This window comes from Triturus cristatus, chromosome 6, assembly GCF_964204655.1.
Source record: "Triturus cristatus chromosome 6, aTriCri1.1, whole genome shotgun sequence".
In the NCBI taxonomy this organism is placed as follows: Eukaryota; Metazoa; Chordata; class Amphibia; order Caudata; family Salamandridae; genus Triturus; species Triturus cristatus.
In genome coordinates this window covers 398,892,670-399,181,027 of record NC_140589.1, presented here as the reverse complement: position 1 = coordinate 399,181,027, position 288,358 = coordinate 398,892,670, and the positions used below count along the sequence as shown (strand labels likewise).

The 288,358-nt window shown below is 43.8% G+C and overlaps 1 protein-coding gene and 1 long non-coding RNA gene across 5 annotated transcripts; one reads left to right on the top strand and one right to left on the bottom strand.

Annotated features, from left to right (window-relative positions):
* Window positions 1–56,435: 56,435 nt before the first annotated feature.
* On the bottom strand, window positions 56,436–191,813 carry LOC146817222 (uncharacterized). Of its 3 annotated transcripts, XR_014962954.1 has the most exons (6): window positions 191,499–191,813; window positions 89,823–90,036; window positions 87,071–87,116; window positions 85,390–85,447; window positions 58,636–58,737; window positions 56,436–56,902 (listed from the first exon to the last, which is right to left on the bottom strand). It is a non-coding gene; the product is annotated as an uncharacterized LOC146817222 (long non-coding RNA). The 3 variants fall into 3 exon arrangements; XR_014962955.1 differs by lacking the exons at window positions 56,436–56,902; window positions 58,636–58,737 and adding an exon at window positions 189,909–190,075 and having other exon boundaries at window positions 85,249–85,447; XR_014962953.1 differs by lacking the exons at window positions 56,436–56,902; window positions 58,636–58,737 and having other exon boundaries at window positions 85,249–85,447.
* On the top strand, window positions 191,798–283,283 carry ERICH1 (glutamate rich 1). 2 transcript variants are annotated; one of them, XM_085610805.1, is made up of 6 exons: window positions 191,800–192,133; window positions 238,568–238,729; window positions 246,846–246,980; window positions 268,765–269,121; window positions 270,968–271,156; window positions 282,506–283,283. In XM_085610805.1, exons 1-6 carry the CDS (start codon window positions 192,112–192,114, stop codon window positions 282,577–282,579), a joined length of 939 nt encoding a protein of 312 aa, XP_085466931.1. In that variant the 5' UTR covers window positions 191,800–192,111; the 3' UTR covers window positions 282,580–283,283. The 2 variants fall into 2 exon arrangements, with proteins under 2 accessions (XP_085466932.1, XP_085466931.1); XM_085610806.1 differs by lacking the exon at window positions 270,968–271,156 and having other exon boundaries at window positions 191,798–192,133.
* The last annotated feature ends 5,075 nt before the right edge of the window (window positions 283,284–288,358 follow it).

The window sequence follows — 288,358 nt, the reverse complement described above, 5'->3', positions numbered from 1 at the left end:
GCGTCCTTAGACGCCACTATGGCTTTTGACACCCTTGAATGGCCTTATCTATTTGCAGTGCTAACAAAACTCGGACTTGGCCCGGCCCGGTCTTTATCAGTTGGGTGAAACTTCTCTATGCTGACCCCATGGCGCAGGTGGTCATAAATAACAAAAAATCTGCCCCGTTTGTGCTCGGTCGTGGCACCAGACAGGGCTGCCCCCTCTCTCCCCTGCTATTCGCTCTGGCCCTCGAACCCCTTGCAGCGTGGATACGCAACGACGTGGTCATTCGCTGGTTACACTGGGCACCGGGATGGGAGGACCGTATATCCCTGTACGCAGACGATGTTCTCCTCTACCTTGCCTCCCCCAAGAGATCCCTCATTGTACTGTTTGACATCCTAGACATCTTTGGAAGATACTCTGGGTTCCGGATCAATTGGCAGAAGTCTCTCATATATGTCCTCAGCGGGGACTCCCCACAATTGCCTCGAAATTGCCCGATATCAGTGGTCGCTGACGGATTCAAATACTTAGGCATATTTATCTCCCTGGATCCGGCACTCCGATATTCACGCAACTTGGCCCCACCCTTGCAACGCCTTAAAAGCGACATCATACACTGGAAATCACTCCCTATTTCCTTGTTGGGCAAAGCTGCATTATTCAAAATGATGTCCTTACCATGCTTCCTTTATGCACTTCAAAACGCTGCAGACCCGGTACCTAATTCGTATTTTGGGGAGATAGAGGGCCTACAGAGGGACCTCCTTTGGGGTGGACGGCCACGCATAGCCTTAACAAAGCTCACGCTTGGGTGGTATGATGGTGGAATTGGATTGCCGGACATTAAAAAATATTATTGGGCAGCTCATCTCATAGCCATCAATCATGACACCTATGGCCCCCTGACGCCCCGGGATTACGTATGGACTGCTGGATCCTTCCCAGCGGAGCGTACGGCCGAGCACTGTACTCCACACCTGGCAAGTTCCCGCTGACGGGGCCCACTAAGCACACAAATAAGGTATGGCACGCCGTGACACAATCACTGGGCTGGGCCAACAGACTAACACTTGCTACCCCGCTTTGGGACTCACAAAAGCTCGGATACCTGGGCGACTCAAAAGGGTTTGATAAGTGGGACCTGATGGGTATTTCCACTATCGGAGATCTATGGGCGGCGGAGGCAGTAAAGCCGTTTAGTACACTTCAGACTCAATGCTCACTTGCTGACACAGAGTTGTTCAGATACCTTCAGGTCCGACATGCACTACGGGCCGCACTACCAAGGGGCGCCTCCTTACCAGATAGCTCCCCACTGGAGGACAGACTCCTTGACGGGCATCTGCCTAAACGTGCCATAACCCTGACGTACAGAAAACTGATTAATAACATGCGTGATCCCTTGACCCTACTGCGGGAGAAATGGACGGAGGACGGTATAGAAATGGATGACGAAGGATGGCAGACAGCGATCTCGTCCTCCAAAACAGTTGCAATATCGGCGCGGCTCCGCCTGGTGCAACTGAAAGTCTTGCACAGAATATATATAACAGGGCCTCAACTGGTACACATGGGGGGACAAACGGATGGGTCTTGTAGACGGGGGTGTTCCCAGCCAGGTATTTTCATACACATCATATGGCATTGCAGGCTAATTCAGGAGTACTGGCACAAGATACACTCAATCATGAGTGAAACCCTAGAGATTGACATCTGGCCAGAAGCTCCCAGATGCCTCCTTAATATCTGGGAACCCACGGACCTCAACGCCTACGCCATACAATGGGTCACACTCGCTTGCATGATTGCCAAGAGGAATATTGCACAGCACTGGGGGGCATCACAGGCACCCACAATAACGGACTGGAAAAAGGACCTTGATTGGTGCATGCAACGGGAAAAATCTGTGTACATTGCGAGGGTTTGCCCCCGGAAATGGTCCAAGATATGGACCCCCTGGAAACTATATCGAGGTGAAATATGTACCCCCCCAGACTTCACGATGTAGATGACACTCCCCTTCCCCGTGATTCCAATTGCACCATCATTTTATGCATTGATGAATCCTTGTGCTTGCAATTACCTATGCTGTGTTACTATGAAACTATGCCTTGAAGTCGATGTTTTTCTAATAAAAAGAGGTTAAAAAAACCCAAAAAAGACAGTAGTCCAATCCCTAGTTCTCTCTAAAATCGACTACGGGAACGCCATCCTAACATGGACTCCAAAAGCTCACCTAGCCCCTCTAAAGGCAGTGTTGAACATGGCCGCTCGACTCGTATCTGGAGTAAAAAGATTTGATCACATCACTCCACCTCTCAACTCCCTCAACTTGCTTCCCATGGAAGGGAGGTGTATTTACAGACTGGCCTGCATCACACACAAAACCCTTCACTCTCCGGCCCCTAACTACCTGAACAACAAACTGGTAAGAGCAGGTCAATCCAGATCACTGAGAAGCTCCAACTCACTTCTTCTTATTCCTCCGAAACTAAAAAAGAAAACCACACAATACCGATCGTTCTCTGGCAACGCTCCCAGGATGTGGAATGCTCTCCCTAGAGTCCTCAGATGCAACCCCTCCTTCTCCTGTTTCAAAAGGGACCTGAAAATCCATCTCCTTAACAAATACTTTCCTGACCAACGTCAACTAACCTAGACTTTAATATCCGAGTTTACTCCTCTCTCTTGACATTCAAGGATAGTTGGCGACCGGACTGTGTTAACCACCTTATCTTCCATGCTGTATTTTTGTTATCCCTGGTTTTGCTTCCTTACTGCCTGCCTACTATGAATGCAATTTCTGTCTGTTTTTCTTTACAGTATGTATGTAAAGCGCTCTGATACCTATGGGTCAAGCTAGCGCTATATAAAACTTTTAAAATAAATAAATAAAAATAAAAGAACATGTTTGTACACCGGACTCTACAGGGAATACTCAGGATCTGGGCGTGGATGCCTATGGGTGGAGCTGGGGGCCTGTAAAAATTCCCAAGCGGGAGGGGGACAACATTTGTTTCAGTTAAGCTGTTAAATTCCTTGTACTCAGTATGTTCCATACACAAACAGATCTTTGAAAATCTATAACAATACAGTCCCCCATGATCTTTTTCTTTGAATGAACAAGTCAACCCACCATCCTCACCATTATGACCTCGCTGAGACCCCATTCATCGAAATGTTTATACTTGTATAACCAATGCGCAGCCTTACTCTGGAACTGATGCCATGACTCTTGCTGCCTGGACTTTAAAGGAGAGACCCTGGCAAGGATTAAAACATTTGGGCAGGCTGCAAGGGGGTGTGGCAAATTATCTTGGCAAGGGGCAACAACAGGGCTGCCAGCAACCTAAGAAGTTAATTCAATAATTGTCACAGTGTGGCGACCAATGGTAGGCTGGGCACAGGCATTAGAGTTATCTGTGTCCAGACCCCAAGTCATAATGTTTAAAGTGGGACCATGGATACCCTCGGAAGGTACAGAGGGGTTATTGGTCGTGTCCTGCTGATCTGTATTAGCGGAGTTATTCAAGAATAGTTGGTCACATGCAGGTGGGCCAGTTCATTTATTCCTTGTGTGCTCAGTGGGAGTAAGTTTAAGAGTGCTAAACAGAAGTCCCTCAGGCCAATTCAGATGATCTGTCAATGGCTTAAGTTTACCCTCTAGTATATTACCACATTTCACACATAGTGCTTCAAATGACAGGGGGTCAAGTCGTGGAGGATCACATGTCTGGCTGGCAAAAGATTGTAAGGACTTTGGGTGCCATTTGTGAATGCATCCAGGAGAGTAGCTGATTCTTATTTCTCTGGGTAGGGAGAGATGTTTCCACTATGCAACCTCATTCCTCCCCGGTTGTCTTATACACTTGATTGCTATAACAGGGTCAGACTGCAACGTAGGAAGATTGCCTAGTTCAGATGCGACCTCAGCAGTATCAACTACATCAGTACTGTTTTCGGGGCAAACAACAAATGGCGGATGACCAGTCTCAATCTCTGGTAAGACACTATTATCAGCAACGTCAGCATCAAACTGTGGGGCCGGCAGCTTCCCCTGGCCCAAAGTGAGTCTGCTCTGTGTCAGTTTGATTTTGTTCGCAACAATCCCAACTCTCCTATGCATGCTATTAATTGACACAAAGGGACATGTAGCGGCGGCACCCTTAGCAACTTTGCATTTCCCCATAATGTTAAGCATTGAGAATCTCTCCATCCCACAAATAGAACTCCATGTGCCCCACAGGTCCACTTGAGTCTGGAGGATGAAGTCCCACTCCAGACAATGGCCAGCAAACATAGTATGGGTAGGCAGGGAAACCACTTCCGGGACTCTCACTGCGGGGCTCATAGGTGCTCTAAGTAGCGTGTCACCTCCTGGCCCCACCCAGCAACAGTAAGGAGTTTGGAGGATGAAGCCCCACCCCAGACAATGGCCAGGAAATAGAGTACGGGCAGGCAAGGAAACCCCTACAGGAACACTCATATAATGAAAAAATAACAATTAAAAGGATGGAACATGCTGTATTTGTTTGTTGACATCATCTGTTGGGAATTTTAGAATCGTAATCAATTTAACAGAGGTTTGCTTATTACTGGTCTCCTTGTTCTTTTTTTTCTCCAGAAAGGACCCATTACCTTCCCGGTTCTCAGGTAAGACATTTTCTTTTTCAAATTTGGGTTTATATAGATAACATTCAATTTCCACGGTTTATTTTCTGTTTGTGAGGCTTGCTACAACAATCTTATTATTCAGGAATGGTTGCACCGCCCTGCCAAGTAGGTGTGATTGAGTGCAACATCACAATTATTAAAGGCATCGCTAAGAATTCTCTTGTTTTAATCACAATGTTGCAATACATTCTTTCTATGTTTTTTAAAGCCCAGAGTACTCATAAGCATATTTCTGGCTCAGACTGGTGTGTCCGACTCCACATTCTGGAAGACATTGCATGCCTTCAAAACGGCAGCTCCTCCAAGAATTCTGAACCGTGTGACTTAGGCCCATTTGTATGAGATATCCCATTTTGCGATTTCCAAATAACGAATCTGTAGAAATCGTTATTTGGGAATCGTGAAACAGAATGTATGTAACTTGTGCTCTATGGATTCACATTTGCTAATAGGAATTTGCAAATCGGGAAATTGCTAAATTACGATTTCCTGTTAGGAAATCTCAATTTCAGAAACAGAGCAATCATGCTTATTTACACTGTGAGGAACCTACAATTCTCTTTAGGACCAGAAAGGGCTCAAATATACTTCCACACATTCATCTGTTAGACTTCTCGCTTCCCTTTCTTTCCTCTACTGAGTCACAGACTAGGGTGATTACCACCAAACAGTTTCAGACTCTCCAGGACTGCAGTTTTTTCTGGCCCATCCTCAGTCCAGCTCTGATGAGGATGCAGTTTTTGCTACTCCAGGTCTGACCTGGGCTGCAAATCTTGGCTGTGTTTATGTGGTGCCTGCCCTCCAGTGCAAGACAGCTCATCTCATCTGTTAATCTAGCCACTCCTTTCCTAGGGACCAGGTGAGTTCTATGCTGTGTCTGTAACTGATTCTGTTGCTGGACGTGAAGATGGGGTCCAGAGTGTGTCCAGCCCTGTCTGTGGGGTCTGGGACCAGCAGTGTGAGGCCCATGCTCTCCATACGTTCCAGGAGGTCGGTGGAGTTGGTGTCTGTAGGGTCCTCAAGGTGAAAGTTGAGGTCTCCCAGGAAGATGTAGTGTTTGAATTTTATGGCAAGCGGAGAGATTAATTCAATGAGGGAATTGCTGAAACCGGGTTGTGATCTTGGAGGTCTGAATGCAATGGTGCCTCTAAAGGTGGTTTTGTTGATAGTTGTTCGATGAACAGCATGTTTTCATCTTCGGTGGTCGTGCAGATTATTGCTTTATTGTGTACCATGGTGATGCTGCCACTGTGTCTGTTAGTGCGGTCGTGGTATTTCATCTTGTAGCCGGTGGGTGTTGCAGTGGAGATGTCCAGGGCTGATGCGGGTGTGAGCCATGTCTCTGTGATGAAGGCCACCTCGTAGTGAGGGTGGAAATTGTGTCCCAGGCTTCAGTGGTGTGTTTGCACAGCAATCTGGCATTACTCTGGAGGCATCCGAGTTGTGCCAGGGGAGTCTTGGTTGGCGGGGATGGTGTAATGCGGGTTACTGCGTGGGCGGTCAGTCCTGGGGTGGAGGTGAAGCAGCAGCGGAGGCAGGTGAATGGCCCCACTGTGGAGAGGGGTGACAGTAGGCAGTGTTTGTTGGATCAGTGGTCCAGGGCACGGAAATCTGCAGGGATGTAGCCGTGGGAGTCCAGAATGCCAGGGTTCCTGGTGCTGGGCATAGACGGGCTTGCCTTTGGCCCCATGCTATGCGGCCGTGATGCGGACTCCATTACATAGGTCATAGGTCTTGGGGGGAGTGCTGGGGAGGTGGGAAGGATGGGAACGGGGAAAAAACTGCATGGGGAGAACAGAGGCAGGAAAACTGGCGACGGCGCAGGGCATGGGCCACTGGAGCCTGTGGCAAAGTCATAACAGGCAGGAAGGAAGTGCTGGCTGGTGAGGCTGTCTTCAGTGGAAAAGGAGCAGCCTGGCTGTCAGCACAGAGAAGCTATCAGCTGGGGGAACTGGATGTCCCCTAGAATCATGACAAAGCAGGGTGTGGCTGCTCCTCTGGCTGCAACATATTTTTTGAAGTTCCTGAATGAGCAACCAGCCTGGGCCTTTGGCAGAATCCCTTGCAGCAACATGATAGAGGCTGCAGTGGAGGCTGCTTTAAGGGCACCAGAAGAAAATGCACCTCAACCAGCAAAGATTCCAAGGCTAGACAACCTGGACAAAGAGGACAGAAGGGTTTGTCTTTTTGCATGGCCATGAGCTTTGTAAACGTTTTCAACATCTAAGAAATAATCTGGGATTTTCTTCCCCGCTTGGAGTGCTGAAGAGAAAGATTTCTTCACCAAAACCACAGGTGAATCTAGAATCCTCACCACTGCACAGTGCAGTGCATCGAGTACATGCTCACGAATATAAAGACTCTGATAGGGCATTCTTCTCTAAACTTCAATCTAAAAGATACCCTTTGGAGGGGTTTCAGTATAATCTCTTCCTATGGTAAAGGTGGACTACCTTATTGCTTATTTATCCTCAAAGGGTAAAGTAGTACCGGGGGATACACTCCCCTCTGATCAGACAGACAAAAAAGTGGAAGGAGCAGAGAAAACAGGCCTAGGAGTTGGCAAACGTTTCTCTGAGAGTTAATGCATATGTACCGTATACAGTCCAATCAAACTGATGCCTGAATGGGCATATAGTCTTCCTTTGTTGGCTACAATGGAACAGCAGATCTGTTTTTTTTCAGTTGTGTCATTTGACATTTATGTCCTCAGCAGTGGGTTGGGAGAAGCCATTAAAGCACTTCACAACATATAGTTATGCTTATGAAAAGTGGATGCTGCACAGAAATCGGTTCTGTTGAAGCTGCCCTTTGGAGGTTCTGAAATATTTAGCCAAAGCAAGAAGAGATGGTCAAAATGTTGGTTGGGAATGAAAAATTGATGAGCCCTGTTCGACCATTTTTCAGAGACAAACGTTTTGGATATCCTAGAGCCTTTGGCTCTGGCTCATCCAGAAGAACAGTCAGCCTTTTCGTGGCAGGTGCTGAGGCCAGGGCCCCCTGCTAACTACATGTCCTGGTTTCAGCCTCCAGCCACCAACACCCCAGCCCCTCTAAAAACATGACTATTCAAACCTTCCAGTGAGAAATTGGCTCCTCTTTTTTAGTCACAAATGGCACCTGTCGGTGACAGAAGCCTGGGCCGGAAAGGTCATTTCAGAGGGATATCATATAAAATTCCCTAGCCCTACGGATCATGTTTTCCGTCAATCCCCCTTCGAAGACATCTGGTTCGACACAAGGCTCTCTTAATGGGAATTTGACTCCTGCTGGAAATGTCTGCTATAGGTTTTGTTCCGCCAAACAAGACACATCTGGGCTCTATTCCAGCCTTGTCTTTGTGCAGAAAGTATCTGGAATCGTTCGTCTGGGCTTGGATCTCAAGGGGGTAAACCAGCATATTCCTCACAAAGCATTCAAGATGGCAACTTTACAAAGCATCCTGCATTTGATTAATCAAGGAAACTTTCTACCATATCTGGATATGTTGGATGCCTACCTCCACATTCCCATTTACTTAGCGCATCAGAAATACCTGTGTTTTGGAGTGGAAGGGGATCATTATCACTTCTGAGTGTTCCCATTCGGCCTTTCCCCAGCACCAATGGTTTTGCAAAGCTTGTGTTCCTATTAGTGGGTATTTTCCATTCCAGAGGAATTCAAGTCTGTGCCTACTCTGATGACTGTCTGTTATGAAATGAAGTTCATACTCCGTTGAGAAGAAAATTGACAAATCTCAAAATGCCTAGCCTGGCGCTCCTCAGCTCTACATCTGAACATTCTAAGGTGCGCTCCCAGTCACCTTCTAAGACTGTACCAAAAAGGACAGGGGGGAGGGGGTGAGGGGTAGGAAGGTACCAACACGGTAGGTGACCAAAGGGGTGAAGGGAGGTTATAACACACCTCCTTTCCCAAGGGAAGAAAAACAAGGGAAGGGGAAAGAGAGGGGGAAGAGAAGACAAAGGAAAGGAGAGAGATGTTGAACTCAGAAAGGTAATACATAGGCAAAGCGCCACAGAACATCACAATTCATACCGACCAAATATGGAGTAACAATGTATAAAAACAGAAACTCCCATGAAAGTTATTTCATGACATAGTCTCCATGCCATCTGGGTGGTCTCACACTCCTGTCACTGTGTTTGACTACAGGATTTCTGTCTTGTATTCTGTTCTTCACATCCGACTTGTTGCCATTACTCTGCTCTGAATATGGAACTAATCTATCCTTACTCCACATTTTCTCATCAGACATAGTAACAACATGTTTCTTGACATCCTTTATTCTAGCCGGACCATAATATCTATTGTACCTGTTGGCACCATCGGGAGGTCTTTTAACAAAAACTAATTGACCTGCTTTCCATTCACGTGACTTGGCTCCCCATCTACGATCATAAGCCTGTTTGTACTTATTCTGGTTGCACTCAATTATTTCCCTGGTTGAAATGTCATCTCTTGCAAAAGAGCTGTCTTCAAATAACCAGTTGGGTGTAAGTTTTGATCCTGGTTTGCGTTCCCTTAGAAGACAAAAAGGAGAGTAACCTGTAACACTGTTGGGAGTGATGTGGTATGACCAGAGAGTATATTTGATGGACTGAACAATGGGTTTACTTGCAACCATGGCCAATTGTATAGACTCTTTGATCATTCTGTTGCAACGTTCCACCAAACCATTGGAGTGCGGATGTGTCTTATTGGCAGACTGGTAAGAAATTGTTCCATTTCTTCAGAAACCAACTGTACCCCATTGTCCGTGATGAGGGTATGAGGAATACCTTCATTAGCAAAGACATCAGACATAAAAAGTATGATAGATTTTGTGTCTACCTTGTTGACAAATGTAAGAATGATCCATTTTGAAAAATAGTCTACTAACACTATAATGAATCTCTCCTGCAAACCTTGAATTTGAAGGGGGCCAATAATGTCCATACCTACTTTCTCCCATGCTTTTATGGGCACATGAACCGGTTGCAGGGGTGTTTTCCGTGTGCTCTTGGCTTTATCACTGAGACCACAAGCATGGCACCCTTTGACCAAATCCTCAATGCAGTTGTCCATACCAGGAAACCAATATCCTGAACGAAGTTTGCTTTTGGTAAGACTTCTACCCAGGTGGCCCTCATGAGCTATTTCACTGATACGCTCTCTGAGTTCTCCCGGGGGAATTACCTTGTCTGCTTTGAACACATTGATGCCTGTAATTGATAGTTCATCCCTTACGTTCCAGAATGGTTGTAGCGCCTTGGGAAGGTCACTACATTTCTTAGGCCAACCATTAATGATCTTTTCCTTAACCATTTTTAGGGTGACATCCTTAGACATGAGCATGTTCCAATCTTCTTCTAAAATGGCAGGAATGTTTACTTGCAGGATCTCGAAATCCCCTGTACTGTCTCCAAAATGTTTATCTAAAGGTAACAGTGAAAGACAATCAGCTACCTGATTTCTGTTGCGTGGAACATATTCAATTTTAAAATTGAAATTTTGTAAGGACACTAACCATTTGCCAATGCGAGGTGTGGTTTTTTCTATGTCTTTAGAAGAAAATATTGACACAAGAGGTTTGTGATCCGTCCTGAGCACAAACGGTATACCCCAAAGAAAGTATTTGAAGTGATTAGTGGCCCAAAAACATGATAATGCCTCTTTCTCTATTGTAGAGTAGTTAACTTCTGCATCTTTGAGCGTTCTAGTAGCAAAAGCTATTATTTTCTCCTTCCCTCCTTGCATTTGGGAAAGTGTTGCTCCAATACCTCTGTTGCTGGCATCAGTAGTGAGGAACGTATCTTTGGTACTATCAAAATTACCTATGCAAGGTGCTGTAACAATAGCTTTTTTTAGTTCCATGTATGCACTGTTGTGGATTGTCAGCCATTCAAATTTATTTTCTATTTTTAAAAGGTCTCTGATAGGTTGTACTAACTGAGAGACATTTTTAAAGAATTTGGACATGTACTCTGCCAATCCTAAAAACGATTTTATTTCTTCTTTGTTGACAGGAATGGGAGCCTCAACCACAGCTTCTATGATATTCATTTTAGGCTTCATGCCTTCATTGGACAATGTATGCCCTAAGAATTCAACTGATGCCACTCCAATCTTGCACTTGTCTTTTTTAATGGTGAAACCTGCCTCACTAAGTTTAGTGCATACTTTCCTTAGATTGTGGTTATGTTCTTCTTCATCTGCTCCATACACTAGGATGTCATCTTGGAAACAGATGGATTTCTCCAAATCCTTAAGGACATGCTAACCCAAACGGCATTCTTAAAAATGTGTAGGAGCCAAAATGTGAGGTGAATGCTGTGAGGATTTGGGATTTTGGGTGTAACGCCACTTGATGGTATGCCGATGTAAGGTCTAGTACTGATAAAAACTTGGCATTGTTTATTACGGACAACATTTCATTTATTTTGGGAAGTGGGTACCTATCTACCCAAATATTGGAATTGAGACTCCGGAGGTCCACACACATGCAAATCTCATTACTCTCCTTTTTTTGAAGTAATAACAATGGGGGCCAACCATTCTGAACTTTCTACGGCCTGAATAATGCCCAAACCCTCTAGTTTCTCCAACTCTTTTTTTAGTGGTTCCCGCATTACCAATGGAATAGACCTGGTTTTATGGGTCTGGGACAGCATCTTTTTTTAGCTTGATTTTATGCATATAGTTTTTTAACAAACCTACTCTTTCAGTAAACACTTCTGCAAATTCGTTACATACCTCCTTTCCTGTTAGCAATCTATCAACCAACATTACCTGTTCTGTATTTTTGGGGTCAAGCCTGATTCCCAACTCTTTCTGGTGTTTCCACCCCAGTAAATTACTGCCTTTTTTTTCTAATGTAAATTTTGCCACAAGTATGTCTATCTTTAAAAGTAATACGCATTCCTACTAGGGGAATAGGATCTTTGTTGTACCCTCCTGGATGTACATCAGGATCTTCTAACATATATTCACTTTCCTTAAACATACTTTGAAAAGTTTTTTCCTCTATGAGGCTGTACGGAGAACAGGAATCAGCAAAGGCCTTGACCACTTTCCCATCCAGTTGTATCTCACATATGGGATAACTAATTGTCTCATCATCACTGTGTACCTGAAATATAAACTTGTTGTCTCCAACTTCTGTGGCTTGATCGTAAACAACATGTACACTTTTTCCTACATCTTTGGAGTTACATACTTTAGAATAATGTCCCACTCTGTTCCATTTCCTGCACTGAACTCCTCTAGCAGGACACTTTGGGAAGTTGGCAAGATGATTAGTATTATCGCATCTGTAACATTTGAAATTTTCTTTCTTAAGTTTAGTTTTAGCAACATTACCTTTATACTCAACTTTTAAAATCTCATCCTCCTCTTTAACTTCATTAACCTGTTTCTCTTCTGATGCTAACTCTTTACTACTTTTCATTTCTTTGACACAATAAGCTGTGTGCTCTATACTTTTCGCTATAGCCACAGCTTCATCTAACTCTGGACTAAGGGTTAACAGCCTCTCTTGCACCTTGTGATCATTGGTGCAACGAACCAATTGATCTCTGATGAGCGAATCGGTAAGTGCACCTAATTCACAAGTGGCAGAGAGTCCCCTCAAGGTGGCTATGTATGATGTTACTTTTTAATTTTTTCCTTGTGCCCTCTGAAAAAACGTATGGCGTTCCAAAACAACATTTACCTTATCTTTGAAATGAGCATCTAATTTCCTTAGGGTGGTTGTGAAAACATCCACATCACCATCACCATCCTCATCCCAAGTATAAGCAAGGTCTTCATAAATTATTCTCCCTTGTGTGCCCAAATTATGCAGTAATATGTGTTGTTTCATGACTTGGGAAAACTTTTCACCTCCTATCGCAATTAAATAAGAATGAAGCATTTTAACCCACCTATCCCATGGGATTTCTGGCTCCCCTTCATCATTTAGAAATGGAGGCGTTTGATTCATGTTTGTAATAGACATTTGACAATATAAAAATAACTGTAGGCAATTAAGGTAAAAATACAATAGACCAAAAGGCAGTATGTGCCAGCGATTATACACCAAATTTAGGAAAAAACATGAGGCGCTATATAAACCGCGAGAATTTAGAGTACTTCAATTTCAGTGTAGTATAGACAAAATAGCAGTACAATGGCTGCACCAAGAAAAACTGAGTCTGTTAGCGTGAAGTATTGAGGAGAGACACTGCAGGCAAGCTGTGCCTATCAGCATGTGGATGCACTTACTTGTAGAAAAAAAGGTCCTTCCAATCGCTGTGCTGTATAAAAGATGAAAGAAACCCATAAGGAAGTTCCACCAGATCCAGCTGTGAAAGTGATGCACACCAGGATAACACTGTGCACTCCAAAAACGTGAGTATAAACAAATGTCAGCACTGAAACCCGGCCCTGGTAAAACCACGCTGAAAATAGAGCACTGCAAAGAAAGATGTGAAGAAGAAGAAAGGATGCTTCTTCCGATGAAACGCAGGGTCTGGCGCTACTCACACAGTTGAGGAATTTTCAGCGCGAAACCCACATGCGCTGATTCAGAACACTACCTTCTTGGAAACGTGGTGCGTGAGGAAACAACACTCACAAAAGTAGACTGGAACAAAGACTCCTCCCCACGCTCACAGAACGCTTCCTCCACTACTTCGAAGAAACACAATGAGGAGACGCTGCACAACAGAGTCCGACGCTGCTCACATGAAATGAGGATATTCACGCGATAGCCACATGCTCTGATGCGAGACACTACCTCAAGGAAGCAGGAAGACGTGAGAGGACGGCAATTCCTAAGGGAGGCAGAATGCGAGAGCTCCTCCAAACACTCACTGAGAGAAACACGGTCACCAAAAAGGACGCTGAAAAACCGGAGTACACGAAAGAAACTCCTTCGCTGAAGAGTGATGAGGAGAAGAACACTGCTGGTCAAAGATAGTACTGCCCACGGAGAAAACTCGTCCAAAAGGTAGGAGAATTCTTAAGATAGGGCGCCAAACTGAACTGGCTGGCAAAGGTAAACAGGGGTGAGATTTGTTGCTGTCCCCTGCACAGCTCCCTCCCAATCGTCGCCAAATTGTTATAAAATGAAGTTCATACTCCGTTGAGAAGAAAATTGGTTTATTGACAAATCTCAAAATGCCTAGCCTGGCACTCCTCAGCTCCACATCTGACCATTCTAAAGTGCGCTCCCAGTCACCTTCTAAGACTGTACCAAAAAGGACAGGGAGGGGGGTAGGAAGGTACCAACACGGGAGGTGACCAAAGGGGTGAAGGGAGGTTATAACACCGTCTAACTTCTTCTTCTTTACTTGAGGATAAGCCTGTTCAGGAAGTCTGCACCCTTTTTTTCCGAGTATAGGTTTCTGCTGGATTACAAAGAATCTAGTCTTCATCAATAATATGCTGTCCAATTAATCAAGGAACTATTGCAGACCGATGAGGGGAGATTTTTCTCATGAACAAACGACAGGCCAAACACATATTGCACCTCTCTTCTCTACTAGCTTCTAAATAAGATGTATAGCTGTCCTCTCAACTAATGAGACCCCTTGCTTCATCGTGACTCTGGGTAAGAAGCCAGGGTGAAATGGCTTTGACTTTGGCTATTCTTCGCTGGGGTAACCTTCATCTCTATCCCTTGGTACATCACCTTCTTCATCACTGGGACCCCATGTCACAGGAATATAGGCAGTGATTCCTGTGACTCCGGAGATTATTATTTTTTTTTAAATGTTGTTTTATTGGTTTTTCATGATAAAAAACATAAGCATGATCAAAGAAGAAAAGGAAACAATACGTACAGTCATCCTGGCATAAGCAAAGGGAAATACTTACAATAATAATAACGGTGTACAGCTGATATCGTTATAGTCACATTTGCATAATACATCACCAAGCAATATACGGAAGCCCCACTAAAAAAGAAAAAAGGGCAAATACTTGTTTAAACATCATTTGCATCCACCACAAATAATACAATGAAGCTATATTCCAATCTAACATCTGAGTTATGTTCAGGACATGTCTAGTCGACGTGACTCGCCCCGCCACCCGCCCACACCACAAGGCCCATGTAGACAATTTTTATTCTTAGTCTTCACCCGCAGCCTGTCGTGCTAATTGATATTGCATGAACAATCCCCAGAAACTTTTAGGCCTATTTCTCGGTGGCAACAATTCACTATATGCGTCTGATTGTGTATTGCAAAAAAGCATATCTTTCTCCCACTCTGCAACAGTTGGTGCAGGACTCAGCATCCAACGCATAGCTATTCTGCATTTCGCTTGTAGTAGCCCCATGGTGACAAACTTTCTAATACTTTTACTGAGCAGCCTCGTGTAGCCCAATAACGCTAGTAAGGGGTCAGGAGCCAGTGTGACACCTATTATATCGTTTAAAGTCTGAAACACGTTCCTCCAAAATGTTTCCACAGAGGGGCACGGCCTTGCCACGTGAAGAAAATCAGCACCTGGCATATTGCATCTACCACAGTGATCTGTGTCCCGCAACCCATATCTGAATAATCTTTGCGGTGTGTAATGGACCCTATTAAGAAATTTAAAATGAACCAGCCTATGGCGACCATTAAGGGAGACTTTTGAGTGACCTCGCAGCAGTAATGCCAGATCTCATCTATGATTGGGGAGCCAAGGTCTATTTGCCAAGCCAGTCTCTCCTTGGAGTATGAGGTATTAATAGATGTTTGTGTCTAGGTATATAGGCTAGAGACCAACTTCACAGGCAAGATCGGAGCAATATAGTTAGCGCAGGGATTTCCAGGGGTTCCAATAAGTCCTCGCCCAACAGAGAGCGCAATGTATGGCGCATTCTAAAAAAATAAAAATGCATCAGTGCAGTGGTGAAATCCACACCCCCAGTCTTCCCAGGATCTCGCCCTCCCATCTCTAAATAGGTCCCCCATGTTCTGGATGCGCAGGTCCGCAAGAGCACAAAGGGCGCCTCGTTCTGAACTAAGTTTGAGCCACTGGCACCACTCCAACCGCATTAGTGGCGAGTATAGGTAGGAACCAGCATGAAGTTTAAGGAGAGTATGCCAGGCATGTACTATGGAATTGACTGAATCTAAAACACTGCAGCGCCTAATTGGTGGTTGAGTCATCAAGCGAGGCAGTGGGTCATGACTCGCAGCTACCTTTTCAATCTGTAGGTGCGGCAGATCGGGCTGTCCATGGATCCAGGAGTGAGCATGTGAAGCCTGCGCTATTCTATAATACAATTCTAAATCTGGAGCTTCCAGGCCGGTGGCCGAGTAAGGCATAGTCAGTGTATTAAAAGCAACACGCAGGGTCTTTCCCACCCACGTCAGTTTACACAGCAGAGTGTGCAGCTCTCGGAACATATGTTGAGGGACTACTATGGGTATGTTAACAAAAAGGGAAAGAAAACGGGGGAGGACTATCATTTTCATAAGGGAGACTCTGACAACCAACGAGAGGGGGAGCCGAATCCATCTATCTATGTCATTGCCCAATTTGGCGATGGCTCTACCATAATTAGCTTTCATGACCTGTTCCGCCTCAGCATGTATACGAATCCTGAGGTAACGGATTGGGTCCGTTGTCCACTGCAGTGGAAAATCCAGAGGTGTCGGCTCAGTTGTTTCAGTTAGGGGGTGAATGATCAACTTGTCCCAGTTTATTTTGAGACCTGATAAACCGCCAAATCGTATAACTTCACGAATGACAGGGAAAAGAACGACATCTGGATCTCGTATGTATAATAACATGTTGTCAGCTTATGCGGAGACAATTAGATTATAATTGGGGAAACGAAGCCCCCGGTGCCCGTGGTATTCGCGTATTGCTCTCAACAGGGATTCAGCAGCAATAGCATAGAGAAGCGGGGACAGGGGGCATCCCTGCCGAGTGCCCAGAGAGACAAAAATGGGGGAGAAGCCTGTATCACCGGTCCGCACTCTGGCCAGTGGTGAGTTATAAAGAACCAATACTAATTGCAGGAAAATCTCACCCACCCCCATGCGTCTCAATACAGCAAGCATGTACTTCCATTCAATAGAATCAAAGGCTTTTTCAGCGTCCAAGAACACTGCGGCCGCCTTGACTTCAGGTCGCACATGCTGAAAGGCACCGAATACTGTTCTCAAATTAGACGATAGTGTGCGCCCCGGAATAAAACCTGATTGCTCTGGTCCAACCAGCTGAGGCAGGAGTGAAGACAGGCCTTTTGCCAATATTTTGCGAATATTTTTGTATCGACGTTAAGTAAAGAGAGGGGACGGCAAGAGGAGCATTTTTGGGGATATTTATCTGGCTTAAGCAGTGTAACAATCAGTGCCTCACGCACTGACGGTGGCATAATTCCAGCTTCACCCATCTCCTGGAATAGTGTTCTCAGGTGGGGGACCAAAAGGTCACTGAAGGCTTTATAAAATAATACCGTCAGTCCATCCTGCCCGGGGCGCTACCCTCCCTCATAGAGCCCAATGCCAGGCGCATTTCCATGAACTCAAGGGGGCGATTCAGAAATTCTCTGTGGTCGTTATTTAACCATGGTAACTGGATATATTCAAGGTACCGCACAATGTCGCTGTCTGTGGGGTTAACTTTGGTGTCGTAAAGCTCCTGCTAATATCTACGGAAGCAGCTATTAATGTCCGATAGGTCCGTTAATAAGGAGCCCTCTTCGTCAAGCAGTTTGTGTGTGACAGCAAACTCCATCCAGTGACAGGCCAATGCAGCAAGCACTGAACCCAGCCTATCGCCCTCCCCAAAAACCCTGGCCGAGGCGTACTTGCCCATGTGTTTTACTACACTGTCAGCGAGATTGTGATACTCTGCATGTGTAGTTTTCGGTTATTCCTGTATTTGGGTAATATTACTTGGGGTGGGCGGAATTTGCGAAATTCACTTTTGCAAATTATCGCGAAAATGTTAAAAATCTCTGCAAACACGCAGAAATATTGCGAAGATGCGGAAGTTTTTTTCCCCGCCCGTTCGCGGTATTTTCTGGGTGGTCGCGGCTAGCCAACTTACCCATGCGGTTGCTCGCGGGCGCGGCCATCTTGTTTTCACTTATCTCGCGGTGCATGATCGCGAGAAGAAAGACGTGATCGCGCAATGAATGACGTTACTGCGGGCGAGGGACTGTCGCGAGCCCAACAATCCAACATCTCGTGGCGAACGCGACAAGATCAGGAAAACTTGTCGGCGAACGCGGGGATTCAGGTAAGGCGATTGTGCGCACGCGAGAATGTATTATTTTACAGCGCGAGCAAGCAAAACATTTCCGGTAAAATGCGGATTGCGGAAATTTTGACATTTTCGCGCTCTCCGCGGAACGCAAAAATGTCAAATTATCGCAATTTCCGCGAGCGGAACTGAATTTTAGCCCAGGCCTAAATATTACCCATCAACAGTTCAGTCTCAAGGTTAGCTAGCTCAGTTTCTAATAGATTTTAGAACCCCAGCGTGTTTTTGGATAGCCACACCCCGGATAAAAACCTTAAACGCTTCCCAGACCGTTTCAAATTTATCAACAGACCCTACATTAATGCTAAAGTATTCATGAATGGCATCAGTGAGGTCAGATTTGAACACTGCATCCAGCAGCGAGTACGGTGGGAACCGCCACAGTAAAGGAGGGGGCGATGTGATGGCACTGCGATCTCTAGTAGAATAGGCGAGTGGTCGGAGAAAGACTGAGCTAGGATAGAGCAATTTTGTACCCGAGTAAATAGCACTGTAGAAATAAACCAATAATCGATGCGGGTATGAACATCATGAAAGGCAGTGTAATGCATGTACCCTCCCTGGTTTGGTGATCTAGTTCTCCATACGTCAACCATGTGTAGCTGCAGTATGATGTCCATAACTGCCTTAGCGGCCGCTGACAGAGGCCTCGGAACACCTTTGGAGCAGTCGAGGGCCGGATCAAGGACACATTTGAAATCCCCGCCTGTTGGACTTGGCCCTTTTTGCAGGGTCATCCCTGAACTTCTTGCCTTCCTCCTATATTTTTTCTGACCTGGTGTTGGCTGTTTTATAACTCTGGGCACTTTACTACTGCTGACCAGTGCTAATGTGCATATGCTCTCCATTGTAAATTGATGTATGGATTAGTGATTCCATGATTGGCTCGTTTGGTTTACCTGTCAGACCCTAGTACTGTGCATTAGGAGTTCCCAGGGCTGGTAATCCAAATACTACTGGTGGGCTTGCAGCACTGGTTGTGCCACCCACAGAAGCAGCCTGTAAAAGTGTGTCTAAGGCCTGCCATTGCAGAGACTGCATGCAGTCTGGTACTGTCATTCTGACTGGGCAAGTGCACCCACTTGCCAGTCCCTAAACCTTCCCTTTTCTTCATATCAGACACCCCTATGGTAGGCCCAAGGGCAGGGTGCATTGTAAGTATAATGTAGGACATGCCTTGGTGTGTGTGGCATGTTCTAATAGTGAATTACAGCCATTTTTGTTTTTCACTATTGCAAGACTACCTGTTCTCCATAGGCCAGAATGGGCAGTTTGATTATTACATTTTATAATCCTAACTGACTCACAACATGGTAGAAATTCAAATTGAGTATGTCTGAACTCAGAATGATAAAATACATCTTTTAGTGAAGTTGGTTTTAACATTCTGTGTTTGAAAATACCACTTTTAGAAAGTAGGTATTTTCTTGTCTAACCATCCAAACCTGCCCCCTGCTAGGTTGTGTATTCCTTGTCTGGAGTTTGAGTGACAGGGCTGGGGGATTCCAGGAGACAGGGTGAGTCAGCCCAGTGGTGAATAGAGAGATCTGCATCTAGATGGGAGGGAGGAGTTCCACCTGGGACCTGAATAGGGCTGTGTCTTCCCTCCACAATGCTGGCTCCACCTACTGTGGTGCGTCTGATGTCTCTACCCTGCTCTCTGAAAGGAAAGAAGGAGTCATGTAAACAAAGTGCTCCAGGACTGACCAGAACTGGTTTTGACTAGGCAAAGGCCTCTCTGCCTTCAGAGAACAAAGAGAAACTTAGTATAAAAGAGGGGTCCCAAACCCCAGAGAATTAGATCACTTTTGGACAACAAGAAGAAACCTTTGCTGAGGAGTGGAACCAGAAGAAACTGAGGAGAGACTACCCCTAATCTGAAGTGCTGCTTGAGGGACTGGCCTGCAGTGGTTGCCTGACTGGCAAAGAAAGGAGAAAGGACTTAGTGTGCATTTTCATTCAACTTGTTAAGAATCTCCAAGGGCTTGGAAAAGAGCTTGCCTCCTGCTGAAGTCTCAGGGACAACAGACTTCAACCCCCAGCTCCCCAAGAGGTCTTTGGAAGTGCCTGCAGTTGTTTGAGCCTTCTGAGGGACTGCGTGTCGCAAGGAGCTGGAAGCTTCTTGTAACGAAGAAGAAGCGTGTCACTGTCGCAGCCGCTGCCATCGCATCACGGATGTCACCGCTGTAGCTGTCGCATTGCACCGCATCACGAGAAGCGTCTCGCAACGAAGAAGCATGTCGCCGTCACTGCCGCTGCATCATGGAACAAGGGTGTCGCCACTGTAGCTGTCGCATTGCACAGCAGAAGCGCCTCGCATCCACGGAGAAGCGTGCCGCCATCGGAGCCGCTGTCATCGCATCACTGAACAAGGGTGTCGCTGCTGCAGCTGACGCAGCGAGTCGAGACTTCTCGCAACATCGGCGAAGCATCCCGCATCAAGAAGAAAACGACATCTTTATTTCTTTGCACCAAAATGTCATCGCATCACGGCGTTGCTCGCCGCATCGCCCCGGATGCGCAGCAAGGAATCAACGCATCACCATCTTTGCAACACTTTCGATGCCCTGCATGTCGCATCAAAAGGTACATTGACTCAAAGTGTTGCATTTTAAGATCTAAAAAGAACTAAGCCAATTCTACCATTTTTAGGTAACAGTATTGTGGAATTTTGTCGTTTATGGTCTTGTGATAAATCTTTATAAAGAATACTTATTTTTGATATAAAACTTGTGTGGTGTCCATCTGTAGTGTTGTCACTTGATTACTGTATGTGTTCACAAATGCTTTACACACTGCCTCTGAGATAAGCTTGCCTGCTCGTGCCAAGGTACCAAGGGGGTGAGCAGGGGTTATTTTAGTAGTGCACCCCCTTACCCTGACTAGAGGCAAGGGTCCATATTTGTCACAAGTGCCTACCTGTGCCAACTAGAGACCCCGAATCTAACACCGCCCCAAAGGATTGGCAATGATCCCAGAGTGTTAATAGTGTCATAAAGGGAAAATAAAACTGCGGGTCATCATAATTAGGGCCATATGAATTAACAACGAGGAAGTCCAACTCTTTACCATGACATCTAGATATTGTGTATCTACCAGCCTGATCTGTGATGCAGTGATCCAGCTGGAGACCTAATTTAGGGTTCGCCCATGTCAATACGCTCCTGGAGTGCGACGTAAACCTAGATGCATGAGACGGGCCGGCCAGTGTCTTAGTCATAAGTAACACACTATCGGGGGCAGGTGAGTCTCCTGCAGCAGGGCAAGATCGATACCCTTCCTTTTCAAATATGAAATGATGTTGCGCAGTTTTCTGTGGTCATTTAGACCCCTGACATTCCATGTCAGAAGTCTAAGACGCCTAGTGCGGCTCTGTCCTGTAGGTTGTGTCAACATGCAGTGAGTGAAAGCATATAATGGCGCGCAGCTATAAAAAGCGCTGTCTTTTCCCTCTGCATCCTGTGTACTGGAGTGTCCATATTCCATGCCAATGACAAAAAACATAACAAACAATTCCCCCTTTCCTCCCCCCACCCACGCCTTGCATACCCCAACTGTGAAAAGTCGAGCAACAACCCCTCCCTGTAAAAAAGAAAAAGAAGAAACATCACAATCAAAGAATCAAATACCCCACCAGAACTCCTAGTGAACATAAGAAAAGGTTGCGTATTAAGCCTTGGGGCAGATATTACCCGGCAATTCCACATTTGTCCATCACCACACCAGGCTGCCCATCCATAAATAACTATGCTCCAGTTGCATAGTATACAATAGTGATTATAGAAGTGAGCAGAGCATGGGGGCCCATATGGCTCCAACCCTCAAACATGAAGAAGTTCTGTGCTGTTTACTAGCAACCTCCAAATAGTAACCTTAAAACAGATTCGAAGGACATAACTAATAGGTATAGCAACAGCTGACTAGCGTATACAACACAAGGGACTGTATGCTATCTCCCCCTCATCAGTCATTATCGTCCAGGCCTCCGTTCTCTGCACCAGTGTGAGTGTCGTCCTCCCTAGCATGTCTAGTCGCACAAGATTTGCCCCAATCCTTTAGGGCCTTCTGGAGGAACCGCGGATCTGTGAAGATCTGTTGTTTTCCATTAAAGCGTACTGTGAGACGTGCCGGATAAAGCATTGCGTACTCGATATTCTGATCCCGCAATTTGCGTTTCATGGGTGCAAATTGCCTCCTGGCTTCTTGAACTTTGAAAGTGAAGTCAAGGTACAGTGATATTGTGGATCCTTCATAGTGCAACGTGCCAAGTTCTCTTGCCCTCCGTAGTGCAGTATCCCTGTCCCTGTAATTCAAGAATTTTGCTATTATAGGGCGTTGAGGAGCGCCAGGAGCCGGTCTAGGACCCTGCGAGCGGTGCGCCCATTCCACAACAAACATAGATGAAAAAACTTCAGCACCCAACAGTGTAGTAAGTAATTTCTCGACAAATTGCTCCATGTTTCCTGTCGCAGTGGTTTCTGGCAGGCCCGTAATGCGGAGGTTACTCCGTTGCGACCTAGCCTCCAAGTCCTCAGCTCTGTCTTGAAGGGCGACAAGGGCTTTCTCCACATGTTTTTGTGCTGCCAAGGAATCAGATTGGGCCTCCTCGGTCTCGGTGATGCGCCGTTCAACCATGTCCAGGTGTTCTGCGTGCTTGTCCACGCGCTCGGACATCCTGTCCATCCTGTAAGCCAACGTATATAGCTTTGCGTCGAGAGCGGTCAATCCCTTCTGCATTGAGGCTATGATCGATTTGATATCCCCAATAGTTTCATCAGCTGGGCGATCAGAATCCAGCATCGTGGATTCCGCTGTGTCTTCATTGCGTCTAGTCTTGCGCTGCTCAAAGTTAATCTTTGGTTGGGATTTATCTGGCTTGCCCATGGTCCTCACAGTGGCCACCCGGCCAGACCACGACCGAGCACCCAATATACTGATCACCCGGTGCAATTTTGCAGCACTCAAACCGCACAAGGGAGGCCTCAGGATCAGGTGAAAAGGACCCACGAGGCCTGCAGCGACGGGCACCCCGGAAGCACCAGATTGTGTGTGGATCTCCAAGCTAGTGTGTCTAAATGGCTCTGCGTCAAGCCGTGAGGGCTGAGAAGGGTGAGGAGCCCGGGAGGCACGACACCCAATGGCGGCTGCAGTCCAGGGCAGCGAAGACTTCACAGGCAGTGCCCAGAACCACAGGCAGTGCGCAGCTCACAGATAAGATCTTATACTGCGCAGGACCAGCATTTTGTCTAAATGTTCAATATGGCAGCCCGGCCCGACCGGGCCAGCCAAGGGGGCACTGGCTGGGGGAGTCAGGACTGGGAGAGCAGGAGGGGGCCGGGGCGGCCTGTAGAAAACAGGATAGAGAATTCTGTGCAGACGCTCAGGCAGGGGGAGCAGCTAGTAATCAGACCCGACCGAGCAGTAGCCCCCCAGCACACCTCACCGCTTCTGAATGGAGGCATTGGGCAGTGTAGGCAGTCTGAGACGGAGAGTCTCCGGCGGATGTCCAGGCCCTCACCAGCAATGCACATGGCTGCACACGTACGTGAGTCTTGGAGTGGAGGGGAGGTGCTCCACTAGGTCTTCATGCCCGGCAGCACCAACACTCTGTTTAGTTGGCTCCCCAGCCATCACGGGCTGCAGAGAAGCATCACCGGAGTCCGCGCCACATGGGCTACGTCCGCCCTGCACCCACAGGAAGGCTTACTGCATCTGGAACAGCAAATTCACGCCGGATGGTGGCGGCGGCCGGCAGAGCTCTATCACAGCGCAGCCATCTTTGCGCCAGGCAAGCTCCGCCCCATCGTGACTCCAGAGCTTTGTCTAGAGATCCAGTGGTGGCTAACACAGGAGAATCCAAGCAGAAGTCTCCATTTGGTTTCCCCTCCAGTGACAATCCTTACAACTAATGCCAGCAGCATGGTATGTGCAGCTGTATGGGAAGTTTACAAAGCCCAAAAAAGGTTTTACAACTTCAACAACTTCCAATCATCCAAATTGAGAGAACTAGTTGTGATCGATTAGCTGTAAGGCTGCTTTGGTATTACCCTTTTTCACGGAATCACTCTGTGTGTACAGATGGACAATCAGGTGGTCAGAGCCTGTATCCACTGCTGAGGGGGAGGAGGTTGGGAGGTTAGGGTGTGCAGACCGCTCTTTACCTCCTTTCCCAGAAGTTATGTCTCTGATAAGAGAGAAATCTCCCCTCTCTCTCTCCGCAGTGTGTCTTCTGGGGAAGGAAAATTGGCCTGCAGACTTTCTGAGTAAGAGATTCTCCTGCTCTGTGACACTCTGCCTCTCTCCCCTTCAGCAGATTGTCCGCAAATTTAGTTACTGTGGATGGATCTTTTTGTCACATACGAGAATGCCTTACTCCTGCAGTTTTGCAGTCTTGTTCAATCCAAGAAAGCTTAAGCGATAGATGCTTTAGCCACTCCTCAACCATGGGGTCTTCTCTATCCATTCCTGCCTTTCCCCATGATTCACGGGTTCTAAAAAGAGATCTACGAGAATATGGCAGAGATCCTCCTCATATTACCAGAGTGGTCCAGGATGCCTGTAGTTCCCCCTGCTATTGGAAATGGAACAATGTCCTCAAAGGCAGTTTCCCATTCATCCATCTTATCTGAACGTACCTTTTTGGAAGCAAGACTCTCAGTCTGTGTGTATGGCTCTTTAGAGTTTAACTCTCTGGTCCAGGCATGCTCTACTGAGGTAGCTGAGAGTATCCAACTTTCCAGGAAACCATCCATCAGCAAGGCTTACATTTTTCAGTGGTGAAACTTTGAGTTCTGGTACAAATAAAGGGCTTTTTCTGGGTTCCTCTGCTCCCTTCAAAACCTTAGATTTCTTAAAGGACTGGTTCATGATGGTATTAGTGGTTTCCACTATCAGAGCCCAGTGGGCATTGATTCAAGCTTTTATGAGTGCTGATGTGGCCCAACTTTTGGCCTCCTGGCTTCCAATCAGTTTTTGTCTGTGAGGGTCTTTTACTTATTGTCCTATCCCTTCCTCGGTCCTTCCCCTGGAGAAGCTCCATATATTGGACATCCTTAGGGCTATCTCTATTTATCTAGACAGGGCGAGCTCTTTCTCTAAGGGTAATTCCTTGCTTATCACCTACGGTCTTTCGGTAGGGATCTTCATCCCTTAGCATCCACACTTTCTAGGAGTTCAGTTTAACAATTATTAAGTCATACAAGACATCTAAGGTTGACTTGCCTCCGGTTGTTCAAGGTAAATCAATGAGTAGTGTAACTTCCTCATGGGAAATGATTAGAGGAGCCTCCTTAAAAGACATGAGTAACACCACCACAAGGGCTTCACCGCATACCTTTGCATCACTCTACCAACTTCAATTGGGTGGGAGAGCATCAACAAATTTTGCTGCTCTTTTTTTTTGTCTTTTGTTCATCACCTATGATTCATGTGAACTTTGATTAAATTCACGGGTGAAGCATTAGAATATGTGGTGCCATCTTCATTTTTGGTTATGAGAGATTATAGGAGCCAATCATCTTTGGCTTTGGAATTGGCTGTCTATGTAAGAACAGGGACAGGAAGACAGGCGAGGAAGCAATGACCAGTTACTTACTGTCTCTCTTCTCCCTACCCATTTTTAAGGGTGATTGGTTCTTTTATTACTATATTTTGATTTCTTTAAGCTTAATACACCAGGAAGTGGTGCAAGTTCCTCCTTTTCAGCATTATGGGATATGGCTGCTATCTTGGGGGAACATTCTTAATTGACTAGATAATGTGTTTCTGTGGAGCAGAGTAATTACACACTACATACAGACTGTGACAGGAAGACCTGAACTCGGTAATGAAGATTACTGGTAAATAACTGGGTCATTACAGTTTATGAAAAATTATGTAAATGTTGCACCTTACAGTTTGTGTTTAGGTAAATCACTCTTTATTCTAGACCATTTGTGCTTAGGTCTCTTGAAAACAATATAACTAGTCAAATACACAATGTGACAAGTAATTAAATGACAAATTATGCATTCATTTCATAAAGATGCCGCCATGTGCCTGATCACTTCTGTGAAGACCATCAAGCTAAAGATGTTTTAAAGAGTAAACTATGTTCAATAGAAAACTAGTTTTTGAACAGGCATTTCGGTAGAGCTACAATTACTGTTCCTACGATCTAGAGCATGTGCATTGATATATAGAGTGAAAATGTTTAATGCAAACTATGCAATTCATAATTTGCACTTGCTTTTTAGGTCTCGCCTAGCGTTGCAGCGCATGTGCTCCTCGCTTTGCGAGGCATGAAGTATACACTATAGCATGGAAGCTTCGTGGAAGCTCCGCCCACTCCCCGCCCATCTTTTTGATTGGCTTAGATTTTAAATGCTGCTTTCTGATTGGTTTTAGGCTTGTTAGTACCTCCCAATGACGGCCATGTCAGTCATTTGTATACTTCCATGGCTACTGGCCCCATTACTTTAAACACTATTTTGTTCCCGTGGCTCTCCCCCTCCCGCAGTCCGTGACTTCTCAGCCCACCATTACCCCCCCACGCACTGCCATTTGTGCCTTTTTGCCCGCCCGCACTCCCGTTTGAAATGCAATAAGACTCGCGTAAATTGTGAGTTCTATTGCATTGCAAATGCTTGTTTTTAAAGTAGTGCGCAGTTATTTACAGTTATATGCGCGCAATGCTTTACATCGTACGCATGCGTGCCAATAGTTTGGCATGAGGAAAAACAGAAAGTGATGTGGATAGTTATTCTACCCTTCCTGCTCTCCATTTGAGGACTCGCAGCTGCTGGCAGACCCGCTCCCTCATATCCAGCCCATCTTGTCCTTGGTTTATCGAATGCTGTTGTGCTTCAAAGCGGAACTGCTCTGTAGGGCCCTGGAGAACACCAGGCTTTGTGTTCGTCAGAAAACCTCCTCATTGTAAGTGGCACACGTCAGGCTGGGGCCCTGATGCCCCGGCAGGTAAACAAAACGGCCCCCCTTCTCTGAGTGGAAAGCTGGAATAATGTAGTAATGATCACATCCGTCTGTCTATTGAAGCTTGGACAGACAGATGTGATCATTAATACATTATTTTTTGGGTGTTTAGGTTTGGAAAGAAAAGCGCCTTCCCCGTGTGCGCTTCACAAACAGTTTCACACCCAATCACTTGCATCTGTCGCTCTGGGCAGATAATCGCACACTGTGGCTGTCAGAACCTGCGAGTGTCACATGAGCAGATGGACAGCGACAAAGCCCCTGTATTCCGAATTAAATGGGGGACATTCGAGAGAAGCTGAGGGGTGCTGCTCTAAACATAGGGGTGCTGCGGTGGTCTGCGATGCACCGGGCTGCGTTAACTAAGTTACAGAAGTCTGGAGGAGTAGTGACATTTATACAAATTAAAAAAGTGTAGGAGCTGCTTCTTGGCGTCTACTTGTGGTTTCAAAGTTCAAGTAGTTTTCTTTTTTAACTTCGATGTGACGTTTGAAGCGCCACAGTGCTCCATGCTGTAGCATGATCTTTAAACAACACGTTGTGCTGCCGGCTCTCTGAAGCAGAACGTGCAGTCTTGAAGTACCTCAATGTTGTTTACAGCACACTGTGGGACACTGAGGCGTTCATGAAGGACGTGCATTTAAAATCGCGACTCTGCTTCTGGACTCTGTGTTGCTGGTTCTGGGGGGGGGGGGGGGCACTTTGACATATAGATATGGCATTTAAATTACAGGCAGTGATGCGGTAAGCATAGCTGCTGTCAGAAGTTGTCAGAACACATGTGAGAAGGTATCATTCGTGCTTGCTGTAGCCTATATTTGAACAATTTCATGAACAGTAAAAACTGGGAAGCCACACTATAAACAGGCTCATTAACAGCCAAAAGACGGCTCACACACTGACCTTTCAAACGAAAGTTTCTGACACTACAGCACTGCCTGGGACAAGAGCCGCTAGACTTAGGGGATTAGTGGCTGTGACTTTCTACATAATAATGGACGTCCCGCATTTACAATACAATACAACATCTGCTGAATGATCTGCAAATTAAAAACAATTTTAGCTCAAACAGAAACAGATTGTAGTGCTGACAAAAAAGTCACCTTTCTACACAGGTGTTTACTACTAACCGTGGTTGGACATACATGACCTGTCCTGCCCACCTGATGATTTATGAAATAACTCTGGAGTAACATAAGTGCCTACTGCCTCTACTGGGGCATGTCTTCCCCATACGCTTTTAAACAGTTTGAGTTCAGCTAGCAAAGAAGGCACCACAGAGAGGCATACACATTTTAAATGCGGACCGCTCTACATCATAACTTGAAAACAAGTATTTTTTTAATCTCTTCGTAAAATATATGCACTCTTTAAATTAGTAAAAATATAAATTGCCAAAGCAAACGGACATGTTGTCCAATGGGTACGAAAAATGCATTGTTTTTCAGTAATAATATTGAGTGCGCCATAAACAAACACAACGCACTTTAACCTCACCTTGTACTGTAATTCAGTCAGTGACCCTGTGAGCCGTAAATTACTTTTGCGCCGACCCAAGGAGCCACTAGGAGCCGCTGATGCCACGCCCACTTCACAACAGAGCCAACAAGGTAATAGGTGCTTTCTTGAATAGAAGAGCTCTGCTTGGTTTGAAGGGGTCCCTGATTGTCTGCATATGCGTAGCCACAGTGGGGGAGGAGGTTGTCCCAGCAGCAGGTATGCAGGAGAAGTCATGCATGCCCAACCACGGTTAGTAGTGAACACCTGTGTGCAATAATGCGCTGCATCGCTAAATACATATAAGGTCCCAAAGGCGAGACCGATTGCATTGCAAATGCTTAGTTATAACAGCAGTTGCACTGTGTGGATGTCGTGATGGCATAACATCATCCAAAACTTTAACGAATCCCCACCTTCCAATCAGATCCATATTTCAAACCTTCTTACTGCCTTGTTGTGAGAATTGGTGTACATAGAATCCTACCAACAACACAGATTTCAGTTAAAGGGAAATATGGTGCACGCAATGCCAAATTCATCAAGGATCATGCGCATGCTCAGCTGCACAAATATATCTGACTATTTGATGTAACAGGTAACGAAAACAATGATTTAGATCTGCATGGTATACTGAAGTAACTGAATTAAATTTTGCTAAGATGTAATTCAAAACCCTTAACAAAGCTGCTTTCAGAACCCATGTTGTAGATAGTATAAGGGTGCTAATGGGTACAACCATGGAGTGACTAATAAATGAGTCTAGATCCTTGAATTGTAGTCTTCATAGACTGGATAGCACTGCAGTGCCTTTAGTCTGGAATAATTGAAACATGGAGTCCCTTCACAAATATACGCCAACTGCTATATTCTGGGTTATTAGTAACTTTCATTGTTCTTTTTTTGGAAGACCTGTGTTGAAGTTACTGCAAATGTCCGATCTGTAAGGGTCAACTGATACAGCAAAGGTAATATGTTGACAAAGATAAGACAAGAGAAAGACCCTGTGCTTACGGCAAATATGGTGTGACATACTCTTGGTTAATGTGTTAACCTGAGGTGGAGAGGTGCTGTCAAATTTGAAACCAGAGTAATATGCTTTCCATACTGGTATGAGCTGATCATTATTAAGGTTTGTTAAATGAAAGACAGTGTTTACTTCTAATGATAAATGCAAAAAGAACAAATGATGGATGGAATGCTGAGCAATATCAAACACTCAATCCCACTACAGAGATCTGAGCCTAAATCCAAAGTTTGCTTTGCTCGGCACAGCATACCAGTTTGGACCCACCCTTATGCAAATATGTCTAGACCCTGCGCCCCATGGAAACAGTCCAGCCCGAACTGCCAGGCCTGGTCCTCCTTGGACCAGAATCAAGCATTATAGAGCTAGTTTTGGGGTACCACCCCTCATCAGCCAGGATAGCTTGACTCCGGTGGCATGGTCAACACGGGACCCACATCTAGGCATACCCATCCCACTTAGGACGACAAATGCAAAAAGAAGAAATGATGGACCGAATGCTGAAAAATGCCAAACACTCACCCTCAGTACAGAGATCTGAGCCTAAATCCTTTGTTTTTTGTGCTGCAATTTATTTCTAACATTAATAACCAAAGAGTATCTCTTTTGGAGTTAAAGCACCTTCACAAGGATAAAGGGGGGGGGGGGTAATGTGTTACGTGCCACACTTATGCAACACTCCAACTGAAGTAGGGAAGGGAACGCCCCTTTTTTAGGTCGATCCTAGACAGCGCTTGTGCTGTCTGGAAGACCTGTTGTATGTACTTTGTGGGATCTGGAGATCAGCCCTAGGACTTGTCTGCTTCCGCCTTTGCTTAGGGAGTTTTTTTCTGTTCAACTTCCTCTATTTAACTGTCTTGATAGAAAACGACCAGTAGAGGTCAGTAAAATACCAGAATTGCTTTCTACTTAGTGACTTACTTTTTTATTTTTCTGGCAACGGCCTCTATTAAACTTTCTTGATAGAAAACGACTAGCAGAGGTCAGCAAAATACCAGAATCACTTTAGCATTCCCTACATTCCAAGCCATAGAAACTTGTATTCAACAATGAACCCATAGACAATAATATTTTTTTTTAAACTTGCATTTTCAGTAATATGACCACGGAAGGGGCTGATTTTATATTACAAACAGAGTGTTAGACAATACAATTTCCCGCTGATAGGCAATATTTCTCTCCAAGTGTTCCCCTACCTGGTATGATCCACAGTTTGGTGCTTACTTTCCCTCCATGTTAAAGAACAGTAGATGTTTCAGCACCCAAGCTAATGTGCTGCATGGCTAAATGCATATATGGTCCCAAAAGCGAGACGGATTGCATTGCAAATGCTTGTTTATATTACCCTCACCCACTCTAATAGTGGCATGCTTCATCATCAGGTTCACCCTGATTCCTAAAGGTCAGGGTGGGCTCAACCATATTTCAGGGAGCTCTTATAAAGATAGTCAGATAGGGGGCGTAACTTTAAATATAAAAATTCCTCATCCACTCTCAAGGTATCCCTTTAATTAGTGGGGTGGATGGGAAAGGATAAAAACAAAAACTATGTAGGGGTATTAGAATGCAATGGTCCTATGACCTTAAATTGCCAAAATGTTTCAGCCCTAAACTTGCGGCCTAAAAAGCTCTTGGGCTTTCAGAGAATCCACCAGACAGAATCTTACTGAAAATAACTAACCTGTTCCGCCGATGGATACCTCTAATGCAGATTCCTTACTGTAGCAAATATTAAGGCTGGGCGGTAAACTCCACTCCGCTCGGGGAGTTTGCGGAATTTTGTCAACTCCACGTTCCGTGTAGAACGCGGAGTTACCGAAACTCCGCGCTCCACGGTTTATTTTGTGTTCGCAATCTCAAAATGCATTTTCGCATGCACGGGAATGACTTATCGGGATGCCTGCAATCGCCGACAAGATTTCCCATCTGATTATGAGCGCCACAATTGGTAGCCGGCTGCACATTCCCGCAACAGTGAGCGATCGCGAACACGTCATTCGGGCGTGTCAGCGGACTTCCGGGATAAGTTTTGCGATGAACGTGATCCAGAACACACAAAATTGGCAATCTGGAGAAAAATCTCTCTCTAGCAGCAACAAAACCTTCTCAAAATGGTGATTCTGATTAAAAAAACTCCTCAGATTGACATTTGGCTGTACTTTTTTGTACAAGGAATACTTTTTCTTTTTTTACTTTTTTTTTTTTTAAGAGGAAGGAAGTGCCCCAGAGTCTCCAACTTCCTGTTCCTGTCCAGCTGGCTCCTCCCAGTGCTTTGTCCATCTCCTGATCACTTTTCATTTGGATTTGGAGCTGGAAGGATTACTCTTTGTGGCTGCTGCATCATATATCATTGGATTTGCAGACTTTTGAATCTTAGAATTCACAAGTAAATTAGAAAATTAGTGTTGTTTATTTGATTGGGGCATTGCACCTACATTTTCTTGGTACTTTTAGTCGCTTTTTAAAATTTATTGTGGTGGGTGGCCTGTAGTTCAGAAGGAGCCAAGTTGTTTCTTTGTAAGTAATTGTTCATCTTTTATAAAGGAAACATGTTGCACAGTTCACTGCATTCCTCCAAATTTTGAAATTAATTAATTTGCAATATTTATTTAATTCACTAGCCCAGTAGTCTGCCAATACCATAGGCCTTTCAGCTAGTAGGTCCAGAGCTACTCATGGGTGCAAACAACAACGGTTTATGTGGTGTCTGTTGAATTTAGTGGTCGAGAAGGTTCGTGGGGATGTCTGAGATGTAGGCCAGATACTCCTGGGTGGTGTTCCAAGTGCCCTCACACACCCTTGCGGGTGCAAAGCATCATCATCGGGCGTTGCTCCTCGTGGGGGTGGCGCTGCAGTCCCTCACGGGCCCTTCAAGAGGGCTCTTTGTCGGAGATCTTTTTGTTGGAGTAGCCGTAGTTGTGCGTGCGGGTGTGTGGGGATAGTGGGTGATGTGGTGAGACTAAAAAGACCCGCAGGTACCTCAAACGGTTTATTAGTGAGTCCGTTGGGTCCAGTTAAAATCTAACGGGGAGTAGTGCCTGAATAGCACTCTAAAAAGTAGGGGAAAGGTAGATTGTTCTGCTACTCTCAACCCGTGTGTGACAAAATTAGAGTGAGAGTGAGAACGTGAGGTGGGTGGTCAACATGTTTCGCGCTGCCCGCGGTCCCTAACGGATCCGTAGCGCTTCGTCAGGACCAAAAGTGAAAAACAATTTAACAAAAACTGAGATATAGGAGCAAGTGTATCCTATATTCCCATCTTAGAGGGAACACGTATTGTTCGTGTCCCAAAGAGCGAACCTAAAGGGAGAGGGGGAAAAAAAAGAAACAGGGAGACAAAAAGAGGCAAAATAAGGTGGTCAAGCAACGTATCCAGAGTGCGTAATACAAGTCCCCGGTGTACAGGCGAACCGGTGATGCGATCTACTCGGATAATGGTTGTGCCACATGCCAGAGGAATTGGGCAGGTGCAAGAGAGACTCGTGGCTCTAACAACTCTGTGGATATCTTGATCATGCACGTCTGTTAAGTGGAGAACAAGTGCATGATGGACAACTCAGGGCTTCACAGTGCTAAGGACATGCAAGGTTTACAAGAGAAAATTGAACATAGCTGTTAAACTGGTGTCTAAAAACCTACTAATGTCGAGTTAAACTGGGTGATATCGACATGCCGGAAGTTCGACCGTAGAAAGTGGCGAAGATGGACGAGTGAGCCAACAAAATTGTTTAACAGTATTCCGTGACCATGTGTAGACTACATTCTAGTGCTAAAGATGTTTGAAGCTTGTGGGAAACCGGTAAACCTACCCAATATTAAGTGGGTCCAAGCTGTACCGGATAGAGATCAACTGGGGCGGGGGCGCCAGCTAAAAAGAGACAGCCAGCGTTTGTGAAAAGCTCATACTACGAGAGGAGGGAAAAGACACAACAGTAGAACTTCCGGTAGCAGAGTAAAAGTAATAGTTAATTTACAAAGAAGTAAGTAAGAAGATAGTGACATGTACTTACTTAAGCCCCGGGTAATCTATTCCGAAAACCTACGTGCCTCCAGGATCGCCGGTAGTTGAATCAGTGTGGAGGTTCAATATATACCAGGAGTTGATTGGATGTTCGTCCTGGATGTGGGTCAGCTGTGTGAGCGGTGGAGACTAAGGAGGGACTGACTTTCCATGGTACTGCGGATGGCGGCCATGTTGGAATGGTCCGTAACACACTAAGAGATGTCATAGTGTGGACGTCTCTGTGTCACGGGGTTGGGGAGACTCATGGAGGGGCGTAGTAGGGGTGGTACGTGTAGTAAAGACCTATGTAACGGTCTCTTGGAGTCGGACGGGAAAGTGATGTCCTGATACCCCCACTGGCCTCTATGGTATAAGCGTCGGCCATGATGGAACGGGTCCGTGGCTATATTTACGTGTGTGTCGACAGGTTAACTGCTCGTGTTTGGTCAGACACAGGGGCTGGATTTGGATCTCGTAATGTCAGCGTGGTATGGTGGTATCATAGTGTGATCAGAGAAAGTGGTCATTGGTGTGCTGGAACTCATAACTATAGGTGTATGTACACATATTGTGAGAGTCTGTTTACTGTAAGTGTCTGTCCATAGACTATAATGGGTCCACACAATTTCTACTTCAATTGTCTTTACACAGACTGTGAGGGACCCGCAGTGTTGGTCCTGAGGCTGGAAACAAGGGTGACACTCTGGTCATAGCAGAGGATGGTGTCAAGTATGCAGTGGAGAGCATGATGGGGATATGCTGCCCGAAGTTATGGATTAAGGGAACTCCATGGGATGTCGTCGTTAAGACCGGTGACATCAGAACGGAGTCTGAAGACCCAACGTTGTTCAGTTTTGAACAGATTGGTTGGTGTCCATGACGGATTGTGATCAATCACAGTCCAATTAAGACTGTCAGGAGAATGGTTGTGTTCCAGAAAATGGTTCTGCAGTCTGGTCTGTGTTTTCTTGCACCGTATTGTACTTTTATGTTCCCCAATGCGGGTTTTGACAGGTCTAGTAGTCATGCCTATGTATCGGAGTCCGCAAGGGCAGGTGATTAGGTAAATGCAGTTTTTAGTATTGCAGTTAGTGTGGCGTCTCAATTGCCATGGTCTCGGTAGTCCTAGATCCACCTCTTTCATAGGTTTGGTTTGGGGACAGGCGGTGCAGGAGCCACATGGGAAATGGCCTACAACTGGGGGTAGAGCCCAAAGGGTTTCACGTGGTTTCATATTCTTTCTAGGGCGGTTATGCACTAGAATGTCTCTTAGGTTCTGAGTGCGTTTGAACGCAAACAGGGGGCAAGGACCAGGGTCAAAAGACCCAGTTTTCAGGATTTTCCAGTGTCGTCTCACTATCCTCTGAATGTTGTTAGAGAGAGGGGTGAAAGACGTCACGCAAGTTAGTGCCGTGTTCTCTGATTTGGTCTTGACTTCCAGCAGCGCATCACGATGGTTGTTCCTAGCCCTTTTATGTGCTGTTTTAATGATGTTGGTAGGGTATTTCCTGGTAATAAGGTTCTTTTTGAGGATGGCCGATTGAGCTTCGAACTCAGTGAGGGTATTGCAATTCCTTCTCAGTCTTAGGAACTGTCCCACAGGGAGATTGTCCCTCAATGCTTTCGGATGGTGGCTCTGATATAGTAGGAGACTATTCCTATCAGTTGGTTTTCTATAGTTCGTTGTTAGTAAACAGCCATCTTTCAGGGATATAGAGAGGTCCAGGAAGGGAATCGACTTGTGAGAGTGGGTACCTGTGAATTTGAGGAAAGGGTTAATCGTGTTCATCCAGGCAAAGAACGCAGCACAATCATCTGTACTAACCCTCCAGAAAACAAGAATGTCGTCGATGTATCGACGCCACAAAAGGATGTTTTCTTGGAAGGGGTTAGATGGACTTTGGATTTTGTCTTCCTCCAGTTTGGCCATATAGAGACATGCCAGGCTTGGCGCAAATGTGCTCCCCATGCACGTGCCCTGTGTTTGATGGTAAAGTTTGTTGTTGAACTCCAAAAAAAATTCTTTGAGTGCGAGTTGGGCACATTCGCAGATGAAAGGTATGGGAGTGACAAATGGCCATGGATCAAGAGTGTGTAGAGCATCTTCCAGGACCATCAAAGTGTCGTCCTGGGGTATATTAGTATATAATGCTACTACATCTAGGGTAACTAGAAGATCAATCGTGTCGGGGGAGTTAAACTGTTGTATCAGATTAAGAACTTCCATGGTGTCTCTCAAGTAGGTAGGGGTTTTTTCTACGAGTGGTCGTAAGAAGAAATCACAGAATTTGCTTAGTGGTTCTAATACAGAATTGATCCCTGACACAATAGGGCGGACCGGGGGGGCGTTGATACCCTTATGGATTTTGGGGAGGCAGTAGAAGAATGGTGTCCGTGGATTGGTTTGGTTAAGAAATACTGCTTCATCATGTGAAATCCAATCTTCAGCTTCGGCTTCGGTGGTCATGTTCTGTATTTTGGTCACCAGGCGTTTCGTGGGGTCCACGTTGATAGGTTGGTAGTATTGCACGTCCGAGAGTTGGCGTTCGCATTCCGCTTCATAGATTCCCCTATCCAAGATGACGATGGCCCCACCCTTGTCAGCAGGTTTGAGAATGATGGACTGGTCATCTGTGAATTTGGTAAGGATAAGTCGTTCTTCTTTGGAGAGGTTGTCAAAATGGTGGTTGGGGGTCGTATCAGCGACATCTTTCAGGACCGCTTGTTCAAAGGTGAGAACTTCGTTTGGTGTCATGGCCGAGGTCGGGGTGAACTTGGATTTGTTCTTGAGTCCAGTCCCTACCTTGGGTGTTTCCGGTTTCCCTTCGAAGAATGCTTTCAGGTGGATTTTCCTGAAGAATTGATGTAGTTCCTGGTGAAGTCTGAAGTCATCTTCTCTGGGGGTGGGAACGAAACCAAGGCCTTTATCCAAGAGTCTCTGTTCGTCCATTGTCAGAATTTTGGAGGACAGGTTGACTACGAGGGTTTGGATGTTTTGCTCCTCAGGATCATTTGTTCTTGGTCTTTCCAATGCACGTTCCTTGATCCTGTTCTTCTTCTGCCTCTTCCTCTGCCCCTCCCTCTGTTTAGAAAAGGTGGGTTCTCAAATTGGTGGTACTGAGGCAACGGTGGGTTAGGACCTAGGTGGGGGTTCCACACTGGTTGTGGGCCCATCCAGGGTCCCTGATATAAGGGTGGTTGGTATGGGAGACCCGGGAAGCCTTGGAATAGCGGGCGAGGTTGAGATGTATGTCTGTAACCTCCACGGTACCTTGGTTTCCAGTTCTCGTAGCTCGAGTTGCTATTGGAGGAATTGGATCCTGATGAATGATTACTACTGGCATTGTCCGATGTTTCCGTAGTTTGAAAGACATAGTCTTCCTTAGTATAGGGGTAAACCATCTCCTTGTCAAATCGTTTTACATCCTTTTGAAGTTGGTTAATTTTCTGTTTGGTAAGATATTCCTTATGTTCGTTCATCTCTTGGTTGATCTCGGACAAGCGAGATTTAAATGTCGTGATGGAAATGCCTGTCTTTAATCTATTCTCGGAGAGAGTGATCTGAATCAGAAGTTCATCTGACAGGCGTTTGGTTGTGTTGATGATTAGCACCAACCAGTCTCTGGTGCACTTCCAGGAGATGCGAGACCATTCTCGCCTAAAGGTGAGATCTTCCAAAAATATTCTAGGTGCCAGAGTAACAAGGAGACCATTGGGGGCGATGTTGGCTCTAAGGTATTCAGTCATGATTATACCGTGCAGAGCGGTCTTAATCTGTAATTTTCTCAAGGCTTGGAGAGATTTCCAATCATCATCTCTGCTCCCTGATGGGAGATTACCATCCTCTGATAGTAAAGAGGGTGCCCTCAGAATTTCTGCTACTGTTTCGTCGTCGAAACAGAGACCTGGATCTTCCATGATAGAGGTCAGTAGCTTGAGTCAATCTTGTGAGGGAAGGGGGGGGGGGGTTGAAGGGCAAAGAGAGAGCGTAGTGGAGAGGATGTCCCACGGCAAGCTGCTGTTCTAAATAGTAAACACACTAGAGGGGGACCAGGAGCAAGGGTTAAAGAATAGGTCCTGTACCAACGCTCCTAAGTAAGCTAATCAAACAACAAGGTAACAGTTCCTATAGCGGGCAGTCCCAGTAAGGTATACTGCCTGAAGGGTGGCAAAAAAGTGGTCAAGAAGGTTTGTGGGGATGTCTGAGATGTAGGCCAGATACTCCTGGGTGGTGTTCCAAGTGCCCTCACACACCCTTGCGGGTGCAAAGCATCATCATCGGGCGTTGCTTCTCGTGGGGGTGGCGCTGCAGTCCCTCACGGGCCCTTCAAGGGGGCTCTTTGTCGGAGATCTTTTTGTTGGAGTAGCCGTAGTTGTGCGTGCGGGTGTGTGGGGATAGTGGGTGATGTGGTGAGACTAAAAAGACCCGCAGGTACCTCAAACGGTTTATTAGTGAGTCCGTTGGGTCTAGTTAAAATCTAACGGGGAGTAGTGCCTGAATAGCACTCTAAAAAGTAGGGGAAAGGTAGATTGTTCTGCTACTCTCAACCCGTGTGTGACAAAATTAGAGTGAGAGTGAGAACGTGAGGTGGGTGGTCAACATGTTTGGACACTTGGAACACCACCCAGGAGTATCTCGCCTACATCTCAGACATCCCCACGAACCTTCTCGACCACTTTTTTGCCACCCTTCAGGCAGTATACCTTACTGGGACTGCCCGCTATAGGAACTGTTACCTTGTTGTTTGATTAGCTTACTTAGGAGAGTTGGTACAGGACCTATTCTTTAACCCTTGCTCCTGGTCCCCCTCTAGTGTGTTTACTATTTAGTACGGCAGCTTGCCGTGGGACATCCTCTCCACTACGCTCTCTCTTTGCCCTTCAACCCCCCCCACCCCCTTCCCTCACAAGATTGACTCAAGCTACTGACCTCTATCATGGAAGATCCAGGTCTCTGTTTCGACGACGAAACAGTAGCAGAAATTCTGAGGGCACCCTCTTTACTATCAGAGGATGGTAATCTCCCATCAGGGAGCAGAGATGACGATTGGAAATCTCTCCAAGCCTTGAGAAAATTACAGATTAAGACCGCTCTGCACGGTATAATCATGACTGAATACCTTAGAGCCAACATCGCCCCCAATGGTCTCCTTGTTACTCTGGCACCTAGAATATTTTTGGAAGATCTCACCATTAGGCGAGAATGGTCTCGCATCTCCTGGAAGTGCACCAGAGACTGGTTGGTGCTAATCATCAACACAGCCAAACGCCTGTCAGATGAACTTCTGATTCAGATCACTCTCTCCGAGAATCGATTAAAGACAGGCATTTCCATCACGACATTTAAATCTCGCTTGTCCGAGATCAACCAAGAGATGAACGAACATAAGGAATATCTTACCAAACAGAAAATTAACCAACTTCAAAAGGATGTAAAACGATTTGACAAGGAGAAGGTTTACCCCTATACTAAGGAAGACTATGTCTTTCAAACTACGGAAACATCGGACAATGCCAGTAGTAATCATTCATCAGGATTCAATTCCTCCAATAGCAACTCGAGCTACGAGAACTGGAAACCAAGGTACCGTGGAGGTTACAGACATACATCTCAACCTCCCCTGCTATTCCAAGGCTTCCCGGGTCTCCCATACCAACCACCCTTATATCAGGGACCCTGGATGGGCCCACAACCAGTGTGGAACCCCCACCTAGGTCCTAACCCACCGTTGCCTCAGTACCACCAATTTGAGAACCCACCTTTTCTAAACAGAGGGAGGGGCAGAGGAAGAGGCAGAAGAAGAACAGGATCAAGGAACGTGCATTGGAAAGACCAAGAACAAATGATCCTGAGGAGCAAAACATCCAAACCCTCGTAGTCAACCTGTCCTCCAAAATTCTGACAATGGACGAACAGAGACTCTTGGATAAAGGCCTTGGTTTCGTTCCCACCCCCAGAGAAGATGACTTCAGACTTCACCAGGAACTACATCAATTCTTCAGGAAAATCCGCCTGAAAGCATTCTTCGAAGGGAAACCGGAAACACCCAAGGTAGGGACTGGACTCAAGAACAAATTCAAGTTCACCCCGACCTCGGCCATGACACCAAACGAAGTTCTCACCTTTGAACAAGCGGTCCTGAAAGATGTCGCTGATACGACCCCCAACCACCATTTTGACAACCTCTCCAAAGAAGAACGACTTATCCTTACCAAATTCACAGATGACCAGTCCATCATTCTCAAACCTGCTGACAAGGGTGGGGCCATCGTCATCTTGGATAGGGGAATCTATGAAGCGGAATGCGAACGCCAACTCTCGGACGTGCAATACTACCAACCTATCAACGTGGACCCCACGAAACGCCTGGTGACCAAAATACAGAACATGACCACCGAAGCCGAAGCTGAAGATTGGATTTCACATGATGAAGCAGTATTTCTTAACCAAACCAATCCACGGACACCATTCTTCTACTGCCTCCCCAAAATCCATAAGGGTATCAACGCCCCCCCGGTCCGCCCTATTGTGTCAGGGATCAATTCTGTATTAGAACCACTAAGCAAATTCTGTGATTTCTTCTTACGACCACTCGTAGAAAAAACCCCTACCTACTTGAGAGACACCATGGAAGTTCTTAATCTGATACAACAGTTTAACTCCCCCGACACGATTGATCTTCTAGTTACCCTAGATGTAGTAGCATTATATACTAATATACCCCAGGACGACACTTTGATGGTCCTGGAAGATGCTCTACACACTCTTGATCCATGGCCATTTGTCACTCCCATACCTTTCATCTGCGAATGTGCCCAACTCGCACTCAAAGAATTTTTTTTTGAGTTCAACAACAAACTTTACCATCAAACACAGGGCACGTGCATCGGGAGCACATTTGCGCCAAGCCTGGCATGTCTCTATATGGCCAAACTGGAGGAAGACAAAATCCAAAGTCCATCTAACCCCTTCCAAGAAAACATCCTTTTGTGGCGTCGATACATCGACGACATTCTTGTTTTCTGGAGGGGTAGTACAGATGATTGTGCTGCGTTCTTTGCCTGGATGAACACGATTAACCCTTTCCTCAAATTCACAGGTACCCACTCTCACGAGTCGATTCCCTTCCTGGACCTCTCTATATCCCTGAAAGATGGCTGTTTACTAACAACGAACTATAGAAAACCAACTGATAGGAATAGTCTCCTACTATATCAGAGCCACCATCCGAAAGCATTGAGGGACAATCTCCCTGTGGGACAGTTCCTAAGACTGAGAAGGAATTGCAATACCCTCACTGAGTTCGAAGCTCAATCGGCCATCCTCAAAAAGAACCTTATTACCAGGAAATACCCTACCAACATCATTAAAACAGCACATAAAAGGGCTAGGAACAACCATCGTGATGCGCTGCTGGAAGTCAAGACCAAATCAGAGAACACGGCACTAACTTGCGTGACGTCTTTCACCCCTCTCTCTAACAACATTCAGAGGATAGTGAGACGACACTGGAAAATCCTGAAAACTGGGTCTTTTGACCCTGGTCCTTGCCCCCTGTTTGCGTTCAAACGCACTCAGAACCTAAGAGACATTCTAGTGCATACCCGCCCTAGAAAGAATATGAAACCACGTGAAACCCTTTGGGCTCTACCCCCAGTTGTAGGCCATTTCCCATGTGGCTCCTGCACCGCCTGTCCCCAAACCAAACCTATGAAAGAGGTGGATCTAGGACTACCGAGACCATGGCAATTGAGACGCCACACTAACTGCAATACTAAAAACTGCATTTACCTAATCACCTGCCCTTGCGGACTCCGATACATAGGCATGACTACTAGACCTGTCAAAACCCGCATTGGGGAACATAAAAGTACAATACGGTGCAAGAAAACACAGACCAGACTGCAGAACCATTTTCTGGAACACAACCATTCTCCTGACAGTCTTAATTGGACTGTGATTGATCACAATCCGTCATGGACACCAACCAATCTGTTCAAAACTGAACAACGTTGGGTCTTCAGACTCCGTTCTGATGTCACCGGTCTTAACGACGACATCCCATGGAGTTCCCTTAATCCATAACTTCGGGCAGCATATCCCCATCATGCTCTCCACTGCATACTTGACACCATCCTCTGCTATGACCAGAGTGTCACCCTTGTTTCCAGCCTCAGGACCAACACTGCGGGTCCCTCACAGTCTGTGTAAAGACAATTGAAGTAGAAATTGTGTGGACCCATTATAGTCTATGGACAGACACTTACAGTAAACAGACTCTCACAATATGTGTACATACACCTATAGTTATGAGTTCCAGCACACCAATGACCACTTTCTCTGATCACACTATGATACCACCATACCACGCTGACATTACGAGATCCAAATCCAGCCCCTGTGTCTGACCAAACACGAGCAGTTAACCTGTCGACACACACGTAAATATAGCCACGGACCCGTTCCATCATGGCCGACGCTTATACCATAGAGGCCAGTGGGGGTATCAGGACATCACTTTCCCGTCCGACTCCAAGAGACCGTTACATAGGTCTTTACTACACGTACCACCCCTACTACGCCCCTCCATGAGTCTCCCCAACCCCGTGACACAGAGACGTCCACACTATGACATCTCTTAGTGTGTTACGGACCATTCCAACATGGCCGCCATCTGCAGTACCATGGAAAGTCAGTCCCTCCTTAGTCTCCACCGCTCACACAGCTGACCCACATCCGGGACGAACATCCAATCAACTCCTGGTATATATTGAACCTCCACACTGATTCAACTACCGGCGATCCTGGAGGCACGTAGGTTTTCGGAATAGATTACCCGGGGCTTAAGTAAGTACATGTCACTATCTTCTTACTTACTTCTTTGTAAATTAACTATTACTTTTACTCTGCTACAGGAAATTCTACTGTTGTGTCTTTTCCCTCCTCTCGTAGTATGAGCTTTTCACAAACGCTGGCTGTCTCTTTTTAGCTGGCGCCCCCGCCCCAGTTGATCTCTGTCCGGTACAGCTTGGACCCACTTAATATTGGGTAGGTTTACCGGTTTCCCACAAGCTTCAAATATCTTTAGCACTAGAATGTAGTCTACACATGGTCACGGAATACTGTTAAACAATTTTGTTGGCTCACTCGTCTATCTTCGCCACTTTCTACGGTCCTACTTCCGGCATGTCGATATCACCCAGTTTAACTCGACATTAGTAGGTTTTTAGACACCAGTTTAACAGCTATGTTCAATATTCCCTTGTAAACCTTGCATGTCCTTAGCACTGTGAAGCCCTGAGTTGTCCATCATGCACTTGTTCTCCACTTAACAGACGTGCATGATCAAGATATCCACAGAGTTGTTAGAGCCACGAGTCTCTCTTGCACCTGCCCAATTCCTCTGGCATGTGGCACAACCATTATCCGAGTAGATCGCCGCACCGGTTCGCCTGTACACCGGGGACTTGTATTACGCACTCTGGATACGTTGCTTGACCACCTTATTTTGCCTCTTTTTGTCTCCCTGTTTCTTTTTTTCCCCCTCTCCCTTTAGGTTCGCTCTTTGGGACACAAACAATACGTGTTCCCTCTAAGATGGGAATATAGGATACACTTGCTCCTATATCTCAGTTTTTGTTAAATTGTTTTTCACTTTTGGTCCTGACGAAGCGCTACGGATCCGTTAGGGACCGCGGGCAGCGCGAAACATGTTGACCACCCACCTCACGTTCTCACTCTCACTCTAATTTTGTCACACACGGGTTGAGAGTAGCAGAACAATCTACCTTTCCCCTACTTTTTAGAGTGCTATTCAGGCACTACTCCCCGTTAGATTTTAACTAGACCCAACGGACTCACTAATAAACCGTTTGAGGTACCTGCGGCTCTTTTTAGTCTCACCACATCACCCACTATCCCCACACACCCGCACGCACAACTACGGCTACTCCAACAAAAAGATCTCCGACAAAGAGCCCTCTTGAAGGGCCCGTGAGGGACTGCAGCGCCACCCCCACGAGGAGCAACGCCCGATGATGATGCTTTGCACCCGCAAGGGTGTGTGAGGGCACTTGGAACACCACCCAGGAGTATCTGGCCTACATCTCAGACATCCCCACGAACCTTCTCGACCACTTTTTTGCCACCCTTGAGGCAGTATACCTTACTGGGACTGCCCGCTATAGGAACTGTTACCTTGTTGTTTGATTAGCTTACTTAGGAGCGTTGGTACAGGACCTATTCTTTAACCCTTGCTCCTGGTCCCCCTCTAGTGTGTTTACAGTCTGTTGAATTTAAACATAATTTAGGGCCTGGATGGCATTGGCTTGAATAGCAAAATGTGTTTTTTTAGGGTATTTCACTTTTTTCGTGTGTGTTCAATAAATGCCTTTGTTGGATGTGTGTAGTTGTTGTTTAACTTGCAAACCTCTTTAAGCCCTGTGTTTTTTCGTTTTTGAATTGTTGCATTAAAGCTGTGTTGTTTAGCATGCCTCCTTGGTCTGGCCATATGGGGCCTGCTTGAGTTCATTGTTTTCCAGGCCTCCTGCTTGTTGAGAATGACCATGTGGCTGGCGGTCATTTTGTGGTGGTACGTAGTGTGCTGCTTTTGCCATAGGCCTGCATGTCTTTCCTTTGTTCCTCTTGGCTTACTTCTTGTTGTTGTGGCCTGGCCATGTGGCTGGCAGCCATTTTGTTCAGGCAGTCAGTGTGCTTTTCCCATAGGCCTGCATTGTCTGTCTTCCCTTTCTTGTTGTTGTGGACTGGCCATGTGGCTGGCGGCCATTTTGTGAAGGCAATCAGTGTGCTTTTGACAAAGGCCTGCATTGTCTGTCTTTCCTTTCTTGTTGTTGTGGCCTGGCCAAGTGACTGGCGGCCATTTTGTAAAGGCAGTCAGTATGATTTTGCCATAGGCCTGCATTGTCGGTCTCCCCTTTTTAGGTCTCGCCTACGCAGCGCGCATGCGCTGCTTAGGAAAAAGACCAGTAGTCATCGGCACAGTTTTGCGGGCAAAAACGTGCACGCGTTGCATTGCTTCCAATGGCAACGCATGCACGTCTGGCGATTCCCTTGGGGGAGCGAGCGGAGCCATATGGTAGCAATTATTGCGATCGCTCCCGCAAGGGAAACGCTGCCTGCTCTCGGCCGCACTCCCCCCCACCCCCTATTTGCACGAGGCGCGCGCGCTTGTTTAAATTTAGTTTTTGGCGTATCGTCAAATTGCCTCTTTTAAGGTTTTATGATCACTAGTATGACAGAAACTGGGACTGCTTTCAAGTCATTGTAAGGAGTGCAGTTGGGGATTGGAGACTACATACAGTATTTGGTGATGGCAGTGCCAGACTGTAAGGGATTATTCTATGCAGCTTATGTTTGCGCACATATAAATATACGTTTAAGGATAGATTGTGACCGAGGGCCATGCTGCTTTTAACAAGCCTGATGATTAAACACTAAAACCAGAGCTGAGAACATGATCTAGTACATTACCTGCTTTAGGTACATTTTTATAAGAAGGCACAATTTAAATCTCAGTATTTCACATATAAAGGAATGTATTTGTACGTCAAACTCTTCCCCACACTCCCCGGGTCCTTTTATTTTTTCACTCGGACTCATCCACTGTGTTTATTCACGCAGGGAACCTAAGAACACACCCCTATCCACGATAGTCCGATCCTCTGGACGTAACATACGTGACATTACATTCCTCCCAAATATCAAAAGATTACTGAAACAAACAAAACTCCCTAACACGCAGGGAAACCTCAGTCTGCAAGACAACCCTCACACTAAAAAAACACAATAAGGAGTAGAAGGCACAGGATGTCCTCTCAATTGTAGAAGAGGAGGCATCCAAAACGCTATGCCCACCGGGCTCTGGCCCATCCACTGCCACATGGGTAGAAATGAATATATTGCCCACTCCAGTGGCTGGTGATTGACATGCACGACCTGAGTCACCGTGTTCATTGTTTACATGTATTCACTTGCCAGATTGCTTTTCTTCCACCCGCTTCCTCCATGTTACCCCTCCCATCCACCTGCACCCCCTATGTTGCTTCTGTCCCCCGTGCTGCTTTCCTCACCCACTTTAATAAAAAAAAAGAATAAAAAGCATTGGTGCCATTATTATGTAGGTATGTGCATGTGTGGTGCACACGCCTACACAATGGCGCCACTGGCTGTATCAATATCTTTAAAAAAATTCTTTAGCCATGTGGCACTGCATCAGGGATGCTGTGCAACTTGGTTAAAAACCATTGGCAAAGTCAAGAGGTCCCAAAGTCTAGACCTAGTGGCCTCGCCAATACTGGTACAGGTACTGTGGCTAATGATACAGATTGTCAATGATGCCCTGATAATATTTAAACACAAGTATGATGGAGATGTAATTTTTGATTAAAAAAAGTGTGATGATATAAGCGTAAAAATCATTTATATATTAATAGTAGAGGTTTAATCAAATCCAACAAAACACCAAAATGAAATGAAAAACGCATTTTTTTGGTCTTTGTTTTTTGATAGCTAGACCCATGCCAGTTACCTGAAAAACATCCCTGAAAATCAGACTATGCACCTTACACTCTATTGTCTTTCCCTTGTCAAGCTTGTAGTTGAATAAAGTGCTGCACTCTGAAAAGGAAGGTACAAGCACAATAAACTAGTATGTCAGGATGCTGCCGCTTACAGACATTGTTTTGTTCATCTACTGTGCTCCCATGTTGCCAGTCAAAAACTCATTTTCTGGTTAACCAAGTGAACATCACAAAAAATAGCCCCACAGAGGTGATCTTCTTGAGTATGCTCAGCTGTGATGCCTTTGAAGCCACAGAACTGTACAGTTTAGTGTTCAGATGCTGAATTCCACTCCAGACTTTTATGATGGGGACTTTAAAACTACTTCTACCCTCTATGTAACTCGAGATGATAGCACTAAACACTCAGTGAAGCCATCTTTTAGACGTACAAGGGCATTGAGAGCTAGGCTGTTCCTAAATGCAGGAGCCCCTTTTTAGGTCTCTCCTGGTATTGCAGCGCGCATGCGTCACTCGCTCTGCTACAGCTTCTTGAAATCAATCCAGTTTGAGAAGTTCGCTTTCGGCTCCACTCGTAATTACCATTGGTGTGGGTCATTTGGTGTCGCCAATTATGCTAAACGGTGGGTGTAATGATTGTCCAGGAGGCTTTTTAGTCCCTCCTGGTTACCACCCTGTCCAATTTTGGCCCCGCCCACGTGGACTGGATCTTTTACTGGTGGTGTGACACGGTGGGTTTCATAATGACGGTCTACACTTTTTTATTATCATTCTTTCCGAGTGGGCATTTCTGAGCTGGCGTTTGTTCCTTATTTAGGACAGAGACTTAGTAATTTATAAGGCGATGTTTACGTGTTAAGAAGTGTTATGATAAGCTGTTTCGGATTCCAGGGATAAGCGCCTCTGAACACGGAGTGGGAGGCCAGACACAGATCTGACGGTCTGCGCTATGCAGCTTTCTCAGTCTTGTTTCACGGCATACTGTAAATCTCGCCACCATTGTGGCCAACTTCACTCTCGGGGGCTCCTCCATTTTGATAGTGTGAAGCGAACAAAAAGGTCAAGACCTTCTATCGACCCGCCAGAGAAAACGGGGTCCTAAAAGTATGATCCATTCTGACTAGGACATTCAGCAACATTCAGTATGCAAATGTGCTTTTTCTGCGTCTTTTATTCCGGGCATCGGCAGCCTTCGTAGGCTAAAGGTTGACAATGGCCCAACCACTCAGTGGCTATAGGAGGGAAGTTACAGAGTCCACAATGGCCTTAGGGCTCCATATGTGATCTTGGGTGAGTCACCCTGTTACAGCGCTATGCGCTCTAAATTGTGTGCTGATCATGGCGTCCGCTTTAGGGACACTGCGCTCAGCTTAATACAATACAGTGACGGGAGGATCAGGGTGTGAAGGTCAAGAAGGGTGGTATGGACAATGCTAGGTACTTATACCAATCAGCACAGTTAGTGAATGGACGGCATTGTTAAAGCAGGTCAGGGGGTACTGACAGTGTTGTTTTCTTAAACCACTCTATACAGACAGGTAAGGATTTACATCACTCCGCACAGTAAGAGAAGGGTCACCGGTGTGAAGCGTCACAATGAGAGCGCTGTTTGCTTGAACCACTTTGCACAAAAAACAAAATGTTGGCAGTGTGAAAGGAACTGGATGTCAGTGACAGGGCTGTTTGCTAATACCGCTCTATGCAGAAAGAGACGTTTCAGCGGGGTGACGGAAGTGAAGGGTGATACTGATGGACCTGTCGGCTTAGACCGCTCTTTACAGCTAGAGAGTAGTCGGCTGCTTTAAGAGGTGAATCGGCATACTGACAGCAGTCCTCTCTGCGTGAGTGGAGTCCCAGCGGTGTAAGGCACTAAAGGGTATTTTGACACTGATAATATTTGGTTGTACCGCTCTATACAGTAAGAGAAGGTGAGAGGTATGATACTAACAGCAATACTCTTTGCCGTGAGTGGAGTCCCGGGAGTGTAAGGCACTGGAGGGTTATATTGACAGTGCTGTGTGTTAATATTTGAGTATACCGCTCTATACAGTACAAGAAGGGTGGGGGTGTGATATTGACAGCAATCCTCTGCCATGATTGGAGTCCCGGCGGTTTAAGGCACTGAAGGGTTATACGGACACTGCTGTTTGTTAACACCGCTTTGTAGGTGGGTGGGAGGGGGTCGGCGGTGTGGTAGCAGTGACTGATATTTGGTTATACCGCTCTATACAGGGCGAGAGGTGTGGTATTGGCAGGGCTCTGGGTGCACGCCTCGCTGTGAATGGGGCTGAGGCACTGTGGTGTTAACTTCGTGACAGGCGACATGATGGATGATTTCCTACCCCTGTAGCACTCTGCAGGGGGTGGGGCCAGGAAGAAACTCCGGGTTGTGGGGGTGAGAGGGTACGAAGAGTAGAATTTAAATGCCTCAAAAATTTATATAAGCACGAACAAGGCCCCAGTGGGCATCAGAGCACCTTATGTATACAGTTTAAAATATAGTATATGCAAAAGATCCAGATGAAAGACTTAATTTCCTGTTTTACTTTGCTCTTGCCCCCCTTCCCGCCGTGTTCACTATTCTCCCGACCCCTGCCCGCCGTGTTCACCATGCTCCCGTCACACTCCCGTTGTCTGCATTTCCTTTGCTCTATCAGCCGTCCCACACCGTGACTCTGATCGCTTTTGCGGCAGAGCACACAGGATAATGTGCCGCATGACTAACCACTAAGAAGGTCCCAAAGGCGAGACCTATTGGCTATGCCAATGCTTGTTTGTTGTTGTGGTGGCCGGGCCATGTGGCTGGCAGCCGTTTTGTGAAGGCAGCCATTGGACTTCTACATTAGGCCTGCAAGCCTTCTTTGTGGTGCCCATGTCTTGTTGTTGATTTGCATGCAATGTTTTCTTCTTTTACCCACCAAAAATGCATCACAGTTCACTACATTTTCTAGTACATTTGCAATATTATTGATTTGAATTGATTCACTATGTGGCCTAGTCTGCCAATGGGTTTTCCAACCTATAGGTCCAGAGCTACTCATGGGTGCATGAAGCAAATGTCTCTGTCGTGTCTGTTGAATTTAAACATCATTTAGGGCATGGATAGCATTGTATTGAATTGCAAAATGTGTTTTGGGTGCATTTCACTTTTTTTGTATGTGTTAATTAAATGCCTTTGCTGGATATGTGTGGTGTGATTGTTGTGTAACTTGCAAACCTTCTTTAGCCCTGTTGTTTTTCATTTTTGCATTGTTGCATTAAAGCTGTGTTGTTTAGCATGCCCCCTTTGGCTGGCCATATGGGACCTGCTTGAGTTCATTGTTTTACAGGCCTCCTGCTTGTTGGGACCGTGAGTGACCATGTGGCTGGTGGCCATTTTGTGGTGATGGTGGTACTAGTTAGTGTGCTGCTTTTGCCATAGGCCTGCATATCTTTCCTTTGTTCCTCTTGGCTTACTGCTTCCATCCCCATTGCCAGCTGCAGCTCCATGAATGCTGCATCCCACGTGAGGCACTATGCCAAACAGGTTCCATTACATTTGTATTGTTTTTTGTTCTTCTTCTTTCCTTTCCTTCCAGACTGTACGCAGTACACCATGAAAAAGCCTTTGTTGTTACAGTACACCATGAAAAAGCCCTTGTTGTCAAAGTCTCACAAATGGCTACACTGTTGGTATGTTTTTTAATAACTAAACTGAGTTAATAAAATGTAATATTATTAATAACACTAACAAGTGTGACCACACACTAGTTAAATATTATTATATTTGTTTGTTTGTACTAGTAGGAATTGAACCACAACAACAAATGCCACGTTTTACTGATATTCTTCTGGCTTCTTTGCTTTTAGGTGCACAAAAGACTGAGTAGGAGGGGTCCTCATCACCCGTTGTACTGCTGGACAAAAGTCCTGCTGCACACGACGTCACGTGACGTGTGACCACAGACCAACATCTCTTCAACTTGTGCCACTGCATGCTGCTGACATCTAAAGAATTTGGCCCCAAAGAGGTACCAGGTCCTCCAGTACCAAGAAAGTTGCCAGTGAGAAGAAGGAACTGCCACTTACCAAGACTGGTGTGTCTCCCAAGATGTGTTTTGGGAAGCAAAAAACTGCGCCTGCAGCAGCGGTGTACGGGGAGCAAGCTGGGAGCAGCATCCCCACATCAGTGGACCCATCCCTTAAACCAAGGCCCAAGCCCATGTCTATCGCAGAGGCAGCCAGTCTAATCACGACAACGCCGACGAGCAGTGATGTTGAAATTGACTGATCGTTATCGCAAAATTGTACCCAATCAACGCAGGAAACTCAGATAAGTGGACAACAACAGCCGCGACCACCGCCCACAATAGCAGTTGTTCCTCCTGAAGTAGGGGCAGTTCAGGAGATAGAGCTTCCTGCAGAGGAAGAAGAGCAAGCCACTATTTCAGAACATCAATTGTCTCCCAGATCCCCTGCAAAGAAAATGAGGGTTAGTCCATCGAGTTCTTCTGCAAGCCCCCCTTCTGATGATCTAGATGCCAATTGGATGTTACCACCTCAGTCTGAGAGTGAGACACGCCACAAGAGAAGGCATGGGAAAAGGAAAGTGCCAGAAAGCCTTAGAATTATGGAGGTAGATGTAGAAAAGTAGGATGATGACGAGCCAGTCATCATGGACATTAGTCCTGCCCCATTGGAGACAGACATTTTTACCCCATTCAAAAATGCTGTGAGGGATGTGGCACGGATACCACCAACACAAATAACACTTACATCACCTGCAGCCTCCATATTTGCATTTGCAAAGGCCTGGAAGTGACCTACATCCAGTACAACCACCTCAGTAGAAGTAGGTCCTGCGTCTGCAGAGAGTCAAACTCCACCACGCCCACCTTCCAATTCATCCGGCATTGCAAGTGGAACCTCCAGCAGCACCAGAAAGTTCACCTCCCCAGTTTGGGACTTCCTTTCGGTTAGCAGTAAGGAGGAGGACGTTGCTATATGCTCCATTTGTGGACAAGGTGTTAGTCAGGGTTTGCTTGGTAAAAGCTATGGTACCGGAGGCCAAACAACCCATCTGAAAAAACACCACTTGATCCAGTGGGAGGCACACTTTAAAGCCAAGAAACTGCACCCATTGCTGTTGGTGGTGATGAAGAAGTAGAAGAAGATACGATCGCCGCGGAAGGTGAACAAGAGGGAGACATTTTCTCTGGAACACAAAGTAGCCCTGTCCCCAGCAGTGCAGTGGTACCACCCACATCCTCATCAGGCTCAGCAACATCTCAGTGGCACAAGAGTAAGTGTCAGGCTGAGAAACTAAGGCTAGAGAGTACCGCAATGAAAAGACGTGCAGCGTTGAGCCTAACAACATCTGGCGCCAAGTAGTCACCTGCATCAGAAAAGAAAAAAATCCAGCCTACCGTTCTCAGCTTGTTTAGGTCGGAGGGGCAGTATGAACGCAACCACCCAACGGCACGTTTGTACAATGTGAAGTTGGCTAAAATGTTAGCGTTGGACCTCCTCCCTTTTTCTTTTGTGGAAGGGGTGGGTTTTCTTGAATGTGTGACAGCCATCTGCCCAAAATGGAAGGGTCCTATTTTGCCAGAGTTGCTGTTCCAGCACTACATCACGACGTGCTAGAATTGCTTGGACAAGCTTTGCAGCAGAGTGCTGTTCACATAATCCACCTGACAACAGACATGTGGACCAGTTACCAAGCCACTGATTACATGTGCATCACTGCACACTGGATCTCTTTTGTGGGGGTTAGAGAAAAGATATCTGCAGGTATTGCGACTGCAGAGATTTTTAATGTCACTCGGAAACATGCAACTATAGCCATGTTTGCCATGGAGAACTCTCATACTGCTGCAAACATTTTGGAAGAGTTTAACGGCAAGGTCTTTAAATGGCTGCACCCAAGAGGGCTTAAAATTGGTTTTGTTGCCATGGACAATGGCAGTAATATAGTTAGGGACATGTCCAATGGTGGCTATTTCAGGGTCCTGTGTTTGGCGAACTGCATTAACATTATTGTTCAAGACTTTCTGAAAAAAGAAAACCAAATCAGCAACTTACTGACCACCTGCAGAAGCAGTTGAGGATCATTTGACGTGAGCATAGAGTGCCAGTTAAAGCACTCATCCAGGAGGTGCCAACACGTTGGAACTCAACTTATTACATGCTTGGACATCTGTTTGAGCAGTACAGACCAATCCATGAATATGTCATGCAAAGAGGGGATGCTACTGTGAAAGGCATGACCGTTGAGATGGACCAATGGGGCCTAGTTAAATGCTTGACAGAAATGCTACTTCCTTTCGATCTATTCACACGTGAAGTCAGCAAGGAGGACTGTACTATGAGCCAAGCTATCGCATTGTTGCACATGCTACAGGAACAGCTGAAGGAGGTGTCTGCAATGTACACGTGTGAAGGGGAAAAAAAGAAGCATACGAGTTGGTGGAGAGCTTAACCCTTCGCTTATCTGAAAATACAAGGGTGCAAAGAGAACTTGTGTCATCCAACCCTTACATTTCTGCCACAATTCTGGATCCACGGTACAAAGCAGTACTGAACACTATCACATTGTTTCCTTTTTCAGAAGTGGATGTTGCCAAGTACAAAACTTGGATAGCTGTGGAAGCCAGTCAATTAGAAAAAGAACAGCCTGCAATTAGAGGCCCGCTATTCCAGGCCACAACTAGAACTGCAGGGCAGCTGGCGTCAAGTTCAACTTCAGAGCCTGAGGGCAGTGCGGTTGGCTCACAGCAGCCAAAACCACCAACACCACCAAGAACAACAACAACAACAGAAGCATCAGCATCACCAACATTGGCACAGGAATGTTTTCTAAAGCAAGGCCTTGTTAGGTCCAGTGCTGAAGCTAAGGCAAAAGAGGCCGAGCAAAGCAGAGCACCGCTGAGCATTGAGCGTACGGTCCAGGCCTATCTGGATGACCCAACAGAGGTCTATAGTGATCAACACTCATTGCTGTATAGGTATGGGAAAAGGTGCTACTGGCCAGTGCTCAGCATGCTGGCGATAAACTATCTAGCTTGCCCTGTCGTGTCTCTTCTGAGCATGTTTTCAGTGCTGCTGGTGCCGTTGTAATAGTGAAAAGGACCAGTATCTCGCCCCAAAATATGGGGAGGTTAACCATGATCAAAATGAATCAGCACTTTATACCACCGGATTACACCATACCTGAAGTAGAAAAGAAGGAACATCATGATGATGGCGGCTTAGGTCATGGAAGTAGTGTGTTAAATGACCTACTTCTGGGTAAACCACCAGAGTTTGAGGACAAGCTCTACTTCCCTGACAACTAGGCTTTCAACTGGTTACTTTATTCCTTATTTACTATTATTTGTGTGTGTCTCCGTCTTTCTGGTTTGAATTACAACAAATCCATCACCACCGTCTTACTCTTTTTATTGCTGTATTGGAGTTGCAACTGTGTGCATTTATTAAAGAAGTAAGTCCACTCCTCCGAGTCCTGCTCCATCCTGACTTACCCTAAATCTATTTTCCTCAAGCCAGACATTGGATGGAGAATAGTACAAGAAATGTGTGCTGGCCTCGTCGAGTCCCTCCAAAGAACATGACTATAGCTATCCTCCTTTCCGAGCCCAGAGGGACTGCCCCTTAGGAACAACAGGTAATGATGGATGGCACGCATTGGACGCTGATTGGTGTTTGTGTTGTTGTTGTGCATAAAGTGTACTAGTACTATTTAATCTACACACAAAAAGGGGACTCAAGTCAATGTTTCACTTCTTGTTGTTTAATAACAAAATTGTACTTCTACTGCAGGCCAATCCATTGCATTATTGAATATGGAATCTATTCTGGACACACTCGGTACACTACAGAGTTGAACACCATGATAATGATGACCATACTATACTCATCGCAGCCAGTCAGTAGGATCAGAGATGATTGATGAAATAACTCGGGGCATTTCATGAAGTGGGCTAAAAGGTAAACAGGTCAACAACAACCACAGCAGACCTACATGTCTGTGTAGTGCTGGGCGAGTGTAGTTGTATGACTGACAGTGATGCATTGATGTAGTTACTTAGGGCCCCATTAGGATTCCGCCCGCCACCCTAGCGGTGCCGGGACCAACCGCCAGTGGTGCGGCGGTCCCGCACCGTCAATTAGGATGCCACCGTGGCGGTGGCATCCCGCATTCACAGCATTGTGGCAGGACGTGCTCACAGCACCGCCCGCCACAATGTTGTGAAGGGATGTGGTGCATTGGCATGCACAACGTGACAGGCACCGCGTGGTGCCTGTCACCTTGTCCATGCCAATGCTGGGGGGGTACCAAGTGCAACCCCCCACCCCTCCACCCCCCTGGGGGCCCGCAATGGGTCCCCGTAGCATTTACAGCATGCCTTTCCATGGCAGAGTCTCCACCATGGAAAGGCATGAGAAATGCCCCATAATAATATGGATGGCGGTGTCTTGCAGACACCACCACCATATTGAGTCCCTTTTCTACCCGGTCGATATTTCGACTGGCGGAAAAGCGGCAGATCGTCTTCCCGCCCACCGCGGTGCCCCCCGCCATACTAATATGGCGGGGGTGAACCAGGGACATATGGCGGGTGGCGGTGGAGATCCGCCCACCATCCTAATAGACCCCTTAATTTGGAAAATGCTCTGTTGCTGTATATGTGTGCTCTGTCTGGCTCAAAATTTAAGCTAAGTAAAGGTTGGGTGGACGCCGTGGGCCTGCTCTGTCCTGTTGTTGTCGGTTAATGTTGGAAACATTGTAGTAGACATGATTCAGCCATGCCGCCGCTGAAAGTGTTCTTGTTGCACCACTCTGTAATTTATGCCTTTTTTTCTCCTTGATTTTTCAATATCCCTTTTGTTTTTCCATCCACACTTACAGGCCAGCCTTTACCCTGTGGTATACTGGGAAAAACAACTCACACTTACCTTACCAATCTGAATTCACCAAGCAGGCAGTGGCATCCAAGATTGACAGATGGAGCATCCATGGAAGGGAGGACCAAGAGGAATGCCGAGATGCAATTCCCGAATTTGACCAGGATAACATACAGTAACTTACTATCATTCATCATCTTTTAATTAATTTGATTAATATATTCTCTTCAATTTTTAAGACTATGTGTTGTTGTTTATTATGTTTGCTCTTTGCTTATAATTGATCCCTACAGCTATTTTCTACTTTTCTTTGCTAGCTAGAAAAGGAAGCCCGGTATAACAGAACATAAAATGTATGTAATTTAGGTCTCTTAGTCTCTCGGAGGGCAGACAGGCAAGGCAATTGCATGATAATATTAATTAATTTTATACTGCTGCCATGTACTGTCTAGTAGTCTAATTAGTACTACTTATCATTAACCATCAAGTCATCATCATGCATGCATTTCCTTTTTCTCCCTTAATGGATTTATGAATATGATGGTTGTCTGCCAAGATTGTGTGTTGTCCATGTGTAGTGTTTGTCTCTGTCAAACCGTTCCCTCCAAGGCCCCTTCCGAACCATTCATCAAACCCTAACCCTCTTCCCCCGGTCTGTGTGATTTATATTGAGGTGTGACTAGATTAATTTACACCAATAATTAATCACACACTTGCTGGGGCGGATGTGGTGAAAGCAACACTAACTTAAGGCAGGGCGAGGATCTTCTTCTGCTTGCCCACCCATGCTCAGGACTTGCAAGTCAATTTTCTTAACATAATCCATCATAATTAATTGCCGACATCAATTCATCATCCTTACAGCACTAAAGGTTACACTTGTCCACTTCATATGTCGAGTCAACTACAGTTTGTAACTTGTACTAGGCTATCCCTACCACCATTATTTTACTTTAGCATTGCTAATCATTATTATGGTTTCTTGTTTGGCAGTCTTCTTGTGTACGATCCTGTACTCCGTTCTACTACTACTTCCAGAGTCTCCCTCAGGCGACTGACTGTCTCATTTTCTTTTTTTGCAAGCGCTACTGCCAGTGTCTACTACTACTACCACCACCACCACCACGGCATCTTGGGAAACCAAACCATCATCACCATGCAGCCATCGCTTTGCCTACGTTTAAATAAACATCAATCACAGGTAAGAGAAATGTTTGGGGTAGGCATAATTAATAATGGAAATTAATTCATTAATTCACACACCCACACCCTTCCGAGTCCAGTTGCAGACTGCATAGACTAGGAGGAGAGACTGACAGTACTAGTAGGACAAGTCACTCACAAGTGAGGGTACAGCATCTATCTGTTCGTGTGCTACACTATCGGCAGATTATTTAAATCAAAAACTTACAGCAGCCCTGCAGCAGCAAAGGAAACCGTGTCAAGTAAAAGAGTAACCCCCCACAAAACATTTGCATCATATGTAAAGTTTAAGTATAAATATAATTTAATCCCCTAACAAAATAAACTAATGTAAAAATCCCACAACACCTGACCCACACCTTCCCTAACCCCAACCCCAACCAAGGTCCAAAAAGATAAAGAAAGAGTCCAACCAATGTCCAGGGAATTCAACTGTCCATAATAAATAACAAATATAAACCCCAACTTTTCCCAAATGCCAACGCCCAATTCCCACCCACCAAAAAAAAGATTAAAAAGGGGGCAATCCGACGGAATCTCTATCGGCGTGCTTGCTTGTTACCCTCCAGGATCTTTATCCGCTCCTCTAGGTGCCCAATCCATAAGGGCATGCGGTGCTTAAAAGCTTTGAAATTGCTTCCGGGGAGGGGCAGCAGTGTTGAAGGATGAAGCGTGGTGGGTGGCTGCCAGACAATGGTGCAGTACCACTGGAGGGGCCTGGCTGGGGCCCGGGGCATTGGAGGAGGCTGCAGCTGCTGCCGCCTCCTCCTCCTCCACCAGAAGCAGATATTCTTTGCAGATGGCCTCCATCTTCCAGCACCGGGCCAAGGCTGCCAACTCCTTCCTGTCCGGTTTTGATTTTATTGGTTGGGAAGGAGTAGCTATATCAAGAAAGAAAAAAGACTACTGTAACCAATAGTCTTAGCAAAACAGTAACACAAAATTAATTCTACACATAGTGGCACAGTAGCACTAGCAAGCACTGTACATAACATTTGTGGTATCCTCCCACTTCCTCGGCCTCTTACATTTGTGGGAGTTTTTGGCATTACTACTACTAGGCACTATGGAGTAGACCAGTCTTCTTCTTCTCTCACATTATTTGTATTTGCTACTATCTGCAGGTGGCAAAGCTGACTACACAATCATCTTATTTTTCTTATATGGGTGGCCATACTCTGTTACATGAGGGCAACTGCTCAATTTCACTTTCACCCTGACTACTACAACAAGGCAGATGATATCTGATCCAAGTGATCATTGATCATATATGGGACAACATGAGGTTCTTTTGATTGATTGTGTAACCATGAAGCCGATAGGCCACCCATGGCAGGCTGGCTGACACAGTCAAAAATAAATGACATAGGTAGGGAGTGGGCCTCGGATTCGGAGGGAAGCGCTTGATAACATATATACACAATATATATGCTGTGCTTGCAAACTACTGAGAGTCAAGGGAGTATTCTGAAAATACAACCTTGAATCAAAAACCTTGCATAAAAACAGTCCTGTTGTTACTCTTCCCAGCGATTTTCCCATTTATCAATCATTGCATTGCTCTTCTAGCCTCATATTTTTTCAATTCTAATCTTCTATTCTCCTTGGCTCCTTCACCCAGGCAGGCATTTTTTTATTTCACCTTCCACCCATCCTTCAACCACCCATGCATCTGATTCCTATCAGCCACCTATGCATCACACGCATCCTTCTCTGTCAGTCATATATTACATCTCACCCTTCCTTCCTCGTCGTCTGACTCTTAGTCTTCTCCATAAAACTTTCCCAGCAGAGTTGAAGTCAGATAGAAGAGGCCACTAGTTACTCAACTCCCGCCGCTAATGCTATTGCTCTAATGCTAAGTAAAGGGTGTCTTCTTCAACCATTGTTCACAATTTAGTCTCTCTCAACATACAGTGTACAACCTTGCAGCGAGTGTGTAACTATTGTCAATAAGTAAGGAATATAAGTATATCTGACCACCCCCGCCACTGCTGCTGGCTCACCCACCCCTGTGGCAGCTGCCGCATTCACTACTCCCTCCTGGCTGGTGCCGCCTGCCCCGCCGCTGGTGGTCGGTATGCCTAGAAAACCGTTACACATTTTTTAGATGCCATCAAAACCTCCCCCTATTTATTCATTTTCACTAGCAATATTGAATAAATTGTTAAAATACATACATACACCACATACAAATCGGGTACTAGAATAGAGTAGACAGTAGTAGTATGTCCTATCCTATAAAAAAATAGTAAAATATCTGGTTGGGCATTTTGTTGGTGGCAATTGTCGAAAAGCCTCTTAAGAAGACTAGAAGAGGACAACCCAAAGGACTGGACTCAGTGGCTAGAGCTATTGGTGAATCTGAGTTTTAAAACTTTTTAAAAATAAAGAGTGGCAAACTGGGTAAGCTGAGCTACAGACAGACCAATCGTAGTAGTACACAGAGTCAGCGCAGAGGCAGGTAGAGGCAGGGATAACAAGAATTCAGAAACAGATAGATCGAAGAAGATTTGGTAAAAAATAGAATTAGAAAACGGAAATAATAGTTCCGAAAAAAAGGTGCCATAAAAATTAGGTTTATAGAATTTTTAATATTAACAGGAGGACTAACTGGGGCCAGCAGCAGAGCCCTCAGTAGAGGAGCGGTCCTGGTCCTGGGAGGCATCTTCTCCAGCTCCCACCGACTCCGACCCTGTCTTCTTGCCTCTGGGTGCTGATCATGTAAGATATAATAAAGAAAGAGAAAAACAATGATGATAGGTTTGAAACAAATAAAATGTTTTTTAAAACGCTCCAAAAAATATTTTTGGAAACAACAATTACAATAAAATTGACCTATCTAATTTGGTCGACTAATAGTATCGCGGGATTCGCAGACCGTCTAGTTATTTTTTATGAACTAATCCAGGGTTCCATTCTGATTCCAGAATCCTAAAGCTATGTACCACCTGACCTAGCCTACCTATTCCAGATGGGCCAATTGTTCACTAAGTCTACATTTTTAATTTGTTTTAGTCCTCAAAAATGCATAGATGGAGGACGCATACATAAATTTGTATACACAAAATTGTTGGTTGGTTGCTGCTGATGTTCTGCTGATGATGACTTAGTTGCTATATTAGTCACTCACTAACAAACTACAAAAGGTTCTACTAAGGACTGGAGTCAGCACTCAGCAGCACGTGAACTGACGGAGGATGCATCACGCAGACCACTAAAAAATTACCAACTAATACTAAATAACTAAACTACCTGTCAATCCACCAATATCTTAGCGACAGGAGGACAAAGGAAAGGACTAGAGTCTCTCTAGCAATATCTAACTTAAGTTCTCTAAACTCTCTTACATAATCAGCCAAGCAAGCGCAAAGTTGCAAACAAGAAAGATTAGTAGCGCCGAGCACCTGTCTAGTGTCTAGAAGAATAACAATCACAGAAGATTTTTTAAACGTAACTTACCTGCAATGTAAGCAGCAGCATTCTTGCTATTTGGGAAAAAAGTAATATTCGCAATACCAGTAACAAAGAACAGAACACATAATGCTACAATAATTGGCTACTTACCATGCCCCATGCCCCACAACCTCAACACCTAGCAGGTCGTAGCGGGTCCTGCTCCCGGTCCAAGATGTCTGACCACCAGTGGGTCAGCTGGTTATGGATGCGCCGGACCCCAGAAAAGCGCAACACTGCCCACCGGCGATGACGCTCCTGGGTAGCATAACCATAGGCCTGCCGCCTGCTGCCAAGGTCAAGGGGAGGTGGCGCTAAACAAAAAAAACAAGGGTGGCCACCCCCACCTTGGTAAAAAGGACCCTGGGCTGCACCCCTTCCGGTGCCGTCTGCCGCAATGAAGGTGGCACTTCTTTGCGGCAGGCGCCTTCCCCTTGCTAGTGGAGAAGGTAGTGGTACCCTTAGCCATGGTTCTGGTTGGGGGGCAGAAAAGAAAATGTAGGAGTAAAAAATAAAGTCAGGAGAAGAAGTAGGAGAGTAAAAAAGCAAGTAATATAAAACAGTAGAAAAAAAGTAAGAAAAACGCAGTAAAAGTAGAAATAAAACCCAAAATATACACTTAGGGAGAGAGAGGGATAGATTCCAGATGACTGGAAGTGGGCGGAGGTTAAACCCCTCCTCAAGAAGCCAACAGCCGATCCAACAGACCTGAAAAACTACCGGCCCATCTCTCTCCTCCCCTTCGCGGCCAAAGTCACAGAGAGACTCGTAAACGCCCAGCTGACCGCCTTCATCGAAGAGGACACCATCTTCAACGCCTCACAATCAGGATTTGGCAACAACCACAGCACCGAGATCGCCCACCTCGCCGCCATGGACGACAGCCGCATACTACTCAACCAGGGACACACCGTGGCCCTCATCCTTCTAGACCTCTCCGCAGCCTTTGACACCATCTCTCATCGCATGCTCGCAGCCAGACTTCACGACGCGAGGATACAAGGAACCGCCCTCAACTGGGTCCAATCCTTCCTTTTCAGCAGAACCCAGAGGATCAGACTCCCTGCCTTCCTCTCCGGACCCACTGACATCAACTGCGGAGTACCCTGAGGATCGTTGCTCAGCCCGACGCTCTTTAACATATACATGGCCCCCTCGCCACTATCGTCCGACAGCTTGGGCTCAGCATAGTATCCTACGCGGACGACACCCAGCTCATCCTCTCACTCACGAAAAACCCCAAAGACAGCAGACTCTGCTTCCATGAAGGAATGAAGGACGTCACAGCTTGGATGAAAGACAGTTGCTTGAAGCCCAACTCATAGAAAACCGAGGTCCTCATCCTCGGCACTGCACAGCCACATGGGACAACACCTGGTGGCCCTCCGCCATTGGGAAGCCACCCACCCCTACAGACCACGCATGAAACCTGGGCATCATCCTCGACTCCTCCCTCTCCATGAACCGCCAGATCAACGCCATCACTTCCACCAGTTTCAACTGCCTGCGCATCCTCCGCAAGACCTTCAAATGGATCCCCCCCAATTGCAGAAGGACCGTCACCCACACTCTCATCACCAGCAGACTGGACTACTGCAACGCCCTTATGCTGGAATCAACAGAACTCTTCAACACAAACTCCAAACCATTCAGAACGCCACAGCCAGACTCGTCCTCAGAACTCCATGCCACGAGCACATGACCCAACACCTACGAGACCTCCATTGGCTCCCCGTCGAGAAGAGGGTCACTTTCAAGCTCCTCATCCACACCTACAAATCCCTCAACAACATCGGACCCAAATACCTCAACTAGAGAGTCTCCTTCCACGTACCCAAGAGGAACCTCTGCTCCGCAGACCTCACCCTGGCAGAGGTCCCTTGCATCCGCTGAGCAGGTGGGAGAGCTTTCTCCTACATCGCAGCCAAGACCTGGAACGAGCTTCCTGTGAACATCTGATGCTCCTCGACCCTGCACACTTTCAGGAAGGACCTCAAGACCTGGCTCTTCCACAGATCCGGAGCTGCCCCCCCCCCCCCCCCCCAGCGCCCTGAGACCCACACGGGTGAGTAGCGAGCTTTATAAGCCCCCTGATTGATTGATTCATAATAAATAAAAAAAGATCGGAATAACAGTGTAAAAAACAAAGGATTGAAAAGATTAGAGCAGGATGAGAAACAGGCCCCAGAACCATGCAAAGAGTAGGAAAACAAGATGGCCACGCCTATTGGCTGTCACATGAAGTTTGTGCGATATTTCCCCCTGAACACGCAATCCACATTGCCGAATGTTAAAAACTTCTTGCGAGCATATGCCTGTATGTGGAACAAGCAACTCAGCATGCTCGCGTAACTCCGCGTAGCGTTGCAGAGGTTTTTTTGCCGCTTCGCGTAGCCTCGCATAGCACGTCTACATGAACTCCGCCCGGGGTTATATACCAAAGCAGTACCTCTGCAAGGTGGTGGGTCTCACTAGTGGGCTCAGACCAACAAGTCTTGCAGAATGGAGCGGGCAAAGTGTCCTTCCCATTGGACCAGGTAATAGTGCTCTGTGAACGTATGCAACAATGCCCACATAGCAGCCTGGAAGATATCAAGGACAGATATCCTTTGTTCCAATGCAGTGATAGAGCCCTGCATAGCATATCTTAATGCAGAAGACTAGCTACCTCAACAAGGTCTTCTTCGCATAAGCCTTCTTCTTCTTTGCTCATGAAAACCCTAAAAAGAACGGATAATCCACTTGATGGTCCTTGGTACAATCAATGTAAATACTTAGAGCATTTTTAAGGTCTAACCAGTGGAGACTCTCCTCCTTTTTTGAGGGACACAGAGGAGCAAAGAATGCTGTTATAGTGATTGATGGCCCAACGTGGAAAGGAGTCATAACTTTCAGAAAAAAGACTGTCTGAACCCTCAGCACTAATTTGTCTGGATAGAAGATGGTATAGGACAGTTTAATTTAAAGTACCTGCAGTTCAATCATGTGATGAGCTGATGTAATCGCAATGATGAAAACTGTGTTCGGTAGAGGTAGCAAGCAGCTATGTACATTATTGTTTCCCAAACTGTGGGCCACGTCCCACAGGTGGGTTGCAAGCAAGATTTACGGTGGGTTGTGAAAGTCCAAGCAATAAATAAAGATGCCTCTAGGTTCGGTGTTTATCTTTTCACATTTGCTCAAAGACAGAGATCAAAAGTCAGTTTAGGTCGTCTGACAAATTACTACTTATTTGTTTTTTTAACATGGTGAATGGTAACTAAAATGTTTGCACTCGCTGGGCAAACCAGACACTCAGTACAAGTCTGGAAGGCAGTGAACAAAAGTCTGGGGTAGGACCGGAAGCTCACATGGACCACTCCTTTGTGGGACACTGAGCAGTTGGGAATTCTGTGGGCATTGAAAGGGTTTGACAAATGGGATCTGATCGGGATCTCAAAGATCGGAGATCTGTGGCAGATGGTGTCATTTGCCGCCCTGAAAAAAGAATATGAATTAGCTGATACAGAATATTTCCGGTATTTACAGGTGCGACATGCACTAATATCGAATTTGCCAAACGGGGAATCTCCCCCTGAGTCCTCGCTGCTGGAAGACAGGTTGCTGGATGGCTACATGCCCACAAAATCGATCTCCCTCACATACAAGAAACGAATAAACAACACTTCCGATCCTCTCGTTTTGACCAGGGGGCAGTGGGAGAGAGATGGATTGGACGAGGAGTGGCAGGAGGCAGTAGCATCCCCGAGAGAAGTCGTGATTTCCTCCAGACTCCACCTGGTACAGTTGAAGATTTTACATAGGGTCTATGTGTCAGAGTCCAGGCTCGTTTGCATTGGGAGAGTGTCTGACGGGTAGTGCAGGAGGCAATGTGGGCATAATATGGGACTTTGCAGCTATTCAGACGTATTGGAAGGGGATACATGAGTGTATAAATGAAGTGCTCGAAGTAAGACTCAGACCTGAAGCCAAGCGATGTCTGTTGAATGTCTGGGAACCTACCGATTTAAATAGCAAAGGGAAAAGTTGGGTCACATTGGGCCTGATGGTGGCTAAGAGAAACATCGCCCGGCTGTGGGGCTCTGGAGTGTTGCCTACATTGACTACCTGGAAGGCAGACATGGATTGGTGCATGCTTAGGGAAAAGACAGTGTATGTTGCACGGGGGTGTCCCAAAAAGTGGTCGGCAATTTAGGACAAATGGAATGTATACAGAGGGAACATTTGTATCCCACCTACTGTCCATACCCCCGAAAAACCTCTAACGCCTTGAGTCCCCACCTTCCCTGTCATACCGCTGTGGTTCATTGACAGAATGAGGTCTATTTAAAATTACTATACTGTTCCTCCTTTCGTATTCAGAAATTTCATTTTTCTCTGTTTAATAAAAAGCTTTATTTTAAAAAAACATGGTGAATGGTATTTACAAACCTCTTTCACTTTGCAGTCTAAGAAAGAAATGTAAAGTAAATTATGTGACTGTCTTGCTGGGGTACAGGGGGTGTAAACAGAAAGGCTGTAGAATGCCATTTTTTGTAACACACAGAAAATGTAAATACCCGTAAATGAAATGTACATATGTAGCAATAAGGAAAGCAAAATTATGTTCTTTTTTTGTAATTCTAAAGTGTGATGGAAACAAAGATTTTAATAGCCTCAAAAAAATTAGGACACTTTGGGCCAGATGTAGGTAGTGAATTAGTGGTAGCAAACGCCGAAATTCACAGAATTTGAAATTTGCTTTTGCTAAAACCCCATGTGAAATGTAGAAGCAAAAGCTCTGAATCAAATAAATAAAGAATCGCTAAAACTAATAGGGAAAAACTTAGCGATTCCTTATTTAGCGAATATGCCACACAGACTCACTATTTAGCTCATCGCTAAATAAGGAATCGCTAAATAAAGTCGCAGAACAATGTACATAAAATCGCTAATGCCGATTCCAAGAAAAATCGCTAAATAAGAGTCGCAAATTACCACTAACTCAAAGCAGGTGGTAACCAGGTGCACAGCATATAAACAGCCCCAGAATACATCTGCGTGAACACAATGGCGGCCCTCTCTGTCATTGCAAGGTGGATATGGATACAAGCTGCAGCTCAAAGGATCTGGAGACGACAGGAACGCGTATACAGACTGCGCATCTCACTATTCCAACTCACAGAGGCAGAAATCCATGAGAGGTACAGGCTTCACCCAACCACCATCCTGGACCGGATACGTGACCTGCACCCACTCCTGGAGCACCAGACACCAAGGGCGCATGCAATACCTCCACATGTACAGGTCCTCTGTTGCCTGCACCTATTAGCATCCGGCAGTTACCAAGGGGTAATAACTGTGGCTGGTGGTGTCTCACAGAGTTGTCTGTTGCGCTTTTTCAACAAATTCCTGGATGCCATGATGCAAAGGATGCACCACTATATCCGGTTCCCCAGCACACAGGTGGAACTGCATAAGACAAAGATGGACTTTTATCAGAAGGCTCAGTTCCCACATGTAATAGGGTGCATTGACGGGACACATATACCAATCTGACCCCCTTCTGCTACTGAGTACATCTACTGTAACTGCAAATCAACACATTCAATCAATGTACAGGTCATATGTGATGCGTCTCACATCATTACCGACATCGTTGCGAAATTTCCAGACAGCACGCATGATTCCTACATCTTCAGTAACAGTGGGATCTATACCGTCTTGCTGGGGGTGAATTTAGAAAAGGATACCTGCTAGGTAAATCCATGTGACACACCCTGATGTATACCTTTGATGTATCTATTGCTGACTGTGAATAATCTTTCTTCCTTTAACACCTAGGTGATAGCGCATATGCGGTGCGAGCATTTATCCTGACTCCATACCTCAACCCATCTACCCCAAGTGAAAGGAGATTTAATGTTGCACATAAATCTTCGCGGAATGTGGTGGAGCATACATTCAGACTACTGAAAAGCAGGTTCCACTGCCTCCACAAAAGTGGAGGTGCACGGCAGTACCGGCCTCTGACCTGCTGCAAAATAATAGCAACATGTGCCATGCTGCAAAACCTGGCTACAAAGAAAGGAACACCCGTGGAACTCACTGAATCAGAGGATGAGGGAGAGGATTGTCCACAGCTACAGCACAGCGCTGCAGGTGTCGCAGCAGCACCAGATGGGAGACACAGATGGGCTGAGATCACACACAACTATTTCAGAGTAAGTAATGAGACAAAGCGAGTAACTGTAATAGATTAACAGTGTTTTATTGACCTTAAGTCAGGCAATAGGACAGCACACCGCCACACCATGATGGCCTCACAGTGCCTCAACAACCCCAGCATGGCATAGATACTCCCTATGCAATATTCCATCAGTATGTCAAATGGGTTACTTCACCCATCTCCCAATGTCAGGGGATGCCTGGTTTTATTTTCTGTGCCCACGTGCAGCACCGCTGCGTTCACTAGGCACACTGTCCTCCCTAGAGGTCTGTCTTGCGACTGGTCCGTGCCTTCCACTGCGCCTCCTGGACTCCTGTAATGGGGGAGTGATACTGCTGCGGCTTGTTGCCTCCTCACTTTCACCCCCATCCTCCGATCCTGTGGCAGCAATTTGCGTGGTCTGCAGCACCTCCAAGGCACTTGTGACTGTGACCAATCCCCTTGTGACGTCACGGCTGCACTTGGCCATCTCTAACTGCATGGCCGCCGAGCGCCTGCTAAGGACATGGGTGGCATTGCATAGCTGGTTCACTGCCTTTGTGTACCCATCCATTCTCCGTCTGTCCCTGCGCCTTGCCCCACTTTCGTTTTCCATCTTGCTGCATAACAGGCAAACAGCCTCTGACATGTCCGGCATGCCCTCAACCACGGTGTTGTTGAGGCAGTACATGGCCTCCTTTATGTCGCACATGTTTTTGTCGTTGGCCACCATCTGGCGTTGCATTGCCCTCATTGTTTTGCCTTGCAGACGCTGCACCTTCAGCATCTTCCCCCCCAGACCTGAAAAGACACTGGACTCCTCTACCTGTGCATCAGGACTGCTGGGCTTGGCCGGCGTCTTCGGGCACCTGTGTTGCCAAGCTCCATGGGGGACTGTGTTCCTGCTGTGAGTCCATCCTCTTCCTCCAGCGTCTGTTGGGCTCCCATGCTCTCCTCCTCTGAGCCCTCCATCTCCTGGAGGCTACCCCCTGTATACCTCCTGGCTCATGGTGGTGGTGGTGGTGATGGTAGTCTGACCTCAGCAGGTGACAGGGCATCCAGTCTGTTGGGCTCCCTGGGTGCCTCTTCTGTCTCCCCTTCTGCAGCCTGGCACGATGACTCGCCTGTGGATACAAAATGTCCATTTACTCACTTGTCTAGCAGCATTTGCCTTACAATAAATGTAATGACTTCCAATCTAACTGTCTGTCCACCGCGTGCTTATTTACTGATGTGTGTGACATGCATTTGGGTTCAGTGGACTGACTGCTATGCTATTAGTTGATTGGGACTACATCTCACATGATGCATAGCTGGTTATTGGCAAAGCATGGACTGGAGTGTGATTCTTGCGGGGTAATTGGGGATTGGGGTTAGGGAGGGGGGCACAGCATGCTGTGCATGCATCTTACCTTGTCTGTTGGCTCCTGTGGCTGGGCTGTCCACGTCTCCAATGCCACTCACGCTCTCCGGCTGGAGGGTGGACTCCACCATTTGTTACAAGGGAGTCGGTGCAGGCGCAGTTGATGTCCCCCCACCTGTCTTTCTGGCTTGTTTGAGCCTGTCAGCCACCCTCTCCTTGGCACATTTGCGAAGGGTCGTACCAGCGCTTCTTAAGTTCCTCTATCGAGCGCTGGGTGACGCCGATGGAATTTATTTTCTGCTGGATCACAAGCCATATTTTTCTTTTTTGCGATTCGGGAACGTGCAGTGATTTTTTTCTAAACAGCTGGTCGTGATCCTTCACCACCACCTCCTCAATTAGTACCTCCAACTCCCTCTCACTGAACTTGTGTTTTCTCTTCCTCTCTCCAGCATTCTTTCCCTTCTCCTGTGTGTCCATGGTATTTTTGGTGTGTCTGCAAGGTGGTTGCTGTGCAGCTCCTGGGGTTTTGCTTCTGCTCCCTGCCTCTCCCACAGCTTCAGGATTAGTGTAACTGCAAGGGTGTGGCCACTTCCTGGTTGTGAGGTAATCAGGAAGCACAGGATTGGCTGATTCACAGATTTGCGATATTTCGAAATACCGGATTCGCTAAATACCGATTCGGTAATGTGTATTCACTAATGCCAATTCGGTAATAAGGATTCGGTATTTATTTTAGCGGATATTACCGAATTGCTATCTTTTAGCGATTTTTTTGCTACATCGGGAATTGCGAGTTCTTAATAGCGATGAACTCGCAATTTGGGTTTTACCTACATATGACCCTTTACTAGGTGATGCACTTATGAAAAACATTCACTGAAAATACATTTCCACACAGTATCATTTATGTGCAACATAGCTTTATCAGCAAACCTGTATGTATGTGAAAGTTTAGTGGCTATTTCAATGGAAAATGTGCTGTCTGTAAGTGACAGTATGCCACCACACAATGCTTTAATTACATTAAAAATAAATTGTTCGCCTCATGTTCATTAAAGTTAGGTGGGTCACAAAATTTTGTTGTTCTAAAAATTAGGCTGTGGTTCTAAAAGGTATGGGAAGGACTGATGTATAGGATTAAATCAAGATAACATCCACCTAGGGCATCACAAACAGTTTGGGAGGAAACGCATTTCAAACTGTTAATAAATCTTATCACGACTGGTTTCTTTAAACAATGAAAAAAGCTCTGGCAAATGTAGCAAGGTCGAAAGGGAAGACAAATAACCTTTTACAGACCCACTGCCTGGTATTGCGTGGGTAAAGGCAACAAACAAATTAACATCAGACTGCTTCATCTGTATGGGGTCAGTGTCTCAGGAATGACTCCAGGTTACCAACATGTCCCAGTGTCCAGTGTAAGTGAATTTTATGGACGGTCAGCAGCCATGAGGTTGATATCCACTACTTCAGGTGCCAAATAGAATGCAGTCAGTTGCCACTGCTAATACTTCATGGAGGTGTAAGCTGCAAAGACTTGGCTGGAGTACCTTGCCCTGCTGCTGAGATAGCAGGACTACTTAGGCCCAGTTATTCTTGATCTTCTTCAGAACTTGGGGTAAGAGGGTTTGTGATGGGGGCAGGCACAAGGGAGTCCCTTCTTTCATTCCAGCTGGAATGTATTTCCTAGAAAGTGCCCTTACAGAAACTTTAATGTGAATGTTTTTCTGACTATGCACATTCTCGACAACGGCAAAGAGAACTAGGTAGAGCTCACACCAGTGGTGGAAGAATCCCTACACCACCTTGGGATGTAGAAGCCACTTGTGGTTTGCAAGAACACATCTGCTAAGTTAGTCTGCTCTGGCATTCAGGAACCATTCCAGATGATTGGTGATCAGGGAGATTTTCTGGTGCACCAGCCATCTCTAGTGATGCAAAGCCTCCTGGGACAGGACCCAGCTTCACCTTGCACATGGAGGTGGTGTTGTCCATGATAACGTACACCAGTCTTTCTTTGATGGATTGCAGGAAAACCTTTAGGAGCAGACGACTGGCCAGAGCTCCAGGAGGTTGATGTGGTGCTGGCCCTCTGCTAGACAGCAGAGACCAGTGAGCTCCACCTCCCCAGGGTGGTCCCACTCAAACCTAGCAGTAATACATCCATCACCACTGTCAGCTCTGAGTGGGGGAGGGAGAGTGGCCTACAGCAAGACAGATTGTGATCAGTCAGACACCATGGCAAATCTTGAGCCATCTACTCCGAGACCTGGTAGTGTTGGAAAGGTGTCCATGATGCTGAGCTCACTGGGCCTATAAGTTCAAATTCAGGGCTTGTATATGCTACCTTTCATAGTTTAACAAGGAGGATACATGAGGCTAAAATGTCAAGGAGCCTCTGAGCCCCCTCAGAAGGATCCTTGATCGAGGCTGAAATATTAGGATAATTGCCCAAATGTTCCAGGCTTGCTGCAGCAGAGGAAAGACCTTGAACTGCATATCTAGGGCTGCTCTAGTGATGGCAAGCCTCTGAGATGGAATCAGGTGGGACTTTGGTTCCCTTATAAAAAAAATGAAACAATGATGTTAGTAGTAACACCATTATCTGGGAGGTGGTCAATGAATGACTGCGGCAAGTCCGCCCTCAGCAGGGAGTCATCGACGTGCAGGAATACCGGAACTCCCAAGCTCCATATTTGAACAGCGACCACCTCCATCACTTTCGTGTACTCCTGATGGGTGCTGGTGAGGACTAAGAGGAGCACAGCAAACTGAAAATGCTTACACTCCCACCATGAAAAGCAGGTAGCACTAGTGGGACTGCAGAATATAGGAGACCATCCAGCCCCCAGGTCCAGGGCAGAAAAGAGCTGAGCCACTGTAAGCATTTTGATATTGCCCCCTTGCAGGCAGGCATTCAAGGGTCAGAGGTTAAAAAAACCAAGATAAGCCTGAAGCCCCTGTCCATTTTTGGGATGAGGGGATAATGGGAATAACCACCTCAGAATATCTATGAAACCAATATCTGCTCTGTGACACTCTTAGAGAGCAAAAGGTATACACCCTGCAGCAAGACAGACAGACCGATGCCTCTCCAAATTCTTTCTGATGGACGTGATGGATTACCATTGTGGGAAGAAGTGTTGAATCTTGCCCTACACCAGCTCAGCATGAGTCACTGAGTACAAACTAAAGCAGATTGTTGGCTGTTGTATCATGGGGAAGAGGAATAGAAGGACTTCTGCACCTGCATTCTGTGCCTGGTCTACAGATTCAATGGATCCAAAGGACGGGGCTGTCTGTTGCATCACAGGCTAGGAAGGCTACCACTGCCTATACGCCAGTCCCATGGAATAGACTCTACATTTTCAAAACTGGTAGGAAAATGGCTTTACAGGGGTCTACAGCCTGAAGCAATACACTGTAGCACTTACGTCTTTAAAGCATTGTAGAGTAGAGATCACTTTCTCTCCCATGAGGTGGGACCCATCAAAGGGTATATCCATTAACGATGTCTGTATAGCAATAGAAAATCTGTTTGATCGCACCCAGACACATCTGCAAAGCACTACACTGGCACAGACTGTCCTGCCACTGCAATCCATGGTATCCAAGCCTACACAAATGATGCGCTTGGACATGTCCTGCCCGCCATGGATCCTCTGAACCAAAGAAGCTCTCAGGTCCCTTGGGGCGCTGGAAAGATCTCGCTGGCCATTTTCCAAAGGACATGTGTATATCAGCCCAGCAGACAGATTGTATTCTTATAGCTCAGTGTCACGCAGGCCCTATAAAACAAACGCTTGTCAAAGGTATCGATCCTTTCGGTTGCTCTATCTGAGGATTAGTCGGAAATAAATTTGGATGCAACTTATTGGTCAAAACCTGTACAATAAGACTCTTCCGTGTAGGGTGCATTAGGGGAAAATCTGGGTGACCAGGCACCGGCCAATGTCGCATGGCCATCGCCAGGGGGCATTAACATGGTTTCAAACAAGGAGCCTTCATAGTATCTCTGAGGGTGTCATTAAATGGTAGCAACAGCTTTGAACTTGCTGGTCCAGGCTGTAACATTTTTGACCAATTTCGTTTTAGTCTCAAAGGAGGGCAGCTGTAATTTTAGTACTTCAGCTGCCCTCTGATCCACCACTGCAAAGAAGGCATTTTCTTCCATTGGAGTCCCATGTAGTCAATAAATCTGTCTCAGTAGTGGAATCACGCCCACTGGTGTTTTGTAAAGTAAGGTATAAGGCGTCATCAGTATAATGAAGGAGGAGCAAGCCACTCCTCTCACACTTCCATCAGTATCCTGAGAATCACCCTGCTCTGGCTTATGATAAGTAGCATACCCAAAGAGAAATGAAGCTTCTGTTGATAGTTGTGATGCGGTAGAGGCACTGGGTTAGACTATGGATGCATGAGAACCAGTTGCACTTTTCCAATTTTGTATAGCAGCAATGGTTGAGTTTGGCCCGAAAATGGTTTGGGGTCCAACACGGGAGTTGGCAACAGATCATCAGCTAGTGCCAGCATAGTCTGCATCTATATTCGGGCATCTGGGACTGGCATGGATCTTTGGACCAGGTTGGATGTCTATATCAGAGTTGGTATGGGCCCAAAAAGAAGTCAGCTTAGGACAGGTGGCACTGGGGAAGGGCCCACAAACAATAACCCAACTGGATGTCCCTGCGAATCCATGGGGCTTGAAGGCACTCCAGAGAAATCGCAATAAATATTTGCAGCATGGTCTCAATCTGCTGCGAGGTAACCGATGGCCCGGCGTACTCTGAGCGCATCAAGACCAACTGAGTCATCAGTTCTGTGGCTAGTGACTCCAACGCAGAGCTATTTAAATCTTGGTACCCTCATGCCTTCGCTTTGGAATTAGAGTGACAGATGGGGTTGACCTACTCATGTGCGTATGCTTGAACTTCAAGTTACCTGAAGATTTTCAGCAGGAACTAGGTCAGTCAGTTAAACGTCCCCATGACCAGCGGATTCCCAACTGTGCAAAAGGGGATGTGGAAACGAGGGATCCTTCTTTCACATCATTTGGGAATGTTGAATGATTCAGTCCTACTGGACACAAGTTACAACAGTGACAAACCTGGTAGTCCTAGTGGAACCCAAGTGGCTACTCTTGGGTATAAAGGGGATCACAACTGGCCGAGGTACAAAGAAATTTGGTTGGGTCAGGCTGCAGGAGTGGCCAAAAGAAATATGGTGAGAGCCCGGGGGGGCATCAACTGTCCCTAAGACCAATGACTGGGGAAGAGACCTAGATTGGTGCCAGAGATCAGAACAAGTAGTCTACGCAGCCAGGAGTAGCACTGGTAAATGGGAAAAAGTGTGGGGTTATGGAAAGCCTACAAGGGCTGGACTGCCCGGACTAGTGCTGCAGTGCCAGCAAGGTTAGCAGGGAAAGAGCAAACTCTGAACCAAAGATAGAATTGGATAGGCTGTTTGAGAATCAGGCCTGGGACCATACCTCCTCTGCTGGGGAGGTGTAGAAGAAGGTGACTACAACGATGTTTCTGTGTAATAACTTCATTGTGTGATATCAGTATGCTTTGTGAAGCCATCTGTTGTTTATTGTTAATAAAAAAGAATCATTCAAAAACAACGTCCCCATGACCAGGACCAGGAATGGTCGCATGATTTAAACCGGAACCTGCGTGAAGAAGGTGAATTTTTCTTGTGTTTGGTGATATACAGATTAGCTTCTGGAACTCAAATCGCCTTTGACTGCATTAGGGTGCATTTATTCCACGACTTTGAGTCATATCACGATCTCAAGCACCAAAAGCATATCTCATGAGGGTCTATGATCAATAACCTGCTTCCTGCAGCTGCGACACGTCTTGAATCCCATTGCTTTTGGTGTGGACAGTGTTCCCTAGCAAACTGTTGAAGAGTTAGATTTGGGAGTCCTCAGAAGACTAGAAAGGTGGGAGCGGAGGTCCGATTCATATCTCAAGGTGCGGAAAAATAGAAACTGATGTCTGCCTATATGCTGCACCACTATGAAGCGTTGCCACAAAGTTCTCCGTGTGCAGTCTGGTGCCTTGGGGATATCTTAAGAGGCGGAAACTGCAGTTAGACATATCCAGCAGAAGATGTAAAACATGGCTGTCTGTGATCCCATCTACATTCCCGGAATCTACATTCAACATCAAGGTACACAAACCGCATAATAAAAAGTCAGCCTAGTCCCTGTGTGCAGCATTTAACAGGAAACAAAATTATTGTGAGCCAACTGCTTGATGCTGTTCTAGCAGTTGTTGTCAAATAAACAGAAAAATTAACTCTTTGGCCTCAGATGGCAAGAATGTATATTTCCAACAAAGCATCAACCCCAAGAATCTCTCCTCACTGTAATATTCCATATCATTACAGTACTTATTTCATTCAGCTCCAAAAGATTAATTTTAGAAATTGAGTTGTTGGTTGATGTGGGTGTGAGCAACAGCCACAATACCCGTCAGGGTGAACCACATAACGTTGCTAAATTAGCCTGTGCTTAATCTTCTAGTAGCTTGCCACAAAAGCAGTCAGGTTTAATTTGGAGGTAAAATATTTATGCAGAACTTAGACATTAGTAAAGTGAAACCACAACACGTGAAAAGTCCCACACCAACTTAGATAAATAAAGTAAAAAAAAAAAACAATTTACACCAAAAGGACAAAAATTCAATCAGTAGCAGAGATATGTAATTTCAAAGATTTCAGCTATGTATACCGCCTAAAAGCACAAAGCGCCACTCACGGTTATCTGGCGGTGCGAGACTGGGTGAAAGTCACAAGTTCAGGCTGACTGCAATGGAGTGCAGGCCACATACAGGAACCAGTGGGAAGGAACCATCTTGTGGTGGATGAGACCGCGAGGGACAGGGAGAGCGGTGCAAATGGCCATAGCTTTAACCTGAAGAGCAGGCCGGGCATTGCGGACTGTCGTCGCTGTAGTATGAAGATCCTGTTGGGCATCACAGATGTTGTTGCTGGTGCTTCCTGTTGGCGTTCATCCTGGGCTGTCGGTACTGTAGCGTGAAGAACATATCTCGCTTTGCCGGTTACCGTTTGGGGTCGCTGTAGCTTGAACAGTCGGGGAGGACAGAAAGATCTTGGGGTAAACGGGCCAGTTCACAGTTGAGACAAGGCCAAAATGTAGGGTTTTTTCCTTTTCTTCCAGAGAAGCTCAACAGATGCCTCACCAAGAGTCCAAGGCCTGGATGGCATCTCTAGGGGATAAGGAACTCACTCCATCAGAGGCTAGCAGGGCTCAGGCAGTTCCAGTGCTGCACGACAGCTAGGCAGTTGTAGAAGGATGTCTGGAGCTCATAATTTAACATATTTTTCTGAGCCAGCCTTAAAGAAATGTGTGCTTTGAGCTGCATTTTTGGGAGAGTTAATTGCTCTACTGCCTCATCTGGGGGAACAAAGACCTCTGAACACAATAGGCCCATCCAAGGTTGATTACGCTTCTCCTATAAGAAGAATGGGGAATAGGAGTCTTTATAACTGTTAATACTACCTCCATGTAAACTAGCTTGATGGATGTTCACACATGGGCCAAAGTGAAGACAGGCAGAACTCCACTAACAAAAGGTTTCTCTGGAGTCTTGGATGAAAAAAATTAGGTCATGGTGACAAGTGTTTGACTCAGAGAGCGTGACATACCAGGTTTGGGGGGTCCCCAAACTCCCTTTTTAAGGGCCCAAACTGTGTCAGGAAGCTAAGACGGAAAAGAGGGGGAAGGACCAGCTTGGGTCTGATGTAGGCCTGCCAGGAGACCTCCATCTAGTCCTTCTAATATTCAAGGATTCTCACGAGGGCAGCTTGTACCAGCTCCATGGCTCCCTATTCAGCTAAGTAGAGGGCAGACTAGCTGGGAGCCCAGAAGGAAGTAATCCCTGGACTTCAATGACTGATCATACTGTAGTGCCTTGAGGAGGGAACAATGTGTACACTGGTTGTGCCATACAGTCACCATGCAAGAAATTAAGGAGACCTGGCAAGATGGCAAATGCCAGCAGAGAAGTGAGGTTGCCCATGGAGAATGTGTGGGGGCTGATGAGCAGCTGAAGAATCTTCAAGTTAGGACATTCCTTGAGCTAAGCACAAACGTAATTCCAGAACCCAACAGCCAAGCTGCTGTTAAGTAGACAAAACAGTATTGAAGAAAGGTGTGGTGTGAAAGAGAGTGAGGAGTCCTCAAGCATAATATTGGGGGGCATGAACCCTCATTAATTTATCCGCTGGTGGCTGCAGCTTGCAACCAGGACCTCAAAGCAGAAAACACCATCAAAATCAGGTCAAATTGGTTCCAGATGTCTTAAAAAGAGTTCGCTTCTCAATAACTGAAGCTTCCATCATGCTTGGGAGTCGGGGTTATCCTTGGCCGCAAACAACACCAGAGCCATTATAATTTGTTGCACCCAAGGACCTCTGGGGAACCATGGAGCACTATTTAGAAACATTCTGCTGTAGAAGTATGCAACAATCGTGACCAACGGTTGGGGTGTTTTGACTCCTTATGCTGTACTGTTGAGATGTACTCCAAGCACAGTGAGGGTAGAATAGCCAGTTCTAATACCCAGCGACAAGTGCAGTATGCTGCGGAATGTGAGAAAGCTCACAAGACAGCTTGGCCCAAACTACTCACTGTGTCATCTACCCAATGTGTATGTGGTGGCCCCACAACAGAGCAAGGGCGCCCACACTGGAGAAAGGAAAAGGGTGGCTACATCAAAAATCAAAAATATACAATAAAAAATGTTCTTCTGCTGTAACCGCTACAAAAGAAACAACCTCTGGGAAAGGATCACCCTAGAAGTATAAGCATTTGCTAGAAACGTTAATATTCTTTTATCAGTGTTTTCTGAAGGACAAAAACATTGGTATGGCAGCTGCCTTTAGCAAGCCAGCGCAAACACTGACTGTACAGTGAGTCATTCTTGTACCACATCTCCATAAAGGGAGAAAAGAGGGGACCAGGAGAAGCTAGGATCATTTCAAATTCAATCCTTGAGATGGGTTTTTGTTAATGCCTTGAGAGTCACGAACCCAGTCTGTTGAGGGGTCAGAGTATTTGCAAGGCAATGAGGTATGAAAAAAAGATAGTCATTTTCTGATTGGTCATAAATAAAAATCGTTAGAGAAAAAGAAAGGGACCCCTTAAAACTTTCAAGGGAAATGAGGTACTTATAACCGAAATAAAAGAAATTCCCTTGACCCAACAGTTCCAATGTCCATATGCAATAGCTAACAATACAATAAAATATTGAATACTATATCCAATGCTTATATTACAAAAACATTTTATTGAAAGAAATATGTCCGTGTTATTCCAAAAAGGTTAAAACCGCATATAATATCACAATAATCCACAATAAAAAGGTATTTTAAAAAAAAATATTTAAAAAGACATACAGTACATGTCAATCAGAAGGGAATTGATTAACAATAATTCACAATTATGACCAGCATTATAGAGACAAACACATATGTAAGACACAGCTTTTGTTCTTTACAGATGCACATCACATTGGACTCAAAAACACAGCTCGTAATACATTGATTCAACAATATTTGATCCGTCTATGTTTGTTCTTAGAATTTGCCTTTAACAGCGTCAACGCGTTTCGACGGCTTCAAATTAATCGTACCATCTTTGTCAAGACACAGTGATTCTGTCTCTCTCTTATGTCAATCCTATTTCCTCTCTCCTCATTTTATGATGAATTCAATACGTGCTCGTGGCTCTAATCTTCTACTTTAAAGCGGGATCTCTCTAACAGTTTGTGGGTTCGATGTCCTTTTTATTTTTTATATAAGGTACTCCGACCCTCATGAATCTTGTTTCCGTTTTTGATGGTACTTCCCGTATTTAATTTCTGGATGTTGTTTTATAAATATCGCAGCACCGCAAGGCTTATATTCCTCTTCTTTAGCGTGCATCTATAGTACAACGGTGTTTCCTCGAAAATACGAGTGTCGGGTTCAATGAACACCAGAGCCATTATAATTTGTTATTTGTCCTTTTTAAAAAAAAATTATATAAGGTACTCTGCCCCTCATGAATCTTGTTTCCGTTTTTGATGGTACTTCCTGTATTTAATTTCTGGAAGTTGTTTTATAAATATCGCAGCATGGTGTTCCTCGAAACACTTTGCTTTTTTGCACATCAGTCCTAATGACTGTCAGTTTTTATCTATTAGGCCACTAGTAGTTAACTGATACCTTTGTAACTCACCCGAAGCCGTCCCAGTCCCGAACAGGCGTTTCTTCCTGTTCAACGGGCTCCTCTGGGTCGCGGCGGCCATTTTGGTGGGAAGTCGGGTGGGCGGTCTAGTTGTGCTAGAAGCCTATTTCAGTGGCACTGGCGCGGTCGCGCAGCGTCCACTCGCTCTTGAGGCTTGAGCCGAGAGTAGGATAGCGCTTTACTTCTGTGAATAGTATCGCCTGTTACGAGGTGACTGTACTCATTACCTGTGTTTTTTGAACTTTTTTAATTATAAAATCGCACACTTTGCTTTTTTGCACATCAGTCCTAATGAGTGTCAGTTTTTATCTATTAGGCCACTAGTAGTTAACTGATACCTTTGTAACTCACCCGAAGCCGTCCCAGTCCCGAACAGGCGTTTCTTCCTGTGGAACGGGCTCCTCTGGGTCGCTGGGGCCATTTTGGTGGGAAGTCGGGTGGGCGGTCTAGTTGTGCTAGAAGCCTATTTCAGTGGCACTGGCGCGGTCGTGCCTTAGGCGCGCCGAAGGCGCGCCTAAGGCAAGCCCGTCGGCGCCCGTCCGCGCTCGGACCGTGCTCAGTGCCAGTCACGCTTCCCGACCCCCCGCCCCCAACTGATCAGGACCTGGACTAGAGACCAATTGCTTGCCTTTTCACAGCCACCCTGTGTCGCACCTATGTGTTTTGCTCCGGACACTATACCGTTTATAGGCGGAGGACATACCGGGTTTCACTGTGGGTCCTGCAATTTTGAGTTATATAGATGCGTCAGGAAGGAGGCTATGACTCATGAAAGGGATGCGGAATGGCCTCGTGAGGGTCCTCCACACAACCAGAGTCACGGTCAGCAGTTTAGGGCCGGTCTGATTAACTGCAGATCCCTCCCTAAACACACTGCAGACATCTGGCTACTATTGGAGACTCATGATTGGGACTTACTGTTCTTGACAGAAACGTGGCTGAGAGAATGCTCTAACCCTGATATTTGCTTAGCGGTCCCTATGGGCTATAGGTTGATCAATGTAAACAGGGCGGACAATAGGTTAGGAGGAGGGCTTGCAATAATTCTAAGGGAAGACTGGGATATGACTCATATGAAAATTGAAGGCCTGGGACCTATTGAAGCGATGGCCTTTCATATCAAATTTCCCAACAGATCCTCGATGGCGGGACTACTGGTTTACAGACCCCCTAATACATCGGCCACTTATTGGCCAGCGCTATTCGACTGCATTGCTAACCTGTCCATTCGCTATTCTAACGTCACCGTTCTTGGTGATTTCAATGTCCATATGGACAATGCAAGCTGCCCTCTAGCTAACCAATTAGAAGACTCCCTAAACAGTTTGAATTTAGCGCAAAAAATATTTTCCCCCACCCACGCAGCTGGCCATACCTTAGACCTTCTCTTCACCAATGATCCCCTTCTTAAGGTGGAAGAGTTGTTACCCGTTATATGGTCTAACCATATGATGATCTTTAATCTCTATATCTTCCCTCTTATCTTCGCGCTTCAGCAGCTGGAGGTCACCGTGTACAACTACGCGGATGATCTCCAGCTCATCTTTGATCTGTCCTCCTCTCCCCTTTCTGTCTCTAATTTCCAGTCTACCATGACATTTATCAGGGACTGGATGAACCACAACCACCTTAAGTTGAACCCGGATAAAACCGAGTTGGTTCTCACTGGTGGTTCATCCAGCCCCTGGAACTCTCTCTTTTGGCCCCCCTCTCTTGGGCCCGCACCTTCCCCCTCAACCACGGGTAAAACACTGGGTGTTAAAATAAATAATCACCTCACCCTTCACCCACAGATCAGCTCCGTGGTCTCCTCTTGTTTCCTCACTCTCCGCACCATCCGCTCCGTTTCCCGCTTCTTTTCCCCTCAGGCACTCAAGATCATTATGGCCGCCGTGGTGATATCAAAACTGGATTATGCCAATGCCCTCTATCATGGCATTCCAGCTTACAGCCTGCGAAGACTTCAGTTGATCCAGAACCAGGCGGCCCGGCTGGTTTACGGCCTCCCACGCTACCACCATTCCACCCCCCTTCTCAGGGAGCTTCACTGGCTTCCCGTAAAAGAACGCTCCCTTTTTAAGACGGGCTGCATGGTCTTCCAGGCCCGCCAAGGCACTGCCCCCGCCTTTATCTCTTCTTTAATCAAATCCTATGTTCCCACAAGACACCTCCGGTCTTCCTCTAAGTCCCTTCTTCAGATTCCCCGCTTCACACGTAAAAAGTGGGGTGGGGCCAACTTTTCCACCTTGGCTCCAACCTTCTGGAACTCCCTTCCTGACCATCTCCGTTCTGCTACCCAGTACCTCTCTTTTCGTAAAGATCTAAAAACCTTCCTCTTCAAACAGGCTTTCCCCGCTTAGCTCCCCATTCTTATCACTCTTGTCTCTCCCCTCAGTTGCCGATCCTGCCCACTAGCGCCAAGAAACCGCATGGTGTACGCTGCGCTTTAGAAATGTTTTAAATTAGAAATTAGAAATTAGAATTAGAAATTAGAAATTAGAAATTAGAGAGGAAATAGGATTGACATAAGAGAGAGACAGAATCACTGTGTCTTGACAAAGATGGTATGATTAATTTGAAGCCATCGAAACGCGTCGACGCTGTTGAAGGCACAATCTAAGGACTAACATAGACGGGTCAAATACTGATTGAATCAATGTATTACGAGCTGTGTTTTTCAGTCCAATGTGATGTGCATCTGTAAAGAACAAAAGCTGTGTCTTACATATGTGTTTGTCTCTATTATGCTGGTCATAATTGTGAATTATTGTTAATCAATCTGATTGACATGTACTGGATGTCTTTTTAAAAATACATTTTTATTGTGGATTATTGTGATATTATATGTGCTTTTAACCTTTTTGGAATAATACGGACATATTTCTTTCAATAAAATGTTTTTGTAATATAAGCATTGGCTATAGTATTCAGTATTTTATTGTATTGTTAGCTATTGCACATAAATAAAAATATACATCAAAACTGGGGGGTTTTAATTAGTTATAAAAAAATGTAAATGTTTGAACTGCAGAGCTACAGCAACAAGGATCTTGGTATTGACTGTCTTGAATCTTTGGACGAAATGTTAGGTTAGACAACCACTCTGCTCTGATGAAATACCAAAAACAGGCCTCAACTGGGCTCAGTTGAGGGGATTACTGCAGAATAAAACACCAGCATATAATAGAACCATAAGCATCTCATCAAATGGCTAGAAAGGATCTTTTTTCACGGGCTGTAGAACCAAAATCAGATTCTATATATGGATCTTGGAACAGGCCATGGAGTCTTCGCGATTGAAACATTCCAGGATAAGGGTTGCAGAGTGAGTGCCTCAGGTCTCATTGTAGTCAACGGCATGACAACTGTTACTCACAAAACAAACCCTCACTAAGGAATCTAGTATGTGAAAAGAATCACAGTCTCTCAGATGGAAGCCCAAAAGATTGCACAATTTTAGAAGAACATATTGAGCTAAAGAGGTGGGGCACATTCCAGTATGAAAACAAGAAAACTATGGTCCTCATCCCCATTACGTTGCTACCGGGATCAAAAGTGACTTGATCTTCTGATCAACTGAGAGAACCATGGCTAATAATGGAATGGGATATGCATATACGAGTGGATACCTAAATAACAGTGCTGTAATCTGCCTGCAGGCAATGTTTCTTCATAGAAAAAAGGCACAATGAGATGAATACGCACAAGGTATGAAATACCTTGTTAAAAAAAAACAGTTCAAAGTCCTGTGGGTGTACACAAAATATGACAGAGGAGGAAAGAATTGGGCTGGCGTCAATTATTCCTTTCTGGAAGATATTGTGCTACTAATTGCATTTCTTGGTCTGACCTAATACTTCTGGCAATGTCCACTTTGGACAAATGCAGGAAGACATGAATGACAGCCACTCATTCTCTCAGAGCCTCCACATGGGGCCTCGTGATCTTTGCTCCTTGTTCCATTAAAGTCACCTTATTCCAGATACCTAAAACCTAGCTTCAAAGATTAATACAATACGATGTGGAAAATCCAGAGTTAAATAGATTGTGGTATATCTGCCTCAAATGTTGACGACCAATAAGTAAGTACATGCAGAAACAGGTTTAAACTGAATGATGCCATTGCAATTGTCATAAATCCTTGAAAATGCCACCAATCTGAGGTCAACAATCATTAGTGGTGGTGTACTCTCTATGCTAAGATTCTCTAGCTTTGTGGAAGAGACAAAGGTGTTGATCACATCTAGTGAGAAGGTTATAAGTTACCTCGGAGCCAACCCTGTATTCTTTGATGCAGATGGCCAACCAGGCAGTTGCCCCATTAGTGTAAAGTTCAGAGTGCCTGTGCTGATTCCGGACCTTGATTACAAAATGGCAATATTTGAAATGCTACATAATGATCCAATCCCCGACAACACACCCACAGCCAAACTACACCCTGCCGCTTGCCCAGCCAAACACAAGCCCACTCACTGCATTCTTTCTGTAGTTCAATTCTTGGAACATTTTTGGGGAATCCCATTTTCAACATGTATGCATGTACTTGTCTCCTTCTCTTAAAACTTAGCTGCCCACGTTCATTATATTTTCAATTGGTGGTTACAGGGCCTGAGAGGATGGCAGTGTCCATAATTTGCACTTTGCAGGAACAAAGATTGGCTAAATCATGATCCAAAGCTCCAAATTTGCTGCATTGATTTGATTGTTCAGCAGGAACAAGATGTCAACATTCTCATTTGTGTTTACAAGGACAATGCTAGTAAAATACAATTATTTCTTTGAAATCATGCTCTTTCAAGTGATCCACTCAAAAAGAACTCTTATTGTATTTTCTCCATCACATTGGCTATAATCAGCAATTTCCTGGTGTCAGCATTTTGAGTACAGTGGTTGCAATGAGGTCCTTGAGTCTAAAGCAAATTCTCTGAGGCAAACAAATGTGGGTAAGTACTGTATTGTGTAACGCAAACTAGCTACAACTTTCACAAAAACACGATTTTTAATTTCCAACAAGCATGCATTGTATTTTCACAGTGAGCAGTCTCATTAAGTAATATATTTGTTTTATATATATAGTTTTGCAAAACGTGAACGTAGCCAAACGATATCCGAGAGCTTTTCACAGCGGGAGTAAAAATATGAGTCTTGAATAAAATGTGTATAGAAGAAAATAACAATCAGGTAGTAATTAATATATAAGAAAAGAAATAGAAATATGGATTAATAGGGAAGTAAACAAAAAATGGTTATATACAAAGACTGATTTAATTAAATCCTGATTTAGGGATATAACATAGACTAGCAACAATAAGCCAGACAAGCCCATAAAAGAGGAAGTACATAAGCAACAAACAAAGCTTCAGTTTTTACATTATAGGTAAAAAGGTTAGACAAATAGGGGGAAGTTCAAGTTTTAGCATTCCCTTATTATTCTGATTATTCTGGTGTGATGTCATCAGATAATTCTCCAGAGGAAGAAAATTCTAGATTTTGGGTGAATCGAGTCTTAATTATTATGCACTAAACAATGGTTGGAGCTGGCCAGGTAACGCAATTTTTAATAGGAATCTAGGAGAGTCAAAGTAATGTATTTTCTGTAAAAGGAAAGTCGTTCTAAAGATGAATCTGTTGACGATGAGCAATCAGTGTAGGGAGTGATGGAGCAGGGTTTTCGCGGAATAAAACCTGGTTGGATTGAACTGCTCATTTTGTGAATTATTAACAAAATGGTGTGAAAATTAACAGTGTAAAACTAAAAGGGGTAAAACTGAAACTGCGCAAGGGCATGCTGGCAGAGTTAATGTAGGCCGCAAATGCACATAATTAATGTAGAAAAATAACAACCAAAAGTCGCGAGTTTCTATTCACTGTTTTAAAATAAGTGTGCAGAGAAAATGTAAGCAAAAAGCATTCTTAAAGCAATTAATAGTGGAGTTTTATCAAAATAACTGTGATACTCATACTTGTATTTATTTTTCCTAGAGCGCATTTTACTGCTCTGCATTGAAGGCCTCATATTTCTATTTAGGTTTAGTTGTTTATTAGAATGTAGACAAAGAAAATGTAATTTATCCTTTGTGAGCTCTTGAGAGTGGCCAAGGTTGCATAGAGGAAACAATGAACATTTTGAATAGAACTTCCTTGCCGAGTGGAGTTTGTGGACACTTGTACTGCAGGGTTGATACAATTTTGAGATGGAGAAATGAACAAGCCGCGGAAGAGACGATAACTGTACTTTGCTGAATGACAGATGACGTGAGCTGCCAAATACAAAGGAACTGTGAAAAAATTAGGCACATCGAGAGTGGAGTGCCTAGACACCCCTGTTTTGAACCAATGAAAGATGAGGTTCCTTTCTGTGATGATACATGATGGGTTGGATCTTTAGTGAATATAGTGTATAACTATTAGTAGAAAGAGAGTGGGGGTTAGAACACGTTTTTCTTACTTTGCAAGAGGAGAGAGCTGTGTTACTGTTTCCTGAATTCATTGGCTGGCTGTTCTGCTGATCCTGACTCTTTGATATTTACACCTCAATTCGTGTTGGGGTGCCCAACTTACTCTCATGGCCAGAGGGTAGCTTTTCTGATTTCTAGAACTTGCGTGATCGGTTAGTATGATATTCTGAACTTGCATTTATCTTATTTGAAAATGTCTTTATCCTTTTGTCTCTTCGGCTATTCACTTACTCATTGCGCTGACATTTGAGATGTCTAATCGAGTTTTGTTATCATTGCTGTTTTTTGTGTGATAATCTATGTGTCGAGCTGTATTGTACTTGATGAGCAATATCACATATACAGATAAAGCATTTTTACTTTTAAACAGAGTGTCATAATTAGTATTAATTAGTTATTTTAAATGATTATTTCTCTATGATGATACTTCCTTAGAATTCTGAATATTATTTTCCAATCCCTGACCACTATGTAAGATTTGAGACAGAAGAGGATAAATAAGTGATGAGCTAATTGGTAAGATTTGTTTAAACTCACCCAGCGTGAAAGGGACTGTTAGGTATTAAATTGGGTCCAGATGTTAGAAATGTGTTTGCTCCTAAACGCTGGATCAGGAGATAAGGACCAGTGCAGTGTGTTTGAAACATTGGTGCCCAAGATTAAGTGGACTGCATCACAAAAGGCAGCTTTGAGTGGGGAAAGGCATATCTTGCTTTTTTAGAATGGGTGTAACCTCACCAATCTATTACGGACCTGAGACTCTAATGAGCAAGGGAGAGCGAGGCTTTTTAATATCTGCCCAGCAAAAGACAATGAGGTAAAGGATCGATTTAACAAGGGTGGTTGAAATTTTGTACAGTTAGAGGTGTTCAGTTCCTAAATAATAACAATAATAATAATGCATTTTATATAGATTTCATACTGTAGTTTATGCAATGTCAAAGTGCCACAAGTAACTGGTGGCACTATTAATTTGCCGGTAGAGATTTGACTATCACAACCTGCTGGTCACACCGGACATTAGCAGTGAGTCCACTCACAGGCGTGGATGGGTAGTTCAAAGAATGTTGGTTAATGGGCAATACACAGAAACTCTAAGGTTTGAATACTGAATGACTCAGAAGCTGTGCAAAAAGAAACATAAATGTAAGTGAAATCAAATGTAATTGCGATAATGGATGACAAATCTACTATAAATTGTATAGGTCTTGCTACCTAATAAGACCATTAGACCTGAACTAAACAGAGACAATGGGAGAAAATGAGTGTTGATAAATATAGCAGCAACAAGCGAAGTGATGGCATACATATGTAATCCAAGGCCATCTTTAAGCAAAGAGATAAGCATAAAACGTATTTTAACATTTAGATACTTCTGACTATGCCAGTGAAATACTTATATATAAAAAATCAACTTATACTAATAATTCAAAAATGCAGTTGTAGTAAATTTAAATATATGTGATACATTTAATAAAGTAAATAAAGACTTGGTTGCATTTTCTGAAAACTTCACCAAGTAAGAGATGAATCAAAGTTTTGAGATCAAGTGAGAAAAATAAATAACCACCACATAATTCTTCCACACTCCAACCAGACCACTGACAAAATAGGTTTTCATTATGTATTTATTTATGTACCCAATGTTTCGCTTTTCATTCCTTCTTTCTTCTCCCCTCTTTTAATGTTATTCCTGTTCTAAAACAAATGAACGGAGATGCAATTTATTAGTAGCTTTCCTCAGTTATTATACAAAGAACTTTGTGAACATACTACATGACTAAAGAAGCAATAAAGCAGTCCAGACAATTGTGTAGATTAGAATAAAACGTGCACACACCGTGGCTGAACACATTAGATTTTATCACCAATAGTGAAGTACGACCATGAGCACTGAAAGATCATTTATTTGAGCAATCAGCAACAACTAAAAAAAATCGAATTTTGTACACTATTCAGTGCATCAAATTAAATCTTTTCTAGTGCAGTGTTTTAATGCAAATAATTGCAGAACCAAGCGTTTAATCTATCCACACCTTTAGGTAAAGCATCCAGTGATTACCTACTTTCTAGATCGCGGATTCCATCCCACCAAAGAACATAAAATACAAATGAGCTAAAGGATTCAGCCATTTACTGCTTCTTCCAGCAGTACATACATATGTTTGACTTTATGCAGAACAATAAAAGAATCAATGAATATGCTTTACAGATCTGCAGAACCTCTACTGAATAACCTGAAAGGTAACAACAAACTCTGCTGTATGTGTCTCCTTATCTCAATAACTGTCATGTGTGTACACAACCAATTCTGATCTCCAACTGTGACAATGTTCCATTGCTAAGTTTCTAAAGAGCTGAAAGGGGTTTTACCATCCTACTGGTTAATAAAAGTAGGTGCTACCAATAGGTCTATTTCCGCAAGTGTGTTCTTAATATTTTTGGTGTACAGCTAACACTTACTTCTGTTCATTATCAAAAACATTTGTAGTGAACAGGACAAAGTTGATGGACTCCATTTATCTATCTGCAAAAAGACATTGGGGCTGATTATGATGGCGGGCAGACCGCCACCGACAGGCCGTCTGTGGCGGTCCACCCACCAATAGCCCCTCGGTCCGACCGCCGAATTACAATACCAGCAGTCCGCCCCACAGTAGTTGAGGGGAAGATCGCCACCTCAACCAGGATCAGTGATTACGATGGGGTGGTGGTCAGATTCGTAGTCCTGAATGGCGGCAGTGCCGAGGCAGACACAGCCATCGGGATTACAATATCCCTTTCCAATAGCCTTTTCATGGCGGGAAGATTACCATAAAAAGGCTGTCGGAAACATGATTTGGGGGCCACAAAAAGAGCCCCTGTCCATCATGAGCCACTGTAAAGTGGCCCTGGGTATATATGCAGTGCCCACACACATCTCCATGTACCATGGGTGCTCCTTTTCATGGCAGCCTGTGCTGCGGCCCTCATCTTGGGCCGCAGAACAAGCCATTGTGAAAAAGAGCAGTTTGCGGCCAGCAGCCTGAGGGTCGCATCAAAATGCAGCGGTCGGACCGCCGCCTACTTGTTGGGAGGTCTCCTGACCACCGTGATAGCAGCCCGGGGTCCGACAGCCCGCTATCATAATCAGGCCCATTGTGCAATAATAATTCATTATTATTAACACTTACAACTAAAAAACAGAGTATAAAAAAGCATCACCTACATAATCCTTGCTCCCCTTCCAGCCCTGGCTGATCACTGTATATTACCCTCCTCACTTACAGTGTTCAGATTGAATTTAAAATATTAGCCAATGACAGATAAAACGACACTCACCAAAATAGGATTAGGAAACTGTGCAACAAACAGCGCAACTGTGTGTCTGAAACAAATTAAATAAAGAAAATGTTTACAAATATTGATTTTTACAAATGGCATATTAGTTATGGAAACAACATTGTATAATGTTCCTGTACAGAGATACTGAACCATAAAGTATACTAAATCACTCAGAAAGAAAGCGGGGAAGTGTGTGTATGTATTTACAAGTGAATTTATTTGTTGGTGATATGGATAACACTTGTGGTGGAAGATGGCTATTACATAGCATGACAAACAGGGAGAATGTCACAAGCCCAGGACATGAGTCAGGATCACATAATATAACAATATTAGGTCTAGTCTGATTGAAATACCGTTGGCAAGTTAAAAGGTAAGGTTCTTCAGAACCTTACAACCTTAAAGGTTTTATAATTGTGCACTAAATAAGTAGCTTCTGTACATACATCCTTAAACTTTCAAAGTACACACCAAATAATTTGGTATGCCAGAAAGCTTGAGGCAACTGATCTCAGCTTAATCTACAGGATGTAATAAATGATAACACTCTTGAGATATGCAGGACCCTACTTCTAATTTGTTGCAGGGTTCAGTTGAGCTGGCTTTATTTACGCTCAGGGGCTTAAGATTTCTTCTAAGTAATCTATACATTTTCCAACAATGATGGGTATGGGCATGTTTATCACACATTACTGAATCTAATCTGGAAAAGGCATCTCAAAGTAAGTAGGTGTTCTGGCTAGAACCATATATTAGCAATGTTTCTATAAATACTGAGATATTAAGTGTGCAAGTGAAGTCTGATAGAAACTTTAATTTTGTGTGGGCAATGGCCAGATGGGCAAGATAGAGGATCAATCAAATTTCAGAAGCAAATGTGTGCCTTCAGCATAAAAGAAAGCATTAAAATCAAAGCTTCAAAGCTGCAGATAAACTCATCCAATGGCAGTACACCGTTACAGATAGACAGATGGACTGAGGGAAACTGCCAATGCTTGTAGCCCCCTTGTGCTAATTGAGATGTCTTCAAAGTGAAACAGGGCAGCAACATTTCCTGGGTTTATCCACTTAGAAAGGACACAAACCACTCTATTGCTAAGCTACCAAACCCAATCCCTCTCAGAAGGCCAATTAAGATGGAGAAACTTACAGAACAAAGGCACCCAACAGGTCCAACAATATCAGGCATGTCGGCATGGCCGAATCCAGAGCTGAGAGCAGCTTGTCCAGAGTAGCTACCAGAACAGTCTTGGTACGGTGTCCTGGCCAATAATAGAGTTTCCGATGTTTTTCGTGAGTGGTTCTGTGTAAATGTGATACAGGACAGGGCAGACAGTTTAACTCAGCAATAAATTCCGTTCTTCTCTAATCAAGAGGAACCATTTATTTTCTGCTGAAAGCCAACTGTCAGTAAGAACCCTGACCTCCTCTGAACCTTGCCATGCAAACGAATACAGTTTTTCACACAATAATGCAGCACATCATGATCAATGGTTTTGAAAGGCACAAAATGGACAGTCATGCCATATGGTGATGAAGGACACTAAGAGCCTGATTCACAAAGGTAACAAACGTTTGAGTAAGATACACTTTTGATTAAGTTTATTACTGATCAGGATTCACAAACTCAGATTGTAGGTTGAAACTAAAACAAACAAAAAACTGTAGTAAGTCCAGCACTACACGTGGCCAACCACTTGTACTGCAACACCCTCTCATAGAAAATAGTGGAGGTGGGGACTAAAAATAAACCCCATAATAAATAACGTTCATTTAGATTAAACACATATTTTAAATAGTTAAAAATGTAAAAAAATATAAATTAATGTTAACGAATGTTCTAAAAATAGGATATATTTTTTAAATTACAATATATTTGAATAACATTTTGATTTTAAAAATAATGTAACAATACATTTTAATAAGAAAATTACATTAATGTTATACATCACTTTTAATAACTATTTAGGCACATTAAACACTTATATTTTGTCTGGGGATCATTTTTTTAACTTATTTAATAGTGATGCACCATTTTCCAATACTGTTGTAAACTGAAAATAAGGTTTAGGTCCCAACTTCAATTTTTTTCTATGGGCGGATATTGCAGTTCTAATGGTTGGCCAACTGCAGTGCTGGACTTTGTGCTGTTTTTTGTTTTTTTAGTAGTAACTTATACCTAAAGTTTGTGAATATCAAAAAGTAGTAAACTTACTTAAACGTGTAAACGTACTCAAAAGTGTAAGTTACCCTTGTAAATCAGGCCCTACACATCAAGTCATCCCAGACTTGCTATCATTCAAATAATCTAATATTTACTCCCTGACATAAGAAAGGGATGAAATGTTGGATCTGAAGCATTTGATGTTGATTGAATATGTGCCTCGCTGTGAAAAAAGCTTTCTAGGCCATTAACATATACCCTACACTAATTAAACAGGTACCTCTTTTGTCAGCTTGTATCAGAAAGAGGTACAATAAGTTTTAATCATGTAATTGCTTTTTTGAGCTCAGACTGCTAGAATTTCAAAAGAGAGGAGCAAGAGTATAACTAAGAAATTTACAATGGAGACTCTACATACAGGTCTTATGTGGAGGGAAATTGTTAACCATAAGCAGTGCAATATAAAAAGTCACAGAAAGGTAATGCATGAAGAATAAGTTATGTAAAACGTATTGTAGATAAAGAATCTCAATACACTTCACATGGAAGGAGAGAAATAAGTAACTAACAAAACATAGTGCTTACCTACTCCCACCTCCAGCTTGTAATTTAATTTCTTTGCTTCATTTTTGCATGAGTCGGAGTAGGGCTGAGAGAGTGCTGTAGTGGTTCCAGGTGCTCAGAGAGAGGAGCAGGAGTGATGTGTTAGCTCGAAAGCCTGAGCACTCAGTGAGCCGAAGAAATGTGTACTACACCGAGTTAACAGTGCTAGAGTCCATATCATTGAAACAGAGAAGGGCTGATGATAAATAATAAAATAACATGATTAATGGATTTATGGAATGAAGTCATACACATTTTTAAAACAAGTCCAAATAACGTTCGGAATATGCAACCCCCATACCAACTGCATGATAGTGGGAAAATCAAATAATGAAACTCATGGGTTTATGGACATGGGTATAAGGTAAACAAAGCAGGCATTTTTGTAAAATCCAAATTTGGAGAAACTACAATTTGTTGCATACAACTATTTCATGGTATAAGTTCCAATATCAATATACTTCTTAGCTATATAGTAAGCATACTAACATACAATAACGATGGCACAAGAGAGCACTGCTTTGAAAAAAATGGTTTAACAAATGATTTTGTTTCTAGTGGAATGTGAGCCAGACGGCATAATAGCATTTTCCATGAGGCTCTGAAAATCCTTACACTGTATATTATTGATTTCAAATAGATATTGTGGGTTATAGTTAGGTAATTAAGCAATAGGGAGAGTGTGTGAACTGGCTGCAGAGTAGTTAAATAAAGATGAGATGGCTGTAGAAAAGATGTGCGAGTTAGACGTACATGCAAAAAACTGGCAGAAATCTTTAAATAAAAATGCATAATGCTGATCTATTTTGATATTTTGATATTCTTGCACTATTCCAAATACTTTAACCACTCCAGTCGTTCAAAGTATTAAAAAAAAGGTGGATTCCCATTCAGTAGTGCAATTTTCTCCTATTTAAATGTCCTTATAGTATTCACAATGAAACATAAGAATTTAAAATAGTGGACCCATTTCACAAACGAACATACAGCTAAAATACTGCATTTATGTCTATGAAAAATTCATTAAAGTATTCCTCACAGGAGTAAATGTATTTACTACCGCAGATTTCTTCATTAGAAATCCACTGTAGAAAAATCCTACGCAATGGCTGGGAAGTGGGCTTAGTGGTTTGCTTGTTGAGTTTGAGAACATCTACAGTGTCCTTTCGTGGGCATTTACATTCTCTGATGAGACTTCTTCTCCCCTGAAAAGGGCTGGAAAGTTACTAAAGCCAAGGACTAGAGTAATTCCCCTTCCAGGATGGCAAGGGGAGCAGAAGACCCTCAATTTGATGGAGGAGTAGGGTAAGGGATTTCTCCAAAGAATTTTTTCTTCCGGTGAATAAAAAAAACATGCATTTGCACAGTGGACTTCCATACTCCAGTGATTTATTCACAGGAGGAATAGGAGAGCGACTGAGATCTCACCCTTACATTCGCACTATTACACCTGGAAACCTGAGCCTGGTTTCTGGTGTATATCTGGAAATGATAAACTGAAAAAAAAAAACTCCATAAAAGTGCATTAAGGCCGAGAAGTAAATACCCGCCTGTGCTTTTATATTTTTTTCTGTCGTGAATCACACCATACAAGAGGACTTTGTTCAATTATATTTTAGGGGGCATTGCAATTTGTACAAAGGGTATCAGAATACACCCTCTTCGCCGGAGAGAACTCATAGAAGGACATCATTTCTGCAGCTATATTCAAAATCAGTATCTCTACCATCACAATCGGAAAGGTAACACTCACATTTATTACTCAAACGTCTAAATGCTTATGTTACAGTTGTAGGCAGATACTTAACAGTTTGTAACCAGACCCTCGATTAGTTACTTTTTAACAAATAAACTGAGATACAATTCTGATGATTATGACTGATCACTTTCAGCACAACGTTCAGCCAAGTGTGCAAAAAAAAACTTCTTGTTGAAATAGGGATGATCAGTCGACCAGACAAAGCGAAAACTACCACAACAGGGTCTGATTTCAGAATTAAGTCCGGAAAGAGAGCACATAAGAATGACACAATCAGGCACAACTACATTACACACCACTATAACTAAAGATGCTCACTTAACTAATTTAATTATGAAAAAATGGATGAAATGCAGATAACATGCCAATAAGACATAAGCATACCTGTAGCAAATATAATGGGTTCAGGGGGACTTTGTTATATAAATAATTGACAACAGCTGAGGAAAAGTGAATCATTTCTAATGTTTCTTACGCGCTATTTTAATGTAACTGGAAATTGACATTCATTGTGCTCCTTAAAAATAACCATAATGCAAACAAGAGAAACCTGAAAACCAAGTTGAGACCTGGTTGAGATATAGTATCATACAACAATGTCCTACAGGGTAACAATAAAACAATTAGTTCATTGTGGATAACTAAGTTATAATGAAAAAGTAACATAACGCACCAGAAATTGCTTATATGAATATATTTTTCAAAAATATTTGAAAAAAGCTTGAAAGCAGCATCAAAACTTAATTAAATACTGTGTATTGTGTGCATAACTGAACACATTGGAGCTCATTACGATGTCGGGCAGACTTGCGTCTGCCCGACACCGTCTCGTAAACGGGACCGATCAACCTACGGTCGGCAGTCCTGAACCCCATGATTAGGATGCAGCTGAACACTGTTCAGTCGCATTCTGACATTTCCCTATGGGAGCATGTTTTACGGCTGTAAACCGGCCGTAGTGTATGCTCCCATAGGGAAATGGGCGGTGGTGTTAATTCCTGCACCCATTGGCAGGCACCAACCAGAGGCCGCACACACAAGCCAGCCCTGCTAAGGGCCCCAAACACGCTTTCCAACAGGGTTTCCATGTCGGAAAGGCTGGGTTGGAAACCTTGCCAGAAACAATGCATTGTAATCCCAAAGGTGCAAAGGCCACGCCTTGGGATTAAGGGTCAGCCTCCGACTGACCGACAGACTCCTTGAGCCCATCAGAAGCGAGCCGGAATGACTGGCCGGTTTTAATTCCAACCGGCTGATTCATAATCAGCCGGTCGGAATTTAAACTAAAGATGGCGGTCGAAAAGCCTCTGAACAAAGGTCGGAGGCTTTCCAACTGCCATCGTAATAAACCCCATAGTGATCATGAAGGGATAGTGAATGGCGCAGGTGAAACAAGGACATAAATGAAAAAGCAGCGAACGGAAATTAGTTACTTGATATTATGCATGAATATCAATTGATCCAATGTTAAATTTACAAAGTCATGTCATGAACCAAAATCTGATGACGTGTGTCATCATCAGGACAATATGTACACATGAAAAACTGATTGCTGCCTAAAGAATCAGGAGAGACAGATTTAAAAGAAAGGCCAGAATGAAACTGGACCAACGATTGTAAAAAATGAAGGCTATGTCTGTGGTACCCGAAGGATCTCCAAGAAACCTGCAGGATAAGTAGAGAAGACAAGGCTACAATTAGCCAGGGAATGTGCCAAGAAAGAAGCAAAGCGCCCTTCATTACTTCATGAATGGGTAAAGAATACACTCATGGTCAATGTAGATCAGATAAGAGTGCCAGGGAGAGGGGCGATATATGAATTAGTTGGCATACGGGATGGAAAAGTTAATCTCCATGGAGGGGAAGGGGGAGCCAGGTTGGGCACTGCCCCTTCCCAAGGTTCCCAATTGCAAACGATCTGCCGATTCCTCCAACTTAAGATGTTATACTAACCATTGGTGAGTGCTCACCCCATTGGTGTCAACTGTAGGAGGTTGGGTGCTTTATTTTAGAGCAGCCATTGTTGTTTTTCACCTTTTAGAATAATTTTGGCAATCCGCAGTGTGACCGTCTGGCACACTCAGCACATTGGAATCTTGTTTGTAAGCAGTTCCGCTTACGCTACAATTTTGACTCGCCCTTACCCTCCATGGAGACTGACTTTTCCATCCTGTATGCTGGCTAATCTATAATTGGCCCTTCCCCCTGATACGCTTATCTGTTCCATATTGACCATGAGTGTATTATTTACTCCTTCATAGAGTATTCAAAGGCCCTTTGTTTGTTGCTTGGCACATTCTCAGCTAATTGTAACCTTATTTTCTCTACTTATCCAGCAGGTATCCTGAAGATCCTACGGGTACCACCAGCATGGCCCGCATGTTTTACACTTGTTGGTCCAGTTTTATTCTGGCCTTTCTTTTAAATCTCCGTCTTTCTATATTCTTTAGGCAGCAATCAATTTTTCATGTACACATATTGTCCCGATTATAACCTCAAATTAATGAACGTCGAAATGCCGTCAACAAATATCAGCAGAGTTATGGATTTTGATTCATGACATGATTTTGTAAATATACATTGGCTCAATTGATATGCATGCATAATATCTAGTGACTAATTTCCATTCCCTGCTTTTCCATTTAGATCCACGTTTCAACTGCGCCGTTCACTGTCCCTTCACAAGCACTGTGTGTTCATTATTCACGCAATAAACAGTCTGCAATCAAGTTTTCATGCTGCTCTCAAACTCGTCAAATATTTTTGAAAATATATTCATGTGATCAATTTCTGGTGTCATATGGTCCTTTTTCATTATAATTAAGTTATCCATAACGAATTGTTTTAATGTTACCCTGTGAAAAATTGTTGTATGACACCTTAAAAATAACAAGGCTTCAATACACCACTGTTTTCCTCTACAACTAAATAAATGAGGCTAGTTCATCATTAGTTTAGATGACAGTTAATTATGTGGCATGTAGATAATAAAAACATTTTTATGATTTCTCAAGGCCCGAGTAGTACCAAAACTGTCACAAAAAAGAGTAAATTTCCAATTTTCATTTTAAAAGGGTATGGAATAAAAATACGGTAATACCAGTATCCTACTTAGTTACCTAAATACATCAATCCTTATGTAAACTCCCCAGAAACATATATAATTGCAGGAATAAACACCTTGCTGCAGCTATTGGGATGGTACCTTCATGAACTTCTCAAGCAGATAACTATTAATTTCAGAACATATTTGGCAGACAACTAAGCAGAATTGCAATTTAACCAATAAGTACAATTCTATTCACATTAAATGTAACCAGTTAATACATGTATTCCCCTGAAGGTGCCTTTAGTTTCTGATAAAGCTGGGGGTGGCTCCATGGCTATTTCCAATACCATCCCAAGGAACTTAATAAACACAGCAGCTCCTGCTGCTGTCAAGCTAAAAGATCTCTATTTGTGTAAGAGCCAGAGTCACCAGGCATGGTGGCTCTGACCTTTAATAGAAGGTGTGGTGTGATCCACAAAAACAAATACATGTGCAAATACTTTCATTCATAGCAGCAAACTGAAGTTTGTGGTAAGGCTCATTTGCATCTCTAAATAAATATTTTCATACATAAAATTTAAGTTGAGTAAATCTACTCACAAAGAGTGTTTAGGATGTTTCATGGCGGGAACATGCAAAGAAATTCATATCTTCTAACACTGGGTAGAGAGATGGATTATCCACAAAATTAGCAAGGGTATATGGGAACAAGTTTCTTCATGGGGAGAAATGTTTTCTCCATTTAAAAACAAACAATATAAGTTAAGCATTGCAAATGTGCTTAAGTATCGCATTTCTACAGTCGCAAGAACACCGGTTGTACTTTCCTAAAGGGTTGTAATTTTTTTGTTTGTTTGAGAACTGTATTTTGATCTGGCTTTAGAGGTCAAATTTCAGCTCCTGTCTTACAAGTTGCAGTCAGAGAAAGAAAATTAAACACAACCACCAAGATAAAATAAGCAGCAAAGAGCATGAAATGAAGGGCCATAGGATTTAAGATTTCTTTTCTAACAAAACAGCACTTAAATAGTTTGTAAATGAACTGTTCAAACATTTGAAAAGGTATTTTAATAGTTAAGAAAGCACTTATTTTTGTAATTCTGTGTGATAAAAAAGGTTTTAACTAGTATGAAAACAAATAAGAACTCTTTACTTGGTAATGTGTACATGATAAATCTTTTTGAGGAAACCCAATTTCCACAGACTATTGTTTATACCATTTATAGTTTTATCAGTAAAACTGCATATTAGTGGGAAAGGTTGTTGCCATTTCAATGGAAAATGTGCTGTTTGTAAATGACAGTGCACTGCCAAATCATGTTTTTGTATTATATTTATTAAAAGTAATACATAAACTGAGAAACATTCCTATGTATCAAGTACATCAAAGTTAGGTCGAGTAAATTATTCAAGTCACTAGACATGCAGGTCTAGTAACATTTTTATGATTTTTCGAGGCCTGAGTAGAAACTAAAATAGTCACACAAAAAAAGAGTAAATTTCCAATTTTCATTTTAAAAAGAGCACTTAGAATGGAATGAAAATACGGTAATACCAGTATCAGTATCCTACTTAGTTACCTAAATACATAAATCCTTATGAAAACTCCCCAGAAACATATAATTGCAGGAATAAACACCTTGCTGCAACTATTGGGATAGTACCTTTAAGAACTTCTCTAGCAGATAACTATTAATTTCAGAACATATTTGGCAGACACAAGTGACTTTGAGACAACTAAGCAGAATTACAATTTAAACAAAAAGTACAATTCTATTCACATTTATAAATGTAACCAGGTAACACTTTGATTCCCCTAAAGGGGGTCACTGAGACTGTAGAATGGATTCCTTTACAACATCTGAAAGCAAAGTATTTTACTGAAACTAAATCTTGTATCACACAGCAACTACTTTTGAGCCAGGATAGCTTGATTCCAGTGGCATGGAGAGCACAGGCCTCATGTCTGAGCATACACGTCCCACTCGGGGTGACAAATGCAAAAACAACAGTTGATGGACAGAATGCAGAACAATGTCATACATTCACCCCAGTACAGAGATCTGGGCCTAAATCCATTGTTTTTTTGCTCACCAAGCCATTCCAGTTTGAACCCAGCCATATGCAAATCACTCTTGATCCTGTGCCTCATGGAAACAGTCCAGCCCGAACTGTTGTTTTTGCATTTGTCACCCCGAGTGGGAAGGGTATGCCCAGACGTGGGTCTTATTTGCATATGGCTAGGTTCAAACTGGAACGGCATGGTGAGCAAAAACACGAAGGAATTAGGCCCAGATCTCTGTACTCGGGTGAATGTATGGCATTGTTCTGCATTCTGTCCATCAACTTTTGTTTTTGCATTTGTCACCCCGAGTGGGAAGGGTATGCCCAGATATGGGTCCCGTGCTCTCCATGCACTGGAATCAAGCTATCCTGGCTGAAGAGGGGTGAAACCCCGAAACTGGTCCTAGGATGCTTGTTTCCAGTCCAGGGAGGACCTGGCTTGGCAGTTTGGGCTGGACTGTACCCATAAGGCACAGGGTCAAGACTGATTTGCATTTGGCTAGGTTCAAACTGGAACAGCATGGTGAGCAAAAAAACGTTGGGTTTAGGCCCAGATCTCTGTACTGGGGTGAATGTATGACATTGTTCTGCATTCTGTCCATCAACTGTTGTTTTTGTATTATCAAATGCAGCAGTATTAGCATATCATAACAAAGGAAATGATAATTGAAGAGGATCATTTGAGGATAATGAACCAATTCAGAAGAGAATACTGGAGATATGTTCTGCAAAATAAAAGGTTTCACAGAATCCAAAATAAAAAGAACCAGATAAAAACGGGATTACATACATTAATAAATACTCTAAAGTATCTGAGAAGATCAAGAAACTACCACAAAAAATAGGTAATTAAAACAACGTAACTCACTACTGAAACAACTGTTTTCGGAAGAACGATTGTTTGTACATATGTGATATATTATATGGGATAAACTGTAAGCAAGACCAAAATGAGACACACAAACATAAGTTTAACACTGAAACTCACAACCTAGGGGGTCATTAGTATGTCGGGCGGATCGCCCCAGCCGGGCCGGCGGAGACGATTCGCCCGCTAAATGTCCCTGGTTCACCCCCGCCATATTAGTATGGCAGGGGGCACCGCGGTGGAGGGAAATACCATCTGCCACTTTTCCGCCGGTCAGATTCACGGGCGGGCTGAAAAGGGACACAATATGGTGGCGGTGCCTTGCAGGCATCGCCATCCATATTACTATGGCTGCGGTTGGATGCCTTTCCATGGCGGAGACTTTGCCATGGAAAGGCATGCGGGAATTTACTGTTGGGGCCCATTACGGGCCCCCTGGGGGGGGGTGCGGGCCTGCAATTGGGGGGGGGGTACCTTAGGTACCCCCCTCATTGGCATGCAGAAGGTGGCAGGCACCTCGCGGTGGCTGTCACGTTGTGAGAAAGTCCGCCCGCCATCGTAATGAACCCCCTAGTGTCACGAGTTGCATGACGTTTTAACTAATACAGTCTTTTAAAAGAGCTGACGCATTTTCAAATCATTAACAAGTACCTGAATTAATGAGACTGCAATTAAAAGGAATTCTTAAGTCAATAAGAGACTTTTATGATAAGTTGATTAGAGACAATTGTCCCCTAAAGGCTTCAAAGACATTGAAAATGTAACGTGCTATTTAAGAATAATTGTGATCAAAAGATATTATATGCAGAGACATTGATTAATTAACAAACATATAACTACACACATGGACATATGAATATATGAGAATGACTAAAGTACATTGAAGAGAAACAGAAAAAGGTAAACAAAATGGAAATATTACATTAACAGGATGAGTAAACTGACTGATATGTCAGTTAGTCAGTCAGAAAAACTTTATTTCGGCTACAAGCCATAAAAGTCATAAAATAGCATAGTATAATATTAACAAGAATGATAAAAACAAATTTAAAACGTGATTCTTAGTGCAAATACAATTCAGCAATTCACGAATTAAAACAGATTAATAACAATAAATGGTGCCAATATAGTTGACTTAGTGAGGTAGTAGTTGTCTTCTGGTTATCCACATAGAAAAGAGGAATTTGGCTATCACAGTAACGTATAGGGGGGAAGGATCATATTTCAGCAACCTGAAGAGATCTCTGTGGTTCGTAACCCCTATATTCTTAGCAAGTTGAATTATCCATTTTCTACGGGAGGTTTTATATGCTGGACAGAAGATTATAACATGGACCTCAGTTTCATCAGTGGCAACACACCCAGGACAAAATTGTCTGGGTGAGCCAGCCCATTTATTTGTTCTCGAAAAAAGGGGGAGAGACCCATGCCTAAATTGTAGGTATAATTTTTTGGCCATTACCGGGTGAATCAAATCTATTGCAGACTCAAAACTGTAGCTAATTTTGACCTCGAGAAAAGCCGAGGTCAAATTTGGAGTATTAGCTGATCGAATGATCTGAGTCAACTTATGTTCCTGCAGAGTTTTTGCCAATGATCTTTTTGGCAAAGAGGGACAAGTATCCTCAGGTGAGAGCCAAAGGTCTTCTCTCCCTATATCTCTGAGTGATTTTCTAACGTGGGCTAACCAAGGGATAGCGCCTGCCTTTGGTAGCAATAAAATGGACTTCAATTCCTCCTGAAAGATGGCGAGTTCAGGAGTGCTCCATAGTCGTCGCCAATACATTACTGGTCTGGAGGCGACCATGTCCGCAATTGGTTGGATACCCAGGTCCATCCTGAGCGGCTGTATAGGGGTACTCATCGGGAGTGCAAATAGCTGTCTAAAAAATTTGTTTTCTGACTGATATGAGCTGCATCCACATAAGGATACTTTAAGTGAAAAGAAACAAAGGGTATAAATTCAGAAAAAGGGACACCAGTCACACATACAGTTAAGAAACTGAGATGGCTGATGATTATACTGCAGATATCAACTAACTATGGTAGGTGAGAGACATATCAACTATGCACTAGTTTACATAAATGGCGTTGGAAGCATAATAAATTCGAATTTTGTAATGTATCATCTGATCACGGAATGTATTGAGGAAAAGTAGACAAGTAGTCAAACCAGTATGAAAAATGTTCTAATTGCATTATGCTGCAACACAATACACTGATTGGTTCCTTTTTACTATATGATAAATTGGTATAATGGACGATTACCTGATGAAGGAGATTTCACTCTCTGAAATGCACTGAAACAATATATGCCCATTAGACCACAAATCAAAGAAAATTGTTTGCTCACTGAAAGCAACTGGGTTATTAGTTGTAAAGGATGTTAGTCCTTCACAAGTAATACGTCCACTTCCTTCTCTTTACTGAGCACAAGTACTCCACTGTAGAATTTGACTCTCTCAGGTAAGCAAAGCAGAGCAGTCCAAGGCATTCTCAGCAGAGGTGTTGTGGGCATGTACCCTCAGTTCGCTGGTCCATGACAAAGCACTAAATAAATCATTGCCCTGTCAGTGCTTTTTCTTACAAAATGAAACTCACTACACACACACACACACACACACACACTACTAAATACTAAAAATATATATGAATAGGCAGATGGACATACCTCTGTTGACACCCTCAGAACAATTTGCAACCTCAACAAGCCATGAACCCTATAATTACAATGCCCCTACCCGTATTAGACACAACATAAGGGGTTGTCAGAACCAAAAGGCAGGCCTACTGGCTTTACCAGAGTATCACCATATTGATAACAGCAAAATATGTTATAACCAAACGGCGTAGCACCACTGAAATAAATAGAATTGTTACCAGTATTCATGAAGACATGTTATTCCATTGTCAATAAATTTACTGTCAATAAAGTATTATACATTTAATAAAATGTGTGCACAAATCTTTCTTTTACTATCCTGCCATTACAGCTTTAGGCCCAACCAACACAGGTTCTTGCAATTCAAAGTGTTTGATGAACAGCTTGAAATTCAAGTGTGTTTTATCAATACCAAACTTCTCCCAGAAGCATCAATTTGGGAGAATCAGGTCAACCTTTTGGTTAAAAGTAGAGGGGCGGGGGGGGGGGATACCATGGAGGCTTTTGTGCTCCCAGCTGTACAAATATATTTTTGCTCTTTGGTGATGCCCCTGCCCTTCTTGGAGCACCACCAGCAACAATGTGCACATTTTGGAGCCCATCCGAGGTCTTTATGGGGTGATGTCTTGCAGCTGATCGAGGCATAGGAGTTTACGGGTCAATGCCCTGCCCTACGGCATGTATAGGTAATGGGTGGCTTTGTGCCTTTTATTACTGGGTGCGCATGCCAGCTTGGACACCCATGTGCACAAATAGTGTGAGTCATGGGCAGAGCCCCAAGGCCTCCGCAGCCCCAGCAGCTCGCCGGATGGGATCCTGCTCCATCGTCTGTGCACCTGCCCATAGGTGTCAACGTAGGTGGGAGCAGGAACCAGTGTGCTTCTTACCCATGCTGTTCCCATTGCTATACACTTGGTGTGGGGTGCGGCCGCCTCCAAAGATGTAGGGACTAAGGGCAGGTGGAGCACCACTCATATTTCAGGCCCCTCTTCTGTCCTGGGTAGATGAGTCCCCAGGGACATTGTAGCACAGGCACATGGGGCATTCCCCCAGGGCCAAGGAGGTTTCCTGGGATAGGTCTCCACACACTCCCTCCCCATTAAAAATATTACTGAAGGATGCACCAACCCTTGGGGGCTTGGCACTCATTAGGGAAATTTGAACAATTTGTAGTGGAGCGCTGCTAGCTCCACTTTCATGCCTGGTCCCAGCAGAAACCAAATGTCTCAGGCTACTGCATCCTGCCCTGTTGAGCCAATTTCAATATTTTAGTTGATTTTGCTCATGGTGGTCAGAAGTCTAATCTTCAGGCCACCCTGCTTTTAAGTGTTACTTTCTTATTGGAGCCTATATTTCAGTCTGCTATTGATGAACCGGTCCTTCGTTTAGGATCCTGGTAGCTGCCTTTGCCTGCAAGCTTCTTCATATATCCCTCTGCAGCCCACCAGCAGAGTACCATGGCTCCTGCCTCCTTGCAGGGCACCTGTGTGCAAGTTGCGGGGTCAGTGGGCCCCTCATCCTGATTGGGGGGAGGGTCACCCAGCTACAGGACCAGTCCACAAAAGATCAAGGGGAACTCTTCAAAGTCTCCCCATGCATATCCATCCCTATACTGCTCCTCAGAGAGCATGAGGAGGTCCTTGTCACTGACCCTGGAGAAGCACTCACAGTGCCCGAGTGCCAGTTGGAGTCAACGTCCTGAAGTCCTTTTCTTGCAGTGGATTTGGGTGGCTTCTCCTTTCAGTTGGGAATTCCTCCGGCAGCGTCACTCCCAGGTTCTCAACTGTCTTGCCCTTGTGAAGAAGTTTTTAAATGGGGGTGGTAAGTCCTGGAAGGTAGGCACCTCTGCCCAATCCTAGGGAGAGACATCATTACTTCACCTTTGTTCCAAACCTCCTGCACAACATTCTGGGACATTGCAACTTGGCGGCTTGAAATGGTGTATGGAAATACCTTTCCTGGGATTCCCAGCCCTGAGCTCAACTGACAAAGCTGGCTGATCCCTTTCCACCAAGTGTGAGCAACTAAAAGGGAAGGGTTGGTGGTGTTCCAAATTTGAAATTACTTCAAAATATACATTCAGAACTTGAAACCTGTTGTAAAGTTACTTCTATTATAGGCAGATGTAACTATGATTTTATGAGGCCCCAAAGGTAGGAGGAAGTGGGTTGCATGCCTTCAATTACCAGTGGTTAGTATTTGTTTAGCTAACCCTACTTTGCCCTTCCTCTCTCCAAAGATATTAGAGTCAATTATTCCAATGAACTTTCAAGATTTGACCAAACTTTGATCTCATTCAACCATGAACATGGATGTCCCTGTGGACACAAACCAGTTTTTTTGGGGGTTCCATGTCTAGTATGCAAAACAAGCTATCCCAAAAGGGTTCATGAGGGCTAAGAATAGTTGAATCCCAGAAAGCTTGTTTACAAAAGGAGTTAAATGTCTTTCTTTTTCTCTTCACTACAAGAGTAGTCAATTGCATATTGTGTTTTCTTGATTGCTGCAGATAATATGAAAACATAACACCTTGACCGGAGTACAACATACTAGCCATACTAGTTTCCTTTCATCCAAGGTGAAGGCGGCAGGCCTTTGGCCTGCAGCTCCCTTTCTGACTACCTGTCACTGAGCTCCAACTGGCAGAGGAACAGTTCAGATGGGTTGGCAGAGCCTTCTTCACCTTCAGCCCTGGATGGAGCACCAATGAACAGACAGGTTATCCCATTCTCCTTTATTCTCTGGACTTGCCTTTTCCTCAAAGGGGATCTGTACTACCTCCCAGCTTTTAAGGTTAGGTAGGAGGAGTACACTGACCCTTATCTAAGGGCAACAATACATTAAAGACACAACTTAGAAGTCAGGATTTACTCCAAATGAAGCCACCAGCAGGGTTCAGGGCAGGTTCAGTTGAATTGGTCGGACAGGCTCTTAGGAACATGGGCTTCTTGCAGCTTTTGTGTCTCTGTAGCTTAACAGGAGGTCTGCCAAATGACCCTTAGAGTCTGTGAGACCGGCCTTGTGGCGTGGACCCTCCCGACCAGTAAGCATCCCTGCAACCACACCTGATCCCCGGTATCACAGACTTCCGGCCACCATGGCCCAATAAACCCGATGGCCGGCCGGGGCCCCAGCAAAACCCAAGACACTACCATAAATGCCCGGCCGAGGGAGAGAGAAACCCCCCAAGAAAGACCGGGAGACGCCGTCTCTGTCACACCTCTGATCTCCTCCCCAAGGAGGGTTTCGATCGGCCACCAGGCCCCCAGTGAGCGGGCGCCTCGCATGCTGTGCGTCTGGAGTCCCTCCCAGACCAACCTGAACAGATAAAAGGGCCGAGCGGCGGGAAATCCCAACACACCGCCCCCAGGCACCAAGACCCCTCTCTGCGAGGACTCCGGACTTCAAAGAGGAGGGGGAGTATAACAAGGGGTGCTGAAGGGACAGGCGGCAGAGAAGACCTGGACCTACGAGAGCCCTGCTGACCTGGTCGCGGCTCGACCGACCTCTGAACCCAAGGACGCTACCTGACCCACGGAACCCTCTGAGCCCTGCTGACGTTGTCGTGGCACCCCGAACTCTGAACCATCTGAGCCCTGCTGACGCTGTCGCGGCTCCCCGAACTCTGAACCATCTGAGCCCTGCTGACGCTGTCGCGGCTCCCCGAACTCTGAACCATCTGAGCCCTGCTGATGCTGTCGCGGCTCCCCGAACTCTGAACCATCTGCGCCCTGCTGACGTCGTCTCGGCTCCCGAGAATCTGAATCCACCTGTGCCTGCTGAGTGACTCGCGGCGCTCCTATCCAGAAGGACCGGCGGAGATTACCGAGTGAACCCAAATCCCCCAGCTCGAGGATTGGGAGCTGTACGAAGGATACTCTGCAGAAACACTGAACTAAAGACTGTCCCGCTACCCCACTACCCCCATCACAAAACCGCCGCCGCTGGTGGCATGATCCAACGGCTGTATCACGGATCATAAAGATCCCCAGAAGCTATTGATAAAGTATACTGTCTTACTAAGAACTACTGTGTGGTGTCCCTCTGTCCAATAGTGTAAGCTCAGCGTGTACGATCCTAGGAACGTGACCCTTCCAGGAAGGGCCTCCCCGCCATTGCTCGGCCTAACTCTGGGAGAGGTGTGTCAAAGGGTGGTCAGGGACGTATTCTGAAGCCCCCCGGAGAACGCCCTTCTAACAGAGTCCACTTCTCAACCCTGGATACACGTGGGAGAAAGTCCAGCCTTTTTGGGTTCTCCTCAAAAGTCACAACAGAAGATGCAGTCCTCCTTCTGTGTTCTACAGGTCCATGGATGTTCTGATGAGGGTATTGGAGGTGCCACATTTAGGCCCAGTGCCAGCTTGTGCGTGGAGGAACATCCTGGCCACTTCCTAACGAATGGGGTAAAAGTACCTACTTTTGCAACAGTTCCTCTGTGTTTTATTGTAAACTATTCTACAGTGTCCAAACATCAGTAGAAAATGGCAAAACCTTTACTCCCCTGTGCAGAGCTCCCTTTGCCCACCGAGAGGTGTAGCTAGGATAATGGGCAAACCCTCCCTTGTGGTCACTCCAGACCAGTTGTGGGGCAGCTCTCCTTCCCACCAAGTTTGGAGGCATGTTGGCTATGAAGACCAATGGGAGGGAAGGCCCAGGTGTGAGCTACAACTGCTAGTGACAGGGTAGGCATCCGTTGGCACTCAGGAAAGAACTGGGCACAGCTCCCTTCATACCATCCCGTTCAGGGTGAAAACACCTCCCCGCACCCAAGCCCTCTGTTCGCTGTCTGGGAGCAAGTCATTAACAGTCAGGTAACACTGAACATGGGCAGAAAGCACATTCCACTCAGGTAGGAAAATGAAAACTTTCTAAAAGTGTAATTCTCAAAATTTTGACATAAAATACGATTTGACTATTAAGTTGGATTTTAAATTAATATTAAAATGAGTCCTTGAAATGTTTTTCTAGCTATTCCCAAAATGAAGTTAAGCATTATAAGGTGTTATAATGTAACCCCATGCTTTCCTACGGGAGAGCCAGACTTGCAACAGTGGAAAACAACTTAGGACTTTTTACACTGTCAGGCCATACAAAACAGAATTACACATGCCCAGCTTTTTAAATACCATGCAGCCTGCCCTATGGGACTGTAGGGCCTACATTAAGGGTGACATGTAAGTGTTAAGAAAGGAAGGCTTAGGCCTGGCAAAAGGTTTTGCCAGTCATATATTGGCAGGTTACAAATTGTACACCTAGGGTGCAAGGACAGGCCTAGAGACATTCTTTGCATTGTCACAAAGCCCCAGCCAGGCTGCTATTGTTTATTCTATTGTTGTAGCTCTGTCGTTGAGCGGCTACAACAAATAACATCTTGTGCGATAAACTTTTACAGAATGTTCAAGGGGTTTTGACAGAGTGCCTAAGAAGTGGCAGCATAAGCAAAACTGAGTTCAAATCATTTTATCCTGTATGCACATACAAATGAATGTGTGCCAAATGCCATTGTGTTTAAGGAGAAAAGGCAACTTAAGAAAGTAAGCAGGTAAATGGCATTTCTTAACCGGGCCTAATGTAACCAAGTGACAGCAGAACACAGATTTAGTTCACCCTCAAAGTTCCTTCCATGTTCAATGAACTTCTCCTATAGACTAAAAGTGAATCTACAAAACTAGAGAATGAAGTAGAAGAGACGGGACTGCAGTGATACACATAGCTGATATTTTGGGAGAAATCACCAAAGACACATCCTACTGCTCTTATGAACAACTTAAAGTGTGTATGTCGAAACCCAAATTGATCCTGGTTTTTTATAGTGTACCACAAAGCAGTAAACAATGCAGCCTTCCTGGTTGATGTCTCATTTCGGACCTTACAAAGTCCCCATTTCAGAAAATGTATACTGGTGGGTGATTTTAACTTATGGGTAGACAAAGTTCATAAGTATGAGAAAGTGCCTCTTTTTGTGTGGTCATATCTATTTTTTGCTGACTGCTATTGCAGTTTTTTGAACTCTGCACACTGGGCACTGCTGTCCAGACCCCAGTGTGTGTGAGTTCTAAACCGAAAACATGGTAAAATTGCCTAACTCCTAATAGGCATGCTTAACTTCTCAGCAAGGCCATAGAATATGGTTAACAAAATAAACCAACACCATAAAAAAGCAAACAGTTGCCTATGAACTGCTGCCCATGTTATGCCACCCACTAGGCTGACAAGCAAGCATGGCTTAACCCTACCTCTGTACTCCTGTAGCTTTTAAGACTGTAGTCAAACCTGTCTAAATAATACTTTTTGTAAGGAAAGTAATTCTGTCTCTGATTTGGGACAAGCAACTTGAATAATTCCACTATTTTTAATATTTATAAAAACACAATTAATTGGTGTGCTGATATTTAGACCAATATTAAAGTGTCTTGTAAAAGGTTGCACTTTACCTGCCTGAAATAGCATCTAGTGGGCTAGTTAGTATTAAACTGGAAGGAGTTGGCCCTGCCGATGATTACTCCTAATCAGGTGTGAAAACTAATCCTTGAACAAGAAAAAATGCCTACGCCCTTTCACAGGAATATCTGTGTGTGAGACATGTGACAGCTATCAAGAATGTCATTAACTTGCAAAGGCCCAGGGTAATGTCAGGTCATTCACAAATAAGTAGAAAGAGTCCCAAAGTAGAGAAGCCTTTTGTTCCGTCAGCCCCCTTTAGCCAGTTTGGCAATAGCCCAATAGGAGGGGAAGCTGGTTCCAGAACCAGTTTGATGTAGCGGAAGAGGTTGGGCGCTGTTCATATCCGTAAACAGAAGCTTACTTCTGTGGCAGAAAGATTCTCCCATGTTGAATTAACTTCAGAATAGTTGTTTCAGATTAGTGCACTGTGTTCTAGTTTGCAGTAAGGAAAACAGAATGTGTTGCAAAATTGTAAAGGGATTCCCCACAAAGATTTTTTGTCATTGGTTGGAGTGTCTAGTAGTCATTCCCACCTACTGACTAGTGATACCTATAACGCTGAGACCTCACTCACAGCTCATGAGAAATCTCTCTGGACCTGCAGAAGAACAGAAGACTAGGCCTGCTATTTAAAATCTGTGAGAAGACCTGAAGGACAGAACCTGCTCCAACTTGCACCCAGGACTAAGAAGTGGAGTTCAAGAGTCAGTTGGCTGACTTACTGCGCAGCTACAGAGACACAACAAGCTGTAAGAAATGTACTTAAAGTGCTATGGTAGCCAGGAGCAATTGGTTTTGCTGGAGTGAGTTCTAGCCCCTAAGTACTGTACATGGGGTTCTGGGAGCCTTAGAAGTGACCAGGAGAAACTGCTCTAAAAACTCTGAAAAGTTGAAACTTAGAAAATCATTGAACTTACAAGACCTCTGGAGTTTCATCAGGACCTCAGTACAACAGTGGCTGATTTTGAGAGGGCTTTCTTGGATACAGGTCATAAAAAAAGACTAAGTCCAAGGGTAGAAATCTTGACAGGACAAAGGCGCAAACAGTATTGACTGACAAGAGGACTTTGGCAGCAGAAATTTTTGAATTTCTCCAGCAGAGAGCTTTTTCCACCAAACCCAATGGCATCGACAGGACCTTCTCCAGCAGCATCAGGCTTTGGGAGTACTTCTGCAGATACAGTCTGCAACCTTGCCTCGCTGGAAGATTTCGACTTCGATTTCAGGGACTAAGAAAGTAGAATCTGACTGGGAAGAACCCGTTTGCTGTATCTAGCACGTGCCCAATCGCTGTGTGCCTGAAATCTCACCTAGCTCCCAGTCAACCTTGAATAGGGACTACTGATCGGTGTTTTACTTTTTATTGATGCTGTTACCTTAAATCGATCGTTTTTATGTCAGTTTACTATTTTTATTTTGTTTATTTCTCCAAGTTAGTTGTTGGATTTTTATTGTTTCGACTTGTTACTCTGTTTTGTCTGCCAATTAGCTTACAAATGTTCCCAAGTTGAGTGTGTCTACTCTCTGCCATAGCTACCAGGGGGTTGAGTTGAGGTTTAAATTATGAAATCTGTGATTTACTCTGACATGTTTGTGGTTTTATTCCTTGTAGGGAATCACGTCCTTTCCAAATACTAACCCACTTTCTTGCAATGACAAACACATTTTAGATGTAACCATTCTCCCTTGCACAAAGATAGCCACACTGAAGATTTAGTATTCATAAGTTAAATGTACATCTCAGAAATGTTAGTTTAAATACAAATCAACGTTAGGCCGCTCTAATCACACTCTTTACAATTTGCTCAACCATTCCTCAAGCAACTAAACTTTCAAATCAGATGTGTAAGAGCGTGACTCAGTTCATAAAATCTTTACTGTTGTTTTAGAGAAGAAGAAAACAATGCATCATATAACTTTTCATCACAATCATAAGTTTAATTTTAGTCAATAAAGAGAATTGCTATATGCTAAAAGGGTTTTATTAATTAAATCTTATAGTAGATAAAATATTTTTTTTAAAAATGCAAATCACAAGTTAAATTCAAATTAATTTCAATAACCAATATGTGACAGAAATCTAAAAATCAATATTGGTTAATGAAGTCATGTAATAAATGCATTAAAGCGTGTTCCATAAAGGAAAGAATCCACATTCTAAGAATCAGGTTAAACAATAAAGTTAGTCTGAACCCATAAAGAGTTCTAGTCTGAGAGAGTGAGAGGAAAGCATGAAGCTTCAACATTCAAATCAGCTCAAAAGGGTCAAAAAGATCAAAGCAGAACTTACCGTAAAGGGAGCTTCGAGGAACTCAGAGTCTTAAAGCAAATGGCATAAGGTGTGAATTTAGGTAAATGTCTGGATCAAAAGTATCTGAGAAAAAAGTTCTGAGCCTACTCTAGAAACACACACTATATAGACATAACATGTGTTGAAAGGTTTTTGATGGCAGGCAGTTGCATAGATGATAGGCCTTCAATTTCCTTTCAACTCTCTCGATGTGATTTGGAAACCAGACTCGGTCTCGGAGAGCTTGTTTGATGGTAATAATTATTTATTGTTGCAGATTCTGATGCATGACAATTCTTGAACCTTTTAGAATAATACTTTCCTGAGATCTTTAAACTTTTGGTATTCACGATCACTGGTTAGAGATCGAAGGTCCTGGTAAAAAGACTGATGTGTAATAATGTCTTTCAGTTTTAGCATCTCGCTATCTTGACTTGTGGCGATGACAATTTATTTGAATGAAATTGCAGCTGGGGTGCTTGATTTCACTATGAAATTTATGGAGGCTTCAACCAGTTTAGAATCGGTGCCAAGGCACTGTAGAGGCACTCATGACAAGTAGTCAGCAGTGTTCTGATCTTTCCCTGGACAATGCACAATGCTGTAGTTGTATTCTTGCAGTCGCAGACCCCAACATTCAATGCAAGAAGGCATTTTTTGCCTTTGGATTGCCAAAGATAGTCAACAGTGCTTGATGATCTGTCACCACTGTGAAGGGCTTCCCATATAGGAATACGTGGGAATGTTCACAAGCCCACACCACTGCTAAACTTTCTTTTTTCAGGTTGTGAATGAGCACGTTCAGTTTGGGACAAACTTCGACTTGCATATTCCACAATATGTCTTCAAGCATTTGGGTGTTCGCTGTGCTGTGCAAGGATGGTACCTAACCAGACAGGGCTTGCGTCAACAACAACGTCAGTATGAAGCTTGGGATCAAATTATGCCATTTCGGTAGTGTTTTGAATGGCTGGTTTTATTCTCTGGAAGCTTTTCTCGCATTCACATGACCAAAGAAAAAAAACATTCTTTTTTGTCAAGTCTCTTACTGATGCACTGACATTGGCAAAGTCTCATATGTATCTAGAGTTGGCCATGCCACGGAATGATCGTAACATGGAAACATCTTGTGGGGAGCAGGCAGTTGACAGCACTTGCACTTTAGCTGGATCAGGTGTCAAGTCCTCATCAGAAAAGATATGACCAAACTTTTTTAATTTTGTGTTATGAACTCACATTTTTTAGCATTCAAAGTTAAACCGGCATCAGCAAGCCAATGACAGTATTAAGTGAGAGCTTGGTTGCGCTAATTTCTGGGTAGCTCTAAAAACTGTGGATGTTTTACTTTTTCCTAATGCTTTTGCCTTAAATCTTTATCGTTTTTATGTCGTTTTACTCATTTTATTTTGTCTATTTCTCCAAGTTTGTTATTGGATTTTTATTGTTTTGAATTGTCACTCTGTTTTGTCTGCCAAATAGCTTACAAAAATTCCTACGTTGAGCAGGTTTAATCTCTGCCATTGCTACCAGGGGGTTGAGTTGAGGTTTAAATTATGAAAACTGCGTTTCACCCTGACAAGTTTGAGGTTTTATTCCTTGGGGTGGAGTCACGTCCACTCCAAATATTTACCCACGTTCTTGCAATGAAAATCATGTTTTAAATCCAACCATGCTCCCTTGCACAAAGCTAGCCACACTGCAGATTAAGTGTTCATCAATAAAATGGTCATCTCAGAAATGTTAGTTCAAATACAAATCAAAGTCAGGCACTCCAATCACATTCTTCACAATTTGCTCAACCATTCTTCAAGCAACTAAACTTTCAAGTCAGATGTGCTGGAGCGTGAATAAGTTCACAAAATCTTTACTGTTGTTTTGAAGAAGAAAATAACACATAATATAAATTTTCATCACAAACATTAGTTTGATTTTAGTCAATAAAGGGAGTTGCTATATGTTTAAAGAGTTTTATTAATCAAATCGTTTAGTAGATAATTTATTTTAAAAATCATAAGTTAAATTCAAATTGATATCAATAGTCAATATGTGACAAAAATATCAAATCAATATTGGTTAAAGAAGTCATGTAATAAATGCATTAAAGTGCGTTTCATAAAGGAAAGAATCCGTTATCTAAGAATCGGGTGAAAAATGGAGTTAGTCTGAACCCAAAAAGATTTCTAGTCTGAGAGAGTGAGAGAAAAGCAGGAAGCTTCAACATTCAAATCAGCTCAAAATTATTAAAGCAGAACTTCCCATGAAGGGAGCTTCGAGGAACTCAGTAGAGTCTTGAAGCAAATGGCATAAGGTGTTGATTTGGGTAAATGTCTGGATCAAAAGGATCTGAGAAAAAGGTTCTGAGCCTACTCTTGGAACACGCACTATTATAGACATCACATTTTGTGAAGCTTTGCAACATGTTCTTTTTCTCCTCTCCAGTTAGTCAGTGTCCGATGTTGTCCTGGGAACAGGATCACTCATCTTCTCACACGAATAAACATAAACAAGCAACGTTACATTTGCAACTAAATCATAACACTTATATATATATTCATGTGGAGTTTGCTTTATTCAAGCGTATTTTCTCCATGTATAAATTACTTCTTTAACCTACTAATATCAAGTTTTCTAAACAATAGTATATGTAGAAATCGTAACATCTGTATTAATGAAAAAGAAAACATTCTGCGAGAATCACCAATGATGGGGAAAACAAGTATGGTAGAAAGGCACGTTCACATTTTAAGCTCTCTATTTCAATGTATGAACTCTTTACTATCCCATCAAATTACAAAAATTCCTAATGTGTTAACAGTGGTCTTTCTGTACATAGAAACATTCTGCGGAAATAATTGAAACTATATCAGCAACTTATTCATTATTTTTAAAAAATATGTTCAGGGGAAGGTCAGGAATCAAACTTGTATGCGTATTAAGCATTTTCAAGCAGTGTTGATTTCGCCATTTGAGGCCTAGTACAAGTAAATAATATTATCTTACAGTTTTATGCATTCTAAACACATTATATTAATCAAAGCATGTTATTTCTGCATTTTTTTTTTATTATCACCAGATTTATTTTCTTTGTTAATTTAAAATGTCTTCCTCAGATGTTACTTATCCTCGATTCCTAAATAATGTCAACCAGAACTTTCTCACCACTTGTTGGGTCCCTCCATCTCTTGACTTTGGCCCGATGGATATAAAAACACAATGGATAACAATATGACTTGCACCTTGGATGCGCTTGGTTCAGGCATCTATAGAAGCTCAAGCCCACTGTTAAAGAAAACGACTTGGCTAAAATTAAAAGGATGGGCCCTAAACATGAACACTATTGGAAACAGCCCCTCGTATTTTACCTGTCCATGTTGCTCCAGGATGTTAGAAAATATTGACAATTTCTACCAGACACAGCTTATTAGGGCTGGGTGAGTGTCCTAAAAAAGATATTGAAGCCGAGATAGAGACAGGACCTGTTAATCAGAGTTTGGCATGATTCTGGCATGCAACTGAGTCTGCTCTGGACTCAAAGGACATTCCAAAGGCATGGGTCAATGCAGGGTTGGAATTGCACAGAAAATAGGGTTGAGCACCAAAATAAATGTGGCCCCCATTAGCGATTCAGAAACCTAAAAAAGGGTTCCGCATTTAGAAATAAGTCAGTTTTGACATGTCGCATAGGTGTATTACAAGGCGTGGGAGACTATATCAGTTTGTGCTTGCTGCAGACAATATTTTCGGTACTATCAGAGAAATAAACATTAAAAACCGGCCCACAAACCTTCAAGAAACCTTCCCACACACTGACCTCTCAGACCTGCCCTTTGGGCACTACTATATGACAGTCCAATCATGGGCCAATTAAGGAACCCATAGGCCAGTCTGCCTCTTCTCCCACCTTTGAGGCTTTCCACCTCCTTCTCTTCTATGAACCGACCTCTCTCCCTCCTTTATCATCTGACCTCCTCTCAAGATACAGAGGAACCCCAGTGTAAGAAAAACAGACCGTTTAGGAGATATGCATCGATCTAAGTAATAATGTTCCCTTGAATAATGAATATTCGACTGATGCATAAAGCAGAACGTATGAAGGGCAAGCCTGCTGTGTTTGCTCAAATACGACTACAAAGTAAAAGTAACTTTAACCCAAAGGACATTTGTTTTAACAAGAGCTTGTATTCAGTGATGTTAATATCACTAGTAAAAATGACGTGTATCTGGAAGGCGTCTCTGCTTTTCTATGATTTCACAAACAAAAAAGTGCAATGTTTAGCTTTGGGCAGCCAAACTGTTTTCAGTGTAACTGCTTGAGGCTCGAAAGAGGTGCTTTAAACAGTTTGTTCTATTCCCTCTGTTCTTTCCGGGGGATGCAGTCCGATGGAATGCCTTCGACGTTTCTAGGGAGACAGCTTTGAATGTTCAGCTTCTGCCGAGATTGACCCGACTTCAAATTAATGATCAGATGAGCAGCAGGCACCGTCTGCCTTGAAGAATGTCAGCGGCTTAGTATCTGCCAGGGCATCGCCGGATTTTTTTTGTCAAAGGATCAGAACAAAGTCAAGCTGTGTGTTACGTTACCTTGCTTGACGCTGTCCTTGGCTCACACAGCGCTTTATGAAACGGTGCACGCACCTCCAGTCAGTTTCTTCAGTGGGAAGAAATCGGGTGGTTACAGTATCATAGCAACACGACTAAAATGCTCCCTTGTGCGGTGCGTTAACACCAAACCTTCGGTAATGATGCTAAAGGCTGACCTGGATGGACAGCGGCTGCGTCGGCATTGGGCCCGTATCTATCGTTTCGCTTACAAATTCAAATATACTGTTAACTATGATATCTGAATTCTGTGTTCGTATAAAATATATGTATTTTGCTTCTGCTTATCGCAGAGATTATTTTACAAAGTTGCAAACAACTGGTCAATGATTTAAAAATCGTTTTTGGGTTTTAGCTAATAAATACTTTTGTTTTTTCATGAACATGCTTTTACAGTTGCATTTGGGTATGTTGTTTCGCCCTCTAAAATTCTGGAGGCAGAGGAACGTTTCAGCTGGAGAATTTCTTTTTAATATCTACATAAGGTTTGTGAAGTTGGACACAGTGAGGGAGAGAAACGAAAGTGGGTGCTATTGAACAAAGCAAGGGCCATGGTAACAGCGGACTACACAATTTAAATTGGAATTAAGGTTGGGAAAAAAAAATCAGCAGACTAGTATTACTGGGAGTTGCATTTCAGAATGTGGACAGCAAAAATATCGCCTGACACAAAAACATCGGTAAATAGAGTTAATAAAAATATCGTGCCACAGGGTGTAGTTTTCACAGGGTTTAGATTTGTATTAGTAACTCCACTTGGGAGATATTTTTGTAAACAATATTTTGGACACAAATAGCCCCATCCACAGTGGGAAAAGTATGGTAGAGAAAAGTATCTCACACTGAGACTGTAAATTTGACTCCTTTCTGGAGTTCACAAACGTTTCCTGGAGTGTGCCTGGAGAGCTGCATCGGGTGCAGTTTTCCAGGTACACGTCTGGGAAGATCACGGGACATTCCTAATGGGATTCTAGTCCAACTGACAGACGTCCACATACCATTTAACTCCGCATAGGGAAATAAGATCCCCGGTGCAAACACGTTTTTTTTCCACAGGGAAAACATTTTTCGCCTGGGATGGAACGCCTTCGCCTTACCACCTTTGAAAGGTTTTTACATCAGCCCTTGCCTGAAGCAAAATTCCAACTAATCCCAGGATAAAGAGAGGAATGACAGGAGTTTGTAAATACCCACAAACGTTTGTGGGCGTTGGCAAACTTCCAAGGCATGCTTTATAAAGCCCATGTTCTGACACCTTTAGTGGGAAATACAGGTGCAGAACTATGCTCTAATGGTGAGCATCTCCACACATATAAATGGGCTTAGGCCTCCCAGGAATCTACTGTTAAATCCTAGTGAGCAAGTGTATAAAAGGAATATTTGATCATAAACTTACTTTCATATTTCACTATACTAATTCAACACTAATCCTTTAATGGATTCCGGAGTAGCGTGCTACTTGCCAAAAAGCACTTCAACACCCCAACAGGGGTAACAAGCGCTATATAAATGCAATCCTTTTTCCATCCTCTATCCCTCCGCTATCCTTCTCAATCCAAATAACTGACTAATATCCACCACTCAAATTGCTTTCATATTTCACTATACTAATTCACCACTAATCCTTTAAGGGTTCCGGAGTAGCGTACTACTCGTCAAAAAAAAAAAAGCACTTCAAGACCACATCAGGGGTAACGAGCGTTATATAAATGCAAACCTTTTTCCCTCGTCTATCCCTCCGCTATCCTTCTGAATCCAAATAACTGACTAACCTAGCCAGCACACAAATTACTTTCATATTTCACTATACTAATTCAACACTAATCCTTCTTGGGTTCAGGAGTAGCGTGCTACTTGCCAATAAAGGGCTTTGACGCCTCGTCAGGGGTAGTAGGCGCTATATAAATGCAATTACAATACAATACAAAAAACATACACTCATGATTTAATTTACGTTTGTGAATTGGGCGATATTTAGATCATGATATTGTGGTACCAAAGTTTCCCGATTAAGATCGCATCCTATAAACGTGCGCATAGGAGGCACTTACATTGTAATCCCCAATCATATTTAAAGACCAAAGTAGGCCATTAGCTCCATATGTGTATTTTTTTTTTTGTTTTTTTTTTTTGTTTTTTTTTTTTGTTTTTTGTCCTCATACATACGCCAGATAGTAAATGCTCTAGATGGGAACTATCCAGGCCCTCCACACTGACCATTTCGATTCCGATTCCTACCCTTAGGGCTACTGGATTCCCCCAGAGAAGGGCTGTCTCCTTATCCATTTCCATCAACCACTGGGCATCCCGTTGGTGCCAAGAAAGGATGGACCACAAACCCCTGGCTTAATCATTGGACTCATCGGTCTTTTTTAACCAGGCCAGAAGAGGAGACCAAAGCGTCTCCGAACTTCTTTGATCACACGCAATATCTGACTGACTAATCCACATGATATTTCTCATACAATCAACAAATTTAGGAGGAATCTCAGACTTCCATAGTCTACAGATTTCTCTCCTGGCTATAACAATCACATAAAACACGAGTTGTGCAACAATATTTGAACAGAGTCCTGGTAGAGTACCAAAAAAGATCAATCGGGGACAACTTATAATTGGTATACCTAAAAGCTCTTCTAGAAAACGGCAGACAGACCCCCAGTAACCGGAAATCTTAGGACAATTCAAAAACATATGAGTGTCATCTGCTAACGGAAGCTTACATCTTGGACAAAAGTGATTAGCAGAAGAAACCCGGGACAGTTTAGCCGGGGTCCAATAGACCCTATAAGCTGTAAACAAATGGTTTCTCTTCAGATTAGCGGGTTTAATGATTCTCTGAGACATGTGAAACGATTCTTTCCAAATTTCTTGTGTCTCCTCCGTATTCCCTATTAAACCATTGCCCCAAAGTTTCTCTACCTCTAATATTAAACTATCCCCAAAGCCAACCAGTGTTTGATACCAAAACGAGACTTCCCGTTTCCAGCCTCCCACCTTACGTATAGCATCAAAGATTGGGAAATCAACTGTCGGTCCCCAAGATTGTCTGGCCCACCACCCAGACAGTTGGTAAAACTTAAACCTAGTCAGGGATCTATTCGTTAGATTTGCTAGAGACTCCCAATCCATAAGCTTAAACTCACAACACAGGTCACCCCATACTTTGACCCCAGCTAATTTAAGAGGCTGAGATAGTTGATCCAGGAGGCATTCAGGAGTGCCTGGGGAGTCCCAGATTGGAGCATATAGATTGAAATAAGGGATCCCAAAAGTTTTCTGAATAAATCCCCAATTTTTAAGTGCTGTTAATAAAATCTTGAGGCGGACCTTTTTGAAAAATTTTTGGTCTCCAAATTTAAGAAGAAAACATTCGAAACCATGCGGTTGATCATATAATAGAGCCTGAAAGAGGCGCCCTTGTGAAGAAGAGTCCAATTTATTGGCTAAGATTCTAAAGTTCTTAAAGTGGAAGGCGTGGCAGTAAATTAACAAGTCAGGTAGAGCCAATCCCCCTACTTTCAGACCCCTCCTCAACTTCTTCCACGCTATCCTGGGCGATTTAGTGGCCCATATAAATGAACTTATCTTTCCTTGAAGAGAGGCAATATCTTTATGGTTAAATACCAAAGGGATAGCATTAAAAAGAAACGTTATTTTAGGGAGGATAATCATTTTTATAAGATTTACTCTCCCGTAGATGTTAAGCGGGATATTTCCCCATCTCAACAATAATTTACAGACTTCCTTTACAACTTGCACCCAACTAGTTTTAGAAATATCCGCCAATTTCTGAGTTAAAAAAATTCCTAACTATCTGATTTTTTGTTTAGCCCCTTTTATCGGGATTAAGTTATTCCATCCCATTATATCCGTTTTTTCCTTGTTAACTTTATACCCCGAGACTCTTCCAAACTCTTCCGCTAGTTCAAAAAGCCGTGGAATTGCCTCGACATGGTTAGAAGTATACAATAAAAGATCATCTGCATACAATGCGGTTTTCAACTCTAATTCACCGATTTTAAAAGGAGTGATTGTATTATCTCTTCTAAGTGTACAAACAAAAGGTTCTATATATACATCGAACAATAATGGGGACAGGGGGCAACCCTGCCTTGTACCCCTAGTTATATTAAACGTGCGCATAGGAGGCACTTACATTGTAATCCCCAATCATATTTAAAGACCAAAGTAGGCCATTAGCTCCATATGTGTATGACACGCTCACTCTAGTACTCCACTGTTGGAACCAAGCAAATGATAACTGCACCCACTTACACAAATATCTCATACATAAACAGACATTAATTGCAAGCAGAGTGAACTATAAATCATACCAACAGCATTTTCATCATGCTAACTAACGAGTGACAGACATTCTGCTAATGATTATTAATCAATGAAAAAAGAAAAGAGTCAAAACTCCCCCATCAGTAGAAGGAAACCATTTAAAACATTGCAATCACACTGTCATGAGCAATAATATAGTGTGCTCTTTCACATCCTTTCTAATAAAAACAAATTGTTGAAAATGAAGCCTGCAGCACATCAATATACACGATGACTGCATGTATGTGGTTGTAGGAAAGTGAATTATTAGTAGGGGCAAATGCATATCTGCCACTGGCAAAAAGGCCACTAACACAGTATAGTGCTCAGGATAGGTCTTAGAAAATTATTCCCATGCTCAATCCATGGTAGCTTGGCTGTGAGGAGGCAGGCTTAACTTCAAAGACAGGTATGTAAAGCATTTAAATACACCAATTCAGTAAATAATTGATACAATGCAAAATGAAAATCCAACACCAATTTATACAAATAGGAAATATTTGTATCCTTAAAATGACACCAGAATGACAAAAATCCAATGTAGGGAACTGGAGATATGAATTTTTAAAGATTTAGCATTATCTAGCACGTAGAAACTTATAGTGCCTAATCTGGACATCTGGTCGCGATAGACCGGGTCAAAGTCAATCTTTCAGGCCGACTGCAATGGAGCCCTCGGCGGCTACCCCTCACGGTAGGTCATGGTCAAAGTTTTTACCTTCTGACTTAGAAACTTTTCTGGAGCTTTTGTTCCCGGGTTCTATCGAAGCACTTAGCCAGTCCAGATTCAGTGAGGGTTCTCCGGATTGCCTTGCAACAAGCTCCATGTCAAACCTATGGAAGTCGGACCTCCAGAACGTTCCAGCAGGACGAACCAAGGATCCAGGCCAACACGCGGTTGAAGGCAGGCGGCTTGGCTTTCGCTGTTTCTCCCTGTCACCTTTTTTTCGTTCGGACTTAGAAACTTTTACAGAGCTTTTTCTCACTGGGAACCTCGATGATCTTCACCAGGCCGTATTCGGTGAGGGTTCACCGGCCTCGGATTTCGACTACTCCCGGTCAAACTCAGGAAGTAGGACCTACGGAGCTTTTCAGTGGGACAAACCTGGATGGCAGGCAGACTCGCGGTTGAAGGCAGGCGGCTTGGCTGGCCAGGTTGAGTCGGGCCCCTCATGGAGCTTTTTTCCAAAGTTGCTCAAAAGTTCTCCAGAATTCTTCCTTAAGTTCCCCAAAGGGTCCCAAACTCACTCCAAGGGGCTGGAAGTTCCAAGATGGACCTTGAAAGTTGAGGACTTCAGTTCCACAATCCACTTGGACAAAACCTTTACAAATCCACTGGTAGTTCTCCAGGTTGTTTATTCTTGGTGGTGATGTTCCAGGTGAGCTCTGTTAACCTGTAGCTTACAGATAGTCCACTCTGTAGTGCATTTACAGAAAGGTAGTCCACAGAGCTGTAGTTCTTCTGGTGCAGGAGTTGCAAAATCCGAGTGCAGGCCTTACTAAATGCACATCAAACTTCTCAGCATGGCCCGTCTTGCTTTCTTAAGTTTCAAGCAGCTGATCCGAGAGGCTCTTCCCCTCTCAGATACTTGTTCCAAGTTCTCTGGGTCAATCAGGAGGTCACTCCTGTCTAATGGGGTGAAGGGTACCACCCCAAGGTATGACCACTTCCTGCAGAGAGTGGCACTATTTTGTCACAGAGTACACCAATTCTTCCATATTCATAATGGCTGATTTCCCAGCAGGGTAAGAAGAACTGGCTAAACACACCCCTAGGATGGCTAATCTCCATAGTTTCTCCCACTTGCATCTGTTCATTCCTTCCCTAAGCCTAGCATCTGGCTTGGTTCAAAAGAGTAGAGTTGTAAATGACATTGGTATCTTCCTTTTCCCTTGAAGTCCATTGTTTACGACTCCTCCCCCTGCTCTGGCATTCATGTGTAACAGAACACTGCCCTACACGTAGAGCTGGTTAGCCCCAGGGGCTCCTTATCACCTCTTCAAAGGAGCCTGGCTAATCCACTTAACTCTGACCAATCAGGACAGACCACTGGAAGGCTGAATCTGGGTTTACAAACAAGAAAGTCTTATAACTTTCTATCTGTACATTGTAGGAGAAATTCAACAATATCATATGTATTAATTAATACCATTCTGGGAAGTCTTTGAATGGTATTGTTAGCCTTCTCCTGTCAAGAGTTAGTAGTTAATAACTTATTGCCATGTTAACCTATGTGGCATGAGATTTGCAATGGGAAAAATGACTTGGGCCATTTTTCCTGCACTAGGGCTTATAAAAACATATTTTATAGGTACTCTGCCTATATCTACAGGACCCCCACCCCTGGAACACCTAGGGGAGACTTTAGGGGTTCTGAATTTGTAAAAATATTACAGATCCTCCCTCCACAGTGCTCCTAGCACCAAAGTTGATTTTGGGCAGCACTTTATCACAATGTGGTGTCAGGAATCAGCAAGCTGCCATCACTGCAGGATTGATTAATTGTGTCATTTGTGCAATTTGTGCTTCTGCACAATTTAAAACCATTAATCATGTTTGTCTCCCTCAAAAAGCCAGCACAAAAGGTTAAAGCTATGTTTGTTTATTTAATATTTTGCTTATTTCTGTAATTATGCACGTGCTGGGCAAGAAACGTGCAACAGAGATGCTTGGTGGTTACTAGGTAACCAGCCGAGAGAACGTGTCATGAAGGCTGTTTAGACACGTGCTCGGCAACGCCCTTTCACGGATATAAATAACCACGAGTCATGCATTTCTTGCTTGACTTCGAAAACTGTACCTGAGGAGCGCATCCTGTGACCTTCTGAAAACGAGCACAGAAGTATTCCCGAGGATCAAAGAGCCGGCTCCAACTCTCTATCGAAGACATCAAGAAGTTAAGTCCCCTGAATGCTTTAGTGTTCAGGGGTTTTATTGACTTTGAAAAGAACTCTCGTGTTTTTGACATTGAACATTTGACATTGAACAGAGCTCCTGTTTTATTGGCATCCTTTGTGTGAACACTGCGCTCGCATTTCATGAAGGCCAAGCTTAAGTTATTTAAAGCTCTCATTCTTCAAGGTTGTGTTCTAGGGGCAATAATTCTATTTAGCAGTCGCAGTGGAAATCTTTGCAGTGGCAAAGGAAGAACATGTAATTCTTTTGGGCAATGGTTTATTCAGGATAACTTTTTGTTTATTCAGGATGCCTTTTGATTTGTACTAACTTGTAAAAAGAACCTTACCTTTTTGTGCAAATAAGAAAGTACAAAATGTTAATTGAGAAACAACACAGAACATAAATACTAAGTTTAAGTCTGTCCAAGGGTGCTGATTATGTATATTTAACTTATAACAAGACTTTCAAGAACAATCCACCACTACACTCTTGAACTTGGTGCTTCGTATAAAAAGACAGATGTAGGCGACTTAACATGTAAGAACCCGGCTGGTCCAGAAGTGAAGTTGCTGTGTTTTATCTTCTTTCTGTGTTTGTTCGTCGTCCCAAAACCCCTTCCCTTTCAGAGTATTTGCCAGAATCATTGTTTATAATCAGTGAGGCTGGGACATAGTCTGGACGGGCTGGGGCATAGTCATCTTCATCGCCCCTGCCAGCTACCTGGATTTCAGGTGAGTGGTTCGACCACCATAACATGTGGGGAGTGAAATGTGCAATTTTACTTAACCCAGAGCATTTAAACCTCATTTTTTAAGGGTAAGAAAAGAACAAACGGCAGACCAGGGTCCAGCACATCAAGTCCTTGTGTGCATTTAGTAAGTGGTGCAAACACTTCCTGCACTTGCCGTCTGGAGGTGCCAATACGAGCCAAATGTTCAGAGAAAGAAGTGGAAGGTGCACTCGTTGCAAAGTCAATCACTCAATCAGGCCAAATTTGTTCCGTGCCGGTCATCATGCCGTTATACGTGACTCTCTGCTACGTGACAGGTCTTATATAAGGACTTTGAGCCAAATCAGTACCTTGAAGGATTTGTGATGATTTGGACTTCGTTTTGATCTGTTTAATTCATTTTGGGATTTCTTTAATGTGAGACTATTATACATTGATGTTACCTTTGTGGCTGACTGTGCCTACAGATTTCTACACTTACTCTATGTTGTAAATCATATTTACTGACCTACTGGATACTTAAGAGCCCTGACGAAGTTCCCACTGACTAATTTGGAACGAAACGCGTTGGCTGTGTGCCAGTTTTAAAGAATACAGTAACAAATTAAGTACTTTGGAACAAATTTGGCCTGATTGACTGACTTTACAACGAGTGCACCTTCCACTTCTTTCTCTGCTCATTTTTTAAGGGTCCTCCTTATAAATACCAGCTCCCCACCCCTGGGACAACCAGGGGAGACCCTGGGGGTACCCAATATGCCCAAACATTGTACGTTATCCATTTTTAAGTGCCACAAACACCAAAGTCGAAAGTGGGCACCATTTACTTTTTAAAAGCAGTCCTGCAACACAGGGCTACTTTTAAACTGACCTCAGGCTCAGCAGTGCACACGGGCAAGGTATAAAAGGCTGCTGGCCTCTAAACTGCTGTGCTCTATTATATACTAGGGACTGAGAGGTAGTTTCAATCTCCCTGCCCTATTATGTTCTAGGGCCTGATAGCATGTACCCTAGTGTATGTAGGTGTTTTCACTGTATTCTAAGTGTGTCTCTTTCAGCATGGCACTGGCCAGGCAGAGCCCAGGGTCAGTCAATCAGTTACCACCAGAACCAGTCAGAATAAAGTTGGGGGAGGGGGGGTTCCCAGGGCACAGGATGATTTCCAACAGTGGTATATAATTGCAACTAGTCATACAGATTTCCTGTGAGCAGGATCAGATTTATGCAACACGTCCTATGCACACTCAAGAGAGTAAAAAAACAGTACAACACAGTTTCAGATTTAGACAGAAAATTGGAGCACGCATCACAATAAAGTGGCCCAGACTCGGCGCTTGTTGATTTTGTAAAACACTGCCTGATTAGTCTCACAGGCTAATTTTAGGAGAGATTAGGGGTAAATTAAATGTTTAAAAGACTGGTGGGAGATTAACATTGGTCATGATTGGAAAAACTATTATTCAAATGCAGCTCTGAAAACCCTAAGCAACAAAACAGCATAGGCATCGGTGTGGATTGAACAGCCACAATCTGTCAGGAGCTTCACTCTTCAGAGTGTTGCAGGTAAATAATGACAGGTCCAGTAGAATTAAGCAAGTGGGGCACACATTGCGTAGAAGTGACAAAAGTATTAGCAGAGAGGAGCAAGACTGTTGGCTGGAAGACTGCAGTGACACCAGGACTGAGACACACAGTCGTTTACCATGCTGCACACACAGTGGGCTAGTTCATGCATGAACCATTCCGGCCCAATGAGAGTTACTATGTGTTCCTGGTCTTAAAGCCGGTACCCAGGCTATGCTAGTATTCTCTTCCATAAGGCCATCAAACACCACTAACAACCATTTGGCCCACTAGCACAAGTCTGTCTTGATGACAAACACTGGATGAAAAGCCAATCTAAGCTTACACCCCATTAGTCCATGCCTCTCCCTTTTCCCTGGCACTCTGCGACAGCCTGAGTCCACCACCACTGACTCTCCTCCTGAGCCCATGCCGCCTCTTCTTCCTTCTTGAATCATCTTCTCCTTACTCAGTCTATTTTCCTTTACCTTTAGTCTCAGCACCAAGTCCTTACTATCATCCCCTTTCACCTTAGCTAGCGACTTGTTGCCCAAGTACACAGCCTCTCCGCATTCCATACCTTTCATCCTAGTCCAGCTCTCCAACTACCCTAACTCGACAGTTAATAAACAGTCACTGGTTGCATTTCTATACTCCAAACTCTTTTGTTAACTCCAGACTATCCTGATTTCCTTGACACTCCACAAGTCTCACTCGTCTCTTTCCCCCAGCTTACACGTGTATTCACACTCTGAATTCCCATCCCTCCCTCTCTGTCTAGATGTCTATCTTTTCCATTTTTTCTGTACCCCTCTTTCTTTGAACTTTTCTGCCTTTCTGTATCCTACTCTTAAAAGTGTCTCTGTAAAAATGCTTAGTTTATTTTAATATTGTCCTAGCAAGAAAATGTACAAAACATAAACATTTAAAATACAGAAATTAAAACATCGAACCACAACACACAATAACGGTTCTTAAAATAAGTTACAACAAAGCCAAGAATAATTTAAAATATTAAAAAACACAATAACAATCAGTTGTTGAAGAGAGTAATAATAGAAAATTCACTGTTTATTCAGTACCATGTTCTACGTTTCAAATAAACATACTTCTCCATCTTTGATGAACGTGATACAGGTTAGGACAGACTGACTAAGTGACGTCTCTTTGATGTAGTTCCATAAGTGTCCATCTCTCACTTCCAAGCCCTAAAGAAGGGTCAAGAAACAATTATCTTCCTCTCAGTGTTTCAATCTTACCCCAATCCTGGTCTTGTTAATCTGTGTTCATCTATTCACATTATCTCCTTGCCCAATGCAGTTTTCTCCCATTTCTTTGTGTACATCTCACTCCATTCTTCATTTCCCACTGCGTAAAACTCTCCAGATTGTGTTACTTTTCTGCTCTTATCTCACCTTTCTGTCTCTCACATTTCCTGTTCAATCTGTTGAATACTTTTTTCCATTTTCTGTCTTCCTATGTTTCTATGAATGTGAATTCTTTCTCTGCCCCATCTGTCTGCAACTGTAAATTATCTGTGCACCACTCTGTTTATGCCACTCTACTTTCATTCTTCCCCTTCTTCAGATTCTTTGTGCCCTTTTTTTCCCAGTGTCTGTCACACCATAAGTGCCCATCTTGTTTCCGATCCCTCTTTGTCTACTTTGTAATATTCTATGTTCCTGCATATTCATGATTGGCCCCATTTCTGAACTTCGTTCTTTCACCTTTGCTATTTACATCACCCAATTACTAGGTCCATCCAATTTCTTTCTCTATCACCATTCATCTATTGACAGCGCACTGGTACTTACATCTCAATCTCTTAGTAAAGTCATCATAGATTTTTCCCCATTGGTCGTATGGACCTTTGTTGGTTGAAGGGAAGCACTCTAAAGGAGAAGACGTCAAAAATACATTTCTAGCGCGTGAAGCCAATGTGACTCTACAATGAAGACTAAGAATCGTCAAATAGGATTAAAAGCTTTTATTTTGGATTATCATTCAATCTAGTATATTAGTAAACCAAAAATCAGTTTAAGTGATACAGAAAATCAGCAGATACACTGAAATATCTCAGTAGGCTACATCACAATAAAATGAGATACATAACTGTGATGGCCACAACAAAAAAGAAACAAATTAAATCAAATAGGTGTTCCATAAAGAAACTTCCCTTCTCTCTTCTAAACATGAATTAGGTACTGGGATATGTATCTAGTGTTTCTATTTAGGGAGCATAGAAGGTGTCAGCATGATCAGACTTCAGTGGAAGTCTTAAGAAAAAGGAAATACATGTTTAGCATGAAGCTTCATACTTGCAAGAATAAGGCAATCAGAAAGGTTTGTACCTCTCAAAGTCTAAAGGGAATCTCCGACTTCCAAGTGTAAGAACATCAATTATAAAGTAACAGGAAATCTAGAAACATCCTTATCCCCTTCACGCCATCAGGAACAAACCAAATATTTACTCCAGAGAGTATCTGCTACATCCCTTCAGTTTTTCATCTCCGTACTGGTATATGATGAACAGATGGTCTCTTTCGACCATTATTCCTTCACGTTCACTGCCAAGTTCTTCCCTCCAGGCCTTTTTATCAGCAGCCTAATACAAACAATAAGCCTTTCTCTAACTAACAAGAATCATGGTAATTCACCTGAAAAAAAGAAAGAATATGCTGGCAAAACAAAATGCATTTCAATCGAGGCCTGCAGTGAAGCAAAATTAGCTGAGCAATTAATATGAACTTGAATGCATTAATGTACATGCACAAGTGTAACTTGAAGAATAAGTGTAAAACGTGAATAAAAGAGTACATGATTACATATTTCAACTGAGCATCAGTGTATAAATCTCTAATCCCTATCATGGTTTCATTCCATTAATACATTTTAATTTTTCACACAATTAATATAAAGTTCAGGCACACAGTAAATAAAATGGCAGTTGTGAACATACAGTTGCGTAATCATAACGTATAAGAGTAGAATCTAAATTGTGCTGGTCCACCCCCCCCTCTTCCCCCCTCTGATGGTGATGTCAACAAATTAATCTTATCAGATGTGTCAGCTCAAAACCTTGATGTTATCAATAGTTTTCCTCTGGAATTTTCCAAGTGTTTACTTTAATCATAAAATCTACTTTGACTCTACACCAGTTCCACATTTTTTCTCAACCTCTTATTCCCCCTCCTTTCCTGCTCTTTCCTTTTCACATTCATACACTTGTACCCCTTAAAGATTACAAACAGACTGTACAAAGGGCAATTATTACAAGAGGTCTCAAGATGGAACCCAATATACCACTTCCTAAGTTTCCAAACCACTTGTCTACTGCAGAGAATACATTTCCAATTGCTTCCTATGCACCTGTAGCTTCCAACTCCTTTAAGTCTTTAATATTCTTAATATATCACTTTACCTCCTCACTCTCATCAGTAATATAGGTGTAGCAATGCAAGAAGGAGGACGTCTAACACAAGGCGATACAGCATTTTCATAGATCTTATTGCTATCATTTCAGTGTCCATGGCCAGCAATTAATTTGCAGTACTAGTAAACAACTTATTAACTATAGTAGACAACATTTTGATTTTGAGATCATAACTCTTACAGAAGGACACAATGCACCAAATATATCTCCAACTATTTCAGAACCAATGCTGGTTCATTTGGTTCCAACATGTGATCTCCAGATTATCCTTATGTTCTGTATGATATATCTTTGGGAAGACTATTGCCAAATAAGTGCTCAACCACCCTTGGGGCAATGTAAAATACCTGTGTTCCCCACAAACATAATAAACTCCAGAAATAACAGGATCCTGGCTTCCCAATAATAATGGCAAATGTTCCCTATATTCAAAAATGTGATCACAATCACTCTTTCCCATAAATTTAGTGTGTACTACAGATTTACCTCTAAGCACACATCATTTTTCATTGTGTTTCCGATCTAACGTTAGTGTAGCTATAGCTCCTGACTCTAGATGTTCTAATTCCTCTTTAGCCCACTTATTTCTATAGTTTTTGTCCTTCCCTGTTCCCCTTCTAGCATCCATTACCCTTCTACAGTCTTCTACAGAATCTAGACATTTCTTTTCAACATCAGTGAAGGAACAAGTCAAAAGACTCATTAAAAGGCTATCTGCAATAACATAAGTAAGAGTAATATGATGATAGGTAATCCCTTCTGCAGCTGAAGCAGGTAACTGCATACATATGTAGCAGTCCTTAGCATTGTGTCAATATATTCATAAAGCAACTTAAAAAAGCGTTTGAGGCTAAATCTCCTCTTGACGAATCTACATGTAATGGCTTAAAATTAAATGTATGCGAATTACTGACCGAAGGAATCGGGGTTCTAGGGGTAATCTTACATCGGTGTTCAACTAAATTAAGAATATAGGTTATTATAATCCGAGGAGCAAAGTAATGAATCCTACAACAGTAGCTATTAATATACTAGCTAGCAGAAGCCTACGTCTATTATGATTATTAGTTTCCATGACTTCACTAGAACCAGACCATGGAGTATAAAATAGCAGCAAATGGATTTCGTCAGTATGTTTTAACTTAGTCAAATGGCTAAACAAGGTTAATGAATCATATGATGAAATTATTTACAAAGTCTTTGTAAGTCTTCCCTAACGTTACTCTGTCTTCTTCTAAATGACACACTTACGCTCCTTCTGCAGCCTCAAATCTACAGAATATTCTTAATTTTTAAGACAAAGTCGTATAATTGTCTCCAATGAAAATAAAGATCAAAGTTCAATCCAAAAATCATGTCAGTGACACTCAGTTAAGTCCATTCAATGGCAACGCAAACTCAACGCACAATTTAGCAGCAAACTCAAATTCACAGAGGTTCAGTTGGAATCTCAATGTTATCCCCCAAATCAAGAGATCCCCTCCCACTGTCATTTGCCATAAAGTAAATCCATTCAGGGATGATTACTTTCAACAGGGTACTCCAGCTCTTTTTGATCTCCTGAGGGCAGCTCCTCTTGTTCTCCACGGTCACTCAGACCTGAATCCTAAGTATTCACTGGGATAGTATGTGGTACACGGTCTGTAGGTAGATTCAGTCTATCCACCTCTTGCTTTCTCTGCCAGCCGTCTCCAGCTTCTACTTGGCTTGGCACAGCACTAGGCCCTTTGTTAGGGTCTGAATCTGGTTAGTGAGCATCACAGACCAAGACTCTCCTGTCTCAACCCCAGATATCGACTCATCAAGATATCCTCAGGCCAAGGGTGTGCCAATGCAGGTTCTTATTGATTTTCTATCGCTCGTTCAACCTCTTCCCGCTGCCTCTGAGTTGCGATCTGCACTTCTATGAGAGGGCCTGTTCTATCATAAGGGGTCACTCTACTCTGCGAATACGGGCTGCGGGGATCCACTTGGGGAGTTCCTCACACTTAACAGAAGCATTTGTCACAAGGATAACCTGGAAAGGGCCCTTCCATCGAGGTTCTGTCGAAAAGCTTGCATCTCTCCAGTAAAACTGTGCATTTGGTAGACAACATTAACATCAGGATTGTGGCAGACTGATTCCGTGCACACCCTCACGATATGTTGGCCTATAGTCCTGCTAGCTCAGAGTACACAATCTACACCCCTAACCTTACAGGGTAACACATGAGTGTGCAACCTCAGTACATGACAACTCTGATCCCCATGGAAATCATTGTAAAAGTTCTAGAACCCTTTTATTTGGACTCTCATGCATACCCAAAGAAGTACACTAGAAATACTTAGCAAGGTGTTTCTATATTTAGTGAAGGATTGTGATACTTGTAAAAAATACATGCTCTGCGATAATCAGCAGAATGAACTTGAGTAGCATAATTAGCATTATGGAAATAGTGAAAAAGATTAACAATTCCACCATTGTGCTGAAACAGTGAATATATGCTGGCATATGCATGTTTTGTATAGTGTATTCCTACCTAGCGCTTCCTAATTTAGTCTTGCCTATAGTGGGTGGTCTGCCAAACCCCTGCCGGGTGGTCTGATTCTCTACATTAAACAAGGAAGTGGTTTTGTATATATATTAAACAGCACCCATGTGGCCATATCAAAACCCCAGTCAGGCCACTATTGTTTATTCTAGATTGATAGCTTTGTTGCCTACGGGAAAATAACATTTATGCAGTGAACTTTATCCTTTGTCCTGAATGTTCAAAGTTTTGTGATAGTTTGCCATTCAAAGTGAAAATGTAAGCAATGCCAATTCGGAGAATGTTATCCTGCATTGTCACACTCGCAACTGTATGTCAAAAGTCATTATGTGTAAATGAGAAGGCAGCTTAATAAACATAAGCCTGAAAAGGTTGTGTTCCTTACCAGGCCTATTCTGACCATATGACAGTTTCAAACACGTCTTCCAAAAGTGTTTCTTCACCAAGACCCAGTCACCAGGACTAAAGTCATGGCATTGCTCCTGATGGGGTTGAGCAGTAGCAGCTCCAAACTGGTGAGACACAGAATGCACCACATCAGCTAGTCCCTTTCAATAATCAAGAATCAAATCATCTGAAATGTTCACAAGTGCATTTGTAGGTACGGCTGGCAATCTCATTGCTCGACCCATGATGATTTGTCATGTGGGGACAGTCCTGTCTTCTGATCATGAATGCTGCAAAAACTAATTAACACAAGGGGCAAAGCATCAGGCCACTTCAGAGACGTTGATGCACACACTTTGGCCAACCTGGTTTTTAAAGCCCTGTTCGCGTGTTCCACAATGCCCGAGCCCTCAGGCTGATAGCTGCAATGTAGTCTTTGCTCCACTAGTAATGCTACACACAACATTTTCAGGACCTCATTATTGAAATTAGTTCCTCGTTCTGACTCTAGCAAAGTTGGGAAATTAAACCTAAGGCTGACCTCCCTCAGCAACAGCTTAGCTACTGTGAGCCTATCACTTCTCCTGGTAGGGTATACTTCAACCCAACGCGAGAAGATACACACAATCACCAAGACATATCTCGGCCCATTTTACACAGGCATCTCAATGCAGTCCAGCTGCAGCCTGTTGAATGGCCCTCTTGATCATCCTATAAGTCACTGTAGTTCTTTTCTCTTCATTCATCTAATGGCACACACCACATCTGTGACACAATCCTTCACCCATCATTCTGAATCTGGGATCAAACCAATTCTGTCAAAACTATCTGACCATGGCATACCTCCCAACATGTGCGGGACCATAAAAATGTCTAGCCATTGGGCATAGAAAGCTATCTGGCCATATAGGTCTTCCATCTGCTGAAACCCAAATGTCTTCCTCTCCTAACACAACCTGCTCTGGTCCAACTCTGCTGTTCTGCCTCTGGTGCTTCCTCCTGCATTCGTTTCACTTTCTACCAGGTGTTAGTTGTTGTTAACAAAAGGTTGTAGTTGGTCTTATCTTCAGATTTATTTACATATTCCCCATTGAATGTTCGAGATCCATGAACACAATATTGTGCAAACCTCATCAGCATATAGGTTGCCAACTGTTACATAGTCATTTCGGCTCCTGTGGGCTGAAAACTTTCCAACAACAATTTTGGCCAGCAATTGCAATGCCTCCATCAATCTAATTTTTTTAGATCTTTATTGCGTTTTTCAAACTTTTTCCAGTGTCATCGTGAACTACATACATATATATGTTAGGGGACATTTCAATGCACATTACATATTAAGGATTTACAATTTTACTGCATATACACATCATATTTAATCGGATGTTGGATCAAAATATCAGGAGAAACAGCTATATAAAATGTCCACCATACTCTATGTCGCGTATTGATGTCGGAATGATTGCATCTCTGTGTCTTTCAGCTGATCATGGTGCGTATTTCGCCAGCTGTAGTATTTGTCCTTTATCCTTGTGCTCTGTGAGGGGGACTCGTGAATGTCTACATCTGAACATGCCATAGAGGCCAAAGGAGAATGCAAAATAAGATATCATTTCTTAAACACTCAAACTAACTAAAAGCGCCATCAACAGCTCACCACGGCTGGGTTAATGTATGTATAGCATATGTGTTTCATTCCCAACGCCTCCCTGGTAGGTTTACCATCTCGTTCGTGCCACAAGAGACTCATCTTGACAGATAGTTTGGCGTCTACCTTGGCGTCCCTCTCATTCCGTAGGTGTGCACTGTGTTCAAGTGTAAACTTAGATCATATCCCAAATTCAGAGTATTATGTACCTGTATATTTGTGTCTTCACCTCCCATATAATTTTTCTGTGAAGGAGTGTTATTGTCTTCCCTGGCACAAATGTGTGAATTCTATGAGTATGGTGTCCCAGTATTGTGCTATTGGGTATTTGCGTAGCCCAGCTATTTCCTCTCTATGTAGTGATGTGCTTTCTGCCTGTGCCGACACGGAAAGTGACTTTTTCCAACTGACAGCAACAGGGAGGGGTCAGTATGTTTCCATTGCTTGGTTATTAGCCGCTTTGCTACGATTAATCCTAAATCAATAAATCTAGAGGTGACCTTATTTTTCTTAGATCTGGGATAAAGGCCCAATATGCATACTTTCCATGTATATATTAACGACTCGTCAGTACATGTTGCAAGTATTGTGGTGACTGCTTGTCAATAAGAGTCAAGGGAGGCGCAAGACCACAGCATATGCAAGATGTCTGCATCTACCTGTAGGCAACGTGCTTGTCAGGTGAAATGTATGCCCTCCGCGTTATATGCGTTTGTATAAGTTTGAACTTCGAGCTTCTCTGTATATATGTGGAGCTAGCTAGTATTGCGTAACATTCTTTATCCATCCATAGCTGTCCGCCATCTGCTTCCCACCGTATTCAGGAGGGCCATCATGGGTTTCATTGTGTGAATAAGTAATGCCTCAACTAACCAATGTACAATGTGTGACCCTTTACTCATAACATGTAGGTATTGCAACAAAAGATGTTGCTCTGGTTCGGTGGTGCTGTCTCCCCATGCCGCTGACAGGGATCTCATGATCGAATTGTATAAAAGGAATTGTCCTGCAGGTAGGTCATATTCTGTTGCCAATGTCTCGAAAGGTATCAAGGCATCGTCTGCATAAAGATCACCCAATGTATCTAATTCTGCTTCATGCCAGCGTGTGAGTGCCCCATCAGGGGTGCCTGTCCTGCCTCTAGGTGTCCCCACAAGTGGCAGTGATGGGGCATAAAAAATTGTGTTTCTGGTAAGGTACAGACTCCTCTTATAGCACCAATTTGCAAGAGCCAGATACATCTGTGATGGATGCAGCAGTCGAGCAATAGGATGGAATAAGTGATATATCGAAGATTGGGACCATAGCGGCTGCATAGTGGCTGTATCTTCCAGTCCCACGTCTACTAGCCATCTCGCCACCCACTGCAACTGCGCCACCAAATAGTACAACTCCATATAAGGGACCATTAATCCTTCTTTAATGGTAGGTGCTTATAGTTTCCATAATACGAAACGGGGTCTGCCTTTGTTCCAAATTAAGTAAAGCTACAATGGGTCTGTCGGGGAGACAGCAATTACATTATCAACAAAACCGAATCCTGTTACGAAAATTTCATATATGACTAGTATATATGACTCACAGCTTAACAAATATGCTGGAAAGTAAAATGTGGGATAAATCGCAGCACGCAATCGGACTCTGTGGCTCATCTTCTATATCTGGTCTCGGCTTGGTGACATCGAGATAGTCATGCTCTACTGCCCCATTATCACTTTCATTTACAAGCAAAGGTAACAATGTAGCAGGATTCAAAGAAGCACACCGCTTTAGATTGATGTTATCTGCAGCGAGTGTAATCTGCTTATATTTAGTCAATAGACTGTTGGTCCAATGTTGAGTATGTGCACGCATCAACAAGATTTCTACGAATCCGGCGTCTCATGACAATACTTTCACATCTATCAATGCTTGCTGACACCTACTGCTTATTCAGCTTTAATGCATCTGGGCAGTTCTACGGCATACAGAATCAAGAATAGCAGAACAATAAGATACAGGTCTCCTTGCATCCCATACATTTTTGTGTAAGCACTAAGAGAGCAAAGCTCTCTCTCTCACTGCCGAAACACATAAATGCTATATTGTAATCAGGCATTCCCAAGGCCAGGGCTGATTGGAGTTTTCTGGTCGACTGGTAGAGAGTCAGGTGGTGTTTGATGTAGGAGGATCTGGCATTGTGGAGGGCCTTGTAGGCCCAGCAGCTTGTACTGACATCTCTTCTGGACCAGGAGCCAGTAAAGGTTTCTGAGGTTGGGGGGTGATACAGGTCCATTAGGGAGGTCGAGGATTAGTCTGGCTGAGGTGTTATGCATAGTCTGTACTCATTTGAGGAGATGGGAGGTTGTTCCGGTGTAGAGAGCAGTCCCATAGTCTGGTCAGCTGGTGATGAGTGCTTGAGTCACTGTTTCTTGGTGTTGACAGGGATCTATCTAAAAATCTTCCAAAGCGCTCGGAGGGTGTGGAAGCTGGAGGAGGTTACTGCGTTAACCTGGCACTTCATGAATAGATCGCTGTCCAGGATGATGACGAGGTTGCAGGTGTGGCATGTAGGGAGAGGTGAAGGTCAGACTGCAGTGGACCACCATGTGTTGTGCCATGGGGAGGTGTTCTTCCCAAGATGAGCCCTTCCGTCCTGTCTGTGTTCAGCTTCAGGCAGTCAGATCTTATCTAGTCAGCAACGTTGATCATGGCGTTCTGGAAGTTGACTCTGGTAGTGGCGGTGTCTTCCATGAGGGAGAGGATTAGTTGGATGTCATCAATGTATGAGATGATTTTAAGTCCGTGGGTGTGGGCTATGTCGGCGAGTGGAGTCATGTAGGAATTAAAAAGGGTAAGGCTGAGGGATGCTCTGGGTCGGGAGCCAAAAGGCTGTAGGCAAATGTTCTGTGTGCATCCTGTGAGGAAGGAGGTGATTCACTTGAGGGTGTTTCCTCTGATGCTGATGTGGTGGAGTCTGGTGATGAGTGAGTGGTGGGATACTCTGTTTCACCTCCGCATGTTTCCAGGCATCAGGGAAGGTTGTTGTGGTGATGGATGAAGTGGAGTATGTCGGCGAGGGTGCTGCTGAATTCCTTCTGTCCCGAGTTGAAGGTGTGGTGGTGGCAGGGGTCTGTCAGTGCTCCGGAGTGGATGGAGGCCATGATCGCTGTGGTGATTGGGGTGATGAGCGGCGTCTATTCGGTGAGGTGGCTGTAGGAGTTGCCGGTGTGAGTGAGGAGGTTGGTAAGGTCGGTTGGCTGCGAGTTGAAGTTGCTGTAGATGTAGATGTCTGCTATCTTATCATGGAAGTAGTCCGCCAGGGAGTCACAGAGGACTTGGGAAGGGCGGATTGTGGTCTAGGTGGCCGATGGGTAGGAGAATTCTCTGATGATGCTGAAGAGTTCTTTTGTGTGATTGGAACTGGGTTCAATGTGGGTGGTTAGGGCTTCCTTAGGCGGTGGTGGTATTTGCTGGAAGATTTGATGGTGGTGACATTTGAGGGGTTCCTGCTGGAGTGCTACCATCTCTCCAGTCGCTTACACTCCCATTTGGAGGTGTGGAGTTCGGGGGTGAATCAACTGGCATGCTTAGAAGGTTTCTTGTTGCTGGTTGTTTTAATGGATGCGATAGTGTCGGTGCAGCTGGAGATCCAGTTGGAGACATTTTGAACAGCTAGCTCCAGGTTGCTGGCAGTGAGGGATCTGGTGGTGTTGAGGGTGGTAGTCCATTTGGTCTCGGTTATTTTGCTCCATTTGAGTGGGTGTGTGTGGGATGTTACATTTTGTTGATAATGATTTTGCGTTGCCCCGCGATCACCCTGATTGTGACTGTCTTTCTAAGGTTCGGCCTGTCCTTGATCACTTAGTTGATCGATTTTCAGAGATCTATGTGCCCAGGAAAGAAATAGCTGTGGATGAGTCTTTGGTCCTGTTCAAGGGTCGATTGGTTTTTAGGCAGTACATTCCTAGAAAGAGGGCGCACGCTATGGAATTAAGATGTATATGCTGTCTGAGAGTAGTACTGGATATGTCTATAATTTCAGGGTCTACACTGGTAGGGATTCCAGTATTGACCCCCCTGGTTGTCCGTTCACTTTTTGAGTTGCAGAGAAAACTGTGTGGGAACTGAGCAGAGGACTTTTTAACAAAGCTCACCATTTATATGTAGATAATTTTTACACTACTGTGCCATTGTTCAAGGAATTGTTCAAAGTGGACACTGTTGCTTGTGGCACAATCTGCTCTAACCGTAAAGGTTACCCAAAAGAGCTGGTTTGTACAAAACTTGTGAAGGGACGGTGCAGTGCCTTGTGTAGTGATGAGCCTCTAGCTCTGACATTTTCTGACAGGAAAGATGTCTATATGCTGACTACCATCCATGATGAAAGTACTTCACCTATGACTGTTTGGGGTCAGGTTGCTGAAGTGCGCAAACCTGTGTGCATTTTAGACTACAATAAGCACATGGGTGGTGTAGATCGAGTAGATCAGAGGTTGGAACCTTACACTGCTGTTCGTAAGGCGTACTTTTGGTATAAGAAGTTGGCTATCCATATATTCCATTTAGCAAGCTACAATGCCTTTGTTGTATTTAAGGATTGCTCTCCAGAGTCAAAGATGACATTTGCTCAGTTTCAGCAGTCTTTGATAGGCAGCCTTGTTTTAGTAGAACAGGCAGGAGTTCCTAGAGAAGCAGTGGTGGAGGATGTGGCTAGATTGAAAGATCACCACTTTCCTGATCACCTTCCTCCCACGGCTAAAAAAGACTTCCCCACTAAAAAATGTAGAGTGTGTGCACGTAGAGGTGTACGGAAGGAGAGTCGTATGTACTGCCCCTATTGCCTTTCTAATCCTGGGCTGTGTGTGCCCACATGTTTTAAATTGTACCACACACAACAGAGTTTTTGGTTACAACGGTGAGCATAAAAGTAAAGTGACAGGTCTGTATTGTTTTATATTTTTGTTCAGATTTCATGGTTGGCAAAAGTGTGATGTATTCAGTTACAGCTGGTGTGCTTGTAGTTAAAGGTTTGTATCTATTGCCAATTGGTTTTTGGTTTTTTTGTTGCATAAAATATGTGATGGTGTGTGTGGACTGGTGCTTGGCTGGCGGTGTGCGTGGACTGGCGCTTGGCTGGCGGTGCGCGTGGACTGGCGCTTGGCTGGTAGTGTGCGTGGAATGGCGCTGGGCTGGTCGTATGCGTGGACTGGTGCTTGGCTGGCGGTGTGCAAGTAGTGACTTGCTGCTGGTCACTACACACACTGCTAGCCAAACGTCACTCCACGCAATCCATCAGCTGGTGTGGTTGCTGTCTCAGGAATGTGGGCATGTGAAAGTGATGGGCCCTTGAATGGCGCCGTCTGCTGATGTGAGTGTTGTAATGTGATGGGCCCACGGCTGGCGGTATGAATGGTTTTGTATGCAGCACACATATGAAAGGTGTATGAATGGCCTGTAAAGAGGTTTGTGCCTGGTCGTGGCTTTACAGCTCACGAGCTGTGAGTCAATGGTTCAGCTTCTCGTTCTTTCAATTATTAACAGTGCATTTCATTTTTGTGAAATCTCTGGTTAATACAACTGTATATACTAAACCATCACTCACCCTCATGCCAAATCCAACCAGTATGTCTGTGTGCTTGAGGAATAGGTGGTTGTGCATAAATATCTGTCTTTTCTGTCATTCTGCAGCATGGTGTACCTTGTCCTTTTTTGTGAATGTTGTAAGGTGTTGGTTTCGTGCCTGGTGGTGTGAATGGTCTTGTGTGTATCACGTATGAAAAGTGTGTGAATGGCCTGTAAAGCGGTTGGGGCCTGGACATGGCTTTACAGCCAACGAGCTGCTGGTCACTGGTTCAGTTTTATGTCCTTTCAATTATTGACAGTGCACTTCATTTTTGTAAAATCTCTTGTTTATATACTGAACCATCACTCGCCCTCGTGCCAAATCCAACCAGTATGTGTGTGTGCTTGAGGAATAGATGGCTGTGCAGTAATCTTTGTCTTTTTTGTCTCTCTGTCAAGGTGTACATTCCATCTAAGAAGAACCTACCAACTGTAGATATTGTTGTAAACTAAACACCCATGGGAGTACATGGTGATGTTTGTCTTGTGGATCCCAACAAGTTATCTCACCCACAATGTCCTGCAAACCTCAAAATGTGCATTATTGTGCCAAAATGTTAACGCTGCAGAAAGAAACAACAAATTTTCCACCACCACACCTTTCTCCAAGTATCCCAATAGAAATTATACCTCACTCAAGTGGGTGGGTCAAGGACCCGCGAGAGGCAAGCTCCCAAAACCTAGTGAGGCGACCTCAAAATTACCTATCACAAACCAACCTGGTTTTCAAGGGGGGTCCCATGATTTTTTGGCCCCACGCTCGGTGGCCTTCTAGGGAAACCTATCAAACCCACACATTTCTGAAAACTAAACACCCGGGGGAATCCAGGGAAGTATGGCTTGCGTGGATCCCCCAACATTTTCTTGCGCACAATCCCCTGAAAACCTCAAATTTAGTTGAAAAAAATCACTTTTTCCACACATTATTTTTGTGGGAAAGTTGTGGGATCACCGGGCTGACACAAATTTCCTATCACCCAGCGTTCCCTCAGGTCTCCCAAAAAAAATGGTGCCTTACTCGTGTGGGAGGCCCAAGTACCCGCGACAGGCAAGGGCCCAAATCGTATTGAGGCGACATCAAAATTGCCGATCACAAAACGACCTGGTTTTGCAAGGGGGGGGGTCACCTGGGTGTTTGGTCCCGTGCTCGTGTTTAGGTGTCTTTCATACCGATTTTTCCATGTATACATTTTCCCAAAATAATTGCGGTACATAATAAAAAACTATTGCAAGACGCTGCTCAGTTATTGGCTCTGGGTTCCTCGGGTTCTTGGTGAACCTACAAGTCCTATATATCCCCACAACCGGAAGGATCCAGCGGATGTAATGGTATATTGGTTTCAAACATCTGTCATACTAAGTAGAAGTTACAGGTAAAAACGTTGGCACAAATGGTGTTTTTTCTTTATTTTAACTCAATTTCAATTTTTTCTATTTTCAACTGTTAGTTTCTATACACAAACCTTGAAGGATCTACACAAATGACCCCTTGCTGAATTCAAAATCTTTTCAGAAATATATAGCTTTCCAGGATCCATCATTGCTTTCATACCCTGTTTTACCACTAACTGGAAGGAGGTTGAAAGCACAAAAAAGTGCAAAAATAGGCTACGTCCCAGAAAATTGCCAAAACTGTGCAAAAATCGTTGCTTTTCTGTCAAAAGTCTGCTTGTTCCTGAAAGCAGTGAAGATGGTGATTTCAGCTCCACAACCCCTTTGTTGATACCATTTTCAGGGAAAAAAACAGACGCTTTAATCTGCCGTCATTTTTTCCAATCTTTCCCAAAAATAATATATATTTAGCTGTATTTTGGCTAATTTCTGGGTCCCCTCCAGGGGAATCCATAAACCCTGGGTACCTTTAGAATCCCTGTGATGGTGGAAGAAAAGGATGCCAATTTGGCATGGATACCTTAAGTGGTCAGAAGGTTACAGGGGCCTAAGCGCAAACTACCTCAAATAGATTTTTAAAAAAGGCGTGGCACCTCGGCCTGGCAGCGAAGGGGTTAAAAGTCACTTCTCGTGTCACAGGGTTTGTCATTTGTTTATTGGCAACTTCCACAACTTGTATTTGTTTCCCCAAAAGGGGTAGGTTTGGAACTTCTGCTGTTCTAACAATAGAACGGGTAGCACTAGTGTCTATCAGAAATGGCACAGAGTGGCCATTCATCTCGTACTCCACGAATGGAACACTGGTCTACCTACCTCTAAGACTGCGCCAAGCACACAATTCACTCCTCCCCCCCCGTCCCCAACATTGCGACAGATCTGAATCACGGCCCTCAAGTGTGTCAGTCGCACCAAATTGCGGAAACTGACTTTGGTTCTGGAAGGAATTCCGATTAAAATTCAGTACGTGGTTGGAATTAAATCTGGGACCATTTACTTTGGCTGAGGAATTGGGGTTTGAGGACCTTGCTTCACTGGAACTTGTTGTACACGAGGACCTTGCATCCTTGGCCTCTGCACATTTTGTGTCTGTACGGGGTTGCTAACCTGTGTCTGCACAAACCCTGAATTTTGAACCCGATTCTCATGCATTACTTTGTTCGTATAAATACAACATTCCCGCTTCCAATGCCCTTACTTGTTACAATAATTACATGGATTAGATTTCTTCAACATTGCAACTTCAATCCAGTACTCCGGTCATTCGGGACCCCTCAACCTCTACCCTGTTGTGGATAACCATCTCCACCCTGCATCACAGGGACTGGCTGTTGTTACACAACTTGCATAGCACCAACATTCCCTACATACGGTTGATCCCGACATCGTCTCTGTGCTGCTTTCTTCTAAGCCAGCATACGTTTTTCTTTCAATTGCTTCAGTTTTTGTGGATAACCATCTCCACCCTGCATCACAGGGACTGGCTGTTACACAACTTGCATAGCACCAACATTCCCTACATACGGTTGATCCCGACATCGTCTCTGTGCTGCTTTCTTCTAAGCCAGCATACGTTTTTCTTTCAATTGCTTCAGTTTTATTTCCAACTCATCACTGCATATTTTCCATACCTCAAGGTCTCTTCAATTGACTTATTTTGCCAATGCTGTTGAATCATCATACTAACTTCAGGTCTCAATCCTGTCACAAACCAAGACACAAAACTTACCAGATCTTTGGTTTTGGGATTTTTCATCCAATTCAGCTGTCTAAACAGCTCTTGAGTCATGCTGTCAATCTCATCCCAATCAATGCCCTATCAATGGCCGTTACCGGCCTCTTACCTTTGAAAAAGAAAGTCACCTGTTGATACATTTTAATCGCCAAAGATGACGGGGGATGAGGTATCGGATTCCTCTGTAGTTCCTTCTCTGGCTACTGTACCGGCACTTCAGATTCTGTCCACAAGTCACACTACAATGATGAAACGGATATTCAAATGTATCCGCAATACCTGTGAAATCTTGACAAATCTATCAACCTGGGTGTTTCACTCCACTGGCTTCTCTCTCAATTTAGGAAAAACGTTCTCAAACAAAGCTGGATCACTTCTATTCCAAGATATATGAACATAACCTCCACCAGGCATATCGCTCAACAGGAAATTCGAAGCCCCTTTCCATCTATCAAAGATGGAGATAGCTCTCGTTTCACTTTCTTCTGATCTTTCTTCTTGGCTCATCTACCTTCCCACTTGTCCCATTCACTCCTTTTCCAGATGCTACCAATTAACTCCCTAATTTCCATTTTTATTCCGGACGTCCTCATACTGGTTATGTCATATTCACCGAAACATATAAGGTAACTTTCTGTAAGAATTCGGTCCTACTTCCTACATCCTAAACTGGAGCTAATTCAGACAGCTTATCATGAGATTGTCCTGCATGCTTAGTAACATCCATGCACATATATATGAGTTTATTTTCTTCATCGGTATCTAATCTGGAAAGATCAAGATTTCCCAATATCATCTCATCTAATTCTAATTTCAATTTGACCACATCCACTGCATTCTCTTTTCCTGGAAACTAGGGTTCCCTACTCATTCCTGAACCCTCACACTATCATGGTGGACCACTAAAAAACCTAATGATATCATCCAACTCTTGTGAGTTAAAACCATTTTGGACCTCAAAAATACTGAACATTATCCCTTCACGGACTACTGCTTCAAATACACAGAGGTGAACTCCAAATAGATAAGTGAGAAATTTGCGACCTCTGGGTGGGTTCCTCTACAGGGATAAGACCAGTTTTATAAATTGATGATGATACAGGAACGACATATGGTGAGCGACAATATTGGAGACCAAATGAGTTCTTCCAGTGCCTCCTCATCCAGGGGCAGCAGGAACAGTACTTGACACATCTACACCAATAGGAACTGTCAAGGCGTGTGTTGTGGATCAGGACAACTCCGGTTTATATAAGGGAACTGCCGGACCAATAATAACCAGAACGGTTAGTGCATCTGTGACATTTGCAACAGTCCAGTTAACAGGGGCACACATCCCTGAATTCTCTCCCATAGGGTTGTGACTTGTATTCACTGGGGTGGCAGCTCTCTCAGAGTCTCCACTGGTAACAGCACCACATATCCCTTCAGATTGGGTCACATTATAAGGCTGTGGGCGGGTTGACAATGAAACATCCAGAAGGTCATCACAAGAATCACTATCATTATCTTCGCCTAAGCCCTCTGCACACTCGGTTTCATCCTCCTCCTTTTCTTGAGGGTCCTCACTCGTCAATGCAGGGCATAACCTAGTTCCCTCAATTGTGTCAGCTCTCCATTTTTGTTGTTCTGCATTCCAGCTAGCTTCAGCACAGCTATGTACTGCCTTTTTAACTCTACCCAGATAATTTTTTCCTTTGACATGAGCTGCATGCCCTCAGGCACATTAAGTGTCTCGTACTGTGCGGGTCTAGGAGGTGGCTTCATGTCGTACAATACCCTTCTCAGGTTTTCAAAAATTCTCACATGAAATATGCCACAGCAGGGAAATATCAAAGCACCTTCTTATTTGGTGATCCTATGCCATTCACTCAGCCAAATGCACTTTGAGCCCCACATTTATGGCCACATAATAACCTACCATGCTTTTTGGAGGCGCCTCTTATCCTTCTCGAACAGGGACTTTCACATCTCCCCCAATCAAATCTCACATAGCCCTGAAACATTTAATTTTTCATCAATAAAATCAACAATCACAGATAGAATTTTTGTTTCAAATCAGGAAACAATTTCTTTAACCACAGTTCTCATTCGAGCTCAGCATGACACTGTGGCGTAACTAACCAATAACAGCGCAGCACTAATGCCAACCGTCCAATCTCAGTCCTGCACCTTTTTCTAACACTAAGCAAGCGTAAAACAAAACATTAAGAGATTTCAACAAATAACTTTTGTCTGTTCCACTAAAGAATCCAAAGTATTCAATAGCACAAGAAATGGTCCAGAGTAACACTTAATGACCTATTTCGACACTTATTTGAGTGAAACCTCGACCAGCGGGGAAATTACCCACACCAGTGCAGTTTCTCCTTTGCACAACAGGATCCACTGCACCAGTCACAATTTACTCTCACACAAAGTTATATGTCCCTATCCCAATCTCAATTGTGCGGCTCATGGTACCTCAAAACTAACACCACAAAACGTAACGCCAGGCTCTTAGGCTACATCCAACCCGATAACTTCAACTGCTCAGCATTAAGCGCATTAACATCTATACAACTAAAAGAGCAGCGCATCACACCAGACAATCTTTGCCAAATACTGCAAGCTTGACATACACAACAACGTGCGACACTATTAATACTCACTACTCTGCCGTTTCCACTCTTTTATGAACCGCTGGAACTCAGTTGATACTCCGTACCAAGACATGGATTTTTAAGAGCAAGAACTGGGTTTAGGCAAGTCTAGAATTTCTACAGGGGTATCCTAGCTCCCTTTGCTTCAGTTTCCAACCATCCAATGTGCTAATATCTGACAGTACTCTGGTACTTACACCTCAATCTCTTAGCAAAGTTGTCAAAGCATTTTCCCCATTGGTTGAATGGTCTTTTGTTGGTTGGCATGAAGCACTGTAAGGGAGAAGACATCCACAATACATTTGTAGTTTGTGAAGTCAATGTGACTCCACAAAGATGACTAAGACAGTGAGAACACCAATTTAACATCTTTATCTCTTTCACACAACTAGGAGCCAACCAAATTGTTTCTCGAGAGAGCATCTGCAACATCTTTTTAGATTCCCATCGCATCAAAACATGGACTGCAGGTCTCAACCTTGATCATCTCTCTGTCCTGGTACATGATTAAGAGATGAGCTCTTTGGACCAATAATCCTCCACTTTCACTGCCAAGTTCTTCTCTCCAGGCCTCACTATCAGCAGTCTAATATAAACCATAAGCCTTTCTTTAACTAATGAGAATCATGAGAATCCATCTGCAAAGAAAGAAAGAATATGCTGGCAAAACAAAATGCATTTAAATTGAGGCCTGTAGTCAAGCTCAATTAGCCGAGCAATTAATATGAAATTTGAATGCCTGAGTGTGCATACACATGTGGAACTTGGAAAATAGGTGTAAAAAGTAAATAAAAGAATACATGATTACATGTTTCAACTGCGCATCAGTGGATACAAGTATAAATCTCAAATACCTACAATGGTTTCAGTCCATTAATACATTTTAATGCTTCACATCTGTTAATAAAGTTAATGCATACAGATATTCATGTCAGTTAATAATATAGAATTGCATAATCGTCACGTATAAGGTTGGAGCCTAAATTATGCTCCTTCACTATCCTTATGTCTGCCATCACTTCTCTGTGTCTCCCCTCATCTGTATCAACACTTAAAATGTCACTTTGTCAAGCTGTTCTCGTTCTCCGTCCTTCTTAGTGCCCATTCATCTAGTGAAAAGCGTTATCATTCCCCAGAACCTGTATATCACAATGTGCACTGATATTTTAAAGTCAAATGATGATGATGTTTTGTTTTTGTTAATTTAAAGTGCCCTTCAATCTCAATATTATTGCTAATTTGCATACCTACTATTTAGTAGGCCTAGAAGCCATTTCATTTGAGGTAGCACATTTCCCTCTTCCAAACTTATGTAGTAAACTTTAGCCTCATTTTCGACAGTGAAAGCCAGAAGTTTGATTTTAAGAAATCAGTGAATACAGCAGTGTCTTCATGTATTTGTTTCTTAGTTTCAAAGGCAGCTCAAATGTTCTCTATGTGAAGATCCTGCCACTTGCTCACTAGGTACGTTTTGTTTAAGTATCACATTTCTGTCACATTTTTAGACTCCATTGATTTACACTGAGGGAATAGTAAATAAAAACAGCAATAAAAGAATTTATGTATGTGTTTCAAGGAACCCTCGTCCCGAGTAGCGCTCTTAGATATCCTTGATGACCTGGAACAGAACAGAGGAGACCACACATTCACGGGGTAGGTACCCTCCTTGTCAAGATATACATTGCTAAACACTGGACATAAGCAAATCCCCCAAAACTGGCTATATGGAGAGCAGCAATGGACTGATGCTCCAAATTGGAAGAAGCACTATATGCGGCAAGAGAGTGCTCGCAGGAAAAACAACGCCATTTTGGGGGAAAAGTTGGGCTTATAATGGTCTGAATGGTTTATGAAAATATCCAAAAGCAGAAACGTGAGGTATACATACTATAATATGCCAAAGCAATGTGCATACAGTTCTGTTTGTCTGTTGCTTAACAAATGATAAAACTAATAAAATCTTGATTATTAAAAAACAAATGCATGTATTTTAGCATTACATTCTCCATCTGACCTTTTTGGGTGACAGTTCTAGGTATTTGAAATTATAATTATCTTCTGATTATTCGCAGTGCTGCTTGCTATTTTTCCATTAAATGTGTGAACAATCACTTTTCCTTTGGTGACTCTCACTCAAGCATCTTCCCATTGTCCCCAACATGTCCCATTTTCCCAGGCTATTCTAGTGCCCTGGCTCTCCCAATTCTAACCAGCTTCGGCCTTCCATAATCCAATAGCCTCCACTTACAATAAAACACAAACCAGTTACCTTTTTTGTGTTCATAACCCAAATCGACATTATTCCGTCCCCTTAGCTCTGACCTTCTATAACTCAGTCTTCTCCCCACTGAAGCCTACCCCTCAGCTCCTATTTCTCTTCCAAGTTTCTTGGCTCTCCCAGTCTACAGCAGTCTTTTGTTCTACCCACCAGCTTTACACTGCCTTTCTGTGAACTCTGGAAGTTTTCCTTTTCCGGACTCCATCCCTACTACTCCACTTCTACTAATTTCCACCCTATTCCCTTGGGTCTAGCCCTAACCAAATCTTCTTGCCTTTCTTCTACCCCTCTTGTCTTCAAATACTCATCCCCCTCAATTACCACTCAGACCAAGCTTTGCTCCCCACTCTGGATTCTCTTCTTCATCCCAGCCCCCAATCCGTTTTCCCCAATGTTGCCTTCTCTCCCCCTTCAACCCTCCTGTCCCACACTCCTCAATGACTCATGTATCACTCCCATTGACACCCAATCCTCTCTAACTTTCTTGGGCTCTTGAAAATGAACATTAAACAAGCCTTCTCCTACTTACTCTGTCTCAGCCATCCAGTTCCTTTTTGGCCTAGCCTTGACTTACAACTATTAACTCCTGTATATTTTCACCAGGCACTCCCGTTCCTCTAGCTCCACTTAGCAAGCCTCACTCTTCCCCCTCCTCTGCATCCATTGCATCTCCATATTTCCCTGACTCCTCCACATGAGCGGTTTCTACTTTTCCAGATTCCCCAGCCTCTGATTACACTTTCCTCCACAATTCTTTACTTACCCTAGCCTATCTTGCTCGCCCTGAATCCTGAGCTTCCGACTGTGTCCCTGGGTCTGCAGCCAGACTACCTATCCTTGCTTTTTCCCTCTTTAATTATTCTTCTTTAGCCACTTCTCATGGTCACATCCCTTCTAACCAACTTCTCTCTTTCCAAAGTCACCATAGCCACTTCCCTTTCTAACTCACTGACTCTCACTCTAGAAGATGTTCCAGCTGTCCCCTCTTCCAGACAGCCCTGGATGCCCTCCTTTTGGCTGTCTCCCCTACCCCCAGCCTATTTCAACTTCACTGACTGCTTAACCATTTTCACTTCCCCGACTCCCCATTCTTCTACCTTACCTCCAAACTCTCCAGGCTTTCCTACCCTCTTGTCTCTCATCTCAATCAATGCCTATCCTTTTCTGTTCCCTTAATTTCCATCCATGTCTTTTTAACATTGTTTACTCGCCCTTCTATCAAGCTTTTTCCCTAACCCGACTCTGCAGTCAAAGCATGGCTTTCTCATTTTCACTACAGACTCCCGCTCTTTCCACCCCTCTCATGTCCATCCCAGTAGCATGCTATCTCCAATATCGTTCTCCCCTGCTCTCTGTCTAGCTCACTTTCACCCAATCCAGCTATGAAGTCAGCTTCCCCTGATCCATACCTTGTTCTTCTTAAATCCCTATTGAACCTAAGACAAACTTTCATTGACTTCTGGGTTTCTTCCCTTGAGAAACCAAACCTCTAGCATAACCTCCCCTCTTTTTTTTTCTCCTTCGGTCCCAAAGTATCACACCTTCCCCTATACAAATCCGTCTTCCCTTCTGCTACAGTCTCTGCCCTGTCTTCAAAACTGAAATTTGTAATTAAACTAAATTGCTATGCTTTTCTGACTAGAACAATGACGTTTTTAATGCAAAGGGTTCCACAGGCAAGCCTGACAGAAGGCCTAAGGTGCGGGAAGGGTGGTGAATTATGGTCAAAGTGTAGGATAGCCAGAGTCTAAGGTGGTCATCTCCTTTTGCATTTTTCATCTTTAAAACAGTCTGACTCTGCTGACGTAACTCTCTTAATGGCTATGTGCTCTAGGAAAGCAGCTATCTCACTAGTACTGGTATCTGGAGCATAGGTCCTTTAACCACTGAACTTTCTCACTGGGATGGTAGTTTTTGAGTGGAATGATACACACTGATCTCTGCACCAGGTATATTTCCTTACAGTGTTTTGAAATGGGATTAGAACCTGTGACATTTGTGATACAGCTAGATCTGAGCAGTGTTGACATGAAATACCCCTTATAGAAGATGACACTCTGGGTAGTGAGTCAGAGTAAGCCAATGCTTATTAGAGGTGTTGTTGTTGGCTATATATTAAGAATTGAGCAATGTTAGAAACAACACCAAATAAATGTCCAGCCCATTTTTTCTTGTAAAAACTAAAAAGGTACTTTCTTATACACAAAACTAAATACTATAAACAAAATGACAAATATGTAGTGACAGGTCTAAATTCCTGTGCGAACACCATTTAAAGAACTTCACAAACCACAGAGGGTGTATAGAAAAGGAAGGTAACCATTGTCTAAAAAAAACCTTTAACATCACTTAAATGTCCTACAATGTTACCAACTTTAATGGTTTTGATTTTCATAAGTCATTCCTGTGGACTTTAACATAATACTTGCACTAGAAAACAGTACAAAACAAAACAAAAACAGTGAGCATTTCAGTCAGGATCCTACGTTTAAGTTTAACAAAGTTTGCCAAACAACAACGAAGTACCCAGAAAAGAAGTCCATTTACTCCAGAACCTTTGAGACTAAATCCTGAACTCTGGAAGTGCTGGAAATTACTGAAAATTCACTGCTAGGATCATGCATTGTAGTATTCAGACACTGTCTGAACCTGTTCTACACCTGGATGTCCAGCACCAGCCTGAAGTTCAACCTCATCAAGACAGAATTCCTATTACCTTCCAATTAGCAAGCACATCCGCAAATTTTTTGCCTCAACCCTCCTCTTCTCTGAACCCATTTTTGTTGGCTTTTAGGGCTCTCTGTACTTTACAACTGCTAACCAGTGGTAAAGTGTGTTCGATCTCTCCTTTAAGCAAGGTAAAACTGGCTTACACCCAATTTGCACATTTGTTTACTTGTAAATCCCTAGTTAAGTGGTACAGCAAGTACCCAGGGCCTGTACATTAAATGCTACTAGTGGGCGTGCAGCCAGCACTTAATGTGCCACCCACTGAAGTAGCCTTTTTAAACATGCCCCAGGTCTGCCATTGCAGCCTTTATGCAGTTTTAAACTTCCAATTTGACTTGCCAAATAACCCTTTCTCCAGGCCTAAAACTCAATTTTTAATACAAGTAAGGCACCCCCTAGGATAGGCCCTAAACAGCCCACAGAGCAGTGTGCATTTTAATTAATAACTTGGACATGTACTTTTAAGTTTTGCGTCCTGGTAGTTAAAAAAACTCCTAAATGTTACTGCTATGATGCCTGCCTATCCTGTAGAATAACATTGTGTTACCTTATTAAGTTTGATAAGTGATAACTTTTGCTTGGGAGCAGGTAGAAATATCATGTTTGGTGTCTGAGGACCCACAATTTAAAACCCTCTTTAATGGTAATAGAGTGACAGGATGTTGGCAGGATGGGCCATTATGACTTAATGGGAGGGCGGAGTTGTCATCTATCACCAGGGAAGGCTCCTCCACTAGGGCAGAGGAGTGTCACCCCACTACTTTCTCGATGTACAAGAACCAGAAACATAAAATGGTAATAACTTCCTGTTATTACCATTTTATGTTTAGTTGCGGGTGGGCGGGGCTGCTATATGAGCAGGGGAGGAGTGGTGTGCCAACTACTGAGGGCGCAATGACTGTTTGGACGGCCCTCAGGGGCCGCCCAAACCAGTCATGCGCACTCTGCCCTTCCTCTATGGAGTCTGCAATGCAGCCTACATTGAAAAAATGACCTCCCCGTAAGCCCCTGGCTGGGCGGCGTCCCCACTTATCGCAAAGCTGCCATTGCAGCACTGTGATTGGCTTAGGGGAGGGAGGCTGCCTGATTCCTGTTCCTGCCAGAGGAAGGACAACAGGAGCAGACGCCAACAAAACGCAGGACCCGGCCGGTGGACAGGTACATTTTTTAATTTATTTTTTAATTAATCCCCCTCCCTCCCCGCACGACCCACCTACCTGCGAATAATGACGGCCGCGACTGTCTATCACACTTACACTTCAAAGACACAGCCTCAGCACATTCACAAAGAACTTCAAACTGCCTTGCTGCCAAAGAAAGGAAGACTGGGCCTGCTCCCTTCATTCCAGGCTACCTGAATGACAGTAAGGGATAGTTAGTTGCTCTCTTGTTTTGAGCTACAGAAACACAACAAGATCCAGAAGTCGCTCTGCAATTGCCCAGCTGGCCTGCTGCACTGGACCTGCTGGCGTGAGTGGTGGATCGCCTCTTCCACAGTGAGCAGCACTCTTCTCATTGGACTTTAGAAGGTAACTTTTCCAGCAGGGCTAACATAGTCTCTGTATCCGCCCTACGTGCCATCGTGGTCGGCTTCAACCTTTAACTAGTAACTTCACCCGGTCTTACATGACCCATTAACTGCGAGTGACACTTTGTGCTTTAAGGCTCTATACTTACCTTACATTTTTTTAATTGCAAATCTGCGGCTCTACCGATTGGATTTTTGTTGTCAGTTATTTATTAAATTTTGCTCTATTTTCCTAAATGGGTGTAGAATCTTTCTTGCATTGTGTTTTCACTTTATTACTGTTTGAGTGCTGCATAAATACATTACACCTTTCATCCAAGTAAAGCAATAGTTTAAAATATTTACTTCTGAGTCTGTGTTAAATTATTTTACATCTAATATTAATGTACACGAGCAAATAATCCATATGTGACTTGCCATTGATTCTCACTTCTATCTGGTACCAATGGGGAGATGACAGTAGCGCACATGCAAAACAGTATAGATTTTAGCTACTTTGTCAATGCCTATCCCCTTCAGTAAATAGAAAAATATTCATCCTATAGTTTTGATAGCAAGGAACTAATGATTTCATCTATTACCCCAAGTGTTAAAGTCTACTGTCAATCAACATATTAGGCAAGGTACCCGCTCCCATGTATTTCCTGACTGAGACTGTAGTAAGGACACGATTCCCTGGCCGCTTTGGACCAATTTCTTTTCAGCAAATATACCAAACTGGACAATAATAATTGTGACTATTTTCAAACTGGAGTACTGTAGGAAATGTTACCTTTCTGCAGGTTCACCCCGGATTGTTTACTTTTTGCTGGACCCTATATTTTTGCTGGCTGTAGACCTCTGTGCATATTACAGCTGCTAACTGGAGATGAATTGCCTGTGCTCCCCCTTTCAACACGGTGAAGTTGGCATACCTCTAATTGGCATATTCAATTTACCAATAAGTACCTATATACGGTACAATATGTACCCGGGTCAGTAAGTTAAAGGTCACTAGGAACTGCAGCACCCATTGTGCCACACACTATTGTGGCAGTTCAAACATGACTGCAGGCCTACCATTTGTAGAATGGGTGTTCAAATGTTAAACTGCATAGCCAACCTGTCAAAAAGAAAACCTTTTGACAGGTTAAAACCTTCATTTTAAATATTAATAAGTCACCCCTATGTATGCTTTACTGTCTATAAGACAGTATGCAACATATTTAAAATTAGGACATGCAAGTATTTAATGTTAAACATGCGCTTTTCAGTGAAAAAGCTCCAAAATATTTTTTGCTGTAGCAAGGCTCACTGTGCAATATGATAACACTTGGTTACAACATTATATTTAATAATCGTAATTTTGGTTAGGAAACATAATGAAACTACGATTTTAAGTGCTTATTAAAGTGCAATTCAATGGTAATTTGATTTTTGATAAATGTGAATGAAAAAATTATGATGAATGACTTGACAGCATTGATAATGTCCCAAGCAGGACTCATATGTGAGGGGCACTACATCTGCAGGCTTATGTTCACTGCATAGGAAACAAACATCTGCTTGATAAAAATTAAAATGCCAATACATATATGATGCATTAACAACAATGTTGGATTATTTTTACCCTGAAGTCAGATAACCAGTTTAAGACATGTATACATTTATGAGGAATCACTCACTTAAGAATAATTAATCACATCACACAATGTCCTATGGCCATTCCTATCAGTCCTGTGCCCTCTGCCTTGGTGGTCAAACTCCCACCGTCCCTGGATGTCTTGCTCCACATTAGGTCAAACAATAGCAATCCGGGTTATAGCAAGAAGAGATAAGATGCCAATGCATCAAAACTTTTCATGCACTCAAGGACTTTTTTATTTATGTTTTTTTAAGCGTGAACAAGACCCTAAAGGGTATCAGAGCGCTTCACATTATAGGGTAGGTAGGATACAGTTGTGAGAAAAGACATTTGTTACATATATGAGAGTAGCAAGGTAACCCTGGAGTTTATGGTTGCACATCAATGTAGTGGTCAGCTTACCATATTGAATTGTCAAGTTTCCAGACCTACTACAGGTCTACACCAGCTTCCACGTACCACTGCAACTGTACCCCTAGCGAGGAACTCCAGCCATTGAGGAATGTGAGTCATATCCTTTTTTTACCTTGATATTTCACATAGCCCTGCCTTTCCTCTCACTTGACTCTCTGCTAATATTCGTGCCTCACCTGTACTACATTGTAGGAGAGTAGGATCTGCACTTGTGTTGCCCCCACTTTTTTTCTGATGTATACACTGGTTTCTGGCTATAGTCTGGCTGGGTCCCTGCTAATCAGGGCCCCAGTCTAACTGATCTCTCTAAACAACTTGCTGTGCATATTAGATGCACTAGTGATTGGATACTGTGGTACCTTATGAGCCCCTAGTATATGGTACCTTAAGTACCTAGGGCATTGGTACTTCACAGGCCTACCAGGGGCTGCATCATGTATAATGCCACCCCTGGGAAGCATTCACAATCTGACACCACAGGCCTGCTACTGCAGCCTGTGTGAGGTAGTGTTAGCACTCCTCACTGAGGTATAGGTTCCAATATCTCACCATACACACACATATAAACCTATCAGTCACCCCTATGGTAGGCCCTATCAATCCCAAGGGCAGGGTGCTTGGTTTACTATGTGAGGGGGTGCTTCTGCCTGAGCAGGACCCCTCTGCAGCTGGCAGAGTCTATTCTATGCTGCTGTTTGTGGATGCGGTTAAACCATATACTCTTCAGTGCATTATAACCTCGCGGTAAATGCTAACTTTGGAATGACTGCATCAAAACATGTCGTGTTTGGTGTCAAACAACTTGGAATCCTACCCCCACACCAGTAACTGGTGTGGGAGTAGGATCCCACCCTTCTAGAGGGGACGACATGTACACACTGTACTACACAGTAGAAATCATCTAGAGCCCTGGCATCACAAAATGGATGCCACCAGCACAGACACCGGGCTGCCCTCCTGCTGCTGACCGAAACTCGCAGTGGAGGGAGCTCAACAAAGGGTTTCCTGTCACAGGGAGGTGTCACCACCTCCCAGACAGGATTTAGTGTATTGGAGCTGGGTGGGTGCACTCTTAGAGTGCTTTGAAGTCCTGCACTGGGGGAGCAGTAGGCTCCTCTGTGCATATGCCAGCTCAAACCGGTTCAGGGGCTACCTGCCCCTGCTCTGGCGCGAAACTGGACACAGGGAAGTGGGTGTAACCACCCACTACCCTGACCCTCCTAGAGGAGTGGTCATAGAGCTAGTCCCTCCCATCTTTTCACTATAAGATACCACACATTGCCAATGCAATTTAGATTACACCTGGACGACGCTCTACGAAGAAGAATCCTGGCCCTTCAACTTTCTACTATCTCTAGAAGACCGAAGGATCTCCCTTGGAGTCAAGGAGTGACTCCCCTGCTTGGCAGGCACCAAAAGGACTGAACAACGGTTGCAAACTTTACCGCTCCCGCCGGAGCCCGAAGTCCCTGCATCCCCTGAAGCAGATTTACTGACCCCTCGACGGCCATTTTGAGTCCCCAGCGAAGCTGTGGCATCTGGACCCCACGAGTGACGAGGAACCGCGATACCAGGGAACCGTGCACTGATTTCGAGTGCAAGCCCTAAACGACAAGCTACAAACTTGTGCTTTGGACCACGTGTTGTCCAAGTCCCAGACAGGTCTGGAACCGAAGATCAGCGGCCTACCCCGTCCCGAGTGACCGTGGGCTGTTGGTGAAGTTTCCCTGCAAAGGCGTCTTCGCGGTTGCTTGCCTGTTGGCTAGCGACTCTCCAGAAGACTTTCTTATCCACTTCAAGGGCTCGCCTGGTTGCTCTGGGCCTGCCCCCACTTACCCTTGCTGGGTAAGTCCATCAGACCTTGCTGGTCTGATCCATCGACAATCTTCCATCCACACGAGACTTGCAGTTGCCAAGGTTTGTTGGCTCCAATCCGAGTGCCGACACCGCCAACAGCTGCACACGTTGTGGGACCCTCCGAGCCCAGCTGCTGGTCTTCATTGATCTCTCCTGGACCTCGTGAGCGAAGAGACAAAACGACATCCGCGACCTGAAGAGACGCGACAGCTGTGGTCATCTATCCTGCTGGCCACCGGTCACTGGCAAGTGACTCTGAACTCTGTCCCCTCAATTTCTAGGTCACCTGCAACTCCAATCCATAGTTGGATTCCCGCGGACACTTCTCTCGACGACACAAGCAGCACGTCTTCAACGATCCCCATTGAAAACAGCATCGCGACCCGACACCAAAGGACACCTATGCACCCGGCTTCCCTGGGTGAGGTAACTCTGGCATTACGGTGCCCAAGTGTGCATTGGCTATCGAAGTACTTACCCTGTAAGTTGTTTGCTTGTTGTACACTCCGAAGTTCCCTAGAACTGTAAAATACAAATCGCGACATTTGCCATTGGAACGCATTGAAACCCGCGTGTGTGTTTAGACACTGCACGCGTCTCCTGTGGGCGGATTACTTACCTGCTAACACTGCAGAAGTGAAGCCCCAGCGATTCTCAAGGCCCCAGGCCTCTTCATATTGCAAGTCGAGTTTGTTAAACCACTATTTTAGTATATGGTCTGGTACGCCCCTAGGGCTACAGCCATATTTGTGCTTAATTTATTGAGAACTGTTGATCTTTTGAATGTTTCCCTGGCTCTAATCTCATAAAGAGATTAGTAGAGTATATTTAGAAATAAATACATATATATTTGATATATATACCTGTGTGGTGTCTTTTCATTTGGTAATTCAAGAGATTATAAGGTAAAACAAGCTGCTTTACATTCCTCAGAGACTTAGCCTGAAGGCTGCTCTCCACAGCTACCACTAGGATAGCTTTCTTTGAAAGGTTGTCTTTAAACCTATCTACCAAGAGTCGAATTGGACTGGTGCAAGGTGGCCACTATAACTAGTGACCAGCATATGCCAGGCCAACTTCTCACATTGGTGGGCAGCGTGTGGGATTCCAGCTTGCCATTGTTTTACCAGAAAATCTCTGTTTGAATTACTAACTGAAAACCACTTAAGGTACTCAAGGTACATATAAAGTCAAGCTAGTATTAATAAGTTCTACTGAACTTAGAGCTGTTTGTGAAGGGACAAGCACACCCTTGCTACAGCTCAAGCTAGGTCCAGTAGGCCTCAACTAGTGTAGGTAGTACAACACTGCACAACACTAGTATGCCTCACCAGGGTGGAGCCAGTGGGTCCACCCCATCTCAGTACAAAGATATAGCCTACACTGAACTGAAGGCTTTAAGCTTTGAAAGCAATCTGAGGGTGGGCAGGAGTCCCTCATCACAACACCTGATAGATCTGTTAGTAGCAGATGACCTGAGACAAGCTCTAGGAGCTAGTGGGTCTGCATCAGGGGGTGGGTCACACATAGTCTCTGGGTCTGATGATGACAATCAAGATGACCTGGACTCTGTGGGTGGAGGGCCAGACCCAGATGGGTCTGAAGAGAATAGAGGAAATCTCCCTAAGAGAGCTGACAGAGTGGGAGACAGGCCTAGGTCCCTCAAGGGACTCTGACAGGTCATACCACTCTGGAAGAGAATCTATTCCACAAAGGCACTCCAACTTTCCCAGGGAGACCTCCTCTGAAAGAAGGTTTAAGATGCTCCAGTATGAGGAAGCTAGCAATTGGCCTTAGATAGGGAAGCCTTCGAGCTCCAAAGAGCTTCAAAGAAGGAGGGGTTAGATGCCCCTGGAGGCAGCAACAGTGTCCCTAGAGGCAGAGATTACATGCCAGATCATAGGAACCTGTCCAAGGTTGTTCCTCCCTACCATAGTGGGGATGATATCCACAAATGGATAACTGCTATGGAGAGGGCCTGTAAAGTTCAACAGGTCCCCCAGAAACAGTGGGCAGCAATCTTGTGGCTCTCCTTTTCAGACAAAGGGAGAGACAAGCTCCTCACTGTTAGAGAAGAGGATGCTAATGATTATGAAGCCCTGAAGAGTGCTTTGATAGATGGGTTTGGCTTAACCACTGAACAGTACAGGTTGAAGTTCAGAGACACCCAGAAAGCACAGACTCAGGATTGGACTGACTTTGTTGATTGTGCAACCAAGGCTCTAGAAGGTTGGCTGGTGGGTAGTAGAGTAACTGATTTTAAGGGATTGTATAATCTTAGAATGAGAGAACAGATCCTTAATAATTGCCAGAACCAGTTGTTGCATCAGTACCTGGTGGACTCAGATCTGACCTCTCCCCAAGAATTGGGAAAGAAGGCAGACAAATGGGTCAGAACCAGGGTGAGGCAGAAAAACCAGAACCAAGGTGGTGACACTAAGAAGCAAGATCCTAAAGGCTCAGATAAGGGTGGGGATAAATCTAAAGATCAGAAGTCTTCACAAGGGCCCCCAAAATCTGCATCTGGTGGGGAGTCACAATCTGCAAAGGGAAAAGGCCAAAAGAAGCCCTGGTGCAAATTCTGTAAACAGAAAGGGCACTGGACGTCTGACTGTACAAAGTCCAAAGACCAAACCACCACCACTCCAGCCCCTAAGGCAACTGTTCCCCCTAGTACAGCAAGTGTTGGAGGTAATACTCAGAATAAGGGTGTAATAGGGTTGACCCTGGGTTCTGATGTGGACTCTGGCCTAGTCAGAGTACCAACACAGGCAATGCTAGTTTGTGAGGGAGACCTTGATATGTCCTACAAACAGCAGCCTATCATAAATGGCAAACAGGCTTTGGCATTTAGGGACACAGGTGCTAGTGTCACCATGGTGGCAGAGGATCTAGTGGACCCTACACAGATCATCCTGGGTGAAATGTACCAGGTAACCAATGCAAGCAACACCAGGACCAACCATAGTCTGGCTGTTGTGAATTTCTCCTGGGGAGGGGTAACTGGCCTCAAAAAGGTAGTAGTCAGTGCAGACCTCCCTGTTGAATGTTTGTTGGGCAATGATCTAGAGACTTCAGCTTGGTCCGAAGTAGAATTATGGACTCATGCTGAGATGTTGGGCATACCTGCAGAGGTATTTGCTGTGACCAGGTCACAAGCCAAAATGCATAAAGCTGAACCAGCTCTGGATCCTGAAACTATGGACCAGGTGCTACCCAAGAGGAAGAGCAGTAGGGTTAAGGCTAGGCCTTCCCCTCTGTCTCAGATCTCAGATTCCCCTCCTGAGGGAGGAGGAGCAGAGCCTGTAGAAGGAACTGCCCCAGAGGAACTTGAGCCTGGTCAGGTTGAGTTCTTGGGGGCAGGGGGCCCTTCCAGGGAAGATCTGAGCAAAGAGCAACAGTGCTGCTCCACTTTTGAACCCCTCAGACAGCTGGCTGCTGCTGAGGTTGCTGGGAGTGCTAGTGGGTCCCATAAGGTTTATTGGGATGAGGGGCTCCTATATTCTGAGGCTAGAGATCCTACCCCTGGAGCCACCAGGAGGCTGGTAATTCCTCAGAAGTTTAGGGGGTTCCTCTTGACCCTAGCACATGATATCCCATTGGCAGGTCACTTGGGCCAAAACAAGACCTGGGACAGGCTTGTACCACATTTTCATTGGCCACACATGTCTGAAGACACAAAGGAGTTTTGTCGCTCCTGTCACTTGTCAAGCCAGTGGCAAGACAGGTGGCACCACAAAGGCCCCCCTGATACCACTACCTGTGGTGGGGGTTCCCTTTGAAAGGGTAGGGATTGACATTGTTGGTCCCCTTGACCCACAAACAGCATCTGGGCACAGATTTATACTGGTGGTAGTGGATCATGCCACCAGGTATCCAGAAGCTATACCCCTAAGGACTACCACAGCTCCTGTGGTAGCAAGAGCCCTCATTGGAGTTTTCTCCAGGGTGGGTTTTCCAAAGGAGGTTATCTCTGACAGAGGTTCCAACTTTATGTCAGGATATCTAACTGCAATGTGTAAGGAGTGTGGTGTAAACTACAAATTAACTACTCCCTATCACCCACAATGCAATGGGTTAGTTGAGAGATTCAACAAAACCCTAAAGGGAATGATTAAAGGACTCCCAGAGAAGCTTAGGCGAAAATGGGACCTTTTACTTCCCTGCCTTCTGTTTGCATACAGGGAGGTTCCTCAGAATGGGGTTGGCTACAGCCCTTTTGAACTTCTGTTTGGGCACCCTGTTAGAGGACAATTATGTCTGGTGAAAGAGGGATGGGAGTTACCTCTCAAACCTCCCAAACAAGATGTAGTGGACTATGTACTTGGTCTCCGCTCCAGGATGGCTGAGTACATGAAGAAGGCCAGTAAAAACCTTGAGGCAAGCCAAGAACTCCAAAAAGCTTGGCATGACCAAAAGGCTATCTTGACTGTTTACCAGCCAGGCCAGAAAGTGTGGGTGTTGGAGCCTGTGGCCCCAGCAGCTCTCCAGGACAAATGGAGTGCCCCCATACAATTGTTGAAAAGAAGGGAGAGGTCACCTACTTGGTAGATCTTGGCACTCCCAGGAGCCCCCTTAGGGTGCTCCATGTCAACAGACTTAAAGCATATGTGGACAGGGCTGACATGAGCTTGCTCATGGCAACTGATGAGGACCAGGAGGAGGAGAGTGACCCTCTCCCTGATCTGCTCTCACAGAACCCTGAAGATGGGTCAGTTGATGGTGTTGCTTTGGCAAGCAGCCTCACTGAACATCAACAAACTGAATGTAGACAAGTGCTACAGCAGTTTAGACATATGTTTAGCCTGCCCCCCAGTCAGACTTCCTGGTGCACCCATGAGGTGGACACTGGAGACAGTCTGCCTGTAAAGAGTAAAATCTACAGGCAACCTGACCATGTCAGGGACTGTATCAGTACTGAAGTCCAGAAAATGTTGGAGCTAGGTGTTATTGAGCCCTCAGATAGCCCTTGGGCTAGCCCAGTAGTACTTGTCCCAAAACCTCACACCCAGGGCCGTAAGAAAGAGATGAGGTTTTGTGTTGACTACAGGGGCCTCAATGCAGTCTCCAGGACTGATGCCTACCCAATCCCAAGGGCAGATGAACTAATAGACACTTTGGCCTCAGCCAAGTATCTCAGTACATTTGACCTTACAGCAGGCTATTGGCAAATCAAGTTAGCTGATGATGCCAAGGCAAAACAGCATTTTTCGACCCCTGGTGGGCACTATCACTTTGTGGTAATGCCCTTTGGTTTGAAGAATGCACCTGCCACATTTCAGAGGTTGGTGAATAAAGTTCTGACTGGTATGGAAACCTATTGCTCAGCATATCTTGATGACATTGCTGTCTATAGTTCCACCTGGCAGGCTCACCTGGTCCACCTCAGAAATGTACTGGAGGCCCTGCAGAAAGCAGGCCTCACTATCAAGGCCACTAAGTGCCAGATAGGGCAGAGTCAGGTTGTGTACCTGGGCCACCTTGTAGGTGGAGGCCAGGTTCAACCATTACAGAGCAAGATCCAGACCATAATGGACTGGGTAGCTCCAACCACCCAGACACAGGTGAGAGCCTTCTTGGGCCTGACTGGGTATTACAGGAGGTTTGTTAAGGGATATGGATCTATAGTGACCCCCTTAAATGATCTTACCTCCAAGAAAATGCCAAAAAAGGTTCAGTGGACAGCTAGCTGTCAAAAGGCATTTGATGACCTCAAGCAGGCAATGTGCACTGCCCCCATCTTACAGAGTCCAGATTACAAAAAGAAGTTCATTGTCCAAACAGATGCTTCAGAGCTGGGTGTGGGAGCTGCACTGTCTCAACTTAATAATGAAGGTCAAGACCAGCCAGTAGCTTTTATAAGCAGAAGGCTGACCCCTAGAGAGAAACGTTGGTCAGCTATTGAGAGGGAGGCCTTTGCTGTGGTTTGGGCCCTGAAGAAGCTGAGGCCATACTTGTTTGGCACTCACTTCATAGTTCAGACTGACCATAAGCCCCTCCTATGGCTCAAACAGATGAAAGGTGAAAATCCTAAACTGCTCAGGTGGTCCATTTCCCTACAGGGGATGGACTATACAGTGGAACATAGACCTGGGACCCAACATGCCAATGCAGATGGACTCTCGAGGTATTTCCACTTAGAACATGAAGACTCAACTGGTCAAGGTTAGTTTAATGTCCCTGCATTTTGGGGGGGGGGGGGGTTGTGTAGGAGAGTAGGATCTGTACTTGTGTTGCCCCCACTTTTTTTCTGATGTATACACTGGTTTCTGGCTATAGTCTGGCTGGGTCCCTGCTAATCAGGGCCCCAGTCTAACTGATCTCTCTAAACAACTTGGTGTGCATATTAGATGCACTAGTGATTGGATACTGTGGTACCTTATGAGCCCCTAGTATATGGTTCGATAGACCAATTGGGATGTGGAATGGCGCACTCCTGCTCGATAGAAAATTCTAATTGATTTTGTTAGGTGATTGGTGCAGGGTTGGTAACCCTTCTGAACTCAAGGGAGTAAAATGATTGGCGATGCGCTATTTCCCTAAGGAGTAACGTCCCCAACCTTGCACTCACAGGAAAATTTCAATAAAGTTTTCTTCAAAGTCGTTCAATATGTTGTTAATCTTTTTTTATTTGATTGTTTTCATGATGGTATTCTCATATTCACTATTTACATTGATTTAAATTGGTTTCATACTATTCATTTCATAGTATCGAAGTATGCCCAATGCATTTCGGGCGTTGCCCTTCTTCAGGGGAATTTTATCTGAAAGTACAAGGGTAACATGAAATCTCTAAATACTTTAAATGCTTTAAGTCATTTGTGGGTATGTCAAAACATTTTCACAAGCAGAAAACAGAATAACAGAATAAACGTGAACAAGCAGACTGTTTTGAATTTCTATTGACATTATCAATGTGGCCTCTATCTGAGTGTAAGTTAATGATGGGAGTTATCACGTTGCCAGTCGTCTATGCAGCTGCTGTGCCGCAAGGGAGTGTTTGCAAAGTGCACGCTTAGTAATGCATTGGACTATGTTTGTGAACAAGCGCCATATTTACTGGTTTCAACGATGTATAAAAGGAAAACTATCATGTTCATGTTTTTTAGCTTCTATTGCGGAGCTCAGATTTGAAGAAAGCGTGGCTTTAAAGAATAATTGAAAACGTGTTACGGTCGGATTTGAGGTGATGTGATAAGTAATTATGAAAAGTGATTATGAAGTGCTCTCGTAAATAAAGAGGGGTGAAATAAAGGTACCTGGCTGATGGCCTTCCTCCTGTGAATACGGTGAAGTTCATGTTCCGCCAAATTGCTTTTCACAATCGTTTAAAAGTTTATCCTACGGACGAACCGAGGTATAAATTAGTTAACGTTATCGATAGTAATGGCTAAAGTACGTAACTCGCTACAGTGAGCTGCGAGTCTCTTACCTTGGAATTCGCTCGCGTGGGCGTGTGACGAAGGTGAAGGCGGAAGTGTAATCCCACCGATATCCCTGGGATTGTTATTGACACTGACGTTAAGGTCAGGTGTTCATAGATATAGAGGAAACACTGTGGTTTCGAGCTGATGTACTGCTGCTTACGTGTGTTCACTATGAACGCGCTAGATAAATGTGTGATAATGCGGGTGAGACTAATAACGTGTTGTTGTGTGTGTGGTGGCACCAATGAAAAACGTAATTATCAGTGATATCAAAATTTCCTATGCATAATAGTATATGACATAAAATAAAGATAACCTGTAAAGTAACAAAGTAATGTAACAATTCGATTCTAACAATGTTGGTTCAGTAATACGACGAGTTGTAATAATCCTGGTTAACAATTACATCGTTCATAACTGTGATACACATGAAATGTATTTCTTACAGTAAAATGCAACATTAATGTAAAAAGGATGTTGTGACCAGGTATATTCATAGGAGGCATCCTAATTCCAAACGTTCGTTCATTCCTTTCGGTTGTAGTGTGCATAAGTAATTTATCCAGAAAATTTCTCTGCGTAAAAGATATTGATGATTGTCTCTTCCTGGCAGTATCGGGACTTTTTCTAGGATGCAAAAACGTAAATGACTAGGATTGTGATGGAACTGATTGAAATGTGCTGCAACCGTTGATTTGATGTTATTTAATCGAATGTTGCTTTTGTGTTCGATTATTCTTGTTTTAAGTTTCCTTTGTGTTTGTCCCACATATGCGATGCCACAAGGGCATTTTAGCATGTACACAAGATTGTTACTGTCACATGTTCCTGTTACTTTAAGTTTTATGATGGTACCTTTTGTGGGATGTGATATCTCGTTGCCTTTGATTATTGCGTTGCAATTTCCACAGTTATGACATGGCAATGTTCCCCTGTTTGTTTTTCTAGATGGAGATGTGTCTTCTTTTTCTCTTAATAGTTCTTTAATGTTTTTGGTACGTTGATACGCGAATCTGGGGTTTGATGAAAAAATCCCTCTGAAATCATCCTCAGATGTTAGTAAGGACCAGTGTTTGAGTATAGACTTTTTGATTTTGTGACTCCTGCTGGAGTACTTGGACACGAAAACTGTTCTCTGTTCACCACTTGTGTGTTTAGGTGTTAGTAGTTTATTTCCTTCCAATGTTTGAACTCTTTTGGTGGCATCCATTAAAGTGGTTTCAGGATATCCTCTTGTTTTGAATTTTTGAAGGGTGAGTACTTTGTGTTGGTCATATATTTCTTCAGTGGGCGCGATTCTCTTGATCCGAAGGAGTTGTGAAAAAGGTAAGTGAGTTTTGAGGGATGGTTGGTGAAAGCTCTGAAAATGTAAAAGGTTATTCCTGTCTGTGGATGTCAATAGAAATTCAAAACAATCTGCTTGTTCACGTTTATTCTGTTATTCTGTTTTCTGCTTGTGAAAATGTTTTGACATACCCACAAATGACTTAAAGCATTTAAAGTATTTAGAGATTTCATGTTACCCTTGTACTTTCAGATAAAATTCCCCTGAAGAAGGGCAACGCCCGAAATGCATTGGGCATACTTCGATACTATGAAATGAATAGTATGAAACCAATTTAAATCAATGTAAATAGTGAATATGAGAATACCATCATGAAAACAATCAAATAAAAAAAGATTAAGAACATATTGAACGACTTTGAAGAAAACTTTATTGAAATTTTCCCGTGAGTGCAAGGTTGGGGACGTTACTCCTTAGGGAAATAGCGCATCGCCAATCCCCTAGTATATGGTACCTTAGGTACCTAGGGCATTGGTACTTCACAGGCCTACCAGGGGCTGCAGCATGTATTATGCCACCCCTGGGAAGCATTCACAATCTGGAACCACAGGCCTGCTACTGCAGCCTGTGTGAGGTAGTGTTAGCACTCCTCACTGAGGTATAGGTTCCTATATCTCACCATACACACACATATAAACCTATCAGTCACCCCTATGGTAGGCCCTATCAATCCCAAGGGCAGGGTGCTTGGTTTACTATGTGAGGGGGTGCTTCTGCCTGAGCAGGACCCCTCTGCAGCTGGCAGAGTCTATTCTCTGCTGCTGTTTGTGGATGCGGTTAAACCATATACTCTTCAGTGCATTATAACCTCGTGGTAAATGCTAACTTTGGAATGACTGCATCAAAACATGTCGTGTTTGGTGTCAAACAACTTGGAATCCTACCCCCACACCAGCATCTGGTGTGGGAGTAGGATCCCACCCTTCTAGAAGGGACGACATGTACACACTGTACTACACGGTAGAAATCATCTAGAGCCCTGGCATCACAAAATGGATGCCACCAGCACAGACACCGGGCTGCCCTCCTGCTACTGACCGAAACTCGCAGTGGAGGGAGCTCAACAAAGGGTTTCCTGTCACAGGGAGGTGTCACCACCTCCCAGACAGGATTTAGTGTATTGGAGCTGGGTGGGTGCACTCTTAGAGTGCTTTGAAGTCCTGCACTGGGGGAGCAGTAGGCTCCTCTGTGCATATGCCAGCTCAAACCGGTTCAGGGGCTACCTGCCCCTGCTCTGGCGCAAAACTGGACAAAGGGAAGTGGGTGTAACCACCCACTACCCTGACCCTCCTAGAGGAGTGGTCATAGAGATAGTCCCTCCCATCTTTTCACTATAAGATACCACACATTGCCAATGCAATTTAGATTACACCTGGACGACGCTCTACGAAGAAGAATCCTGGCCCTTCAACTTTCTACTATCTCTAGAAGACCGAAGGATCTCCCTTGGAGTCAAGGAGTGACTCCCCTGCTTGGCAGGCACCAAAAGGACTGAACAACGGTTGCAAACTTTACAGCTCCCGCCGTAGCCCAAAGTCCCTGCGTCCCCTGAAGCAGATTTCCTGACCTCTTGACGGCCATTTTGAGTCCCCAGCGAAGCTGTGGCATCTGGACCCCACGAGTGACGAGGAACCGCGATACCAGGGAACCGTGCACTGATTTTGAGTGCAAGCCCTAAACGACGAGCTACAAACTTGTGCTTTGGACCACTTGTTGTCCAAGTCCCTAGCAGGTCTGGAACCGAAGATCAGCGGCCTACCCCGTCCCGAGTGAGCGTGGGCTGTTGGTGAAGTTTCCCTGCAAAGGCGTCTTCGCGGTTGCTTGCCTGTTGGCTAGCGACTCTCCAGAAGACTTTCTTATCCACTTCAAGGGCTCGCCTGGTTGCTCTGGGCCTGCCCCCACTTACCCTTGCTGGGTAAGTCCATCAGACCTTGCTGGTCTGATCCATCGACAATCGTCCATCCACACGAGACTTGCAGTTGCCAAGGTTTGTTGGCTCCAATCCGAGTGCCGACACCGCCAACAGCTGCACACGTCGTGGGACCCTCCGAGCCCAGCTGCTGGTCTTCATTGATCTCTCCTGGACCTCGTGAGCGAAGAGACAAAACGACATCCGTGACCTGAAGAGACGCGACAGCTGTGGTCATCTATCCTGCTGGCCACCGGTCACTGGCAAGTGACTCTGAACTCTGTCCCCTCAATTTCTAGGTCACCTGCAACTCCAATCCATAGTTGGATTCCCGCGGACACTTCTCTCGACGACACAAGCAGCACGTCTTCAACGATCCCCATTGAAAACAGCATCGCGACCCGACACCAAAGGACACCTATGCACCCGGCTTCCCTGGGTGAGGTAACTCTGGCATTACGGTGCCCAAGTGTGCATTGGCTATCGAAGTACTTACCCTGTAAGTTGTTTGCTTGTTGTACACTCCGAAGTGCCCTAGAACTGTAAAATACAAACCGCGACATTTGCCATTGAAACGCATTGAAACCCGCTTGTGTGTTTAGACACTGCACGCGTCTCCTGTGGGCGGATTACTTACCTGCTAACACTGCAGAAGTGAAGCCCCAGCGATTCCCAAGGCCCCAGGCCTCTTCATATTGCAAGTCGAGTTTGTTAAACCACTATTTTAGTATATGGTCTGGTACGCCCCTAGGGCTACAGCCATATTTGTGCTTAATTTATTGAGAACTGTTGATCTTTTGAATGTTTACCTGGCTCTAATCTCATAAAGAGATTAGTAGAGTATATTTAGAAATAAATACATATATATTTGATATATATACCTGTGTGGTGTCTTTTCATTTGGTAATTCAAGAGATTATAAGGTAAAACAAGCTGCTTTACATTCCTCAGAGACTTAGCCTGAAGGCTGCTCTCCACAGCTACCACTAGGATAGCTTTCTTTAAAAGGTTGTCTTTAAACCTATCTACCAAGAGTCGAATTGGACTGGTGCAAGGTGGCCACTATAACTAGTGACCAGCATATGCCAGGCCAACTTCTCACATACATCCAATGTCTTTAGCCAGTGATACAATTCCGTCGACCAAGAAAAACATATCAGAGATGTGTATCTAAATCCACTGGTTGAATATATTAACAATGAGCATGTTATACTGTCTCTAGTTTTCTGCACTTGTTATAGCATCTAAACATCCTGGATGGTATGCAGTTTTTATGCTCCTGCCTGTTCTAAAAGGGTAATCAAGATTAAGGGCATCATTACGATGCTGGTCAGACGAGTGTCCGACCAGCATAATTTCGGAAATGGGACTAGATGGTGCCTCTGCTATTATTACACGTGACCTCCTTCACGTGTACATTTCCTATTGCGGCTTGTGCTACGGCCTGCAGCACAAGCCTCAATAGAAAACATACACTTTTAAAACATCCCTGCACTGTGTGGCAGGCTTCATGGTGCCTGCCACATGGTTCAGGGATGTTTAGGGGGGGCACCATAGTTGCCCCCCAGGTCCCATAGCGGATGGCCAGAGAGTAAGGGGGCATTGCTAGGGGCCTCCAAATTCACTTCCCATCTTTCTTTTCATGGTGGGCGAACCGCTATGAAAGGGCAGGCGGAAAGGGACATTGTAATCCCTACGGCGGTGCCTGAGCAGGTACTGCCCCATTATAGGGATCACAGTCCCTTCGACAGTTCGACGGGCTCCTTCAACCTGTAGGAAAGCTTTGGACAGTCCCTACGCCTGCTGCCTCCGACCACACGCATTGTAATGCGGCAGTCAGACCGCAGCAGTAGATGTCGGGCTGAGCGCAATCGACAAATCGTCGGCTGCAGTCTGACTGACTTCAGAATGAGGGCCTAACTAACTGAAAGACCAACGAAGAAAAGGAAGATCAAAGAAGATCACGTACAGGCAGGTCTTCTATGGCACGAAATACCCATGGCTGAAAAGGAAATTCATTCAATGAAAATTCTGGCAAATCATAGCACCTCATTGTCAAACGAGATCAAAACCCCCAGCTGTCGCCATTCTATATAAAGAATGGATGTAGTACCTGGGCCAACTATATTGGGGAAATCCAACACACTTTAGATTCTATATTGAACCATGGTCAACAGAGGAAATGTCCTTGTCACTTTCTTTTGCTCCCTCTCCACTTCAGATCGAAAAGTACATCTCTACTGCAAGTTACTCTGGAGTGGTGGGACCGGATAAAAATTCCATATCTGCAATGAAATCACATGGGAAAGACTGGAGAAACATCATAGAACACTTATTTCCTTAATGATATTACTCTGGTCATATTACTGTATCGTGGACTGGGAGTATAATCCTTCCACTATATAAAAAGGTGCCAATACCAATTCCCAAAACTAGAGACAGATCACTTTACTCAACGTCGTGGGTAAGATTATTGATAAAAGCATCCATAAACATCTCTCTGATTGGGCAGAAAAAGGAAAACATTCTGCTGTGTGAACAATCTGGCTTCAGGAAAGAAAAAGAAATCGTTTTAGACTGGACAATAAAGCCGTTTTTCAAGCAATCCTGGATAAATATGTGAAGTTTAAAAGCCAATCAATCTACGCAGCCTTTGTGTGGCTTCTCCACGGACTTCAACCGGGTTGATAGTACCGTTCTCTGGGAAAAACTAGCACAGATTGGTTTACTTGCGACTTAATACTAATACTTGCTCAACATTCATCAACATGCTGGGGGGATACTGTGGACTCTGAGCCAATTACAACTGAACATGGCCTAAAACAGATGTATTTTAGGTCATTTACACTTTCTTTGTATTTAAGTGATTTACCGAATACCTTTTGTTCCATTAACAATTTTCCTCCTAAATTCGTTAAGTTTAGTTGCCATTCACTTCTTTATGCTAATAATTAAATTTTATTAGATTTAACCCCGATTAATTTACAAAAAAATAAAATACACTCTATGAGTATGCCGAAAAACATTATTTAATAATTAACATGCACAAAAGTAATATTCTCGTGTTCTCTGAAAAAAAGAGAACATTAACGTTTTCTTGGAAATTGGGGGAAAACTGCATGATGCATAAAAAAATCTATCTTTACCTGTGCCGAATTTTCTGACAGAAGTTGGATACAAAATTACACTTTGCACATAATGGCTTGAATGCCCTTAAACAAAGTGGAGCAATCAATACATTTTATAAATCGGTTGGCAAAAGGCACTCCATACATTTGACAAAGATTTATAATTCAATAATTCTGCAAAAAAATATTATATGGAATTGACTTTAATCTCCCATAAATTCTGGCCACTAGTACAAACAAAAATAGGGAAATTATTTCGTTCATTTTTTAATGGAGCGTCTGATACACGAATTGAAGCTTTTCGGTTTTAACTTGAGATCCGAGTGCCTGTTTTGTGCTGTTGTAGTGAGGAGGGATTTAACATTTAACGATCTAGAGCATGCTCCCTAAAATGACTTTTAAAGGACGAAATAATTATGGATAAATGCTACTTAAGTGCTTTTAAAGACAACTTGACCAAGCTCAAGCTACATTGAAAACTCATTTTGATTACCTAAAGATTTGGAATTACAGCCACTTAAAGCTCACGCTAAAAAGACCAAGTCCCGCAATTAGTTTCAAATTGGACAAATTACACTGCACTCCATTGAAAAGTTGTAATGCTATCTGAACTATACCCATACTGGGAAAGATGCAACCCTACTTACTGATGGCCTCTGAACATTATATTAGAAGAACGATTTTTTACTGAGAGCTGACAGTAGGGGCTTGAACTGGGATTCCCAGTGAACAACATGTATTTTTTCTTTTTAACATTGGAATACACAATGTGAATCAGATTCTCTTTTCATGAACTTATCTTGGGCACTATCGGGTAAAATCTTTAGATCACATTTTTCCTCATTTTAATGTGCTGAACAAAGGTGTAATTCTCTCCTTATTTTTATTTCCCAGTAATAAAAATCGAAGCTACTATATTCACATTTTTCAATTTTTTACAGATATTTTACGTTATTATTCTATTACATAGTTGCACTTTATTTGTGCAATAATCTGCTTTATTGCAAGTATATTACTATGATATTCGCTTCTCTCCGGAAGGGAACTAAATCAATAAAGTTTGACTTGACTCGGATGGTTATGCCCTGCATATTGGTAAGGGGCTGGGGGATCCGGTCTCCTCGTAGTACTTGGTTGTGGGCATTTGACAGAGTTGACAACAAAACATCTCTGCAATACCGTTGAAGTTTTTGCTGCCAAGTCGTTAACTGGTGTAAACTTTTATGTGTCAACGTATCCTGTGTTACTCTGACTATAGTACTATTTCCTAGTTCAGTAAAAGACTGTCTCAAACATTATAAATTAGGGTCCAAATATGCAATGAATTGTTGTGCAGCCCTTAAAGCACCGTACTGAAAACAGCAGCAGTTTTTAAATCCTGGCCCATTTTAAGTGCACTGTCATCACTGAAATGGGTCTATATATTTTTGAAAAATGTCAATTTTTTCAAAAAGGTGTTTGCTCTTTGGGCTCTATATTCTAATACTCTGGGGGGCACTGTTGGTCAGTTCCACTTCTACAGCAAGGCTGATGCCCTGGGCACCCAACTGTGCCAGGTTACCCCTAGAAGCATGTAATTCTACCACTGCCAGGGTAGGGGCTATGAATACTTACACCTGCATAGCCTTGGCAATTTTAATAGGGTATTAAATTCTCTTCTGCATGTTGTTGCCCATGAGGGTTCAGAATTGAATGACTTTACATCTGGATTGTAAATCTAAGCAGTAAAGGTAAACATTAATGAACAGTATCTTTTCCTTATTCAGGAAAGTAACAGTGTTCTAAATAAGAGTTTATTTTATGACAAACATTTGTCTTGGTGAACGTCTCTTGCATTTCAGAAACAAATCTTGGAACCTGTTGCATTTAAAACCCCAATTTCTCTCACAAGTGACTCTCTCTACAGATTTATTTTAATTGACAGATACGTGTCACAGCATGGTGGCCATGGCGATACAATGTCTTATTTCCTAATTCATTTCTAGGAATGAGAAATTCAATTTCATTTCCACGTTACTTTAAATATACCTGGACTGAGCTAAGGAGTCTCGCCACAATGATAGAAGTTAATCATTAGATTCAGAAATCCTAAATTCATGGACATCAATTAACCGGCATGCAGGGGGTAGCGGAAATGACACTTTCAGTCACACACACATACTTACACATGCACAGAAATTCAAGCATATACTCCCTCTCACACAAACGCACTCTCACCCGCAAGCACACACACACAACATACATTTAAAAACATTTTTATTTACCTCAGCTGCCAGGAAATGGCATATTTCAGCTTATTGTATTCCATTTTTATTACACTATTAGTGAATAATATATTTTATTTGTTCACCATTATTGTAATATAAAATAAAATATAAAATTGACAGAAATGGAGAGTATGTGGCCTTATGGCTACAACGGTCGACCTCGAGTCTCAGCAAAGACACTCAACATCCTGTGATTCTTGGCAAATTACTTTATCTCCCTGTGCCTAACAAAATGAAAGCGTCCTCCCCCCCCCCCCCCCCCACAAAAAAGAGAGTGTGGCCCCAGCTGCCCCAGTGTTGCTAGCACTGAACTTGCCAACTCAGAGGCCGCAAAGGCAGTGCTAGGGATAGCAAAAGACAAGCCAGAAGTCACAACTGCGACCCCTAAGTGATGTCTATGCCTAAACGTGCATTTTATTAGGCGGAAATGCAGGATTTCAACAGCGGAAAGAACCAAAACATGTTTTCAGCATGTTTCTATACTGCATTATTATCTCCATCCGTTATCCTCTTCTTGTGGAATTAGTTTAAAACTGAAATCTGGACAGGGTCAGAGAATTGCTGTACTGTGGTAATGGGTACCAAGCACATCGGTGTCATTCCTCATTTTGAAGCATAATTAAAGTTCGGTTTTGGAGAATTTTTCAATTAAATTTATATCTGGCTGCACTCTAGTTGCAGAGACTGCTGTGGAAAACATGATTAATTCTATGCTATAGTTCAACGAGAACAGCCCAGAAAGAAGGAACGTAAATTATGTGTATAGTGAACATCATGCTGAGAAAATGATGATTTGGAGCCTACCAATATGTCCCCTGTTATGAATGCCTCCAGTTTATGGAAAGACGGTGGAGGAGGACAGTATTAACAGTCTCTGAAAGGCATGGGTATACAAAGGCCTGCAACAAGTGATAGTGGAGTCGATAATGGGGGTGCCTGACAGCGCCGGTGCCCCAACTGGTAAAGTCTTGCCCCTCTCCCCCTTTCTGTCCCACAATGGTGAAAGCCAGCCGCACTCAGAAAAACAAACACTGCCCTCTCACAATGGTAACAGCGATGTTGTTCCTGTTTTCAATTCATGTTTTACTTAGACATGCATTCCTTAAGAGTATTTGCTTTTTCCAGGAGGCTCTATTTCTGTAGTTTTCGTCATGCAACATAATACTCACATATAGTGCACATCGTTAAAATAATCGCCTCTATTGGTCTATGCGAGTTTAGGTTGTGGGTGGGTTACAACTGAGGGTTGTGGAGTTCAGGATGAATGCACAGTAAGTTTCTTACAGGGTCCGTCAGTGGGTCATAAAAAGGTTCGGTAATATATACACCTCCATTCCTTGGCCTCTTTGCACAGAGCAATGGTGAGATGGTTAAATACTATAATTCTGATCATATGCAAAAATGTGTGAAGCAGGTACACAGCTGTCAAAATATGGACAGGGGCAAAAGCTAAAGAAATACAGTGCCCACAGATTAGTGTGTTTGGGTTGGTATTTATGTGGTGTTGTGGAATTATGTGGAATGGACTGGATTAGTTGTGTAACTGTGTCGTGTAGAATTGTGTGGAGTGGATTTGTGTATTGGAATTATGTGGCATGGTGTGCTGTGGAATTATGTGTATAGTAATTATGTGGTATCGAGTGCACTAGAATTATGTGGAGTAAGATTGTGTGTTTTGGAGTGTAATTATGTGGAATGGTATTTTGTGTTGTGGAGTGGTAGGTGGTGGAGTGTAATGCCGTCCATGGCACAAAAACGCCTATAAATAATACTTTTGAAATGACATAATATATGATGTAAATGTCCAAACATTAATGAATGTACTTGGTAAAGGTATGCCCTCACCACCTGAAAGCTGCAATCGTAATATAAAAATTAGATGGACTACTTTTAAGTTAAAGGTAACAATGCACTATTATGTTTTTTACTTCCCACCTTTACACCTCGCCAGATGCAGGACTGATGAGGAGTCTTCTATCCCTTCATACCTGATAACTGTTGACTCAAGAAATTCCACCTACTGTTTCCCTCAATCTCATGACTCGCCAGATACAGGAACAGTGAGGAGGCCGCCATCCCAGCATTGAAGATCATGCTTTGTAAATTTGTAGTTTTTTATTTGTCCAACGCTTACCGCTTCAACTCATATTGAAATGTAACCACAAGCGAATCTGCAACTTCTAGATATGTAACTCTAACCACTAGTATCTGTAGTAAGTAGCTTTTTGTACTTACTACTATTTTTATGGGAGTTTAGAATTTTTCTGTTTGTATCTTTTATATAACTCGTGTACTCTGAAGTCCTTATCTAATGTAACTGGTCCTTTTCAAAAGCGTTCTGACACCTTCGGGTAAAGTTTGCGCTATATAAAATTGCATTAAATAAATAAACTGGGGAAGTAGGGAGGGGGGGGGGGCATCTCCGGTAAAAAGAAACAAACAACATTGGGATTATAGGTTACTTGAGGGACATCGGAGTCACGCAAAAAACCAAAAACATGAATGACCCAATAAAGTAAATTCGCCTCATTGCCTTTGTCATTTGGGTAACTTAGATGGGCTTCTCCGCGAGTTCTACCCCATCCATGCGTTCTGCTTTTTGTTTGGAGGTACCAGCGCCATTGTCTAGGAAAAGAGTGTAGCTGTGTTGGGAGTGGGGGACTGATTAGCTCACCGACAGACGCCCATCTGCTCTATTAGCAATGCTCACAGGGAAGAGTCACAATGCGCAGTCACGGGATCGCCAGCTGCTGACCCCGAACCCCTCTGCCCCTGTCAACCCGCCCCCTGCCCTCCCTAAAACACCTCAGGGGAAGTCTGAGCCGGACCCATGCTGCCTTGGCTCTCATTTCCACTTGCTCTTCTGTCCCTGCGTTGAATTATTGGCCAGGCCTCATTGGCATATGGGCTGTCTTTCTATTTCACACCCTTGGGAGGGTAAACTTGCAGTCAAAAGAGGGCACCAACTGCTCCTAAAAACAGCAGGTACGCTATCCTTCTAGACCATATGGCAAATGCAAGCATTTTACGCACACGCATGCCGTCGTTTCTTTCATATTAACATTTGTTGGTGTGAAAGCTTAGTCTCCCCTAACCGTTCGTGACCTGGATTGCCTGCCATTGCGTATTGTGTGTCTGCTCAACGATATAGTTTTTAGGTAGTATGCCCCACTCTTGCTTTTACCTTTCTCATTTACACCCTTTAGCCCCCGCCCCCTGCTTTTCCTTCTGTGGGCGTCTCGTTTCACCTCTGTTCTGCCGCTCTCCCAGCCCGGTAGTAGAAGTGCAGAGTGTCTTGCTTGAACCCTGGCTCTAGTGTCACTTACTGCTGCTCAGTGTTTCAATGTAGCGCTTTCAGTTTTTTTGAGCTTTCCTCCTTTGGTTGCACTTCTGCCAGACTCCGCAAGCCTCTTCTTCCCTTAACTGAAACGTGTCGCTCGACTAGTGGGGGCGGGAAAGGAGGTGTCATGTGAGTCCAGGGACACAGCAGCGTTGGAAGGCATAGAGCGATCCACTACTATGAAAGTGAAAGCGCTGTAAGTCGCAATTTAAAAGTAACAAATGAATGATTGTAAAGTAGTTTGTGGTAAGATGCGCAGAAAACAAAAGCGCAGCTGCCATTTTAAGTACCCAGCATATCCACTCCCCTCTTATGAAAGTGAAAGTGTGGTGTGTGCGCTGTTCAAAAGTAAGCAATTAATGTTTGGAAACGTCACGGCAGTAAAAGTGTGGTATGTGCGCTTTTTAAAAGTAAGAAATTAATGTTTGCGTTCCAGCAGGAATTAACCCCTGATGAAGGGCAAGGCCCGAAATGCATTGGGGCACCTGCATTATGTGATTACCCACACTATAATATGATGCATATGAGAAGAATCATATGAACCATGTACATGAAAGAAAAAGATGAAATAAATTATCAATGAAGATATCAATCTCGGAACAACATTTATTGTTTTGAATTTTTTTAGGAAATTTGCAAAGCAACACTTTGTCGCCTGGAGTGCTAATTGAGTTTGCTCTATCCTTGATGGAGGGTGCTTCTTTCCAGTAGTATCATACACCTCAAGAACCAGAAGGTGATACTCATCAGCACCCAAGAGGAGATTATAAGGATAACATCAACAACACATCACAACTACAAAAGGGAGTGCAACTGTTATCCACAATTCTTTAGCACATACAACTTAGAACATGGCGCTTTAAAAGTGCTTACCCACTAATTCGGGTGCCGCGCACCAAATGAAACTCAAAAAATAAATGGAGCGCGATGTCCACATACAACTTAGAACATCGCGCTTCGCATCCGGAATGACAAAAAGTTCTCTCCCACTAATTAAAGGAGACAGTATCACGCCGCAAGTAAAGGATCCAGTCCGGGTGGGCGGGGCCAAAAGAGGACAGGGTGTTAACCAGGCGGGACTAAAAAGCCTCAGTTACAATCATAAGACATCGTTTAGCATAAGCAATGACGCAAAATGACGCACACCAATGGAAATTACGGGCGGGGCTGAAAACTTACATTCTTAAGGTATATTGATTCCAAGAAGCCCTCGAAGAGCGAGCAACGAATGCGCGCCGCAACGCCAGGCAAGACCTAAAAAAGGGACAGCTAGCATGTTTCAACAATAAGACTTTTTCAAGGCAGTAATAGTTGATAAGAATTCAGAGTGGATGGTAATGGACGTTGGTCCTATAAATTGCTAAGTGATGGTAGTGTTTTAGAAGTAAGTCCGATATTTGTTTTGAAGCACCTTTACTTACCTGTCATGTACAAGTTACCTGTTATTGTTTGTTTTACGTTCCATGTTCCAGTTCTTCTCTCTGCGGGTTCCATCCAACGCAGCTTCAGCAAGCTGGAGTTGGAAGTCACAGGAGGAGGCCTTACTGGACGTGGGTTCCTTCATTTTGCAATAAAGTCTTTTTCATCCATTGTTGGATTGGGATAAAAGCTTGGCCCGGGGGGCGTGGTCTCGACGCGAATGGCGTGAGACGGGCCTAGGGAGAGCTCCCGCAAGCCGCCACCTTCAGCCGCCTGAAAAGCAGAGCTGGGGCATAATCGGCGCCGCAAATCGGGGTGCGGGGGCGTCGGACCAGCTGGGGCACCCCTTGGCGAGTGGACAAGGACCGGGGCTGCTGCTGCATGGAGGAGCAGCTCACCTACTTCTCCCGGCTGCACTCGGTGGCGGTGGCCGCCATCTTGAGTCCCGCGGCCGCGGCGCATCTGAGTCTCTACGCGCTGTCATCTGCCTCCCCTAGCCCTGTGGGGGTTGCCGTGGTCCAGCAGCGGACATCGGACCCTGTGTGGAGCCTCAGTGCACCTAGTTTGAGGCTGCACAGGAGATTGCAACACCATTTCTGCCCGCGACGGCCGCCATCTTGGGCCCAGCCATCGCTTGCCATTGAGGCTCCAAGCCACATGGACTTGTGGATTTGGGGGAGCCTGGCGGTGCCCCGGCGGGAACCTGGTGTCATTTAGCCCTTGAAAGGGCCGGCCACAGCCTGTGAGCGGCGACCCCCTCTGGCGGACCCCCGACTGGGCCCAAAGCTCGCCTGCTCCCTGCTTCGCCCACTCCACTTGCGCGCAGGACCTCGGTGTGGCTGTCCAGCTGAGCAGGGGAGGTGTTGGGGCGGGGGCATCCCTGCGCGCTGTGGCCCACCTGGATTGGCTTGGGGTAGTTGAACTCTGCATATCCCCCCTCGGACATTGCCCCTGCCTTCCTTCACATACTACCACCACGTGGGCGCCGCCTGAGGCCTGTTGCGGCGACGACCTGGACCCCGCAGCGGAGCGCTCTCCTTGCGCCTGAGCACTCGGCGACCCTCAGTGGCGAGGGGCCCACAGTAACTGCGCCCCCGTCTGTGGGTGGGCCCACTTCCAGTTGTAGCCTCCAGGGGCCGGACTCTCTTGGGCTGTTGCCTCACCGCTCGGCGGTCTTCGGGGTGGGAGCCTCTGGTGTCGGTGCATCCTGCGGCGGACGGGCTTTCCATCTTCTCTGGAGCCCTGGCAACAGCGAACCTTCTCCTCTGCCTCCTGAGTCTTTTGCCTTGCACGGGGGGAGCAATCTTGTGGGGGTTCTTCCCTGCCGGTCATCTCCCAGTAATCCCTCCCCCCCGCTCCTGGAGCTCGCAATTACAGCCTGGGGGTGCCCTCTATAAGCCCAAGTGCAGGCCTGTTTTGGGCCCCTGAATCACGGCCGTTTCCCCTGCGGTCTACTGACAGTTGGGAACTTGGCGGCCCCAGACTTGACGGCGGCTGGAGCACATGGGGTTGAGCCTTCGTGGTGGTATAGCTCTTAGTCGAGTTGATTGCAAGACCCTTGCTTACATAGCCTGGGAATCGTCATACGTGGAGTCAGTACACCTCAACCATAGAGGGCCCCTGAATCCCCGTGGCTGTCCCTCGACGCTCCTTCCCCCTGTGGGCTGCTACTACTCTAACGGAGCTCTGGCGGTGCTGGACTTTGGGGTGAGATGACACGCACTAGAGTGGGAAAGGAGCCGGTGGCACACCAGAAGGACAACCCAGTCGCGGCGCTTTGGAACCAACCGGGCCCCTCCCACCCTGGAACAATGGTGTCCTCAGCCGGGGATGACTCCGCACCAATCACGCAATCCTTCATGGCGAACCTTAAGGCGGAACTCAAGTCTGAAATTGGCTTCCTGCGTTCGGAGGTCAACACCTGTTTGCGGGAACTCAGGAAGGAAGTCACAGATCTGGGTGAGAGAGTGGACGGCCTGAGAGGACAGTGGACGCTCGAACGGAGGACCAGGAACATCTCTGGCAGCGGCTGGCTACCCTGGAGGAACAGCATATAGATCTACAGCTGAAACAGGATAATTTGCAAAACAGGAGCCGCCGCAACAACCTCCGCATCAGGGGGATTCCGATCGGAGCGGAGGGGACTGACATCATGACCTTTGTAGCAAAACTCCTCCATGACATCTGGGCCGATGACGACGCCTCACCCACGGCCCACGACCGGGCTCACCGGGTCTCGAGCCCCTCTGCCCGTTCGGGCCTCGTCCCCGACATCCTGACCAGAGTCCATTTTTTCAGAGAAGGAGGCGATCCTCTGAGCAGCACGCTCCAAACCGGATATCACCTATCAGGGGGCCACCATTCAAATCTTTCAGGACCTTGCACCCACCACGTTGCGTCGGCGAAGTGACTTCAAGCCGGTGACAGACAAGCTGCGGAGCCTTAATATCCAATACCACTCTCACCGCCACCCAGTCCACCGCGCTCATCCTCCCGTGTTCGGGACCCGGCCAAACCATCTTGGTCCCAGGTGCATCGCCACAGGAAAACGTCGCACGCAGGGGAGCACTCTGCTTCCCAGGCCAAGCAAGACATCATCCAGCACATCCGCTCCATGGAGGAGGGGCCGTCATTGGCTGACTCTCGCTCTTCCACACCATGACTGTAGGGCTCCACACCTGCTTACGTAGCTCTGTGACATGGCTCACCCTTCTTTTGTCCTCATGCTTTGAGTTGGAAGGCCATCCCCCCCTGCTCCTGGGAGAGTGACTTCTCCGGGATGGTCTGTGCCTTTGGGCCATGACTACCCCCAGTATGGAACAGGACACTGTGGCCCAGTTGGCCGATGTTATACTTTTTGTTGCAGAATGTTGGTATTTCACCTTCTTTGCCCCCCCCTTCATCTGTCACTTTCACGGCACTTCCCCCCCCCTCTCTTCTCAAGTCTTCTAGGTGGGTGGGAGATTCTTCTTTCTTTCCTCCTTCATCCCTTGCCCTCCTACTTACTTGCATGGCGAAGGGACGGCCTCGACAACCCTTGGGCTTACCGGCGGGCGGGGTGTCCTTGGGTTCCACTTTACTTTTCCCTGTTCACCACGGCCCCTGAATTCCTCGCAACTTTATCAGGGGGGAGATCAGCTGTGTTGCCCTCTGACCTCGCCCGGCTTGTGCTGGCGTGCCCTCCTGACACACTATCACCATGACCTTGGTACCTTGCTTGAAGCTGCTATCCTTAACGTGAAGGGGCTCAATGCTCCTAACAAGCGTCGCCAAGTCTGGCGTTATCTTTTGTTGCACAATCCTGACACCATCCTTCTTCACGAAACTCACCTTCTGAGCACCGACACTTCCCGTATGACCCATCCCCGATACCCCCTCCAATTTTGGGCCTCTGCTCCCACCAAGTCAGCCGGTGTCGCAATTCTCTGCCGGGCAGGTATCCACCAGGGGGATTCCAAAACAGTTCGTAGCAAGGATGGTAGATTCCTTAAGGCGATGGTCAGAATTGGACACCGCACCCTTACCTTATGCAACACCTATGCACCAAATCAAGCTCAGGACTCCTTCCTGTGAGGGCTACTGCGGGAACATGTCACACAGGATGATCCAGGTCTTATTTTGGGGGGGGTGACTTTAATTTGGTATGGGAGGCGAAGCTTGATCGTAGCGAGGGCACATACCAGGGGACGGGGGCCACGTCAGCCGCTTTAAAGAAACAGCTATCTGCGCTAGGCCTTATTGATATCTGGCGCTATCACTCACCAGACACGCGCGATTACTCCTACTATTCTCATGTTCACTGTTCGTACTCGCGTATCGACCACCTCTTTGTCTCCCACGTCCTGGTTAAGGACACTGTATCAGCGTCTATGTCCGATATCTCGATTTCGGACCATGTGCATGTGGAACTCCTTATCCATGACCGTTTCTCGTGCCCTAAGCGCCCCTCGCGATGGCGGTTCCATCTACATGTTCTCAGAGACCCGGTAGATGTGACGGAAATCCGAGACGCTATCACGTCATATTTCGAGAGCAATGATCTTCCGGAGACCCCCCACCCAGTGGTATGGGATGCATTTAAAGCCACGATTTGTGGCACTCTCACATCCATTGCTATAGCTCGGGCACGGGAGGCTCGCTTGTTCGAGGATAAGCTATCCCGCGATATTAAGCCGCTTGAGAAATTAGACCAGGAGCGTCCTTTGGCACTGCACAAGAGGCGCCTGGCCACGCTTCGTGGCCAACTCCGTGTACACAGAACAAACCAGGCTGAGCGTGCTCTTTTAGCTCTGCGGCAGCGATATTACGAGGGAGGGGATAAAGTAGGCACGGTGCTAGCTCGTCATCTTCGGAAACAAGCAGAGAAAGCACATATAGCCAAGATCAAACTGGAAGACGGCTGCTGGGCCACTATTGAAGCCGCTAAGTTACAGGCGTTCCAGACTTATTATCTGTCTCTCTATGCTAGGGAGTCGCCAGAATCGGATCAGCTCTTCACTGCCTTAGACGCTAGTGCCTGGACCCCGATTAACGCACCTCACTCTCAGCTAATGGAAGCCCCCCTCACTCTGGAGGAATTGGCCAGAGCACTGAAGGATCTTCCTCTGGGCAAAACCCCGGGCCCAGACGGCTTGCTGGTCTCGTTCTATCGCGCATTTTTACCGCAGCTACAATCCTACCTATTGCGCCTTTTTAACTCTTTCACAGAGGAGGTGGGCCCTTCTTCAGACATGGCTATGGCCGAAATTGCCCTGATGCCCAAATCTGGGAAGGATCCCACGCTCTGCTCTTCGTTCCGCCCCATCGCGCTCCTGAACACAGACCTTAAGCTTTATACCAAAATATTAGCTAAACGCCTCAGCACGCACCTCCCGGGCCTCATAGAACCTGATCAGGTGGGATTCATACATTAGCGTCAGGGGGCAGACAACGTCCGGCGTCTCGCGCATCTGGTGGGGAAGGCACATCACTGGAACATACCCGCCTGCTTGCTATCCCTTGATGCTGAGAAGGCATTCGACCGAGTTGACTGGGTATTCCTTCGGGCGATCTTGCAGAAAATAGGGTTAGGTCCGCAAAGGATTGCCCGAATCATGGCCCCTTATCTCTCCCCGCTTGCTAGGGTGCGCGTCAACAGCCAACTCACACAACCCATTTCCATCCATAGGGGAACCAGGCAGGGATGCCCATTATCCCCTTTACTGTTTGCCCTTGTGGTGAAACCTCTGGCCAACATGGTTCGTCAAGCCCCACGGCATCAGGCTTGGAGGTCTGGATCACAAAATAGCTTTATTTGCGGACGACCTCCTTCTCACTTTATCCAACCCGCGGGAATCATTGCCTGCCCTGTATAGGTTGCTCCAATTGTATGAACGGGCCTCGGGGCTCAAGATCAATCACACAAAGTCATGGGCTTTAAACCGTACGCTCCCCACGGACGAGGTTTCTGCACTACGAGCTCTCATCCCCTACCAGTGGGCATCCCGTTCCATCCGATATCTGGGGCTCAACCTAACACCCACTCTCACCACAGGGACTCAAGCAAACTGGCAGGAGTGCAAAGCTGTGGTTATGGATGACCTAAGGGCCTGGAAGCCTTTATCGCTCTCATGGTTGGGGCGCTTAAATACGGTTAAAATGTCAATTCTCCCGAAAATACTTTATCTGTTTCAGACTTTACCTACACCTATCCCTGAACGCCAAATTCAGGGCCTCCAGCGTGAACTCAATGCATTTGTATGTGGAGGGAAAAAAAACACGCTTTTCCAACAAAATACTCATGCTCCCACGAGACAGAGGAGGACTGGCCTGCCCCAACCTGCTGGAGTATTACTGGGCGTCGCACCTCCGCTTCATATCGGAGTGGATGGCGTGGGAGAGTGAGAAGGTCTGGTTCCACATGGACCGGGCAGTGGCTTGTCGCCCTATTTGGGACCTGGCATGGCTCCCCCGAGAGACACGCACCCGAAGCGCCTACCTCGCTGTGCCCACCAAGACTGTCCTTGAGATTTGGGATAAAATAGCAGTGCGCAAAGGCCTTACCTCTGTGAAACCTTAAAATCTGAATCTCTCATTTTCTTAATTTAGCACTGCTTCATTCATACTCACCTATGATCTGTTTTCAGCCCGATTCTGTCCCCGACGCTACCTGCATAAACATTAGGTCACAAAGCTAAAGTTGAGACATTGTAGGCTGCGTAAACATGCAGAGTCAGCTTGCTCGGAGATTTTCAGGCAATAGTTAATCCTTAAGTAAAGTCTACTCAGAATAGCACATTTTGTTGTTCAGCCTTAAAACGTAGAAATTGCACAAAACACCGAGGCTGTCAGATTCTTGCCTTAGCTCATTTGTGTGTTCTTTCCAAAGTTCTATTTACCTCTGGGCGTTCCTTGTTTGTCATCTTCCCTATAAAAACCCATGTAGCTATTGTTCAAGTGTGCTCCTTTCCTTGAGTAACTCCATGGTGCTCGTTGGATGGAGACCCATTCTGAATGCTTAATAAATTACCTATGGTTTGTACTTCGCTCCACTGTTGATTCCTCCTTACTTGATAAGAACCCGTGGCGAAGTGGTGATCCCTGCACCAGCAGGTTATTAATTAATCTGCTCCACACCTCTTTCCCGTCTCCCCATACCCCCATTGCTCGTAGCTCCCATTTCCCGCCGGCTTATCACCCACTCTACTAAGTACCTAGTATAGTGCACTGAGTGTGGCCAGGGCCTGTAAATCAAATGCTGCTAGGGGGCCTGCAGCATTGATTGTGCCACCCACACAAGCAGCCTTTCAAAGGGTTCTCAGACCTGCTACTGCAGTGTCTGCGCACAGTTGTGACTGCCATGTCGACTTGGCAAGTGTACCCACTTCCCAGGCCTTAACCTTCCATTTTCTTACATGTAAGACAACCCTAAGGTAGGCCCAAGGTACCCCTGTGGGCAGGGTGCAGTGTATGTGAAAGGCAGGACATGTACTGGTGTGTGTGATATGTCCTGATAGTGAAATACAGTGTATTTTGTATTTCACTGTTGAATGGGAAATACCTTGTAACAACTTACAAATATAACTTCCCATTGGGACAAGATGGAGAAATGGAGTTTAGTATGCCTGAACTCAGAATGTAAAAATGCATCTTTCAGTAAAGATGATTTTTATGTTGTGTGTTTGAAAATACCACTTTTAGAAAGTGGGTATTTTCTTGCTTAGCCATCCTGGGTGCCTCTGCTGGGTTGTGGATTGACTGTCTGGCTTTGGAGGGACAGGGGCTCTGGATGGCAATTCACTATAGACATGCCCTGGGGGGTGGGGGTAGAGGTGTGACCTGCCTTTCCTGGATGAGTCAGGGCTGGGTTGAATAGACCTTGGCTGCATTCAGAGTAGTGGGAGGAGTTTCACTAGAACCTGAATAGGCCTGGTCTGCATTTAGAGTGGTGGGTGCACAATGCTGTCTGCACCTCCTGCCAGGAAGCTGGGCCAGAGAGGACAGAACTGGTGTGGACGGAGCTGAGGGACCTTTGCCAAAAGAGAACAAAGGAAAACGTGGTAGAAATATTTGGAACCAGACCCCAGAACTTTATATTACTGCTTAACTAAGCAACCTGCCAGGAAGAAGAGCTGGAAAAGCTATTAGGAGGAACTGCCACTTTGCTGAGTGCTCTGCTGTGTTGGCCTGCTGCTTGCTGCTTCTGTCCTGGGCAAGGAAAGAACTGGATTGTACTTCCATAATCCTGCTGTTAGAGTTTTCTCCAAAGGCTTGAAGAAGAGCTTGCCTCCTGTTGGAAGTCTCAGGAAGTAGCAAAGACTTCAAGTTCATCAGCTACCAGCTCTGGGAACTGTGTGTTTTGTGCTGCAACAGAAGAAAAAGCAACCCGACGCCGTTAACGACACCATGGCCAACTCAGTGTCCTGAAGGCACCGCAGAGGGCACCGCAGAGAGCACCGCCGCACTTCGCATCGAAACTTTGGTCTCACTGATGACACCATCCGACGTCGCCACTGAGTCGCTGCTTACCCGCAACCTGTGGGCACCACACTCTGCACTGCCTCGCTTCACACTGCCGCCCTGGTATCACCGACGACGACACTCCACGCTGACATCAACGCCGCTGCTTGCACAGTGTTTCGAGGGCTCCGCTCGCAAGTTACACTGCACACCGCCCTCATTGCAGCCTTGGCCTACTGATACCAGCGCCATCGACTCCAGTTTGTCAGCCGACGGCAGCGCTTCCACAACAAGGACCTCGCTGCTTGCACAGTGAGCACCTCATCACTTTGCACTACAGCCCTGGTCTTAATTACGCCGCTGGAAGACCGTCAACGAGCCGCTGCCTGCACCTTAACCAGAGGGCACAGCACGCTGCATCACTGCACTTTGCAGCGCAGCCCCAGTGCCTGCAGATGCCGGTGCTCCCGCAAGGAGTTTGATCTGCAATGCGTGAGACTTCAAGGGCCCGACGACTCCTGCACCGACCTCTGGAACAGACGCCTGTGGACGCCGGCTCTTCGGGGTTCAACGACAGGTCACAGATGCCCTGCATTTCTAAAGGTACTGTTTTGCGGGTCTTCCCGATGCCGTAGCTGACCCGCGATGCCGCGGTCAGCCAGAACTGTTTGGATTTGTTGTTCACGATGCCGTGTTAGCCCCGGATGGAGCTATCGACTTCAAGGAACTGTATTCCAAGTCTATTTTTGATTATTGATATTTCTGAGAATTATATGGTGGATTTTTATCGTTTTTGGTCATCTTTGCACAGATAAAATACTGGTTATTTTTCTAAAACTAGCGTGGTGTCCTTCTGTAGTGTTTTCACAGTATTACTGTTGGTTATGTGGAAATGCTTTACACACTGCCTCTGAGATAAGCCTGACTGCTCGTGCCAAGCTACCAAGGGGGTGGGCAGGGGTTATTTCAGTAGTGTATCCCCCTTATCCTGACTAGAAGGAAGGGTCCCTATCTGGACAAAGGTGCAAACCACTGCCAACATAGAGACCCCCATTTCTAACAAACCGTCTCCAATTATTTTGATATGTTGGTATGTAACAATCTTTTAAGCGTTATGCTGAAATTGCAGAAACTGCTGTAAGACAAGTTTACAAGACTGTAGTATTTGGATCAGATTACTTACACCATGGACATGACATTGTCTCATCAATTAGTCAATTTTGCCCCTTTTCTGTCACAACCAGGAAGACCACCTGTGATTTGGAAAACATGGTTTCGATCTTTTGAGAATTATTAGGTGGCAACTGGCGCAGAGAAATTTGAACCAAAAAGAAAAGCAGCTTTGCTTTTTAGTCATCTAGGACAGGAAGGTCAAGAAATCTTTTATAATTTTCCTGAGGCTGATCTTCCAACAGTCGATTTTAGAAATTGTAACGAGTGTATGGAATTCTTCACCAGACTTTCTAATAAGTTTACTGAGCAACCAAGTTTATTATTGGAAAGATCTAATGTTTTCAAATGAAAGAAGAACCAAGAAGAAACAGTTGAGCAGTACATATCAGCTTTAAGATTTTTTGCTTCTACCTGTAACTTCAGAACATCCCTCGAAATGTGTCTAAGAGACTAGTTTGTTTATAGTTCTCATTCAAAAAAAATACAGGAACGTTTGTTGAGCTGCAGGGATCCATCCTGGTCTGAAGGGATTTATATAGCAATTTCTCCTATTAATTATTTGCAAGGTTCAGATTTCATAAATGCAGTGTCTCTGAAAGACATATAAAGCAAAAGCTTTCAGAGGAAAAGCATTCTAGTCTGTTTTTCAAAGACACACTTGAGCAACAATTCCACATGTCCAGCAACTGGTAAACACTGCAATGTGTCACAAAATTGCTCACTTTCAGAGTATGCGCAGGAGTAGTAAAGGGACTATACAAGTGAGCAGATTGGATGTTAAGACTGATGAATGTACTCCTGATTCATCAAAATTGTGCTAACTATTGGAACAGATACTATTCTTACAAACAAAGTCAAAGGTAATTTGTGTATGTGAGAATTGTCAAAGTGAGTATAAATATGATGCAGATTCTGACATGGTTATCGTGATTATCTCTGATGTTTTGCACAATCAGTTTTGGGCTGAGAATACATCTCTTAATTCAACAGATATTCTTCCCAAGGCAGCTGGAGACCAAGATATAGATATGTTGGGATACTTTATAGATAATTTGGAATGCCTTGAGAGGGAAACAGTGACCAGGATATATGTAGCCATCAAAGGTAATAGCATTGTGGGATGGGAAGAGCTCACTGACTGAGGATGATACAAATAAAAATATAGGACAGAACTGTGATAAGATTCCCCGAAGTCTTCAATGTACAAATTGGTGCCACCAATAAGTTTGAACACCTGATTAGATTAAAAATAAATGCTGTGTTAGGGAAGATCACTAGAAACATTCAGAGAAACTATATGAGGAACGTGTTGTCTGCAGTATTGATTCTTCAGAATGGGTTAGTCCCATAGTAATTGTTTGTGAAAATAAAGGAGACATTTGCTTATGTGTAGACCTCCGCACACTCAATAAAAATATAACTATAGACTGTCACCCATTAACAAAGATTCAGGATTTACTCCCCAACATTGGGCATGCAGAGTTTCTTTCACTTTTAAATTTAAGATCTGCCTACCATCAAATTCTACTTGCTGTGGAATTGCAGGAACTGACCGAACTGAAAGCTTGGATGGTGATTAGTTTTAAACTTCGTTCTGGTTTACAGAGAATTATACAGTACCAGAGTCAACTGTTTCAGACTCAAACCCATTTGATTCACAGGAAATTATATCTAGAGTTCATAGAGGTTCACATTTACAGGAAAATACCTCTTCTTGTTCCTTGAATGACTCTGGTACTGATGCTATGATAGATGGTCAGATTTCTTCTTAGATGAAAAAACAGACTTTGTTTGGCTCATGTGTACAAAATACTAGAGTGAATCGTAAGGTATTGATGCCTTCAAAGTTCAAGGATTTTTATTTGCGTTGACCAGCAAACTTTAAGGTTTTTCTGTTCTTTTTGCTATGTGTTAATAACATTATGTCCTTTCTTACATTTGTAAAAAGTAAAAGATGATGTAGTGTATTAGAACCAAATTGTATGTTTGTTTTGATGCACCTTTATTTACCTGTTGAGTAACATGATATTGCTTGTTATATGCTCCATGTTCCAGTTCTTCTCTCTCCAGGTTCCAACCAACTTTAGGCATATGGAGTTGGAAGTCACAGGAGGAAGTCTTACTGGACGTGGGCTCCTTCATTTTGAAATAAAGTACCTTTTCTAACCATGCTTTTGGGTTAATGTATCTTCATAACAGTGAGGTTTGTTACAAAGTGAAGTGGCTGTAGTAATTGTATTACAGAGTAATGCAATGAACAGTAATCATTCACAGTAGACAACAAAGGTAGCATGGTCCAATATTATTATTGACATTTTGTGTTTGTTGACTATAGTTACAGGAACAAACGAAGCATCAGTGCATGCAATGCAAGAGTAGTTTGGCCTGGGTGAAGGGAAATTCTTGCACGCTACCTGAATTGCATACACGCAAGTGGGATATGGGAAACCTACCACAATGAGCCACAGGAACATGCTACTATGCACCAACAACTAGATTTAGCTGGTTGCTGGCACCTGATTTCTCACCTACATATAGCCCTGGTGTCGGATAAAGGGGGTGCTAAGGACTGAGCCAGAGTCAGGTGGCGATTGGACTGTGTGGGGGATCTGACTGACCATGACAGGAAGAAGGCATGTAAGCAGGTGAAATTGTGTTCTCCTAGCATAAGGCTTAAGCGTATCTAATTTCACTATATGCACAGAACGTACATGACGCCTTACAAGCTGTCCAAGATTTACCAAAATAGCTGCAATGCTTGTGCACGATGCACCACCTCTGCGGCTGACTTCTTACACAGGACATGGACCTGCCTCGACTGACTATCAGTTGGAATGACGTGCTGCAGCATCTGCACCATATCACTAGATGTGAGTTTGAGTCCCAGCCTTCTTGGGGTTCTACCACTCTGCAGGCACTCTAAGATGCAATATAGATTAGTGGCGCTGGGTCTAGTATTGGTGCGACGATGCATCGCAATTTACTGAGTATCGGCAAAGGCCCTAAAATTTAGAGGTTGGTCTCAGAACTTCTAGAGTGGACTGGTGCGAGTGAACAGCATATAAGATATACCCTGTGGGATGAGAAGGTGATGGACAACTTACTGGTGTGGGGGAACATGCTTGGCAGTATAGCTGAAAGGCCTGCTGTCCTCTTCATGGTAAGCCAGGACACCACGCAAGATGATGGGCGGTGAATGGTGGGTGAGCAGGATTGAGTCCAGAAGGGGTTTATGATACAAGTTTTGGGCCATAATGTATGGATTGAGTCTATATCCCTGAGGAGTTGCTTGTGGTGGGAATGGAGTGGAGCGACAGAGGAGGTTTCAAATGTTTGTTACATATCAGGGGTTTGAAAAAGCCAATAAACATATACATTTAAAAAAAATTATAAACATAGCATACCAATTTTTCTGGTCTCATAGTCTAGTTTAGTTTAATTTAATCTTACAACCACGTAGAAAGAATGGCATTCCAGGACATAAAACTTCCGGAATGGCACAACACTGAGACATATGTGTTTTGAAATCATTCACATTTATCTATCCTTGTTAATGAGAAACCATAAACCAACATGTCAATGTATTTAGTCGCATGTTCTTACTGTGTCATGGAAGCTTATATTCTCTCGCTTTTGTTGCAATTTTGAGTGTTCTAAAGCCACCTGCTGGCTTTCGGTCACATGTAGAAAGGAAGCGATAACAAAATGCTGAGAACAATGCTTACTCCACATTCATACAAAATGTTGCTGTTTTACATAGACATAATATATGCAGCGGAGGGTCCACAAGTGCATGACATGCCAAGTCTCCTTAAAAAAAAAAAAAAAAAAAAAACGGATTTGTGCCGTTTACTGTGTAGGAACTTTGTTGGGCCAGAGAGTTGCCTTTGACTGGCCTCCTCTGCCTGAACCCCCTGCACTGGTCAAGAGTGGTATCAGCATAAGTAAAGTAGGATCTTGATTAGATCCATTTGTATTCATTGGAACCATTTTACCACCTTTCTAGAAATCTGGATTTATGGCATTCACAAAAGGACTGGTAAAGGGGAAAGATAAAAGCAATTCCCTAGCAAGAGATTCTTCCTGCAGTTATTAGACTAGACAACGTGTTTAATGTTTGTGTCATGGCAGCTACATCTGCTGTAGATGAACTGTACTGGTAGCAGCACTTGGTGGTCGGAAATTTGTATAAGTGTAAACTGTCTCTAGGGTGGTAGTAGTGACCTCGAGATTTACTGGACTGCAGGAGCCAACACATTTTCTTCTTTAGCAGTAGAGATGTCTTGGTGGGTTAGCCTCATTTAAAGAGTGCTATAACTGGCAAGTGCAATGGCACTAGCAGATAATAAGGATGTCCTTGTTAACTAGTCTACTGAAAAAAACTGTTGCTTTGGATTGTCTGGTATTATGCTACTTTGAATTTCTGGTTTAGTCAACTTATGGATGACCGACTGGCTGACCACGGCAATATCATGGTTGACTAAACTGGTGATCGTGATGTTATTTTAGTTGGTGATGTGGTAGTAGTGTTGTGTTTTTCTTGCCTTGTAATAGTGATACCGTGGTGATTGGTTTGGTCGAGGAATTCTAGGATTGTGTTGCTTGTTGTATTAATAGCTTGTTTTTTGGTTTTGTGGCTGTGATGCCATACTTAGCTTGTTATTTAATAGCGCTGTGATATTTTGTTGGATATGCTGTACAGCCAGGGTCTTGCCACTGCCTCCAAATAGGCTCACCATTACACCATAGAGCCCTTGACTCCAAATACGCTGGCATTCAACAAGGATAAGATATTAAAAACAAGAAACTCGCGTGCACAGCTCATCATAAACCAATACAGCTATGCTCATAAAACTAGCCTTCACATACTCTGAAGAAAGGCATCTGGGCCATCATCATTGCACTTACTTTATATTAAAGAGCAGCATGCACGTTCAATAAGAGTCTCTTTTAACAACTTGTTTTGGTGGTTAAAAAGCTTGAAGACGCCCAAAAACAAATTGAAGTACCTCAAGAAGCGTTTATTCTTCCTCCACAAATCTTCTACCCTCCCATCCCAGCCTCCCCAACACAAACACACAGCCATCCCACCGTTTGTGCCATCAGAGCAGGTGAGAGACAATATTATTTATTTGGGGATATTCGCATTTAGATCTCTGCATCTGAAGATATTTTAGACACGAGAATCATTGGCAAACTTGCTAAGTCATAAAGACCGGGCTCTCTTCCCAGAGAAGGATTAACTCTCTAGTTGCCATTTCAGTGCCAAAACCTATTCTTCAAGTCAACTGAAGTACCTTAAGAAACTACTTACTCAGAACATAGAAGTGTGTGGTGCGCACTAGGGCAAAAAAACAAGGCACGACATGAAAATTATTAAATACATTATAAGACTACTAAAACCAAGTCTGTGTAAACCATGTCAGATCTTAAGATTGCAAGTGTACGAACATTTTTGCTTAAACTGCGGACGATGAAGTAACATCTGAACAAGATACATTTCAGGGCATGTGAAATAAACATCTTTAGAAAAATCAAACCTGCATCGAAAATGCCTTTATGTACATGAAAGCACTGCCCCGGTTTTCCTAGAAACTAAATACAACTGTTTCTAATTAAAAACATAACCGCAGTGACTAATACCACTTTTCTTTTGTTATTGTTGTTATGTTTTTTCGGTGTCAGTGTTAATTACTGAGCTCGGTCGCGTGAGCGACTTGGCTCTCTCCCGCTCTCCTCATTTCAAGCCCAGCTGGGTGCCCTTTATCCATCAGTCACATGCCTCCTACTCCCAGAAGACTACATCTCAGCTTCCCTTTCCTCGCTTAATCAGCATTATACACTGCTGGCTCTCCAAACTTGTAGGAAGAACCCTCTCAGGCCACTGGCCTTTAAACTTCTGTGCTTCTCTCAAGTCTGCCTTATTAAAAGGGGAGGGGGAGGAAGGGGGTCAGGGCAAGGGATGGTGAAGAAACTCCTGAATCAGTACAGAAACAGGAAATGCCAGGTGGGAATCTACCCATCTGAGGCTTCAGCGTGGTAACCTACAATGTAGTCTTCTAATCCTTCGTTTTTTCAAGTGTATTTTGACTTATAGAGAACCTGTTGGTAAATCAATTTTAGATGTACTTCTTTATGGAACAGGGTTATGTGCTTGGTGCAGATGGTGGCGACCATTTGTAGCAAGATGAAGGACAAAAAGGCTTCAAGGCCGTATGAATAGTTCCGACAGTTATTTTAAAGTTACCATCTCAAAGAAAACTCTTCTTTGGTCCACTAAAATGTTTTCCCTGCGTCACAGCCATGAATGGAATAACTCTGGGAAGGAAATTCATTCTCTTGGGTACTCTGAGAAAGGTTGTCAACCTCCAGGACGCATTTGCAGCAGTTAATAGACCACACTCCTAATAACAATGATACTTACTTGCAAAGTCTAATCTCTGCATGTCCAGGCTGTATTTCACACATAATACAGACACCATGAGACATGCTATTTCCCACAATAGAATATACTCTGCCAGCAGTTAATAAGTGCATTCAGTCTTATCTGTTAGCCAGTGTTATTTGTTGTCCAAGCCGAGGAAAGGATGACACTCAACCTAAGGCTCAGTGGAATATTGCGATTACCCCTCTAATGAAAGCTATAGTCAGTGGTTTACATTCCACTGAGTGTAAGCCACTCATTGTGTGACAGTAGACAAAGGAGTGTGTTTTCAGTAGCAGAAACAGTTTACCCTCACAACAGTTCACCAACCTTTGGTGAATCCAAAATATATGTTTAAATACACATAAATCCACAAATAGTTAATCCAATAGCATGTACAGTAAAGATGTATTTTCCAATTTCGAAAGAATATTCTAAGTCGACCAGTTAAACAGTGAAAAGGATTGTGCTGTAAGAATAAGAGAAGGACTTGAACATATTCAACCTTGAACAGTCAGTGTGACAAAAACAGGAAAACACAAAACGTATCCAGAATGCATGGCAGGCATTTAACAAGTTGACACACACAAAAACCTTTAATAAATCAACCCACGAAAGCAAAGACACAAGATGATTACTCACAGACAGCACCACCGCAGCAGAGTGAGGCATTCATTCACAAGAAGACTAGGACCTCCCATCACTCTGACAGCATCAGCATGCTGGATAAAGATCTGGCAGCAGGCTTCCCGTGTCCTCAACTGGCACTGATTTAGCACTTTTTCACATAGGCATTATGACAGTTGATACTAAAGAGGTGATTCCAAAATATGGTAATCTGCTTAAAGTGCATCATATAATTAACAATTTAAAGACACACAGGTAACCTCCACTCCCGCAAACTGCTTAGCAAATATACATTGTGTTACAGATGGCATACAATTAAGAGAATGATGCTAGTGTGTACATTTACAGATATATACGGTTCCCCATAGAGAGCTTGGATCAGATCCTTAAAAAACCAAAGCAAAGGTGTGGCCACGTTTTTAGCAAACAACCCATATTTGCCATACACATTTCCAAATAAAATAGGGATGCTTCATATTTCTACGGGGTGCCTTTTGCTTGCATACACTCCGGTGTGATTGCACGTAGAGTTTCTGTGCATGAACTACCATTTTTCCCTTATGCATTCCAGGTGCACTTCCTTAAAGATCTCGCTACCCGTCGTTTTCTATTTACTTCAAAGCCACTCAATTCTTAATGCTGTTTGTTAATGTGCACAATCGGAAGGCATGCATCGTTTTAATTGGGAAATGAACGAGCACCTGCATAAAACTAAAACTGACCCATAAATGTCACAGCTCCCCCTTGACCACAATACTTGAAGGATGGGACGTAACAACCAACTTTTAAAACGTATTTAAAGGAATATTACATGTGTACAGTTTTCTGGAATAAGCATTAAGCATTTTATAAACAGAAGCAGACGCGTTTTCTGCAGGACAATGCTGGGAAAATACTGCATGGATTTCAGAGTGGAATTACACGTCTCCCAAAATGCAGGACAAGGAAACAGCCAAGTTTAACATAGTGCTGTATAGCATCAATGGACAGCTGCGGTCTAGGATTGCAATTCTACGAGGCAGTGAAATGCACCGGTTTGAGTGAGGTACTGGAGGAAATGGTCCTAAACGAGGTTTTTGGATGAGAATCTCGCATTTATTCGTCCTCCATTAGCGCGAGCAACTCGGTGTTCAGGCTTAACCTCCTCCTCGTATGCCTGCTGAATAATAATCCCTATGAGAGCACCGAAAATGTGCCCCCAGTTTAAGCACCTTCGGCACCAAAGCACTTTATGCATAACGTGCCCCACAATGATTTCTGGAAGTGAAAGTCGTTAAATTGCACATCTGTGCTGAACCCTAGCAGGTCACAATATCGTAGCAGCCCTGACTTCACCTCCCAGGTAACGCAGACGAATAGCCCTATACCTGCTCCACTTCATGCCGTTCGCTGATAGTTTCACGCATATCAAAGCAAAGCAACATGCACACATGTGCAAGTACTGAAACCCTTTGAGTCCCGTAACACTCTGATCTTATAGATACAGCAGAGGTAGCACAGGTTCAATCCTAGACAAAATAACATATGCCAGCAAGAACAGACCAAAGACAGTTTTTTCAAATAGACTTATGAGACAAGCAATCAGTAAAATGCATTAACCCTTACCTGTTTTAAGGCTGGGAATTCTAATACATCCATCACCTCCCTGTTAGCATAATAAAGCGTCACACCAAGCTCAAACCAAGTCCTTTAAGCGTCACTTTTATACACGGGCGTGAGAAGGCTATCACTGCATCTGTTCCAACGGGCTTGGTATTCCTATCGTGGTTCCCATGCGCTGCAAACGCTGCCGCGGCTGCAGCTACTGATGCTTTCTCTTGATCAGCAGAACACATTCAGCGGCCGAACGAGAAGCTGTCATTGGTTTGCGCACGCGCATCGAGTGTGCCCATACTGCATCTGCGCACAGATCAGGAAGACCAAATTCACACGCCATGTTGGTGCGGTCATTCTTGGACGATTAAGAACTGCAGAGATCTGGCGGAGGTGGTACTAAACTGAAGTAGAACAACGAGAACAGCTCGTAGACTCAGCTCGATTCTTTCGCGCATTTAATTATGCTACGTATGGTGCCTCAGCGGAGAGGAAGAGAAGAGAACTGGGACGCGAATTTGACTATGTGTGCCTTATGACGAATGAAGCAGGATAGTAAGAGAGCGGTCTCGCTGTGTAACTAAATATTCGGGGTGAACTTTGTTTCTTCAAGCAAAGAAGGAGCATGTCCAGTAGAAGGCAAGAAGGTAAGCGTGACTTTAAAATGCCAGGGAAATCAAAGATAATGGGCACCCGAAGCCGGTAAACCCAAACCCCCCTTTCTTCCGCTAGAAATAGAAAACACAATTTCTACCAGAACCCATTAGCACTTTCGCCCCCAAGTTCTAAGCGTTTTTCTGGGGGGCGGTGGGGCTTTTTGGGATAGTTCGCGCTTAGACCTCCATAACTGTTGTTCTAGATAGGCTATCTACCCTAGATTTGCATCCTTTTTTCCATCATCCTGGGCATTCTAAAGCTCCTCAGCGTTTGTGGGTTTCACTGGAAAGAATCGAGAAATTTGTCAAAATATATGGTCATTTTGTTTTAGGGGGGAAATGGTTTATAAAAGTGCTGTAGAAGAAAGTGTCTTTGTTTTTGTCGTGCAAATGGCATCAACGAAATGTGCAGTGCTAAAATCACCATCTTCCCAGCTTTCAGGAACAGGCAGACTTTAATTTAAAAAAGTTTTCTTTTTTACCGCAAGTTTGCCATTTTGCTTGTAGATAGCCCATTTTTCCTACTTTTTTTATGCTTTCAACCTCTGTTGGACCTGGTACCATTGGCGTGACTCTCCCTTCCATTTTTTAGGTCTCGCTGAGCCCAGCGCATGCGCTGGCTCGGAGAGACATTTTGTAGTTGGGATTTTTAAAGTGCTGCCTGTGGCCTAAAGCTTGCCACACAGCGCTCCCGTCCAAGCGATCACGATCACTTTCATCGCGATCGCTATTACTTTTGTTTTCACGGCCGCACTCAACTCCCGGGCTTGTTGCCCTTAGACCTTTGTTCACGTGCTCCTGCCACAGCATGTAGCTACTGCCCCTGCTCTCTTTCGGTAAACTTTAGCGGCCGAGGGCTCCTGGAGAATGCACGCACCCCTGCCCGCCTTCGCTAACCTCTCCCATGCTCCACCTCCTCAAGTACGACCCTGCAGCGATGACTGCTCCCCCCTCCCTTTTCCTGCACTTCCAGGCAGCGCGAAAAACACACCGCCCCTGTGCGCATTTTTAGCCTCCTCCCCCACCCACAGAGTGCCTTCCAGTCCTCTATGGCTATGGACCGTGTATCGAGCCACAAACTAGGATTCTGACCTCTGTGTTCTGGAAACCCAGCTCTCAGATCCTGCTGTCCCCCCCCCCCCCCCTTCCCTCCCCACCCCCGGCCAAGGACTCCGAGAACTGCAAGTGTGCTCCCCCCCACAGCTCCAGGCATCCAATGAGGGGCCCTGGCGTCGCGTCTCCTCCCTTAAACAATTGACGAAAGCCGGTTTATTATTGGTCTCCCAGGCGCCGTGAATACATCTCTCGCGGTCCAAAGTTGGTGCAAATTATCATTTTAAACTTATTTTTCCTTGACGTTGTTGCAAAGAAGCTAGAACTTAAGGTTCCATCATGAGTGCCCATAAAACGACCATACACCCCCCTCTCTCCTGGGAATTAATCAGAAATGTTGCGCTAAGCTGTAAACTTAGTAAGCTAAAGTGCGGGTGCAGCGATTGCTTAAAAAGTAACAAAATAGACATTTTTTTCTATTTCTTTACTTTTTAAGCAATTGCGGCATCTGCGCTTTAGCTTCCGATGTATACAGCTAAAGTGCGAATGGCACAAATGTCTTGCATTTGCCAAAGTTTGAAGTATTGGCATTGTAAATGACAATGGCTTTTATTTGGTTTTCAAAACACATAAAAGGCATTATCATTTACAATGCCAATACCTCAAACTCTTTCAAATGCGAGACTATTGCATTGCAAATGCTTGTGTTAATTATAAACTGTGGTCTGCCTAGTCGCAGACAGAAGAGGCCCATACAGAACCCCACCCCCGCATTTACCACCTAAACAACCTCACCCCCCCCCCCCTTGTACCAAACAGATGTGAGGCACCGTCCCATGTATCACAGCCAGCTCCCACCCCGTTCTCCTTATCTGTAACATTCTTTCCTTTGGACGTCCCCCCCCATTAAACCTTGTAACCAGGCATGTCGCTGCCTCTTCTCTATCTGCCCAAACCAGTGCCCTCCTGCCCCCGCGCACCTCTGTCTCTGCCCCAACCCCAATCCCCCCTTTACCTGACCCTCATTGATAACACCCTCCCCACCATACTCCAAAACCACTTGATCGTGCTTACTCCGCACAACCCCCTCCAATAACATCCTGTCCGGTTCTCATCCAAACCATCATATCTGCCAAGTAGATCAAAGGACCCCAACCGACCTCAGAAGGATGAAAGGTTTAGGCATAAAGACCAGCCTCGAACCGCCATCAAATGACACACGCTGCTCCCCCAACCCTCTCACCATACGGGTTGGAGCCAAAACGGCAATCACTTCTTGGGCAGGGGACCGACACCCTCCCCCCGCCATAGACAGACCTCCACAACGTGAAACATTCTTCCTGTAATTTAGAAGGTGACCATGTTTGTACACCTGGGTTCCGCTCCCCCCTCTTGGAGGCGCACATTGGGGTGGGGTAACTGTCCGATTCATTAAGTGCCTCTGTGGCTTAAGCATTCCCACAAGTGAGTTCTGACAGCCCTTTGCAGTTACGGCATTCTCGCGAGCAGGTCCGTGACTGCTGGGAAGTCATGCAACTTTCTCTGAAAAGCCACAGTTTTAGCTGGACAAATTCAATAAATAGACACCATTTCTTACAAATGTCTTTTTATTTGTGACGAACACTGTGAATCGGAGGCAAGTAGGGTATCTGATATTCCTTTGTTAACATGCGTAATGGACGACGCGCTCTACTGTTTTCATGTGTTTTTTTGTAACTTTTTGCAAGGTTCCCTTTATTTTGGTCAATTGTGCATCCCCCTCACAACCCCTTCCCTCCCGCACTGCTGGGATGTTCTGTCCCGTTGTCTCCTAGCGGCGCTGTTGAGGCCTCCAGGTTTTCGTGAGCATGCCAGGTGGGCATGATGGGAGGAACAAGAGTGCTCACACCATTCGTTTGTGTACTGATTAATGTTAAATTTGGCCTCTGTGTTCACTGTACGTCCCAAGTTGTGCAGCGAGTGCATGCACACTGTTGGCAGGTTTTCAATGTGGTGCCAGACTTTAATAGAAGGTGCAATGTGGTTCATGTAGGGGGTAGTCTTGAGTGAGCCTTTTGAGCACACTGGCCGGGCGTCATGGGGGGAACAAGGGTGCTGGATTTATTCATTTGTGTGCGGCATAATGTTAAATGTGACGCCGTGTTCACTACGCATCACGAATTATGCAGCACGTTTCGTGCGGGCTGTTGGCGAGTTGTTTCGAGTGTTTTAATGTGGTGCTTGATTCAATAACGGGCGCAGTGTGGTTGGTTTATGGTGGGGTCTCAACGGCTAGGTGGGCATTGTTCATGGAGCTGCAGGTAAGGATGTTAGGGGATGGCTCAGGTCCTTTGTCCTGAGTGTGCACCCTGGTTTTCTCTTGTTATTGCTCTGTTCATGTTGGTTCTCCGTCCGGTCTTGAAACCCTTATGCCTACCTTTAAAATGACCCTTATGTGGAAGGCTCGGTGTTCACTTTACGGTCTTTTTATTAATTGACCTGTTTGCTGCAGTAATTCTCTAAAATGTTCAATGCATTTATGCCCATGGATGTAAATTCTTTTTTTTTTTTTTTTCCTTTTATTTGGAAATCACAGTTGCATAAACATAATGAAGTAACCAATGAGATACATGTTTTTGCGCTTAAATCATAAACAAATTCAATACCTAAAATATATAGGATAGTAATGATGTTAAGGAAAGCTCATTAAGACTTAATATACAGAAGAAAAGGGCATGATTAGAAAAGATGAATAATAGTTACATCCAATTTAAGCTTATTTATATACAAATTATACTATCGTTTTTCCAATACTCAATTGGTTTCCAAATTTCAATACCACGTGCTTTCGATTTAGTTCCTTTACAGGCAAAGATCGCCTTTTCCTGGTTATACATCCCTAATAGCCTAGAGATCCAAATCTGAAAATTTGGAGGCTCGGTATCTTTCCACCGGGCGGTAATTATTATTCTATAGACTGAAGTACCCAGGAAAAGAGATATTTCTTCTGCCTTAGTATGATTAAGTGTGATATCTTTACCCAAAATATATAATGTAGGAGATTCCGCTACAGGGTGCCCAAACACTTTCTGCCAGAATCCAGCAATCATTGTACGCAACATTGTTAGTTTATCACATTCATATAACATATGTATTAGATTAGCTGCTGTTCTACCACACCTTGGACAGTCTGATGTAGGCCTTTTCCCCCAGGAGTGAAGTTTGGCCGGAGTAAAATATAAATCAAAGATGGTTTTATAAAGTTGAGCTTTCAAATTAGATGACATAAACACCTGGGTCGATAGGGTCAGAGATGAATCAATATCAACATTAGGGTTATTTAATTTCCGAGACCAACCTACTTCGGTGGATTCCAAATCATCTTGCCTGTTTTCTATCAATATATCATACAAAGTGCCAATCCTTGACTTGGATCTTAACATACCGTCGATTAAAGCGATAGTATCCAAAAATATATCAGCGGCTTTGAGATTTAAGATTGTGTTGATTTGTATGAATTTGAATACACTATTTATTGGGATCGAAAATTTGGATTGCAGTTGTTGAAATCTAGGCCCTTGGGGGGTGAGTAGAAAATCTCCTATCGTTAATACTCCTAAATTTTCCCAGAGTCTAGAGATAGCGTCATACATATGAGGTGGTAATATTGATGAATGCCATAAGGAAATATATCTATTTTGGTATTTTCATGTGTCTCATAATTTTCCTCCATAAAGACCAGGCGCTTGTTACAACTTTAAATTTTACTTTCTTGAAGTAGGACGGTTCAATCTGTTTTATTAGCAAGCCATTGGCCCTTTCTCCAATAGATAATTCAAATATTGGGGGTATGTAATTTGTCACTCCTTCCTTTCCAGTCGGTCTAGCCTCGAATAATGGCTTCATCTGTTGAAGAAGTGCAGCCCATAAGTATAAGCTCAAATCCGCAATCGCTAACCCTCCTCTAATAATGGGTAGGGAAAGCTTCCGGGAAGATCTCCTAATCTTCCCATAACCCCACATGAATTTACCCATGTGGGATTCGAAGCCCCTTAAGATTATATCATCAACTAGAAGAGGGATCGCACGAAAAAGATAAAGAATCCGGGGTAAGATATTCATTTTAAGATAGTTACCCCTTCCTATGATCGATAAGTGTAGTCCGTCAATCCTTTTCAGGTCTATCTTTACTTTCTGCAGCAATGGTTCGTAATTGATATTAACTATCTCATCTATTTTGGCGGTTATTCGAACTCCTAGATAGACAGCAGAGTCGACCCTTCTGGAATCAACAAAGTTAACATTGCTAGTGCAGATAACCATCGTTTTATCCCTATTTAAGGAATAACCAGATATCTTGCCAAATATTTGAGTGATATGCTCTATTTCAAGTATAGCCTCCGTTGGTTGTGGTGTCATTACTGCAACATCGTCAGCATAAGCTAATGTTTTTGTATGATGATGGCCCAATATTACCGGATTGATAGCCTCTGATTTTAGTAATTTCAGGATAAGAGGGTTTATATAAAGGGCAAAAAGGATAGGTGAGCATGGGCAGCCCTGCCTAGTCCCTCGAGATATTTCAAACAGTCCTGATTCTTGCCCCATTACCACTACCCTTGCCCTTGGTGAAGCATATATTGCCTTAATAGCTTTCATGAAGCATGGTCCGATGTTTGGTGTTCTAATACGGCCCACAGAAATGCCCATGATACCCTATCGAAGGCCTTTTCGGCATCTAGGAGGATCATCGACACCTGATCCCCCGTAGCATTCGCAGCATCGAACAATGTAATAGCATGTCGTGTATGATCCGTGGTACCCTTGTCCGGAATAAAGCCATGTTGCCACGGGGAGACCAAGCGTTCGACGACCCCCCTGAGCCGATTAGCCAGTATCTTAGAATAAAGTTTCGAGTCTGAATTTATAAGGGAAATGGGTCGATACGAGGAGGGCAGGTGAGCCGGTTTATCTTTCTTTGGGAAGATTACTATGTTCGTTTCTTGCCAAGACCTAGGTGGAATTCCACATACCTGAATCCCAATAAATAAGTTGAGTAATAGAGGCATTGTACTATTGCCCATAATTTTGTAGAACTCAAGGGGTATTTTATCCGGCCCAGCTGCCTTTCCCGTTGCGAGTTCTGCTATGGCAATTTCCAATTCAATTTGGGTTATATCTTGATCTAATTCAAGCCTCGTGATATTATCTATACCTGGTCCAATTTCATGCTCGATTGCCCATCTAGATAAAATTTCCTTAATTGTGTAAAAATTTAAAGAATCCTCATTTTTATATAATTTACCATAATAATTTTGAAAAACTTCTAGAATCGATTCTGGTGTTGTGTATTCTTGGCCTTCTTGTTCAATACGCGTGATAGAATTAATAGATTGGCTCTGGCGAGTTCGAAGTGCCAGCTGCTTGCCCACCCTATCCCCCATTTCATAGATCTTATTTCGGTGTGATTGGTATATCTCAGCCTGCCTTTGGGTGAGTTTGGTATTAATCTCAGCTTTAAGTAACGCCATCTCCCTTACAATTGGACCACCATCCCTACCTTGTGCAATAAACTTAATATGTTTCTCTTCTATTTCTGCTAATTTTCGTAGCTGTAAGTCATTATGGCTTACCTCCTCTTTCTTCTGTCTGGCTACATAACTAATTGTCTCCCCTCGTATTGCAGCCTTGAAGCAGTCCCACACCATGCCTCTGGATGTGCTATAACGATTATCGTCAATAAATCTCTGCGCCCAATTTTTCATATAAACTACGTAGTCGTTGTTTACCAGTAGCTTCCTGTCAAAAGACCAACTTGAGCGGGGTCTATACATGTTATTTATATATACGGTGAGTATTAGAGGATTATGATCCGAAATAATCTTTGGTAATTTACTAATTTGTGCAGTACTCGTCTGAGTTTTTGATATCCAAATATAATCAATGCGGACATATTTCTGATGTGGATAAGAAAAGTATGTATATCCAGGGTCAAAACCATGCTTCAGATCCCATAAATCAACCAAGCCTAAACTCTTTTAGTTGGACGGCGGCATTAAATACCCTTGGCTTATGACCAGCATATATTAATTGATTTTGTGTCTGTAGTGTATTTTTTCCAGGGAAAGAAATGTTAAAGTCTCCACAAAAGATCAGCTCCTGAGGCCAGCTTGAAAGTTCAATCTCGAGGTCATTAAACATTGTAGGATCATCGTAATTAGAAGCATAGATAGAGCATATTGTCATTCCACTTTTGAGTTCAACAATCGCCCATCTACCAAGAGGATCAGCCAATTTACGCTTAGCCTCCCCCAAAAAGGTTCTTGCTAATATGGCGACCCCCCTTGTCCTTGTTGTTTGACTAGTACAGACTAATAGGTTAAACCCCGGAGCCTTTAGAACTTCTCGCTCTGCCCAAGGTATGTGGGTCTCCTGGAGACACATTATATCTAATGAGTTGGACCTTATTAACCCCCACACTTCATCCCTTTTTTTCCTGTTATTTAACCCCGCCACATTCCATGAACACAGTTTTATTTTCGCCATATTATATTGTAGTTGAATTTCGAACCAAGTCTACTTATCGAAAAGATGAGAGAAATCTTAACATCTTTAAATTTAATAGCCCTTTTTCTATTCTTAACACCGTATTTGCAACTGTGACCACCATTTTTTTTTTAATTTTTAGCTCCCTCCCCTCCCCCCCCCCCCCCCACTCAAGGTCCCACCCCCTAACCCCCCACCCCTTCCCCACCTATGAGGCAGCCTGGGTTTTGACTCACCCAGTTGTAGATGGATGTGTGGTCCGTGCGCCTAAGCTTGCCCCCTGCCTGATTCTGTAACAGTATATAAATTGTCGTCCCTATAGTAAATAATAGTACATAATCAGCATATTCAATTAGCTTGTTATTTCGATATTCATTGCCGAATATTTAGATCATATTAAATCTATTTCGTGTTCATATCATTTATATAAAAAGTTTGTATCGACAGATAATTGTGTCGTATCTATTCCATGGTGCTCTTCCTTGTCTCTTTACTTATCATTACTTTGCTTCGCTCTCTCTCGCAGATCCTTGAGGTATGCCTCCGCCTCAATTTCACTTATAAAAGTTCTCGTGGAGCCTTTGTAGATTACTTTTAGACGTGCCGGATTCTGCAGAAAGACGGTAGCTCCCAGTTTTTCCAAAGGAGTGAAAAGTTGGCGCAAACGCCATCGTCTTTCCACGGTTGAATGTGCGAAATCCGGCCTTGCGAAAAACTTAAAGCCCTTATATTCTCTTGTCGCCGTGGGTCTGGCCAGATCATATAAAATGTCACGCAATAGATAACTTCCAAAATTAACCAAGAGCGCCCTGGGATATTGCGATGGTTTATCTGAGCGTTTAGGTAAAAATAGAGGGAAGCGATGTGCTCTACAAACTTCTCTGTCCATTTCCCAGGAGTTGAGCTCCGGGAATGATGATTTTAACAAATTACACATGAAGCCTCTCGGGTCGTTTCCCTCTGAGCCCTCCGGTATCCCAAGAAATCGAAGATTATTCCTTCTAGCTCGATTTACTTGATCTTCAGATTTTATCATTAGGTCCTTCATTAATCCTTCATGTTCTTTAATCTGTTTTTGTAGTTTACCCACGTCTGATTCCAGGTTCTCTGCCCGGGTTTCAACTGAGCACATTCTGTCAGAAATCTCCAGACATGCGCTGCCCACTTTATTGATAGCACCTTCCAGCTTTTTGATGGCGATATGGTTCCTTTGGCTATCTTTTTTAACATCATGATGAAAAGTTTTTATTGAAGTAAGAACTTCGCTAAGTAAGGGCTCCCTTTGTTTCGTCTTCTCGGGATCTTCCCGTGTGTCTATAGAGTTCTCAAGTCTTTTGGATTCAGGATTTATTTTCCCGTGGGGACTTTTTCGTGTCGATTTAGATCTACCTATGATTTGTTCGGTATTACTGCCAGGATCTGTAGTTTCATCATAGTTTAATTTTGGATATCTCTTGTGTCTATTTCTTTTTTTTCCCTAATTTTTTTATTGGTGTAATGTCATGTATGTTAATGACTCTTTTATCGATATCTGTAGTAGAGGATTTTTTTCCAGCTAGTTCCTCTAATCTCGACTCATCACTCGTATCGCTCTCCTCGCTCGATTCACTTGAGATAGATACTCCTGTTTCGTAAATCTCAGATTCGGATCCATCGGAGATTGCACTTGTGACAGGTCCTTCCATCGTTAGTTTTTTCATCGAGTATGCATCCATGTTGGGACCTGGACTTAATTCTTTTCTCAGAGCGTCCCGCTCAAGATGGGCTTGAGTATGTATTGCATGGTTTGTGCCTTTGTTTCTATCATCTATAGTTTCCTTTTGCGTGTCTTGCGTTGATAAAGTAATGAAGATGGGAGGCAAGATGGCGTCGCTGTGAGAGGTCGCTGCTGCTTGCTCCTGCCCTGATGTCAGTTTTTTTTAGTCCTTACGCTGTCGTCCTCTGTCTTGTTTAGCATATAGAAATACTCGGATTCTAGACGGCTTGAAGAGTGTATCTAAAGCGGAGAGTTATGGATTTCTGAACATCTCTGAATAAACGAGCAGAATCTTGGAACGGAGAGAGAACGGAGAGAGAGAAGGGGCCAGCACTCCCCGTGCTGATGGAGGTGATGGGAGCAGAATAGCATTAACAGCTATAGCAGCGGTAGTGAGGAAAGCCCCTCGACTGAAGGAGTGGAATGTGGAAGGCGGAATCGCGAAAAGCGGGAAGCGGAAAGGAACAGATCAAAAGATACTACTTACCCTGTACCTGTACCTGATCTCTGATCTCTGATTTCAAGAGGACGTGGGTCCGGATCTCGGCAGATTTGTTACGGATTGTTTTAGTGGAGCCTACCGGAGTTTTGAAACTGAACAAACTACACTGTGCTAGTGCCGGTCTATATCAGCTAAAAGTGAGTACAGGGCTCTGGCTCAAGAACTGTCCGGGAAATGTGTGGGGATGTGCAGATGTAAGGGTACAGGGTATATGGATTAGAATATAAGCATCGTAATTCCATTAATCGTTGTCTGCCCCAACACCAACTCCCCAACATCACCAACATCAATCAATCAATCTATCATTCGCAGCCGCTTGCTGTCAGCCCGGAATAGCCAAAAGTATCGGCTTTACGTATGTACTTTGCTCCACTTTGCCTTACACAACGGGGCAATGTGGTTGATTGAGACTGATTGTACTCGGCTATTCTGCTAACCGGCTACCTGGTCCCACCTGCGAAAACCCAGTTAAGCAAATCGCCAAGGCACGAAGCTCTAATCCCTAAACAGCGGCCTGGCGGGAAAAACAAAAAAAAGGAAAAAAAGGGAAAAAAAAATAAGTAGCGAGATCAGCGGGGGGGGGGGGGGGGGGTAAAAACATGACAGCAAAGCGAAGAATGTAAGGTACCTATTTGCCTACTAGGTCCAGGTTGGCTTCGCATTGCTTCCCGGTTTTCTTCCCGGTTCACTCGTTCTCACTCTTGGTCTCTCCCTGACCTGGTCCTCCTCTGGTTTCCTCCTGGCCTGGTCTGGCCTTTCCTTACATCGTACGTCATCCGCGAACTCTCCAGACGTGCTTAAAATAGACACCGGCTCTGACGGCATCGATGAGTGATAATCGGCTTTATCAAGCTCCATACATCGTTCCATACACCTCATCACAGGCAGTGAAATCAAGGTATGGCAATAACCAAATAAAGGGGAAAAAAAGTAACGAAGATATATGTTTGCTTAATAACAACGCTTTACAACCTTTGTGAGACTCTCCTGATACTGCGAGTGGTACCGTGAGTGGATTTTTATTCGACAATAAAGTGGAAATAGCTAAGGCATTTGGGAGAAGTAAAGCTGGTACTGGTGTATGTTCACTAAAAGCTACAAAAGGCGTTGTAGGAGCAAGCACCGGCACCGGCGCTGATTTTAGAGCTAAGAATCCTAGCTAAGAACCCTAGAGCATTGCCAATGGTTATCTCTACAGCAGTTAATGTTAAATCAGAGATTTTGACCTCGTCTGAGACTCTGACCGCTCGAGATCCCTCAAATACCTCAAATACAGCAAACTTATTTAGCTCCTCGCCCGGCTCTCACCCATTATTATATCTCTGTCAGATAATTATAATAACGGCTAGGGCGAGAACAAGGAAAGTGAGGAAAACAAATAAAAGGGCTGAAGAGGCAGCACGGATCTCGCTCCGCTTATCAGCAGCAAGGATGGCCGGGAACAAATCGAAATCAGCAATGGCAAGTCGGAATGATTCATCAAATGTAGAAAACGATACTCACGAGGGGGCTGATGAACCAGGAGAGTCAAATGCTAGCAGCGGTAAAGACACCTTGATAACTTTAGAGATCCCTGTTCTGGAAGATGTTATTCAAAATCAAACTTATAATCAGATTCAAACTCACACAAATGTCCAAACTAAGACCCAGGCCCTGGCAGACCAAGAGAAACACCGGAAACAAAATAATCAAGAGAGAGCAGAGAGCTCAGATGGCGGCGGTGGAAATATTAAGGAGACAAACAATATGCAAGGACCATCGAAAATAAAAGAAATGCAAAGACGGCCCGAAACCAGGGGTTATAAGCCAATGGAAAGCAACGATGAAATGAAAGAAGCCAACACAAGAGCCAGTAAAAAAGAAGGAAAAGAAGGAAAAGATAGAGCCCTTGAGTATGAACAGAAACTCCATAAAGAAAAGGAAAAGTCAAAAAGAAGAGCTTTGGAAAGAAAAAAAGCAAAAGAGGCAGAAAAGGAAGAAAATACGGAAAAGGAACAAACGAGTAATGAGAATCTTGACCTTTTGGCAAAGAAAAAAAAAAGATTCGAAATGATTAAGAACTTAAAAACTGCAGCTAAAACCACCGGGTATATGTCGGACTCTCAACCAAGAATTACAAATATATTTAGCCCAGCGATCAAAGCCAAACCTCAGACTTGCTCTTTCAATGAAACAGCACTGACGTTAACGGATCAGCAAGGTATCCAAAACATGCAAGACACGCATGGATGTAAATTCTAATAAAATACCAGGGACCGCGGAAGTGACAATACATGCCCTTTGAACATGCCCTTTGATCCCGATGACATGCCACTTGACCTTTAGCAACAAGTGAAATAATATTACATTAACATTATCATTGCTGAGATCACAGGAAGAGACGCCACTGTCAAAAAAGTAGAGCAATTTTACTATAATAAAAACGCTGCCAAAGAAGATACCATTACAAAATGTACATTTAGTGGTCCTCTGTATGATAAACAGATTGCCGCAATACCATGCTGAGGGCACATCTGTCACTTAACAGGGTACAGCGATCATATGCCCGATAGTAATCATATCTTGAAGCAGAACCTTAGATACACAGGTTATGTCTGAAATGGAGAAGTGCATTCTCAAATACCTTTCAGTAATAGCCTAGTTATATCGTCGAACACACTGGTAGAGTCTGAGGTCAGTAAAAAATAATCAAATCCACAGGTACACCCCTCATGGCCTGTCACAACCATCATATTTTCACTTGAATTAATCAAGAGAGTCACTCTATGCTTAATGGTGACAAAGATTTATTATTTTTGAAATGTAAGGGTGTTCTCAGATTAGTTCTGTATTTCATCTTTTTAATCTGACACTTATAAAACTTTTGGCAGAAAGTCCAATATGGAAGAAGCACTTTTTTTTTTTTTAAGCTTAAACAATGATTTTGCTGCAGCCTACTGTAAATAATTTTAAATTAATGACTTGCATAATCACAGTGCTTTCTGACAGACTGAGATCTTGTAGCACTATAAATACAAGGATTCTTTTTACAGCAGTCTTTTTTAGGTTGAGCCTGGGCAGCGAATGCTCTGCTCTGCAAGGCATGCTGTATTCGGGTAGGGATTTCAATCCCCACCCATATTTTTCATTGGCTTGTCATTGTCCACTGTGGCTGTTCATTGGTCAATAGGCTTAGTAGTCCCTCCTTAGTAGTCCCTCCTTAGTACCACCTTGCCTCATTGTAACCTCCCATGGCGACACCCCCCTTACGTGTGTTGTTCCTCGGTATGTTTTAATTACAGCCTCTCAGCACTATTTTCTCAAATAGCTTTGTCCTGCCTGCTGTTGCAGGCAGGACACGCTCTGTCCTAATGCTTTTAAAAAAAAAATTATAGCACAAACTCCTTTGCAATGCAATAGGTCTCACATTTGCGAGAGTTTAAGCTATTGGCATTGTAAATGACAATGCCTTTTTATTCATTTTAAAAACACATACATAAAGGGCATTGTCATTTACAATGCCAATAGCTAAAACTCTCGTAAATGCTGGTTTAGATGCTTTGGGCACTGTGCCACTGCTATTCAGTGCACAGTGCAAGTGCTCCCTATGTTTAATTGATGTATTGATTAGTGACTCCATGATTGGGTTATTTGATTTACTTGTCAGACCCTAGTACAGTGCACCATGTGTGCCTAGGGCTTGAAAATCAAATGCTGCTGGTCAGCCTGCAGCACTGATTGTGCCACCCACAGAAGCAACTTGTAAAGTGTCTCAGGCCTTTTAGAAAGTAGGTATTTTCTTGCTTAACGGTCCAATCCTGCCTCTGCTAGGTTTTGTATTGTGTGTCTGGTTCTGTGAGTGACAGGGGCTGGGGATTCCAAGGAAGAGGGTGAGTCAGCACAGGGCTGAATAGGAAGATCGGCATGCAGATGGGTGGGAGGAGTTGCACCTGGGACCTGAATAGGGCTGTGCCTTCCCTCCACCATGCTGGCTCCACCTCCTGTGGTGTGTCTGATGTTTCTGCCCTGCACTCTAAAAGGAAAGAAGGAGTCAGGTAAACAAAGTGCTCCAGGTCTGACCAGAACTGGTTTGGACTAGGCAAAGGCCTCTCTGCCTTCAGAGAACGAAGAGAAAAGAAGTATAAATATGGGGACCCAAACCCCAAGACTTTAGGTCACTTCTGGAACAACAAGAAGAAACCTCTGCCAAGGAGAAGAACCAAAGGAAGCTGTAGGAGTTGGACTGCCCCCTGCCAGTGTGCTTTGTTGTTGGGTTGGCCTGCAGTGGTGTCTTCATTGCCAAGGAGAGGAGAAGGAACTTTTACAGAACTTTCATCATCTTGCAGAATATTTCTCCAAGGGCTTGAACTTGTGCTTGCCTCCTGCTGAAGTCTCAGGGACAGCAGACTTCACCACCAGCTCCCCTCTGAATTTCCTTTCTGGGAATTCTATCTGCAGAAGCCTGCGTGTCGCTGGGAGCTGGAAACGCGACGCAACGTGAAGAAGCGTGTCGCCGCCGCAGCTGTAGTCCTCGCATCGCCGGAGAAACGTGCCACATCTCCCAGAAACGTGCCTTTGTCGCAGCTGACTCCTGTCGCATCACCGGAGAAGCGTGTCGCAACCGTGAGGGTCGCCGTCGCATCATCAGAGAAGCGTGTCGCAGGGCCTGTCACGGCTCCAAAGTACAGAGTCGACGCAAGGCTGCCAGGGCGTGTCGCATCGTCTCAACGTCGTCACATCAAGGGCGCCATCTTATCGCATCGCACTGGATTGTCACATCGCATCGAGGCGCCATCTAGCGGCATCGCAACCGGGCTGCAGCACGAGAACCTACGCATCACCTCCTCTCCTGTAAGGATCAAGACGCATCCCCTACTCTGCGCAACCATTGAGGCACGAAGCATCGTCTCCCCTGAAGCAAGGAAACGACGCATCCCCAATGCTGCGAGCCTTTTGTTTATTTTGTGTTGCGCATCTAGGTACTTTTGTGAGAATTGTGTCACATTTACCAACAACTTGGACTAAGCTAAATCTACCATCTTTAAGTCAATTTTGAGTACAGTATTGTGGATTTTTGTCGTTTGTGGTCTTGTGTTAAGTCTATATAAAGAATACTTATTTTTATAAAACCTGTGTGGTGTCCATCTGCAGTGTTTTCACTGTATTACTGTATGTGTTCGCAAATGCTTAACACACTGCCTCTGAGATAAGCCTGTCTGCTCGTGCAGAGCTACCAAGGGGGTGATCGGGGGTTATCCAGTAGTGTAATCCCCTTTCCCTGACTTAGAAGCAAAGGTCCCTATGTGGTCAAAGGTACCTACCTCTGCCAAGTAGTGACCCCCAGTTCTAATAACCTCTTTCCAGTTTGTGGTGGAAACGGAAGTGAAACCCTTGGTGGGTTCCAGAAAGCTATACATTTCTGAAAACCAGACCGAATTCTGAATTCTGCAGGGGTTCAGTTGTGTAGATCCTTGAAGGTTTACCCAAAAAACTAAGTGTGGAAAAAGAATAAATGTCTAAAATGAGTCGGAAAAACGTCCATTTATGACCATGTTTTCATTTGTAACTTTTTGTCACAATGCCTGATTTACTAAAGCAACTTACCATTACATCTTGTAGACCCCTCTGGTTGAGGGGATATATAAGGTTTGTGTGTTTTCCAATAACTCGAAGTACCCAGAGCCATTAATTGAACTGCCACTTTGCAGTGGTTTTTCATTGTGTACCAGGTATTGAGCAATTCATATGGTACAATATAGAGTAAAAAGTAGGTATCAAGGAAACCTATGTATTTCCAAAATGGGATCAAGAAATTTAGTTTAGGAGCAGTGGTTATTTGCACATCTGTGGGAACCTATAACAACATGTTAATTAGAAGGCAGTTTTAAAAAATTACTTCTTTTTACGCACTGTCTTACATTTGGAAGGCACAAATGCAAAGAAAGACAATTGGTAATAACACTTTTTTTGCTATTCTGTGTTCTCGTAGGTTTCCCGATAAAAATGGTACCTCACTTGTATGGATAGGCCTAGACCCCTCAACAGGAAATGGCCCAAAACGCAACATGGACACATTTCATTATTCAACTGAAAACTAGCCCTTTTTAGGTCGAGGACCGTCCGGTCTGCCGAAGGCAGAACCGGAAGTCGGAGATTTAATGTTTCTGAGAGTGGCTCCTTAGCCCGCCTCTCTTTTTGCCTCTCCTCCATTGGCTGGCTTCCTAAACGGAGGCCAGCCATTGGAGGAGAGAGCCGTCCCTCCAAATAGGCTCCGTCTTTTTCAGATTCGGGGCCGTGTTCCTTGCTGTTCTTTCCACTTTTTAGCCACGCCCTTTTTTAGGCGTGTTTTTCTCTCCTCCAGCCAATGGCAAGAGGAGAGAAAAAGAAACACGCCCCCGAATCTGAAACCGCGGCTGCGTTTCTCCGAGGCATTTCTGCTTCGCCTACCTCGGAGAAAGGCAGTGTTTTTTTCCGTTCTGTCTTGTACCCTTCAAAGCCGGATGAAGATTAAATATGTGCCTGCCCCCAGATGAGTGCGGTAACACTACCGTTTAAAAAAAAACAAAATCAACTAGGAATGTATTTATGACTCGAGGCCCAGAATATATTCATGAAAGTAGTGTTTATTTTCTGCGAGAGTGTGGGCAGTTTTATACGATTGAAGGAAGAGTCGGCATCCAATAAATAACAGAAGCCGGTCTGTATCAAACCCACCCTGCTCTCATCAGCTGATCGCCGCTGTCTCCCGGCTCTGTCTCCACGGGGCGTGGGTGGGAGGGCTGAGAGGACAAAGTGAAGCACATTGTGGGAGCCCTCATCCATTAATCATCGCTCCTCTTCCTTGCCTGAAATCAGCTGGAGGAAGAGCTGGAGCGCGGCTCCGATCGCAGCGAGGGGCTTAAGCAAGCCCGGGCAAGCCGCGGCGCTTCCTCTCAGCCTGCACGCGAATGTAGGGCAGGCGGCAGCTGTGCGCGCACAGCGCCCACCTCCAGCCTGGATTACAGGAGCCATGCGACGAGGGGGAGTGCCAGCAAGGACACGCCGATGCATATGTGCTGGAAGATGAAGCTTCAGGTAGGAGCACTGCCTCGCTTCTTGTCGCCGTTAAATAATCCCTGGTGTCTTTTGTTTGGACACGAGGACGTCCAAATTATGTTTCCTTGGGCGGGGAGAAGCCTCATTGTATAAATTCAGCTACATTCCGGTTCAGATTTCGGTTTGCGCTCCATTGTCTGCTGCCAGCGAAGGTGCGGTTCCCAGTCACGTTAAGTGGAAATCTGTCCTTTCTGATCGCAACTGTAGGGTCGGGCCTGTAGAGGCAAGGTGACATTATGAGATATTAGGATTACTGTTATTAATGCACTGGGTGTTTCTTGTGTCTTGTATAGCGCCTCGCATAGCACCGCACCTCTAGGCGCTCTCCACGGCTCGGGACGTGAGACCAGGTGACTGGCCCGATGCCCACGGGAAGCAGCGGAGACGCGGATTCACTGCACAACCCGCACGTGGGTCACACTTTGCACATTTACGTGTGTCCTTCTCGCCGCGCAGAACTGGATCTAAAGTTACCAGGAAGGCAGCGTGCTGAAGGTGACACAACGTGTGACCCTGCACAAAAGTGAACTGCGCTGTACCCGAGCAACAGGGGGCATTACCCAAGCAGATCTCACCAAATGCAACAGCAGAGCTATCTCTCAGACAGACGGCAGGAACAGAAGCGCCCACCCCAGGCTTAGATGGAGGCCTCGAGCAGTACAATTACCCCCAGGGTAACTGTGGAAATGGGGAGAGGATGTGGTCCGTCTGCTGCGCTGCCGACTTTGGTGCTGGAAACCAGGGTTCGAGCCTGTGATTCTGGGCAAATCACTTAATCTCCCGGTGCCTGAATGTGTAATGTAAATACGCTGCTCATGTACAGCGCTCCAATACCTTCGGGTCAAGTTCGCGCTATATAAAAGATGCAAAATAAAATTAAAAAAACACGGTTTTTACTCCTAACAGGAGAGAGTGCAGAGATGTTCATAGACTCGCGCAGCAGAGCTATCCCTCGCATTACACGGATTGCACATAACTGAACAGCGGAGCAATCCCTCGCATTACATGGATTGCACATAACGGGACAGCGGAGCAATCCCTCTCATTACACGGATTGCACATAATGGGACAGAGGAGCTATCTCTCGCATTACACGGATTGCACATAACTGAACAGCGGAGCAATCCCTCGCATTACACGGATTGCAGCGGCACGAGGGGGCGCGCGTGGCAGCAGGACAATACAGCTGCAGTGCAAAGGCCAATTAGACGCTCCACCCACATTGTTTTTCAAGGCCCAAGAGTTTGGCGAATTATCGGGTTAAATAAAAATACCAACCTGATTTCACCATCACACGAAAATTCAGAAAGAATAAGAATTCTAATGGAATTTTCAGCTCAGCGGTTCCACAGAGATCCAAAAAATGATGGGACGGCAAACGGATCAAGTAGTAACCATTTGCACTTGGTCAACTGGACTAATTCATTTTATTATTATTGCTATTATTGTTTTTTTTTAACGGTTTGCATGATTTAATTTTGGACGTTTCTCGGTGCTGTAAAAGAACAGGTATTACCATTATCCGATTAAATATACTTAATTTATCGCCCTCAGAAAGATAAATGTCGAACAGTAGAGCTCGAGAACAACAGAACGTGAGGTGCAGCAGCTGAAGGAATTCTAATTGCTGGCAGTCGATAGTATGCTTCTTAGTTTTCCAAAAAGGGGACAGCCTCAGTACTAATGAATTGAGGTTCGGTGTTCTAGCACACGTAGCGTGACTGTGTAACACTGTTCCATTTGCAGCGCCTGTAGGGGAGGCAGAATTCAGGTGGGAAAAAAACACTTTCAGATGCGCCTGTTTCCAATTTACAAAATTTACAAACACCGCTTATACCGTTAGAGAAATGTCCCCCAGCATATTTTAACCTTTAGCGAGTGCCTGCACATTTTACATTTACACAGTCGCGACCTTACGAAACAGCCTAAAACTGGTTCAGAGCAGTGCAAGAGAAGTATTTCGCACGAATCACAGATGTGTGCACCAGGGATGTTAGGCTGTCAAAACACAAATGTAAGCGAAAGGAAAATATGAGGCTTTTCATTATGATCCTGTCGTTGTGCTCTGCTGGAGTGATTTATGGCCCAAATTAATTAAACTTTATAAGTTTTTTTCACGTGAACAATAAACAGCAAAAATACGCAATCAGAAGTGAGACCTGGTCTGCAGGATAAGGGTTCCTGTGGGGGCGGGGGGAGGGGCGTCACTGGGAGAAATTAGGGACAGAGCGGGAAAAAAGTCAGTTCGGGAAAACTGCTCTAAATTACTTGCCGCCCCTAGCGCCTGTAATTTGAATAAATGTAATATTTCAGTCAGGAGAGAAAATCAAAGGAAATGTGGGGTTATGTGAGGCCAGGGGACGGAACAACAGATAATGTTTGTGTCTCCCACATGGAATTTGCTCCGGCAGAGTGCAGGACACGTCTCGGCAGCTTCCTGATGTTTCAGACCTAACCATACAAAATCCTGAGACCAATGAGTAATCATCATGGCAAACCTAGAGAAAACTTCAACAGCTTCCTTAACTTTCCGTTCTTTTGCGAGGCAGAGAGTAACGACTACGGCAGGAGTGTTCGCTGACCAATCGCCCCCACTATGGCCACCTCAGAAACCTTTCAGATAATCTGTCAATTTTTATTAGTCATTTATTTTTTAAATGCTTAATTTTTAGAGATAAATGCAAAGATCTAGAAACAACGGTGCCACTTCTGCTTTGGCTCCCAAGATCAATGTGTATGTGTCTATATCTATGTGTGTGTGTGGTTCTGTATGTGTGTGGCTGTGTGTGTATGCGGCTCTGTGTATGTATGTGTGGCTCTGTGTGTGTGTTGGAGGCTCTATGTGTGTGTGTGTATGTGTGTGCCTCTGTGTGTGTTGCTCTGTGTGGGTGGCTTTTTTTGTAGGTGGCTCTATGCGTGTGTGGCTCTGTCTGTGTGTGGGTGCCTCTGTGTGGGTGGCTCTATTTGTGTGTGGGTGGCTCTATGTGAATAGCTCTGTGTAGGTGGCTCTGTGTGGGTGGCTCTGTGTTTGTGGGTGGCTTTGTGTGTGTGGCTGTGTGTGTGGGTGCAAATGCAATAGGTCTCGCATTTGAGATAGATTAAGCTATTGACATTATAAATAACAATGGCGTTTCTTTAAATGTTTAAAAAATAAAAACATAAACAAAAAAATGTCATGAGCAGTGACAATAGCTCTAACTTTAACAATGCCGAGACCATTGCATTGTAACACTCACTAACTCACTCTTTCACTACCTCACTCTCTATCTACCTCACTCTCTCTCACTACCTCACTCTCTATCTCACTACCTCACTCTCTCTCTGCTAATGCAATAGGTATCACATATGCAAAAAAAAAAACTAATGCCAATAGAAATGACAATGCCATTTATTTAGGGATACAAAAATCATAAAAAAATAATGAGCAATACCAATAGCTCTACCTAGAATATTGCCGAGACCATTGCATTGTAAATGCTTGTTTGTAATATGCCTAGCTGGGGATATTGCGGCCTAGCTCAGCCAGCATCTAGAGAAACCTAGCAAACCTGTACATTTTTGAAAAGTAGACACCTAGGGGAAATCAGGATGGGCTTACTTGCGTTGCTCTCACCAGGTTATTTTACCCAGAATCCTGTGCAAGCTGCAAAATTTCACTAAAAAGACAAATTTTCCTCACATTTCTGTTATTGAAAGTTCTGGAATCTGCAGGGAGAACACACTTCCTTTCAACTAGAATTCCTCTAAGTCTTCTTCTAAAAACGGTACCGCACTTGTTGGGTAGGCCTAGTGCCTGTGACAGGAAACAGCCCAAAACGCAACATAGATGCATCACTTTTTTTCCACTGAAAACGGACTCTTTTTTTGTTGATGTACATAGCTGTGGATTTTGGACCCTCGCTCAGCCAGCACCTAGGGATACTTAGCAAACCTGTATATTTAAAAAAAACTAGACACCTAAGGAAATTCAGGATGGCGTGACTTGCGTGGCTCTCACCAGGCTATTTTACTCAGAATTCAGTGCAATTCTCAAACTTTGCCGAAAAAACCCCAAAATTCCTTGTGTTTCTGTGAGGAAAAGTCCTGGAATCTGCATGGTATTGCCTAGCACTCGGCGTTCCCAACCCCCCCCCCCCCCTCCCTCCCCCCCACCCCCCCTGCCCGAGTCTTCTGAGAAAACCAGTACCTCACTTGTGTGGGTGGGCTAAATGTCCCTGACAGGAAAGGGCTTAAAACTTATCATGGAGCCATCAAAATTATCTATTACAAAACGGCCTGGTTTTCCAAGGGGAACACCTGAGTTTTTGGTCCTGGGCTTGGCTTCCATCTATAGAATCTGACCAGATTCACACGGATGTATGATGCTACATCGCCAACCGTTACATCGCATGCTGTAACCACGCTGAATTTACATCGCAAAGACTGTTACTTCGCAAGTTTTCACATCGCGTGCAGTTGCAACGTCAATGTACGTTCCCTTATGAAACAAGGCATGACAAAGCATTCAAAAACATCGCGTACCATTACAGCGCATTTTTTAATCAGCATCGAATACCTTAATTGTATTAAACATTCGCTATATGTTATTACAATTTCATTAATCAGTAAGGCTTACATAACAATCATTAGTATTAGCTTTCATTTACTATGTAATCCCCTGGACTCTACTTGCACGCTAAATTAAACTTTTGAAATAAAGTATGTTTACAAGTAATATAAAAGTGTGTTCGCTTACTGGAGCAGTCCCTTACATGTTCTGTGTCTCGCGACCACCCCATGAATGACGACATTTCCGCATGAACGTGCGCGTCAGCGCTAACTGTAAAAATAAAACTGTCACTGTGGTACCTTAACGGAGCTGTCCATGCCATAATTAAAAAAGTATATAGGAAAGTTAAAGTCACTTACCTTTTAGGGAGCTCTGCCTTCCACCTGCTCTCTATCCATGCCATCTTCCATGACTCGCAACGACCTAATGAATGACGCAAATCACGTAGCTGTAAATCATTATGGATGTCATATAATTATGGCAAGATTTCAAAATCCTAAATCCAAAATGTGGCACCTTAACGGAGCTGTCCATGGCATCTTCCGCGGCTCCGTGACCAAATGAATGAGTAATGAAAGCATGGTCCATCATTATTACTATAATATAATTTCGAAACATTATTTTTACTGTAATTGTGTCATTATTTATACTGCAACATACTGATTGTGGGTTTGTGGTGCGCAATGCTAAGATTTAATTTGTCTATTAGTGACTTGAATAATCCTCTGTTTGAAAGCCGAGCCTGCATTCCAAATGCTGGTTTGCTTTACCGAAACCAACTGTTATGCATTTCATTGCTTTTAAGAAACAGTTCAGCGCATTACTTACAAACTAATGTTCACACCCGTAATCTTGTGCACGCGTCTGTCATCTTGCACGCACGCCTCTGTCATCTTGCACCACATCTGTCATATCATCGCAGCATGCGTTGTCATGTCACCGCATCTGTCATCAAACTGTCATTGCAGCACATCATCATCAGCTGCTATAGTATTAATATACGAGTAACTGATTGGCTGCATGAGGGGACATCTGGTAAGTTTGATTTTTAGTCTGCATGGTTGAATGAAGAAATGAGTGGATAAACCCACCCATCCATCCACCCATCATGCATCCTGTCACACTTTTACACATCCATACACCCACCCACCCTTCATGCATCCATCCACACTTTTACCCACCCATGCATTTACCCATCCATCCATCCGCCAATCCATCGATCATGCCCCATCCCCACGTTTCTGTCTCCATCCATCCATCCATCCATCATGCATCCTGTCAAACTTTTACATACACATCCATCCACCCATCCATCCATCCATCCATCACGCATTTACCCATCCATCCATCCACCCATCCATCCATCCACCCACCCACCCACCCATCCATCCATCCACCCATCCATCCATCACGCATTTACCCATCCACCCACCCATCCATCCACCCACCCATCCACCCATCCATCATGCATTTACCCATCCATCCATCCTTCATGCATCCATCCATCCCCATCCCCACTTTTCTCCATCCATCCATCCATCCATCCATCATGCATTTACCCACCCATCCATCCACCCAGCCATCCATCATGCCCCATCCCCACTTTTCTCCTCCCATCCATCCATCATGCAGCCTGTCACACTTTTACACATCCATCCACCCACCCACCCTTCATGCATCCATCCACACAATTGCCGTCATGGGTAAGGGGGGGCGCAGGGGGGGAGCAGGGTAGAGGCAGCATCACCAATGACGCGATGTATTGACGTCCGATGTTACCGTTGCCGATGTTTCCTACTCGCCTACTTGCCTACAGGCATCAACGCATTCGCATTGACGGCAATTACCCACCCATGCATTTACCCATCCATCCACCCATCCTGCCCCCATCCCCACTTTTCTGCATCCATCCAGCCATCCATCATGCATCGTGTGCGCTCATTGACGTGGGGCTGGTGCTCTTTCTCTCATCTCTGATTGAGCAGCAGCACCTCAGATGAGTCTGGCAGACACTGGTTGAGGGGTCCTGGGGTGAGTGCAGAACTTATGGAACTTTGTTGTCATGGTTAATTCCATGCTGGTGGGCACATTAGTGTTGAAACTTGTATCCATATCCATATCGGAGGAGATAGTGATTACAGTTCGTTGCCTCTGATCCTTAAAGGACATATTAAAGGACATATATGACTTGGGCTTTTTTTTTCTATTCGTGATTATTATTATTGATGACATCAGGAGAACGATGGGGTGAGAGCCTGTCCGTAACATCCTCAGCCTGTACTGCACATATGAGAATTAGCACAATGGGGTGTATCATTGAGCAACCTGTTTGTTGCCTTTCGGACTTGTAGTGGGTGCATAAACTTTGTGAAGTTCGAAGCGTCTATCTAAGCGTGTTTGTTTGCTCCAGACAAATTGATGGCGTCTGAGATTCAATCAGGCTGAGAAGCACATAAGAAGACTTACAAAGGGGTAACTTATACCTTTTTCAGAAAGCCCTAGGGTTGACGTTTTGTCATTTTATTGATCCGCGTAGATGATTAAACCACACAGTGGACGGAATATACATTTGGTACCCATCTTCAAATTGGTATTGGCGACTTTACAGCCAGGACTGGGAAACAATTATAAAAAGAAAGAAATGCAATTGCTTTTCTTACTCTCTTAAACATTGTCACATGCACTTTCACCCGACTCAAATTGTTGTTGTGGTAATGGAAGTGCATTATTGCGATGTAAATTCTCGCGATGTAAATGTGCATGCGCATTACTAGCATGCGATCTAAAAGCATGCGGTGTCATGCCTCCTGCGATGTGAAGGCCGCGTTGCGATGGCAGCACGTGAAAACAGAGTCGTTGTAATGGGTGTTTCCCGATTCACACATTCCGGAAAACTAGACACCGAACGTAGTGCCAGGATGTGTGGCTTGCGTGGACCCCCAATGTTTTCCTACCCAGAATCCCTTGCAAACTTCAAATCTAGTTAAACAGTCACATTTCCCTACATTTCTTTGTGGGAAAGTTGTGGAATCATTGGGCTTGGACAAGTTTCCTACCACCCAATATTCCCTCGGGTCTCCCGAAAAAAATGGTACCTCACTTGTGTGGGTGGGCCAAGTATCTGTGACAGGTAATGGCCCATAAAGTATTGTGGCGATAATAACTGCGGTAGGTGGGCTAATTGGTTCTGGGGTCGACAATCATGTAGGAAAACCTATCCAGCCCAGCCATTTCTGAAAGGTAGACATCAAAGCGACTCCAGGGAGGTGTCGCTTGTGTGGATCCCCCAATGGTGTCTTACCTAGAATACTCTGCACAGGTGAAATGTTGAACACATTTTCCTTGCATTAGATGAAGCAGATAAACTGCTGAATCCCTAGCTGACACGTAAAACCCATTTTGACACCTTTAAGAGAAAAATGACAAACGTGCACCGTTTGTGCTCACTATACATTGGAGAGTCTTGAGAAATGGATCACAAAAAGACTTAGTTACTGCATCATAAAAGCATGCGGAAGAGTATAGACTAGAAGAAAATGCTCATTTGAATAACATAGGTTCATATTTTACTAAATTATGCTGTTGTATTCTTTTAATGTGGAATAGAAATGTGAATGTGATGACTCGTGTGTTGTAGAGATTTCATTAACCATTCTCATTTACATAATGATGTATGGGAAGAATTAACAAAACTAAATATAAGTTAGATAACCTTATGAATGTTTATTGGAGAGTTTTGGTTTCAACTCGGTCTTAAAATGTGCACCTTTAGAGAAGAAGAGAAATTGAGATGCATGTTTATACTAAATAGTCAGAGAATGATCTTCATAAATGTACTAATTTGAATTACTAGATACAACATAAAAGTTCTTTATTTTGAAATGATTTTATACATTGACACTTTGAGAATGTAGTAATTTGTCATAGTTACACGTGTTAATTTCAATGAAAATAAAATGCTTTATAAGTGTCACAAAGTGAATAAAAAGGATATACGGTCTTATAAACTGTAGAATGTAATACATTTTTGTTACTTTATATTGCGTATTTCATGAACTAAAATTCCATTTAGGCCTGCATTCTCTTTTCTTAGCTTGATTCTATTCTCATGGAAAGGCTTCATAACTTACAGTGTGATATGCAACTATGTTTCATAGTAAGGGTTCCCATGCACATACCAGGACTATTCACAACTATTTTGCTACTTTGGTAACATCTGCTGTAAGAAACTGTCCTTTTCAACTCACTCATGTGCCTTTGCTAAAGAACAATTGTTCACAACTTTACTTTTTGAATGGTTAGACAGTTCATGTGGTGATCAGTTGCGGCCGGCATGACTTGCGGGTGGGGTCACGCTGGGGGTTAGGGGTAAGTGAGGTTTAATTTTAATTATATTAAAAAAATAATAACTTACCTTAGCCATTCGGTCCTGCTTCCTCTTTGCTCCTCGCAGCCAGCCTCCCTCTCCTCCCCTAAGCCAATCACAATGCTGCAAAGCAGCATTGTGATTGGCTGGGATGCCAACCGCACAGGCCTCTATGGGGAGGCCGTTTTCTCCATGCAGGCTGCATGCAGCCTACATGGAGAAAATGGCAGAGTGCGCATGACTGGTTTGGTTGGCCCCAGAGGGCCGACCAAACAGTCAGGGCCTGCAACATTGGGCTAGCCACTCCCCTGCCCTGTTGCAGGACAGGCCACCCACCTGCCTGCCCACAACCAAATCCTTCTGCTTTATCGCAGTGCGAGGAGCAGTAACTGAAAATGGTATACCATTTTATGTTTCTGCTTCTCGCACTGCGATTAAGCAAGTGGGGCGGCGCTCCTCCGCCCACATGGAGAAGCCGCCCCCGGTGGTGATTACCACCTTTTTGCCATAAAATGTGTTTTTATGCAGCATGACAATCACCCTATACGAACTGACCAATGTACTGAGTGGTGTGACCATCTGATGGTGACCCAAGAGGTGTCACCCCAAAACTTGATAAATTCTAGTATACGTTGCAGTGACGGAAAGGACACCCATTCAACTTTTCCACAGAAGACCTTGCTTCTTTGCTGACTGAGAGACAGCTTTAATTCCTTGTGGACTCTACTGGCTTTCCTTAGGCTGACGCATATGCTGTGTGCGATATTTCCCTGATTTCTTTCCCCAGTGGGAGAGAAACTTTGAGCTGATATAGTTTACGTCCTTTCCTGAACTCTTCCTCTTGAACTTCCTCTTGAACTTTGGTAATTGATGGCCCGAATGTAGATTAATTTGATTATTTTGCACTCTAAATTCAAAAGCCTGATATTAATGTATTTACTCTTCTTAACTTACAATTAAAAATCTAACCATCCTCAGGCCGTTTGCTCATGATTCGCAATCCGGACGAGTGAGAGTGAATAAGAAGGTACTTTACCACTCTACATATTAACTTGAACCTTGGTTGGACATCTGCTATTATACTTAGGAACTGAAGGAAAATCCAATCCTGACAAAGTCCTCATGGATGAAACCATGGCTGGGCTAGTGTGCAAAATTGAATAAAACTGCAATAAAGAGGATTTGAAATTCACGTGCAAGACTCCTGAGTAATATTATTGGATGTGATTTGTTGTTTAAGTATTACATGGAATTTGTCCTAATGCTTTGAATTAAGCTAGTTTGATCATATAAATGTATGCTCCTTTTCATTGGTGATTCAGCCTCAAATCCTGTTTCTGTCTCTCTATGACTTGTCTCCAATGATTGATTGTGCATTCCAGTACAGTATTAACGAGGAATGGGAATTCTAATAAAAAGGTCTCTAGAGAACAGATTCTATTGTTATTATTTTGCATAGCTTTAACTGAATTATTGGTTTGAATGATTATAGAGCTACTGTATTTCTTTAGGGGATTTGGTCAAGCTGTAATAATCCGGTATTTGTATAGCATAGTTTTGAGAGTTGTATATATGAATCTAATTACTAGTTTGTAGGGTAAGTTATCAGATTCCTGATCCTCATTGGATAACTGGATTGGATCCCCAATATCTAACCCCTCTCAGCACAATTCAAGATCAATTGGAGCACCAAGTAAATTCATTTTAGATGTATTGCCTGGAGATATCCAGACCAAAAGTAAATGGGCATAGTGACGCTACAGCTGATTTCTGTGACGTAAACTACCGGAATTTGTAGGAACCCAGAAAATTCCTACCACTCAGCATTCCTAGAGCCCGCAACAGGAAAGGATCACACAAGTGTCAATGGTAGTCTCAGCATGAGTACTACCGTTGACCCTGGTATGATCCGTTCTGGACGCCTGCATAGGCCCAGGCACACAAGTGTGGTAGTGTTTTTATCGGGACAAGTGGGGAAATGCTGTGTGGTAAGAGTTTTGTAGGTCCCTGCACATTCCTGAAGTTTACGCCACAGAAATTTACGGGGAAAAGAGTGTTTGTATTCAACATTACATCTTTGCAGGGTATTCTGGGTAAGAAAACGTTGGGGGAATTCACGCAAGCCAGACCTCCTTGGACACCCATGTATGTTTATCCTTTAGAAATGTCAGGCCTTGAAAAATCATAACATTTTTACTAGACCTGCAGGTCTGGTAACTTGAATACTCAACCTAACTGTAATGTACTTGACGCATAAACTGGTCTCATTATGTCATCCTAGGCAAATATTTTACTTTGCAGAACCACCTTTTTCTTCATAATCACATATGAGAGCGCCTTCAAAATTTAGCATTCCTGTCGTACAACAAAACGATTTGTTTGCTGTTCTGTATGATTCGGAACGCCGATCGCTGACGGTTTATGGGGCATTCGACAACACGAGTGTCGAGTCACCAATAATTCAACGGCGATAACTGTACTGAGACTGCCATAAGTAATCCTTCATTGGCTACAATTGTACTGAGCCTTTCATTTGGACTATCTATTCCTATGTCCCTACCCGTTTTTATTTCAAGGGTCTTCAGTCTACATATGAACTTTTTCTCCTGAAGTTGGTCTTCTAGATGACAAGAGAAGATCGAACGTCGACATTTATAACCCATTTTCATTTATATTGTTATACAGTAGTTAATCATTGTATTTTAAATTATAATTTCAATTTGCAAGAAATGAGTTTTCACAAAAGTGATCATTAGATAAGAACATTGTAAAGACTATCCATCTCAGCCATTTTTGTTTATGTGAACTATGCTTTGTACCCTTTCTCTGCGTTATTTATTCACATAAATTTGTATGGAAAAAGTAGACACCCGTCTGTTTGTTCTTTTTGATTTACTCATGTGATTTTATTTCAATAATTCATAAATTTGAGGCCACTAACTTGGGCTCTCATAACTTGTATGTTAAAAATCAAGCTGGATTGTGTTAAAAAGAAATCCCTTGTAGGCACCATTACCTGATACCTAGTTCCTATTACCCGAGCCTCCAAGGGTGTACTGGGTTGCCCAATTTCTTGAGTCACTTTCTAAAAGTGGCATTTTCAGAACTGTAATTTAAAAACCAACTTCACCATCAGTTGTGTTTTAAAATTTTGAGTCCAGGTGCCCCAAATTTGGATTTCCTGTCTCATCCCAATTGGAATGCAGTAGAACGTGTGACACAGGCTGAAAATAGGATATCTGGAGCAGAAGACGCCATCACAACACTACAAGGCAAAGTCTGTACCCTAGAGGGACTCACTCGAGGGCTGACCACATGGGTTGAGCTTGCAGAAGGGAAAGCCCGCCATAATAATCTACAATTCGTGGGATTTCCTGAGGGGTGCGAGGGCTCGGACATGTGCGTGTTTTTAGATCACTGTCTCAATTCCTGGATATCAGATGATGCCCTGTCCTCTTGCTTCTTTCTGGAACGTGCTCACCGAGCACTTGCGGCCAAGTTGCCACCGGGAGCTGGCTCGACCTGTAATCACACGGATCCTCAACTACCACGACCGTGACGTGATCATGAGACAAGCCTGCGTTCAAAAGTCCCTAGCCTTCGAGACCCACTCGATAATGATTCTTCCAGACTATACCAAATTAGTACAACAACAGAGACAGTCATTTACTGCCGCCAAAGCGCGCCTACGTGAACTGCAAATATCCTATAGCTGACGCTATAAAAATAGTACATTGTTCTTTGATACCCTGATTGGATCTTTCAATGGACAGATGAACGCCTATCAATCAGGGCCCACACACCACCGCCCGAGACTCAGAATCATCATCTGGGGACCCATGCCTACAGCAAAATAAAACTCCTAAGGACAAGCGGTGGCACCGGTCAAGATCATCCTGGCGTTCTTGTGAAGACAAACAACTTGGCACCCAGAAGGCAGCTTCGTAAACCGCAATAGATCTGCATCTAGACCTGCAAGGTCCATGACGCGGAGAATCATCTACATATTGGATCAAATACCGGCAACGACAAGGGCTACTACACAGAAACTGTTCTATATCACAGGTCCCATTGACATACGATGGGGACGGGACCCTTGGGGAACTTTTAGACTGTATCAGCCCTCATCCTCGGTTGGGGTGTGATCTGTATATCTTCCACAACAGATACTTTAATGTTCTTTGAGGTATTGGGATGGGGTTGGGTGGGGGGGTGTTTCGATTATTGTTTGTTATGCTTCTATGCGCCTACAGTATGTCATTCACTAGTGGTATCTGCGTCACACTTGTATTCAACTCTCAAATCCCATCCAATGACGTCACTCCCGACTAATTCAGCTCCATCCGCAGCAATCAAATTTGTCTCTTGGAATGTTTATGGCCTCCCCGACAAAATCAAGCGGGGCTCAATTCTTAAACACACGAAGCGCTTGGGGGTGGATGTCCTGCTTTTTCAAGAAACTCACTTATTGGGGCTCGTACCCTGTGCCTTGCCCTCTACGGTTACACACAAGTATTCCATTCAGAGTTACGAGAGGGTCCAGGGGGTTTGCTATAGTAATCCACTGCAGAATTCCATATTCGCACATGAATACATAGGCCGATACATTGGGTCGATACTTGCTTATACATGGCACAATCTGGGGAGAACCCATAATGTTGGGCAGCATATATGCCCCTGCCCCCTTCAGTTAGGCTTTTACAGAGCGCCTCATCAGCACTTGGGGTTCACTACCCGATGTACTGTCACTAGTGAGAGGAGATTGGAACAGACTGGAGACACGCGGAAATCGTGGTTTTCCTTAAACCAGGACGCCCCCAGGACCTCTGTCCTAAAGGCCAATATCTCTGCTAAACATTGAAGCAAAGCTTTTAGTCAAAGTGCTGGCAAACAGATTGATCCCGCACCTCTCGGACATGATCCACCCCGATCAGGCCGGCTTCATGCTGCAAAGATAGACTCGACAGAACATCCGTAGACTTCATAATGCCATTGCTGCCATTGATTGCCTAAAGTGACCGGCTGCCTTACTCTTGGTAGATATAATTAAGGCATTTGACTTGGTGAGTTGGACTTATTTGTTCATTGTATTGAGGCACTTAAACATGGGTCCTCGCCTCATTGCATTGATTAGACTATTATACACAAACCTTACGCATCCGTGCGTGTGTCGTGAACTACATCGGACCACTTTCCTATCCACCGTGGCACCCGTCAGGGGTGCCCTCTTTCACCTCTATTTGCCCTGGCCATTGAGCCACTAGCAGCCTGGGTAAGATGTGACGCACTCTATTGCGGGTTTGAGTTGACTCCAGACATATCGGATCGCATAGCATTATACGGAGACGATATTCTATTCTTTCTGACCGATGCCCACCGGACAGAGCCCCGAATCCTCCAGGTCATGCGCGTCTTTGGCGAGACGTCTGGCCTATACATGAACCCTACTAAGCCTCAAATTTGGCCACTCAGAGGGTTGCTTGGGAGCGGGCGATGAGCTGAAGGTCTGACGCTTGCAACACAAGGCTTCACCTACTTGGGCATCTTTGTATCAGATAGTCAAACACTCTCTTGGTGGGAAAATCTGGAAGTAACGACCACCAAAGTCAAAGCAGAGATGAAGACATGGGCCTCACTCTCCTTCTCACTCTATGGAAGGTCGGCCATCTTCAAGAGGGTCTCATTACCAAAATTACTTTACCCACTACAATCGCACCCTTATCCGATTCCCATCTCCTGGTTTTGGTGAATTAACGCAGCCCTGGGTCAGTTCATGTGGGGGGTAGCACGACCAGGGTCGCCCTGGGCACATATATGCAATCTACTTACTGCGGCGATATAGCTACTGCGGACATACATTCCTACTATGCAGCAGCACAACTGCAGGTCCTGAACGAATGGTGGTATGGGCTGAGGGACGAACACGCACATAAGATCAAAAAGTGGATTATGGGAGCACCATCTCTATACCCACTTCTGTGTAGCTGATCAGCCCCTAAGGGCCTCCGTCCCTCACCCCTCCAACACAGGCAGTGATCATGACCTGGTGACAGACGCTTCATCGTATAGGTTGGTGGGGGCGCCTTACATGCGAGACCCTCGCTGTGGCAAAATCGTGTACTCCCTCAGGTAGCAGACCTTCAGGGGTTCGGCGTCTGGGATCCTATCAGGGTTTCAACCTTAGGGGATGTGATGAGGGGCCATTACCTGAAGTCCTTTCAAGACCTTCAAAAGGAGTTCTCCATGCCCCACTCCCAATTCTACAAATACTTACAATTACGACATGCCTTGCACTCTTACATTAAGGATCTAACCGCCCTAACCGAGTTCAGCCCACTAGAGTGCGAGCTCCTATTGGGGGACTTAGGGGGATCATAAAATCTCTAAAATTGATCAAACCCTAGTGACGAATAGTCCCACAACTCTTGTTACCTACGGACCTCATGGGACATGGATATAGGTCCTATAGATGACGAAGACTGGTCCAAAGCTCTCTAATCACCACGTGGAGCTGCAATTTCCACCTGCCTCCACTATATTCAATTTAAATACTTGCATTGGGAGTATTACGCTCGACATTATGATAGGCAGGGCTGATTGCATCCCCTCAGTTCCTTCACTGTCACTCCGAGGTCGGCACCTTCCTACACACAATTTGACTGTGTCCCACTCTCGATCGTTTTTGGCGGGGGCTGCCTCAAATTCTATCTGTAGTACTAGCATGGGACATCCCCAGTCTCCCAAACTCATGCTCTTACATTGCACAGACGAAATTGGAGGTAATCATTATAATAGCCATTTGTTATTTTTGGGCCTTACCCTTGCAAAACTGGACATAGCCAAACATTGGAAGGCTGATACTCCTCGTGTATCGACGTAGAAGGGGGGCATGGCTTATGCTATGGAGTTAGAACGACCTGTATTCATTGCCAATGGATGCCCACTGAAGTGCACCAAAATATGGAAGAGGTGGGCCATGTATAGGAACATTCCCCTGGAGACGCACAACACAGAGGATGGTCAACTAATGCAGTCATAGCATTTCAGTAGGGATGGAGAGTTTATATCAATACCACACCCATGTATTAAAGACGCGACTAACCAAGACTAGAATGTATGAGACCAGGTGCAGATTAGGATTCGTTTGACGCAGTTGTTTTTGTTTTATGATTGTTTTCCTACGATACATGATAAGATGTGGAATGTAATTTACCTCCTATATACGTATTTGAGGATTTATATGTCTATCATTCCATGGAAACCTTGTATTGACCTTTATAAACTCAAAATATGTTTTAAAAAGTTTTTACAAGTACTTCTGAATAAGTAAACCTTGTGTTATCCACACAAAACATACAACACATTATTTCCTTAGTGACCAGTTTTCAAAAACATGTGAGGGCAGAAGGTGTTCATTACAGAGAGAGTATGCTCTGACACTAAAAAGCAAAAAAATCCACCAAAACATTATTGCACACTCTTCCACTAGTCAATCACAGGCATACTGGTTAGATTTGGTACAAGGGTAAGTAAATGGTTCATTAAAAAAAAACTTTTTTCCCCAATGACTTTATGAAATAATATCTGCAAAAGTCATTGTTAATAATTTTTAAATCAAAATAGAGAACCACTGACTTACAGCTTGTGAGCTGTAAGGCCACATCAAGGCACAAACCACTTTACAATCCATTCACGTGCCTTTAATGTGTCAGACACAGAAAACCAGTCACATTGCCTGCTGTGGGCAAACACAACACAACACATGCCTTTACAAACCACGCCATTCAAGGGCCCATCACTCTCATGCACCAGCAGGACCAATACACCCATCACACCACCATATTCCGAAACCTCAGCCAACTTACAAACACACCTCAAGCAAGTCAGTACACACTCTGGCTACCAGCCACCAACACACAGCCAGCCTACACACACACCGCCAGCCGGATGCAAGTTCAGATACAACAATCACACCGGCTGGAAGCTGGTGGAAAGTGTGGACTGGTCTGGTATTTTGTTGGCGGTGTGTCAGTGTAGTGACTTGCTGCTGGTCACAACACACACACTGGCATCCAAGTGCCAGTCTACACACACCGCCAGCCGAACACCAGTACACGCAGACCATCAGTCAAACTCCATTTCACAGAAACATAATCCCTGGTGTCTAGTGGATTTCCACCCCTCCCTTGGGGTAGATCAGACAAAAAAGGGCTGGAGGGGGGGCATTGGAGCCAAAAAACAACCAAAACATTTCTCAAATAATGAGGAGTGGCCCTTGCCCGAGGCACACCTCGCCAACATCTAAGTAAATAATCCCTTGTGTCTAGTGGTTTTCTGACCTTCTTGGGGCCAGATTAGCCAAAAATATGGCCAATCTGCCCTCTGGCGCAGAAAATGGCTAAAATACTGCTCTGATAATGGGGAGCGACTTTTGCCCAAGTGGATGGTCCCCGACATGTATTGTGTTAAACCCTGGTGTTTAGTGGTTTATGGCCCCCTGGGGGGCAGATTGGACTTAAAATATGGCCAAGCTGACCCATGGGAGGGCAGAAAACAGCCAAAATACTGCCCCTATAATGGGGAGCCACCTTTTACCATGCGGCCGCTCCCCGCATCAAAAGAGAAATCCCGGGTGGCTAGTGAAGTTGATCCCTGCTTGGGAAGCACCCTCCTGCGGCGATTGCCAAGCTGGGATCCTCTTGGGAAAGTTACCATTGGAAAGGGAAAACTCTCCCATTTCCAACCATACCTCTCCGGTCTTCTTTGGTGCTGGTTGGACTGAGATCTGCTAATTTCACGTTATCGATGCTCAGGAGCATATCTGCTCATTTCACTTTCACTTTTTCGGAATGATGTCAGTCTGCCATGCACTCCGAGCATCGTTTCAGAGAAAAACATAAAATAAACTCCAGAGCTGGGAAAGCTCTTTCCCAGCTCCTGAGGCTATTTTAAACAAAAGAAAATCCCACTGGTACCCACTGCGGGGGCTTCCTGCCTCATGTGCGAGGCTGTCCTCAAACACACCAGAACTGGTGCAGAACACAGCTTTGAGCCATCCTCTGGACCGATCGGGTTAATAGGGTCTAATGGTTTACCAGCTGAAAGGTGGCTGAGTAATAAAAAGTGGAGTCACTCTGACAGTCAGCTTGTACGCTTACTTTTTTTAAAACTGTGCCACAAAGAAATTGGCTACAAGGACAAATGTGACAGAAATTTATTATTTTGCTTACTTAATTGATCACAAAGACACTGCAATTTAAAATCTCTTACAGGTCATCGGTTGCATAGTTCTGTGTGTGCCTAGCAATTTTCAGAGGATAATAATAATGCTAAAATAATTATGGTGGTTAATGCCCTTGCTGGAGTGAGCTTTGATTTGCCTAGTCACTAGTTTGGCTTCTTAAGTAGCACAGCATCTTAATGAGTTTACTTCAAAGCACATTGTTTAATATGCAGATCACAGATTTGTATTATGTGTAGACAGATAAGGGGCTACTGCTTTTGACACTGAGATCATTTTGTTGCCCTCAGTGCATACATTTAAATCCTTCTAATACAGCGCTGAGACATATGAACCAGCATTAATGAGCTGTATGCAAACTGCAAGACATGGGTGTAGAACCTGATTGCTTTTTTCTCAGGCTGCTTAAACCCTGACTTTGTTTTTTCTCCTGGCTATGCACTCTTTATATATAATGCCTATCAGTATCGGCTACATACGACTCCTACTCGTTATAACCCACAATGTCTTTTGTAGCATTTCCTGTGTATTGACGTGCACACTTTTGTGATTTTATTGATTCAGTATGTATGTATGTGTGATGTAAAACTATCGGATAGTACATTGGGATGAGAAACAAAATAAGTCTTAACTAAAAAAATAAATTAGTAAGTACAATTTAAATTGTTATTTTGTGTAATTACTCATTCAAAATGATACATCTGACATTCTTACAGTGCGTGCATCTCTTGTTACATGCAGGGGTAGGGGCGACTCTTGGCATGGGTGAGCTGGGCCCAGGCCAATGGTGCCAAACTATAGTGGGACTCATACAGCTCTCTGCATTAAGGCCCTGCAAACAGCAGTCCCTCTGCCTTGGCTCCAGTGATTCCCTTTAAAGTGTATTCATAACATGACACAGTTGCTGTTTTTAACATCTTATCAACCCCTTTCCTTGCCATCCCATCTAACTCTCACCCCTCCCACCACACACCAACACTCCCTCCCAGCCCCAACATATAATTTGGAACCAGCCTGATGGGTGATTCAGATAAGGTGGGGAAGAGAGGATATATTTCTTTTCAGAGACAAATCACTGGGGTAACCAGACCGGGACTGGCCTTTGGAATGGACCCCCTGCTGCCTCATTTTGATCACCAGCAGCTACGGCGTAACATTTCTTTATGCCCAGGGTGCTGTCTAAGCAAGGGCCAGCTCTGTACAAGGGTTAAACAAAGTCAACAACTAGCCTCCAAATCATAGTTTCTCTTAAATATTTGTGAAGTGAAAATAAGCTTTGTAATTTGTTTCCCTCCATTGCATTGGCACGTTAAGCTCTAGATAATTCCCAGCCTACATGAAACTGGAACAAAAGAGGGGCAGATGGTCCTTTGGAATAAAAGAAGGGCTGGTGGTCCCCTGTTTTGGGCAAGCTGCAGGCGTTGTTGAATGTATCTTGGTATCTTCTTTTGTCACCGGTAAAAATGTAACATATTTCACTGTGCCTGGTCTGGGTCCCGGAGCACCTGCCTTGAGGTAAGTACCTGGCGGAGTAAGTAAAGTAATTTTGCCCCCAATCACTGTCTACCACCTGCCCTGAGGTAAGTACCCATTGTTAATTGTTGTAGCCTCTGAAGAAAGAGAACAGTTAAAAACCATGTTGGAGTTCAAAATTCTATGTTTCTTTGACTGCTTTGGTGCTTTGCTAACTTTCTGGCTTAGGATTTTACATTTTTATAGATCTTTAACATTTCTGAGGGTGATGTGGTTTTTGCCTTGTTGGATGAATGCAGAGTTGGATTGTTGTCTGAGTTATTTGCTGAGATAAAGAGGATACTGGCACCTTTTGATATGCAATATTTCTGTGGAAAAAAGAGAAAAATGCAATTTTATAATTAGCGCTCCCAGTTTTCCATTTTTACAGAGAGATGCAGACAGAAAACGATTTATTTTCCTGTCTGTATTTATTTTTAAATACAGAAAAATACTGCAAATAGGGCTTCTTTGGATGATTTTTTTTCTACCATCCGTCATGAGTGCAAGGTCAGTTGGTGTACAGATTGAGAGGTAGGGGAGATGAAAAAAGACAATAGATTTCCTAATTAACCTTAATGAAGTGCAGATCACAGTTATTTATGCTATTCTGAAATGTACATGTTTTCAGATAATGATATTGCACAGTATACTGCTGAAAGCTTTTTGCCATCAAATGCAAGTATACATTTATCAGTCAAATAAATGTGAAAAAATACCCATTGCAGTTTCATTTGTACAGAACACACAAAATAAAAATGGATAAATACAGAAAAATTTGCAAAAAGCAACCTATATAAATGCAGACGGAAATGTCAAAAAAATAAATACCATAAAACCAGAAGCCCTATTTATAATATGAGAATGTATGAGATTGTATTTTGGTTTTGGTTTCATTCTGATTGTATTTTTTTCTGTACTTACTTTGATTTTTGAAAACAAGTTGTGAAAAGGGATGTGTCCTTGCGAGGAAATCCTATTGTTTTTTGGAAGGTAAAGTCTATATGGGGTAAAGAAAAAAATGATTACAATTAATAGTGTTTTGTTATGTTATTTTTTTGCCCCCAATCACTATCCAGCTCCTGCCTTGAGCTAAGTACCAGGTGGAGTGATCATAGTAATTTTGTCTCCCAGCTCCTGCCCTGGAGTAAGTACTCTGCATAGTAAGAATAGTTATTTTGCACCCTGATCTCTATCTACCACCTGCACTGAAATAAGTACCAGCTGGAGTAAGAATAGTAATTTTGCCCCAGAATCACTATCCAGTACCAGCCCTGACGTTAAGTACCCGGTGGAGTAAGAATAGTATTTATGCCCCTCAGTCACTGTCCAACACTAGGCCTGAGGTAATTACCTAATGGAGCAAGAATAGACATTTTGTCTCCTAGCCAATGTACAGCACCTGCCCTGAAGTAAGTACCGGGCGGAGTTAGAATAGTTATTTGCTCCCCAGTCACTGTCCAGCACCTGCCCTAAAGTAAGTAACCGGTAGAGTAAGGATAGTAATTTTACCTCCCGGTCACTGTCCAGCACCGGCCCGGAGGTAAGTTCCCAGCAGAGTAAGAGTAGTAATTTTGCCTCACCACCCCCTGTCACCGGCCAGCATCTGCCCTGAGGTAACTACCCATTGTGAACACCTAATTTTCAGATGTATAGGTAGTGCATGATGAACTGTACTGCAAATTTAATTTTGAGCGACAGAAAATATAGGATGGGATACATGGAACTGTTTTTTAATGGTGACAATCTTTCATCGTCAAACTACAGCCTAATCGGATCCTCTACCTTGCAAATCAAGTCCTTCTCATTCAGGGTTCTGCAAAGATCCTTATTATCCTAATGACTTCTCAGTATCAACGTAAGGCCTTTGGGAGGGGTTACAGCCCAAACCTGTGAACCTTTCTAAACGTATGCAAGTGATATTCAACTCTATGTTCTGACGTACACTCACAAGGATAAAAACATCAGTGTCTGAAGAACGTTTACTTGAGGATGCAAGAACAGTCTCTGATTGAACAGTACAATGAGCGAGATTCTGAGAATTAATGTATTTTAAAGTGCTAGTTTAGGCCCAAAAGAATTAGATGATATTCTGACCCCAGTTCATAATGAGTACTGGAGTATGGTTTTACGAATACTTCAATTTAGCTACTAAGTATCCACATTGGTTAAAATGGTAACTTCTACATCATGTTGCCAAAGTAGCTTCCCCAGCTGCTCATTGAGCCTCATGTGGACCTGCAAAGTTGCTGTCGAGAGTAAGCTACTGCAACATTGTAGCCTTCTAAACATCCTTGTTTATATCACTGGTTTGTTTACTGTAGCGAAGATTGAAAAGTCCTCTAATGTTGCATTAAAATGTTATCCAATTGTGAGATACTCACTTCCTGTCAAGTAATATGCACGGAAGCAAACGTTTAAATGAAAAGAAGGACATTAATTGTTTACGCTTGAGCCCTAAAGAGGTTCTTGTAACTACTGCAGTACTAAGCTGCCAGACTTGGCCTCAGCCTAGGAAGCTTAGATCAGTCAGATTTTGTAGAAATATACTGGCTTCTGGTGGCCCCGACTATAATATTTTCAGGACAGCAGAGCAAAATACCTTCAGGTTTTGTTTCCAAGAAATGCAGCAAGTCACAGTCTGAGATGCAGCAAGACAAACCTGATTGCTCATGCCCAGAAAAGGAATGCTCTACTGATAACAGTTAAGCCTTTTCCGAAGCTGAAAGTTGAGCTTACACAATGAGATCCCTGAGCTTCATTTGCTCAGCTCTTTAGCTGGGATGGTGTTTGTGATAGTGAAAACTGTGGCGTCCCAACCATTATCTGACTGTCGCAAGCCAGTACTTTACAATATAGTTAAACGAATGTCGTATTCACATGGGTCTGGAAACCGATGCTCCCATTTCTACATAATTCTTTTGAGCACCAATTCACCTAGAGGGAGGAGTCCTCTTCCCTTGGACCTCAACAGTGACTCTTCTGTTCACTTCCAAAGCTCAAACCAATACTGAAACATGCTTTAATTCCTATTAAGCCAGCATGATAGTGCTCCTATTTCGCGTCTGTACTCACCAGTGACTGATTCCACTTGAAGCACATTTCAGCACCTTTTGTTGTTTGTCTCCACGATGACAAAAGCTAGGAAAAAGATATCCAAACGTTTGATCAGCCAGTCGTTCTGTCACTCCTTTTGCCTGGGACTCAAATATAACCCTTTTGAAATTTCCACAGCCGCATGAAGGGAAGGCGATTAAAAAACAAATGGAAAAAAGAGCTCCGTCCATCTATAGCAAACTTTTCATACTGTATAATGCTGTCATTTTCACTGTAGTTGGCTATAAACGTATAAAAACTGTTATTTCGAATCAGAGTATAGAATTAGTTGCCTCAGCCGCTTTATTTGGTTTCCTTTATTTGCTTCCTCACGAGCCCAACTCTTGGTATAGACTGGTCAGTTTCTCTCGTGACAGAGGAGCTTTTTATGCAGAGCAGCCCGACCCATCCTTTCAAACTGTTTAGCACATCCACCTGTCTAGTTATATACTGCTCCAAATGCAACATGACACCAAGACACAGCCTCCCCCGTTTCCCTCATCCAAAACATAATGTTTTTCACCGCTCCAAGTCAGCCTGGTGACCTTACTACATATCGGATCAGCCTGGCTGTCCTCGAGGGCTGCATCTGAAAAATAAAACTATCATATCATACAAAGAATTCATCATTAAGGTCTGGACACATGCTCATATTATGCATGAGTTCTACTGTTCTCATATACCTACTGAACAATGTTTTTTTAAGCGATAGAAGAGTCCTAGATATGATAATAATGAGTACATGTAAAACATTCACGTTGTCAGCAATATATCCTTTATAAACATATTATATCAAAACTCCCTAAAGTGGTGCATAGGAGGAGAACCAGTGCAGAATAATGAATAAGATTCCCATTTGTGATATCAGAATGAGACTGAAGGTGGACAGTCAACACTGTCGAAAGCAGTGTTGAGGTCCATGAGATGGGAATTATTCTTGTTCATGGTGCAGAGGTCTTCATCATCTCCTGGAATGGTTGCTTGTCTCTGGACTGTAGCTTGATTTGAAGGTTAACTGGTAGTCATCAAAGAGAGATGAGTATTAAGATGATGTTGGATTGAGATGTAGACAGCGTTTTATTAATGTTTTTACCAATGAAGGGCTGTGTAATGAGCCGATAAGTTGAAAGTCATCACGAATCTAGAGTGAATTTCTTTGCGTGGGAGGTCCAGTAGGGGGATGTGGGCAAATTGCAGTGGTTGGTTGGCGATGTGGTGAGGACCAAGTAGAGCATGTGGCCTTTGATGTGGGTTGGTTCAATGACATGCTATTTTGTGTTGACAGTGCAAATTGGGGCTTGTTTTCTTTGTGCTTGTGTTGCCAGGGCAGTTGAAGTTTTCAAGAAGGTTGGTGTGTGTGTTTTGAATGGATGAGGTGTTGATGAGATTAATTATTTCATTCATGAATGTCCTTGTTCTGTCTGTGTGGGTGACTGTATATTAAATGGAATGTGATTGTTAGATACAGAGAGACGTGTGCTTGAATAACGTATCCCGAGTGTTAAAATTAGCCACTGTAAATTTAGCGCCACATAAAATCCACCAGTACTTGAAGGTTGTATGCATTATCAGTTTAGGACAAGAATGTGGATTTTGGCAGGTGCAGTCACTATTTATGAACCTAAGGATAGTCCTCAAAGTCATAATTCCATAAATACTCGCATGCCCTTTGTGAGAAGTTGGCCTGGCATATGCTGGTCGCTAGTTATAGTGGCCACCTTGCAAGAGTCCAATTCGACTCTTATGGTAGATAGGTTTAAGACAACCTTTTAAAGAAAGCTATCCTAGTGGTAGCTGTGGAGAGCAGCCTTCAGGCTAAGTCTCTGAGGAATGTAAAGCAGCTTGTTTTACCTTATAATCTCTTGAATTACCAAATGAAAGGACACCACACTGGTATATATATCAAATATATATGTATTTATTTCTGGACACACTCTACTAATCTCTTTATGAGATTAGAAGTCAGGAACACATTCAAATATCAACGTTTCACAATAAGTTAAGCACAAATATGGCTGGGGCCCTAGGGGCGTACCAGACTATATACTAAAAAAGAGGTTTAGGAATGTCGACTTGCAGAGGGACAAGGCCTAGGGCCTGTAGAATCGCTGGGGCTTCACTAATCCACCCAAGGCAGGTAAGTAAAAGACCCACGGGAGATGCGTGCAGTGTGAGAACACAGCCGCGGGTTCCCTATTGATTTCAATGGAGCCAGTCGCGGTTGGATTTTTAAAGTTTTAGGGTACTTTGAGGAAGTCTACAAGCAAGCCACTTACAAGGTAAGTAATTCGAGGGCCAACACACACTAGGGCACCGGAGTGCACGAGTTACCTCACCCAGGGAAGCCGGGTGCATAGGTGTCTTTTGGTGTCGGGTCGCGTCGCTGTTTTCTATGGAAGCCAAAGAAGATTTGCTGCTTGCGAAGACGGAAGAAGTGTCCGGTGGAATCCAAGGCTGGATTCAGGATGAAGATTTATTTATAGTATTTGTAGAGCGCTCTGCAATCCTACGGGCATCCTGGCGCTAAAGTACATACAGCTGAGAAACCTATGGAAGGAGAGGACCTGAAAGCAGAAGGGACACTGTTCACAGTCACTTGCCAGTGACCCGGGGTCAGGAAGATGGATGCCCACGGAAGTCGGATGATTTCAGGTGATCAAGGGTGTTTTGACTCTTCGCCCACGAGGTCCAGGAGGCATCGACGATGACCAGCAGCTCGATTCGGAGTGTCCCACGATGTCTGCAGATTACTGAGGTGTCGGCAACCGGATTGGAGCCAACAAGCCTTGGCAACAGCAAGTCTCGTGAGAAGTGAATAAAGTCAGTGGTGCAGACCAGCAAGGTCTGAGGGACTCACCCAGCCAGTGTGAGTGAGGGCAGGCCTGGAGCAATCAGGGGAGCCCTTTGGTTCGATAAGAAAGTCTTTAGGGGACCCACAAGCCAACGGGCAAGGGATCGCGAATACGCCTTGTGAGGTAATGCTTCACAGGAGCCCACGGTCACTCGGGACGGGGTAGCCCTCTGATTTTCGGTGCACAACGTGCTGGAGGCTTGGGTCACAAATGGTCCAATGCACAAGTTCGTAGAACGTCGTGAAGGGGTTGCACTCGACAGTAGTGCACGGTACTCGGGTATTGCTGTTCCTCGTCACTCGTGGGGTCCACTCGCCTCAGCTCTGCTGGGGACTCACAATGGCTGTCAAGAAGTCAGGAACTCCACTTCCGGGGCTGCAGGGACTTCGGACTCGAGCGGGAAAGTTTGCGACCGTTGATTCAAAGTTTTGGTGCCAGCCAAGCAGGGGAGTCACTCCTTGACTCCAAGGGAGATTCTTCCGTATGCCAAAGGTAGTGGAACGTCGAAGGACCAGGATTCTTCTTGTAAAGCGTCGTCCAGGGGTATCTAACTTGCAATGGCAAGGTTTCCCTATCTTATCCTAAAAGAAAGGGAGGGACTAGTTCTATGACCACTCCTCTGGGAGGGTCAGGGTAGGGGATGGTTACACCCACTTCCCTTTGTCCAGTTTCGCACCAGAGCAGGGACAGGTAGCCCTTGAACCGGTTTGAGCATGCATATGCACAGAGGAGCCTACTGCTCCCCCAGTGCAGGACATCAAAGCACTCTAGGAGTGCACCCACCCAGCCCCAATACACTAAATTCTGTCTGGAAGGTGGTGACACCTCCCTGTGACAGGATGCCTATTGTTGGGCATCCTCCACTGCGAGTTTCAGACAGCAGCTGGAGGGCAGCCCAGTGTGGGTACATGTCGTCCCCTCTAGAAGGGTGGGATCATACTCCCACACCAGTTACTGGTGTGGGGATATGATTCCAAGTTGTTTGACACCAAACACAACATGTTTTGATGCAGTCATTCCAAAGTTAGCATTTACCGCTAGGTTATAATGCACTTAAGAGTATATGGTTTAACCGCATCCACAAACAGCCACAGAGAATAGACTCTGCCAGCTGCAGAGTGGTCCTGCTCATGCAGAGGCACCCCCTCACATTGTAAACCAAGCACCCTGCCCTCAGGACTGATAGGCCCTGCCTTAGGGGTGACTGATCGGTTTATATGTGTGTGTATGGTGAGATATAGGAACCTATACCTCAGTGAGGAGTGCTAACACTACCTCACCCAGTAGCAGGCCTGTGGTGTCAGATTTAGTCTGCTTCCCAGGGGTGGCATAATACATGCTTCAGCCCCTGGTAGGCCTGTGAAGTACCTATGCCCTTGGTACCTAAGGTACCATATACTAGGTGCTCATAAGGTACCACAGTATCCAATCACTAGTGCATCTAGTATGTTTAGAGAGAACAGAGAGACTGGGGCCCAGCCAGACTATAGCCAGAAACCAGTGTTAACATCAGAAAAAAGTGGGGGCAACATAAGTGCAGATCCTACTCTCCTACACCTTTCCAATGTTTTGTTCAACTGCATTTACACACAGATCTCTTTCTGAAACATTGGTAACTTGTGCTAACGTTTCCCAAAGACTCCTTTCTATAGGGAGTGTAAGGAATGTTTTCTCACAGATAACATTTTTTTTCTTAGCTGATTAAAAAAAAAAACAAGTGAAAAAATGTTCCTCAGTGTTTACTCAATTTTTTTGCTGAATTGTATTGCTGGTTTTTAGACCCTGCACACTGGGGCACTGCTGCCGCAGTGCCCAATGTATGTGCTCTGACCTCTAAAACATGTAAAAAGTGGCTAATGCCTAATTGGCATATCAAACTTTCCTAAATGGTGACAGTATATGGTGTGGAAACGACACCCATGGCTTGGAAAGTTTAATGTCACCTGTGGATGGCAGCACTTAATGTGCCATCCACTCATGTGGCAGGGAAAACATGGCTTCAGCCCTACCAATGTAGCCTGACTGCTACAGTTTAAACCTGCAGTCCTACCTGCCAAAATTACCCTTTTTAACAGGGATAACCTCCCATATAAATATTAAAAAGTCACCCCTATGTAGGCCCTCTAGCCCGCAAGGTAGGGTGGTTGGTATTTAAAAGTAGGACATGTAGAATTTTATAGTTACCATGTCCCTAAAGTGACATCCCTTCTGACAGATGCAAGGAGTTCTCTGGACGCAAAATTAAAATTTTTATGCTCTGAGCTTCTCCTTCCAAACACCAACGGCTTCAACTGAGCCCCATTCAATGGCTATGTGACTTTGAGAGTACTTCCTCAGACAAAGACTGCAAACTTACCCTCCTGGAGAACTGCAACTTCCATTTCAGAGACTAAGTCCCATGGTAAAATCTCCAGCTGGGATAGATCTGGTTTGTGTATCCAATCCGTGCCTGCATCCTGGTCTACTGCAACAATCGACTGTCATTGGTGCATAGTGCTTTTTGGAGCTGTTTTCCTTAAATTGTCTAAAATTTATATCTACGGTTTATTTATTGGATTTCTGTTTTGGTGTTATTTTGTTTATTAAATTCTTCTCTATTTTATAAACGGAAGTCTGATTTTTACTGTGTTGTGTCTTTTGACTTTTTACCTGTTTTGATAATTCTAAATACTTAACACAGTTTACACTAGCTGCTCTTTGCCATAACTACCACAGGTTGAGCTCAGGTTTAAATTACTTAAACCTTTGAACCGAAGAGGTTAGTGGCGTTATTACTTGTACTCGCATAATTCACTTTCTTACACGTCTTTGTGCTAATGCACAGTTTGTAGAAGTAAATGCAGAGAGTAAGATGTGTACATGGAAATCTAAGTTCTAGACATTTATAAATCATACCAAGAACCTAACAATTCATGGATTTCTAACTATATTTTACACACAAGTGAATGAGTCTAGTAATGTCTGTTTTGAAGGCTTCTGTAAATTATTTCTGTGGAAGCCAAACTATTGTAGACAATCAATAGGGTTTATGCTGTAAACTCTGTGTATCAATGATTAATTGTGTAAAACAAAATTATTCCACTCCAAGAAATATACACATGATGCCCTAACTGTGTTAAATGACTAGCACACTTATCTGCATTGCAGTTCTACACAAGAGCAATTATGTGCTGCATATACTTATCCTGTGAAGTTTCCCCTGCCGTGTAACAAATATCATGTTTTTTGCATAAATACTTAAGATCAATATCAAGTTTGATTGCTTTCCTAAAACTTGTGTTTTTTGTGTTTTTTCAATTTTTTGTGATGTAGACTTTTCATTCATTTGACACCATAGCAAAAGTAGTTTATTAACATTAGTCTAAACTCTGTGAATTGAACATAAAGAATAACTTGCTTGGGGATCCTGGGTTTATAGATGAGGTCCCCCGTTCTGTTAAGGGATATATATTATCTCTATTTCTTACTACAGCCTGCACTTCCATTACAAATATCTGGTATCTAATCCATTTCCCGGTATAAGGTGGGTAATCAGCATTCCACACATACATTTACTGATGCCTATGAACCTCACTGCTTTAACATGCTTTCCACTGCTGGTATTATTTGCTCTTGAGAATCAGAACAAAGCTGATCTCCAGACAGTATAGCACTATCTATAGTTAAACACAGAAATGGACTCTTCCTTTGAAAAAAAACGAGACTTTATATAGGCATTGCTGACAGCCAGTAAATGTCACATTAGTTGTTGACTCAAACAAATAAAGATATATATGTGTGTGTGTGTGATCGTTTGTGATTCAGCAAATATTTTAATATTAATACCTACTATGTATTATGATCTATATTTCCACTTTAAAAAACTTATATAATACAAGTATTATTATGTTGGTTTCTAGTTTTCAAACAGAAAGTCCTAAAGAAGCTATATCCTGAGGGCCTGTCTTTTCCACCAGCATCAATTCCAAATGTGAACAGTGAAACATCTCCAGGGAATACAGATTTGCAGCAAAATGATTCAGAAAAAGCATGGATTTCAGCGGACTCTGCCAGACTGACAGGTATTGGAATGTTCAAAAATACCTCTTCAGTTTAAGCTGTTTTCTGTTGTATGTGTTACCATCAAAATGTATTGGTAACTTATTATTGTTTGTATTTCATGTAATTCCTAATGTTTGTTGTCATTATTGCTTTTTCACATGTACGCTCTTTGGGTAACGAATGCTGAAGTATGTAGCAGCTCAGACACATAGCTTTATTCGTCCATCCTGGCTGCTTGCACACCAGGCCTCGGGAACTTACCATCAGGTCGAAACTCAAGGAACTCGTGACCGAACTTTCCCTTATGGCCCACGTAATATCGCAGGTAGAAGTCGCTCCCCATAGCCAACACTCTCAGATTAGCAAGTGAAGCAGCCCCGCCGGCAAAGCATGCACGGGCAGCAAAGGGCGCAGTATACTGACGTCATAGAGTCTATCATCAACACATAAAGAAGGCCAACAAGCCTTAGAAAAACGTTAGAAAATTAGCAAACGGACAGAGTGACCACTATAGGATAGAAAAAAATTCTTGACACATTTTTTTCGTGAAATCAGTAAATGTGTTTTTTAAAACAGTAGCGTGACCGCATCATGGTGTAATATGCGCATGCATCTAAACATTTAAATTTATGAGGCTAAATGAGTATGCAAACACTCGTCTGCCATGTTGGGAGTAGGTGAACAAACTTGAAGTGAGATTTTGTAATATGATGTTGACATGTTTTTTCTACGACGGATTTCCAACATGGCTACTGGTGGAACCCTGCGGTCTAGTTTTCAAGACGTCCCGTACTTCCAGCCACCAATGCCTCGTCAAATCTCATGGAAGCAGCTGGTAGGCTTCACTATCCATGGCTTAAACATCGCTGACCTCGCTGGTTTCTGTCAGTCATAACGACTTGTTCCCAGGGGAGAACCTCTGTTAATGACAGGTCTTCACGTCCGTCACGCGTACAGCCTAGGAACGTCGGAGCATTTTCCAGGGACTTCAACAACAACTCTCTTTTAGAGCGTCCCAGTTGGACTGGCACGCATGACTGGTTTCTTATCTTTATAGGGCCATGTGTTTAACCCCATAAAGATAAAAAAAACGTTTACGCCAGCAGTAAGTTGGGGCAGCCAGTCCAACTGGGACGGCTCTAAAGGAGAAAAAGTGTACGTCACGAGACGCTCTTTTCCAATGGCTGGCCACCGTTTAGCATAAACGGTGACGCCAGCCAATGGAAAGGAGGGGTGGGGCTTAAAGCCCACTAGAGAAATCTAACCTAAAACATTGAATCTTGCCAGCAAGACTGTGCATGTCTGCGCAGCCTACGCTAGCCGAGACCTAAAAAACGAATATAGAGACGGGAATAAAGGGAAGTGATATAGCCAAGATTAGAGCCACTTTGTTCCTAGAGCGTCTCAAATAGGTGTTCATAGCTTTGACCTCATTGCTCTGTAATAGTATAGCACAACCACCGACCCCATAACTAGAGGTAGGGACAAAGTGTGGACTCAAATGTAGGCCACACTCATTACCATAGAACTCTGGATATATTCTAATTCGACAGTCTTCATTAGCCCAGATGAAGAAACATTTGATTTAAGCCTCGTGGCACATATGCCCATAAGTTGGTGTCTGTTCTCAATGTAAGTAGCACTGGAATTATCAAGAAAAGGATACTTGATGAGGACCACCAGGAGAGTTTTACAGTGAAATTAGGGGAAAAGAATTGCACTGTACTAATATTTACCATGGAGCATCAACACTGGACTCCAAATTTGGTAATAATAGGAAGAAGGCTGGCCAACGAGTGTACCTGGGGTTACAATTGTAGCTTTGTTCCTCACTGTATTAAATTAGATACATGAAACCTCCTGAATATGAGTTCCTCTGGGTAGAGATGACAATGCCACTGGAGTTCTAGGGAGGAAATGAAAGAGTAAATCACTCATGGACTCCTTTTCTCACTCGATGTCCTGGGCAGTTTAGAAACTTCCTGATATTTATGTATAGCAGTGGGCAGCCCATAGAGTTTATATTGGCCTATAGTAAAAGGGTACAAGTCGCGCTGATTTTTTTTTTGCATTTTTTGGTTTGTTTCCCCCCTTGCTCCCAGACCTACAAATGATCCAGCATTGGTATCTTCTTTCCTTTGCAATTTGGCTGGTGGTTTTTTAACCACAGGTACATTATTCTTTTCATTTAAGTGAGTTGGTGAATGTCTTCTAGTTTGATTGTCACTCATAAATTTCAGGTGTCTACTCTCCCTTTCCCCTATGATTTCTGCTATATTAAAGGATGTTTTCATTTAATAGCTTCTTGCAACGTCCCACAGCATTAGCACATGTAATTAGTCCTTCAAGCCTGCAAAGCCGACAAGGGTTTTAATTAATTGGGTCTATTTCTGGCTGTAAGAATTCTGTGTGTGGGCCAACTTGTAGCCACACTATGGAAACGCTTAAAATATTGGGTTTTTCAGATAAAGATATCTCTGCCCTCATAGGTGAAATACTTACAACTAACAAAAGAGTAGTACTATCCAATGCTAGATTCTAATGTATCTCTGTCTTTTTTAGTCCTAGTGCGCGCTCTCTTATTTGTGCTGCATAGCACTGCTACCTAAATTGAGGCCATCAACTACTTGTGCTGCTCACAGGAATTTAATTATTTTTATGTATATTTACTTTATTAATCTGATATTATAATTTAATTTTCTAAATTGTCTCGGGTGACTTGAGTAGGACTGTGGGAGCTGTACTCTCTTTTAACTTTACATGTATTGAAAACTGAACTTGCGCTAACATGAACCAAGCTCAATCTTAAATTGATGTTGCAGCATACCCGCTCTTCGAATGCCAGACTACTCTAAAGAATTTGTGATCTTTTGCCATGATTGAGATGGGTGTGCTTTATCCATGCTAACACAGAACCATAGGGAGATTAAGCACCCCATTGGGTGTTTTTCAGTGATTCTTTATCCAGTAGCTACAGCATTGCCTGGTTGTCTCAAGTGGTCACAGCGGTAAGCGTTCGCATTCAGCAATCAGAAGGGATAGTGATAGGCTACCCACTAGTTGAGATGGTCCCCGATTCTATTGAAATCCTCATGACTCGCACACGCTCTCAGCATTTGACAAACAGCCACTTAACCCGCTATGAGAGAATCATTCTGGCTGCCGAGAATGTCTCTATCAGAAGAAGCAACACCCTAAATCCTGCTTCTCTATTGCCTAATCAAAAGGGAGATGAAAAGGGAGACTTTGACCATGACAAGTTATGCAAAAAAAGCCTGAATACGACCATACCCATTTTGTCGATGGGTCATGGAAGCATCTACCTGTGCCATGTAACATCTGCACAAGTGGCTGAATTGATTGCCCTTACCAGAGCCTGTTGTACATCAGAAGACTTATAAGTTACCATTTATACTGACAGCCAGTTTGGGTTTGGGGTTGTGAATGACTTCGGGCAGTTGTGGTCACTGAGGGGATTCATGAACTCTGCTGGGTCCCCCACGAGTAATGGGTTGTATGTCTTCTGTCTGTTGGAAGACCTACAATTCCAGAAGGAAACCGCAATGGTAAAGTGTGCTGCACACCAGCAGCTATGATTTTGTCACCAAAGGCAACCTATGAGGATGAAATCGCCTGATATTGTGCTCTTGAGTCCAGCACCTTTCACATGGATGAGCCATGCAATGTAGAAAGAGAAATTGCAGCAAATATGGTGTTAAACGCTGTACATGCTTTCAAGGAGCTGAGAGAACCGCAACACACTGCTCCAGATGGGTAAGGGATACCAGTGACCATTGGAGATCCAGTGACTGGATGTAGGTGCTCCCAGATTAAATGCTACCTGCCATGGTACAGAATATGCATGGTCGAACACATGAGCAGAGATGGGATGGTGTATACCTTTAAACAATACAATCCCCATTTTCAATCAATGGTAGAGAGTTTGTGTCAACGTTGTGCTACTTGACAGAAACAAAATGTGGGCAAAAAGGTTGTAGTCTGATGGTCCCTGCAACCTTCTCCAGATCGATTTTGTAGACATGCCCTGATGCAGCCAATTGAGTTCATTCTTGTGATTGTATGTTTATTTTCTCGCCGGTTCAAGGCATATCCCATGACAGTTGCCAAACTGCAGGAGCTGATAATGCAATTTAGGATACCAATTCATCTTGAATCACATCAAGGAAGTCACTTCAAGAGCGGGGTAATGCAGTACAATGCACAGCGCTGGGGATAGACCGGAGGTTCCATTGCAGTTATAGACCAGACGCTTCCTGCATCGTAGAGAGACTGGATTGGACAATCAAATCAAAATTGGTCAAGGTGGGTGCCTCTACATCTAATTGGGACAATGCAGTTCCTCTGGTATTGATGAGCATATGAAGCATCCCCTGTAGACAAACAGTATTGTCTCTCCACAAGGTGTTGATGAGACGAGCCATGCAAATTCCTTCTGTTACTGCAGCTGTTCTTTTGAATATCACAGAGGATCTGATTTTCAAGTACTGCAAAGGATTGGCTGATGTAGTGCATTCTATCTCCCATCCGGTTGATGCTGTTACTCCAGCTGTCAGAGTTTCCAGGGCTTGATTTGAACCCCAGCAATTGGGTTCACATAATGAAGCAGGTCCACAAGTCTTGTCTGGAGGAGCGTTGGAGAGGCTGGTATCAGGTGATACTGGTCTGTAACAATGCTGTCAAGAGTACTGGTGGGATACACACTTCACATACCAAAGGGGTAAAGCAAGAAGGGGAAGAAGTAGAACCAACATCCAATACCTCGAGTCACCCTAGGTTTAAAATTTCCGAGGCCTCCAATGAGGAGGAAGACTATTCTGAGGGCTCACAGTCTTCCAAAGAAAAGCATGAATGGGAACAAGAGCCAGGTAATGGTGTGGTCATTCCAATGGCAACTGAATCCCTGACTGCTGAGGCAAGAATACGTCTTCACAGAGGCAGTGCTAAACTCGTGGAGAGATGTATCAAATCTGCCTGAGGAAAGGTCACCGGAATCAGAGAGTGGGACATCCAGAGAAGGTTCAACCTCTGAGAATGATTCAGCCTCATCAGAGCCAGAGATCACAAGCACCTCTCAGGACTCCAGCTCAAGCTAGGGAGGCTGGCCACAGACTAAAACAAGCCGAAAGAGACAGTTGACGACTAGGAAAGACCAGAAACAATAAGAGAAGTTAGAGAGTTACAAGAATTGCAACCTGCTGAACAACCTGACATTGTGGATGAGAGCTTAGATTCGACAACTACCAAACCACCAAAAAGAGAGAGAACGGTCAATCGAAATTACTCTGGACTGGATTGGACCTATCTTGCAAGAATCAAATTTGAATCTGATGACTGACTGACTATGACTAGCCTCTTTTAGGTCATTACATTTGCAAAGGGAACTCATGCGAATCACTGAAAAACGTTCAGAAGGACTGCTAGAGAGCTAGGGTAATGGTCAGAGGACTTTAGGCCTCCAGCTGACACAGAATAAAAACCACTGTATCTTTGAGATAGGGTAGTTATGATAAGGGGACTATTTGCTTCATCTTGATACTTCAGTCTCTTTCCTTGATTTGATTTAAGCTAATATGGCGAACCAACGCTGGAAATTCTCACTTGTAGCTCTGGCAGATGCTGTTTCTGTGGTTTGGTGGATGGTGGACATCTATGTATTAGGTGAAGAGATCCCTTGTAAACACCACAATTAAATTGATTGTCAGTAAACCAGCTAGGGAAAGCAAAAATTCCCACCTCCTGCATCATGAGAGGGTTTACATGTATTTTCTCATGCTAGCTGAGTTGTGAAAGTTATGCAAATAAAAAATGTTTTGTCTGCTTCTACCCCTCAACCTCTGTATCTGAAGGGGCATCTTATTTGCCTTTGTCCATTTGCCTCCGTCTTACTCTTTTTCCTGCGCTATCTTTCTGAATCTGTATTATCAACGTAATCCTATTAATTTGCTCTATTCCGATTGCAACAAGCCTTTAGAAAATGTCCCAAACGTGACAGATACAAATATGTATTTGTCGGCTTCTTACCATGTTTATCGTTCTTCTAAAGCTTTTAGATCCAGGAATCAGCATGAGTATATGATAAAATTCTTTGGTCCGTCACTAACGTGAGTGCTGCCAATCAAACCATGCATAATTAAACCTGTAGGATTAACAAAGACAAAAGAGTTTTTGTAGACGAGTTGACTGAGAAGATAAGATCAGACGAAAAGAAAGGGCTATAGAAATTTAGCCTTGAACATGTTATTGGGAAGGGAACAGAGATTTTAAAGGAACTACCCCAAGATTCAGCATTGACATTGCTAAAAGAGGCACTTCTGTATGGTAAGGAAGAAGGAGGGGAACAAAACTGTTGTGGTATTGGGGTAAAGTGAATGTGCACGTAGTTATTTGGTCAAAAGCCAGGTGTTTGCTGAATTATAGGTGAGTATCAAAGGCATCTATAGTGGGGGGAAGGAATATGCTTCGTAGAGGTTTTGTTAAGATAGGAGAGTGGTTCGACTGAATAGGTAGAGGAATGCGGAAATTGCTCTTAACTCCTTTTTTGATTATACTAATTGGCATTGCATATGTGCTTCTCTTCCTAAAATTCAGCAAGGGAATTTCAGAAAGCAATGGGATGGACCGTGGGTTTAAAAAGATTTCAGCATCGAGAGAATAAAAAATAATTGACATAAAGGTCGAAGAGATGCAAAGTGATTTCTTTGACACCATAAAGGACTTGGGAGAATCCACGGAGAAGAACCCAAAGCTTATGAATGCTGTTCTGTAGTCAAGTGATGATTTAGAATTCCTCAGATGTGGGTGTGGAAGCTGTATTGTTTTTTTTTATTTTTAGCTTTAAATGTATTAGAAACTTAACTTGCAATAACATGATTCAAGCTTATGTTTTCCTACATTTTGAATTGATGTTGCAGCATATCACGTGATCGTTGTTGTTTCCTGGCTCTAAATAAATAATTGTAGGCTTCTGACTAAGAGGTGGTGAGTGTTGCCAGAGGGCTCTCACTACTCTATGCCTATTCAAGGACATCCCAGATGTCTCACACTATTGTTATACAATCTGTAGGTTATAGTACTTGAATAAACATGGAGAGCAACTGAATTCAATGCAATAGTATTATGAGAAAATCTTAAAATGTATTCTGTAGTAAAATGTTTCTTCTTGCTTGTTCCTCATTGGTGCATATCCTGAGAACCATGTATCTGCATAGTAATGTATAAACTCTTTTGTCTAAAGTCCTTTAGAAAGGTGTAACCCTGAACCCCATTTCCCACTTTTAGAATGTGAATTTATGCTGGATTTCCCATTGAACTTTACAGAGTTCTTTGTACTTATGATCTGTATTTACTGCCGACCATACTGATGATACATTTAGTGTATTTTGCTTAATAATTCTCTATATAAACTCCCTAAAATTATTGACCTGTGTCTTTCATTCTTATTGAGAATGTCACAGTTTCTACTATTGATTTGAGATCACAAGCAATAGAGATGGGTCCACTTGGGGAAGTGACAAAGTCCGAATAGGGACTACACCACTCCAGGTACGAGCCGTTGGTGTGCTCTTGGTGAGGTTATGAGAAACTGTGTTGCACGCCAACAGGACCCCAGGTTAAGAACCATTGCTGTATGTTGAACCTCAGAGAAGAGCTTAAGTCAAATTAGTTTATAAGATTCCAATATTGGATAGAAGTAGGTGAAGCAAAACCATTCTATCTGGAAGTAATGAGATAAAAGCAATACACTCGTACAAGAATGACCACAAAACAGCACTCAAAATGATTTAAGAATGTTTTAATAATAAAACAATTTGTATACTGGTTTACATACAAGGGAGGTTTGCACTAAATACGCTTTCAATTAAATTAACGGTCAAGAGCATCTGCTGCCATGACTAGTTTTTAGCTGTATAAACATAAGTTTGAAGGGCAATAAACCATAATATCCTTGTTGCAAAATACTTTTCGTTTATTCAACGTTTTCAGGAAGGCACTTTAATCATTAGGAATCGCCAGCTCCTTGCCATCTTTTTCTTGTATTTGCGGTATTATGAAATGGTTGAATTTTTGATGCTTAATTAAAGTACTGCTTTAATTTGTGCAATATATATTTTGCAGGTTTGGAAATAAATGCTTCAAGTCAACAGAAGGTTTACACTGCAAGCCTTCCTCCTGCTGACTTTGCAATGGTTTCTTCGGTAGACAACATGGCTACTGAATCAGAAAATACTGATAGTGGTGACACTGATGACAGTAAGTGGTTAACCTTTTCTGCTATCCTGACTTATTCCAAGCTGTAAGAGCTGCCTGTGCATTTTGCCCATCCCTAGGAGCATGGCTTATCAGAATTTTTATAATTTTATTTAACTGATTTTGTCATGATGTCTTTCACAACAGAAATTCCACAATACAATATTACTATAAAATAATTTAAATATAAAGACCCCAAAATCCTAATTACTCTTAACAAGCACAGCATTCTAGAAAAGTATCATGAATAGTAAAGCATCTTTCATTAAAATGTAATTCCTAATTCAAATAAGGCTTGCCATCTTGGCATTGGCATCCCTTCTGTCAACATGGGAAGGGATTTTTGTATTTTGCATTTTGTACATTTTATTTGTAATTGTAAATTCGGATATTGTATTTTGAACTACCATTATCCTACCTTTGTCATGGGTTAATGAAAAGAATCTGCTGGTATCAGGACTTTTTTGTGAAATATGCTGTGGAAACGTTTTCATGAGTCCGTAGGCACTCTGGTTACTCTGCTTAGTTTGGCTGAATCAGCCATTTATGACTGGTGTCCTGCGGCTTATCCTTACTAATGGACCCAAAATTCATCATCAGGGTCAACACATTTAGGACTCTCCTTTCTCTTGGTGTAGCGAAGTTGAGCAGTCCAAGACCAGGGAAATGGTGACGGGGTTAGAAACTCAGAACTCAACCAACATCAGATAGCAATCAATGATCTACTATCCAGTCAGTACTTCAGTTTGCAAAAAGAAAAAGTACTTTAACACATGCTATGAAATTGCTACAAAAAATAAACAGCGGGCATTTCTCATGGGCACAAAAAGGAATAGTAGCCATGGTAATTTCAGGATGGTCTGTAGTGGTAGAGTATATTAGCCCTTGGCCCGGGGTGGGAGAGGATGGTGGAGGAGGAAGTTTTCTTATTAGGTCCAGAGGGCCAGCTCGTGTTTCCCTTGATAGACATGTACCTGTCCCACCCTTACTGGGTTGCAATGTCATTGTACATTTCTGTCCTTGGGGGGCACAGTTCAAACAGTAGAGTTCATCTGCAGGCAGTGCCTGCTGGTCAGAGTGGGTTGCACTTCCCTGCCTGAGTGGCATCCTGTACAGCCCACAGAGAAGAGTGTTATCAGTCCTGGTGCCAGCTCACCAGTTCGTTTGTAATCGGCAAAAAGAGTTTAGCACACACAATGCAGTGAGAAGATCCACACCAGTCGAGAGGAGACTGCTATAGGGGTTGTGGTGCTTGCAGTCACTGTAATCCTGTGGCTGCGATTCAGCCATTAGCTCAGTCACAAAACCCGCTACCCAAACAAGTTGTGCCTACCCAAGCTCAGAGTATTGAGCATACTTGCTTGTACGGTCTCTTCTGCTGATGTCAATTTCCTCTTAGTCTGGTATTTCTTTGGAGTTTTAACTGTGGATGGCAGATACTGGTCTCCTGCCATCCGAAGCTTCTTTACGCTAGAGGCTCAAACAATAACTCACTCCCTGGACGAGTTACATGGTTCCTTCTCCTTCAGTCGTCAATGCAGTTACCCTTGCTATGTAGATGTGCTTGGGTCTTCCAGACTTTACATCTCCCAAAACGGTGTAAGTCTCTCCTTGCACCACAGCAGTGGCTTCGAGTCATCTAGCCAAGGCATCTCTACAGCCCCATCTCCTTCAGATTAGCATAGTCTTCACCAAGGACTCTCCTATTACTCCGCTGTCTTCTTGTTAGCAGGGGTCAAGACAGTCTCTTCCATCAGACATAGTGGATTATTCCTGATTACTGATCCTGAACCGGACAATGGAAGTTAACAGTGGATATTCAAAGACAAAGCATTGGGCCCCCATAACTCATGAAAGAAGGGGATTAAGCAAGCAAAACCTATTTCTCGCTAGGGAAAGAATTGGGGACCTTATTGGCACCTGCCTGTTGCATTCACATGCCTTGGCTTAAAATTCCTATATATAATTATTATTCATGGCAAAAACATTGTGGTATAGTATAAGGAGAGATGCAGTCTCTCTTTTTAAATATAGATGCCAGTGTGGTGCATGACACAGAACAAGTAGCAACCCTTTGCCATTCTCTAGAAATCATTGCCGAGGATTGCTTGTCAACCTTGAAAACTGTCCTTATGCCAATAACCGCTTCTGTTATATCATTAAGACAAACTGAACTCACCCTGAATATTCACCATCTCAGCGCAACACACAGCATAAGACCATGTATTATTCTTGATGAATTCATGTTTCTGTGTGTGTTTAGCTTGTCTACTTCAGTTCTTTTGTAAATTGAGAGAATTGTAATTGTAGTCTGTTATAAATGGGAGTCTCTAGTTGGCAGAGGTATGTCCAAGTAGGGACCCTTGCTTCGTGTTAGGGTAAGAGGGATACACACTTTAGATAAACCCTGCTCACCCCCTTGGTAGCTTGGCCCGAGCAGAAAGACGTGTCCAAAATGCAATGTGTAAAGCATTTGTACTCCAAACACAGTGAAAACATTACAAATGAACACCACACAAGGTTAGAAAAATAAAGTATGCTTATCTAATTCAAACAAGACCAAAACAACAAAAATCCAACATACACAATTCGAAATATGACCTTAAAAGGTTTCAAGCAATGGGTCCATAGAAAACTATTGATGCGTGATTTTACACCAAAGTACCTGTAGGTGCACCAAAGTTCACAAGGCCAAACCGCTGCAGAGAAGGAAAGCGTTGTAAAGCACAGCGCCGCGTCTTTTCCTGAGTCCCTGGGGAGGCGAGGAACCAGTTCTGCTGCCCACAGGAGAAGTGATGCGTCGAATCCAGAATGTAGGGGGAAGTGAGGCATCGAAATCCAGCACAGTTCTGGTTTGTAGGTTATGCATGAAAAAACTTGGTGCACAGGTACGATATGTGACACACCGGGGGGGATGTGTCGCTTTGCGAGGCTTTGCACCATTCAGCATCCGTGCTGGGGGCTGCGGGTCTTCGTGTCGCCCAGCAGGACTCGGCGAGACTTTGCGATGCCTGGCATCGGATTCCGAGAGGCTGGCAGCTCTCTGGCGGAACTCAGCGAGGCTTCGCATCGTCCAGTGTTGGTTCTGAGCTTTCAGCTGTTTGGTGGGACTCGGCAAGGCTTTACATCGTCCGGCGTCGGTTCTGAGAGGCTTTGTATGGCTTTGCGTTGCTTCGCGCTGGTTCTGGCAGAGATTAGCTGCAGTACCCACCTCTGATGCCCTGTAACTGGAAGGAGGCACCTCAAGCAAAGGTAGGACTCTCAGATGAGAGTCCAGCAGCACCAGCAGAGTTGCAGGAAATCTTTTGTGTCCCTGAGACTTCTTAACAGGAGGCAAGCACACACAAGCCCTTGGAGATACTTCACAAGCAGGATACACAGCAAAGTCCAGTCCGTTGTCCTCTTCTTGGCCGAAACAGCAACTGCAGGCCCACCCAGCAAAGCACACACAGCAAAGAGGCAGTAGTCCTCCTCATAGCTTTACTTGTCTGCTCAGCTCTGAGTCACCCAGGAAAGGCAGGAGACACCTCCGCCCCCAACCCCGTGGCTGTGTACAGTGAATGCACATCCCCAGCCGCTGTAACTCCAAAACCAGACAGTCAATACACAAACCAGCAGAGGCACACAGAATGGTTAAATAAGAAAATGTCTACTTTCTAAAAGTGGCATTTTCAATTAAAAAACCATCTCCCTAAAAAGATTTGTTGTTATATTCTGAGTTCAGAGAGCCTAAACTCCATTTCTCTGACTTGTCCCAATGGAAAGTTATACTTGTAAGATGTTTCAAAGCAACTCCCATGTTAGTCTATGGGTCAGATAGCCTTTCAATAGAGAAAAAAGAAATCACAGAATTTCACTATAAGGACATGTCACAGACACCAGTACATGTCTTACCTTTCACATACACTGCACCCTGCCCATGGCCTACTTAAGGGGTGTCTTACATGTAAGAAAAGGGAAGGTTGGTGCCCGGCAAGATGGTGCACTTGCCAGGCCGCCATGGCAGTTGAAAACTGCTCGCGCAGACACTTCAGTGGCAGGTCTGAGTTACATTTGGAAGGCTACTTGTGTGAGTGGTACAATCAGTGCTGCAAGCCCACTAGTAGCATTTGATTTACATGCCCTGGGCACACTCAGTGCACTTTACTTGGGGCTTGCCAGTAAAATATGCCAATCATGGATAACCAATCATGATAACAATTTACCCAGGGAACTCTTGTACTTTGACTCTGATCAATAGGGATGTATGATGGTACAACGCGTACCATCACAACGCGGTATGTTACATCGCGGTTTTGACAACGCAAGTCGTTACATCGACTTGCGTTGGAGGGTGCTGGATTTAGGAATAGTGTGAATTACTATTCCAAGTCCAGTCTACGTACAGTAGGGAAGGTGTTGGAATAGTAATTCACACTATTCCTTAGTCTAGAGCGCCCTCCAGTGCAAGTCGGTGTAACGACTTTCGTTGTAAAAACCACAATGTAACCATACCGCGTTGTAATGGTTGCGTGGTAAAGGATGTTTCCCGATCAGTAGTGGCAAAGTGCCTAAAGCAGATAACCTACCAAAAACCAACACAGCATCATAAATACAGGAGGTAGAGGCAAAAAAGAAGTTACCAGAAGTGTCTTTATTAGTAAGTAAGGTGGCTTCTTTAGTTGCAACTTTAGGATGGCAATCCTCAAAAATGTACTTGCAAATCAGCTTACTTGATGACATTGCCAAACGTGATTCAGTTTATTAATATGTATGAAATAATGTAATCCTTTTTGACTAGGCTGGGAATTAGAAGGATCAAATAATGTTGGATTAACTATGGTAAAGTGCACAGAGACCCGAGGGCAACAAAAACAAATTCAGAAAAATTGGAAAAAAAGGCAAAACGTTTGGGGATATCCCTACAGAGAGGGCCAGGTCTAACAGTTACCTTACACCTGTTAGTCAAGGCAATATCTTACATTGAAGCCATTGGGGGCGAATAAATCTATTAATAGTAATAGACAGAAAAAATCAACAGCCTACATGAAATTCAGGAGTGGTTCCATTGAAACTATAGCTTGGGTTTTCCTACAACATCGAACCTCTGCTTGTGGACTGTGAAAGAATTGTGGTGGAACAAAAGAACATAAATCATAAGTAAGACAAAAGTGGGTTCAACAGTCTGGCATGTGGTGGTTTTCCAGTGTTTGTTGAAGGTTTATATCAATAATGCATTCAGTACTGCGTAAATTAGAGCAGATCGGGAAGACAGTCATTTACAATCTAAAAACAGATTTGCAAACACGCATTATAAATTATAATTGTATGAAGCAAAGGAGGAAGGGAAAAGGAAAGCATGTAACAAATGGTCCAGTGTATTTGGTTGAAGAATTCAAAGCTATTGTGGGTAGCAAAAAGTGCTCATAAGTGAAGGGGAGCCCACATTAAATGTAGAGCATGACTGGGTAAGGCCCAATGGAGTGTTGTCCATGGCAAACAGCGTTTACAACGCTGCTATTACCACGCAGATAGGTAACAACGTAGTTGTTACAACGACCGCGTTGTTACCACGCGTAGCTTTACATCGCAAGTCGTTTCTACGACTTGCGCTATGGCGTGCAAGACCAAGGAATGTGTTAGATTTTAAATAAATAATTTACGTTGGTTCCCAGTATGCAGTTCTCCCCTTGCACCCCATGTGGACATGGCTTTTCTCCCTGTCGTACGTGCAATTCCCCCATCATAAACTCTCTGATGAGATCATAGAGTGCAGTCCTTAGGGAGGCGGGACCCATTCCAGAGTAACGATCTTGTGACTACATTGACAGCACAAAAGAAACTGTCTGGGACTTTGTAAGGAGTGTTTTGTAACATACGATAGATCTTTATAGTTACAATAATTGAGCTGTGGCTGGTTACACAATAGTCAGAATTATCAAGGGCCACTGGCCCTTATTGTTTACCCATGCATATTTTAAGAGAGAACCAGAGTTTTGGAAGAACAGGTTGTTATGACTAGTTAAAGCAGTGTTGCGAAAGTGTTGGATACAAGGACGGATTGCACATTGGCCTCTATACTTGAAGTGGCGTAAAATCTGACAAGGAAAGTTATAGATGAATTGCCCTTCTTAATTGTAATGGTATTCAAATTATTTATTACCAATTGAGCAGTCTGGATTGAGAAATGGTGCTGCTACAACCAATTTTATAGTCTTGTTTACTCAAGTAGTTCAAGAAGCTTAAGAAAAAGAGGCCATCTGTTTTGCTGTCCTGTCAACTACTCCGCAGCCTCCTCAAGATAATCAAGTATAAATTCTGGGGAAAACTTCAAGATCTGTGGTTAGATCAGGGACTATTAATATTAAAGTGCTCCAAAATGAAATGTGGAATCAAGTTCAAACTAATTGAGATAGCATTATTGACTGTGTCCCTGCTCCAACCCCATTCACCTTAAATATGGCAGCTCTACCTTCTTTTTATAGTGCATTAAGATGTGCAAAAGGAAACACAACTCTCTGGATGCCCAAAAAGTCTAAGTTGCGTTTAATGCAAATTAGTCAGCAAGCAATCCAAAATATTGCAAGGCATTTTCCTTTTGAACGCACCCGAGCTTCACCCGAAATCATCTGTAGCATTTAATGCGAAAGAATACATACAAACGGAAGTCATTTTTATACATTTTCAAGATTGTTTTCTAAAATCATTGCTAGCTGAGCCAATTTTAGAACATGTTACACTACCATAATACAATTAAAATGAAGGTAAAGGTGTAAATGTGCTAGATGATAGTGTTCTTCAAGCTGGAATAAAAAGACATGGCAATCAGGGGCGGCCCCTCCATGTGGGCGGTGGAGCGCACCCCAATGCTTTCTCGCAGTGCGAGATGCAGGAATATAAAATGGTATTATAAATAACATTTTATGTTTCTGCTTCTTCCACTGATTGGTTTGGCGGAGGGGATGGAGGCTTCCAGGAGAGGTGCCGACACAACGCGGGACCCGGCCTTTCTTTTTTTAATTTTTATTTAAATTAAACCTCCACCCTCCCCGCACGAACCCCCCCAACCCCAATCCCCCATGCCGCCCCAACCCTCCTCCTCCTGCGAGTCATGCCGGCCGCGACTGATTGCAATTGATTACTAAAATACAACAGGACACGTTAGGGCACATATGAGCATCAGCATTTTCAATAAAAAAAAAACGAAGACAATCAATTTTTGGGAAAAAATAAATGTTAGACTTGGCATCTTTTGGCGTGTTTCCCCAGAATTTTTGCTTTCTGACCTCCCGGTTCTTAATCTGTTTGTGCTGGCTGAGTTTTTCTGCGCACTTTCCTCACTGCTGATCATGGTAAAGTGCAAGTGCTCCTGTGTTATAATATGTTATGGATTGGTGTTTCCATGATTGGCCTCTCTGATTTATGTGTCAGTCCCTAGTAAAGTGCACTGCGTGTGCCAGGGCCTGTAGATCAAATGCTGTTGGTGGACTGCAGCACTGGATTGTGCCAAACGGCCCTTAAATGTGACTCTAGCCTGCCATTGCAGAGCCTGTGCGTAGTCTGGTACTGCCATATCGACTTGGCAAGTGCATCCACTTGCCAGGCCCTAACCTTCCCTTTTCTTACATGTCAGCCACCCCTAAGGTAGGCCCGAGGTACCCCTGTGGGCAGGGTGCAGTATATGTGAAAGGTAGGACATGCCCTGGTGTGTGTGGCAGGTCCTGATAGTGAATTACTGCCAATTTCGTTTTTCACTATAGTAAGGCTACCTGTTCCCCTTAGGAAATAATGGGAAGTTTGTTTATAACATCTTATAAACATAACTGGCCTTGGGAACTAGGTGGGAAAATAAAGTTTAGTATACCTGGCATCTTTTAGTGAAGGTGATTTTTACATTCTGTGTTTGAAAATGCCACTTTTAGAAAGTAGGGATTTTCTTGCTCAGTCATCCCGTGTGCCTCTGCTGAAATGTGGATTGTCTGTCTGGGTTTTGGATGACCGAAGGCTAGGGAGCAGGAGTGGCTCCAAATAGTCTAGGTGGGTCAGGAAAGGGCTGAATAGACCTGGGCTGCAATTGGGGAAGGGGGAGGAGATTTCCTTGCACCTCAAAGGGCCTGGTCTGCATCTGACAATGCCGTCTCCACCCCCTGCCAGGAAGGCACACCAGAGAAGCCAGAACTGGTTCTGGCTGGGCACAGATACTCTCTGCCTAAGAGATCAAAGGATTTTGGGATATAAATATTGGGGCCCGACCCCTGAACTTTAGAACTCTTTTGGACAAGAAGACTGCCAAGAAGAAGAGCTGGAGAAGCTGTGAGGAGGATTTACCACATTGCTGTGTACTTTGCTTTGTTGGTCTGCAGTGGTTGCTTCTGTCTTGGGCAGTGAAAGGACAGGTCTGAACTTTCTGCAATCTACTTTTGTGAGTTTCTCCAAGGGCTTGAGGTAGAGCTTGCCCCCTGTTCAAGAAGTCTCAGGAACAGCAAAGACTTCAAGCTCTTCAGCCCTCAGCAAGGGGAACTGTGCGTTTTGTGCAGCAACAGAAGAAAATGCAACCCGACGACGTCTACCATGCAACTGCCAACTCTGTGTTCTGAAGGCACCTCAGAGGGCACCGCCGCAATGCCGCACCGGGACCCTGGTCTCACCGACGACACCTGCTGACGCCGCTACCGAGCCGCTGCTCGCACCGCGACCTGTGGGCTCCGCACTCCGCCTTGCTTCACAACGACGCCTTGGTATCCCCGACGTCAACGCTCCATGCCGAAATCTACGCTGCTGCTTGCACCGTGGTTCGAGGGCACTGTTCGTAAAGTCCCACCATGCACCGCCCTCATACCGCACCGCAGCCTTTGCCCACTGATGCCGGCGCCATCGACTCCAGTTCATCAGCCGATGACAGCGCTTCAGCAACGACGACGACGCTGCTTGCACCGCAACCTGCCAGCACCGCGACGAGTTCTGCTTTCACTATGCACCGTGACCCTGGTCTCACCAACGACGCCATCTGACACCGCCGCTGCTTGCACCACGACCTGAGGGCACCGCTGCACTTCGCACTGTAGCACCCGACGCCTGCTGACGCCAGCGCACCTGACTTCAAGAGAGAGGACATAGATCTGCAACGCGTGTGACTTCGAGGGCCCCGACGACTCCTACACCGACCTCCTGAACCGACGACTGCGGACGCCGTGCTTTCGGAAGCTTAGAGACGTTGCCGACGCCCTGCATTTCTAAAAGGTACTGTTTGCGTGTCTTCCCGACACCATAGCTGGCCCGCGACGCCGCTGTCAGCCAGAACTGTTTGGATTTATTTGCTCACGACGCCATGATAGCCCCGGACGGAGCTATCGACATCAAGGAACTGTTTTTGAAGTGTATTTTTGATAATTGAAGATTAAGTTCTATGATGTGGATTTTTATCGTTTTTGTTTTTGTCTTAAGTATATAAAAATATTGGATATTTTTCTAAACTGGTGTGGTGTCCTTTTGTAGTGCTTACACCGTATTACTGTTGGTTTTGTGCAAATGGTTTACACACTGCCTCTAAGAAAAGCCTGACTGCTTGTGCCAAGCTACCAAGGTGTTGAGCAGGGGTTATTTTAGAAGTGTAACTCCCTTATCCTGACTAAAGTGGTGGTTTCTGCCCGACTTTGACACATGCCCTTGCCAACCAAAAATCCCATTTCTAACAATAAATGTAACTTTAAATGGTGGTTAGTAATATATGAAGATTGAACTAATTTCAAGTTATTGTTATTTAGGACTCATGATTCGAAGAGTTTATAAAACTCAACTTGATAAACTTAAAGAAGAGCGGCTTTGATAGCCAGCGGCTTAAAGCACATTAATAGAAAATATGCTGTTCCAGCAACAGTTATTACAGGTATAATGGTAAGAGCTGCAGTACATTTTATGCCTGTGCTGTTTACAAGCATCAACTAAAAAAAAAACTAAAACATTCTTTAGAAATGAATGCCTTTCATTATCTGCTGAATTTAAGCCGCAGTTCTCCTCAAGGATTAATTTGGCTAGAATTTGGTTTAACAACTTTGAGACGATTGGTCAACCGTATATGTTTATACTGTTACGTGAGAGCAAAATTAGCTCAACAGATTTCACTGATTGACTGCGTCTAGGAAGCTGAGAAGATGAAAGCTGCTAGAAAAAGTGAGTTGATTTGATTTTAATTTTTTAGACGTGTTTTACCATCAAGATATGTGAGATGGTACTCCATTAAGTGAAGTTGAGTCCTTTTCGAACCATATTCCTATTGCCAGGACTGGCCAAATATGGGCCTCACCCCAGTAATGGGTGAAGGTATTTTTTCCACATATATCATGCATATGTGTGCATAAGACACATCTGCTGTCGAAATGCAGACACAGGCTTAGATATATTTGGGAAAAATACTCACCACTGCCACAAGATCCCAGCCTCCAGACCGCCGGCCGCGTGGTCAACTCGTAATAAGGCGGTCTTTGGGACGCCAGCGCCATATGCTGCTGGATGGGGTGGACATGGTCCTATGGCGGTCGGACTGCCAAACTCTTAACAATGCCCGAAGTGTTCAAAATTATTTTGTAGTTCCTCTTGCTTTTACACATTAGAAATGGTTATATAAAATATAGGTAAGGCAGTGCCTGCTGTGAAAATCAATGGTACTTTTCAATGGTTGTAGTACCATTTTTTAAAATTATTATTTTTTTATTATTGATTTTCCCTAACAAGCATGCTGACGGTTACATAGAACAGATACCGTACAAGACGGATCAAACACTGGACCCTCCCAAGGGGGGCTTTGTACAGAGGGACGAAAGGTTGCAGCAAATGCAGAAGGCGGAGGTCACCAACAGTGGGACTGCATCTCAATGTTATTACCAGATGGCCCTCCTGCAGTCATTGTTGGGGCCTGTTTGTTTTGGAGGACTACTAGAACAGTCTTGCTGATTGCCCCTGGTCGTAGGAACATTGTGCACAGGATGTGTGTGGAATTTAATAAAATATCTACTTGTCCATGGGGCAGGTTGCTTCATAAATCTACTTGACCTGTAACAAAATCTACTTGTCCCTTTCGTGCCATGTAATGCAGCGACAAATTATGGCAGCAATCTCATTATATAATAGCTCTGAAATAGCCTCTCTGTATATGCAAAGGCTCCTTCCATAGTAGGGTTTGAATACTAGCAATTCCCTTATGTTGCCACGTTTCTGCAGATCTACATACTGCGGCTGAAGGTAATAGTAAGCAACGGTTCCAGGTTTGGAATGTCATTTTTTGCTAACCTACTAAATTGCATGTTCTAAGGGGTTTCACCAACTCTTCTCTAATCTTTTCCCGTACTGAGAAAGGTTGGCTATTTACTCCTGACAATGGCAGACATATAACTTCTTCCAGGGTTGGGAAAAAGTGGTCGGAGGGAAAGTAAACTTGCAAACACTCAGATTTTGGCTTGAGCAAATCCCTATATCTGCATATTTGTTCAGGCTACAATGCAGTTCATAAATATTTCTAGGAGTACTATTTCTTGGCCTACTTCTGTAACGTCTTTTGGATTCACTAAAGGCATATATTGGCAGTTAATCCAAGGACATGGGTGCACTTTATTTAATAATTAGACCACTAATTAGGTCTGGTGTTAGCCATGACCTTTTGTGTTTATAAAAATGTTGCCTCTCTCTGTCTGACTGTCTGACTGTCTATCGGCTACCTTCACAGTGAGTGACAACATTCTGTTCTTTCACAAGGAGCATATCGACACACAGTTGTTTTGTTCAGTGCCAGGAAAAACTGCAATATGTTCTTTTTGAGACCACATTTTTTTTTGCTTTTGCCAATGTTTGTGACAATGGTGAGGGCCTGGCAGCTTTCACACCAATAAGGTTTTACAAAAACCATGGCAAACAAGTCACGCATAGCCAAACCTAATAGTCTGAGCAACAATTTCAGACCTGGCTTTACCATTGCTTGTTTATTTGTATGTTTCCCATAATCTTATTAAAACTGGTTAGACTGATTTTCCATTATGAATATTTTTGGGAAATACTAGTGTAAATCAACACATTTTACTAAATGATGCTGCAAAGAAAAGGTACCTACATTTTTTCAGTAGTTAAGCTAAATGTTTTTTTAATTTTTTTGTGAAAGCAAAGAATCATCAATCTTACTTTCAAGCTTCTGCAAATATTTGCATCTAATCAGGAAGCATTCTGGGAGCAGTATACAAAACCCCATATTACTAAACATTGAAAACGTGTGTACACATTTTTATACTCTAAACACTGTCAGTATTGCAGTCTGAGCTTACAACATTTGCTTAGAGCGCTCACCCTAATAATAAAGTCTTTGCATTATTGAACAATAAATACAAGTTTGAACAGCATTAACACATGGACATATAATACCTTGACTGCAGGCAATGCCTTTCCCTCATCCATAATTTAGTACTGTATACTGGCAGCCAAAGGCTTTGTACTGTAGGGGGTTGGGCCTACTTGTCCCAAGGACAAAATTCATTTGAGAACGTGTTGCCCTTGACCCCAAACAATAGGAATTCCACATCCCTGGTTCAGTCTTGCTCCTGAATAGCATGCCATGCACCCACTTGTCTTATAAACCACCTCTTTGGCCAGCATGAACCAGTCCGTATTTTGAGCTCACTGTGACACTTGGGGTATTTCCTCACTCTCAAATAGTCTGGTCACTCTTTTGGCCACTATGAGAGCAGTATTACAAAACAGCAGATTGTGTCTCAGTGAAGTCTGAGCTATCCAGATTCCCAGGAATACAATCTGTGTACAATCTCCCATTTCATATTAATAGCTCTCGCTGTGATCCAGATGATCCAGAGTACCCCTGCCCAAAAGTGTGCTATTCTTGGGAATTCTCACAATGTGTGTAGCTACGTACCCTTGTGGTTGTACCCCCTGCTGCATTGTTCTGTATGTATCCTACCTATTCTGAAGAGTTGAGTGCGGTGTAGTAGACCCTGTGGAGTATTGTCAACTGTATCAGATAAAAGGCAGTCCATTTTGCGACCGCCCTTGGGCCTTGCCCTAGTCAGTATCATCTAGGATGCCCAAGTCCTGCTCCCACCTATGTCTAAGGCTGTCGAGTTGTGTCTTACAGTTACTAAGCAGTGTCCTATAGATTTGGGATATTGCAGCTGATATAGAGGAGTTTTCAGCACGCTATAGTCTAACAGTGACTCATCTGGTAGATCCTGCAGTAGTGACACGTTATTTGGTTAGGGCATGACGGAGTTGCAAATACTTATATCGCACGGAGTCTGCTAGTTAGCATTGGAATTGGAGGTTGTCAAATGGTATAAGCCCCCCAGGGCCCTAAATGTCGCCCACCTTGGATATGCCGAGTAGGTCCCAGACCCGGAACCCCCCAAGTGTTCATAGGTTAGCTAATAAGCCTGAATCCCATGGTGGCATTTCCCGATAGATATTGTTCTCCCATCGTTTTGCTCAGCTTTCCCTTTTCCAGGTTTAATGACAATCGCTTTCGGGATATGAGCAATTTGTTGGTTGCCAGTTGTACAGTTCTCCCCTTGCACCCCATGTGGACATTGGGCTTCTCTCTGCCGTCACGGCTGGGCTTTGTTGTCCAGCAAACCTCACGTCATTCACTACCTGAAGCCCAGTAGTGTAATTTTAAGCCTGGCAGTGCAATCCCCCCCCCCATGATAAATCGTCTCATGAGATCAGAGAGTGCAATCCTTCGGGGGAGGCGGGCCCCATTCCAGAGTAACATACGATACTTAAACACTTTGAGGTCCTCAGTAATGAAGATTACCAGATATTTGAATCCCTCCCAGATTGACTGCAAGGGACATGTCCAATCTGTCAGGGGTTCCCACGCAGTGTGAGGTTTTTGCCCATTAATGTTAACCCTTGAATTTCTTGCAAAAATCTGCAGTATATCCAAGACTCTGGGAATAGACTGGATTGGGTCAGCCAGCTAGAGGAGAACATTGGCTGCATATAGGGAGATGACATCCTCCGGGCCAGAGTTCAATCTAACACACCAAAGGAGGACATCCCTTCTAATCCACTCCACTACGGGCTCCATTGTGATTGCAAATAAGATGGGAGAGAGTGGGCACCCTGTCTCGTGTCGCGACTCAGCCCAAAATATTGGGACAATGTTCTATTTACCAATACTCGAGCTAGAGGGTGGGTACATGGTAGTTGAATCCACCACCAAAATTCCGGGCAAACACCCATTCTCTACAATACTGCCATTAAGTACAGCCATTCAAGAGAATCAAATGCCTTTTCGGCATGAAGAAATAAGATCACCAAGGGCTCTTGTATCAACTGTTTTTTGGTCATGACCCTATATAAGCATGAAAAAATATGGCAAGTGGATCTGTGTGGCATAAAGCCAGATTGACCCGATCAGTTTTATGATAACCTGTATTAGTTGATTGGCCAATACTGTATCAAAGATTTTGGGTCCTATGTTCATTAGTGAGATGGGTCTATATGAGACACAGTCCTCCATAGGTTTCCCAGTTTTATGAATAAGGATGATGTTGACTGTCTGGATGTCGTGCAGAAATCTACCATCCCGGCAGGCATCGGCATACATTTGGCGGAGAAGCCCACTGAGTATGCATCTCAGAAAGAATTTTGGCGAAAATCCATTATGACCTCAGGTCTTTCCTGATTTAAATTGCCATATGGCATTTTCAAGTTGCCCGCTTTAAACTTGCGGTCCATTTCCTCCCTGCCCTCCTTTGTCTAGACTAGGGGTAGGCATGCCTCTAACAAAATCCCAGTCCTCCACCTCTATAAATCACATCTTTGAATAATATCAATACTCCAGATGTGATGCAAAGGCTTGTTCGATATTGGGCACTTACTCTGCTACCTCCACGGTCAGGGGGGTAATTCTGTGAACTCATCTCTGACCATCCTCTCTGCTGGACAACCAGGTAGGCAGTTTGTTCTCCTTGTTGCCTACCTCATACAATTTGTGTTCCTTCACACGATAGGGTGCCCTGGTTTTGTCATTTAGTATCTGTTTATAGCGTTCCCTAGCTAGTTGTATGTGGTGTGCAAGGCCACTTTTGATTACTGTATATATTCACTTTCCCATTGACTCAGTTGCATTTCTAACTCCAATACAATGTGGAGTTTACCCTGTCTTTTGCCAGCAATTCTGGATAAAGTTGCCCCCAGTAACCACTTTATAAGCCTTCCAGATAGTAACGCCTGATGCCACTGATCCTACAATCTGAGCTAAGGAGGACTCTGTCGCCTCACTCGGGTATTGTCTGGTGTCCCAGTTCTTGATATCCCATGGATCCAAACTCCAGTCTCCCCATGTAGTGTTGTGGTGGTGTGTTCTCGGCTTCTCTAGTGCACAGTGGGGAAATTCCTTTCAATAGGAATTGTGTATTGCAATACCTGCCCTTCAGGCTCACAGGAACTAAGAAGTAGTTGATTCGCAACATCACCTGCATTCCGAAATGTAGGAGTACTGTCTCTCCATGGGGTGTGTCCCTCTCCATAAGTCCCACATCCCTAGTGCAATCACAAAATCCTGCTGTCTATTATCCACTCTTCCCAGCTGGTTAGTTCTCGTGACTCTATCCATGTCCAGATGCATGGTCAGGGTCAGGTCTCCCCCGATGATTAACAGTGCATCTGATGCCTGTGAGATCCACTGCCCCATTCTCTCTAGGGCAGTGATTCTTAAATATTTGACTTAGTAGGTGAACCCCCACTTAATCATTACTGGAACCCAGCCTTCCCCATTCCACAATGAATCATTATTAGAATCCAAGGACCCCCTCTGACTCATTACGGGACCCTGCCACGAGCTTTTTCGATTATTTGAAATGCAAAACAATATGCAAAAAAATATAGAAACAAGCATTAATCAAACAAGTACATAAGTGGTGGCATTTTTTATTAAATTGTCAAAAATCAGAATTTAAATTTTAATCATTTCTAAATTCAGATTATGCCACACATCACAAATCAATCTAAGGATACTAACTTAATTTTTAGCCCTCAATTTCAAATTCCTTCCTGTTAGAAATGGGATTTCTGGTTGGCTAGGGCATGGGCCAAAGCCAGGCAGAAACCACCACTCTAGTCAGGGCACTCGAGTTACACGCTGAAGATAGCCCCTGCTTACCCCCTTGGTGGCTTGGCACGAGCAGTCAGGCTTATCCCAGAGACAATGTGTAAAGCGTTTGCGCAGCACACACACACACGCACATGCAACACCGTGACACGCAACACACAACACACACATGCACCACACAACAAACACACGCAACACACAACACACACACGCAACACACACACACACACCCACCAGCAACACACTAGGCACACCACAAAAGAGACTCCACACAAGGTTATATAAAAATAGCCTTTGTATTATCCAAAGCACATTAGAATCATAATCACACATATACACTGTGTCAACTGGCACTAGGCAATATTCACATGGGTTTATATACAGGGCAGGGCCAATCGGGCCACTGTCAGAACCATCAGAACAGGTAAGTAAATATAAAACATAACCAGTAACTACTGGTACCATAATGACCTCAGCATTATCTCATTAGCATGAGACACCATCCTAAAATATCATTGCATGACATTAGGCATAAACACATTAGGCCCAAACCTCACTAGCATAAACACATTACGCATTAGGCCTCACCAGCATAAACACATTATGCAGTAACCTCATAAGCATAAACACATCACGCATTAGGTATCACCAGCATAAACAGATTATGCAATCACCTCATAAGCATAAACACATTAGGCAGTAGGCATCACCTTGAGGCAATAACAGTAGGCATGACTCACATCTGTCATAGGCATCACATAAGGTATGCACCGTGCACCACAATAACATTTCAAAAGTGTACACAGTAGCTTGGGGCCTTGCGCCCTTTCACCATCACATAAATGACCCCAGGCCAACTGGCCTTTCGCTGGGACTCAAATGCCCTATATCCAAAATGTCAGGGCGCTAAATTGTAGGGCCTTTTGCTGGCCCTCTGGCTGTCTTGGCAGTAAAATCACTGTGCACCAAGCTGGGTGAATCTCACCCTTTTCTGGAGTTAAAAATAAACATGCCCCCTTGTTGCAGCTGCCCACCCTTTCGCGGTGCAGCTGTGTGCAAAATTAGCAATGGCACTAACGATGCCTGACGAGCCCCGATCACTGGGTGCCCCAGAGAAATGTCCCCTTTGCTGTAGCTGCCTGCGCTCTCATGGTGCCGCTAGTTTCCGCCAAAATCGGCACCCACTGTGCCTCCTGAGCCCCACGGCGACTCTAAGAGTAATTGACCCCCAAGTCCCACTCCGGGACCTCTAGAAATGAAATGCGCCCATGTTGGAGCGGCCCGCTCTCCTGCGGGACCGCTCAGGCACCGACAATGTGCCTCGGGGCCCCTCTCACCTGTGCTCTTCTTGTGCCTCCTCTGGCAGGGGGAAGGCACCGACAATACACAAAGTAAAGCCCTACTCACAGGAGCTTCTCCTCTGGACTCCACTGGGCTGGGGAAGGGCACCGGCAGTGTGCCTTGATTGGCCCCGCTCCCGGGGCCTCTCCTCCCTACTCCCGGTCTCCTCTCCCCAGCGGCCTCACTGCGGTGTTACACAAAGGAGGGGTAGGCTCCCGCCTCGACCCAGGCTCGTCTGTATTTGGCACACGCGGGGCTCTCACTGACACGGGAGCCCGCTCACCACGGCAACACACGGCAGGCCTCGCCCACAGTCAGGCAGCTTGCCTGGCTTCCGGGCCACGTGGTGACTCTCTCCTTGGCGGTAAAATGCGGGGTGGGCACCTGCTTTAAAAACGAGCATAAATGCGGGGAGGGCGCCCGCTTCTTAAAAAAATGCATAAAAGCAGGATGGGCACCCGCTAAAAAGCATAAATGCGTGGTGGGCACCTGCCGGATAAGCTCAAATGTGGGGTAGGCTCCCCCTACTCAGGGCACAAATGTGGGGTGGGCTCCTGCTCAATCAGCAGCGTAGGGGTGAATTCCACACACCAGGATTCCCTCGCAGCCTCGTGCTCCAGACATCAGCTCTTCTCTTCTGCTGGCCAATAAAGTTAGAGCACTCACGAGGTGCTGGTGCCCTTCACAGCCCGAGGACACAGCTGGACCCAGGGAGGCCAGCACACAGGGCCCTCCAGCAGGGAGGCAAGCCCTCGTGTCGGCTCCTCCTGGGCCCCAGCAGCACAGGAACAGCACCCCACATGGGGTCACAGCCCCTCTACTTATACTCCATTTTCCTTTGTCTGTGCTGCAACAGGACTTGGGGAGCTCTGTTTACAGTGCTCACACCCTTCTTTGGGAGATGGAAGCTCTGCCATCAGACACACCACAGGGGGGCGGAGCCAGCATTGACCTAGGCAGGCACAATCCTATTCAGGGCCAGGCGACTACTCCTCTCACTACTCCAAATGCAGATGCCCTATTCAGCCTAGCGCTGACTCACCCTGCCCCTCCTGGAGCCACACACACCTCACCAGTTCCTGTCACTCCAAAGCCAGACATGCAATCCACATCATGGATACCACACACAAATGCCCACTTCTAAAAGTGGCATTTCTAAAATAGTTATAATAAATCTGTGCACACCATTGCGTAGCATTTATTATTACTATTCCAACCATACTAAACTTGACCACACTGCTCCTCTTATATCAGGAATCACCACTGAAACACTTATCAGGGAATCCCTAATACATTCCTATGGGAGGGCAGCCTCACAGTATTGAGAAACGAAAATGGTTGTTTGTTACTACCAGGACATGTCACACACTTAAGGTACATGTCCTACCTTTTACCTACAATCACCCTGCCCATAGGGCTAGCTACGGCCTACCTTAGGGTTGACTGACATGCAGTAAGAGGGGGTCACAGACATGGCACCCACTTTAGGGGTCACGTCACAGCGGCAGTAACACTGCGCACACAGGCCCTGCAACGGTAGAGGCCTGAGGTAGGTTTGAAAGGCTACTTTGGTGGGTGGCTCAATCAGTGCTGCAAGCCCACCAGTATCATTTAATGTACCAGCCCTGGGTATACGAGATACAACTTTACATGGGACTGACAGGTAAAAAATAAATATGACAAACAGGTGTAGACCAATCTTACCATGTTTATCACAGAGAGCACAGGCACTTTACACTGGACAGCAGTGCTCAAGTGCCCAGAGTCCTAAAACCACCAACACCATGTCAGAAAAAAGGCTAGGAGAAAGGCAAAAAGTTTAGGGATGACACTGCAAAAAGGGCCAAGTTAAACACTTCCCATTTACAGAGCGTTTTACAATTTTCAACTTTAAATTTTGCTTCTTCATTTATGTACTAAGCAGTTGCGGACCCCCTGAGAAGACTTTGCGGACTCCCAGTGGTCCCCGTACAATAGGTTAAGAATTACTGCTCTTATGCTCTCGTCTGAAGCCTGCGGGAGGGATGTACCATGTCACTGCCAGAATCTTAACTCCGTTCCTGTCACCCAGTATGACTACAAGTAGTCCCCTGGGTCGGTCCAGCTCAGCGCCACCCCCAGCACAACTGCCCTATACACTATTATTCCCCCCACACTGGAGCCTGATGTAAATCTCGAATACACCAGTACTTTGTACCTGCCTGTCCCCAGGAAGTCACATTTATTACCCACTAGGAGAGTTTCTTTTAGGAAGATCCGGTCTGGATCATGTCTGTATAGAAATGTCTGTACGAATGGTTATATTACTTTGAATGTCTGAATAATGGTTATAAATGGAACAGGTTTTCATTTTAATCATAATGTTTCTGTGAAGCAGTTGGCTAACAAAAAATAGTTTCTGGATAAAAAGACAGATGAAAGACGGCTGAACGTTTTTAAATATTTCCTGTCCATGAATGTAGTGTAATCACAGTATAGTTTAAATTATATTTTTATATGTGCAAATCAGTTATACCCACTATGGAGAAAAACTTAACTGAATACCAAGTAATGGCTTAGAAATTGTTTATGTGAAAAAAATGGTGCAACTTCTAAACTGAGCTGTGGTGCAGCAGTGTGACTTGTAATGTAATGTAAAGGTAACTTCTGAAGCGCAACTGTTACTCCGTAGAGTGTCTTGGCGCTCTCCACTAATAATGTTTTAAACCGAGAAACAAGAGACAAAGACACAGAATTCATTGTTTAAGCCATATTTTCAGCTTCTCCCGAAATAGACCGCCAGTTTGCATGCCGGCGCTTACAAAGTGCAAAAACGTCCTCAGCATACGTAGTATGCCAAAACACATTCCTACTATTGTGTTTATTTGAGAAAGGAATAAAAGCTCAGCGTCAACCTTAATGCCTAGAATTTTAATAGCATTTGTGTGAGTACATAGGGAAGAAGTATCCTTGGGCCAGAAGGTCTGCCAAGGCGCTTCCGATCTTAGACCGAAAAAGAGGAGCTCGGTTTACCAGCATTGCATTTCAACTGGTATAGGGAAAGCCATTCAAATACTGCGGCCAAACATTTTCAGATTGCCCCGCGAGAGGTTGTTGTCTGCATAAGAGACAACTTTAGCACCCAGCGTCTCTGCAAGGCAACCCAGGGGGGCAAGATATATATTAAAAAGGGCGGGGCTCAAAGCTGAGCCCTGCAGCACTCCCACCTTAAAGCCCCGTTGTGCAGAGCAAAAAGGGGGACACCACGCCTCTTGACCCCTATCATCAAGAAAAGAGGCCAGGAGATAGGACAGAAGAATTGAGTTGGGGATTGTGTTGAACGCAGCCGACAAATCCAGCATGATCAGTACAGCTTTACCACCCGCATCAATAGTGCACCTGATAGTCGACTACCTCCACAAGTGCTGTTTCTGTGCTACAGCTGGGGCGAAAGCCAGATTGACTGGGGTGAAGTAAGTCATTGTTTTCCAAGTACCATGACAGCTGTTGTCTGTAATTAGACCGATCCATAGTTGCAGCTAATGTTTTTATTTTATTTGGCACAGGCAGAATTTTGGCCTGTTTCAATTTCTTAGACGAAAGAGAGGTATTTAGAAGATGATTAAAAAGAGTATTAATGGCCTCTGCTCACATGACCATAAGATTAATGGGCAAGGGTCAGAGGGAGAGCCAGATTTAAGACTCCTGATGGCACGAGATGAGTCTTCCAGGTAGATAGGATCAAAACTATCCAAGGAAGAAGTTAAGTTGGAAGTTTGCTTAGCATTCTGGTTGATCTGCAGACTCTCTGTTGTGGGAGAGGTAGACTAGTTTGGATATTAGAGATTTTATCCTGGAAGTAGTCGGCCAGTTGCTCACACCATCACTAGAAGGTACTTGTTGGGTTATGCAGGCTGCTGGGGAAATAAAAGACTTCACTATGTTAAAGACCTCCTTAGATATACTACCCGCCTTTAAAATTCAGGCTTCAAAGTATAGTTTTTTCTCTTTTTTAAATTTCTTTCTGATAATTTTTTAGTGCTAGGTTATGCTTTGTTTTGGCGGTATGGCAATAAGACTCCCTCCATTTCCTCTCTACGTGCTTTCACTCTAATGTGACTTCTCTCAGAGAGTTAGTGTACCATGTATTAGAGAGTTTGGTGCGACATGAATGTTATATCCGTTCCAGATAGCACTTTATAGTTTTGAAATCAAGTTTAATGTATAATCTGTTGCGGTTAACGTACCTGTTGGTATAACGGGTGCATTGATTAAAAGTAGTATTTGAGTATTAAGAACTTTCAACATATTTTAAAAAATACTTGTGATTATTGCATAGTGTATTTGTGACATTTTGCTTTACGCCCAACTCATCTGCAGGTGATGATTCTCCCAGAAATTTCAAGAGGCGACGCACTAGAAAAAGAAGGAAAAACGTAACTCTCCAGTGTCCCAATTATCCTAGTGCTGAACATACCCATTTATTGAAAGAGGAACAACCTATACAGACCAATAAATGTACAAAAATTAGCAAAAACAAAAAAAGAAAATTGAAAAAGAAGCGCCAACAGGAGAAGATGAAAGCTGCTGGATTACTTTTAAAAGCTACTTGTAGTGATTTCTTCTATCAACCAGAGGGAGATGAAAATAAAATATCAGACAATGAGGACATGGATAACAAGATGAATGAGATCTTGGATTTTTTGCAGGCAACAAAAGAAATCTATGTCGCAGACAGTAGGTGATTGTTTTTCCACATCTCGTGAGAATTGCAAGTTTATTTTCTAGCAGTTAACTCCATCTGATAAAAACTTACCGAGGAAAAATGTCTTGTTTTTAAAAGGGTATGTTTCATTGAAAAAAGCATTGTCGTGCATGTGGAAATTAGGTTTCTAACTTGGGATTATTGTAATCAGGGCAATGTTCCCCATTATGTAGTTCGAAATGTGTTTTTAGTTATACAAAATGGGTTACTATTCCGTTTTCTAAAAGAGAGTTGTACTCAATTTTGGTCAAACTAGGTAAACAATGTAATGGGAAACATTATCTCAATTATAGCTGTGAATAGTAGCCAGGCATTTTGTAATGTGTTCTCCAAGTGTGCTCATTTCAACAAATGATGGATTCCAAAGAACATTTGACAAACTATATTGCATAATAGTATTTTTAGAATGTGAACAATTATTTATGTGATTGTTTCCTTCTTGATATACAAATATACAACTAAGATTAAAGTGTTTGTATGTGGAATATTGGCAGATAAAATCTGGAACACATTTGATCACTTAGCTACGAAGGTACATTACCCTTTATCTGGGAACGTGTGGTTATGGTTAATTAAAATCATCCATCTCTGCTTAATTGTCAGTGAAACTGGTTATGAACAGAGAGAATTTCCATTAGAACTTTTGCTCTAGATTAGATTTATAGAATTCTTCATGCGACATTCAGAACATAAATCTGGTTCTCTCTACACATTGTTTATTATATTTCTAAAAGAAAAACGTGTCTATTAAAACGCAGGACTTTTGCTGAATGCCTGAGTGTGTGTGAGATTATGAATGAACAAGTTGCAATTCATAAAACACTCATAAATGTTTGTTACTTATGTTCACATCCTGATGCTGACGGGGGCAAATACTTTAATCTTGCAGAGATTGCTAGTGTTACTGGGCTTTAAAGACAAAGTCCTAATCAAGACTTAGGGCCTTATTATGATGGCGGTCGGACTTTTGTCCGACTGCCCTCATATCGGGGATGGGACCGCCCGACTTGCTGTCGGCGGTCCTGCCGTTGGAATTACAATGCGACCGCCTTCTAGGCTGTCGGAAACTGCATTTTTTGTATTGCGGCATGTGCTTTGGGCTGCAGTACAAAAAATAAACCTTTCGCATTTCTCTAAATTATGTGGCAGGCACCATCCAGTGCCTGCCACATGGTGCAGGAATATGTTGGGGGCACCATAGGTGCCCCCCAGGGCCATGGTCGGAGGGCCAGGAAGAAAGGGGGGCCAGATGTGTGTCCCCAATGTCCCATTCCACCTGCCTTTTCATGGCGGGCAAACCGCCATGAAAAGGCAGGCGGAAAGGGACATTATAATCCCTACGGCGGTGCCTGGCAGGCACCGCCACTATTGTAGGGAATACAAGTCCCTCCGACGGACCGACGGGGCTCCTTGAGCCTGTCTGGTCCATGGCGATCAGTCTCTCCAACCGCCAGCCATCCGCCTGCCATCCTAATGTGGCGGACGGGAATCGGCATTACGATGGCGGTGCTCCTGTTGGAACTGCGGGAAAGGTCAAATATATTTAGAACAAATCTGTACAGTTAGTAGTGGTGACTGGGAAGGAATGGAGACTGTTGCGGTTATTCTTTGCTTATTTAAATGTCCTTAATCACACTCTGCTTCCTTCACCAGATGCAAGCACATCATACAAAAACTAGTATTGTGCCTGTACTTTACTATATGGTTGTAATACTACTGGAAAGCAATGTATAAATATAATGTGCAGTAGATAGAGCTTAAAACGCTTAAACATCACATACACTCTCGCAAAAAATCGTTTTTTTACTCTTTCTGTAGGTAAGTCCAGATCATCAGGTCTGTGTTTACAATCTGTCCATGAAATATTACAGCTCCTGGAGAATCGGAAAATTTCTCCGTCTGATGTGGCATTTCTCCATCAACTGAAATCATTTGTAGTTCTGCAGGATACAGAAAGGGTCAATAGTTCTTTGGAAGTCTTCAGGGAACATTCTTCCATGCCTTCCGGTATGTATGACAAATTGCTGTCAGTAGAATTCATATTGTCCCATGTTATCTATTTATATATAAAGTATGTGAACTTTTCAGGACTTCCAGGGCAATCGTGGGTTAGTACTAGGCTCAGTCCATGTGAATCTGAGCCGATTTACCACTAGTGTCCTCAGGCTTGACCGTACTATTGAAGAGTCACCAAGGACACCTTTTTAGCACTTCACTGAACAGTCCAAAGCTTACTCAGGGAGGCAGCGTGGGTGTAGATGTTCGTCTCTCAATATACATAAAGAGACAATAAGTAACTTGTGGTTCAGTCAGTAATTGAGTTTAAGAAAAAAAGCATACTTTAATACTACACACAAACTGAGAAATTATTGTGCGCAATATGCAAAAGGCTTTTCTTAGCGGTACCTTCCCTTCATGATCTGAAGGCAGTCTCCTAAGGCAGTGTGTATTGGCCTTTAGTCCTATGGGGGAAATCTCAGTGGGGATATTTGGTGTTGAATCATGCAGGTTCGATCTTCTCTTGCTTACAGTCTTTTCCCTCTTCCTTCTCCCTTCCAAAAAAGGTGCACTATTTCCATCTAGCTCAATCTCATCACCACAGTAAGTTTCAGTGCGGCAGTTGTTGAAGTCTGTGTGAGCAGGCAGCGCCTGCACACAACTATGCCAGCATACGCAAACCTGTTCAGATGTTGTGCCATACATAGCCCACCATGCAAGGACGATGCAGCCCCTGCATCAGCCCTGCCAATAAGCTATCTTCACACAATGACTGCTGGTGCACTTCACCTCAGATAAGTTATGGCATGACAAGCTAATCTGATCTGCACTTTGGGTTGCATAGCTCACAGTCACAGAGATCTTGCTGATCGGGTCTTCCTTTGTCCTAGTCTCAAAGCCTGCCTTTCAAACACCCATGTTGCAGTGGTGACACTCCTCCAGATGATCTTGGCCTTCTCTTGGCCCTTGGAGTTTTTCTTGTCAGTCGGACAATGTCTGTCCATTGTAGTCGTCCTGGCAGTTTGTCACTTCTTGGTGCTAGACTGTAGCATGGAATTCCCTTCCTGTCGAATTCCAGGACTCCCTCATCCACAGGTATCAGTGCAGTATTTACTGGGGAGTTTCATCCGGACCGTACTCGCAGTTTGTTGGTGTGGGTTGCGGCCCGTGCTGCAGGAGAGACATTGCTTAATTTCACCTGGACTGCTTGCATCCTTTGCTTCTGTGCAGTATCTTCATCATGCAGTGGCACCTCTGATGCCCCTCCAGTGCAGTCAGTCAGCTCTGTTGCATGAAGTAGGTTGTAGACTGTTCCTATTAAACGGATAGTCAACTTTCAGTTTGCTGTTCTCAAACCTGACAAGGAGAGCAGGTGGTCAGCACCCCAACTCTGGAGTTAAAAAGAATCTTCCCATCACCACTGATGTGGGAGCTCAGGCTTGTAATCAGAAAATGTTGGTACACTGAATTGAATTTTCTGTCTCATCATTATACTGAAGTTGTAGATAGTCTTTGTTATTCCAGCACTTCAGCACTTCAGTTCTGTAACCGGTTGTAGGAATTGACAATATTTTGCTTGGGGTACCCCAAGATTTTTGCCCTGTCTGGTTTTGATATCTCTAAACTCTTTGCACTTTGCCCCTCCAAAACCAGTAGTAAAGTGCCTGTGCTTCCCTTTAAATATGGTTGAATTGGTATACTCCTAATTGGCATATTTAACTTACCTATATGTCCCCTAGCATATGGTACAAAATGTACACAGGGCCTGTAATTTAAATGTCAACAGTGAACTTCAGCACTTATTGTGCCTTCCGCTACAGTGGCAGCGTAAACCTGGCTTCAGACCTAACATTGTAGCTTGACATTAGACTTTACAAAAACTGCAGTTTCACCTGTGAAAATAAACCCTTTTGACCGGTCTAAACCTTCCTTTTAAATAGGTCACCCCTATATAGGCCTAATAGTCCATAAGACAAGGTGCATGGTATTTAAAAGTAGGATGTGTAGACATTTATTGTTAATGTCTTTGCTGTGAATAGACCCTAAAACTACTTTCACTGTAGGAATGCTGACTGTCTAATCAAGAAACACTGGGAATCAATATTAAAAATGAATTCTGCAGTTCAGGGTTGGGACCAGCTGCAAGCCTCATTAGACCTGTATTTTTCAATATTTATTAAACACCCTATTCAATGGTGTAGTGGGATTTTAAATTATTATTAAAGAAAATGTACATTGAAAGTTACCTTTTCACTGCCTAATGCCACTAGAGGCCAATTTGTTTTAGCACCGAGCTGCAGTCCTTTGAGTACTCAAGCCTTGAATGAGGAGTAAAAATCGCTTCCACATCAGAGACAAAGGCATGGGTGTGGGAAAGTGTGTTTGTTCGTGGCCGACGGACCATTTGGCTGTGCCCATGAACTTTGTTTACTTTAAAGGGGTCTCCTCTGTCACTGGCATGTGACTGAGGACACCTGGACAGGCCCTTGCTTTTGTTCCCTCAGTCGGACAGGAGCCAATCCCAGTATTGTTTTATATGGACCACAGATAAGGGACTGCTCATTTCCCTGGCCACACCTTTGGGGTGGGTACACAGGCTCTGCACAATGTGAGAAGGGTTTCTCCATGTTGTATTTCAACAGAGACGAGCACTGGGGGATTTGTTTGTAGTAGAGGACACAGAAAATGCTACAAAATTGGATAGGTATAACACTTAGCAACACCATGGGTCAGGGAGGAGCTATGAGTCACCCCCTCCCACAAGCTGGTGCCACTCATAGATGTGGGATTACCAGTACTCCCTCTGAACACTAATGGACATGAGGAAGATCAAAAAAGGATCGATCCTGCTTTGTGAGACCCAACAGGATGCCTGACGTACTGGACATGCTCCCTTTTGTATCCGGCTGAAAGAAGTGAACTCCAAATATAATAAGGCTGACCCCTTTTCAAGCTACAGGGACACAACAAGCTACAAGAAGGCTTTCCTGCAACTGCCCACCTGACCAGTTCAAAATGGACCTGCTGTTGGCCCCTACTGGACTGAGTCCTGTCCCCCAAGTTCTGTTCCTGGCTGTTTGGGGCTGGACTTCTCCTACCTCCTCTGAAAACCTGGGACTAAAACAATTTGGCTTCAAGACTTCTGGAGGACAGGGACATACTAGCCAATCCAGCCAAGCGTGTTGCTACTGAGCTGAAGATTTAGGTTTCTCTCTTTCAAAGCTTTTTCTCGGCAAATCCTCATTTGTAGGACCATGCGGAGATGGTAACCGGCTTCGTGGAGCACTCTTCAGCTACAGTCTGCAGCCTTGCCCCACTGGAGGAATTCATGCTCCAAAAAGTGACTAAGTGCTTAACGACGAAATCTTAAGTGTGCGAAGATGCTAAAAGTAGCCTACTAATGAGGGACCTTCTCTGTGTGCAAAATTATAATTTCTCCTGCTCAGGGCATTCCTACCAAAAGCCAGCTGCCTCACTGGGGCCACGTCTAACAGCAATCAAACCTCGTGGATTCTTCCTAGGCTACAGCCTGCTGCATTGCCCTGCTGAAAATTTGCAGCTTCCAATTTTGAGACCAAAATCTCCAACCTGATCGAATGTGGTCCCTGTATCCAACCAGCGCTCTGTCGAAGTCCGTCTCAACGCACACCAGGGTAATGAGCTCAGGTTAATTTAGTGGCTTTAGGGGTTCACCCTGACCATGACTGCCCTTATTACTTAAAGTGGGTTGTCACTCCCCTTAACTAATAGCCCAATTTCTTAGACAGCTTATGGCTTGTTTTGCAATTTTAGTTTTCTACATAGACTGGTCTAGACATGGTTTTGTTACAAGTGTGAGCAGGAATGCAGATGGAATTTTGGAGTACCTTCTCAAGAGCAATCCAAAGAAAAGATGCCAATGGCAAATAAAGCAACCCCACTTAACTACCGCTTAAACCATGGGCGGTAGCTATTTCCAGAAAAATGGGCCAAGAAGCAGTAGGGGAAAACTCCCTAGGGACCCACTGTATTGTTTGTTAATTCCAACAACCCTCCTCTGTCTGACCCACTGAAAAGGGTCCTGGAATGTTCTAGGGGGAGCCTTGCTTTATGTATCTCCTGTTTGGGCTTTCTGGTCAGGCCTGCATCTCTTCGGTACCACCAAAATATGCCTGATGCAAAAATGAAATCGATTGTGGTCTCAGCCACACGTACAATTCGTTCTCCACATGCATCTTCCACACACAAGTAGCACATGCAAAATGTACACACAAGTAGCTCATATACACCCAACATACATACTCCACATGGATGGTCAAAGAACCCGTTTATAGGGGACTGGTTCAAAAAGTTGAAACATGCTGGAGAGGCCGGTGGGCTGCTGAACCAAGTAGGCAACAGGGAAAGGGCCTATCTTGTCACTCTGTTTAAATGCAAGGGCACACAATGTGCCCTTTAGATCACACAACCCTGCTCTAGGTTTCAGCACATACCATGGAAAGACCTCAGTGCACATGCATAATCATTGTGTGTGTTGAGGCGGGGAACAAAAACACTGCAGCTTGCTATTGGGACTATGATATAACAATACCGCGAATCTGCTTAACATCTTCCTGTGAGTATTTCACTGGACTTTAGGCCAATGACTCTGATGCTAACCCCACTCCTTCCCTTTTAGTTAAATAACATTTGTAATGAAAGGGAGGGGGGGGGGGGTGCTAGAAAAGAAACACTCCGTGAGCATCTCTGTCAGCTGACCTCAGGAGGATGGACTGGTGAAAGGTAAAGTTCATCAGTCTGCAATGGACTGATTAGTAACTCCCTTAATCCTTTAAGTCAAGTTACCATTAATTCAAATATACTTGTGTACAACAGGCTGTAATGACTTGTGAGTAGAAGTAGAATGGCTTCTAGGTTATGAATGCGGAGAGGCTGCAAGTAGCTCTCAGGCAACTAGGATACAGTTCAGAAACCAAATAAGATTTACCCCCAATAGTAGAGACCCCAAGAGCTAGGATTACTTGGAGTGTCTAAAGCTGGAGCAGAAATTCCAGAATAGCAATAAGTAAAGCTCAGTATCTGTCGAAGGAATGGTTAACCTGACCTGCCCTAACCACCTTAGTGAACGAAAGGGAAGCAAAACAAAAATGTGCAGAGAATGCAGACAGTGAAAACTATGTGACCGAAATAGAGAACCCATCAACAGCTGTTGCCAGGCGACGTGTAATACTGTTGCTGGTGCTCAGCTCGTTCTGACCAGAAAGTGTCTGGAAACATCTGACTCATGCTCCCTACTTTTTATGGAATGTTCTGTCAATTTCCACCATGCCCCAGAAGTGCTGCTCTTTGTTACCCGGTGACTGCACCCTTCTTCACCTCCTCAGCCGTCACTGTACCATCTGCCACAGTCTCCAAGGCCGGCCCATAGCAAGCTTGTATCATGAAAAACTTTCCAGCATCCCATCGACACTGGATTAAACCCCTTGGGAACATAAACACCAGAGTTCCTGACACAACCGCACATCATCTTGACTGATTAAAATTATGAATCATTGCATTAAAAAGAGTTTCGCTGGAAATATAATCAGTCGGGCACCGTGAAAGTAGAGTATGTAAAAATGTACAATATGCCTTCTTCCTCCTTCGTTAGACAAGATTTCAGACATAGAGTTCATCTAGCTAGAATACCGGGCGTCTGTATCTGTATATACCTTTTCTTTGATCTTAACCCTGTCGTTATGATATCCCTTGATCCCATTTAGGTAGTGTTTCATTCTTATTCTGAGATATGTGTTTTTTTCCCCTTAGACATATAGATGTATTATAAAGCTTGCAGCAAGACAAGATTTTACTCAGTTGTCACCGCATATGGCCGTCTGTTTGACGCTTGGATAGTATATGGTTTTGTGCACTTCATCATTTTCTGTAGCCCGTTATGAATATAAGGCTGTAGTAGATTCCTTGACGATATAAAGCTATTCTTTAACTGCAGTGCGTCTGCAAGAAGGATTTGCTTTCGATGCTCTGCATCAAGATAGCTTAGTGACCTTTTTACACACAGATTTTTTTCTTCCAAGGAGATTGTTGCTGCCATGCAGACTCCTGTAGTTTCCGTCTCCTGAGCCCTTCCTTTATACCAAAATTCATTACCTTAGGATGTGAGGTGCGAGTATAGCATTTGAATCTGGCTACTAATCATTTCTCATACTCTGCCATCCTTTTCTTTGCTTTTGACTCAGGGATATTTTGTTCTTGGACTTCATTAGCTATCCTTTATGGTTGATATTTGAGCAGTACACCATTTGTGTTATTTTCCTGGTTAGGTTAATACCGGAGGTAAGTATAAGTACGTTCTGGATCTGTTCTTTATAGCACAGTTTATTCTTTACACAGTTTATTTTCACTATTTTGTGGTGTATTTAAACTGGGATTTATTCACTCTAGTACGTCATCCCTTCTGAAACATGTTGTTATGTGTTATATCGGTACCCCAATTTAGGCTCAAGTAGCAACCTAACCTTTCCCCTATATTCTCCCCTACCAGTACACTACCTAACGGTTCTTAGGACTGACCTTTTACCTAGTTACGGTACTGCTTACAGGACGTGGGGTTTTTCCTGAAACCTAGCCTCATCCATTATGCATGAGGATTCTAGGAAACTCAGCAGGACTACCATCTCCTGCTTAATAACTATGTATAAGGGTCATTCCTTCCATCATCCTAAGTCCGACATGACCGAGCAAGGTAGAACCCCTGAGGGTACAACTTTGGGTATATAAACTCAATATCTTTGCTGAGGCAGGAAGAGGAGAAAAGTACTTTCATTCTGACACACTGACGCGATGTATGGCAGTATATCTATTTATGAGCCATTATATGTGATTCTTTTGTTTATCTTGAGGACCCAGCTCTGGGACCTGCCCCCTCCTTTTTTCAGTTTTGGCTTTTAGCATAAGTGCGCCATGAAGAAGGTGCGACTATGATTGTGGTGTTTACCAAAACGCACGTCTGCGCATGCTAAGAACTGAATGTGAGGCCCAGAATATTTGACCGATTCAATCTCATTCTAATGTATTGATTAGACTACTTGACCAATACAATTGTACAAGAATGTGATTATGTATTAAGAACTAGGACACGTACCAATGCTATTTAATATATGATTGTTTTGAAAAGTATTCCTAGAGAAGTGGAGGGATCTCTACTCTGGTCCATGCTATACTTTAAATCTTTATTGTTTTTCTGTATTTGGTTTATTGCTAATTGAAGTAATGTTGTTGGAGGAAGGATGCATGTGACATGAATATGTATGTATGTATGTAGTTCTGATTAGGAATATGAGTGTGTGGGGTGGAGATTTTTGGAGGTTTTCAGAATGAAAATGTTACTTTACTGTATTTCTGAATATTTAGTCTATATTCTGTCAGACACCATGTATGTTTCTTACCATTTATGTGACAATTATTCATATTTAATACTGAAGATTTCGAAATTAAATAAGATCTATTTCCTTATGACAGAAGTATTTTTGATATACATTGTCTGAATCACATGACTCTATTGCGACTGTGATCTTTTCCTAAATCATAGTGAGATATTCCGCTTGATTATTAAATCAGGCAGGTTACTTTTGTGTAGTATATGGTTGTCCTCCAGCTAGCCATAATCCTTACTAAGATAAGTAACTTGACAAACAAGTCAACAATAGCCAACACTGTGTAAAATAAGTAATAAAGTGTGGCTTTATCAAACAAAAAGTAAAACTACTGGCATATAGCAATTGCAAGGTAAAGTCAGTCAATGCAATGCGCACAAAGACCTATTTACTGTAAAACAGTACTACTCACTTGCCAGAGACAGCTAGACTCATAGGCACCTACTCTGCACAGACACAGCAAGCATCAACAATATACCACTAGAAAGGAAACACAAAAGAATGTTACACACAAGACAACTCAATACACGTTGTGCATAAATCCAAGGAGAATTTCACACACAATCAAACCTAAGCAAAATAGTCTGCTATTATTATAGCATTTCCAAAAAATGCATTCATGCAGGGCTATGATACTCATTTGGAGTAAGCATTACAAAAACCCTTTTCTTACCAAATACTTGCAACTGCACAAACTGCAGATCTACCAGTGCCGAAACTGCAAGCATGAGTCACACCAAAGGAAAACAAAAGCTTTGCACTAGAATAAAAAGAAGAATTAAAACATTACGATAACACATGATGACAAGAAATAAAACAGTTAACATTATAGAACACTATGAAGTCTGCCCATCACCATTCAAATGCCAGCCACACACATAGTCAAATGCCAGTCCATGCTCACCGCCAGGCAAGCACCACAACACGCTCACCACCTGCCAAGCACTTGTCCATGCACACTGCCAGCCAAGCACCATTTCACACAGACCGCCAGCTAACCACCAGCCCAGACACACCGCCCGCCACGCATTAGCCCACACATGCCACCAGCCACGCCTTAGCTCACACACACCGCCAGCCATGCGTTAGCCCACACGCACCACCAACCACGCGTTAGCCCACACACATCCAGAACACGCAGGCCGTCAGCCAAACGCCAGTTCACACAGAAACTGTTTTTGGTGTCTAATGGTTTTCTGTCCCCCTTGGCGCAGATGGGCCTACAAATATGGCCAATCTGCCCCCAAGGGTGGCAGAAAAGGCCAAAATACATGCCCCAAAAAAGGCGAGCGACCTTTCCCCAAGGAGTCACTCCGCAACATGCCCAGATAAATAAATCCCTGGTGGCTAGTGGCTTCTGCCCTGGTGAAAAAAATATGGCTGATCTGCCCCAAAGGGGGCAGTAACATCCAAAATGTTTGCCCCATAATTAAGGGGAGCGACCCTTGTCCAAGGGGTCACTTCCCAACAAAGCCAAATCTATTATTCCTTGGTGGCTAGTGACTTTTCCCCCTCTTGGAGGCAGATAGCCTAAAAATATGTCTATTCTGCCTCTAAATGGGGCTGAAACAGCTAAAATACATGCCCCTTATAAAGGGGAGCGACCATTGCCCAAGATGGCTGAATCATTCATTCCCTGATAGCTAGTGGTTTCTGCCCTTTTTGGGGTCAGATTGGCCTAAAAATGAAAGATCTGCCCCCAAGGGGGTGGGGGGGCTGCAGAAATGGTCAAAATATATAGCCCCTGACTAGAAACGACCCTTGCCCAAGGCGCCGCTCCCCAAAAAATAATGTTCATGCAAACAAAATCCCTGTTGACCTAGTGGCTTCTCGACCTAAAAATATATGGTAGATCTGCCAAAAAGGGGGGGGCAAAAACAGCCAAAATATTTACCCCCAAAGGTGAGTGACCCTTGCCCAAGGGGCCGCTCCCCAAAAGCAGCAGCATCACTCCTCTCCACCTGCGATAGTTCAGCTGGAATGCACTGCAAAGAGACATTGAGGGGAAAAAAAATATTCTTTTCTTTCCCCTCGATGCCTCGGAGCACTCTCCAAATCCCTCCCCCCCCCCCCTTCCAGGAGGTGAAACTTACCTCCTTCTACACACGCTGGAAGCAAATGGCTTCCAGCGCTTCCCCGCCAGCTTCTGAAGACATTGGCGTGCCATGGCCGAGGGCGGAACCGTTCCATCCTCTGTACTGAAGGAGATAAAGGCCTGAGTGTGTAAGATCTGTGTAATTTGAGGACTGCTGATGTTGTCCGATATCTAAGCTTGAAAGACTTTTGTAGCTTAAGGATCTAAGGGGTAAAATTGTGTCCCAAGCTAGAGCCTTTGCGATCTATGTAACATGTACAATAAAGTTGCTGTCGGGGGTCTGAGTCTGTATAAACTGTTTACCTGGGAGATGGCTTAGAGGCGCTCATTGAGATCTCTGCAACCTGAGGAATTGCTCCTTGCCCATTTAAAACCTATTTAACCTTAGGATAGCTTTCTTGTGTGACGCCGGAGTCCATATTAAGATTTTAAGTAGTGTTCTGAGACTCACAGTGCAAGATATCTTTTCATAGTCTCTCAGCTCGTCTTTTTAATACCTCTTTGCTAGGAGTATCTCACTAATTTCTCCGGCTTTAGAAAAGACACCCTCTTTTGTACATTGTTATCCCAGAGACTGGCAATAGTTGTTGAACTACTTTTTTCTCCTGGAAATGATCCCCTGTATTTGCACTTTTTGACCAAATTGGCCCTTTCTACAGTTATACAGTTTCAGAATTTTCTTTATCCCTGTATCACTTGTATAACCCCCTGAACAGATAGCTGGGTGACCCCAGTGGAGTGGCCTGCCATTTGCATTCTTTCACATGTATTTTCCAGCAGGCATCTTTCAAAGCTTGTTTATTATTTATCCATTGCAACCAGCGCTGGAATTCGATAGCATAGGGTCTTTAATGTTGCTTTTATGACCTCTGCTCTTAATGCACAATTGCCCTCAACATAAGCAATCACAGGCATGTCACATTGAGCTCACAGCAGATAAGAGTCAGTTTTTGGTAGTTGATGGTAAGAAACGAGTTGAGAAGATCAGCATAGGTTTTTTGGCATCTATGATCAGATATCTCTGCCCTAATTAAACAGTTTCTTAACAAGATGTAAAGCATGGTGGGTTTCAGAAGCTCGCACCACCTGAAACCCGCATGACAACTATCTTTCGTCTCCACAGATAATGTTTCAAGATTTTTAAAACTGGTGTATTAAAGATCAATCCAAATACTTAAGATGCTTAAATAAGAGTTCTTATTACCACAATATCTGCTGAGAATTGCCATTACTCTTCGATTCAAAGTAAAGTCATCCGCTGTGTTCTAATTATCGCAGGCAAGAGTGCCTCTATTAATATGGAGGTGACATAATGTGTTACTGGCTTGTATTTCAGATGGGCTGTATAACCCCTACATGTCACCTTGGTCTCTTTAACTATCCGTTTTACCTACAAAGCTGCATGTTATGCGCTTCAGTATGTAATTCTTTTGACTTTGTGCACAGTGACCTTGGTAAGGCATTGTAGTTCTCAGCAGATAGATTACTGGTAACCATTTGGTGTATCCTTTACAATACTTACTTTAACTAGTTAACGTAACAGCCAGACTCCAACAAATTAGGAGAATTTTTAAATCTACGTTTAGTATCACCTATAAGTATAACAAGTTTTTATTTTACTAAATTAGTTTAACTTGTATATGTGCTACAGTATTGGTACTTCAAATGGAGAAAAAAATGAAGAGCACATTGTGTATTTGTGTTGAAAATGTTACCTATTGTGCTGATTACCACTGAATCCTCGTGCTGTAGGATAACACATTTATTTTGTAAAAAATAAGAAATATTTAAGAATGTGTTTGTGACCTTGTTTAACAAGTACATAACGCTGTTGTGTTGTCCTTTCAGAGCACCGCAGCGTACTCTCCGCTCTCTTCAACTACTGGATTACAGACATTCTACCAATAAAGGACGAGAAATAAAGGCCCATGCATCTATATGTATTTTCTTAAGATTTTCTTAAGATTCAACACGAAAACATAAAAGCAAATGGAACCTGGATGTAAAAGAAAATGAACTGTTGAATCAACGTTTTTTGATTTTTTTTTCAGGTTATTTTTGTGCCTGGTGTTTTTTCCTTAAATCTTAGTTATCCTGTTTAGACACTGTATTTGCCAACAGATTCTGGCTTGGCTCTCTTTCCATGCACATTCTCACAATTCTTATAGAATGACTTAAATAGATCACATATATTCATAGCAGATAGGTATTCCCTAGCCCATTCTACATGCCCATTTCCATCCCTGGTAACATAGAATGTACTTAGTACTATTTGCTCTGGCTTGAGTGATGTCATTGTTTCAGTTTAAAACGTCATGTTGTGCAGATGTATGTATTGTTTATAGAACACCAGTTAGCAGCAGTGGCACATTTAGTGTTATGCTTTGGAAAGTAGCATGTAACTAAGTGCATAAATGTAATGGAAAAACTGATACACCGGAGTGTCCGCTATTGTCACTTTCAAACACCATTTTGGGCCTAGTTGTACCATTCAGTTTTTATATTTTAAATGATGCATCAGCAGAGGTATATAAGGATGCATGATATCTATAACGACATGGTGTCGAAATCTCTCGTATCCAACCATCACAAAATAGTTTTAAAAATAAATCCTTTGTACATGTAATCGATTCGGTTTTTCTTTCAAGAAATACTGCAGTGCTCCATAGATACATTTATTTATATTTAGCATATTTGTATAGCTGTAAATTATAGCTGTATAACAAACTAGAAAGTTTTCCATCACCAGGAACTGCTGATTTATCAAGCAATCAGTCAATCCACTTATTTATGTTTTGTAACTCTGATGGAGATCGACATAGAAAGTGCAAAAAAACAAACCTATTTTTACATTCATAATTACAACAATAGTATTTGAACATTTAAAGAATCAATCTTATAAAGTGGCGAAGTGCAAAAGGGACACATTATGTTTTAAAAAGATCGGTCTTAAAAGGCGGAGGCTTGTAGAGTGCAAACAAGGGCACAGAGAGACTACATGATTTGAATCTTGTACATGAATAGAGCAAAATAAACAAGGTCTCTCTTCCCTGAGTACACCTTTCTATAATCATACACAGACAAAGAAAATTTAGCCTTAAAAGCAGAATGAGTCCGCGCACACTCTGACTAAGATTCCAGACAAGGTAAGGCTGAGGCTTTGTCCATATACAGCTTTCCTGAACAACCAGTCAGTCAATAATACTTTTATTTGATTTCATTTAAAATCATAGAAGGGTGGGACAGGCCACTGAGGTACATAGTACATCAAGCAATCATTTGATTAAAAACAAGAGATAAAAACGCCAAATTCATATCCTAAAGGAGTGGTCAGCTGATTAGGTAGAAAATGTATAAAAAGTGTGAACAATAAAATAGAGAAGAATAAGTGTGCAAAGCAATGCAGTTTAAAAATGTTCTGGTCAGTTCTCTTTTTTGTCCAGTTCTTTTACCGCAATATTCCAAAGTGTTATGGCTCTACAGGACAGTTGGACAGACGAGCCTCCAAGGCATTTTATAACTGCCGCTTTGCAGGTCCATATTTGTTTTCTCCTTAATATTTCCTGAGGGACAGTTTTCCCGACTTCTAGTAATGATGGACAGATACATAAAAGTTGTAATAGTGACTCGTCAACTTGTCCGCAGAGACGGCATTCCTTTGTCAACCACGTCTGTTTGCATTTTGGGGTGAGATCGTTCGTAGGGAATGACCCAGCCTCAATCGCGTCAATTATTGCTTTTTTTGGTGTGAAAAGTGTTCAGACAAGTACAGTTGGGGTTTCAGCAATTTGTAAGATTGTATCACAGCCCATGTGTGTTGTGTTTTTTGTGAAGGCTGTTTTGTCCAGTGACAGTGAGATCCGTTTGGTTGCTTTGTTAACTACGTTTTTAAATCCAGAGTAGGTGGTAATTGTAAGCCATGCCTCTTCTAACTGTAGTGCCGAAAGCGATTCTTTTAGGACCGCAAAAATAGATTTGCTTAGCCTGTGTTGATTTTCAATCTCCTGCCAACAGTAATGGGCTAAGGTGTTATCTTCTGCTGCCCTCATTCTCCAATAATATTTGGCCAATGCTCCTTGTCTTGCTGGTATCTGGTTTTTTAGGCCGTATTCTAATCATATTTGTGCCTGTGAGATTTGTCGTGGGATTAGATATAAATTCTTGAAAAGGCTAGATTGAGCTATGTTTAGGACTGTTGCGTCCTTTGTGTTCAACATTTCCGAACCATATGATATAGATGGCAAGAATTTTGCTGCGATTACCTTAAGCTGGTGACTTGTTGAACAACCTTTGAGCTTTTTCTTTAGAACTTTAAATGCAAAGAGCAGTTGTTTGGCTTTTGTTTTTCCTTGGTCCAGGTGTTGCTTAAAATTGAGGTTGCGATCTAATTGAAACCCCAGATATGTATTCGAATCCACCCGGGACAGTGGTTTCTCATTTAACTTCCAGATGAATTTGCTTTTTTTTGTGACATTTGGAAAAGCACATGACCTTCGTTTTTTGATGATTGATTATTAATTGAGCAGAGGTAGTGTATGCGCCTAGTTGGGAAATCAATCGTTGCAGGCCTATGGGTGTTTGAGATAGGAGGACAATGTCGTCCGCATATTGCAGGCTTGTTATTGGTGTTGTACCCAGTTTTGAGGGGTTGGCTTGAATTGAGCGAAGGTTCTTCTCTAGGTCGGCTGTACATATGTTAAATAAACAGGGGGCCAGCACGCACCCCTGTTTTAGTCCGTTGGTTGTTGGAATTTTCTTTGTTATACTTCGCCCATCTCCTTTCCTTATTTGAACCCATGTTTGTGAGTAGAGATTTATAATTGCCTCCAGGAGTTTGGTTGGGGCACCCCAGCTTCTCATTTTAGCCCATAGCTTAGCTCTTAGTACTTTGTTGAATGCTGCTTTGAGGTCTACAAAGCACGCGTGCAGAGTGCTAGATTTTGCGCATGCTTGATTGGCTAAAAGAATGACCGCAGATATGTTCGTGAGGGTGCCCATCCCTGCCCGTAATTCAGTTTAAGTGTTTGGTAACAGGTTTGTTTGGCTGACCCAGTCCTCCAAGTCTACCAGCAGATTTGATGCATACATTTTCGCCTCAACATCAATGAGTGCTATCAGTCTGTAATTGGACGGATCAGAGCGTGCACCCGATTTGTATATTGGGTGTAAAATGCTTCCTCGCCAGGAGTCCGGAATCGTCCTGCTCTCTAAAATGTGTGTGAAAGAGGGGCGAGGTGGCCAGCCCAAAATGGTGGATCTAGTCAGAATAATGCGTTTGGCTAGCTGTTGAGCCCTGGTGCTCCCTCAGATCTTAATTTTTGTATAATTTTCCATACTTGCTCTTGTGAAATCCGCGGGGAGAGTTCCTGTGATTCTAACCTGGTTGTCTCCGGCAATATTGATTCACAGTTGTCCTCCTTCTCTGTTGGCTTTCCAGGATTTGTGATGTCTTGCTCACCTGGGAGTGGGATTGCATTGTATGTGACTTCAATATGGGCTCTCCATGTGTCCTCCATTATGTCCCAGTTATAGTGTTGGTTGTTGCCGAGTGCTAGGAGGTTGATGGTTTCCCAGAAAAGTTTGGAATCTTTTTGTTTGCTGGCGTGGATGAGTGTCACCCAAAATTGTTCTTTATTCTCTTTCTTGGCTGCCTTTATGTCCTTTTTTAGATCTTTTTTTACTCTTGCTATTGACATAAGGATCTCCTGTGATGGTTCTGAGCCCCGGGTTCACAATAACCTTAGATGTTTATTTAGTAGGTTTTTTTATTATCCTTAAGTTGTTAGTATACCAAGCTGCCCATGTTGATCTACCTGCTTTGTGACCATTGCCCTGTTTGTCCTGAACAACCATAATTCCCATGTGTTGCATACAGTGCAAACAATCCCTTTTCATACTTACTGCGTACAAAGATTTTTTCCAAAAACTTTTTTTAAAGGATTTTGGCAAAGGAACAACCCCAATTTGAGAAATCTCAAACATTTGATTGGCTTTTATAAAGGACGCAAAAATGCACTTTTCTCTCCAGAGGTCGGACATTTTGTGTATTAATGTAGCTTTAATTGTCCCCTTTTCACTTCTAAGCAGGAAGTTCCCCCACCTGGGAACTGCCGCCAAGGCAAGTGCAATTGTGGAAGGGAACCCAAACTCGAGTTGGAGAACATAAGAGAAAGACAGAGAATTCAAATCACAAAAGGCCCAATACCTCTTGTCCATCACTTCACAGGCATAACTTAAAGATGACAAAACCTTTGCCTTCTAAACTGGCAGGACATGTGCAAAGTGCCTTTTCCCGCAGTTTTTATACAATCTGTTAATGACAGAAGATTGAGAGTGCGCCTCAGTTAACATTTTGCCTGATTCTTACACACTACTTTGTAAAAGTCAGGACTTTACTTTTAGAAATATTTATTTCTAAAAAGTGTTCCGCAGCATATTCTTCCAAGGCGTCTTTTTAGTCCGATTGGTGTTAAATCCAACAGGACTACTAGGTAGGCAAATAAAAGGCAGCATACATCCATGGAGCCATTTTAGGGGGAACACTTGCCATTCCTACTCTACAGGCAGATCATGAAGGTAAAGCGAGAATATCAATGGTGCCAACAGACAACCTTGCACCAATCCATTATTCATGACTCTTTGCAAAAGACCTTTGTTCACCCATCAACCCTTGGGTCCACGTACACTAGTGAAGGTCTATGATTAGCCTCAATAGATGTGAAGGGATTCCTAGCCGGAACTATTTTGTCCACAGATTTACTGTGTTGAGAAATCAATGAAAGCTAAATACACGGACAGGCCCCTCAGCTAGTTTAAATCATTTTATTAGTTTCTTTAAATAGACCTTAGTGCAATATTGCCAGGCATATAATGCAGATCATAAATTATTTCACTACAAATACAGTAATTTGCTTTAAAAAGATAAACAAATAATTAGAATAAATAGATTAAAATATAGGTTAAAAAGGAGAAATACCCATATAACTATAATTTACAGATTAAAAATGATATCAATATATCTCATGACATGCATCCACAAGCATTCAACCATATCCAAACTACTGTATATTTCATACATATCTTAAGTCTACTAAAATTAATACAATGAAACTATAACATCAATCCATCTATCCACAGTCACCTCTAATCGAGAAAAGCAGTCAGAAATAATGTGCCAAAATATTCCACATGCACACGTACATCACAGTAGTACCCATTATCACCCAATTTAGCAGTATTAAACTAGATTTCCCTTCCTTTACCCACAAGGACTCGGGGAAATGAATCTTTGTCTGCCTCCGAGGCCAACAAACTCGCCACCAGGTGTTCCCACACTTGAACCCTGTCGATATTTCCTAGTCCTCTTTTAATCTCACAAAACAACACAGCACTCTACAAACTTGCCCATGTAATCATTTCTTTATGCCATCTAGTAATTTGAGGACCATGCGCTGATTTCCAGTGCAGAGTCAATTCTCGTTTTGCCAAATTCAAACCTAAGTCAGGAAATCTAGGAGTAGTTTTCTTATTTTAGGACGAAGGTAGCCCCCTAAGAGGCAGACCAAGGGTGTACAAGGGATATCCCTCAAGATTATTCTATTAATATATTCTATTACTTTCTCCCAGAACCCCTCTAATGAAGGGCATGGCCATACCATGTGCAACATTTCTGCCCCCAACTCCCCACATCTGAGGCATTTT

Bases quoted from the DNA above. Each gene is read 5' to 3' on its own strand.
- ERICH1 (XM_085610805.1), top strand. From the start codon at position 192,112: ATGTCCAGTAGAAGGCAAGAAG. The intron at 238,730-246,845 runs GTATTGGAATGT...TATATTTTGCAG, and splicing joins GGACTCTGCCAGACTGACAG to GTTTGGAAATAAATGCTTCA. The intron at 269,122-270,967 runs GTAGGTGATTGT...CTCTTTCTGTAG, and splicing joins AGAAATCTATGTCGCAGACA to GTAAGTCCAGATCATCAGGT.